Genomic DNA, 287,718 nt, shown 5'->3' on the forward strand with positions numbered 1-287,718 from the left:
CCTTGCTCGCCTCCTCTTTTGTCACCACTTCCTACTCATCCGTCTCCTTTTCCAGAAATGCCGCCACCTCCTCAATCTTCTCCACCACCTCCTCCTCCGCTACCTCCTCCACTGCCCCCCTTCCCCTCTTACTCCCCCTTTTCCACCTACGCCTCCTCCTCCTCCTCCTTTTCTGTTTCCACCTTCTCCCATCTCCCCTCTCCAACACTCTGGCTCCCACTGCCCCCCTTTGGCCCTTTTATAGGGAGGAGCAGCCACAGCCCTGATTGATGACAAGCCATTTGCATAAGAGCTAACAATCGCTACCCAGGCAACAAGCAGCGCATCACAGAGCGTCATCAAGATGATAGGAGCCGCCAGCTGCTACCTTACAGGGCCACGGTGCCATGGTCCTGTGGGGTGACAAATGGAACTAGAATTAGGAGCGGTGGGCAGCGCTCACAACCATAGCCTCCCAGAGAAGCCGCCTTGGCACACCTGGTTCATGGCAACTCCTCCTGACATCTCTGGGCTCACCATCATTGCTACCAGCATGCCTTAGCAAGGAGCATGCAGAGGAAGTTGGCCAGGAAGTTTCTGCCGAGGTGGAGGAGGCTGTGGAGGAGGAATAGTCGGTGGGGCTGGAGAAGGAGAAGGAGGAAGAGGCAGTGGAGGTGGAGGAGGTGTTGGAGGTGCAAGAGGCAGGGAAGGAGGAGAAGGAGGAGGAAAATGAGAAATAGGATTAGCAGGCGGGGGACGAGGAGGATGCGGTAGACAAGGAGGAGGCAGTGAATGAGGAGGAGGCAGTGGACAAGAAAAAGTAACTGGTTCTAGCATCAGCTACACATTTTCTGCACTCTGGCCTATGCCTTTTGAAGACTATTCAATACTCCTCAGCACCTCCAAGAGGAAGAAAACACCTGTGGATCTGATCCAACCCTGAGAGCGGCCCTGCGGCTGCTCAAAGCCCAGTGATGGGCTCTGCAGCGACTGCAAGCCCAGTGATGGGCCTTGGGGGGCTATTCCAAAACCTGTGACGGGCCCTACAGCCACTCTAGCCAATACGAAAGGCCCTGTGACCACTCCAGCACTGTGATGGGACCTACGGACACACCAAGCCCACTGATGAGCCCTGCAGCCACTCCAAGCCCACTGACAGGCCCTGTGGCCGCTCCAGCCCCTGTGACGGGCCTTGCAGCTGGGCCCAAGACGGTATCAGCCACCCACAAAGAACAGACTCACACAACAGGACTCCTTGCCAACACCGCCTCACAGACACCTGGGCCTTGAGCGGGTAGCTCACCTTGAGAGAGCTCATTGCCTTCCCAGTAGCTGAAATGTGCCGTTTCGGGGGCATTTGGGGGCTACAGCGTGCTGCTAAGAGGGATGTTGGAGCTCCAGCAGGGCAGTGCTTCCACTAAGGCAAGGCCTTTTCTGCATCTTCTACTGCCCTGCAAGCGAGGATGCTTGGGGCACACAAGAAGCTGGCAGGGGACACAGCTGCAGGGATTGCAGGGATTCCTAAATTCATAGCGAAATACAAGAAAGAGAGGAGGACGTGATGCTTTTGATAGAAAGGAGCTCGCTTTGGGGTCAAAATCCATCCCTTTTTCAGGGAAGCAAGTGATGCTGTGCGTTTCTCTCGTCCCCCTGAGACAGCCACTGGGTGACGATGGTGCCAAGTGTCTTGAAAGAGACCTTGCTTTCTCAGGCCCAGGTGTCCAGCTGCACACCAAGGCCGTCCCTGGCTTCCAGGCGCAGTTGCCAGGCCCAAGGCCGAGCTCCCCTGCAAACCCCCAGCCCAGCAGACCTTGCTCCTGCCGTTGTGGAGCAGCCATTTCACGGGAGCCTTTTCTCCTGGCAGTCAGCTTAGCGCCGTAAGCTCTGCCACCGGGACGCCCGAGAGCCGTGGGAGCTCAGCAGAGAGTCACTGTCAGCCTTGGAGCTCACAAAGGTGGGAGGCCACAAGTGCCCTGAGCGTCCAGCTCGCCTTGAGGACTGGTGCTGGCACTCGAGGCGTGGAGGTCGGCATGGTGCAATGGGAGGCGCCACTGTCCTGCTGGTGGGACAAGAGACACTGATGTGCTGCTGCTGCAGGAGGAGACTTGAAGGTGCTGCTGCTTAGAGGTGCTGAGGAGCGGGCAGCCTCCATGCCGGTGGCTGAGCTAAGCATGCTCCTGTTCATTAGTGCTCTCCCCTTCCTATCTTTTTCCGAAGGTGGAGAGAGAGAAACGCACAGATCTCTTTCTGTCCCGGTAAGAAATGGAAGAGCCTTGTAGCTACATATTCGCCAGATTCTGCCTGGCGCCCTTGGGACTGGGGATCTGTGTTGATCTGTAATAAAGAGCAATCGTCAGCACAGCAAATCCCCGTGACCTTGTGTCTATCAGCATGGTCCAAATCCCTCTTGTGATCTCTGCATAGCTGTGGGGTGGCCAAGCTGTGTGTTGCATGGTGAAACTGGGAAATGCTTGGGATGGGGAATGCTGAGTGGGCCGAGAACTCCTTGCTGGGATGGGAAGGCTTCCTTGGGGTGGGAAGCCATTGGGCTAGGAAAGGAGAGAGATGGGAAATGTTCCTGGGCTTTGAAAGCATTGGGAAGCAAAAGCATTGGGATGAACAATGGCTCCTGGGATGGGAAAGCCTTGGGATGGGAAGTCTTGAATGGGGTGGGTACCATTCCCTGGGGAAGGAAGTGCTTGGAAAAGTCCTCCGAGAGGGGAATTCTTTGGGACGAGATCTCTTTGGCTGAAGAAACGCGTGGTGTTGATGGGACAGATTTCGCCTGGCTTGCTGGGAATGTGCCATCAGGTGAAATGGCAAGGATGGGCACAGCCGCTGAGGCCGAGAAGCCGGTCCTGGGCTGGGTAAGCCTTGGGCTGGGCAAGTGGTGGTGTGGAAGCGTGGTGGGCATGGCAAGTGCTGCGTGGGAGGGCAAGCCTGCTGGGGATGGCCAAGTCTTGCGCTGGGCAGCCTGCTTGGGTCCAAAGCCTGCAGTCCTCCCCAAGATGTCGGCGAGGGGCTGGTGAGCCGTTGGGACGGAACCCCCGTTGCCCGGGTTCCCCAAGCAACCGCCCCACTCTCCAGCCACCATGGCAGGTCCAGCAGCCGGCTCCCGCTCCTCCCGGGGCTGCGGCCCTGCTGGCGAGCCCAGCGCCCCAGAGCTCAGCCCAGCGCCCTTTTTCCCACAGAGGGTTTCCCCAGACGGCTTCCGCGGCTTGCGCAGACGCAAAACTCCCCCTTCGTCGTCCCAGCCGTGCCGCCAACGGTGGCTGCCTGGCTGCTGCCCTCCCTCCCCGGAGCGACGGCGCTGCCCTTGCAGCCCCCGCAGGTACCCACCCTCCCCTCCGCGCTGCCCCAGGCCACCGTCTGGCACGTGGTGCCGGGGGTCCAGGGGCAGGTGCTGCAGCTCCCCGCCGGGGTGCAGCTGCCACCTGGGGGGCACCTCCCAGCCCAGGGGCACCACCTGCAGCTTGGGCAGCTCCCCGCCGGGGGGCAGCTCCCTGCTGTGGGGCAGCTCCCCGCCGTGGGGCATAACCTGCAGCTGGTGCAGCTCCCCGCTGTGGGGCAAAACCTGCAGCTGGTGCAGCTCCCTGCTGTGGGGCAAAACCTGCAGCTGGTGCAGCTCCCAAGCATGGGGCACCAGCTGCAGCTGGTGCAGCTACCCACCGTGGGGCAGCTCCCCCATAGCGCTCCTCCCTGTGCCCCCGTCCATCAGTGGGGACAGCCCATGGTGACGGGGACACTGGTGCCCCACCATGCGCTGGGGCTGGGGCCCAGGGCCGTGCTCCATGGGGAGCTCCTGCACCCCGCAGGCACCTGCCTGTTGCAGGCCCCCGCCCAGCGCAACCCCCCGCCACCCCTCGTCCCGGGGCCTCCGCTGCGGGGGCAGGCGCTCCCCACGCCCCGCACCCTGAGCAGCAGCCGGGGGCAGCTGCCGGAGCCCTGCTTGCACGCCGTGGGGCTCAGCGAGGACCAGGGGCCCCCGCTGCCCGGCCACACTCCCCCCGAGCCTGCCCAGGCTCCAAGGACCGCCAGCACCCAGACGGCGACGCCCGACGGTGAGTTTGGGACTGGCACAGCCGGCCGCTTGTGGCCCCACACCCAGGGGCCATGGCAAAGCTGACATTGCCCGTCTTGGGGGATTGTCTTGCTTCGTCCTCAGCGGCGACACTTGCAGAGGTGCCTGAGGAGCCCCTGGAGCTGCTGGAGCTGGGCCCTGATGCCTTCGCCGAGGCCTTTCCAGAGCTGGCAGGGGACAGCCAGCAGCTGCAGCACGTGCAGGACCAGCTCCCGGCCGACCTGGACAGCTCCGGCTTGGAGGAGCTGCTCAGCTGCCTGGATGCCGTGGAGCCCCAGGACGCCTTCCCCGATTTGCCCAGCAGTCCTGCCCTCAGCCGCTTCCTCTCGCAGCTGCCTGACCTCTGCGAGGACATCGAGGAGCCGAGCACGCAGGGACTGGAAGCCACAGGAGCCCTCGGTGAGGTCCCCTCAAGCCCTGGGCTGCACCCCGACAAGGTGCAGGCTGGGCGGGCGCTGCAGCCCCCTGCAGCTGCTGTGCCGCCACTCAGCTCCCCCCTCAAGCCTGCAGCCCGGCCCCAGCTCAGGAGAGCCCTGCCCAAAAGGCCTCCCCAGCAGGAATTCATCCCTGCCCGCAGGAGAACCCTGCCCCAGCCTCCCTTGGCTCCCGTCAGGAGGCCCCCCGACCCTGACTGCCTCTCTGCCCGCAGGAGACCCCTGCCCAAGCCTCCCTCGGCTCCCGTCCAGAGCCCCCCCGACCCTGACTTCCTCACTGCCCTCAGGACAGCCCTGCCCAAGCCTCGCCTGAGTCCCCTCCAGAGCCCCCCCGACCCTGACTTCCTCACTGCCCTCAGGACAGCCCTGCCCAAGCCTCGCCTGAGTCCCCTCCGGAGCCCCCCCGACCCTGCCCGCAGGAGACCCCTGCCCAAGCCTCTCCCCAAAAGGCCCCCCCAGCAGGAATTCATCCCTGCCCGCAAGAGAACCCTGCCCCAGCCTCCCTTGGCTCCCGTCAAGAGGCCTCAACTTCTCCCAGCCCTCAGGAGAGCCCTGCCCAGTCCCCCTCGCAGTCCCCTCCAGAGCCCCCCACCTGCCCCTGTGCCCACCGGCACCAAGCGGGGGGCCAAGCGCCCTGCGCCCAGCAGCACCCCCGGGACAGCGCAGAGCTGCCAGCACAGGAGGCCGACAACAGAGAACCCCCCCAGCAAGGAGAGGAAGATGCTGCTGGGCCAGGCTGGCCAAGGCCGCAAGAGACTGTGCCAGGGGAAGACGGGTGGCAGCAGCACGGGGGCTGGCAGCAGCACGGAAGCAGGCAGCAGTGGGCAGCAGCCGGCCATCAACAGCACCACGGCACCCAGCAAGAGAGCACGAAGCCCGGGGGCTGCAGGGGGGCAAGGAGCAGCGTCGCCACCTCCCCGCAGAGCGCGGCTGCTGCTGGAGACTCCGAGTGGGGAGCCCTGTGCCGTGCGGCCCCAGGACAGGCTCCGGGCCCAAGCCAGCGGGGCCAAGACGCTGCAGCGCCAGCACGCAAGGACAAAGACCCCCAGCGAGACTTTGCAGCCGCTGGGGGCCAGGGCCAAGGTGCTGGGGCCAGTGCACCAGCCGTCCTGTGTGCAGCCGCAGCCCACCTCCAGCAGCCCCAGCAGCATGCCCAGCGCCCCGCCGACAGTGCCAGGCTCCAGCGCTGTGCCCGCTGCCCCCCAGTCCCCGGCTGGCGGCAAGGAAAAGGAGGTGCCAGCACCACCAGGCAGCACGGCATGAACAGGGGACGCTGCCATAGAGCCGGTGCCCAGAGCACTGGGCCTGCCAGCTGCGGGGGGCCAAGCGCAGCGTCCGGCTCTGCCCACGCAGCCGCGCACGCTGCAGCGGCCGGCGCAGCCCCGCGTGGACTACATGCCCCGCGTGGGGCCCTGGGCGGGCCGCGCCGCGGCGCCCACGCCGCTGGAGGAGCAGGAGGAGTCGGTGCCCATCACGTCGCAGCAGCGTCCCGAGCGGGAGCGCCTGAAGAAGCTGGCCCAGGAGGAGCGGCAGCGGGCGGCCCACCAGATGAAGATGGGCCCCGTGCTTCTTTTGGGGCATTGCTCTTCTTTCCTGCCTTCTGGATTAGAATCCTCTCGTTAGGTGCTCACTCAGCAAGGCCTCTGCCTGCAGCTCTTCTTGCACTGGCATGCCGAGGGGATAAGAACTGGGAGGTTTTTGGGATAGCAAATGATCAGTGGGATGGGAAGTGATGATGGGGGTAGGAATTCATTGGACTGGGAAAAATGGGTTTTCTTTTTATTAAATTTAAAGTTTTTAATTTTCATTTAATTTCTTGGTTCTATTATTTATTTAATTAAATCCACTTTATTGACTGTGTTGTACAGTATGGCATTGTTTTATTAGTATAAAATTAGAAGTATTAGCATTTAATAGTATTAAATATTTTTATATATTAATATAAATTATAAATATCATTATTTCTTATTTTGTTTGTTTTTATTCTTTTTCTACCCTATTAAACTCTCTTTATCACAACGCACTGCTTTGGACTTTATTTTTCCTTCCGAGTCGTTCGGGAGTCACTCCGGATGGGGTACATTAGCGAACGCCTGTGTGCTTCAGATCCAAGGTCACCTTTGCCCTCAACTCAAGATACATCTTTGCACCTGTTGTTGTGAAACAAAGTTAACAAGAGGAACAATCAAGTTACCTACTTGCTAGCAGCAGCTCTACGTTTGCTGGGGTTTGCTCTGTGCGTTTTGAAGACCATTCCATGCTCTTCAGCCCCTTCAGGAGGAAATGTATGGTTCTAGGAAAATGCGTCTTGACCTGATGCGCAGCTGTGACGCAGCCTGCAGCCCCTGCAAGCCCTGGGATTTTACCTGCAGCCCCTCCAACAACTCTGATGTTCCCTGCATCGACTTCAACCACCGCGGTGGGACCTGAGGCCCCTCAAAGCCTTGTCACTCGCCCTGCAGCCCCTCGAGCCCCTGGCATGTTCCGGGCAGCCCCTCCAAGCCTGGCACAGGCCCTAAGAGCTGGCTGCGGGGACTACCCCGTTGCTGTCTCAGGCACCAATACACACAAGGGGAAGGAATGCATGCAGAAGTCATCTCGTTTCGGAAGGGCAGAAAGTCCTCCCAAGAAGGGGAAGGAGCAAGAGGAAGGCGAGGCAGCCTACCCCAAGGCAGGGCCATCCCAGGGCACAGGAGGCTGTTGGAAAGGAGAGCAGAGACAAAAGCAGCAGGAAGCAGGTGATCCCCATCCCTGGGTGAGCTGCGAGCCATGGGACAAGATTGCAGCTTTCCTCCAGGCGAGCACATTGTCAGCTGGCTGCTGCGCTGCTGGGATAGCAGCTGCGGGAGCCTGGCAGCAGAGGGCAGGGAAGCCAAGCAGCTGCGATCCGGATCCTTCTCTGGGGAAGGAGGCACTGAGAAAGCGCTTGCAAACAGGGCACAAGCCCTCAGCCTCTGGAGGCGGCGCCTGTCAGGTGTGAAGGAAAGGGATCCCTTCTGGGAAGATGCTGTGGGCTTGCTGAGGCTCGAAGAACAGACGGTGCTGGCTGCTACCAGCGTGCTGCAGCAGCGGCAAGACAGAGCCGTGGTGGTTTGCCTCAGCTGGGCAGCTGAGCTCCAGCACAAGCGCTCTCTCCCTGCCCCTCCTCCAACGCCAAGGGGAGAAAAGAGGCTGGCAAGGGCTCAAGGGCTGCCAGAAGGACAGGGAGATCACTCCACAAGGAGCGTCACGGGCGAAGCAGGCTCAGCACAGCCTGTTCCAGTCCAGCCCGGGGCCTGCTCCTGCGGGGGCTCTCCACAGGCCGCGGCCTCCTCCAGGCCACAGCCACCTGCTCCACCGGGGGCTCCTCCAGCCACAGGGGGGCTGCAGCGTGGAGATGTGCTCCACGGGGGACCCATGGGCTGCAGGGGGACAGCCTGCTCCACCAGGGGCCTCTCCCTGCACAGGCCGCAGGGGAAGTGCTGCTGTGAGCCTGGAGCACCTCCTGCCTCCTGCTGCACGGACCTTGGGGGCTGCACAGAGCTTTCTCACTCCTCCCTGAGCCAGACGCTGCTGGGCAGCAGCTTTTGTTCCCTTTCTTAGATGGGCTCTCCCCCAGGCGCAAACATCAGCCTTTTGCTCTGCGTTCTGGGCAGCAGTGGGTGGGTCCCTCCTGGAAGGAGCCTCCTGGAAGTGGCCCTGAGCTCCCATGGGGCAGCTGCTGCATTCTCCTCACAGAGGACCCCCCTGCAGCCCCCCGCTCCCACAGCCTGGCCATGCAACCCCAAGCCAAGACACGGAGCGAGCCTCCCTGATTGCCAGGCAGCAGCTGGCTCAGCCTGGGACCCCAGGCCAGTGCCCACAAGACTCTCCTGGGCCTTCCAAAGCAAGCCTGGTGGGGACGGAGCGCCCACAAAGAACTGCGGTGATGGGAATTCATTTGAGTGTGAAATGATGGGATGGGAAATTGCTTGGATGGGTGGTCATGGTGGTGATGGGAGATCATTAGGCTGGGAAAAAATTGTTTACAGTAATACAATTTATTTACTGTGTTTTTAATTGATTGTATTATTTTTATTATTTTCTATTCCTTTCTTTTTCAACTCTTTATCAATGCCTATGAGTTTTTCTTTTCCTTCGGATTCTCTGCATGAAAATTCTCTCTCGTCACATCTGTCCAGAATGATTTAAATGAGTGTTTCCTCTCAGCTTGCTCTGAGACTGATAGTTGATGGTCACAATGATGATTTTTTCATTTCTAGTGTTGTTTTTCTGTGCTTTTTAGCTGTTTTTGTCTTTTTTTATTTTGGCCTCCTCCACCTCCACCTCCACCACCTCCACCTCCACCACCTCAATTTCCACCTTCTCTTCCAACTCCTCCACAACCTCCACCTCCTCCTCCTACAACTCTTCCTCTTCCTCCTCCTCCACCTCCACTTCCTCTACCACCACCTCCAGCTCCACCTCCATTTCCTCCTCCTCCTCCTCCACCTCCTCCTCTTTTTTTTTTCTTTTTGCCACCAGTTCCTCCTCTAAGATTCTACTATTTCTCCACCACCTTCTTCTCCTCTTCCACTTCCATCATGTCTCTCTGCCTAGCCCTTGCTCGCCTCCTCTTTTGTCACCACTTCCTACTCATCAGTCTCCTTTTCCAGAAATGCCGCCACCTCCTCAATCTTCTCCACCACCTCCTCCTCCACCACCTCCTCCTCCACCACCTTCTCCTCCGCCACCTCCTCCACTGCCCCCCTTCCCCTCTTACTCCCCCTTTTCCACCTACGCCTCCTCCTCCTCCTCCTTTTCTGTTTCCACCTTCTCCCATCTCCCCTCTCCAACACTCTGGCTCCCACTGCCCCCCTTTGGCCCTTTTATAGGGAGGAGCAGCCACAGCCCTGATTGATGACAAGCCATTTGCATAAGAGCTAACAATCGCTACCCAGGCAACAAGCAGCGCATCACAGAGCGTCATCAAGATGATAGGAGCCGCCAGCTGCTACCTTACAGGGCCACGGTGCCATGGTCCTGTGGGGTGACAAATGGAACTAGAATTAGGAGCGGTGGGCAGCGCTCACAACCATAGCCTCCCAGAGAAGCCGCCTTGGCACACCTGGTTCATGGCAACTCCTCCTGACATCTCTGGGCTCACCATCATTGCTACCAGCATGCCTTAGCAAGGAGCATGCAGAGGAAGTTGGCCAGGAAGTTTCTGCCGAGGTGGAGGAGGCTGTGGAGGAGGAATAGTCGGTGGGGCTGGAGAAGGAGAAGGAGGAAGAGGCAGTGGAGGTGGAGGAGGTGTTGGAGGTGCAAGAGGCAGGGAAGGAGGAGAAGGAGGAGGAAAATGAGAAATAGGATTAGCAGGCGGGGGACGAGGAGGATGCGGTAGACAAGGAGGAGGCAGTGAATGAGGAGGAGGCAGTGGACAAGAAAAAGGCCGTGGATGATGAGGAGGAAGTGGTGGAGGAGGACACGGTGGAGGTATCATAGAATCTTTATTGTTGGAGGAGACCTTCACATTTGTCCGGTCTAGTCATAACTGTACTACCAATGTCACCCAATAAACCATGTTCCTAAGCACCAGCTCCATCCTTTCCTTGAACACCCTGGGATGCTGACTCCACCTGCTCCCTGGGAAACCCATCCCAGGGCCTGACGACTCTTTCTGATAAGAAATCTGAACAAATGTGGTATCATTTGATAGATGCTTAATAACTGTTAGATTAAAAGATCGGTTTTAGATACCAATAAGCCTGTAAAAACATGAGCATTTAAAGGATTTTTTTTTTCATAATTTCATTTTGCACAAATGATATCGAATAAAAAGCACTTTTCATGTAAAAGTTCCAGACACTCACTAAAGAAATGGACTCCATGCTGAACTGGGGTCAACATGGCAACAGAAACACATCTTGATGAAGTGGAAAAAAGGCTTATTTCTGCCAGCCTCCAGCCTGGAGCCTGCTCCTCTGGGGCCTCGTCCACAGGCCGCAGCCTCCTCCAGGGCAGATCCACATGTTCCAACATGGGCTCCTCCAGCCACAGGGGGGCTGCAGCGTGGAGATGTGCTCCACAGGGGACCCATGGGCTGCAGGGGGACAGCCTGCTCCACCAGGGGCCTCTCTCTGCACAGGCCGCAGGGGAAGTGCTGCTGTGAGCCTGGAGCACCTCCTGCCTCCTGCTGCACGGACCTTGGGGGCTGCACAGAGCTTTCTCACTCCTCCCTGAGCCAGACGCTGCTGGGCAGCAGCTTTTGTTCCCTTTCTTAGATGGGCTCTCCCCCAGGCGCAAACATCAGCCTTTTGCTCTGCGTTCTGGGCAGCAGCGGGTGGGTCCCTCCTGGAAGGAGCCTCCTGGAAGCGGCCCTGAGCTCCCATGGGGCAGCTGCTGCATTCTCCTCACAGAGGACACCCCTGCAGCCCCCCGCTCCTACAGCCTGGCCACGCAACCCCAAGCCAAGACACGGAGCGAGCCTCCCTGATTGCCAGGCAGCAGCTGGCTCAGCCTGGGACCCCAGGCCAGTGCCCACAAGACTCTCCTGGGCCTTCCAAAGCAAGCCTGGTGGGGATGGAGCGCCCACAAAGAACTGCGGTGAGGGAATTCATTTGAGTGTGAAATGATGGGATGGGAAATTGCTTGGATGGGTGGTCATGGTGGTGATGGGAGATCATTAGGCTGGGAAAAAATTGTTTACAGTAATACAATTTATTTACTGTGTTTTTAATTGATTGTATTATTTTTATTATTTTCTATTCCTTTCTTATTCAACTCTTTATCAATGCCTATGAGTTTTTCTTTTCCTTCGGATTCTCTGCATGAAAATTCTCTCTCTCTCGTCACATCTGTCCAGAATGATTTAAATGAGTGTTTCCTCTCAGCTTGCTCTGAGACTGATAGTTGATGGTCACAATGATGATTTTTTCATTTCTAGTGTTGTTTTTCTGTGCTTTTTAGGTGTTTGTCTTTTTTTATTTTGGCCTCCTCCACCTCCACATCCCCCACCTCCACCTCCTCTTCCAACTCCTCCACAACCTCCACCTCCTCCTCGTATTCCACCTCCTCCTCCACCTCAAATTCCACCTTCTCTTCCAACTCCTCCACAACCTACACAACCTACACCTCCTCCTCCTCCTACAACTCTTCCTCTTTTTCCTCCTCTACCTCCTCCTCCTCCTCTACCTCCTCTACCACCTCCACCTCCTCCTCCATTTCCTCCTCCTCCACCTCCTCCTCTACCACTTCTTCCTCTGCCACCTTCTCGTTTTTTTTGGTTTTTTTTTTTTTGGTCTCCTCCTTTACCACCTCCTACTCCTCCTCCACCTCCTCCTCTTTTTTTTCTTTTTGCCACCAGTTCCTCCTCTAAGATTCTACTATTTCTCCACCACCTTCTTCTCCTCTTCCACTTCCATCGTGTCCCTCTGCCTAGCCCTTGCTCGCCTCCTCTTTTGTCACCACTTCCTACTCATCCGTCTCCTTTTCCAGAAATGCCGCCACCTCCTCAATCTTCTCCACCACCTCCTCCTCCGCTACCTCCTCCACTGCCCCCCTTCCCCTCTTACTCCCCCTTTTCCACCTATGCCGCCTCCTCCTCCTCCTTTTCTGTTTCCACCTTCTCCCATCTCCCCTCTCCAACACTCTGGCTCCCACTGCCCCCCTTTGGCCCTTTTATAGGGAGGAGCAGCCACAGCCCTGACTGATGACAAGCCATTTGCATAAGAGCTAACAATCGCTACCCAGGCAACAAGCAGCGCATCACAGAGCGTCATCAAGATGATAGGAGCCGCCAGCTGCTACCTTACAGGGCCACGGTGCCATGGTCCTGTGGGGTGACAAATGGAACTAGAATTAGGAGCGGTGGGCAGCGCTCACAACCATAGCCTCCCAGAGAAGCCGCCTTGGCACACCTGGTTCATGGCAACTCCTCCTGACATCTCTGGGCTCACCATCATTGCTACCAGCATGCCTTAGCAAGGAGCATGCAGAGGAAGTTGGCCAGGAAGTTTCTGCCGAGGTGGAGGAGGCTGTGGAGGAGGAATAGTCGGTGGGGCTGGAGAAGGAGAAGGAGGAAGAGGCAGTGGAGGTGGAGGAGGTGTTGGAGGTGCAAGAGGCAGGGAAGGAGGAGAAGGAGGAGGAAAATGAGAAATAGGATTAGCAGGCGGGGGACGAGGAGGATGCGGTAGACAAGGAGGAGGCAGTGAATGAGGAGGAGGCAGTGGACAAGAAAAAGGCCGTGGATGATGAGGAGGAAGTGGTGGAGGAGGACACGGTGGAGGTATCATAGAATCTTTATTGTTGGAGGAGACCTTCACATTTGTCCGGTCTAGTCATAACTGTACTACCAATGTCACCCAATAAACCATGTTCCTAAGCACCAGCTCCATCCTTTCCTTGAACACCCTGGGATGCTGACTCCACCTGCTCCCTGGGAAACCCATCCCAGGGCCTGACGACTCTTTCTGATAAGAAATCTGAACAAATGTGGTGTCCTACAGCTCTGCTAAAAGGTGTACCCTGATCCTGGCAGTGCCAGAGATTTACAGCCTGCCAAGTTGTCCGAGAAAACTTTGGATTTGTTACCCAATGTGCAAGAAGCCAATCCAGACACTAGTTTGAGACAGAGTTTTCTTTCAGAACCACGTCAGTCTGGATAAGAGGTGGTTTCCCACAAAGCTAGCACATGGAAAGATTTTCCACACCACAGTTGGTACAATCTTTTATCACTACATTTTCATGTTAGTACAATTCCCTAATTTCTCCTGGGTTCCCTAGGACCCTGGCAAAGGGTCTCCAGGGGTATGCATATGAGGAGCAGCTGAAATCAGTTCAACTGTTCAGCCTGGAGGAGACTGAGGGCAGACCTCAGTGAGGTCTACAACTTCCTCCTGAGGGAAGCAGATAGGCAGTTGCTGATCTCTTCTCTCTGGTGATCAGCAATAGGACCTGAGGGAATGGCTTCAAGCTGCTACAGGAGAGGTCGACGCTGGAGATCAGGAAAAGGTTCTTCACTGGGAGGCTGGTTGGGCACTGGAGCAGGCACCCTAGGGAAGCAGTCACAGCACCGAACCTGCTGGAGTTCAACAAATGTTTGGACACTGCTCCCAGACACATAATCGGATTTTTTTTTATATATATATATATGTATATATTTATTTTTTTTTGGGGGGTGGTCCTTTGGGGACCCAGGAATTGGACTTGATTGTCCTTGTGGGTCCCTTCCAACTTGGGATATTCTATTGGTTCCCTGGATAGATCTTGTCTGAGTACATAAACATACATGTCACACATAGCCAAGAGGGAACAGGGGAGCAGAACTGTTTTGAGATAATGCCTCTAACCTAAAGTGCATTTAAAACAAAAGACCAGTTAGACATAGTGATCTACATGCCTTAGAAAATAAAATACAAGGGGATGCTTCAATGGGCAACCATATGGAAAAGACAGGAATCCTCCTGTTTTAAGTGTGCTTCATTTACAAGATTTTTCAGACAGGGTGGTTTGAGGACTCTGCAGGCAGGCCCACAAGGCCCAGACCCACAAGAGAGGATCCCAAATGCTATCACAATGCACAACCATAGTGGCAACCATAACAGTGCCTCCTCAGGTGTTACAGTATTCAATGCTTTCCACATTGTTGTCTCAAAGCATCTGCTGTGATGATACTGTTCAAGAAATACCCCCACACTCTGCTGCTCTCTTGCACAGAAATTTAAGGTTGCACTTGGCCATAATCCCAGTCTACTCTTCGCTTTTATTAACTGAAGCTATAAATGGCAGGGAAGGCAAACAGGCCTACGTCATTGGTTGTCTGACAGCTTCATCAGCTGTCTTTGTAAATGAATGCCATCCAGGAGTGGACTGCAGTCAGACAAGCACCTCTATAGTCAAGTTGTGAAGATGATGAGGCCTTAGTGGGCTGGCACTTTAGCCTTCAAAAGAGCCCCTTTTAGTCATGCAAGAAGTATCTTGCTCTTCATTCTAGCTGCTCCTGTTTTCTCACTGTCCACCATTCTAGCTGGAAACTGGGGAAAACAAGTCTGTTTTAACTTCCCCAGTAGAGTTGAAGGTACAGGCTGTGACAGAAGACATGCAGGAGTCTTCACATCATCTAGGGCTGCCTGGCTTTGATAAGCCATTCCCATTACTTGCTGAGAATAAATCACCTCATATGGATACAGTTCAGTCAAAATTAAACTGCTTGTTATGATACAGCCTAGTTACATTAAATACAAAGATATACTAGACCACTATAATTGCATCCACATTGCAGGTGGTACAAGTATTTTGCCTTGAACAAATGCCCACTATCAAGACTAACTGATAACATTTAAGTTACAGGCCTTTTTACGTTTGTGAGCTCCATGGAGAGACATTCAGTCAGGGAAACCCTTAATGCCAGTGTGGGAGCTGTAGTTTATTTGTGGGACAGCCTCTGGGAAGGGCCCTAGAGCTCCAAGCTATAAACTAATAAACCATTGCTTCCAGCAGCCTTAAATGCATTATCAAACCTAAGTCTTATCTAATGGGTTTAATGAATGTTTACTTCAATTAGTATACGTACTGTCCTGAAGAAGAAATTAATAGCTTTTTTTTTTTTTTTTTTTATTCCCCTTAAATAATATCTGCCCCATAAGGCTTTACCTTACTTAGCTGCTTTGTAACTTGGCTATACCCCGGCTCCAGGGAAAAGAAGCAGATCATAGAAAAGATTGTCATAGGCTGCCCAGCTGAGGGGGACTTCTAAAACATACATTTCCCTTTGGGGAATTAAGATAGAAACTCGCTGGCTGATGCAATGCTTAGAGTGGAGAAAGAACAATTTTTAAGACCAGAGCTGCTCCACAAGAGAAAACAAGGTAGAATAAAAGATGATGGCTGCACTATAGGTAAGCACACAAACAGGACCCAGTCCTTCAGCACCTACACAACAATAGCAGCAACCAGTTTCATCAGCCACCCAGTAATCATCAGAGAAAGCAAGAGCAAAACCTACCAAGGAAACTTAGTGAGACATCCTGAGAGACAGCCCTACTTGAAACATGATCCCAAAGCTCACCCTGCAAAGTTGAAAGAGAGACCCAGAGCCATAACTACCCACAACCACCTCAAAAGAATGAGCCTCCTAGGCCTACGCTGAAATGGAGGTCGCAGTTGATGAGCAAATAGTGCTGGGTAGAGGGCCAGGTCAGATTGGCTGGGGCAATGAAGGCCTGAGGACACTCAGGACCCTGACTCTTGAAACCCAGCAGGTAAATCCCTTTTCAGTGAGAGCTTAATCTGCAAATTTTGTCTTGATGTAATTATACCTGTTCTAATCAATAGCATTTATTTGTAGTGCAAAGTCATATTCCTTGAGAAACATAGCTCTTTTTTGACCTGGTGGTCAACTATATTGATTGATGTAAGCAGAATCAATCCACACTATGTATAGTATTGCACCAAACATGCATGAGCCTTCAGATGTCAATTAGTTTAATTATTTCCATGTGTTTCTACTTTATATAAACCATTACTGCTATTAACAGTGGTGAAAGATATTGATGTCTAGTGGTAGGAAGTATAACTATCACCAGCCTTGGTGAATATATCTTGCAGGAGTAAGCAGAAACATAAAAAAACAAACATAATTCTCAAAGAGGTAATGTTTCAATGTAATCTCCAAAGTCTTCCTTCTCACCTTTTTTGTTCTTCTAGAGAATTCTGAACTTAGCCAACTATCTAGATGATTCTTGAGAGTTGACCTTTTCCTGGGGATGGTAAATAAAAGTGGTATCTAATGCTTGGTCGTCCTGGCAGTATTTGTGGACCACTAAAGAAAGCCTTTGGATTTTAGAAAATACAGACAAAAAGACAGAAAGAGACTGATAGAAGAGCGGGTCTGTTAGTTTTTAACTGGTGGGAATCTCAACAGAAAGGTTTTGTAGTAAATGTGAGAGGTTAAGGGAACATCCCTATCAAGATAAAAGTCATAGAATGGGAAAATTTAGTTATTATGCATTGATTAGAAGAGAAAAAAAAAAAAAGGCCATTACCTTGTAAATCTTTTCTTTCTGCCTCTCTTCATGAAGACCTGAGTTTGCCAAAATCCTCTTGCTGTGAGCTTTGCTGTATGCAGCAAAATTGCCACTCAGAGGCATTAGACAAGCATATAACATAGGAGGACTCCATAACTTAAGTGTTAAGGCAAGAAGAAAGGTGAAATTATTAAAACTCATTACCTTTTCCAAATTGCTACTTGTCTTTTTGTCATATGCCACTGCTGTAAACCAAAATAATGTAGATTTCAGTGAGGTTTACAACTCAGGTGGGGATTGTTGTATATAACTAAGCACATAAAGCTGAGCATGCTTTCCTGCCTTGTTGTCATTTCTAGAGATATCCAGAAGAGGTCGATGTTTCCTAGCTTTTTGGTTACTCACATTAAACATTTTCAAACGTATGTTTTTGTTTAGTAAATGCTGAGCTGCCTGGAAAGTTTCATCAGAAAGGAAGCAGCAGTATTAACGTGCTTCTTCCTGGGGATTTGAATGTATTTTGTTAGCAGTATAAGGGGAACCAGGGATCAGAGAGACAATATGCAGGCAAATAACTTTGCCGACCACATCATCAGGACTCAAATATTTTTAAATCAACGTTATGGGATTTTAGCTAAATTTTGGTTTTAGAATTGACAGTATTAAGCTGAAATTGTTTTCTGCAAACAGTAAAGCAAAGCTATGAGGACACTGGAGTAGCTCCAGGCATACACAGGAGAAGTGCTAGACCACATCTCTGCTGGCTTCTGATTAGCTTTTCAACTTAAAGCTTTTGAGCACAGCTTTCTCTGATCCCTATGAAGGTCACTGGAATTGCAGCAGTGCAGCTGAGCCTCGTGGTTTCTGGAGTAAAGGATGTTATCAGCATCTGCAGCTGAGGATAGCCTTCTGCTGTACTCTTGCTCCCCAAATGATCAGCAAGATTTGTGTGCCAGTGAGAAGAACATCAGGGCCCCATAGTCAGGAGTGCATCTGCAGGCTTTTTGCATGGCAGTAGGTTTATCTTGAAATGACTCATTTGCTATTCAGAAATGTCGGGGCGGGGGGGGGAAGGAGGATTTTTAGTTCTGCAGAGTTCCCAGAAATCACTAATTATAGCAGTCATTTTGCATTGGGTATTTTACTTCCATCTTAATAGATGTCTGGGGATGTTTCACAGGTTAGAGTAATTAAAAAAAAATCATATTTCATCTGAAGGAAAGGGGAAGTGAATCTTCTGTATTGACCACTGGCAACTCATCATAGAGCCTCAAATCACAGCTGAACATAGTTTAATGAAGATTAAAGCCTATTAAATAAAAAAGGACTGTTTTCATACTTGTGTTAGCTGACTGGCTGAAAGTATTGCAGTTCCAAACATGTGGGCCTAGAGCATCTTTTAAATGACACCTGGGAATCGTGTATAGATAGAAGCACTAGACAGCACCCTACAAACTATGGGTGAATGACAATAGTTAAGGAAGCCTTTGGGGTCTGTAGTCAGCTTGTAGAGCATTACATACAAGAACACCTGAAAGTAAAGGTGACAGGAGAGGTGCAGAGTTAACCACAATGAAGAGGCATGTTGGCTCAGCAGAGAAGCAACTGTATGGTGATGCATTTTTAGATCTGTGCATCTCTGCATGCTAAGTACTATTACCAGCAAATTTCCTTGCTTATTCTGATGGCCACTTGCACAATAATAGCATCTTAGATATCTTCATACACTGTGGGGAAAACAATTTGGTCCATTTAGAACATGTAGATCCAGTCTTGTCACTGCTTCTGGAGGCTTGTGCCCAAAGGTCTGCTCATTCATGCAAGGTAGCAATGCAGGAAAAAGGAATGTGCAAAGCCTGTAATTATTCTCACATGCATATTGCTTCCCAACATATTCTCATGGGTCTTTCAGTTACGCAGTTGTTTTCATTAAGCTCTCTTATTTAAGACAAAATACAGGGTAAACATTTTTGCCCTCCCGCAGTAACCAGCGCCTGCCTAGCCTATCCCCTTGGAACAGGAGCTTGTCAGCAGGATGGCTGTAGTTATTACCATAATACCGGAAATAAGTGTCATTAGGAAAATGCAAATGTATTTTGGTTTCCTTTTCTGTCCCACACTTTTTGCCCCAGTCACAGAGGAGGAATGAGAGCCTTGCTTTCACAAAAACATTCTTTTCACAGCCACGCATTCCTCAGGTTTTTGTATTCCACATTGCAGGCTGGTAAAACCATTTTTTTCTATTTTCATATTTCCCTTGGATGTTTGAAATCCCAGCTCTGGCCTTTCTAGCTAACACATGAAAAGCAGAGGAGATGGCTGCTGCAGATGCCATAGGCTGCAAAACCTGCATCTCTCTTGATTTCTAAGAGAAAGAATCCAAACTGCTTACAGAAAGCTTCACATGATTCAAGCTAAACTCGCTGTTCTCTGAAGCCTCACTCAAGGTTTTGGGGTCTTCAGAACAGCTGCTTTGCTGCTTATGAACATTTTGCTGCAAGTTTGTAAACTGTTCAAGGTACTGGAGCAGGAAGGGGGAGAAAGGTGTAATATAATACTAAATCCAAATCCAAGTCCTAAAGCACGCACGTTGACCAGCTAAAGCCAGCAAGTTTTGGGTGCACGCAGGGTGTTTTGCACACTGTGTCCTGAAGGGAACCCAGAACCCACAAAGCAGCCCTGCGAGGAGCAGGGTTTCTGTCAAATTTCCAGACTGAGAGGAAAGGGGGGACTGGGCAAACACCTGATATGGGCAAAGTGCAGAAGCAGCTTCAGGTCAGGCTTCACAAAAATCAACCCCTGAGTTTAAAACTAAGCTTTGAGCTTTTTTTGTGTACAGATGAAGCATCCCTTTTCTTACGTTCTTATTTCCCTTCTTTAGAAAATCTTTGTTCCCAGGCAGGTTACAGTCTGGGACTAGGGATATGTTTTTTATTTTAACATTCTACTTAAGGTTTGCCAATTAGGTGCTAGCACGGCCTGCAAGAAGACCAGCGTTGCGCTTTAGGAGACGTGCCAGCAGGAAGCTTTTGTTATTCTGACATTAAGATGTCAAGTTTAAGCGCAGTATTTCGAAAATAAATCTAAATAGTGGTGAGTAACGGGCAGATCCACCACACGCTTGTCGGCTCCCTCACGGACCCACCCAACCATGACACCCCGCCCCCGGCCAGCGCCTGTCGGGAGTTGTAGTCCCCGCCGCGGCGGGGAGGGCCTAGGAGGCTCCCGCTGGAACTACGACTCCCAAGATGCCGCGCGGCGGCGCGGGCCGCGGCCATTACAGCTGCCCCCTCCCCAGCTGAAGGGCCCCTCGTCCTCCGCCGCGCTACGGGGACGACGGTGGAGGCCGCGCGGGAGGGGGAGGGCGGCGGGGCCGGGCCGGGCCGGGCCGTACCGTACCGGGCCGGGCCGGGCCGGGCCGGGCCCGCTGTGCTGGCGGGGGCGGTGCTCCCGCCGGCGGCCGGGACTTCCTGTGACGGCCCATTTCCTGCGCGGATGGGGCCGGCGGGGGGCGGTTGCGGCGGGGTCGGCCCCTGACGGGCTCGGTGGCCGCCGGGAGCTCCGCCAGGCAGCGATGCGGGTCCCGTGCCCTGCCGGCAGGCGGCCCCCGCCGTGAGCCGCCCCGCGGGGAGCCGCTGGGCTGCGGCAGGCCGGCCGGCCGGCGCTGCGGGGTGCATGGGGGCGCCCCCCGCCCGCAAAGAGGTACCGCGGGGGGGGGGGCGGCTCTGGCAGCCGGGGGCGGCGGGGCGCCGGGCCGGGCCGTGGGGATAACGTCCGTGTCCCGCCCCCCCCCCCTTTACCCCCACCCCCTGGTTTTGCAGGTGTGACTCCTCCGGAGGACGGCGCTCGGCCCCGCAAGGCCAGCGGCCCCGGAGCCCCGCGGCCGGGCTCCAGGAGCGAAAAATAAAAAAAATAAAAAAAATAAGGAGGGGGCGCGGGACCCTGAGGAGAGCATCGCCCCCCTTCCCAGGCGGCTGCTGCCTCCCGAGAGATGAAGAAGTTTTTCGACTCGCGTCGGGAGCAGGGCGGCTCTGGCCCCGGGTCGGGCACCAGCGGCGGCGGCGGCGGCAGCGGAGGCCCAGGCAGCGGGTACATCGGCAGGGTGTTCAGCATCGGCCGCCACCAGGTGACGGTGGACGAGGTGCTGGCCGAAGGTAGGAGCCCGGTGCCCTCTGCAGAGCGCCCTGCCGCGCCTCTCGGCCCTCCCTCTCTGCCTCGCAGAGCCGGGAAGGCTTCGGCCTTTCCTGGCACCCCACCTCCTCCTCCGTCCTCGTCTCCCCTCGTATTTGATTGTCCTTGACAGGCGTGCGGGCCGGTGGCATCTGCAGCTGGCGTTTCTGGTCTTCCCATGCATAAGTCCTGTGTGCGTTTGCTGGACTTCTAGTTGTTCGTTGTTTGTGTTTTTTTTTTTTGTTTGTTTGTTTTTGTTTGTTTGTTTGTTTTTTAATGCTTTAGGAACTGCAGAGACTTCAGGAGTTAATGGTTTCCCACCTTGAAACTGTGAGGCTTTTTTTTTTTTTTCCCCAAGTCTCTGGTGGAGAACAAGGTACTGTAAGTAAAGCAGTGGTCTTCCCTTTAACTTTCTTCAACCAAGCCCCTTCATTCCTACCTTAAGCAGGTAGGAAAAATACCCTGGAGTAAATTCCTTGTATATATTTGGCAAGCGCATACGTTGAGTAGAGCTAGCTGTGATCTGGGATGAGGGATTGCTGTTCGTGTGGGGTTTCTGTAGGGGAAATGGTAATCCCAACTGCATTTAAAAAAAAAAAAAATTACAGAACTAAAAACGAATAGTATGAATTATAAAACTCTTACGTGCACAGTCCTTGCTGTGCAACAAGCTGGTGGTATTATTAATATTTGTTTATTTGTAATCAGCACTACTGCTTTAACTGTCATTTTACATTTAATTTGTTTGGACTACAGGGAATCTTATTAATGTCTCTGGCTGGTAACCTTAGCCTCGACCTTCAGAAAAATGTTGGCCTCTGTAGACCTGCTCCTGGTCCATCTATTGTACAGCATCCTTTGCAATTTCACTCAAAACCTGTTTTGTTTTGATCTTGTAATTGTGAAGGAGAGGGTAGCTGTTCTATGAGAGCTGAGTGGGAGGACTTGTGTTGGCTTTTACAGAAAGAACTCTAAAATGGAAAAGGAACTCAATGTATGCTGTATGTGTTCAGGTTTGTGAAAAAGTCACCTCGGTGTAGAAGGAAATAGATCTGTAACTGTCTTTTAGGTAGGTTTTGATGCATGCTGAGCTGAGGGGAGCATCAAAAACAGCCCTTCAATGAATAATTACAGTGATTTATTTTTTTTTTCCTGACTTGAAATTTGCAATATGGATTTACCTTGGCTGATACTTGTAAGGCCTTAGGAGTTTAGGAGCTAGACAAGCTAAACCTGAGATGCTCTCAGTCTGTGTTGTTTCTTTTTTTTTTTTTCTTTTTTTAATGCAGTCTGGCCTTATCCTGATAACATGGGAAAGCGGAGACTTTTTTTTTTTTTTGCTGATGAATAATCTGTTGGCAGGTTCTGCCTGGGTGCTGATGGCACCAGGAGGTGTCTGTGTATGTCACTGGGCTCTCTCCTGCCTGGCACGCCCAAGCCACAGCCAGCAGAGGTGCTGGGAGGGTGGCACAGATTTTGTGGGCAAAGGGCTGCGGTGTGGATGTGCCAGCCCTCTGTGCCTGCGAGGGCTTCTTGCTGTGACTCCTGTGGACCTGCCTGGCCTCTGGGATAGAGCATGGCCTAGCGTTGACTACAGCAACTGGATCTGCTTGTGCGCGCTGAACAAGGAGCAGCAGTCCTGTAAAATGGATGTTAAGTTCTCCTTTCCTGACCATGCTATAAGGCAAAAGACTCTGTGAAATGTGCTAAGCAGTTATTTTCCTCGCAGTGAGACTCCTGGTACAGGCAGTCCAAAATCCCTTTGAGTGGTGAATGAAGCCTCCAAGGAGACAAGAGCAAGGTGACTAATAGGTTTGCAGGTTGTCACCTTTTGAAGGAAATGGAGGGGCAAGTTCCATTTCCTTCATAGGTTATCTCAGGAGTCAACATGGGTTGTAAGTGCTGTAGCTTTGCATACCTCTTGCCTTATGGTATAGCTGTCTGTGTTCCCCAAGTGCTTGTTAAAAAAGAGAAGGAAAAAATAACTTTCATTGACTCAGCTAGAGATCCAGGGATCTCTCACACAACCAGGCCCCTGGACTGTTGAGGCCTGTATCCTTGGTTGGAAAACTGTTCTGTATGTGCAGTGAATTCTGGTGGTTCAGCAGGATTGAAAAGGCAACTTGTGAGGTCTTGGCTATTTCTGCTAAAAGGAAAAGTCTCTTGGGAAGCACTTCCAAGGAGGAGTGTACTACCTGGGAAAGACATATCCTTCATCACTGGTGTTTTAGAAGGGAGAGGATGGGCCTGTGTTCTGGTGCAGTGTGTGAAGTATAGAGAGTAAATGAGATGTAGAAATGGATTAAAAGAAGGATTCTATGACATAGTGATGGATGGTATGGGGGAGAGCAAGTAACAAGCTAATGAACTGGCTGAATCAGAACTTTCGGAATGAAAGTGTTGGTATTTACCTCAATATGTCAAAGCTGTGACCAGTCGTCCTCAATTGTGCTGAGCAATCCTGCTGAAGAAGACTGCTCCCAGGCCCAGGATGGGCGTCTTAATGCAGGCACTGTGATGTGTGCCAGATGACAGATGTCTCCATGTGTTCGTAGTCTCTTGCGTAGATTCCTCAAAATATCCGATGCAGTTAGGTGCACCCACCCCACCCCTTAAAATAGTTGTCTGGATGCTTGCTTTCCTGGGTGGTGAGGAACAACTCAAGGACCTTCCTTCTGGAAGGAACTGGATGAGAATAATATAAAAGGAACTTGAGCAATTGTTTGTTGTGTTATAATACTATCTATCTATATAAACTCTCTTGCAGTGCATTGCAGTAGGTGATTCTTGGTTGAGTCTCTGTAGTTGTATTCCTTTAATCCACATAATAGTATGAATAATCTCTTGAAAAATTACTGCCAAAGTTTTTATGAGGATTAACTGCTGTGGGAGGTCAGTACTAGCTGGCCTTGGAGATCTGCAAGGCCGTGGTTAAAGGCAATAGACAACATAAGCATGGTGCTTCAGAGGAGCTGAAGGGGTTATTACTGATTTTAATGTGACTTGTGTTTCACCCAGACCTGAGGCGAATGCCCAGGAGGCGTTTGAGTATGTGGGTGCATCAGGCTACTATCTTGCTGTTTTCTTTATGAAAAGAATCCAGAACATTGTGATCATGTTGGTTTCTGCTTTTTGTTTCTGCCTGTGTTTAAAAAACAAAACAAAAAACAGCACACTGGAGCTAGGAGGAGGAGTGTGTCTATAATGAGTGGGGACCAGGGCAGTGGAAACATTTAAAAGGATGTCAGAGATCAGAAATCTAGGAGTCTGTGGGATGTGCACATGTGGCAGGAGTACCATAAGCCATGTATGCTTATCTGAGCCTAAACGAGTGCAGTGGAGATTGAGTGTCCTGTTTTGGGGGTCTGTGTTCTTGCATTGCTTTGCATACCTGTAAGATTGTAGCAGAGTGCTGAATTGATCCAAGGTATGTAAGCATTGACAGATTTTTTTTTTATTTTTTTTTTCAGATACTTGTGAGTGTGTGCTGCTAGCTAATGTATGTTTCAAAGCATTCAGTGGTGGATACTACAAACCAATGTAAAATAAATTTGTCAGCTGTATTTTTTACTTTGTTTTAAAGAAATTATGAAGGTTTCATTGTGGCCTGATTTAGCAGGTCTGGAGACCGAAGTGTGCATGAAGAGCTTGGTAAGGCTGTGAATGCATGAGCTATGTCTGATGGGGGAAGGTGATCCCAGGAGCTGCCTATTTTGTGTGCTTGGGCTAACTGCAGAGGGCTTCTGCTGGCTGCTGCCTGCCTTACACCCAGTACACCCTTTCCCTGAACTTCTTGTGGTGTGCATCATAACATAACATGAAGTCAGTGACATCCTTTAAAATTACATGTGAACTTCTTCTGAAATAACTTCGACTTTCAAACAAGCTCCATCCAAGAAAAATTTTGCAAATTTATGTGAGCCTCAACCCAATTCCTCTGTGGTTGGGTTCAAGGCATCACTTGCGAAGTGTGTTTTGTCAGTTACTGCTTTCTATTTTCTGCCAAGTGCCAACTACTAGTCAGCTGACCACTGACATTTGGATTAGGAATTAACTATTCTATTCATATTACTCTCTTGGAATGGGATGCTTTGTTTTCCCTTGCTCTTCCTGTATACCTCATGAAGCAGGGCATGTATGCTGTGCTCTGCACTGGTAGATATGGTGTTGGTCCTGCTATCTCCTAGTAATTTTTTTATTTTTTTATTTTTTTTGAGAGAGAGCAAGCCAGGCAAACTGATGAAGAATCCAAAGTGAGTTGCTGGGTAAATATCAAGGTATCCCAAGTGCTTTGGTGCTTTATCAGCACAGCTTTTGCTAGGGGCGGAGTGCGTGCTATGTCCTTAGCTTTAACCAGGAAGAAAAAGAAAGTGAGTGGATTTAACTGTGTAAAAAGTTGTACAGCCTAGAAACTTGCATTGTCTGTGTTCATTTCTAGGTTTTATGCAACACACCTGTGAAAGGGTCTGGGATTATATACAGGGATGGCTAGTGTCTTAGATAGCAGCTCTATTAACTAAAATCATGTGTACTGGCTGTGTTAGACCAGCACAGTTACGGGAGTCAGGTTTCCTTCAGTCTTCTTCTCTGGAAGGTTTTCCGTGGAAAAAAATGAGTTTCTAATTGAAGGTTTCCTGCAACAGCCTTATGAGATGGTCAAATAGGGGACAGCTTAGATTTGGGGTTCTGGTGGGGTGAAAATAAAAGCTTAAACTATGCAACTGGGATCTTGCAGAAGAGTTCTGGTAGCTGTATCTGAAGTGGCTACTAACCTCTGCTCGCAACCCCAGCAGTGATAGTTTGGATCCAAGAAGAATAGGTACTCCCATAATGTTTTTATTATGTACAGGCCTTCTTCCCTTTTGTCCTGGAGCCATCGATAGTTGAAGAGAGCAGGTGGTAGGTTATAAATGTGCTGAAGACAAGCTGGAATCCACTTTGGGTTTAGCACTTGCTGCCTTTCAAGCTCACACACCTGCATTAATCATCCCTAATAGGGGGCAGAACTGATTAGGTGCTGCATGCTTGTGTTAAGAATGGAAGCTGCTTCCTTTGAAGATTTTTTTTTTTCAGTGAAAACGAAGCATCAGAGAGATTGTACCCATTGGAACAGCAGCTTGCCAGCTGCAGGACTTGCTGCTGCTCTTCTGGAAAGCCACAACAGATTTGGCTGGGTTTATACTGTTTACTTGTGTTTCCCATGTGGAAGGGAACAGGAAGTCTCTGAGGAGAAACATGTCATAAGCAAGCTGGGTTTATAGAACTCTCTTTTGATAGTGAGGGGTAACTGAAGAAATAAGTTTCCTGGGAAAGGATTCCTCCATTCCTCATTCTTGGATGGGGGTAAGAGAGGGATGTCTCTGTGGCAATAAGATATTAGATCAAATCCTGGCTGCTGTACTTCTTTGGTAATAGGAACAATGCTGCCAGCAATTTAGAAGTACAAGGAAGAGAGGTGGAAAGGCCTAACTGCAACACAGTTGCAAGGTATTTTCTCTCATTTCTGGATTTCTGTCATTATGGCAACTTTCCTTTTTTCCTCTTGTGGGAGGTACAGGAATTGCTGCTTAGTGAAGTGAAGGTTATTGATAGCTGTCTATAATACGATGCAGTAGAACGAATGGTAGAATCACATAGAACGATTGCTTGGAAGGGACCTTGCAAACCATCTAGTTCCAACCTCCCAGCCATCGGCAGGGATGTCACCCGCTAGATAAGTTGCCCAAGGCCTTCTACAACCTGGCCTCCAACACCTCCAGTGATGGGGCATCCCCAGCTCCTCTGGGCAGCCTGTTCCAGTGCTTCACCACTTTCTGAGTGAAGAGTTTCTTCCTTATGTCCGATCAAGATCTTCCCTCTTTTAGTTTAAATCCATCCCCCCTTGTCCTGTCAATGTCTGCCCAAGCAAAAAATGAAAGCAGAGGAGAGCTGCCGCAGCTCCTCTAATATTAGGATCTCTTGTCACACTGTTGCCAAAGTATCTGAGCTCTGGCACAGCCTTCAAAAATGTCCTTCCATTCCTTTCAGGGCTGCTGGGAAGTATTATACTGAGATATGAAGGTGAAGCAATGCAGAGTATGCGTGGCCAAGTCAGGAACTGATCTCTGGCCTTCCAGATTGAGTGCTTTAATTGCAGTCTGTGTTTTCTCTCAAGTGCTGCCTCTGTCTGTTTTCGATGGGTGTGCTCTTGGCACATGTGATTTGGGCATAAATTTATGCTTGCTCTGTGGCAGAACCCATACTGACATCAGGACCCCAGGCCATGTGTCACAGGATTCGATTAAAGACTTTTTTGGAACAGAGTCTCATTGCATCTGGTTTGCTTCATGACTTTGCAGAAACAAATTACGTACCAGTGATGGGTGATCTCATAGATTAAAATAAACAAACAAACAAACAAAAAAGCCACCAGCAGCTGGGTTCCCTGAGCAGAGACTTTGCATACCTAAATATCCACCTTAGTGTTGAGCCAGATGCTGGTGCTATGAAGAGGACAGGTAGATCTGTTTTTGATTTTTTTGCTGTTAGGAACACGCAGATTTTATCTCTTATTTGATGTTCGTAGGGCTGCAAAAAGGAAGAGACACCAAAATCTGCCTGTGTGCATTTAAAAATGCCATCTAGCATGCTACTCTGGAAGGTGTGATAGTAAAATAAACGGTTTTATGAAGGTATATAAATGCACAGCTGTTATTCAGACCCTGAAACTTTAGCTTGTCTGCTTTACTTCTGTGAGATAAGCGAGTCTTGCAAAGTTGACGTCCGCTTTGCTGCACAACTCAAATGATGGCAGTAAAATAAAGTCAAAGCTTGTCCCTTAAAGAAGTGCAGAATGCCCTGTGCAAAGTGTGACATGGCGTGGTGTGTACAGGTGTTCCCTGAATGTCAGCTGATGTTCAAAGTGTCAGGATGAGCAAAATGAACCTTTGGTTTGATATGGTGTACCCATTTTGGTGGCTTTATTGCCATCCTGGCTTGCATATGGAAGCTGTTAAGATGTGGGAATGAGAGTGATATCAATCTCAGGCTTTTGAAGTGTAATACTTAAAAATGAACAGAAGTAATGAGGGCTTGTGAGAATAAGGGCTTGCCCAGAGGAGGGCTACTAAGATGATGAGAGGACTGGAGCACCTGTTGTATGAGGACAGGCTGAGAGAACTGGGCCTGTTTAGCCTGGAAAAGAGAAGGTGCGGGGAGACCTCATCAATGTATATACGTATCTGAGGGGAGGGTGTTGAGAGAGCGGAACTGGTCTCTTTTCAGTTGTGCCCAGCGACAGGACGAGAGGCAACAGGCACAAACTGAAGCACAGGAGGTTCCAGCTCAGTATGAGAGGGCACTTCTTTACTGGGACAGTGCTCTGGGACAGGCTGCCCAGAGAGGCTGTGGAGTCTCCTTCTCTGGAGACATTCAAAACCTGCCTGGATGCCATCCTGTGCAATGTGCTCTAGATGATCCTGCCGGCAGGGGGGTTGGACTAGTTGATCTTCAGAGGTCCCTTCCAACCTTGGCTGTTCTGTGCTTCTGAGAAGCGCATGAAGGTACGGGCCTATTGCTTCATGTGCCTTCACTGCGTGGCCTACCTGCAAAGTCAGTGATGCTTTAGTTACCTGTCATGACCCTCTGAAGGATTAATTGCCTCTGACTTGTAAAATACTTCAGTAATAAAGACTTCATACATTGTTTTGTTGCTGCTTTAAAGGAGTGGGGGGAATGGATAGGAAATCCCTGCCTTATAACTGCAGTGCCTTCATGTGAAGGCTTTTGTGGCTGCTGTTGACTCTGGGGCTGTGGCCTGATAACTCTCCTCATGATCTGTGGCAGGAAGTATTTAATACCAGGGAACGTGTAAGTCAGTATATCTTTCACAAAGTTACTAAATACCCTTTTAAGTTATGAGAAGCATATGGGAAAGCATGTATGTGTGCTGTGGTGGTTCTACCTGCTTTCCACCACAACCTCTCTCTCAATCTCCCTCCTGGAAGGGAAAGTGGGAGAAAATATGTTGGAGAGGGCTCTAGGGTTGAGATAAGGACGGGGAGAGCATTCCAGAATTATCATCACAGGCAAAACAAACTCAGCATAGGAAAATTAATAAAATTTATTACTTATTACTAACAAGCTACAGCAGTGAGAAATTACAAGCAAACTAAAAACACCTTCTCCCCATCCACCATCTTCTATGTCCTCCCCCTGAGCAGTGCAGGGGAACAGGGACGGGGGGCTGTGGTCCGTTCCTAACACTTCATCTTTGCTGTTCCTTCTGGGTCACTCTCTGCCCCTGTTCCAAACTGGAGTCTGTCCCACAGGTTACAGTCCTTCCCAAACTGATCCTGTGCAGGCTTTCTACAGGCAACAGCTCTTCAAAAACTGATCCAAATAGAGGTCTGTGCCACAGGGTCCATCCATCAGGAGCACACTGCTCCAACCTGGGTCCCCCATGGGCAGCAGTTCCTGCTGGGTCACCTGTGTGGTCTCCTGTCTACAGCATGCAGTCCATCCTAGGGACTGCTCCTGTGGGGGTTCTCCCCAGGCCGCAGCTTCCTTCGGGGCACGCCCACCTGCTCCGCTGTGGGCTCCTCCACGGGCTGCAGTGTGTAGATCTGCTCCATGTGGGACCCATGGGCTGCAGGGAGACAGCGTGCTCCACCAGGAGCCTTGCCACAGGGGACTTCTGCTCTGGTGCCTGGAGCACCTCCTGCACTCCTTCTGCACAGACCTTGGTGGCTGCAGAGAGCTTTCTCACTCCTCCCTGTCCCAGCTGCTCTTGTTCAGCAGTTTTTTTCCCTTTCTTACAGAGGCTCTCACGAAGGCGCTGCCACCATCGCTTTTTGGCTCAGCTCTGGGCAGCAGTGGGTCTCTTTGGAGCCCTCTGGAACCAGCCTGTATCTAACGTGGGGCAGCTGCTGTATTCTCATCACAGAAGACACCCCTGCAGCACCCTGCTACCAGAACCTGTCCACGTAAACTCAGTACATATGTATACACTTGCACATTAACACCCTTGCCTTTCTTTTTCAGCTGGATATCGTAGCACATCTTGTTAGGCATAAGCAGAGCATGCAGAGAGTGAATAACAAATGGCACTGTGAGATTCAGCACAAATAGACAAGAGCTGTTGGGTGGAGGGAAGAGGCAGTGGGATGTTTTCTGGGGAGAGATTTGGGTTAAGGGCAGAGATACAGGATGGTTCAGTGGCTGGGAGAGAAATATTCTTTCCATGTAGGATCCCTGTTGCTTTGACTAGTGTTCTGCAAATGTTCCATTAGGTAATGTACATGCTTGAGAGGTGTCTGCCATACTCAACTGATGCCTGTGTGACATAGTTCCCACCTTGTGGTGCAGGCAGTGTCAGCAGGATGCTCGTAACCATGTTGGGGAGTAGGTGGTCCAGAGACCAGCTGATGTGCACTGCATACTGCCAGAAATTTCAGCAAGCTCATCTTGCAAAGTTGGGTGTTCTGACCCGCTCTCATTAGTGGCTGTGTATTCATGACAGCCCTGTTACGAATAAGTGAATTCAGACACGTGTAAGATGACACAAGAAGCCAGACCCAGTTGTCAGCTGGTGTGATCCTGCTCTCTTCTTTGGTTGTGCTTGTGAGGGGAATTAAAGTGCATCACAGAGCACTAGTGTGTGGAGTGTGGAATAGCAAAGGGTAAAGGAGAGGTAGTACGGCAGAGAGAAAGGGAAGGGACAGTACAGACTTGGGTCAGACTTGGTACTGGGGTGCCTTGAGTGCATTTTCCTGGAAGTCAGAGCCTTCTTTTGGCCTTTACGTGTGGCTTTTACCATAGGAGGTGTTCTTACAGGTAGATGATTAATACATGAATGTACCTTTCCGTTTCTCTACCTGATTACCAGTTGTGGTTTGAACTGTTGTGCTCTCTGCTCTTCAGAGAATGTAAGGGTCTCCGCGTACTAGGTATCATTCAACCTGTGGTTCTGTGCATGGTTGTTCCCCTTCTCTTCTCTGCAAAGTAGACAAACAGATGATAGAAGAAAGGTTTAACAAAGTATTTTACAAATGAGAAACTGAAGCCCATGAAGACATATTGATTTGATAAGGGCTACACAGGCAAGCAGTGACAAAGCCTTGTATTAAATGCAAATGTAACTCCTTGTCTGGTTCTTTAACCACAGTGTCGTTAATATTCATGACTGCATAGAATTGAGGAATTTTTATCATGGATTAGGGCCTGGTGTGACATGCTGCAGACACAGAACAAAGACCGTCCGTGCTCCTGGGAGGTGCCTGGCTGCCCTCGCTTGTGCCTGCTGAGGCTCAGCATTTTTGTGTGGTACAGATACAAGCTTGTGTGCCACTTTTTAGGAGTCATGTTCAGAAAGCAGCATCTCTAGGTGCCAGCAGCAGTAATCTTACAGCAGATCATGACGTGATAATTAATGCACAGTATCTTCTAATGATCTGTTGTTATTCAGAGACCACATGAAGCGCACAAACTCAACCTTGCTCACATAGCATTCAACAGAACATGTGACAGGATTAAACATGTATTGGATTTTTTTAAATTAAAATGATGCTATTTTTGGAGTGGGACAGATGGTGATTTTCTACCTTTTGCTTTTGTTTTAAAATTTAACAACATAAGAAGCACTTTGTACCTTTGAAGCTTTTTTGTCACCGAGCAGGCTAGAAATGTCTATGCCAGTATATAATATCTAAGTTGGGCTTCTCAAGCAGTTATATAATTTCATTAGAGCTGATGAATTCAACCCCTAATATTATGGGATTTATGAGTAACAGTCACAAGACTGCAGTTTTGGACCCCTGCAACCCTTTCCTGTTCTGGACATCTGACAAATGAACAGCCAGGCATGTGCCTATTCATATCTTTCCTTCCTCACTGATGTATATGTGGAAAAACTCGAAGCCCTGCTGCATGTAGGGGTGACTTTTAAATGTGTTTTTTTGTTTGTTTGTTTGTTCTCTTTTTCCTCCTCTCCCTTGGCTGAATGATAAATACGGTATGCTCCTGACTAACTGGTGGTTTGAATTCCCTGAGAGCTGTCTGGCCTGATAGTAGATACCTCTCTCCATCCTTGGCATGTACTGAGGAGTTGAAAAGTTCATTGCTGTCTTCAGGGTTTGATTAGCATATTCTCTTGCAGAGAAGTGTTATGTAGTCCTTAACTGGTGGTTTTGTGTTACACAGTGAGGTGGCACTTCTATGGCTCACGAGTATACCTATAGTCATACTGGAGAACTAAAAAGGTTGAAGTCTGGATTCCTGGGTTTAAGTGGAAGAAACTTGTTTAAAACAAACCTGCGTATGCTGTTGTGGAGGCCTTATAGTATCACATGGGCTGTAAGCTGGAGCGTTTCCTAGAATGTATGCATTAGGGTATCTCTTGTCTTTTAATGCTTTTAATGCTGTTTTGCTCAGTAGAGATGTCTGGGTGCTACCATAGTAATCAAAATTCCTAAATGTCTAACTTGTCTGTTGCCATGAGCTCTCTTTGGAACCTTGCATAATCGCTTCTCAAATGGCACTTGCTGTTTCCATAGCACTTAAGGGCTCCAGTAAGCCCAATCTGGTTGGCCCCTGCAAGCAAGTCCAGTTTAAAAAAAAAAAAAAAAAAAAAAAAATGTCCCTGCCCTAGCCAGTCTTGGTTTCTCATTCCGCTATGGCTACAGACCTGCTCTCTGCTCAGCTAGTGTTGTTTTTCTCTCCAGCCCTGTCAGTGCAATTCTCTACTTCTTTGCCTCTTCCAGTGCAGTTTTTCAACTGCATGCAGTTGCAGCAGCCTCTTGCTGGTTTTGTGGTTCGAGTCATGTTTACTCAGAAAGTCATGCTCTGCTGCATGTTTATGCCATTGCTAATTTCACTTGGAGGTGAACGAGGTCTGAGATGTTGTTAGCAGCTGCTTGGAATAATAGCAGCTGAAACGTGCTTTTTAGAGAGCTGACTGATAACAAATGTTGTTGTTTTTTTAAAGATGCGAGTTATTCAAGACATGTTAATTTTTATTTATCTATTTATGTCTTACAGTGGAAGTTCACCAGTTGTTGCAATAGTGGGAGCTGAATCTGTCTTGCTGAGTAACCTACTTGGAGGCAGTGTACCTTGCTGCACAGTAATTAAACACTGCTCCGTCAGCTTCGAGTTTCCAAGTCTGCCCATCAGGGAGGAATCAAATGGAAGCACAAGACTGTAAAGCAGAGCACATGCCTAGCTAATCTACCCACATGAATATCTAAACTTGCTTCCTGTTTTGAAGCCTAATGCAATTCTGTAGCCTTTAGTGGGCTATTTGTTACAAATATTTATAACAGCAATTTCATTAGATTTAATACCCCTAAATCAGGGTGTTCAGGCTGAGAGCTATATTCTTGGAGGATGGGTAGTGTGAGAAGCTGTTGTAGCCCTTGGACTAGAACTTTTTAAAAGTACGTTTAATGTACAGGATGATTCTTGCCCAGTGATTATTTCAGGCTTGATAACAGATTAATTTCCTTTCCTATTTCCCACCATTCCCTTCCCTCCTTTCTCTGCTGCCTTGTGACTTACAGGTTCCTTTTCTCACCTTCTCCATAGAGCTGCCAGGAGCCGAGGGAGTGTCATCTCGGGGAGAGGGGTAGATCTTGAAGACCTGTCACGAGATACGGCCCTGAAAATGTGGAGAAATTAAGTTCATCTGTTTTAAATCAGGCCCATCAAAATAAACCCTGGAAAAGTGAGGGAGAGGCACTTTAGCTTTTTCCATGTCATCAACGCACCGAAAATGCCTGCAATTTAAATGTTTTGTGGCTGTTTATGTTAAAGATAATTGTTCACCCTAAAATTCCCAACAAACCCTAGAGAACCAGTCATATTTTCCTAAACTTAGGAGAGGTAAAGACCGTGCTTCTGTTCTGCAGTGGGTAACGTTTTCGGTTGTATCATTCCACACAATTTAGGGTAGACACTCCTGACCGTGACTGCCACGCGAACATTAACTATGACATTCTACGTAAAAAGCACCCAGAAAGAGGGTGGAGCCTGTAAATCTAAATCTGCCTTGTCATGGCCTAGTTATTGCAGCAATGACACTAAGCGAGAGCCCTGTAATTATGTTGGTAATATTGGATAATCACATTAGGATTCTCAGCTATGGTAAGTCTATGTAGGGCTAACTAAGTCTCTGCTTCACTCTTGCTGAGAATCTGGCCCATCAGATCTACGTGAGCTTAAGCCTTTGTTTTACCTTGGGAGAAGTCCTTTGCTACGTTAAATATGTTAGATGCTCTATTAAAGTTTGTCTGGTGGTATTTAAAGACTAGATGTTAAGTAATGCTGCAGCTGGAGCTGAGAGAGCTACTGCTGTCCTGGGCAATGAGAGGAATCTTTAAATTACGGGGCTCTGGCTGCACACCTTGGGCTTTGCAGTTCTTTGCCTTGCTGGTGCCTGTTGTCTAATGGATGTGCATGACACTGGAGGGATTGTTGCTTCTTTTTTTCCCCCTTTCCCCCACCCACTGCATCAGCCGTGCAGTAGTTCCACTGTGTACCTGACACAAAGCTGATGCAGATGCTGGGCTCTCCAAGTCCAGTGAACTTGCTTAGCATGAAGCTGCTGAAGAGATTCTCTCTGGCCAGCAGCGGAAGCTTCTCTTGTTTTGAATGTTTGAATAAAATATGCAGACTGTATTGCTAATACGCGCAACATTACTTTGCAGAGACCAAATTGTTTCTAGCTGGAATGTGAGCTTTGTGGGGTATTTCTTGCTGCTTGAAATGCTTATCAGTGGTGGAAGAGAGCAGAGCCTGATGCCTGAGCCTTGAGACCTGGAGTTCCAGCACTGCATGTGCAGTTCTCCTGCCTGCCACAGGCTGTGTGAAACACAAGACTGAATGTGAGTTCAGGACTTTCTCTGCTCAGAACTGGTGTTGATATAAATATAAACCACGTGAACTGGGAATTTACCTTGATGTCCCAGGCCTGCTTTCCTGTATAGATGAATATCCGAAGGTTAAACTCCCAGAGCTGTATCTTTCCTCTTGGAAAGGAGCGTGGGGAGCTTCACAGGGTCTGCTCCTGGGTGTGAAAGGTCCTGCATTACTTTTTCCACCATATCATTTACTTCATAGCTACTAGGCCTGCAGAGATGATGGGCCTTGGTTCTCTGTGTTTTAGAGGCCTTGAGATGAAGGAAAACCCCAACAGTATGCAGAGACCAGTGGTCCATATTCCCAATACATAGAGTTCATCTTAATAGCTTGTTCCAAATGCTATTCTCACCAGTCAAAAGCAGCTAGGAGAGGCAGGGGCAGGCCTTGTCGGTTGAAGCAGTCCCTTAAACTTAGCATGGTTGTGCTTTTGCATAAGTCAAGGGACTTTTTTTGTTTTGTTTTAATAAACAAACAAACATCATCATCAACAACAACAAAAAAACCTAAAGCTTGTTATTTCCTTTGAGGGAGAAAATCTCAGCTGAGAATAGACCTGTTTAGTTTAGCATTATCTGCTTTTCTCAGCTGGAGAGTCTGTTGGCAGTGGATAAGGGTTTTTGTTTTGTTTTTGTTCAGAACTGAACTCTGGTGTTTAAAACACAGGCACACGCGTGCTGCTTGGAGTTAAAGGAGCCTGGTCTTCCTGGTTCTACAGAGACTACTTACTGCTTGTTCTGTTTTCTGTGTAGTGTCCCGTGTTTCACCCCTCTATTTTCATGGCCACCTTAAGAAAATTGTTCAAGTCAAATGTAGGGTTGTGAATTTTTCTCTGCCAGCCTGTTCTGTTTCAGCTGGTAACTGAGCACACCCTATCACTACTTTGTGCTTGAGCTTGCAGTTGGTTGATGCAGCTTAACCTAGGTAAAGAGAAACCTAATTTTGTAGCCTGGATCATGGGAAACAAACACCAATTACATTCATGTACTCCTGAGACATGATGCAAGCCTGTGACTCTAGGATAGGCTATGTGTTTTCTGTGTGCACAACCTGAGGGTGAAGTATCTTCACTTAAGGATGTAAAATAGCATGTAAACACCCTAGTGCAACTCAAGGATTATGGAACTGGGTGAGAGAGTGAGTCATGGGTATTAATTAAATTCCAAACCCCAAGTGTCACAATGAATGACACTTTAACATGTAGTAATAAACCATCAAAATACAAACACAAAGGAGAGCATTAATACAACCAGCACTGCTTCATGTCTTTAGTCTTCGTGCTAGGTAATCCAGAAGAGACCTGCTGGGTACCATACCTCCATCTTTGCAGGTGTCCTGGAGAAAAGGCTGGCAGTAGGTTGTTAATATCTGTGGAGTGTCGGGTAAGAAGCTGGGGCTGAAATCAAGTCAGTGGAGAGCTTGGTGAGACTTCCTGGTGGTGATGGTAACAGCACCCCAGGAATAACTGCTCAGAAGCATGCAGAGAATGTATAAATAGAGTGGTTAAAGAGGGGGGTTAGATGGGTGGTCAGGAGTGACTGTTGACATTGCCAGCCCTGCCTCCAAGCAGGAGACTGAGTCGGGTGCAATCCTGTGCCGGTGTGGTGTGGCGACCTAGGGCCTTCTTGTTCTGCTGAGGCAGGCCTGTGTTACTTACCAGCATCTTGGTAAGTGGAAAAAATTACAAGTCAGTGAAGACTGACTTTTTTTTGCCAAAGTCTTTACCAGCAAGAGCTCCAGCCACATGGCCCAGGCCCCAGAAGGCAAGAGCAGGGACTGGGAGAATGATGAACTACGTAGTGTAGGAGAAGATCAGGATCAAGACCATCCAAGGAACCTGAAGGTGCAGACATCAGTGGGGCCTGATGAGATACATCTGTGGGTCCTGAGGGAACTGGTGGATGTAGTTGCTAAGACACCGTCCATCATATTTGAGAAGTTGTGGGAGTCTGGTGAAGTTCCTGCTGAACTTTCAAGGGGAAACATAATGCCCATTTTAAAAAGGGAAGAAAGGAAGGACAGGGAACTACAGGCCAGCCAGTCTCACCTCTGTGACTGGCAAGATCATGGAGCAGATCCTCCTGGAAACTTGGCTAAGGCACATGGAAAATAAGAAGGTGATTGGTGACAGCCAGCATAGCTTCACTAAGGGCACATCGTGCCGGACAAATCTGGTGGTCTTCTGTGACAGGGTAACAGCATTGGTAGATAGAGGAAGAACAACTGGAAGAATATACCTGGACTTATGCAAAGTATTTGGCACTGTCCCCCGTGATATCCTTGTCTCTAAATTGGAGAGGCATGGATTTGATGGATGAACCATTTGGTGGGTAGGGAATTGGCTGGAGAGTTGCAATCCAAGAGTGGTGGCTGACAGCTCAATGTTCAGGTGAAAATCAGTAATGAGTAGTGTTCCTCAGGGGTCGGTATTGTGACTGGTGCTGTAACATCTTTGTCAGTGATGTGGACAGTGAAATTAAGTGCACCCTCAGCAAGTGTGCTGATGGCACAAAGCTGGGTGGTGCGGTCGACACGCTGGAGGGAAGGGATGTCATCCAGAGGAACCTGGACAGACTTCGAGGTGGGCCTGTGCAAATTTCATGAGGTAGGTCCAACAAGGCCAAGTGCAAGGTCCTGCATCTGGGCCTGGGCATTCCCAAGTACAAGCACAGGCTGGGTAGATAATGGATTGAGAGCAGCAATAAGTAGAAGGACCTGGGGATGCTGGTTGACAAGAAGCTTTACATGAACCAGCAATGTGTACTTGCAGCCCACAACGCCAGCCATGTCCTGGGCTGCATCGAAAGCAGTGTGGGCAGCAGGGGAGGGATGAAGGGGATTGTCCCTCTCTGTGCTGCTCTCGTGAGACCCCCCCTGGAGCTCCGAGGCCCCCAGCACAAGAAGGACATGGAAGTATTAGAAGGAATCCAGAGGAGCCCACAAGGATGATTGAGGGGCTGCAGCACCTCTGTTGTGAAGACAGGCTGAGGGAGATGGGCTTGTCCAGCATGGAGAAGAGAAGGCTCTGGGGAGACCTTAGAGTGGCCTGCTGGCCCCTAAAGGGGGCTGCAGGAAGGCTGGGGAGGGACTCTTGTCAGGGACTGTGGTGATAGGAGAAGGAGTAATAGCTTGAAAATAAAGGGGAGTAGGTTTAGATTAGGTATAAGGAAGAAATTCTGTCCTATGAGGGTTGTGGCACTGTAACAGAAGCTGTGGATGCCCTATCCCTGGAATTGCTCAAGGCCAGGCTGGATGGGGCTTTGGACAACCTGATCTAGTGGGAGATGTTCCTGCCCATGGCAGTGGGGTTGGAGTTAAATGATCTTTTAAAGTTCCTTCCAACCATTCTCTGATCCTATTGCAATTTGGAGACAGTGAAGTGAAAGTTGGTGACAGCCTACCTTGTCCATTAATCTTGTAGTTGTTGGCCTACCTGTATTCAACTTCTCTGGTTCTCACTGGGGCAAGAATAAACTCCTCTTTTTTATGCAAACTTATGTTAGTCATAAAGCTGTGAAACCGCTAGAAAGAAGTTTGACGGCCTCAAGTGCTCACTGTTTTGGATGCTGCTGAGGTGGAGATGACCATAAAAAAGAGAATATTTGAGGCCACCCTAGTGATCCTGCAGTTATCTGCTTAACTGCAGCAAGCCTGAAGTTTTCACGCAGGGAAAACTGAAATGCCCTTTGTCTGCAGACTCATAGTAGTAAATTAACTCCTACTGTCTCCTGGAAAAGCAGAGGGTGTAGGAAACACTATTGGACTGTATCTGTGGTTAATCTTAAAACAGACTGAAGAAAGTTTGTGAGTAACAGATTTAATGTTCACTTCTAAGACTAGATTCTTGTCTAGAGTCAGGGCCCTTTGCGATATGTGGTAGAACCAGGAAACCTCTGCAAATGTGTCTTCCTGTTAGTAATATGTTGTGCCATACCCAAGGGGTGTTGAGAGGGTTTTCTGGTGCAGTCCAGCTAGGGTGACAGAACAACAGGAGGTCTTTTATAGGACCTGCTGATCCTATTGACTTGAACTGTGTATTGGATATCAGGGGGTTGTTCTGTCTTGTTGCCAGCGTAGGTCTGTTTAGCAGGTATGCTACTTTCCTGCAAAAACCCTGCTGAAGTGCATTGTATGCAGAGAAGAAGGGAGCTTAGCTCTGAGGGTGTGCCCTGGAAGGCCTGTGTCTGAAAGGATTGATGTTGCCAACTCTGCTGGTACCCGAATCTGTTGCTAGAAGCCGGGCGACGTCGAAGTCCTCAGCTGTTTGAGGAGGAAAAAACAAGGGAGCACCCTGGGGACAGCAGCAAGCAGCTGATGCTGCCCACAGCCATGTGCTGCTGCCTGTGCCAGCAGCAGTTTCCCAGCAGCAGCTGGGAGGAGATGGGGAGCGGGCTGGTGTCACTGCCTTGCTGCAAGTGGCTGTAGTCTGGGGGTTTTTTTCTGGCCTTTCTCTGGTTGAACACCTGGAGGTGCCAAAGCAAATCTTACAGCGCAAATCTGCTTTCTGGAAATGGCCCCCAGGGCTCTTGTCTGCAAGGCAGATGTCTGTGATGTGAGCTGTGTAAGCATGCCTTTGCTTTCTACTGCTGCCATAACCCGTGTGTTCTTATACTGACTTGTGTGTTCTTTGCTCAGGTACTATTTTTTTTTTTTTTTTGCCTTTTTTGTTAATCCTAGGCTCTCCTGCATTAGTCCTGTAAAAGACCAGGATGTGAGGCAAAGAAGACATATTTGCAAATTGCTTGTGTTTCTGACAGTCTCCATCTCAGGGAAGTGGGAGCAGAGAGAACGTTCCAGGTTGAAATCAGCAAATCTGGAATTTATGAGTATCTTCTGGACTTTCTTTGACCAGTGATACAGCAGTGATCTTGAGCATTATGCCCTGACACAAAGCCTGACTCATCACTGTGGCTTCTTAACTAAACCTCGAAAGACTTTAAAAACAAGTCCTGAGGGGGTGGTTGTGTTTTTGTTGGTTTTTTTTTTTTAAATGACTTATTTAAAGATGTTAATGCTGGCATCACTCTGTAACTCTAAGGGCATTGTAGATGATTGATAAAGCAGAAGAATAATGTGCAGTGTATCCTGACTGTTCCAATTCCCTGTTATGTATCAAGGGCAGAGCACTTCGCAATACCGATCCCAGTTTGTGGGAGGATTTTTAAATAAAAACAGGTAATATTAGAACACAAAACTTATTTTGGGGTGAAATATCCTGTCCTGAAAACAAAGAGCTCAGAACTGATGAAGAAGTTGTATCCAAAGGGGAAAAATGGTATTTGAGATGATACCTATTTTAATACCCTTCTGCTGGGCAATGAAAGAGTGGAATAAAAGATAGCAGAAAATATAGTAGTGCAGATTAATACTGACAAAAGTAGTGCCTAACACAGCTGAGTAGTGGAACTACAGTTAAAATTAAAAGCCTGTATAAAGATAAATTTGCAAATATGTGTGGAGGATAATGCAAGATCACACAAGACATGATCAGTAAGGGACTATTTCCTAAGCTTTCCTCCCCATTATCGTCATATTCTTGGGATCGAGTGTTGTGGCTTCTACAGGCAGTGCTGGCTGAGCCTCCTTTTGACAGCAGAGCTTGTCACAAAGATTTGATGCTTTCTAGAAGTAATGGGAGGTTTCTCTGACTGTCTCTGTGGCTTAGCACCCCTAATGCATGTCTCAGGAGAGTATTTTAGGGGACCTTGTGTGTTTTTTGTCTTGTCATCTTGTCAGATGAGTCACTTGTCCGTCTTTATCCTTGCTTTATAGGTGGGGAGAACTGAGACTGTTCATTCTTGAAAACTAGCACTGAGAGCTGCAGGAGAGAAGTACTGGTACATTGGAGTGCTTTTCCTTGATGTGCTTGCAGAGCTTGATGCTAGTGTTGGCTGAACTTGGCTGTTGTCTAAAATAATTACAGATGGTAGTATTGCCAAACTTTGTCCAAACTATTTTTCTTGGCCTTTTTTGTTTATAGTGAAGGATAAGTGATTCCAAAGTGAAGGTTTGCTGAAGCTATCTTTGTTCATGGAAATGATGCCCTGGTACTTCGGTGCTTCATGACCAAGAATGACTGTTGTGTATATACAAATGGAGGAAAACATCTGTTGTGTTAAACAGCAGCATGCTATCCCAGGTGAAGAGAGGTGTTGGAGGTGTGCAGGGTGGCTTTCCCAGTACAGCAGCAAAGAGAAAATGGCTCTGGGGTTGCCAAGTGATGCTGTCTAGTAAAGGGTAATGCTGTATCTGTGTGTTGTGGCTGCAGCCATGGAAAAAGAAGTGCTGGGAACTATGTTTTATTAAGTCTTTGGGAATGGTGAAGTTAGAAACACCCTAATCAAAGAGAGTCGATACGGTTTTCCTGTAAACGGATCACAGCATTCTGACCAGGGGGTGGGAGGATATTGGGCTTGCCTCTTGTACTTAAGAAAGTAAATGCCAAGGAAGTTCTTCTGGCTTGTGAGATAAGGCAAAATATGACATAATTCTTGATTGGTTAGAATCGATAAGCATTTGGATTGTGCAAATAAGGAGTGACTTTGTGCCTGGTTCGGCAAAGCACTTATAATGAAGTATCTGCTGGCATAATCAGGGCTTAAAGTGCCTTGCTGGCTGTCCCTGGAGATGAAATTTTCCTGGGACAGTTGTTGGGGGCATCTGCAAAGTACTTGGCTGTCCCTTTATCTTCCATACTAAAGCACTGTGGGCTGTCCTGAACACACAGCTTTGAGGTGGATGAGATAAAGCTAAAACACAGAAGGCTGGAAACAGTTTGGAAAACCACATGCATTGTTTGTCCTGCTCAGAAAAGAATTTCACCCTTGAAGAATAAAGTTTTTAGTGGCAACCAGGACGTTTATCTGGAACTCCCACAGTTCCTGATATTGTTAATTTGTTTGTAGAAGGGCAGCGGAGAAAATTCAAAATGAAGCAGTGATTTTTAGAGGTGGAATTAATGGTGAGATAGTTGGCTCCTTCAGGCCTGCTGACTTGCCTGCCTTAACTGAAAAGAGGAGTGATTCTTCCTTCTCAAACTTTTCTTCTTTGTATTATCAAGCATGGCCTTGGAAAGAGATATAGAGGTTGTGATCTAAGACAAAACTTTAAACTGTTTGTGCAGGGAATGCTTATCTGTGCCATGGAGGTGTTTTTTGCTGTTACTGCAGAGCTCAAACGTGCATGTAGGAGATCATCATGCTACACGTCTTGTTGCTGTTTTCATGTCTTTGGGAGGCACATTCTGTGTGGGTTGTAAAAAAAAAAAAAAAAAAAAAAAGGTATCCTGCCTGATAGTGTTTGGGTGAAGCTATTTCTGGTTTTGCAGCTTATCTGATGGCTCCTAGTGGAGGATCAGCATAGCCAGGCAACGTGGAAAATGCTGTGTGCTTCACCAGTGGCTAGTGAAAGGGGCTTTGGTCCTGTGTGCTCTGCGAAATCTCACCTGCTTTCAGTTCATGTGTACAGGGCAGAGTCTGACCAGTCTTCTGGGCTCTGATTAACCCCGGTGAAGAGATCTGTCGAACTGGTGCTTCCAAAGCTGTCAGCTGCAGAGGGTTTTGCTGGGTTACACGTGCTTTCATTGGCTCAGCATGAGTGCCGTGAGGCTTGTTGTGGGGGCCTGTTGTCTGACAGGCACAAAATCTAGCAGCGGTACTGCCTTGTTTCCTTCTCTGCTGTTGAGGTAGTTACCTGAAAGGGTGTGGGAGAAGGTGGAGCAGCAGAACTTAATGGAGCTCAAACAGCTGGGTAAGCAATTGTGTGGGGAGATACAGTAAGGTGCTGGTAGGAGGGGGCCCTCGGGGCAAACCATTTCTGATGGCTTTCCCCACCATCACCAGCAGCGTTGTGCCAGACCGACAAGGACAAGGTGGACCTGCTTGTCCAGCAGACGCAGGCAGTGCCAGAGGGCAGTCGTGTTCATCAGGGTAAGGGGGGCGGCGTTCAATGCTACGCAGCTGTCCGCTCTAGCAGTGCTCACTGAGCTCAACTCAGTTGTGTTCACCAGTGAAAGGCAGCTCTGGAAGAGCCTGTCACAAAAGGGTGATGGAGAGAGCAACAAATTTCTCTCAATTTCCTCACCATAGGATTAGTTCGTGCAGCTTGCTGGGAAGTAATATCTTGTGCTTGTTTTTAGATAGGCATTGCTGGCTGCTGTGGAGTGCTGGTTGTGGGAGCTTTTAGTCCAGTATGCTTGAATTACTTAAATGCAGCAATGCTATCTTATTACCTCGCTCCACTCCTGTGAGGAGCTAAGAGAGGGGATCACGTGCAGCTTTTGCAGCTGGTTTTACCTAGTTCAGAAGTGCTTGCCTAGCTGTGAAGAGTTCTGCATCCTGCTGGAATTACAGAAGGGCAGAAAAAATGACGGCCAGTGCTGGAAACCAGCCAGTATGCTGACACAAGCCTACATGGAAAAATGCTCTGGCATCTGTATTGACTGGGGATAATTGGAGTTTCCCTTTTTTTTTTCAGCTTATCCTAGAACCAGTTAGTAGCAACAGTCAGGCAAGGAGTGCATAGTGAGAGAGCTGCATTCCTGTGCTGCTGTGGTGGCAGCTGCAGGCTGAAGTGTGGCCGGCAGTGATGTTTCCCGAGGTACTTGTGGCTGTTGCCAGCTCTGAGGTGATGGTGATTGCAACACTGACTGTTTACTGCCTGCTCCACAGTATTAGTATGCCTTAAGAGGGGCATATAAATAACTTTTTGTCTCTTAGAATGAGCACTTTATTTTAGCTTCTGCTGCCTTGTGCAGGAAAAATTTCATGTCCTTTATAACTCTTAGTCACAGGCACTTGTTTGGGAATGTAATGGAAAACTGTCCTCTGAACTGACTTTCAGGCTTATTTTTTTGTTTTTCTCTCTGGATTTATTTGCTGTATTGCATCCGAAGTGCAAATTAGTCCCTTGTCTTTCCCTTTCCATACCTGTACTGGAAAAAAGCTCTACCTGGGAAGATGCGAGGGTGTTCCTAGTGCCTGGGTTTCTTTGCTTCCAAGCTGTGCTGTTGTGTGACCATGGCCTTGTGCAGCACAACTTTCTGACTACATCTGAGGCAGCAGAGGCTCTTGAGCTGACCTTGGCTGGCTTGGGCATAAATCCTGGTGTGTCTGTGTGTTGTACTGGAGCTGGCGCATTGCGTTACAGCTGGCAGTTTCTGGCTGTTGAAAGGGTTGTCTTGCTTGCTGGTCACCGAGAATAGAAGTTTAATGTTCCTGTAATGTGCATCTGGTGGTGCCTCATAATAAGTGCTTGTCAATTTGCCTCTGATCTATTTCCTTTTATCTTTGTCCAGATTTAGCAAAATTGGGGGTTGGACTGGGATAAACCAGGAAGAAGCTGGTTGTGGTCTGAGACCCTGGGAGCTGAGGCATGTGGGGTGGTGATGGTACAGATAGGTATTGTGCAAGGGGAAGGGATAAACAGTGGGGAGTTCACAAGGTAGTAGCTAAAATGTACTAGTTTTAATGTTGTTCTGAAAAAAACATCCAAGTTCAGTTAAATGCTGCGTGAGTGGTGTAAGCAAAACATGCGTGTTCAGCGCAGCAGTGAGCACGTCTCCCTGGCAGCCAGCAGGAGCCGGGCAGCACCTGGCCTCAGTGCTGCAGCCCGCAGGAGAGGATGCCCATCAGCTTCTGCGAACAAATCTCTCGTCGACGGAGTAACGCTGTGTGGTAGGTGAGAGAAAACTCTTAAGTCCATTCAAAGTCTTCCCAAGGCAGTGTGGGCTGCGGTCCGGGTGCTTGATTGCTTGGTGCCTTCCTGGGCTGTGCTGAGCAGCCGCGCTGCCTGGGGCTCTGTGACGCTGCCAGGTGAAGGTTTCAGCCATCTGCTGGGTCCTCCTGCTCTCTGTCATACTTTGCTGAGAGGTGAGCTGCTTCTTGTGCCTGCTGCTTACCAAGGAAGTTGTTGCTGTGGGAGTACAGAAGCCAGTCTGGAGGTGCTCGACCTTCACAAAATTATTCCAAATGTCCTGCAAACGGACTTCGATCTTGTTTTCCTTGAAGCTGTTTGTGTATGAGCAATGCAGCAAGCAGTTGCTGTTATTTGAACTTCTCTCTCCCTTTCTGCTTCCTTCATCCTCCTGCCTTTTTGCTGAGTGCTTTGCAGTCCTGCTCTCTGCATACAAGGCTGATGGTGCTGAAGCCAATTAGCAGCAGAAGGTGTAATAAATGCTGAGGAATTCAAATTGAGGTGGCATTTTCCACACCTTCTCAGATTTTAAAACGTGCAGTGGCTACCTGAGGGAAGTTAGATGTTCTTGATGTTGCTGTGCCTTTCTGGACTACATCCGGGTACAGCAAAAAATTGGGCTGTTAACTGTTACTTGGAGGGAGTATTATGCCCTATTTTAACTAAGGCAATTGGAGCAGAGGACATAATAGTTGCTTAGAAAGTAAAACTTAGACATCCTCTCTTGAATGGATGTGGATCATCAAGTCTTGCATCTCATATAGCACAGATGCTTACTGTAGGTTCCTGTATAAAAATTGCTATATGTAGCCTGATTAAATCAATACTTGTTTTCTCTGGAGAGAAGCATGCTGCTTTTACTAGTAGCAAAATTGCCATGATTTAATCAGCTGTCAGTGGGAGTTTAATAATAAAGTAACCAAATTGGTAGGTGTGTTTGCAGGCAAAATAAGTTAAATGATTTTGAACAGCTTCCATTTGTGGTGGTGTCAGCTGAAGTTTTCAGGAGTTGAAGATAAGGAAGAGAAGGACACAAGAAGGTAATTTTCCTTTGACTTGTGTAGGAACATCAGATGCACGCCAATTTCTCAGCAAACTCTGCAGCCATCTTCCTTGGGAGCAGTTCCACCTGATGTATGCAGCTCTTGCTTGCTCCACTTGGAAGATGCTCCAGGCCGTATTTCTGTCAGGTCCCAATATGCTGGTGTTGCAGGCCTGTATCAGAAAGTATTTTTTAATTCTTAATTTCTCTTTTCTTTGAGCTGTTGGGGTGGTTTATCTCTGTTGCAGAGGCTGTAGTTTCCTTTGCCAGTTGGCCCTGTTTGCTTGTAAGAAAACCTGCATGATGCACATATCCTAGAAAGGGTGCTCTAGGAGTGCAGTGGTTAATTAGTACAGGATCCAGAGTAGAGGAAAGGTACCTTGCACAACACTCTGCTGATGAGATCTGTGGCTGGTGTGAAGAGTTACCAGCCCCACCTCAGCTGAAGCAAATATTTAGAACAAGATGGTCCTTGAATTTAGTGGATCTGTAGTTTTTGTTTTTTTAAAAAAATAAAGTGTCAATTGATCTATTTTTGCTGCTGCTCAGCATGTGTTCTTGTCTGCTGAGCGTGGTACAGTGAGCAGAGAGAGGGTGTCCTGCTGGCCTCCTGGCCTGGCGGGAGGAGCTGTGAGAAGAGAAATGAGCCCCTGGAGAGGAGGGGAGGCTTCTGGTGGACAACTTCGGAGTTTCTCATTTTAAAATAAACACAGGTCTTGTGATTCACTAAACATTTTGATGGTGACTGAGGCTCTGTAATAAAACTAAAAACAGTGTTTTCCCTAGAATTTCTATGGTCCATAGAAATATTATACAGAAAAAAAAAGCCCAAACCTGATCTCTCCGATGATTTTTAAAAGTGTGATATTTTAAGAAGGTGGGAAAGTGATGCTGATTATGAGTTCCTTATTTCTTACAGCTCCATTACAGGCTATAAGGTGTGTGTGTGGAATCCGTTGCATGCTGTCTTGCTTTCTTCAGCATAGACATCCATTGGGCTAAAGATAGTACAGTGCAATGTGCAGATTTGTTCCCCAGGAATGAGACAAATGTGACCAGGATAGGACAAAAAGGCTGCGGGTTTAGGAGTTCTTAAAAATGACGTGTAATTTGAGATGCTCAACTTGAAGCAGCTTAAGGGAGAGAGACAGGGTTATTTTTGTGTCTGAATTTGAGCAAAGAAATTAGGCCCTCCAGAGCTACAAGGGTTTTCAACCCACTCTAGCAGGACTGAGCAGCATGTGTATGGCTTTCTGTGTCCCAGGGCCATGTCCCATTTTTCTGAATTTGAATATCCATTTTACAGACTGGTTACAGTTCTTTAAGAACCTGAATTGAGATCTTCCCACTTGCCTCTCCCCACACACCAGTGACATCTTTTTGCAGTTTCTCTGGGGCAGCTCTGCATTACCTCTGCTCCTAAAAGTCAGCGAGGCTTCCCTGGAAAACCCACTGGGTCTGGTTCCCATGACAAATTATGACATGCAAAACGAAGTCCTTTACTAAGAGATCGCCGTTTAGCAGCCCTGGCATGGATGTACGTTATCTGCACGCAACTCTTCTATGCTTGTTTTGGAAGATGGGCTTTGGAGTGTCCAACCCATTTGTTGGTCAGTGAGGAGGGCTGTACTTTGAACGTAGCAGTGTTGCCTGTTCATTTGTTCCTTTTCGATCTTTTCTTAGTAAAAACAAATTCCAGTTCTAGTAAAAGCTTCAATGGGCCTTTTGGCTGTATCTGATTTGTGAACAGCTTGTAAGCACCAGTTGTTGCAAGATTGGTGTTGTCAAATGCAATATATTGTAACACTAAGTCTTACAGAAATGGGGTTTGTTTTGCTTGTTGAATTTTATATGACAGAATGGAGCTTATCTGAGTGCCAAATAACCATTAGTAATAATTACGTACAAACATGTCAAATCTAATCATGTATGTATTGTTGATCAGGTGGTTTCTGGCAGCCTTTAAAGAATGGGATATGGTAAGAATCATTTTAAGGCTCAAACCCTGTAAATGGGAGCTCTTTGGGACGTGACTGAGTTTTTATAGAATCACTACTCTTGGTGATTTCTTGGTGGACCACAAAATGAATTATTTTTTTCTTGTTCTGTCCTTCTTTTAAAAGCACTAACATCAAATCATGTGTGGGAGATAGATTTCTTCTGTTTCTTACATTACAAAGCTGGTTTGTGCAACTTAGATGCTTCAAAAGTTGAGGAGCCTTTTATATTCAGGCCTTTAGTAATTCATTAAATGATCTGGAGCTCTGATTTCTGTCCAAGGCGGTGTTGCTGTTTATACTTCATCTTTCTGCATTGTAGTGGAAATTGGTGGAGCAATGAAGGACTGTCTGACAGGACAAGAACCAGTGTAATTGCTTGTTATTACTGAGATGTTAAATGTCTATGCAGAGCTGGAGTCTCTGCAGCTATGGAGATGTAAGGGGTGCTGCCACCATGATGCTGTTAGTAGCTGTGGTGTGTCTTCCCTCTTCTGACTGTACTCAGAAGGCAGGTGGAGGCAAGGACAAGGGTTGGAAACAAGAACTGAGAAGTTTCTTTTGTACTGAATGGGATAACTTTATGTTTTCTGCAGGTGGATTTGCAATAGTGTTTCTTGTGAGGACTAACAATGGGATGAAATGTGCCCTGAAGCGGATGTATGTCAATAACGAATACGACTTGCAAGTCTGCAAAAGAGAAATCCAAATCATGGTAAGTCAACACTTTGTGGTGGGGACCCTGACTAGGAGGGGAATGTCGTGAGAGCCCGGTCACCTTCTGCCTTCGAGCTGTGTAGTGTTGCATCACAAACTGTGGGTGTTAGTAAAATTGTCATTCTTCTAGAAAGACCCAGCTCTTAGAGTTGCACAGCTATGTGAAAAATATTAGATTGAATTGTTTAAAACCTAAATTGTTTTAGTGGTCAAGAAAAACACAGCAGCTGAAAAGGCAGAGGGAATCTCAGGAAAAGGAGGGGATTAAAAATCTTCTATGTCAACACCAGACTTGGTGGGAAAGGGAAGAGCTGAAGAAGTGTGTGTGGTTGGGGGTGTTTCTCTTCTAGATTTCATCTCGAAGGCTAATAATTCTGATACAGCAGTTTCTGAACTCAAATCACTACGCAAATGGAAGACTTCCATGCCAAGATGAATTTGTCACAACAGCTTCTAATCTTTTGGTTTAGGATGAGGGCCATATCAGTATTGGTGAAGCTTATGGGTTGAAACCAGTATGTGTGGGGTCGTTATTGCCTTGGCTTGTTTCTGTAGATTATTGGATGCAAGGCATTAGGTAATAGGATAGCTATTTTAGTAGTTGTTTTAAACAATTATTAATCTCTGAACAGATAAAAAGTTGAGATCTAAATGGATTTGGTTAGTCTTGCTCGGAGCATAATGAATGTGGGAAGTGCCACTTTTGAAATTGTATTTGCAAGGTATAAATGAATGTTTTAAGTAACTGAAGTGGTGGAGAAAATAGAAAATATGCATTCTGCTAATTGATAATGTGAAGTATTTGTTTGGGATAGACTTCTTATCAGAAGCTCTTACCTGTAGCAATTCGGAGTTTTTTTTTAAAGTAGCTTTTAATTAGGTTAATACCTTCAAAGCCAACTTCTGGATTTTGTGAGATAGTGCAGTGAGGTTTTGGGGCATACTTTGTCATCACCATAGCTAATGCTACATGGGAAAGGTTGAGATTAGATCTTACATCAAAGGTTTTAACTGTGCTCACAAAGCTTGTTTACTTGGATTTTAATTGCCAGTGCTTTCCATTGTCTCTATCTTTTTGGTGTCTCTTTGAAATGTGTGGCTAACCTGGGAAGCAAATGCAAGAAGTGTCCTTCTGACATGCTCACTCTCATATTGAATCTTATCATAAGCACTAATCTTTGTGAAAAACAAGTACATCAGTAAAAGGAAATTTTATTTCCTAGCTTTTGTGCAGTAAAGAAGCATTTTAAAGTTAGCTTTCTGCAACACTGCAGAATTACTGAGGAGAGCAAAATGTTACCAGCAAAATCTAGATTTCTTTTGCTGGTAAAGCTGAGCACAGCATGGGAGTGGCTGTCACACCTGAAAATGTCTGTAACTCTGGCAGTCACAAAAATGACTTCCCTGCATATTCAGCATGTCATAGGTAAGTCAACAGTATGAGAACTTGTGCTTTAATCCATCAAGGCGTGTAAAATAAGGTACTTCTAAAACCAAGCTAACTTTTGTTTTTTTAATTACCTGAGTGGTTTTTAAGCATGCAAAGATTTGTGATAATGTTTTTTAGTGGAAGAGAGAGGAAGGAGAGGAGAAAAGTAAGCAAAACATGCGTTGTACACAGCCACTGCAAAACATCTGCTTTGTTTCCCCCCCCTACATAGAGGAGGAGCAGTTGCAGTGAGCTTGGCCTGGGCCATCCAAGGGAACATCCAAAAATCTGGACTTACTGACCCCTGAATAAGTTAGTTCAATAGGTTGGTTGGTTCTCTGTTGTTTGTCTCAGCTCCTTCTGGAAGGAGAACAGGTAGAGATAGACCTTCGATTTGATCGAGTTGTATGCAATGATTAATCCAAAGTGGCAAAAGCTTGGCAGGGAAAGAACTAGGAAAGCTGTGCATTGTAGATCAAAGTGCTACTCATTCTATATGGCTGTCTTATGCTTTGAATATATGTACCTTGCAGCGGGATCTGTCTGGCCATAAGAACATTGTCGGATACATTGATTCCAGTATCAACTCAGTAAGCAGTGGTGATGTTTGGGAAGTGCTGATACTAATGGACTTCTGCCGAGGTGAGTGTGGGCTCACAGTGTTCCTTGCTGGTAGACAGGCCCTTTCCAGTGCTCACAGGGAACTTGCACAAGTCAAGTGGGTTTTTGTTTGTTGGGTTTGGTTGTCTTTTTTGTTTGTTTTTTAAATGAAAGGATCAAGCAACTTTATTCCTAGGCCTGGTCCATCATTCAGTACCAAAGAACTGTTTTGAACAATGCAAAGCTAGACTGAATGTAGAGAATTGGATGATATGTGAGGCTCTGATAGGACTGTTACCGCTTTTGCCACTGCCCAGGATGGCTCTAGATCCTTTCCCTTGTGAAAGGAACCCTTCAGTATATATTGCAGTTTTCTATAGGCTGGCCACACAAAAAGTTGCTCTCCTATAGCAGTTAGGCTGTGGAATGAAATTGCTCTTCACAGTATGTTATACTGCAAGCTTTTTCTGTTTCAGTTTGACTTAGGATTATTCTTGAAGAAGCTTGAAATGGGTAATGTGAAGCCAAAAAGCATTACTTTTACCTCTGACCTTTGTGCTCGTCTCTCTCTATCCAGACAGACTCTTCCACTTTTTTTTCAGATGTCCCAAAGCTTTTATCTCCTCAGAATTAAACCTTGCAAGAGGGCTCAATGACAACAGAAAGGGCTTCTTCAAATACATTGCAGATAAAAACTAACACTAGAGTCAATGTGGGCCCACTGATGAGTGAGGTGGGTGCCCTGGTGACAGAAAATAAAGAGGAGGCAGAGTTACTGAATGCTTTTTTTTTTTTTGTCTCTGTCTATAATGCTGGAGGCTGTCCTGTGAAGCACCGTATCTCTGAGGTCCCAGAGGAAATCAGGATAAAGGAAGAGTTTGCCTCAGTTAATGAGGACTGGGTTAAGGACCAATTAAGCAATTTGTACATCCATAAGTCCATGGGTCCTGATGGGATGCACCCATGGGTGTTGAGGGAGCTGGCAGAAGTCATTGCTAGGCCACTCTCAATCATCTTTGGTAAGTCATGTGCATTGGGAGAGGTGCCTGAGGACTGGAGGAAAACAAATGTCACTCCAGTCTTCAAAAAGGGCAAGAAGGAGGACTCAAGTAACTATAGGCCGGTCAACCTCACCTCCATCCCTGGTAAGGTGATGGAACAACTTGTCCTTGGCTCTGTCTCTAGGCGTATCAAGGATAAGAGGGTATTAGGGGCAGTCAGCATGGCTTCACCAAGGGGAAGTCATGCTTAATCAACCTGATAGCCTTTTATGAAGACGTAACCAGGTGGAGGGATGATGGTGTAAAGCAGTGGACGTGACTATCTTGATTTCAGTAAAGCTTTTGACACAGTCTCCCACAGCATCCTCACAGCTAAACTGAGGATGTGTGGTCTGGACAATTGGGTAGTGAGGTGAACTGCCTGAAGAAAAGAAGCCAGAGGGTTGTGGTCAATGGGATGGAATCAAGCTGGAGACCTGTAGCTAGTGGACCCTCAAGGGTCAGTGCTAGCACCAGCATTGTTCAATATATTCATCAGCAACTTGGATGAGGAAACAGAGTGCACTGTCAGCAAGTTTGCTGATGACACTGAACAGGAAGGAGTGGCTGACACTCCAGAAGGCTGTGCTGCCATCCAGTGGGACCTCAACAGGTTGGAGAATTGGGTGGGGAGAAGTTTAATGAAATATAATGAGGTCAAGTGTAGAGTCCTGCATCTGGGCAAGAACAACTCCAGACACCAAGATAAGTTGGGGTGCCCTGCTGGAAAGCAGTGAAGGGGGGTCCTGGTGGACAGTTGGATGACCATGAGCCAGCACTGTGCCCTTGTGGCCAAGAAGGCCGATGATATTCTGGGGTGTATGAGAAGGGGTATGATTAGTAAGTCAAGAGAGATTCTCCTCCCCCTCTACTCTGCCCTGGTGAGACCACATCTAGTATATTGCAGCCAGTTCTGGGCCCCTCAGTTCAAGAAGGACAGGGAACTGTTTGAGAGAGTCCAGCACAGAACAACGAGAATGATTAAGGGAGTGGAGCATCTCCCTTATGAGGAAAGGCTGAGGGAACTGTGCCTCTTTAGCTTGGAGAAGAGGAGACTGAGGGATGACCTTATTCATGTTTAGAAATCTGTAAAGAGTGGGTGTCAGGAGGATGCAGCCAGGCTCTTCTGGCTGACATCCAGTCATAGGACAAGGGGCAATGGGTGCAAGCTGGAACATAGGAGGTTCCGCTTAAATATGAGACAAAGCTTTTTTACAGTGAGGCTGACAGAACTCTGGAACAGGCTGCCCTGGGGGGTTGTGAAGTCTCCTTCTCTGGAGACATTCAAAACCCACCTGGACGTGTTCCTGTGTGACCTGATCTAGGTGTCCCTGCTCCAGCAGGGGGATTGGACTAGATGGTCTTTAAAGGTCCCTTCTGATCCCTAGCATTCTGTGATATATTGAATTTCCCCTCGTTACTCTCAGTCTGTGATGAACAGCTGCTTAAACCAAGTTAATGCATCTTTATGTGCAGAACTGCACTCATTTTGAGCGCAAAATATTCACAGCTGTACTACTTATTGGGCTCAGCTTTTCTTTAGAACTTTTGTACCTTGGTTATGAAGTTTTCCAACACTTACGTTAAACAATACAGTTCCCTTTGCCAATGGTTCAGAAATGTACTGTTGTGTTTTGTTTGTTTTTTTTCCCCTCTGTGTATTGAAGATGTTTAGAGGGGGAAGAACTTCTCTGTGGATTTTTTTTTTTTTTTTTTAAATCCTTGACAGCAAGAGAATCTCAAAGTTGAGGCAAATCCAGGACTCATTCAAAGAGTAACAAATGTGGAAGGTTCCACTTGTACAGACAGATTTTGCCAGTCTATGATTTTGGCCAAACTACTTAGTAACGTATGTTTTATGGAGTCTTTTTCCTCCCTCTTGCAGACTGTTTTGTGGACTGTGGGTGCCCCACATTCAGCATTATATTCATCTAGTCTGACAAAAACTTTTACTTTTGAGGACGAAAGAAAAAACATTGCTTATTCAGAATTATATTTCAGTGTTAACACAGCGAGGTGATGAGGGCCTTAGAAGGTAACTTGCTGCTGTTGAAGCGTAGTCCAAAGACAAAATAAGATGCGTCGTCTGCTGGCAGATGTGAAAAATCCCCTTGGATTTAGGCGAAGAGGAAAGAAAATTAAACAAGATGACGAAGCAGGTTCCCAAAAACCTCGTGGGGAGGTCGGGGAGCGGGGGAGAGAGAGAAGCTTGTTACAAACTTTGAATTTGAACTCATGAATGTTGTGTGCTGACTGTGCAGCCACAGTTCAGTGAGCAGTCTAAGACAAAGTAGGTCTGGTAGGACTGGGGCTTGGACAAGACTGGATCCGATTTGGCACACTTGCTCTCATTCTTGGCATTTTTCTCCTCAGGAGGGCAGGTGGTGAACCTCATGAACCAACGCCTGCAGACAGGTTTCACTGAGAATGAGGTCCTGCAGATCTTTTGTGACACCTGTGAAGCTGTAGCGAGGCTGCATCAGTGTAAAACACCAATAATCCACAGGGATCTGAAGGTGAGTTATAGACTGCAGTAATACAGGAGAGCATGTGCATGCTTACACCATGGCAGACAGGCTTTGAAAGCTGGTCCTATGTTTCTGTCCTTAGTAATAAGGGAAAGTTGGGTATAAATGCCTCTCTCTCTTGAAAGATTTGGGGGGAAAAAATGTCTCTCGTTGTGGCTTACTGTATGTTTGCCATCTATAGATCTACTTTATAAACACAAATATTTGAATAATTCTGTTTGCACAGATGTGCCAGAATGTATCTGATGAATTATTCACAGTGACTTTCTACCACCTGAAATGCTGTTGATATTATAAGGTAGTTCACAAAAAGTGTGCTGTAAATCCGTTTCCTGGACCCACATTAAAAGGATCACCCCAGAGATGTTGGCCTTGGGTCAGGACTTCTTAGAAGCTTTTGAAACTGGTCTCTAGCTGTTGACCGTGCAAGCGAATTCTAATGCTCTGCACTCAGATGGGAACAAAGCAAAGCTAGCAGGGAGAGCATTTGAAAAATCCCACACCTATAATCAAACACAAAAAGACCTTCCCTTTTCTTCTCAACTAGATCATAAAATGCATTAATAATATATTCACGCAAGCCTTCTTCTTGGCTGTACGTTTGAAATTCAGATGTGCTTTGTGGGTCAGTCTGCTTTCAGAGCCCTCAACAGATGCTTGTTTCATGCTGCTGGCTATTGTTTTATAGGAGCAAAAGACTTGTGTGCTAAGAACAACCAGGCAGCGCAGGGGAAAAAATCCTCAGGGTCTGGTATGCTTTAGTGTGTTTCAACTGATCATGACCCCATTGCTCAGTTAGTTTGAATGTATGAAACAAGTCTGACATCTGTTTTTCTAGAGTGCTGTGAAATGGGTGGAGTCCCATGGATTTGAGGACTGAATTTAAGCCTATGGACATCTTCCAGAAATTTGAACAGGCAAGGAAAGTTGGGGTGAGAGAATAAGGCTTAGGAGCAAGAGCATCTTCAGTTGACATTAACCCCTGCTATTATGTTTTTAGCTTCAAATCCTTCCTTTTTTTTCTTTTTTTTTGTTTAAAAAACAACAACAACAACAACAACAACAAAACTTGTTGTGTAGTAAGTGAATGATTTCATCCACATCTGTAATGAATTAGTAATTTAATCTTTAGTATTACTTTCTATATTGAAATGAACTCTCAAGTTCTGGTTCTCTTGGTTGGTAATTTGTGCCTGAGGTTAGAGACCTGGCTTTTCTCTGTTTTAAGACATGTTTTTATAGAGCGCCTTGGGTTGGAAGAGACCTTAAAGATCACTTAGTTCCAACCCCACTGCCATGGGCAACAATGCAATCCATTAGATTAGGTTGCCCAGGGCCTTGTCTAACCTGGTCTTGAATACCTCCACAGATTGGAGCATCTACAGTTTCTCGGGACATCCTGTTCCAGTGCCTTGCCACCATCTGAGTGAAGAAATTCCTCTTAACCTCTAATCTAGGTCTCCCCTCTTTCAGTTTAAAACCACTCCCCCCTCATTCCATCATTGCCTGCCTGAGCAAAAAGTTGCTCTTTTTTTTTTTTTTTTTTTTAATAAGCCCCCTTCAAGTACTGAAAAGCTGCAATGAGGTCTCCATGAAGCTTTCACCTCTTTAGGCTGAACAGCCCCAGCTTTCTCAGCCTTTCTTTATAGGAGAGGTGCTCCATCCCTCTGATCAACTTTTTGGCCCTCCTCTGGACCTGCTCTAAGAGCCCCACATCCTTTCTGTGATGGGGGCCCCAGACCTGGACGCAGCACTCCAAGGGAGGCTTCACAGGGGCAGAGCACAGGGGACAATCACCTATCGAAGAACAGGAAAATGTTGACTTTGTAGACAGACTTTTTTTCTGCCTTCCAGCTCTTTGATTTTACTCTTAACAGTGGAGGTTCTTGCCCTGAGGGGTCTGCCAGCAGAAGAGATTCATGAATAGTCTGTAAGCCCTTTCAGTCAAATTCAGCTCTATTACTTTGTGACCTTGATTTTGAGTTAATCCAGCAGGCTTTTTCTGAAGCAGAATGACCTGTTGTCATGAAAAAGATGGTACCTAGCCCCTGTGTTCATGTATAAGGTTTTCATTCCTGACCTGTTAACTATCAGGAGGTGTGTCGGTGTGCACCTGTGTGCTTACAGCTGAATGATATACTGTACAGGATGTGCTGGTTAGTTTCATTTGCTTTGATTGCCACAAACACAAGTGTACACTGATTCCACATTTTCCTGAGAAAAAATATAAAATTTGGAACATTCTCAGATACCTCTACTGTAGTTAGACCCACATATAGGCTGTGTAAACAAGGCAGTAGGATTGCATCATGTACTGACCTTTGCTTGTTCTTGCAGCTATTTTCCTCAGCCTCAGGGTTAATAGGCCACCGATGCTGCAGGGCATTACCTAAAGTTTATTTTTGTTCCTCTCTCACTGGAGTAAGAATGCTTCCTGTGCCTCTAGTTTGGGCCTTTTAACAGCAAAGAACAAATGACCAAGCCTTTTGACTGTCTGTTGTATTTCCCTGGCTGTGCAGTCTCTGCTTCTGTGTTGGAATCTGTCTAGAGAAAACTGTCAGACCCTGGAGGGAGTTGTATTTAGTGAGGTGGAAGGGGTGGAAGAATTTATCTAGTGGCAATGATAATGATTTAAACGAGTACCCCATATCTGGTGGCAGTTGTCTGCATAACTTGTTTCACATTTAACCTTGTCTTTCCTGTCTCATATCCAATAGCTCACTTTGTTTTAAAGCAGCAGCTTAGAGCTCAGCTTAGTTTTTACATCTCTGAGCTTTTCACTTCTACCTGTGATGCTTCTGCTAGTTTGAAACCATCTGGTTCCAGGAGTAGATAACTGGCTGACTTTTCTTGTAAAAGAAACACAGTGAGATACAGCAAAATCCTATGTCAATTAGCACAGAGGAGGTTGATCAAAACACCCTTCTCCTTTGCTTTCTATACTTTCTGAAATAACTAGAATGTTGTACTCTTATGCTGAGGATTTAGTTTCTTCTGTTTTCATTTTATCAGGAATCTTGCTAGTGTTGCACTTCTCTGTGGTATGACAAGACCGTTATGCTGTGCTGCTCTGATCTCTGTGCCTTCTTTATTATGCTCCTTTGTAATGTCAGGTCTTGCCCTGGTGCCACCAACAAACCTCTGCTTGGAATTCGTTTGGACAGCTCTGTTCTGTGTGATCTGTAAAATTACTCGGTCCTCTGATGGCATATCCTGGTATTGACCATGTTTAAAAAAGCAGCACATGTCAAAGTCAGTTAGTGCTCATAGATGTCATGTTGCATTCATCTTTTTGCTCTGAAATACTAAATAAGCTTTTGGAAGTATGTATTGAATAGTGCTGGGGAGAAAGAGAAACTGAAACATCTTTAGACAAACCTGTAGGTGCTGGGAAGCAGTCAGAAAGGGCAAGGGCACCTCAATTATGCAACCCTCCCAAATCACTACCTGCCCTTAGACATACCCGTCTTAGAAGTTGTGGTTATGAGAGGATGAAGTGTGTTGATTTTGCTAGTTGAGGAAAGTCTTATCCCTTGCCTGTCTATGGTTATGCAGTTTCTTTTACCACTTGGTTTTAGCACAAGTTAGCATTTGTTTCAGAGAGTGATAACGAAAACTTACTACATTTTGTAGCAGAACAGATATGTTCTTAGGTCGACTCATAGCTTTCCCTTACAGATTTTTATTTGGAGTCCAAATCTGATTTTGTATATGTCAGGCACTTTCAAGATCACAGCTGAAGTTGTAAGCACTCAGAAGTGCAGAAAATTGGACAGATTTTTCTGGGTCTTTGACTGGAAAGAGGCACCTCCGTCTTGTCTGTAACAGACAGGCTCCTCTGGCCTGGCAGCCTGTAGCAGTAATTCAGGAACTCTGCTCTGCTGCTTTAGTACTTCTTTTTTTTTTTTTTTTTTCTTCTCTGTTATTTACTGATCAAGCCTGCTTGCTGAATATTCCAGTGCTAATTTTTAATAAAGCTAGCAATGAGAAGTCATGTCAGACTTTTCAGACAAAGTGGAAGGAATCTTCTGGAAACGTTTGCAGCGTGTTTGAAGGGAATGGGGAATAACATTGTCAGTGTTGATCTGCTAGGGAGAACATCTGTGTGAAAGGGTTTGTTCAAAGCAGATGGATGGCAGAGAAGGCAAGGGGTGTTGTTTAACCCTTGGTTTTGAGCCAGCATTTTCCCCATCAGCTGCTCTAATTTGGCTGGGTTTTCTGATGCTTAAAAGGCTGACTCCTTCATTTTCTTTCCTTTTTGTAAAGATTGTCCTCGATGGGGAGGCCTATTGCAAAAAGACTTTGTTAGTGACTACTTATGCGATGCTTTTGTGGTTTTGTTTGTTTTTAATATCGAATCAGTATGTTTTCTTGTTGTATCTGAGCATTTAGCTTTGACTTAGACAATTTTTAAAGTATTTATTTTCAATATTCCCTAGAGAGAATGTGATGTTAATGCTACTGTATAGATGAGAAACTGGAATGTAGAGGTGATTTGCCAAAGCAAATAACTGATCCCAGGTTTTCCATGCCTTGTGTCAGTATCATAATATTTGGATTGCTTTCTTAGGAGAATACACAGCAGATTTTTGTTAATGCATGATTAAGGGGAAGTATTTAGGAGAAAGGCAATGACTCCACGGATTTTTAGCTACCACAGGTACTTGTTTCAGTGTACTGGTGCTTGTTTCAAACTGTCAAATAGTATTTCAAAGAACGGGGTCATATTTTCAGCATCCTGGAGGAACCTCTGCTGATGCAATCATTGTTTAGGGACTGTGGGGTATTCAATGTGATAAAAAGCAGCTGAAGTGTGAGCATAAGCTTAAGTTTGTTATAAATAAATCCCTAAGTGACAAGTGAACTGCAGGGGGAAAAAATGGAGTTGTATGCTAATTTCATGAAGTATGGAAGTGTGTGTTGTCATCCTTTAGCATCCGTTCTTCTCCACTAGACAGTGAGGGGTGTAGTTCATTATAAAGCTGTGGAGAGCTTGTACTAGCTGTCCCAAGTTCAGATTGCAGACTGTGCACTATATTGGCTGAGGGAAGTCAGGCACTGAAGACACAGAAACATGCAGTTCTTATCCTGAAGCACACAGCAGTCTTTAAAGAGTCAGAGTGATGTGTTCACAGAAAGAGAATGAAAGAGAAGGAGAAAGGAAATGTGGCAGGATGGAAGGCAGTGTTATAACTATGCTTCCATGATTTGACTTCTATTTTAGGAGGTGTGATAGTTTTGATGCATATTTTCTTTGCTGTCATGTTATGCACTTGTCTGACATGTCTGATACGTTTTCAGGCACTGAAACATCCTGGGTCATCTAAAGACATCCTGGGTCATCTAAAGAAAACAAGTGCTTTTTTATTTTATTTTTTATTTTATTTTATTTTTTGCCTAATGGAGTGTTTTTTGTATGTGTCTTCAATGCTTATAGGTTGAAAATATCCTGCTGCATGACCGTGGCCACTATGTCCTGTGTGACTTTGGAAGTGCTACTAACAAATTCCAGAACCCTCAGACAGAAGGGGTGAATGCGGTAGAGGAAGAGATCAAAAAGTAAGTGCTTTTTTTTTTTTTTTTCAGCTTGGACATAATTTGAAGGGTAATTCTTCTGTGTACAGGGACTAGATTTTACTCTTGCCTGTTGTAGCAGGTTGGATGGTGCTGCATAGAGGGACCTGCTAGAGGCCAGGGAAAGGTGAAACAATAAAGCTCAGAGCTTGATGTAATTGCCCTAGACCTGAAAGGCTGAGTATAACAATGCACGGAAGTTGCCCACCTTGATAAGATAGTGACATGCTTGGTTACATGTGGAATCTGTCTGGCTGTCTCTCATCTATCTTGGTTTCTTTGAACTGCAAACATAGCAAATGACAAAATGCCTGTCCTCCATGGGCTGCTCATGTTAAAACCCTACAGTGACATGGCCCAGTTTCTCAGCTCTCTGTAGAAAGTGGATGGATCTTGAGGTATTTAATTTGGCTCCTTTTGCCCCAGCTAGAGTGGTTACAGTGAGGTGTGCCTAGATAAGCTTTTAAAAAGGGAACTCAACTCATAGTCCAGTAGGGCCTAGGTCAGGGATGGACCTGATACCATGTCCTTGCTCTTGCTTGAGCTTTAACAGCATCTCTGCTGTGTACTTTCCAGCACTGTTAGTGCAATGCTCTGGCTAGAAAGCAGTGTGTTAGAAGTGGGTGCAAATGCTTCCTTTTTGTTGGGATTCAATTATAAGTGCATGGATTTCCTAGACGTGCTTGACTGAAGTTTTCAGAGCTCTCTTAGTATCGCTTTGCAGTCCCTTCGGAATGTCATATTTGTATGCTTATTAATAAGCCTACAAAAACTTTGCCCTTAGCAATGCTTTCTTGTGATCAAGCCAAATAGCATGGAAGGTGCTACAGCAGAAATTACAAGGTTTCTTCCTACCAGTAGGTCTGCAAGAATCTCAAACTGTCTCTATCTTTTAAAGCCCTAGTAACTTGCTAAAATGTGTCAGACTCTACTTCCAGTTTGAGCTCCAAAATAACCTTTCCTGTGTCCACAATGACTCAAATTTGGAATCCTGGAATGGAAGTCTACTTATTAGGAACCATGTATCCAGTTACAATATTTGTAGGTTGGCCAAAGCCCCAGCAGTAACAACATTGCAGAGGACATTTGACTACTGACTTTGTTAATATTCTGAATACTTGAAAGTTTCTGTTTTAGTTCTTAAAATGACTGTCCTGTTTTGTGAGTAAATTTCTTGCTGTAGAAAGGATCTTTGCTATTGCTTTGGTTTCCCAGGATGGTTTGCAGTGGTCAATGTTTTCTAGTTAGAGGCATGCAGCAGAAGCTGTTATTGATCTAAAAAAAATAAATCATTTATGTTTAATATTTGCCCTAAAACAAATAGGGAAAGAATGAATTTTGAACTATTTTAAAATGTGGGATAGTGGAAATGCTTCTGCTATCAATTTTGAACTCACTGATGGATCTTTTTTTGACAGGTACACTACGTTATCCTACAGAGCACCAGAAATGGTCAACCTGTATAGTGGCAAACTTATTACTACAAAAGCAGACATATGGGTATGTATAAAACCCAGTTAACATAAAATCAGGCTGCAGCTTGATTTCTGTATCATAATGACAGAGTAACTTTCTGGCTTGGACTAACCTAGTTTTCATAAAAGACGAGACAATTCCTGAATGAAGAGTTCCTCTGCTTGACACTTCTGATAAGTTACTGCTAACTGGGCTGGTTTGTGAATAAAACATGATTGGTTCTTTGCATGCTGTCTTACATGTGGTTCTAATATAGAGATGTATGAAATGTTAGGGTTGAACAATGCAAACCTGATTTCATGTCATAAAACAATTAAAACAGAAAATTCAGGGTCTTGTGACTTCTTGTGCCTTGGTTGGGCGGGCATGTGTAATTAATGTCACTGGTCATAAGAAGATAGAAAATGAAAAAATAGACCTTCCCCAAGAAATAACAGTATGCTTCTCCTGGACATTGTAATGCAGCTCAGTGTTGTCAAACCCAGACAAAGACCGAGCTTTTGCACTGCTGTTTCTAATGATTAGTGCAGTCTTGCTGTGGTGTTCATGTTGAAAGCAAAGTGCACCTGGATTACTGGTTAAATTACTGGATAACCTAGTAGATGGTAGGCTTGCTTTTAGTTGTGATGGAGGTGGAAAAAAGCCTGTGCTGTCTCTAGTGTAGTGGCAAGTCAGCAAAAGAGTTTTCTGTTTAAAATGCTATTTCAGAGTGTGTTTGTATAATTTCTAAAGCCCTGAGCTGGGAAATAACAGAGCGGAAGCAGTATAAGGAGAGGTTTAATGTGTCCTCAGTAATTGTGTGTCTGCATGTGCAAGAGGCAAAATTGCTGGCATGGCATCTGCTGGGAAGAGTCCTCCATCCTATCTGTGAGCTCAGCCAAGAGTCAGGAATGTAGCAGCTCCTATGGGGCTCTTGCACTGCTGAGTTCAGCAGGAGGTTTGGGGAACTGGGCCCTGTACCAGTGTTGGGTCACTTGCCTTGCTGAGACTAGAGAGGGGAGGTCAGAGCTGTAACAGTGTGAAAAGATTGTCAGGGCCTCAGAGGCAGCTAGAGGAGAACCCAGGGTTTGCACTCCTTGTGATAATGGGGAGGGGTAGAGATGCAGATGCTCAAACTGTCCTCCTCTTCCTGATGTGGAAGGAATTCTCTTCACGTGACCTGCTGAGTGTTTCCAAACAAGCATGCAGTGTTGCACACAGTGGGGCCTCAACTTTAGGGCCTATTGCTGTGGCTGTCCTGCTCGTAATCTCTCTTTCCTCAAATTTCATTGAGGTTATTTTAAACTATAGTGTCATTTAATTGTGAAATCCTATGACAAAAAATACAAGCAGATGATGAGTTGCTTAGGATTAGGAAATGTGTTCCCCCTCTCCTCTTTGGGATGGTGGCAGTATTTCATAATTAGCTGTTTGTGCAAAATTTTCATTTTATTTTCAGATAGGTGGTTCTTCTTGCTGTCAAAAGCAGCCTGGCAATAGATGGAACAATGATAGAACCTAGCAGCCTGCAGACATATCTGTATACCTCTCTGGTACACAACTATAATGGGTTGAAAGGTTGTGTGAACTGGTACAGCTTAAGCTTGGTAACCAGTATTATTTGTTTTTTGTCAGAATAAAAGTATTAAGGATGATGGATGACGTATTTTTGCTAAATGCTTTTTTTACGCTCAGTATATTCAGAATAGAAAAAAAATCTTCTGTGTAGTAACATGTACCAGTGTAAGGTTTGTGTAGATTTGGAGATCTTGCTTATAGAACCACAGAATCATAGAATATCCCGAATTCGAAGGGACCCATAAGGATCATCGACTCCAACTCCTGGCACCACACAGGTCTACCCAAAATTTTAGACCATACGACTAAGTGCACAGTCCAAACACTTATTAAATTCAGACAGGCTTAGTGCAGTGACTACTTCACTGGGGAGCCTGTTCCAGTGTGCAACCACCTTCTTGGTGAAGAACCTCTTCCTGATGTCTATCTAACCTTTATACCTGCTTCTGTTCTGTTCTTAGTACACCTCAGGCTTTGCCAGTTTAATGAGAAGGGTTGTGCTATGCACACTGCTATGTGGAACTGTGGGTTGTCTGTGGTGCTACTCATCTGATCCCCACTGCCTATGGTATCTCAGCTTAGTGAGGGAGAGCTCTTCATGTATGTATCTTCTCATATAACTATGTTTTCAGTCGACCAGAGGGATGTTAAAATGTAGGCTTGAGGTCATGCAGGACCACTGTGATTGAACAAGCTAGAGTACTTTTCATGTTATCTTCAGTGGTATTTGAGTTGTGTGATTCCCTGCTTTGCTTCAGTTTGTTAAATCACTGGCTCTGTTCTCTCTCTTTAGGCACTCGGCTGTTTGCTGTATAAGTTGTGTTACTTCACCTTGCCGTTTGGGGAGAGTCAGGTGGCAATCTGTGATGGCAATTTCACCATTCCAGATAATTCTCGGCATTCACAAGACATGCACTGCCTCATCCGTGAGTGTATCTCTGACAGTGGCATAATCTACTTCTACAGAGCTTTGAAAAATAGCATTTTGTTTTTATATTCCTTGCTCCCACAGCAAAAAAAAATTGGTGCTGCTCATCTTATACGAGACTTGTTTGCACACAGGGATGGATAAAATCATCTTCTAGTAGCTTGGGAGATCACTCTTCAAAAGCCAGTTACAACAAAGATTTCTATTTGGCTGGGCTGTAGTGAACTCTGAAAAGGAAGGAAAACAGGCAACCACTTGGTTTAAGAGTCTACAGAAACTTGCACAATAAGCCTATTTATGCAGAAACGTATTTCTCCAGTAATAAATCTGTTTGGATAAGGAGCTGAAAAGAACCACAGTGACTTAGACTAGCGATAAGAATTCGTCTTCTGTGAATTGAGAAACAGAACTGAAATGATTTATAAATAACCTACTGCCTAGAGTGAATGTGTAATTAAGGGTACAATGCATTACTCTTGGCAAAGCTGGGGCAGCTCTCTTGTTTTTAGTACAGCGTTTGATTTATTTATTTATTTATTTATTTGCTATAATCTTGTGTAGCAGAATTGGATGTGTTTTCAAAGCAGTCCGGTATTTTCTTGCCTTATGCAAAGGCAACGGTATGCCCCACTAACACACCAGGGTTGGATCAAGCTCTTTTCCCGTGTGTTCACTTGGAAATGCGGAGGTCAAAACCAACACTATTCCCTGACCAAGCAGGGTTGCTTTTCCCGCTCCTTGCTTTGAGCTTTCAATTGCAGCTATGAAATTATGCATAGCTGTGTTGGAAAATATTTCTTGGTCCATCCTGCCTGGCCATCTAGCCCCTTTCTCAGCTGACAGTAATGATCAGCTCGGTCCTCCTGACCATTGAATAGGTGCTTTGAAAGAGGCAAGGTACCCTGTTAGCATCTGCTTATGCTACAGCTGTAGCTCTGACTGCGAATCTGTTCTACTGCTCTGATGTTAACATCTTTATGTTTTAAAGGGTATATGCTTGAACCAGACCCTGATAAGAGACCTGATATTTATCAGGTCTCCTACTTTGCATTCAAATTGGCAAAGAAGGAATGCCCGGTCCAGAACGTCCAGGTGAGTAGCAAAGTAGTAGACTGATATAGGGCTATGTGTAGGGAGGCTGGGAATGACACTTGCTAAGTACTGAGGATATTGCCATATTATTCCCCTGGTCTCTAGTCAGGAGACTCTATTTCATTTTTTGTGATTAACAATGCTGTTGTTTTTTTTGTTGTTGTTGTTTGCTTGTTTGTTTTTGCTTTAAGGAGGTGTGTAAATCAGGGTTTTGATTCATATGTTGCTTATTTCTGTCTGTTTCCGATTTGCTTCCTCACCCAGTAAACAGCGTGAGGCCAACCAAGAGACCTTTTGCATGTGAACATGGAAAATTAGGCCATGCTTGTGAAACCAACTTGATTTCCAGGCAAACTCATCATAGCGTGTGTAATTTGCACTGCAGTTGGTTTTAAACATAGTGATTTTGTCTGCTGTCTGGCTGAGAACAGTCAACTTGCATTTGAACCACATCAGACCTTACACAACCATCTGCTCCTTCTTCACCTATCTTTACAGACTTCAATTGAAAAATGACAAGTTTTTTTTCAGTGTTATGTATATCTGTGACGTGAGATCTTACTTTGTTCTTTCCAGATGAGAAGAAACCTATTTTTTTTTCCATGTGTCCAGTTGGTTATTTATGATCTTTATGAACAAGGCATTGTAATTATGCTTGTTTTTATAGCTGTATTAGTAACTATTGCTGCCATTGTTCTCAGGTTATCTTGTAAAACACGCAGGATATACTATAAAGCTTTATGTTCAGATTCCACGGATAGTAGATTGTCAAAAAGCTGAACTGAATTTTTCCCTCTCCCAAACCGCAGGGGTTTGTCTTACATCCAGCATGAGGAATAGCTGCTATGGAGATCCTGCAATCTCCATGCTTCATAGTAGTGATTTTGCAAATGATTTCTGAGTGTGTTTTTTGCCCTCAAAGCGCTAAACCTAGTATTTTTGGGATCTGCAGAACTCTACAATCCCTGCTAAGCTCCCAGACCCAGTCAAAGCAAGTGAAGCTGCTGCGAAGAAGAGTCAACCCAAGGCCAGGTAACTGCATGTTTATTACACACAGTGCTCTCTTTTTACTATACGCTGTCTTTTGCTTTCTATTAGAAAAGACACTTGGTGTATTTAGCTGCTTCCTTGTGGGTTTACATTTTTACGCTGAGACAAACACTGCAGTCCCGAGGCTTCTGTTTCAATGATGTAAATATCCATTGATCTGAAAGACAGAAAATGCAGATACTGGAAATTTGCGTGCCTGAGGACAGGGGACTTGGGCAATACTCAGCATGACTCAACAGCTAGACTTTTTGTAACGAAGGCATCGCATGAACTTCTGCTGCTATCAGGCACTTAGGATGGATGACACAACAGATTCATTTAAGGCAGTAAGTACCCAAAGTACCTAAGAGCAAAGTCAGGAGAAAGACTGCAGCTATCCTGCAGTGGGCCTGGAACTGGCCCAAAAAATGCAAGTCTTCTGAAAGTCTTCTGAGAAACTGCATCAGGGACTATGGCTGTTTGAGTTTGACCCTCAGCAGATAACCTGACCCAGTAATTACTGTGTGCAATTGCTGTGATTTCTGCACGAGCCATATAATTTCTTCAGTGGTTATAGGGGGAGCCCAGGCAACCTCCATCTGAAGAGCCTAATTAGTGGAGAAACCACTGTACTGCTGTGTGGTTCTTGTCTCCTGCTGCTGGTTGTTCTGCTTATGGTATTGTAATGAGACGTATAAATTTTGTTGGACAAAACTTAAACCTTATTTTACTGCAAAGCATTACATTAGCGGGCACTCCAAAAATGGTGGTTTTTTTGTTGTTTTTTTTTTTTTGTTTGTTTGTTTTTGTTTTTGTTTTTTTTTTCAGACTCTGAAATAGGGCATCTCTTCTCCTGTTTGTCAGGCCCAGGAATTTGTTTCTTTTTATAATTGAACACGGCTACCCTTACGTTGATAGAACAACTTGATATGTAACACAGAAACATAGACACAGAAGAGGGCAATAGTACCCAGCTTCTTGGCTCTATTGCAGTCCACTGTTGGGGGACAACAAATGTTGAGCAAGGATCAGAGGAGGCCCAGTGACCTGATTCTGGGATACATGTGCTAAAGTTAAGGTATTTCTAAAGATGCCAATTCAGACAACTCTGCCCAAAGGTACCAGCTGCTCTTGAGCTGATGATGGTTACAATAAGGATGCTTATCTGAAACTCTTAAGTGGCTTTAAACAGTATGTTGTAGTAAGTATTTGAGTTGAGTGATTTTGACAAGTTCCCACAGTCCTCCAGGAGAAGATACCACAATGGGCAAAATGATAAAACTGATTGTGTTGGATTAATTGTTGTGAATGCATCCATTAAATTTTACTTTGTTTCCAGTTTTGTGGAAGGGTTGACCGGTGTATCTGGATGCATCTAACCATTTCACCTTTATCATTTTATCACCTTTACAGCTGAAGTATGGATGAGTGTTTATCCCATAATGTGTGCTGCTTGTAACAGCTGTCAGGCTAACGAGGACTGCTTTTACTGCTCCAGCTGGTGTTTTTCTCATTTTAATTGTTACGTTGTTTTGTAGGCTGACAGATCCCATTCCTACAACAGAGACGTCCATAGCACCCCGCCAGAGACCTAAAGCAGGACAGACACAACCCAACCCTGGAATTTTACCCATTCAGCCGGCCCTCACACCTAGAAAGCGACCCACAAGCCAAGCAGCAATTCAACCACAAGGTGAGACTCCTGTATGTGCAGTACCTTCCTGACAGGCACTGTGTATAGCTGTGATGTGGTGCTGATCTCTCTGATGGATCTGTTTTCTTCCGTCAGTTGCAGGGCCTGCTGCCTTGGGCAGTGGTCAGCCTTCCCTCCCTGCAAGTGTTCCCCAGCAAAAGGCAGCACCTCAACAGACTCCGGCACAGCCACAAGCCAAACAAGCTCCAGCTTCCCAGCAGGCATCACAGGCACAGCCCCAAGTCCCTTCTGCCCAGCCACAAGCCACACCTCAACACCAACAGCAGCTTTTCTTGAAGCAGCAGCTACTGCAGCAGCAGCAGCAACAGGCTGCATATTACCAGCAGCAACAGATGATGCAAGCTCAGCAGGTGAAAGAAACATGACCATGTTTGTTGCATTATTTCCTATGTTAGAGGCCTGCAGGACCACATCTTTACATTTATATCAGGTCCTCTACTTCTGTGTTTTGGGGGGTAGTTTTATACATAGTTTTTAGGTGTTTTCCAATGCATCTCCAGTTCTCCAGCAAGATTTTCCTTGCTTAAACAAGGCTGGCATTTTTAATTGTTTGTGTAGAAGGCCTTGAGATATTTTTGTCATGCACATGTATAAAACCTTAGCCAGCACTGCTTCTTTTATAGTTCAAAGTATTTCAAAGTCTTGAGGTCAGCACTTAACTGATGAGTAGAGGTGTACAATTTCTTTTCTGCTCTTTGTGATATAAGAAACCTGGCATTCCTTTTTAATGGTCAGGTCTGTTTGTGTGGTAGATAGTGGTGTTAGGGAGGCCTGTGAAAACATTGTGTGTTAGATAAATCCCATAGTGTAGGATTTGTCTAGGTAAGAGATGCATGCTTAACTGAAGTGTTTATTGCAGCACAGGTCACCACTAAAGCATATTAACGTTGGAAGCAAGGGGGTGGTGAATCTTACGGTCCTGGAGAAAGGTTTGGAATAAAAAATGGGAAAAGGAGAACACCATAGAACAGTGTTCTGGTGTGCTGTTGGAGCCCACTACAGACAGGTGTAACACAGAAAGGATCTACCATTAGACTGGCAGGCTATTTTCCACCGCTCTTCTGCAGGTGGTCTTCAATCCGTCACAACTTTTACTGCTTTGCCACTTGCAGTGGCTTTACCCAGTCCTGTGGCTTGCCCCTGAGTTCTGGCCACCCCAGTTTGCAATAAGCATCTCAACTGGTTGTTTCCCAGTTCCCAGTGATGCAGCAGGGAGCGCCAGCACAGCAGCAGCTTATGCAGAACTACTACCAGCAGCAGCAACAACAACAGCAGCAGCAGATGATGGCCCAGCAGGCAGCAATGCAGCAGAAGACAGCAGTAGCAGCAGTTCAGCAAAAGCAACAGACTCCAGCACCTCCACAGACGCAGCAAAGTGCAGCCCAGCCAACGCCACAGCAGGAACAAGTGGTAAGAGCCAGGGAGGAAGCAAACAGTATCTAATGACCTTCAGCTATGCAATATTTGAGTCCAAACTAAGGATCAATGTTTGCTTGCTTGCTTCATGAGTTGCCGCTCATTCAGGACCTAATTCATCTCTTGGGTATGCTTCTTTTGAAGTGACATCATGAATTAATTTGACTAATAAAACTCTAAGCAAGTGACCTGAGCAAAGCTGGGGAAACCTTCCTCATCTTGCTTTTTCTGTGTTGTCTTAAGGCTTTGTCATATTCAGACATGCACTTTTATATTAACTTTCAGCACTGAGCTGCTTGTTAGCAGCTGATGAGATAGGAGTTGTTGTGTTTCTGGTCTTCTTACTGATGTGCTGAATGACCTGGGGCAAGTCAGTCTGTTAAAATCTGAGTGAGTTGTCAGTAACTCTGGACAGATTTTGGATGAAGCCCATTATTGCCCTGTTCCTTTTAAGGGAGAAATGCCTGACATGTAGTACTGAAGTGCATCTCTAAAGAATTTTGCTCTGATTCACTAACACAAAAATATCCCTTTTTTTTTTTTTTATTAAATCAGTTGGACTTAAATTAGCCTCATCCCCTTCACCCCCAGAAGACTCATCATAATAGGTGCATCTGGAGACTTCTACTCCTGCACCACTAAGAAAAGTGGTGGTTGGGTCATTTTAAAAAAAATAGTAGGATATAGTCTCTAAAAGAGCAGGTTCTCTGAGCAGAAGATACCAAGTTACCTGTCAAAACCTTTTCATGCTGCAGGACTTCAGCTTAATAAGCTCTGCATTCATTTCTGTGGAGATTTTGGCACTGCCCTCTTATTTCTCAGCACCAAATGTACTGTTCCGCAGTGACCTATATATCAAGATATAAGGTGGGTGCATCAGAAGCAGTCAGGTCAGCTTGCTTCTCAGCCACACTGAATTAGTCTGCCTGAAAATGCCAGATAAAAAGCAAGGCAGCTAACCTCTTGTTTGCCTTGCCCCACTGTATTTAAGCATCACATTGGAAATGTAACTCTTTTCTCATTGCCCTCTTAGGTATTTCCAAGTTTTGCAACCATCTTCCTTGGTTGAAAATGTCCTGTGATGCTACTGAATGGGGAATAGGGAGCTCTAGTATCCAGGCAGTAGAGGTGACGTGCACAGCTTTCTGCTCTTTGCATCCAGGTTTCCCCTCTTTAAATCCCCCCGATGGCTGGATCATGCTATCTCACAGACACTAATTTTATTTTTTTAAGTTGCATCTGAAGTGATGTTGTTTATAACTAGAAAAGAGTATCAAAAGCATTTATGGATTTATGATTTTAACACAAACAAGACTGAAGTAATGAAAAGATAAAATTGGTTTGAGAAACTTCTTGAAGTTTTCAGAGGGTTTGTAGTTGGACTTGTGGTTTACACCTCAGCCAAACATGCTTGTTTTTTTTTTTTTTCTGCACATGAAAATGGCAAATGTTGCTCCCAGGGTCCTTGTGTCCTTGCTTTTTCCTGCTTGGGTAGAAAACTAAGCTTCTTGCATGATTTTTTTTGCAGAAATCATGTACTCCTTTAGGAACTGAACCCAACCACACATTATCTACCCTTCACCTTGTTCCATTCTATGTGTCTGTATAGCAAAATTTCTGCACACTATGATCTGATTTCTATGGTCTACACTGAACTTTGGCCTCGTTACCCCTGATCAAGTTTCTGAGGGCAGTTGACCTTAGGGGAGAGAGTTTTCCTCTTGTGCAACTGTGGTAATGCTGAAACTATAGACTAGCTATTGCCAGCGCTCCACCTCCCTAGTTGCTTCTTAATTGTTGTTTTGGTGTGGTATTGTTTTTTGTTGTTGTTGTTTGCTTAATTTCCCTCCAGACTATTCCTGATTTATGACTTTGAGGTCAGATCCTCCAGAAGATAGCCTTTTTTCCATCATGGCAGTTGTTCACAAAGATCATAACCATTTTGCTTTCTGTCCTAGATGCAGGCGCAAATAAGGCAACAACAAAAACCTCAAACCACACCACCTACAGCAGTTCAGGGGCAGAAGCTGGGTTCTCTCACCCCTCCATCCTCCCCCAAGACACAGCGTGCAGGACACAGGAGGATTCTGAGTGATGTGACCCACAGTGCTGTTTTTGGGGTCCCAGCAAGCAAGTCTACCCAGCTCCTGCAGGCAGCTGCTGCTGAAGCCAGTCTCAACAAGTCCAAGTAGGTGGCTGCTCAGTTGGTATCAAAGGTGGGGGGTACATGAGGCTCTTTGGGGACTTCCTGGGCTCAGCTCTGAGGTGAAGGTAGACAGCAAACTCTGCAGTACAAGTCTTCGCATTCCCAAGACCACAGTGTAGGGCTTGGCAGAAAGTCACAGAAAATCTTCCTCAAGGGCAGAAGTCCTCCTGAGTGTTTCTGCTCTCACAAAAGGCATAAGCAAATGGGGCCTTCAAGTGGATTACAAAAGTTCATGCTTCAGTTGTTCCACCAGTAACCCTGGTGCATGCTTCATGCATGCTGCATAGCACCAGACCTTCTGCAGGAGCATTTGATACTTGTTCTTATAGTATCTACAGGCAGGAAGCCTCCACATGGACATTGCAGAAAATTGTTTTGCATGGAATGCTTATGATGCTTGTTTTAATCTTTGACATCAGCATGCTGAAACAGATTACAAATAGATAAGGCTTGCTGGTCCTAGTGTTCTGGGTATGCAAGTACAATACCTTACACTGAGTGCTTTAAGTAGCAAGTAATTATAATGCAATAGCTTGGACTAGGCTCATAGCGCTGGCCAGAGAGTTTCAGATGGATTATTAATGACTGTTTGGTTGGGATGATCACATCCAGATCTGCTTCCACTACGCCCTCGGGTTCCCCAAGGACCTCACAGCAGAATGTCTATAACCCACCTGATGTCTCTACATGGAATCCATTTGATGATGATAACTTCTCCAAACTCACAGCTGAGGAGCTGCTGAATAAGGACTTTGCAAAGTTGGGTGATGGTAAGTTCATGGAGGTAGTTTAATGCCAGCCTGCTCTCGAAATGGAAAGTGGCATGGAATGATGCTTTGTCAGATGCCGCTGGGGTGCTCCCATGTTGTCACTGTCTGCTGTACCTGTACAAGCTAAATCCTTCCAATGTTCTGTCTCAGCCCCTGTCCTCTGTGATCCTCAAAGGGAGAGGTACTAACTGCTCTTACTGTGGCCTTGATCAGTTGGTTGTAGAAGCTACAGTATAAATTCTACTTGATCTGCAAGTAATGATTTACAGGAAAGGTCTAAAGTCAGAAACTGAAATAGCTTCTTAAAAGTATAGGTAAGTAAACAACATTTGGAATGGAAGTTTTTCCCCTAAAACTGCGTCTGGCATTTCAGGAAAAGCTCCAGAAAAGATGGGAAGTTCCACAGAGAACTTGATTCTGGGTTTCCAGCCGGCTTCTTCTGCAACTCAGCCAGATGCATTTGGTGGCCCTTCTACCTTCACTGCTGGAACAGGTGAGTTGGAGTATGTTCTGTAGGGCAATGCCTTGGACAGCACTGCTGAAAAGTGGCAATTCCGTGTCATATCTTCTTTGAAAGGAGGTAAAACTGATACAAAGTGAACTGGGTCTTGGCACTGAGAACTTCAGGATAGGGTTGTCTCCTCAGCAAACAAGGGCACATAGACTTGTCACAGTTCAGTAGTGGAGTAAGGATGCATCATCTATAGGCAGAAGTGGAGCTTTTGATGAGGTAAGAAACTTAGTGAACCTTTGAAGTTCACAAGAAAGCTACGTACATTGAAGCACCACATGGCTCGCTACTGGGAGTAAAATGTGCAGTGTGCAATAAGGGGCTTGGACTCAGATGTTGCTCAGACATTGTGGAGTATCTTCCTTGCCTACCAATGTTAGGCTGTATGGAGCAAGAATAATAGTATCTCTGCCACAGAATGAAGAGAATAACAGAAGCTGGAGTGAGCAGGAAAAATCCTTAGAGTAGAGCAGTTTGTCTCATAATCAACATGGTAAATGGTGAAGGCAAGCACAGTAGTAGCAAGCTGCTTAGAGCAGCCCTAAGTGCTCTCCTGTCTCATGCAGCCATTTTCACCAGTGAAAAATGCAACCATTTGATACTTCCTCACCAAAGCAGACCAACTGCTGGCAAAAGAATCCCTGGGAAGTGACTGAAGAATCGTGGAAGTCTTCTTCAAGGGACAAGAAGACACAAATCCATTTACGTTTGCTTCTGTACGTGTTGACAGATTTAGAGAAGCTTATAACTGAGTTTGGTAGTATTGGCTCTTACCTGAGAGTTTAGTAGTTCAAGTCCACAATGCAAGAGCACTCTAGGCAGTTGCTCTGAGTTTTTTCCAGTTCACTGTCCTGTGAACAGTTTTTATGATGTTCTGTCAACCTTCTTAGAGTGATGCTGAGTAACAGCAGCCCTGGATTCAGCTGTAACATGCTTTCTGCAAAGTTTGAGAAGCACCCACACATTCTGGGCTTTCTGGATCTTGTAGTACATTCAATTCTTCTAGTAGTTATCTTTAAAATTTGCCCCTTGACTCTCCTGTCCTGTAGTCTGATATAGAAAGGTGCTTTGGAAATTCAGTGCTGGCACTAGGATGGACACTTCTAGCCCTTTTCATTTTCTTTCCTCTTAAATACAAGCCTGTCTAAGCCTCTCTGATGCTAGATGCTGTATCTCATTTCAGACAAAAAAAAGGCCTAACAAGGGGGCTGGTCTTTTGTCAAGGTATTTCCTTTTTTTGTTCTCCTATAAATCAAGATAATGGTACTTTCCTTTCCAGGAATGTTTTGAGATCTGTTGGTTAAACTGTGTTGGAGATCTATATGTTAATATTTATGTTAATATTTTTTTGTTGTTTTTTTCCTTTTCTCTAGCAACATAAACTTGTTCTGAGTGTGTTGTCATGCCACAGCTTGGACTCTGTAATATTGAGCTGTGTCTCAGAGTTAAGATTGATCCTTTCTGCTTTTCTCTCTTCCCTGTTTCACTTTGCCTTTTCTCTTCATGGCTACCAGCCGAAAAAACGAAAGACATTCTGAATTTGGACACTAGCCCTCCTCTTCTGACTGTGCCTGATCCTTTCATTCCTCTCCCATTATCTGACACGCCAGGTAATTAAACTGAATTTATGGAGATGGGGGGAGATTGTTGTTGCTAGTTCTGTATTCTTAATCTTACAGCTCTGTTTCTAGGCACACCTGAAACCCTGGGCTTTTGTCAGTAGTGCTGGGCACTGACAAGTTCTGCTGAACTCAGTGGTAGTGATGTTCAGTGTCAGAACGTGCTACGCATCTGCATGGTGGTGAGCGGTGCAAAGCACAAGTGCCTTTGGTTTTCATGGCAGCCCCAAGGGCTATCAGATAGCTTCTAATACCAACTATGTTGCTGTCTCTAAAGGTTCAGTATTCAAAACCAAAAATAATCATTGAGTACTTTACTAGTACTCATCCAAACCATTTTCAGATTAGTCTAACTTTGAAATTGCAGTTTTCATTATTGTTAATATTTCTGTTCTGTAAGAGTCAGTGTTTCTTTGGCTTTCAAAGCCTATTGCAAAAGCGTGCTTCATTTGAAGCACAAGTTAACATGTAACCTTTTTTGATTTGGCAAAATTCTCTAGTGCAGTTGGTAGCTATTTCCATTTACTTTGCAGTTCTACTTGAAAGTCTTTCCTGTACGGTTATTTCTGACTGCAACAGCCAACACTTTTTAGCACAAGATTATGTAAGTGCTTAGGAGCTTATTTGCAAATCAGTAAGATTTGGAATATAGCAATATTCTTATCTTGAAGTTTCTCTAAGCCCTCACGTAAATGTGCGCAACAGGTCCCTTCTTGTCAGCCATCCCCAGAGGACAAGTGCTTGTTACAGCCCTCACCCTTGTCCTCAGCTCAATCTCTGAATCACTGGTAGCTGGACTGTAGAGGACCCAAGCTTCAAAGGGATGTATTTGTAAAGATAACATCTCTCCATGGAAAGTTAAGTGATTCAGGGGAAAAGTCTATTTTTTCTGTAGTTTAGGTGGGCTTGTTTCATTCTGATTAATGCTCAAAGAGTATGAGAAATGCATTACAACTGAAAAAGAGTTTTCTCAAAGTTCAGCATTTGAATAAGTGAAACAGAACTTAATGACAGCCTCTCTCTCCTATGTGAGCGCTTGTTGGGACCTGACCTGCCTGGCACTAGTTTGAAAAGAACCTATAGAAGATTTTGTGCAGATTGTACACTTTTTTTTTTTTAATCTTTCCCCAAATGCTAGTGAAGTGCTGGTTTTCCTGACTTGTAGACTGACAGCCCAGGCTACTATTTAGTTCTCTGCTGATGTGCTCTACATAAACAGATAAGCACCAAGCTGGTTGTTTTCCTTTATTGCCTACTGCATCTTGATACAGTGCAATCATACAAAGCAGCAGTCACAGCCTTAGCTGCAGGAGCTCTGAGATTATTTGTGGTACAGAAACCACCACAAAGGAATTGTCTTTTGGCCCCGCCCTTAGGTGTGAATAATGGGAGAAGCAGTTGTCGGCAGTTTTTGTAGTGCCAGGTTGCATGTCCCACAGATTTGTCCCAGACTGGTCACATATCTTTGCAAGCCTGTGCTAAACCTTTGGCAAATCTCTTTGTCTGCCTGTGTCAGTGCTATTGAGTTATGTTGATCTGCTTCTGTAGGGGCAAAGGTGTGTGAGAGATCTGGTTTTGCTGGCTCCCTGCAAATTGCTATGAAGACATCTGATTTTTATTTTTTTTTTAATTTCTTGAACATCAAACTTGATGAGGCCAGAAGCTCATGAAAGTTTTGATTGTTTTCAAGGGTGAGAGCTTCAGGCTTATCCTTAGTCTTGAAAACTGAGAGGGTTTGTCTGAGCTTGTAGATCAAACAGAAAAGATTAAACAATAAAAATAAAAAATTCCTCAATTTGGACTCAGGTTTTCAATCTGTCACGCAGAGCTGAGTGGCCTTTGTGCTTGTTTGCCTGCATTACCTGTACTGTGTGCCTTGTGCAGAACATCCCTACAGTGAGCAGAGAGGATGTGGATGTGAAAGGCATTCTTTTAGTTGTGCCCCTTGAGTCAGTAGGGTTGGGACTGACTTATGGCTCTTAGTATGCCAGCATCTCCTATTGCATGTTACTAAGCTGCTTTTTTTTTTTTTCTTTGCACAAAAGCAGCAGAATTATGTTTAAACGCTTGCTAAGTATTTGCTTTTTCTCTCAGAAATAAAAATATTCTGAAAAACATTGATTACAAATCCCATTGCTCTGACAACATTTTACATCTGTGTTTTTTTTGACTGTGGATAGCCCTTTTGGAAGTAAAAGCATGAACTTGTACCTCCTGGTTACAAGAGCAGTGTTGTTCAGTAAGGCTTTTAGTACAGGCATAAGTGAGGCTTTTATTTGATATTTTCCCTATTTGCCATACAGAGCCAGCTAGATCAGCTCTGTGTGCTCTAAGCCTGTCACAGCTGATGTCTGGCTGAGAGCTCAGCTTCTTTTTTGCCACAAACTTGCTCCCTTTGCTGGCACCTGAGGATGCAGGTGGCATTGCTTGAATGCTGGCTGGAGACCTACCTCCTTGTGCTTTCCTACCTTTCCTCAGTATGCACAGATGGAAAGACAAGCCTTTCTATAACAGATTCCTGAGAAATAAGTAAACAGTGCTTAACACGTGAATAGCCATAGGATCCATCCCCAGACAGCCTAAATATGTTCAAATGGAGAAGAATGTCAGTATTGAGCCATAGGCAACAGACACAGCTTTAAGTATGACTGCTCAGATGTTGTTGGTTCAGCAAGATCACATTTTTGGTTCTGTGGAGTCAGTTAAACACACAGCAAAGACAAACCTTTGACAGCAGGTTCTAGCAGGCAGTGCTGCTTCTGTGGATTGTGGTGTAGGAGATGCACAGAATCCTAGAGGAGGTTGGTTTTAATTTGTTACAGCTAATGGGCTTTTTCAGTAAAAGTGTTCCTAGAGAGGAGGAAATGTAGCACCCTACTGAGGGCAGAAATACCAGCTCTGGGCAATAATAAAGTGGAAGTAGAATGTTTTTCAGTGTATTTCTCCTTCTCTGTTGTGTAATGGCTACAATTCTTAATTTTAACTCATAAGAGGAGGTGGCAAGAGTAAGAGCACAGCAAAACATCTGTTAAAACAAGGAAGACTTAAATATTCATGCTGAAAACATTTTTCCCTTTGCATGTAGGAAAGTGAGCCAAGTCCTTAATAAGCTTATTGCAGGCTTCACTGCTGATTAATCATAACAGAGTATTTGATCAGAATGGTAATTTTTCTGCTTTGTGTCACTACTTAATACTTATCAATACGCATTTAGCTTGTGCAAGCATGGGAGGGTAAATTATGCACCAGGTATTCTGGAGATGTGAAATTAAAGAGTTGTGAAGCTTAACTTTTTTTTTTTAAGATTGTTCTCTGAGTAGTTGGGACTCCACTCTGTGAATAGTCTTGTGTCTATTTTTTGTGTGTAGTTGTTTTGTTTCTTTTGACTTTGTTTCTGATGGTATGGATGGGCTCCAGAAATAGTTAATGAGGTTTGACCCAGAGCATGCGAATGCTTGTTTTAGCATATATTCATTATTAACTGCTGAAACTGAACATGCTGATATGCTTGCTGTCTTGACATCATTATCTGCACCTTTAAGTTATCTCTTAGGATACATCTAGAGCCTTTCCTGATGTTCTTTATCTAGAAACATCTGCTCAGATAAAGTTTTTTGTGTAAGTGAAGGGTGGAGCCAGTGAAATGCCCTCTGAGATATTGCCAAAAATATTTCTTTCCAATTGTTTGAGGTTTTGTTGGGGGGGTGGGGGGGGGTTTGCCTTTGCAGTCCCAGAGCAATGGCAATGTTCTTCTCCAGGTACTCTGTGCTATCAGTCCTGGCTTATTCTCTCTTCTCTGCAGGAGCAGAGAGAGATGTGGTGGTGGGTGTGGGTCCTTGGCAGCACAAGCAAGGAGCAGCTGTCGAGCAGGAGCACCTCGGTGTGAGAGGAGAGAGAGAAAAAGAGCTCAGCTCCTCCCTGCTGCTGGCCAGAGAACAAACCCGCCTGTGCTGCTGGCTGTGCCATGCTGATTCATGTGCAGGCTGAGACTGTGAGAGCAGGGTGCTGCTGGTGGTCTTTCTGTGGTGTTGCCTACCAAAACACCCCTTTCTCTTTAATTCTCTTTAAAATAGGTCATTCTTTGCATGTTTACACAACCATTCACTTTCTGCAACAATTCAATGTCTTAACTACAGCTGAGAGACAAGTGTAGTTAGGTATTTGTTTGAAGAAAAGCAACACGAAGCAGCCTCCACAGTGCTTTTTTGGCCATAACAGAAAGTGAGATAAGAGAAATTCCCTGTCCAGCACAGTTAAATAAACATGCAAATATAGCTGGGGAAGGAAACAGGCCAAGGAAGCATGCCTGTGCCATCTGGGCACGACTGGATATTCGTGCTTTTGATGAGAAGACAAACAGTGTTGCTTATTAAAGAATCATCATCACGTTGGATCTTTGAGGCTTTTAAAAAGCACTTTGAGGATTATTTTTGCCTTTTTCTTTTTTTCAAACGCCCATGGACTTGTGTGCATTTTAGAAAAGGATACTTCTCAGAGCTGCAGAAGTACATAACTTGCAGTGCAGCTTCAAAACAAAATGTTTATGTCCACACCCTTGGCCTGTTTCCTAGCCATACCTATCAGAAACGTATGGGCCTGTTGTCCATTCCTGCTAAACATACAGTTGGCTTCAAAAATAGGTATTTTAAGCAAAACAGGAATATTTATTTTCCTCATTGTCTTCTAATGTAAGACCTTCAGGAACAGGTTCTCTTAAGCTTTTTTTTTCCTCTAGGTTGCAAGCTGGAGGTGAGTTTCAGGCTACTGCAATGGCTGAAGAACTAGAAACGTGTAAAGAATCATGAAATGTTGAGAGAGATTGCTAAAGCTCTCAGTTTCTAGCATTTGGGAGCATGAGTTAGGACTCATGTCACTGACATCTTTGTCAAAACACGCAAGTTCAGCTGCTTTAGCGGGACCAATATTGCCAGTGCAGTAGGGCTCTTGTTTGGCAGAAAATATCTGATGTTTTTAACCAGCAAAATAACCCCCTCTACCCTAAGCCCATAAATTCTGAGAAGGTAATTCTACCAATCTATGTCAGGCTGTTTGCAGTGGCTTTAAAAAAAAAAAAAAAAAGTAATCTTGAATTCTAATGAGAAGGTTTGTTCCAAAATGACACATTGACTGGGCTTCAGGTTGCTGCAGGCATGCATGAGCGTGTTGTTGGGTACTAACAATTTGAGTTTACATCTTGTATTTGGAAGTTGCAGAGTGGGTGCTACTCAGCTAGTTTCCTGGTGAATTAATTGCTGTATTATTAACTGACAGTATAGTATGGTGTTTTGATGATTTGGAGTAATAAAGCCAGTGGACCACTGGAACCCCAACTAAATGAGTGTAAATTGTCTCTAGTGTTGTTTCTGTCTGGGTTTTAATTTAATTGGGGCAGGAGGGGACATTTGACAAATATTATAGAACGTGAATATTATTAATTTGAAACAATAAAATTGTTCACTTTTGATCTCTTAAGGAAAAACTGAAATGTCTGACTATTCTCTATGATTTTTACAAAATGATATGTGTCCATAAACATATATATATGTATTTTCAAAGCATGTTACTTATGTTATCTTCTCTTTCTATTTGTGCTATATAAGAAACAATTCCATTTGGCAGAAAATCTATTAGGAAAATGGAAGTTCAGTGCTTTCCCTTGATTAGTCAAAGTTCTCTGTGGCTGAATAATGTGCAAGGCTTCCTTTAATCTTTAATATTTTATTAATCAATAGGCACAAATCTTCCTGAGTTACTAATCTATACCTTCCTTGGTAAGTTGCCCTCCCACTCACAGCACAGTTGACTTGGCAGCATTTTTTACAACCTTGTCTTTCTTTCTCAGTTGCCATCCGAAGAAAAGAACTCTGCTGTGTTCTCTATTGAATTGTCTTTCTTTTTGCTATTCCTCTGCAGTACACGAGTGAGTAACGTTCTTACTGTGTGCAGTGCCTGGCTGGTGGACATCTTTTGGCTTTGAGATGTTGCATCTTGATTGTTTGGCATTTTACCCAAGTATGACAGGCTTTTGCCCTCTGTTTCCATTTTAACTTGCAAGTCTCTCGGGAATCTTTGTTCTTTCTAATAGCCTGCTCTAACTAAAAACCTGTTTCCCTCCCCTGTCTCTTGATTATTTTTTTCATCACTGTAGTTCTTCTTAAAAGGCTTTCTGCATATACTTTGCTTAAAGGTATAAAAGTATAGATGCAGCATGCCAACTTAGTCTTTGGCAGTGGTGGTGTTGCAGGTGCAAAGTCTGTGCAAACTGACTAATTGTAAACCTCACAAATTAAATTGTGCATGAATTGGAAAAGAATGAAGAAAAAGATCCGTTTTTTTAATAAATTGTCCAAGGCCTTATTCCTTGATCTATGTGTGGGGTCTGATCTTGCTTTCTTGTCCTGTGATACAAATTCAGAGTTAATTCTGCTGATGCTAAATGGTATTGCATCCTTCTTATATTGGTGCAAATCAGAGGAAAAGTTCTTGTGTTCATTCCCCAAGGAAGTGGTTTGGTTTTCAAGTTCAAGAAGCTACCAATGTCTGCATTTGGGGAAGCCTCTGAGAGCTATTAGTTGTAGGTTATACTCTTGCTTTTCTTTTTCTGCAGTGTGTGTTTTGCTCATTTTGACTGTGCTAGGGAAACAGGCAGTAATTTCTTACTTGGGGGGGACTGGGAACCTAAGAATGAAGTGAGACATACTGCGGGCTTTTAGGTGAAAGTGGCTAGGCTTCAGCTCTTGGAACAGCTGACAGAGAGCTCTTTTTAATGCCTTCTGCATTCTTTTAAACAGAGATACCTCTTTAAGATTTATTAAAGAATCTTGCTTACACAGCCAGCATCCTTACTAGCTGATGCAAAGCTGTAGCAAACTTGCTGCCATCCTGTCATGAGTGAAAACAGGAAGGAAAAAAAAATAGAAAATTAAGTACAAAAGGTCAGATTGATCCTGTACCTGAATCAAGCTTGCTTTTCTTGTGACCTGGAAAGCTTCTGGCAGACTTTTGGTAGGCTAACTAGGGATGAGGGTGCCTCTGACAGAAAGCCTCATGTGGGTGCACAGTTACCAAATAAATGACATTTCCCAGCTGGAGTTTGATAAAAGCCCTTTTTGAAAGCCCTTCAGGAGCTGTGTAATTTTTTTAAATGGGGTTATATTTTCTTAACTTTGTTTATCCTTGGACTTACTCATATGCTTACATATTAATTGTCTGGATATGCCTATACGAGGCAGGAGGATCTCTGATACTGCAAAATCCTGAATTTAACAGCATGATGACTGGTTCAGAATGTGCTTTGTCCTTTTAAGCTCCAGTGATAGCTCTATACATGCACAAAATTAGTTGCAGTGAATCCTGAAACTGCAGTATAGAAGAGGCTATTTCTTGATTTCTTGTTATGTTGCTGATTGCTGTATAACTGACCTCCTTTGGCATCGTGACTGTTTCCAAATCACATCCTGTGATTGTGTTCCTGCATGTCCTGGGAGTCACACGAAACTGGTACTGCAGTGACAAAACATCTCTTGGTTTTACAGCAGTAGAAAATCTGTGCTAAGGGGATGGCAGATGGGAGAGGATGTTCTTCAGGTTGTACATGGACCCAAGACTGTATCATTCATCCTTTCTACAAATGGCAGATACGCATAGCATGCTGTTCGCTTTATTGGTGGAATCTGTTCAGCAATTTATGATCGTTTCATATATGCATGACTTGGAACTGTGCATTTGTACAGATAATAGAAAGGAGATCACTAATCCCCATTTTTCCTTCTTGCGCTGCTGAATTTCTTACTCAAATTACTTAGCACTGTTGGCTTCTGTCCATCTCAACCATTACTTCACTTGAAGATGAAGCAGCTTTTCTCTTTTCTCTATTAAACTTCTGCTAGATAATTCCTTTGGTAGCAGGATCCCCAGTTCTGTTCAGTATCATGTGAGAGCCTAGTTTTTCTCTCAAGAGCTGTATATAATTAAACTGAAGCTGCCTAATTTGTATGCGGAGGGAAACAGTCTAGTGTGCAGAATATACCTGCCTTAAGTTACTGCTTTTATCGTTGGAGCTTTTGTAGGGCAGAGGCTTAAGAGTGGAATTTATATGTCACTGCAAAGGCATGTGCTGTTCTTGGACTTAGGAATGTCTGATGTGGATTCTGAAAAACTTCATTTAGTTTACGTGTCTTTTTGAATAAGTGTGCTGTGCTAAAGAGACCAAACCTAACAACTGTAGAGAAGGTATTCCTATTACCTAATGCAGAACCATGGTTTTCCCTGGGCCATCACTAACTATCCGTTAACTTCTAGTTAAATGTCATTTTTCCACTGCTTCAAGTGACTTTGCTGTTCCTCTATTCTGTCTTAACCGTATGGATTGGTACAAGATGATAGACTAAACAGAAACCCAGGAAACAAACCACTAAACCTCAAAATAGGCAGAAGTATATGATTTTTTTTGTTATTTTGGTTATCTCCCTTCCCATTCATCCTGATGCCTTTTGTTTTTGTTGAACCTCTCACCCTTACTCAAGAGGGATAAAGTTTCTTTTAATCATGCACTAAGAGGTCAAGTAACTACCTGTAGAAGTGTTGTCAGATTAGAACCATCAATGAAGGAAATGAGAAAAAGACAACTAACAGAACAAGACAAAGAACCACTGTCAGCCTAAAGCTTTGCATAAAGTTGGCTGAGTCCAGGGCCTAGAAGGGAGAAGAATAACATGTTTATTCTTGTAATTTCTACTTGTTTAAACAATGTCTGAGCTCAATATGTTATTTCCTATGTATCTGACCAAGAGACAGTTTCAATCTGCACTATTGGGGAAAAGAAGGAAACTGTACTTGGAAAGGTAAGATTGAAGGAGGGAGACTTGAAGGAGCAAGACATTTGGAAATGGGATCATAAAAGGAATGATTTCGGGCAGAGTATATGTGGTTTTGAAGACGCAGCTTTTCAGGGCATTTGCATCAACCTGAGCATTTGGAAACAGGCCTTCTGTAAGAGTCTGCTGCTAAAGGGAGTATCATAGGCCTAAATTTCTAAAATGTAAGTACATTTGCTCCATACCTACGTATCACTTCATAGCCTAGAAACTTCATCTTAAAGCAGGAGCTAAACACAATCTGTAATTGCACAACTCTGAGACAGTCCATGTTTTTCCCACAATTGTGTCCTGTGCCTTGCTCTCTGGATTACTTAATGTGAAGTACTCTCTAAGTCAACTGTACTCTGGATGAATACCTGTTACCTTTCAGTTTTCCTTTTGGGAAAAAGACTCGAGCATGTTCCCTGTAATCTTGTCCCCACATTTCTTTTCTGTGTTGTCTTTTCCTAGCATCTTAAAATCAGTTCTTAGAATCATAGAATCATGCAGGTTGGAAAAGACCCCTACAGTCTTCTAGTTCAACCTTTCACCTAGCACTGACAAGCCCACCACTAAGCCATACAAGTTCTACATCTCCACGTTTCTTGAAGACCTCCAGGGATGGTGACTTCAGCCACTGCCCTGGGCAGCCTATTCCAGCACCACCCAACCCTAGCTCCCTCAGCTGTTCCTCATAGGACATGTGTTCCAGATCCTTCACCAGCTTCGTAGCCTTTCTCTGGACATGCTCCAGGGCCTTGATGTACTTCTTGTACTGAGGGGCCCAAAGCTGAACACAGTAATCAAGGTACGGCCTCAACAGAGCTGAATACGTGGGGACAGTCACTTCCCTAGTACTGCTGGCCACACTCTTCCTGATACAGCTTCCTGAAATCAGCTCTGGTGAGGCTGCACCTCAAGTACTGTATTCAGTTTTGGGCCCCTCACTACAGGAAAGACATTGAGGTGTTGAAATGTGTCCAAAGAAGTGTAGTAAAGCTAGTAAAGGGTCTGGAACGCAAGTCCTGTGAGAAGCATCTGAGGGAAATGAGGAAGAAGAGGCTCAGGGGAGACCTGAAAGGAAGCTGTGGGGAGCTGGGAGTTGGACTCTTCTCACAGATAACTAGTGATAGGACTAGAGGGAATGGCCTCAAGTTGTACCAGGGAAGGTTTAGGTTGGAAATTAGGAGACATTTCTTCTCAGAGGGAGCAGTTGTGCATTGGAACGGGTTGCCCAGGAAGTGGTGGAGTCAGTGGGGGGTGTTCAAGGAAAGGTTGGACGTGGTGCTTAGCAACATGGTTTAGTGGGTGATGTTGATGTTAGAGAGGTGGTTGGACCAGATGATCTTGGAGGTCTTTTCCAACCTTAATGATTGCATGATTCTGTGAAAAGCCAGGGTGACATTGGCCTTTTTAGTCACCCTAGCACACTGCTGGCTTATGTTCAGCTGGCTATCGACCAGTACCCCCAGGTCCCTTTCCACTGGGAAGCTTTCCAGCCACTCTTCCCCAGCCTGTAGCATTGCATTGGGTTGTTGTCCCCTAAGTGCAGGACCTAGCACTTAACTTTGTTGAATCTCGTAGTATTGTCCTCTGCCCATTAGTCCAGCCTATCCAGATCCTCCTTCAGAGTCTTCTTACCCTTGAGCAGATCAACGCTGGCACTTAACTTAGTGTTGTCTGTGAGCTTAATGAGGATGCTCTCGATCCCCTTGTCCAGATGATGAAGATACTGAAGAGAGTTGCCCTCAGTACTGAGTACTGAGCCCTGGGGGACACCACTTGCGACTGGCCTCCAGCTGGATTTAACCCCATTCACCACGACTCTTTGGGCCCGGCCACCCAGTCTCTTTTTAACCCAATGAGGCATACAGCCATCCAAGTCATGAGCAGCCAGTTTCTCCAGGAGAATGCTGTGGGAAAAAGTGTCAAAAGCCTTACTGAAGGTAGACCACAGCCACAGCTTTTTCCCCATCCACTAAGTATATCACCTTGTCACCGAAGATCAGGTTCATCAAACAGGACCTGCCTTTCATAAACCCATGCTCACTGGGCCTCATCACCTGGTTGTCCTGTATGTGTTGCGTGATGGCACTCAAGATAATCTGCTCCATGAGCTTCCGCGTCACTGAGGACAGACTGACAGGGCTGTAGTTCCCCGGGTCCTTCCTCTGGCCCTTCTTGTAGATGGGTGTCACATTTGCTAGCTGCCAGCCGACTGGGACCTCCCCTGACAGCCACGACTGCTGACAAATGATGGAAAGCGGCTTAGCAAGCACTTCCACCAGCTCCCTCAGTACCCTTGGGTGAATCCCATCTGGCCCCATAGACTTGTGTACGTCTAAGTGGTGCAGCAGGACACTAACAATGTACTCTTGGATTATGAGGGCTTTGTTCTGCTCCCTATCCCTATCTACCAGCTCAGGGGGTTGGGTACCCAGAGAACAACTGGTCTTATTATTAAAGATGGAGGCAAAGAAGGCATTAAGTACCTCAGCCTTTTCCTCATCTCTTGTCACTGTTTCCCCACCACCCCTGCCCCATCCAATAAAGGATGAGGATTCTCCTTAGTCTTCCTTTTCTTGTTTATGTGTTTATAAAAACCTTATTTATTGACTTCAACAGCAGTAGCCAGACTGAGCTGAAGTTGGGCTTTGGCCCTTCTGATTTTGACCTTTGCACAGCCTCAAGACATCTTTGTAGACCTACTGAATGGCTTGCCCCTTCTTCCAAAGGTCATAAACCTTCTTTTTCTTCTGAGCTCTAGCCACAGCTCTCTGTTCAGCCAGGATGGTCTTCTTCCATGCTGGCTCATCTTTTGGCATGTGGGGACAGCCTGTTGCTGTGTCTTCTTTCTTGAATTCCATCCTTCCTGGACTCCTTTGCCTTCCAGGACTGCCTCCCAAGGAACTCCACCAAACAGTCTCCTAAACAGGCCAAAGTCTGCCCTTTGGAAGTCTGGGGTGGCAGTCCTGCTACCCCCCCTACTTTTCCAAGAATCAAAAACTCCATTAATTTGTGGTTGCTGTGCCTGAGATGACCTCCAACCTTTGCTTCAGTGTTCTTTTTTGCTTTGTTTGAGCCATCTGACATCTCTGATGGTATCTCCATCACATTTTGTTGCCAATCCCCTGCTTCCTGCCTACTTGTTCCTTTGAGGAAAGAGTCCCTCATCGTGTATGTGAGAAGCCATGGATGATACCACTGCAGTTGGCGGATGTTTTCTTTTGCAAATCCAACCTTAAAAAAATATATATATATTCCTGACAGTGATGGGAAGGTTTCAAGTGCATTCAAGACTAATGTTCCCATTAGGGTTTCCTTTTTAGCTGACCTTTTTTGGGCTTTTACTTATATAATGGCTGCCTCTTGGGTACCTTTTTAGATTTTCTTACCCCCCTCTGGTTGCTTTAATGTGTTGGCTTGTGAAGTTGTTTGTGGGGAGTAGAATTTGTCCTGTTTTGAATAAGGAGTTCCAAAGCCACTAGGCTGTTTTATTATTTATATAGGGCAATATAAAAGATCAATATTATTATCATGTGCGTAATAGTATAACTTAAGCTGTTCTTTGGCTTTCTCAGTGTGATAAGTCTTTTATGCAGCAGTATTCCAGAGCCTGTTCTTTTGCGCAGTTATAAGCATGTTTTCTTTGGATAATAAATAATACTAGCCTTTGAACTCAAAGCATAAATATAGATGTAAAAATGTTTTAAAGGCATAGCTGTGGTATATGATAGATCGTTCTAATGTTAGATTATAAATGTAGTCATTTTAACAAGTTGAAGTGATCAGATTTGTCCATATGGAGCAAGTTTTATCAGTGCTGCTCTACTGAAGGTGATTAGTTCTGACAAATTCTGAAAATATCCCTTATCTTCTTGTGTGATGAGTAAACCTTTGTGAAGCTAAATAATTAAGCTCAGTATTGAAAACCTGGTTACTTTGATTGCAAAGTCACTCATCCACCAGATTAATAATTGAGATTAATTTTTTTTACACAGGCAATCTAAATTCCTTTGCATGATGGATAATGGAAACCATGGGAGTCATGTAGCTGAGAATGACATACCTGATTTTGAAACCTGATATTTGAAATGAGTAACTAGACAGCTCTTTAACATGAGGGCAGGTTCTGATGTCTGGTACTGTAGTGTCTCAGTGTTTTCTGATTTTGCTTGAGATCTTCAGCACTTTAAGTATTCCATTTTTGAGAGTTGTAAACCTGGCTCTAGGTTCTGATCATCTGTCCCTCTTCTCATTAGATAAAGACTAACACAAATGAAGAGCTCCCGACTATATGAGGGTGAGAAGGAATCGGTTTTTTTATTAGGTTTTCAGGGGGCCACCATTGTGCTTCACATAGAAATGAATGAACTGTATGCTATTTTACAGTGGCTTCATAGGGAGAGCAGTGCATAGTGGTTGAGGATGTCCTCACAGAATGGTAGGGGTTAGAAGGGACCTCCAGAGATCATCAGGTCCAACCCCCCTCCCAAAGCAGGTTCCCGAGAGCAGGTTGCCAAGGTAGGCGTCTAGAGGAGCCTTGAACATCTCCAGAGAAGGAGACCCCACAACCTCCCTGGGCAGCCTGTCCCAGTGCTCTGTCACCCTCACCGTGAAGAAATTATTTTGCATGTTGGTGTGGAACTTACAGTGATCCATTTTTTTGGCCATTGCCCCTTGTCCTGTCCCCACAAACCAAAAAGAGGTTGTCCAAATCCCTCTGTCTCCCACACTTAAGGTATATTTAAGTGTGCCTAGATTGTCTAGTGTATCTCAGCTGTCTAGATGACTGTAGCCAGCTGATGAAAAGCTGACCCTGTCTTGAAATTATTTGATCGTTAGTGAAAAGATGTTCTTTAAGGAGTGGTGTTATTTGCACACAAGATTATTCAGGTATTTTTCAGAGGCTGACATAGTAGGTGATAAGCCACTGAACTGAGTACCAAATTAATGTTTTTGTTGTTGTTGTTTTTCTTTGCATTTCATCCTCCTTTTCCTGCTTAACCCAGAAAAACTGATTGAGGGGCTCAAATCTCCTGAGACTGCGCTTCTGCTCCCTGATATCCTGCCTCTCGCTGACCCCTTCGGTAGCACGTCAGATGCTGTGAATGGTAACAATAAACTCAGGGTACCTCCTTCCCTTTGTCTGACACGGCATGCCTTGTCCTGCATGATAACTCTGCGTGTTTACCCTGTTGGGCTTTGAAAATAGCTGCTGATGTTGGCAAAATGCAATGTGATAGGAAGCTACAGATTATACAGAGACAAATCTGCCTTCTCTGTGAAACCATGAGAATCATGATAATAAGGCATGGTTGGGCCTTGTGTATTCTTCTGGTCATGGGTAGAAGAGAGGTAATTGTTGACTGAAGAAGATGCAAAAAAAAAATCTCTCAATTTCTTCCAAAGGCTGTGTGTATGACTGTGGCCTTGGCACTCAGCCTGTCTGTCATCGGCCCTCAGCAGGAGGAGGAAGTGAGCGTTTGCTCTGGGGCATATTGTGAGAGTAAACGTGCTGGGCTGTGATGAGCCCAAATGCAACAGGCTCCAAGACAGTGTGAAGGCTTCAGTGTTGTAGAACCATATTTTGACCCACTTGCCAAATAAACTAAAAAGTAATGATTGCAGACTTCAATAACTTGCAATCAGTGGCTCTTTCAGTTTTGGGTCCAAGCCAGGGTTTCTTGGCTGGCTTGTTGCAACCTTGTAGCTTTGAATGCAAAAGTAGGAAATGAGTCACCTAACTGTAAGACTTTTCTTCCTCTTGTAGTTCTGACAGTTGTCTGAATATTCTTAGATAATGATCCTACAAGTCACAAAGAGACTGACTGCTACGCAAACAAAAATATTCATGGATCTCTTGCGTTGGTCAGCTAGACCATTTCTGATCCTAGCACTGGAATGCAACCTTGTTCTTCAATTTCACTTTTTGACTCATTACCTTAATTTTGGTCCTTAAGGAAGAGACCCAGACAAGCATTATACCTGGTTGTTGTGACTGTGTTGACAGTCATCCTCTGTCTGTCCCTCTTCCCTTTAAGAATTATACAAAAACAAATCTTTCTGTCCAGCCTTTATAAGCATCTCCATCCATAATGGATGTCAGTGTTCAACAATACTAGGGACTGGTATTTTCAGTAAGATGTTAAGTTCTAAAAATGTATCACCTCTCACTGGGGACTACAAACTTTGCTTTGCTGAGCACTGCGAAATGAAAAAATAGATCTCACAATCTTGGCTTTTTACAAGCTTAGCTGGGAACATGCTAAGGGCTCCACAGTGGGTTTGTTAATGATCTGTTGTTACTTCTATTGCAAGGACACTCCTCAAAGGTCAGTGGGGTTTTTTGTTTGGTTGTTTGGTGGTGTGTTTGTTTTTTTTCTGGAAAAGGTCCTCGCAAAAGCCTGCGGTTACTTGCCCAGCCCCAGGTCCTGTGCTTAGCTGCAGGGCAGGCATTAGTAGCCTTCAATTTCAGCCTTTGAATATTTCAATTTGCACACACACACACACCAAAAGAAAACAGAAAAGCTCAAAGCCAGCGAACACTAGTTTCTTAATCTTTTCTAATGGTTAAATTGCTATCAGTCTAACTTCAGCATCTCACTGCCAATGTAGCTGACAGGTGTCAATGAGATCAATGAGTTGCTAAAGGATTCAGACAAGTGCCTTCTTAGTTCTAACTTTCGTGGTGTCTTGCAAACTAACCTCTGGATTCTCCTCTGCGCTGGCGTTTTGCACATTTGGAAAGGAAAACCTGACGTAGCTGTTGAGAGTCTCATACCAGGCCTCGAGGCTCCATTGCCCCAACGCCTTGTGTCACAGACTGAGTCGGTTGCTTCCAACAGAACAGGTTGGTGAGGTGGGAGGGTCTGTGGCAGGGCAAGGGTGCATTGCACTGGGATGGGCTGTGTAACCTTGCTATAAAAAATCAGAGTATCTGCATGGACATAAACATCTCTTCTCTCACTGCTTTCCCCACCAATGTAAACTGTGCTTGCTGGTGTGTTTTGATAAGTGGGTGCTGCACGGTTCCTTAAAAGTCAATGCTGTTTGTTGTTTGAACGGTACAGCATTCCTTCAGCCCACTATTACAAACCTTAGGTGCCAGAGTAATGCTCTGATGAATATTTTGAAATCTGGAGCACTTGCAGATTTCTGTTTGTTCTGTAATGGTAATGAGCCATTCATGTTCCTTCCTAATTATGAAGGTGTTGATCTGGCATCTTCTGCTGCAGATGTACTTGATATCTTTTCAGAGGTCTGCTGTGAAACAGCCAGTGCGCTTAGTTTTGCCGGAGTCCCTGCAACTCCTTTCCCTCCATCCCCCCCATCTAATTTAATGTATTGCTTGTATGGGATTTCACTGTTGTATACTCTACTTCAGAGGGCAGTTAGCACCACAGAAACTGTGTTATATATTGATAAAGGTGTTGGAAATCCCTCTGCCCTCACTGCAGAGAAGTGAGAAATATTTTTCACTATAAAAAAGGACAGTTTTTTTTCTGGCTTTGCATCAATGCTCTCTTTGCACGCTAAATGGACGGGAACAGGAATGTGCGAATATGAGTTTAACAGTGTTTGTGTCCTATTTAATGCTACCTTGCGGCCTTGGGATGTTAACCTGGATTCAGACTCTCTCACTGGGGAAGACTCTCTGCTTGACTGTTCTCTGCTTTCTAACCCTGCTGCTGACCTCTTGGATGAGTTTGCTCCTGTAGCTTTCACAGCTCAACCTCACAAAGGTAAACAGTCCCTCCTGTCTCTAATGTCTAATCAATCCTAGAAGTCGGTCTTCTGACATGAAATGAAGTTAATACCAGTTTACACAAGCAGATGCTATGCTCCATGTCCTAGTGGTGGGTTTGTTTGTTTTTTCCCCCAGGCCATTGCTTTGTTTTTTCCCCAAGCTGGTGAAACTTGTAATGGGAATTGAAGCACTAAGGGAAAAATACAGGTTAATGTATTCAGCCTAATTGTAAATAAAGGCAGGTGATATCTTCCACGAGACAAAATGACATAGTGAGTGTAAAGGATGGGTGTTTTTTTGTATGCAGCCCTTCTTCAGGATGATGTGTGAATACTCTTGTTTTGCCTTTTGCACATAAGATGTAAGATTTGCTTTTATGCTGTATTATTGAATCTGGAAGGGAGCCTGATAATGATCTATACTGGTGTCACATGTTTCTGAATGTTTGGGTTTTTTTTTGTCTGTCGACATTCATGTCTGTAGCATGTGACTGAGCTCTTTCAGATCTGGAGGCTGATTTCAGTGGTTATCAGGAGAAGGTTCTTGAGTCAAACCAGCAAAAATGAATGAAAGTCTAAGTACAATATCTAATTGAAAAGTGGAGTAGTTTTACAGTAACACAAAACAGCAGAGCTGCAAAGAAGTAGATTGTGATAATTTCTAAGAGTTGCAGATCTGTGAAAATACAGTGCAGTGGTCTGAGTTCTGTTCTCTCTTCCACTAAAAATCAAGAAGAGAGGACCCTGGGAAGCTGGATCCTGTATCAGATGACTTTTTTTTTTTCCCGAGCTGCAGAGCATCCAGCTAAAATTTGGGCCTTCTCACGCGCTGAAGGTGTAGTAGTGGCAGTGGAGTAGTTTGAAGAGCTATCAGCTGAAGTGTGATTTTCATGGTGAATACTTCTGGCTCTGTTCTGGCACATTCCTGCTATGGGCTAAAGCAGTTGTGAACAGTGTGTGCCTCCCTTGAGGACAAGGCAAATGTTAGCAGATTATTTGTATAAGCCAAGCTTGTAGTGAATATTGGGTAGTACACCTCCACCTGAGTGGGAGGGAGGACCAGGACTTTTGTGCTATTTATTGCCTTGCAAAGACCGGATCAGAGGCTTGAATGCTAACCATTTGGTGCCCCTTGACAGTGGGTTTTGCTTAGTTCGTTTGGTAAGTATCCCTATAGCAACACAAAATGATCTGTCCTCAGAGGAGTTGCTGTAAAACAGTCTGCAATCAATTTTTACACTTGATGGCACTTCAAAATGAGACTATTTTTCATAGAGCTTTTGAGTTTAAACAAGCAGTTGTTCTAATTGCTGTTTGCTATAATACACTTTCATGCCACTTTATTTTGAGTAAATGGCTTGAAATATATGTCAAGCAATTATTACTCTGTGTCTGGAACATAGCAAAGCCAAAACATTTTTGGTGTGACTTAATGAGAAAACAAATTAACGGACTTCTGCATGACTTCTCCCTGGCTGCCCTGCTGTTCCCTCTGGAATGAGAAAGGCTCACATCTGACAGGGACTGTGAGACTTCCATTAGCAGGAGTAGGAGCAGGGAGACGGGGAAGGGGGCAAAAATATAAATAAACTCTTCCAAAATTAATTGGTGACTTCTGTTCAAACCCTGCTTTTATAGCTCTGGATGTGGCCATTAACTATACATCTGTCCCATTCTTTTTTTTTGGTTTGTTTATCCAGTCCTGGCTTTGGTGTTGTAAAGCTGATGGGGCAGATAGTGATATCCATAGGTGTAATCAGCCCATGGAACTGCAGTGCTGCAAGTTCTCAGTGGGACCAGGAGGACAAGAAAAAGCAGCTGTGTTTTGAACATGGTTTAATGCTTCAGCCAAGCCATAGCATCCTTTCCTATGTGCTTTACTAGGCTGTGTTGCGTTTTGTGGCTGCTGAGTTTTTGTTCAGCTTTCAGGATTTCTTAACCCGTGTTTGCTGAACATGGCTCTAAGCTGCATGTGTGTGAGAGAAAAGAAGTTTTTTTCCAGTTATAGTGATGTGTAGTTATTAAGGCAAGCTCAAATGCTTTTGTGCATAGATACTTCTTCCACGGAGTTCTGCCCAAACTGGGACACTCGCAGCTTTTCCTCAGGAAAGATGGTCCACAACTGAGCAGTGTTCCTTGACTAGTTTCTTGTATAGCAAATTCTGGGCGTACGAGCAATTGTAATTATAAATGAAGTCAGATGGAAATAGGATGCTTTCAGAGGCTCTCAGCAATGTTATGAAGAGCCACAAATAACTCCAGAGACAGTGATGACAGGACGAGACTTTCTGTCAAGACCAAATATATTTGGTTTTGATGCTTTACAGCCTAGTCTTCTATAAAACTTCCTTCCTTTCTTCTTTTTTTTTCTTTTTTTTTCCTGAATCTGATCTTCCAGAGGACAAGGTATTTTCACAAGTAGGTTCTTGCATCATCTTACCCAAAGCCTGTTAGTGTACCTGTCAGCTTTAGGTAAAGAGCTTTTATTTTTGATCCAAACATAACAGGAATGTTACTGTTCCTTGGAAAACATCAACTTTTACATGTCCTTGCGATGCTTTCTGACATATTTCATGTAGTAATTGAGAACCAGATTTTGGAAGGTATTTTAAGTGTCTAAAGTAAGTAGTAGTGATGCACAGTGAGAGTATGAAAGTCCCTGAAGGTGTGTAATTGCTTGATAAGGCTAATAAATATCTGAGCTACTGTGAAAGTAGTTGAAAGTGCCTCCCACCAAGTGTCTAATTCCTGTTGACATGGTTTAAAATCAATGGAATTATGTGCCAGAACTGCTCTAGTTGCCTTTTAGGATCTCTCTGTGTGTCTAGTTATATGTTGGACACCTTGGAAATCTGCCTTTACGTTGCGTTTTTTTGTTTTATCCCTGTGGGTAAAAATAGCTCTGGGGTTTCATCCACTGTAGATGTCTGGAATTTTTTCTGCATTTTTCTCAGCCCTTTTCTTCTCCCTGTACATGAGAGCTGGTAACTGGAGAGACAGATTGCTCTATCAAACTATGCTAATATCTGATGGCCACTGAATGATGACTTAGAGTATCTTCAATCCTCATCAGTTTATGCCCCAGGCTTTTACCACATCATTGAGCTCTGCCACTTGTTAAGCCTTCAGATTGACCAAACTTTATTTTGTTTCTTGTCACTTGGCTTGCCTTTTGATTTGAGTTTTGGTTGTTGTTGTTTTTTTTTTTTCTTGTTTGTTTGTTTTTTCCCTCTACTTTGGTATTTGATTGCTTCTTTTACATCTTACCTTCTTTACTAAAGGCTTACTGACTTTACTTCATCTTTTAAATGAAACTCCTTCTTCTAAACCCTGTCTCTGAAAACATTAAGATGTTCTAACAATTTTGGCAATTCTAACCAGCTTTCTCTGCTATCTTTGCTTCTTTACCTCTGTTTCTCCTTCACACTGCAGAAGATACTAACCTGATAGCAGGCTTTGATGCTCCTGAGGGCTCTGAAAAAGTGACAGAAGATGAGTTTGACCCAATTCCAGTGTTGATATCCAAAAATTCACAAGGTAAGCCAGGATTTGGGTGTGGAAAAGGGAAGGAGAAAAACAATGAACATATATTAGTTCTGGGATAGTGGTACTACAGTATATGTGAAGTAATGCAAATCGTAAATTGTAAGATATTATAATTGTAGTGTTTAGTGAGCTCAGGCTTTCTCTGATTTATATTGGCCCTGCAGTGTCTCTAGATTTTCTGTTTATGAGAAGGTTGCATGCCCAAAGAGATAGAATAGATGTGCAAGCATCTTTAGGTCCCATGAAGTAATTTCTACCAGTCTGCCAGGCAGGGTACACTAATAGTTCTATGCTTAATGTACAGTATCAAATTCTTATTCTCTGAGGTTCTTATTTACTGTTTAAACCAGTGGAAGGAGGTCCTTTGACTTTTAAGTGAACTTGGCATGAGGTACGAGAAAGGGAGGTGATAATAGTCATTTATAACTCTTGCCAAAAGCGAGTATTTTTATTTCTGACTAATGATTTTCAAAGGTGCTTGTGGGAACTGTGTGAGAAGCCTGGTAGGTGGTACCCACCTCCTTTGAAGAGCTTTTGAGTGTTCTTCACCTTTAGGACACAGACTGGAAAGTTTCTCCTTTTACAGTATTCCTGTCACCTGCATCACATTAATGTCATCTTTGCAAACAATTTTTGCCTTATGCAAGGTTGAGTCTAAGGAGCAGTACTGTTTCCCTAAAACAAATGATACTGCTGAATTTTGTAGCTCTTATAGACAGGATTTTTCAGTATGGCCAATCAAATGTGCAGTCAAGTCTCTGTGCAGTCAAGCCATCAAAAGGCTTTGTTTACAACTTTTGGTATGCTAGCATAGGCTTAAAATGCATTACAGAGCTCCCTTTATCTGGTTTTGGTTTTTAGTTTGGTAGAACTTTTTTGACTTCCCTAACTACCATTTTCATTTACAGCATGAGTATACTGTACAGCTGCTCTGCATCTAATGCTAGCTTCCAAAGACTGGTGCTTATCAGAAAAAGTTCTGTGATACTAAACTCTGCTCCTGCATATAGAGGAGATTTCTACCAAAGTTGGGCCAAGATAGGCTACTTTGAATAAAGAACAGAATCTCTCTCTTGAGAAAGCTCAACTCTCCCTACAGTGGATGGAAACTCAAAGATGCTTTTAAAACAGCAACTAATTTTTAACATGTTAAACATTGAACAGTCCGTTCCATTGGTTGTGGGAGTACTTAAAATTGTTTTATAGTCCTTTAGTAATGACTGAATTCTGCAGCTTGGATGTAGAGATTTCTGTTGGCACAGAAGCTGCTGCGATGTTTTTCCATGCAAGTCTAGCAAGCTGGGTTTGGAGGGGAGGGAGAGGGTGGAAGAGTGAGCAAAGGAAAAGTTGCTATCATGATGCAAGTAATGAGAAGAGCTTGAGCGGGTTTTCTGTTTTGCTTTGACTTTTTTTCTTGCTTGCTCTTGAACATCTGAAACTGTCGTGTGTGTGTGTGTCCTGTTCAATACTGAATTCCTATCTCTCACACTTTCAGGTGGGCATTCTAGAAACAACAGTGGAAGCTCTGAGTCCAGTCTTCCCAACATAGCCAGGTCTTTACTGCTGGTGGATCAGCTCATAGACCTGTAGCAGTGACACAGTAGCAGACGCAGTTTCTGTAACGTACCTAATCCTCCGTTTTCATTTCCAGAGGAGTTACCTTCAGTTGTGGTTCTTTTGGTTTTTGTTCTTTTCCTTAATTAAAAGAAAAACAAATCTGCCAACAAGAGACAGTCACCCATATTTCTCCCTGTCTTCCCATGCCCCACAAAAGATTCTGTCTCAGTTCTCCAGGTAGTCCTCTCTAAAGCTGGTGAAAACCTGCTGTGGTTCCTTCTGCACCTGTTTCTGCTAGCCCATGTCTAAAGAGAGCACCGTCATTAGCCACCCTGCTGAGATGTACACATAGCATCATGGAAAGCCTAACTATAAATGATTTAGATAATCGTAGCTGATATACGATCCCTGCATACAACAGACTCCTTTCTCCATATAGTAGTGTGTAAACAACTGTTTCAATCTTTTGAGTTTGTGTTTCTGAGTTTGTTTTTTGCTTTCCTTTTTTTTTTCCTAATTTTCTGATGAATGGGCAGGAGGAAGGGGACGAGTGAAATTGGTAGGGACGTCCCTCTCCTGCAGAATACAGGTTAGGAGAGCTGATGTTTCTAAATTGCCAGTATATGCTTCAGAGGAGGAAAAAGCACTGAATTCTCCTGAAGTAGTCATGCTTAGTACCTCTGGTGATGGTGCATATGAAAAGAGTTTTCTGGACTGCCCCCAGCTAATTGTTCGCTGTTTAACAATCCTGCTTATGAATGAACTGTGCTTCCGTGGGATGGGGGTGGGGGGGAGCTCAAAAAAAAAAAAAAAGCCACCAGATTGTTAATGCTGCAAAAATCACCCTAAGTTAAATATAACAAGATTTTGAACCAAATATGTGTGAGTATGGCTGTGATTAGCTTTTTGTTGACCTTTTTTAGGCTGAAAAGGGCATTGTGGCAACAGCAGATGTATTTTCTGTGACTATTTCTGTGTTTGACTGGCAAAAAAAAAATCCCCCCCAACCTACTGTAAATTGTGTACGAAACAAATTGTCCTACAGTCGTTTGTCTACTTCAATCCTGGTTTTAGTCAAGCATCTGGTATCTGTTCTGGGTTCCCTGTTTTCTCTTGTAACTGCATATAGTGCAAACCAGTTAAGTATGGAACCTTTTCCTTTCGGTAGACAAAGATTACTGTGGACTTTATTCCACTCTTCAGTCTTTGTAGATCAAGCATGCACTTGGTTCAGGTGGTTTGAAATAAGTGCTGCTACAATTTGATGGGTTTTACATTTTCTTTTTCCCTTTACATGCTTAGTTTGTCAGCTAGCTGGATACGCTAAACTTGTTTTCATTGGTTTATGATCATGAAGTCCGGAATTTCTATCTTGTATTTGAAAGCTCTTTCTGAACAGAAGGACTCTTCCTCTGTAGTGGAATAATTAATAGCTTACACTGCTAACCTTGTGTATGTGTATGTAGCTGTATTAGTAAAAGTGCAGTTTCCCATGTGCGGAAGTATGAACGACTGAAATATGTATGTACTGACCTCTCGCTAAGACGGAAAGAAATCAAAGTTCATGACTACTCTTTTCCTATCTCCAGTCTCTCCACTATTCCCTCACCCCAATGCTTAGGTTAACAAATTCTGTAAATAGAATTGCCATCAATTGTGTCTGCTCTACATTACTCTTCTTTTAAAACCTACACTTAATAATAAAAGTATTGCTTAAGTGTGTTGTATCATTACATGTGTATACTGCACTTTCCGAGAGAAGCTTTACATGAGAACTATGGAAATGACCTTAGTAAAATTGTGGATAGAACTTTATTATTTTTTTGTTTTATATTCCTAAAGCACAGGCAAGCTGGACTGGAAACATGAAGACGCTATAGATAGAAAGTTATTGTATAGTCAGATACTGAGAATATATGAAAAGAGAATGGATTTTAAAAAGTAACCATCTACTGTATATTAGAAACAAAGATTTCTGTGAATTAAAGTACTTTTAAAGAATGTTTAAGATTTTAAATGGCACTTGTTCAAGGGTTCTGGAAAAATTATAAATGCACTGGGTTGTTAATAATGCTATTAAATAAGCAGATGTGAATGTTCATTTTATTGCTTTTTCAAGTAGCCATTCATGGATCTGGGTGGGAAACACAATACAATGAAAGCATACATTTTTAGAGATGTCTGTTACCTAGATGTACTTCATCAGAGAAGACACTCCGCCTACGTGCTAAGTGAATGAAAAAATGCAAGGAATGTGAAATGAATGGGTGGATATGTGTGATTAATTTGAAGCTCTCCAAAAAATGTGATTGTCCTAGAGGCAGGAGGTTAGTATTTGTGTGCTGCCCAAAAGTTGAGGAGTTTGTGTGAAAGCTGCTACTGTGAAGGAACAAATTGAACTTTCATCCAGTATCCACATGGAAGAAGTTTGGTACCCAGCATTCCTGAAATTGTGTCAGAATGGTTCTCATATAGCTATGGCTGCAACCTCATTTGAAGCCATTAGAGGTGTTTCCTGTCTCCTTTGGAGGGTCAGATGTTGTTAAGTAACATAATATATACATGCAGACAGCAAACTTGCAGCAGAATGATTTTCTTCCCTGCCTGGTGTGTGCTGTTTATATATGCCAGGATGACAGAGGAGCCCTTTTGCCCTAGTAGGCGTGAGCTTGTATTGTTCTGGGTATTGATTATTTTGATGTATCCTGGTACTTCAGATGCAACCACAGTACACAAAGCAACTTCGTTTCAACTCAAGGCTGTGCTTTGGGTGCAAGAATAAATTCTGCTTTTGGGGTGATGAGATGTTAAAAGCAATAGCTAGAACTTAGATGTCAGTTCTTGCTGACTCTGAGTGGTCTTGGGTCTCAAACTGCTCCTGCCTTTCAAACTCTTCCCCAGTTATTTAACTGGATTAGGACAAGTGTGTCACCCACAATTCAGAGATCAGCAAATTCATGTCATGTCTGATGATCCACTGTCAGGTGCAGCCATCCCATAGCCAGGTGGCTATGGCTTCCTGAATTCTGGCTGTCCAAGTGTTCACTGGGTTCCTTGGAACTTGGTCAAGTACGAGGTTACTGAAGGATTGGCAAGTGCTGCAGGAGCTGTGCGACCTGAAAACTTGGGTGTGCTGGCAAAGGCTGAGAGATGTGTGGAAAAGCTGTGGCATGGGTGGCTTTTTGTGGCAGATCTGCATCTAAAAATTGTTTTCAGAGGAAGACTTCTCTTAAGAGCATGATGATGTCTATATTCCTGTTTGGAAGATCTCAAGAGGTCCTGTCCCCAGTGTATTCTTCAGTCTGAAACCTCACAGGGTATTGCCTCATGTGACTTTCCAAAACCACCTTATTTGAAAAGTGGTTTCTTTTTTCTTTTTTTTCCTTTAAAATCATGTTATTAAAATGAAAGCTCAAATGCAATTCAGGCCAAAGACAGTTGAGCAAGTTTCAGGGGCAAATGCAAGAAGTGGAGCATATAGGCCTCGGACCACAGAAAATGTCATCAAGCTGCGTGCTGCACGAGTGTTTGAAGTGTGAACATGTATGTGCACCTGTCTGTATAAAATAAGTTATCTTCTTTGTTGGCCAATACAGTTTGCAGTTCAAGAACTTGTATAGGTACCAGTCAGAGCTGGTAGGACCTGGCACAGATGTGGGGGAAGAGTGAATGTACCATGGGGGAGTGCTCCAATGCATGAGGCTTATCAGTCCACTCAGCTACCAGTAGTCGGGTGAGAATTTCCCCTGTGACTTCTTTGAGGTGTGGGCACTGCACATTAACTACGACAGGTAATATGGACTTGGGAGGTCGGGGCAGGTGGGGAGGGAGCAGTGGGGTGATTTTAGCAGTGTAGTAGACTTCTGTACCCAAGGGAAGTTCTGCTCTGGAGAGAGCTGTGCCTATGCACAGGAATGCAGACTCCATGCATGGCACCAAACCTCCTCGTTGCTCCTTGGGTGGGCTGCTTTGCTGGGTGGGTGTAAGGACATCAGTGATCTGCAAGGCTTGTGCCCTCCACAGGGGGGAGTTTAACCTCTAGAAACTCGCCTGCATCTTAAAGATGACTTGAATATGTAATGCTTGGCTTGTACAAATGAGGGTGAAAACCCAAAAGATGATGTTAGTCTCCAGTCGGTTGGTCTAGTTCATGACCTGATGGAATAGTGTGTGCAGTTTGTGCCTTCAACACCTACTCTATCTCATTTTGCACAGTGCAAACAACTGTGCAAGTGTGCCAAAACTAGATCATTAAATTCCTCATCTTCTGGAAATGAAGCACCCTGAAGATGGTCCCACTGTGATGTGCAGTGACTTGGGGAAAAACCATTTTGCTGCCTGAATTGGCCAGCGACATGGGAAGGGTGATGCCGACCTTCAGTGTCCTGCTTTGATGTCTGCTAACTTGAAAGCCCTGTGTGGGGTGGCCCTGTGGTGACTGTTCTGCCTCTTTGCAGGCCCTTTAAAAGGGAGAGTAATTCCCATCAGTTACTTCAGTACCTTGCCATGTCTGTGTACTGTTTTCTGTGAAAGACAGGAACCATGTGTGTCAGTGCTGTATCTCAAGGGTAAACAGTGTCTTCAAGTTGTTAACTGCGTGTAAAATTACAACCCATTCTTTGTGGTGTTTTGCAAGCAGTGGTAATCTGGAAGCCGGAGTTGCTCTGTGTTCCCCACCTCAGAAGGCAGGGTGTGTTCCTGGTGTACTGAGCCAGAGGTACTTTTATGATTTGAATTCTCCCATAGTAACAAAAACTTCCTTAGAAAGGGAGCCTGAGTATAATTGAGTATTTATTTATTTATTCATTCATTCAGATAATTGCTTTGTATCTGACCCTGGAATAAAAGCAATTACATACAAATGTTCAGGGGTAGAAACAAATGTCATCGGTAAGCATAAGCATCTGTAAAGACTTCATGGAGTAAGGTATGTGCTATAAAACTGAAGCCTTAATTGATGAAATAAGAGCTGCTTCCCAGTGAAATACCTTGCAGATCCCAGGAGTCCTGGGAAGGAGGGGACAAAAGATGTGGCTGCTGTCCGGCTTGACGCAGGAGGCAGTCAGCAATCGCTGCCTCTGCAGGAGCAGCATCCCTTTAGCATGAAGGGGTTGTGGGTGCTGTGTGGGTTGGTTCCAGCAGCCGTCTGCCTGTATCTTTCCAGGCCTCTTGCATAGCATGCCTCTGGTGCGAACAGGAGCCCAGCTGGCTCAGAGAAGGGCCAGAGCTTCAAACAGAAAAGCACTTTATGAAATTTACGAATTTGCCCTTTACAGTCGCACTGTTAACACCTCATGGGGCAGCCATTTCTCTCCTTTGCTGTAACACCAAACAAAACTGCCCAACCTTTTAATGTGGAGCAGCCCCTCAAGTGCTTCATTCTCGATCATCTGTGATTGCAGACCTGCACACCCATCCATTGGTGCTGGCCAACATAAATTCTGTCATCCTAAAGGCTGCGAACCTCCAGGAGTTCAGCTGTGCAGGTTGTAGCTATGGCTGCTTATGGGAATCCCCCAACTTTTTCTTGTTTAAATGTCGGGTTAGCACTAACAAAGGGGTTTATGTTTTGTTTTGTTTTGTCTGATTGGACATTTTCGTGCCTGAGCATAGCTCAGGCCTTTTAACATACAAGATTATTGACTGCAAGAGGTCTAAGCCATGGTCTGGTCAGTCACACACCCAGCTGCAGTGAAATGCTCCATGATGTTATCTTCTCTCTAGTGATGCTGCCATAGCTCCTCCTGAGACTATAACTTTGCCTTTTGCTTTTCTTGGTGAAGCAAAATGAAGGAAAGCAAGAACGGGGATATGGGGGGAAGCTGCCTGAGATGAGTTACCCCGAGGTGGTGTCTGGAAACCAGTCTGCCTTCTTTGGTGTCAGAAAAATACAATGTCAGGGTGTAGATGGTGCTCCTCTCCATCAGTAAGTTGCCAAGGTTCTCTGGTAACCTACTAGATTTTAACATTGCTGTACCAATTTTCATTGGTTTTAAATTAGCATGTACCCTAGTCTCTTTGCTGTGTTGTCTAGCAACTTCAAGTGAAACCAGCTCCTAATTGAAGGCCAGAACGAGTTACTACTTAAACATCACTTCATTTTTTCCCTTGAGTAATTTGTAACTCCTGTACTGGCATTAGCAAAGGAGAAAATTGCTTCAAAAAAAAAAAAAAAAAAAAAAAAAAACCTCTCTCCACCAACTAGGGCTTATATCCTGTCAGCCTTTCTCTTAACTCTGTCCCAAATGTCATCACTTGCATGAACATAGACACAACTCAGGCGTGTAAGTCTTTAAAAAGAAAATTCTTGTTTGTGCTCTTCTTGTGAAAACTGGGTTGGTTTTCATTGGCATAATACTCGCTATGGTAAATACGTTTTTGCTTTTCCTGTTTTCCTCTATGCTCTGTCTCAATGAGGACTGGGTAATTCAGAGGTGTTTGCACAGTGTGGCAACTGGTCTTGGTTTGCTTCCACCTGTATTCTTGAAATCTCACAATAATACCTGGTAAAATACATAACCAGCCTCCTGGAAGAAAACACAACCACGCACATATCATTCCTGTAATCTAACAGATTAGTATCTAAGGTGAAATCATTGCTGACAACATGGGTTTCAGGAAAGATAGATAGTATTTTTGTAGAGCAACATAAAATGTTCACATATCTACACTGTCTTTATTTAGCAGTGTAATGTATCGCAGTGAATAGTTTCCCAATAAATAACAATTTTGATGCCTAATGAATGAGTACTGTGTCTTTAATTAAGAAATGGCTGAGAACGGGTTAACTTGCATACATCTACAGACTGTCAAGAAGCGCCTTGCAGCCTATGATGGCTGTGTAAGTTCAAACCATTAATCTGGGCAGAGTTTGGACATGGTAAAGCTATTTTGTCACCACGGGGGTGGTTGGGTAGTACCTTGCTTTTCCATCGGTCAGTGGACACCAAACCACCTTCCCCCCCACCCCGCCCCACCTGTTCTTCCTGCGATTCCTACTGCTTAGTTCTCATATGCCTTTTTCCTGTCCTTTTGCTAACATGAGTCCAATGACATACTCCTAACCTGCCAATAGTTCTCTGAAGGTAAGATATCTTCTGTTCTGTCTGTTGTGAGTCATAAGGCAAAACCAACCCAATCTTGGGCTCCTGTAACTGGAGAAGAGCAGTTCTGCAAGCCTCTCCCTGCATTGCCCTGTTAAACCAATGCAGAACCAAGCCAGATTGCTATAGTTATGTTAGACATTTCATTTGAAATCATGGTATGGATTGTTTAAAATCACTTGTCTTGCAGTAGTTTAAAATAATGCTGCTATAGTTACCAGAATTCATTAAAAGCTACAGGCTGACATTTAGCAGATTGCAAGGCATCCCTGCATATTTTACATGCCTGAGTGTGATTCCATGTATCTGTGGGATGGCTCACAGAAAGAGAGGCTATGCCAAGCCATACATCTGTTTATAGGGCACTCCTAAGGTGATAAGCAGCAGTGCTGAATAAAATGACGAGAACAGTTTACTGAAGCTTCACCCAGGCAGCAGGGCTACAAAGTGCAAACCTCTCTGATGGTCATGGTTGTGGGTGGCACAGAAACCTCTGTGAGTGGTGCTGAGTGTGCCCATTTGTCTGTCAAACATCATCCATCTCCTGAAGACTTGTACTTGTGGTGTCCCTGAGTCGTGAGACAGTGCTGAGTTGTGTCAGCTTGTGTGCGGTAAATACCCTCCCTGGCATTTTTACTTTCTTTTATTTACCCTCCTTCTCATTTTCCATGTGTGGTGGTGGTTTAAATCTGAACTTCATGACATTTCTTGTGTAATAAGAACTTACACTCATTCTTATGACTAAAGAGATATAGCTTGTTGAGTAACACTCTTCTTTTGCATTTTTAGGTCTGCAGAGGGATCCAGCCCTATTTCCAGTTGTAGCTCTTGATCTCTGTAAAGGACCTTCTGGCAGTGATGGACTTGCTTTGTACAAAGGTCAGTCTGAGATGCTAGAGGTGAAAACCCAGCACAACTCAGAGGCAGACTACTTAGCAAGAGATGGTCCTTCAAGCAACAGCTCCTTCTACAGCAGTGAAGGAGAGGGGACAGACCATGAAGGAGATATTTTGGATTGTAGTGGATCCAGGCCTTTACTGATGGATTCAGAAGAGGAGGAGGAAACCTGCAAGCTGGGCCCAGGGTTCCTGCAAGCTGGACACAGGGAAAGACGGGAGGCTTCCAAAGATGCCCACTCTCAATCTTCCCAGGCCAGAGCAGGGGAGATGCCATTCCCTGCCTTCCAGTCGCACTCTGGGGAAGTTTTTAATGAACCAGATGTTTTTGCCACGGCTCCATTCCGAAGCTCGAGAAAAGTGCCTGATGAGGTGGATGTCTTTACCAAAGCTCCTTTCATTTCCAAGAGCAATTTGGCTCACAGGCATCCAGAAGAAGCAGATGTGTTTCTGAGAGCCCCTTTCACAAAAAAGAAAAGCATGGAAGAGTTGACTTCTCATAGCATGCCTAAGGAACCATTCACACCTCCTGTTTTCCTAAGTCAAGCAGGCGATGTCCAACACAGAGCCAGCCCTATGTTCCAAGGCCTGGATACAGCATTTCATGGGTCCACGGCCTCGGCAAGACCTCAGTATCCCTCTGCAGGCTTTACTCAGCCGACCAATCTTCCTCCTTCTGTAAGAGCGGTGGAGGCCCAGGAGAACATCCCTTCTAAAGGTGTGCAACCCGACCACAGCGGCATGCCCAGTGAGAGGAACCAAGGACAAGTGCTCCCACAGGAAGCCATCCTGGGCTCCATGGTTAACAAGCCTTTCCGTCCACAATCCTTGTCAAAATACTCCCGTCACTACAGTCCAGAAGATGGGCAAGGTCTTGAAGTCAAACCCATAGCTGCTTACAAAGTGGTTTCTCAGACCAACAGACAGGCAATAGCAGGATCTGTATCTGTTGCCCCCCTGTCTTCCAGGACTACGGAACTGCCTGATGGGGATCCTTTTGCTTCAGCACCCTTTCCTTCCAAAGCAGGAAAGCAAAAGCCTTAATCTGCTGTGAGCTGGGAGGTGTGCTTCCTGTAGAACACCTCTCATGGGACCTTGAACCTCTTAGTTGAATTGAATGACATAGCAATATATATATATATTATTATTATTTGGTCAGAACTCTATTTGCAGTGATACATAGTTGAACCATTTTAAGTTATGTTAGCTAATCTGAATGCCTGGCTCTCAGGATCTCCATATCCTTTTCGATTGCTTCTTACCTTCCTCCTCTCACTGCCTTCCATGCCACCCCCAGGTATTTTTAGATGCTTTTCCAAAACTGTAATATTCCATACTTTCTGGCTGGGAAAAGACGTTATAAGATGAATTAGAAGGCTTATTAATTACAGAGCAAGTCAAGCAGGACTGGCTCATGCTCTGGCAAATAAGTGATTTCGCATGTTGAAGGGTTATTGGGACTCCGTTCCCAGCAGTGGGGGCTTCTGGAGGACAGCAAGGTGACACATTCTGCTGCTGGTAGCACTGGCAAGCTTGGCAGCTGAGGCTCCAGGGTCATTCGCTCATGTACAGTGCGTGTTTGTAGGTTTTTATGCACAACAGGCAATGTCTAGCACCAGGTCTATGCAGTGCAGAGGTGAGCAGAACAGTGGCAGCGTGTGTGCAGCACCCCTTGTGGCAGCACTGCCATGTGCAGAGCACAGTGTGTCAGTGCCCAGAGCAGTCGGGAGGAGGACTCAGTGCCTTCCACTGCTTGTCTTTCAAATGCTCGAGAATTGAAACTTCAGCGTAGCAATCTGTCAGGCTGCTACCATTGCTGTTACTAGGAAAATCAAAATATCAAGCAAAACTTTGACATGCATGTATCTTGTCTGGTTTATGCCAAAGTGTAGGACCCAGAAATTTGCTTTTGTTGTTGTGAAGGAGAGAGCTATGCATTAACACAGTATTAAAAATAAGCCTGATGGAAAAGTTTATTATGGAAATAACCTGACAGATGTCCTGATCTGCATACCTCATTTGGTGTAATTCTGCATTGGGTGCAATCCGGTTAGACTGATATATGCTAGCAGAGAACTTGACTCTAGATTCATCAGTTCTGCTTTTTGTTTTCTTATCAATCAAGATGAACCCAAACAAAATCTACTCACTCTTCTCTGGTAACATTTGCTCTACTTCAGAAATCTTGTGCTTCCTACCGTATTCCCAAAGAGAAAGACATCTTCTCCCTGTTTGTTCTGCCATTGATGTAGTGAATCCCAATATGGTGTTTGGTGGGAAGATAGTCCAAAAGGTTTACTCCAGCTGTTTGTCACCTGCTGGCCACTAGGCAGAAATAAAGTAGACTTTGCTTCCCTCTTTTCACAATAATACAAGGCAGAGATAAGAGCGAAACCTCCTGCCTTGGTCTTTGCAAAGTGCCTGTTGCATTGCTTGTCTTGGCCCTGCTATTTCTGGCCAGCAGCAGCTATATATTTGTAAGTGTTGTCTGGTTTCAAAACATGCAGGTGTGGGGGCTCTTTAGGCTCGCAGTCACTCATGCCTCTGTAGTGCAGTGGTCTTACATCCTAACAGGTGCTGATGCTGCAGAATGTCTCCCAAGAACAATCTCCAGTTGTTTTGTTTGCAAGGGCTTCCTCATTGACTCCAGGAGTTTCTGCCAAGCCTCTCAAAAGCCTTGCAGTGACCATTTCCCAAGTGAATTTGATCCTTATCCTGTAAGCTGGAGCCTTGCACAAAGGATAAATGACAGATGGCCTTTGGGGCTCTCTCACAAGTGCCTTTGAGCTTTTGTGGGGGAGTTGTTGGAGCTGGCTGCTGAGGTAGTTTGCCGTGGCCAGGACCTGCTGCGAGTGGAGCAGGTTTCTGTCATGCCCTCTTCCTGATGTGCTTGTACTCAGAGAGAAGATTCAGGACTACTGTCCCACTAGGGAAGAGAAGGGATGATGTAACTCCTTGTAATGTGCTGGAGTCACACCAGCGAAAGCTGCTGCAGCCAAATTCAGTCTAGTTTTTTTTTTGGGAGGGGGAAGACACTGCCTCCATCCATAGTGTTGGCTGATGTCCAGATAATAAACATTAAAGTAACTCAGCGAGCTTGTTACAGATGCACGTGAAGACTGCTCAAACAAAGCAGAGCACATGAACAGGAACACAGTTCAGGTCTCTGGTGAATTTTCAGCCCTGCAGTAAGGAGAGGGTGGATGGAAAAGTCTGGAGCACCAGGAGATGACAAAGCATGTGCAGATAGGAGTTACCGACTGCTCTGCATTCCGCATCCCCTCCCTAGTCTCAGTTCCCTTCCAAAACCTACAGTTGTAAGCAATAAACCAAATGTTACTGCAGGGAGCATTCAGCATTGGGTTTGCCTGGAAGACAGAGAGAAAAAGTGGGACTGAGGTGTTGAAAGCCCTGGGGAGGGGAGGGACAGCTCTTGGAGGCATGGAGGCTGTGTGCAGCTGGATCTCCTGCCTTGTTCTGCTGCATAGCACCAGTGTGCTGCTGCAGGTGTGTTCTTCCTGTGCTCCTCACCGCCTCTGGGAGATAAAGTGCTGCAAAGAAATTTCTGGGTTTCCCTTAAGACCTTTAGTGAAGCCGAAGTTGTACTTTATTGCATTTTGTTGTCATTGAGTTTTCTGTTCAAATACATACCCGAGAGTGATTGACCATGCAGGTTGTTGCTGGATTGGATCAGTGAGAGATGCCAAGGAGGACCGTGATATCAAACTGTGAAATGCAGGGGATACCAAGAAGGCTAAGCATGAGGGTGTAGATTTGTTTCAGCACACGGCTGTGCCGTGGCCATGCACGTGGCCAGCAGGCTGAATTTGGCCTTAAGGTGTTAAATTCACTCGGGAAGCCAACAGAAGGAAGGTCAGGGCTTGGCAGTGTAGGGATGGATCTGTGCACTCAGGATATGCTTTGCTGGAGTAAGCAGGTACCACATATAAATAAGATGTGGGCTCAAGGTATTACCTCTGTTAACTGGATTCATGTTCTCCTTCCTTTCTTTCTTTTTTTTTTTTTTTTTTACTTGAAAAGTTGCTTTTGGATAATTCTGTGAAACTTCTTACGATACCACATCCAGGTGTCGCTTAACAAAAGAAAAAAAAAAACTCTTGTGTGCTCACATCAGTGAGGCGGAGGTGAGCCCTGTATCGTTCAGACCTCTCTGTCCTGCACTGCTGGCCATGGGAGGATGGGGAGTGTGCAGAGGTGCAGCTGGGTGCGAGGGCTCACCGGCAGCATGGGCTCAGGTTGGGTCAGGCTGAATTTCCAGTTAGCATTTTGGCAGCTTCTGTTCCTCAAGCACTTTACACAGAGCAAGCTAACCATGCCCCAGAAACTCATGATCCTGCCGGCATGCATCTAGTGCTTAAATGGTTTAAAAATATGTTGGGGCGATGGGGGGAGAGCTTGTTTGAATCTATGTGTGTGACCTGTGAAGGAATAGGACTTCTGGTTGCAGTCAGAAAATTGAATTTCAATACCAGTTAGTCTGATACCATTCTAGTTTCCAGCCTGTATTCCTCCTAATCCTGCATGGCCAGTACTGCAGCTTCAGCGTGATGTATTGTAAGTGGAAATTTCACTTCCTTATTTTGTGAAGCTGCAGTTTCTAATGATCATGGAGTAATAGTGCTTGTAGCTTTCTTTGTCACCTAGCTGGTGATGTTAATGCAGTAAGACTGGTATGGCCTCAATGCAACATTTTAAAGTCAATTTTCTGAACAGAACCACTGGTTTCACCTTTTTTAAAGCTGTAGTAAATTCTGCCAGCTGCCCTGGGTCTCCTGGGAGACCTCATGGCCAGAAGGATGCAGTTACCGCTTCAGTCCTGTGACAATCTTCGACGTGGTTCATATCCATTGCCAACTTAACTTGAATGCACTTAGAAACATAGCGCTTCAAAGCAAGTAAGCAGAGTTTCTGCATGAAAAAAAGGGGGGGGGGGAGGGGGGAGAAAAGAAAAGGCAACAGGCTTTGCTCTCTGTGCCTCTTTGATGCAACATTTGCACAAGTGCACATACCGGGACCAGCCACCCCAGGGTTCGCCTGCTGCAGTATTTTTGGGCCTTCTCCCCATCTCTCATCTCGGCACTAGTCATGTGTGGTGTTCAGTTTACAATCTTAGTCTCTTGAAGCCAGCGCACACTCAATCTGTACTGCACGGTATGCATGCAGCACATCAGTGATGTTAAGCTCGTGACAGCAAACCCGCATGAGCAATCATGATGCGCGCTGCCTGGAGCGCATCTTCAGAGTGACTTAATCAGGCAAGACAGAGCGCGATCTGTTTAATTGCTGAACTCTCAATCACTCCAAAGTGGTAATCGGTTACTTTAACTCAGCTTCCACCAAAGACTCTTGTGTTGGGGAGTTGATTTTTATTTTTTTTTCTCACGGTGTTAATTTAAGGCCTTTCAGTACACCAAAAGACTCCAAAGCATTTTTAGAGCAGGTATCGTGACAGTGAAATCTTGTTCCAGTCCTGAAATGCATTCCTGAAACCCGATCAGCTGTGTTTGAGTTTCTAAAAATAAGCCCCAGCCTGTAGTTTCCATTGTGCATAGGGTGAAGGTTGTCACACATGGCTAGAAAAGCCCCCCTGAGAAGTGGGAAGGATGGTTGTGATCTGGCAATGTGCTGGTCCCCAGTCCTGACCATACTCTCTCCTGCAGCAAGGGAGAGTGAGCTGCTTGCAAGCACAGGGAGGGCAGGGGGCTTTCTGTGTCCGTGTGGTCGGTGCTGGGAGCTTGATGCAGGAAAGCGTCAGGGGTTGCAACTGGTTGAGCATCTCCGCACACCACATCCAGCAGTGCAAGCAACTCCTATTGTCAGTGGATGAGCGTTGTCTCCACGTGGAGCAGGAAGCTGAAGCTGCAGGTGTTTGTGGCCTCTGCTGACTGTGACGAGCAATCTCTGTGACTTACGTTGCAAGAGTAGTATTCCGCTTGAACCACGTTGTTATTAAAGTGATTCGTAGCGGTCTTGGAAATACCTCTGACTTGCAGATTGGTGGAGTCGAGTGTTGCACTCCAGGTGTGATCGTCTGTGTTTCCGGTAATCATTATGAAGAAATATTCAAGTTGTAAACTTTATGTACATTCTATTAAAACTGTACCTGATTACAATACCTTGTCTCTCCTGTGCCTTCTTCTCCTCCCTCCATGCAAAATATTTTTGCTAGATACAAAGACTCATTTTTAATGAGTTCTTCCTGCTAAGGTATTGAACTCTGTCCTGGCTCTACTATTTTATCCAGCAGTTGCAAAGTCAAACTGATCTTTTAAACTGAGGATATTCCAGCTTAATGGGGGCCTTCATGGCCAGGGCAACGCTGTAGTGGCACAGAGCTGTCGAGCCCCCTGCAGACACAGGAGCTGCTGCAAGGGAGGATGCGCAACAAACCCATGCCCGAAGAGGATGCGCTGCACAAGAGTGGAGGGGTCGGTGAGCCGTGGCTGACGTGCTGCACAGGTCGTCCCGAGCCATTCGCGTGTGCTGTGGGAGGCGTGAGGGGGCTGGAAATGGGTTTTGGCAAAGCACAGGGAAAGCGTGCTCGCTGTGAGCTCTGCAGCGTGCCAAGGTACAGTGAATCCAGCCAATGCAACAAGGAATCGCTGAAAGGAAGAGCTGGAAGTTTGTTCAAGGAACATTGGTGGGACTTTAGGTTGTATTAGTTAATTGTAATGGAATAAGCAGGCATAGCTGGCCTAATGTAAGTGGCTTTCTGGTCCAAAACTGGCAGGAATATAATTGCACTAAGAGGGGGAAAAGCAGCCACACAAACTGGCATCTCTGTCTTTCTGAAAGTGCAAAAGTCTCCTTCCTCCCAAGGGAAACTTTTTCCTCTCCTTCCTTAGGCAACAGCCCTGGGGTCCACAGTGGCTGCAATCTGCAAAATCAAGAGCTTCCCACCCCAAAAATCACACAATCAAAACAAGTACACGACCTCTAACTTCGGCAGGCCCCATCTCTGGAAGGGCATTCAGAAGTGGGCTGGATTCATCATTTCTTGTAAAGTGGAAAAAATAAAATAAAATAAAATAAAATAAAATAAAATAAAATAAAATAAAATAAAATAAAATAAAATAAAATAAAATAAAATAGGCTTTCTGTGTGTTATGGGCTTCCTCCCCAGGGGCTGGGAGTGACACCTGGCCCACTCCGTGCTTCCAAAAACCGCTCATCAGAACCGATGCTGCTCCTGCCAGGAGCTTGGGCACGGACAGCGGGACCTCGTCACCCTGGTGGCAGGAACAGCCTGAAAGCGTAAAAGGTGGTGGTATAAATATATATATATATATATATATATATATATACATATATATATATATATGTTTTTAGCAAAAATGCTGACGCGAGGGCAGTGCGCTCTGACGGGCCGCAGGCGGGGGGAGCAGCGGCCTCGCTGCCGCCAGGGGTCGCGGCAGCGCCTGGGGCGGGGCCGAGGAGCGCCAAGATGGCGGCCGCGCGGTGGCTCGGCGCGGCTGCGGGGCTGGGCGGCCGGTAGGTGACTGCGGAGCCCGTGGGCTCCGCGCTGCCCTGGTCCCGAGGAGGGAGCCCGGCGCTTCCCGGGGGTTTGCTTTCCCGTCTCTTCCCCGCCGTGTGGTAGCGAGCGGTACCGCGACCTCCCGGGCCGCTCCGGGGTCGCCTCGGCCTTCCCCTTCACTTCCCCGCCGCAGCAGGGCGGCCGCGGGTGAAGTTATTTCTTCCCCTTCCTCCCCGTCGTTACAGAGAGGCGGTGAAAGGCTGCTTCTTCCCCTCAGCTCCGTTACAGCGGCCGGGAGTTAATTTCTGCCCAGCGCGGGTGTGCTGAAGGCCTCTCCCTGAGGGGCTGCTCAACCCCTGCGCCCACACGTCGGAGTATCGGGGGTGGTTGCCTAGAGCGTGCTCAGGAGCGTGCACCGAGGGGTGTTTGCCCCCAAATTCTGCTCAGGAGTGGAAAGAATTTGTTAAGAGACTCTCAGGAGTGTTACCGAGACCACAAAAGTATTGTAGAATCACTTAGATTGGAAATAGATCTTTTCTTTGTTTGTCTACCCCACCCACAGCTGGAAGGTCAGTTTTGTGAGGAGAGACTTTCTGCCTGTTCCTGTGCTTGAGGAATCTGTACCTGGGTGTAGTGCCTCTGTTCTGCTTCCTGACCCCCAGAGAGAATTTCTTCCCCAGTAAGACCCCGTGCAGATGTGATTTATTTCATCTGCGTGTTTCTCCCATTTGCACCTGATGAGGAGAGAAACCAAATGATAACTAATGGTTTGCATATTAGGATTTGCATTTATCTGAGCTAGTTTTGACACGAGGGGATTTTGGTTCCATTTTCCAGTTTTCACTTTGCTCTGAAACACTAAGGCTTCTGGAGACACGTGGAAAAGATCCCCACCACAAACACACCTTCAACCCCCCCATGCTGCCCGTGGCATTTGGATGTCCCTTTGTTCAGATGGTCATGTCTTAGTTACAGGATAGGAGTTTACATGTGAAACTAAGTATTTGTAGCTGCTGGGTGTGCATGAATTTATGGAAATTGGATGTGTAGGTAAGCGTTTACACTCTGGAAAGCTAGGTCTGTTACTATGTCACTCTGCATTGCTTACATGTAGGTAATAGTGGTTTTGTCTTTTATCCAAATGCTGTCCAGATATTCATTCTTCTGAAATAATTGTGTAAAAGTAGCCATTGTGTTATCTTTTTAGTTTGTCTTGTATATTCCAAGAGCCATATTGGAGAACTTTGACCAGCTGAACCAGCCAGAGTAAAGCAGTAAATCTGGCCTTTATTTTGCCTTAGGTGCTTGGAGTTTGGGCTCATCTCAGCTGTCTGAAATGTTCAGAAAATTAGGTAATTTGTGCAAGTTAGATGTCCAGGTTCTTGGTTGGCACTTCTTCAGTGGGCTCCTCTTGGGTGACCTTCCTTTTCCTTACAGATATGTAAGGCAATTTGTCTCTCTTTAGTGACTGTGAAGGAGTCTATATTCCAATCTACTGAGCAAGAGAGAGCATTGAAGAGGGGGAAAAGAAAGGGCATTTCATAGTCTAACCTATTGGCTTGCTACTTTGAATCAAGGTAGATGGGTGTCTTGCTGGGTTCTGGGGATTCTTGGAGCATGTGAAAAAAAATTCTTTGGGGTATTGGGGATGTGCAAACTTATAATTTGGAAATTCCTAACAAAACTATGATTTTTCTCTAGGTTTTGTCATACAATATTAAAAGATCATAGTTTGGCAACTAAACAGCCTTTCCACCAACTTGCACAAAAGAAGTCATTTCCTCCATCTGCAGTATTTCATAATACAGGTAAATACAAGCTAAAATAAGTAGATTAATGCGCTGTGGGATTTTATGTCTTGTGTTAATAATGAAAGCCCACTCTTTTTTGAAATGTGAGTGTGATAAAATTTCCTGGGGGGTTTCCTAGATGGTTTTTAATGAAGTACTAGCACAATTGGACATTTGAAGCTCAGGAAGAAGACGTGCATGGCTTGATTTCTGCTTGATTAGATGTGTGTTCTTTATGGCATTCATCTGCCAAGATGTGCAAGGGACTTTGGCATAAAATAATATTTGGGCTTTGCTGCATTTCTTCATTTAAATTTTGTCTTAGTGTAGTTGTATCCCTCATGAGAGACTTCCTGTAACCCTCTGTCCTGCGTCAGCTCCTTAGCTCAGCAAGATTAAGCTGCTGCCTATTCCAGCAAGGATGAAGGCAGAGCCTTCCATATTTAGACCTATGATGCTTTCTTCTTTTAATTTTTCTCCCCTTGAATCTGCACCCATGGGTGCATTAACGTAATTCTCCATTAATATCACCTGCAAGGGTAATTTGGTATTACACAGAAAAAGCAGTAGTTAAGATTGAGTTTGTTGTTCCTAACAGCTTTTTGGAAGGCTGTATGCTCAGCAAAAAGAAACAAAAGTCTGTGAAACTTGCAGTGCGGAAAAACATTGTGCTTTTGCACCTGCCTGAGGGATTTAGCATTTAGCAGCTGCTTTCTAATGCTGTAGCAAAGAGTTTAAGGGAAAACAAAACAAACAAAAAAGAAAAAAACACTAAGTTTATTTTTACTTTTGATTTCAGAGCAAGCCTAATCCTACCTGGTACAGCAGCATGGTTTTTATTTCAGTTCTAGCCATGTAGTTGCAACAGGTGCACTTTGACTTGATGTTTTACCTGCTTCTGCAAGTGTCCTACTAAAGTCTGCCTCTATTTGGTATTTTTTCACCTCGAGCAGCTGGCAGATCAGAATAATAAGAAAGCATACAGCCTCCCTTAGAGGGTTGAAAAAAACAATGCAGATGTTAGCTGTAAATACAGCCAGTTACCAACAACAAATTCTGAATGGGTTATTCACAGTTGTGCAAAGAACTCCAGGTGGATTAATGATTAAAAAACCTGGCGTTTTTTTAATCCAAGGTGGATTGAGGGTTGGATCTTCACCTTCCATTGAAGGTGGATCTTCAGCTGCTGAAGATATGTGCAAAATGCAGTGTCTACCCACCTGGAAGGTGCCCTTTGTGGTGTAGGGTGTTTGAGATGCTAATGTGAACACTAAATGATAGCTTTTAGTGATCCATGTCTTTCAAAAAAACTGGCAGAATGTATTTTATTTACACCATCCACATCCCCTGCTGCAAGCTACTTGTGACTATGCTGTTGTGCTGGATGTGATTTTGGATGCCAACAGGACCTGGAAGATGAGCAGTTCTTCCATCCCCACAGAGAGAGCTGACGAGTCACTTGTTCTATCAGGACTGTTCCTTTCATGTTGAAAATAAGTACTTCCATGCTAAGCCTGTTTTCTGTTTATAAAAGAAGTAGTATCTGAGTACTTGGCCATTGTGTATGTTGGAGTCAAATGGGTTGTTGTGATGAGAGACACATGCAGTAACAATCTGACAATTTATAAATAGTGTGATTTGTCATCTAATGCTAGGGAGTCAAGAGCAAAATGGCAGTTTAGGAAATGTGTAAGCTCGTTCTGTTGCTTTAAATCCTTCTTTTTGAAGCTATGTGAGCCAGTTTCTCCAGAATAATTTCTTTATAAATATTATTTACTAGATATTTCGGGGTTTAAAATGCATTTTTTTCTTTGCCGTGTGTGCATATTTCATTGAATTATTTCATGTGTAGGAAGAGTTTGAAGGAGAACTAGAAAGAATTAGAAGGAGTGTGACTGTTCCTACCTGATGTTGGGCTTTAGTAGAACATCAAGCATATGCTGCATGGACATGTTTACAGGAAAATACACTGTTAAACTTACACCATCAGATGCAGAATATTAAATTTTTATTCCATATCAGTTTTGGCTTTTTTTTTTTTTTTTAGACTCTTATAATGAGAGAAACACCTATACCTCAAAATGAATATTAGTAAAAATTTATCTTTACTGGTCTTACCATTTAATTTTAAATTTTGGGGTTGGTTCAATTTCTACAACACAAGTGACAGTGTATAGTAATTCACCCTCAGATGAATATTAAAAGAAGGCATGGTTACTGTAACTGTAAAGCTGAAAGACAAAAAAAAAAAAAAAAAAAAAAAAAAAAAAGTCTTATATCACAGAATCATCTAGAATCATCTAGGTTGGAAAAGACCTTCAAAATCACCAGGTGCAAGCATCAACCTGACCTGCCAAGTCTCATCACCATCCTGTGTCCCTTAGTGCCCTGTCCACACACCTCAAATACCTGCAGGGACAGTGACTCTACCACTTCCCTTGGCAGCATGTTCCGAGGCCTAACCACGCATTCCTTCAGGAAGTTTTTCCTGATATCCAATCTAAACTTCCCCTGGTGCAGCTTGAGACTCTTTCCATGAAATATATATGTGGAAATATATTTCTGTATAGTGTTTCTTCAAGAGAGGGTTAGTGAAACTTACACTGAGCCTTTACTTTGAACAGGAAGTGATAATGCTGGACAGGGATCTCACAGCATTTGAAGATTTAAAAATAAAAAAAAAAATAAAAGAACTGACCACAGCAAAGGTATGAAGGTTGCCATCTCTTGGTCTCTATAAAAAGTGAGGATGGTGCGAGCCTCACACGGTTTGATACTGTTGTAGTCATCTGCCTTTTAGTAAATACAAGTTAGCAAAAGAAGCAAAGACAAGATTCTATTTATCTTGTTTCCTATAAGATAATGTTACAATGTTTGTTAGTGTGGATCTTTTCATGTATTCCTGTTTATCATTGGTGCACAGACTGCCGTTGGTAATAGCACAGTGAGCCTTCAGTCTTCTCTTGCCAAGTAATCAGGAAATTGGAATCCTTGACTTCCATTTAAGCTATTTAAGTTTGATTACATTAACTTTCTTTTTTTTTTTTCCTTTTTTTTTTTTTTTAATTTCCAGTAAGATGCATGTTTATTCAAACTCAGGACACACCAAATCCAAATAGTTTGAAGTTTATTCCAGGCAAAGAAGTACTGGAGTCAAGGACGATGGAGTTTTCCACACCTGCTGCAGCATTTTGCTCACCTTTAGCAAGGTATTATTAAGCACATCAAAGTTGGATGGGGGGGAGCAATGGGACAGGACAGGACACACCAGCGTGGGCTGTGTGTTTACAACTGATGTTTTAAATGCAGCTTCTGATTGTCCTGCACCTCAGTGTACTCAGGAGCAGATTGGTTGGGTTTCGGTTTTTGGTGCTTCTTTACTTGAGCATAAAATTGAAGCTGGGAAGATTGTTGCTACCGAAGAAGTCTTTCTGCATGTTTGTGCTCCCTATGGCTCTGTCAAAGCAGAATGCATCATGGTCTGGTTTATGCAGCTGGATTGAATGGCATTGTAAGTCCAGGATTCTTGAACAGTTGCTGCATCATAAGTAATACCTCTGGCCCTGATTTTGCAAAACTGCTCCAATTGGAAGATTCCTAATTCCAGGAGTTACTCAGAAATCATGCAACTGTTCAGAATTGGGAAATACACAACATAAGGAAGTGAATACTCCCCAAATGCTATGAATTAAATGTAGTAGGTTGCTTTGGCAGTTGTTAGTGTTAACCTGAACTTCAAAACTGGCATTATAAACCTTTTCCTTCCAGAAAGGTTTATAATATTTCATTCAAAGGAATGCGACCAAATTTGGCCAACTCTCTCAGGCTGAATTTATAACAAGTCTTGGGAGTTGCAGCTTTCAGTACCAAAATACGTAACCTGAAGTAAGAATCACTAAGCAGGTAATTCACTCATACCATCGTGGTGTAGAAGGGGCTTGGAGCATCGTCACAAGTTTCTCTGTAAGTATTTGGAAGCATCTATTTTTCTTCTTTGCCATTAGCCTCTAAATACAAACTTTCCTTTATCTTGGAGAATAAAACTTGGAGAATAAGGTCCAGAAAGGCTGCAATAAGTTCTGTCCAGAGGTCCTAAATTAAGTCATCTTTGTGTATACTAGAAGAACTATATACCAGTAGAACTACATGATATGATCTGTCCAGGAAGCGTAGGGTTATCAGATACACAGCTCAGTGCTTCCAAAGGTCTTTGGTAGCATTGTTTGAGAGCAAACAGGATCTTTACAAGGAAAGCTCTGTGACTTAGAGTAACAAATACAGTGTGAAAGGTTTTCCAGGACATCACAATGCGTTACTACAATGCTGAAACAGTAGGATCTGATTATGCCAAAGTACATCAGGTTGCAGAGTGCAAACTGCTGTCAGAAAGTGTCTTTGTGTTGTCATACATCTGCAAACAGACATTTTCATCAAAGACAATGTATGTGCTAGAGTGTGGACTGTGGCAGGGCAGCTTATATGTGTTGTGCAGGTTAATGGAATAAAATGTCTGTATGTATTCATGAACCATATATTACATTTTTTGTAAATGGAATAATAGTTTATTTTAAAATGAAATATTTTCCAAAGAAATAATACAAGTTTTTAGAAGGTGAGAGAAGGATGAGAAGTATTTCATTGATCTTAGATATTTTGGTGCACTCTTAATTTCGTTGTTTCAGTAGCTTTAGAATCTGGTTGATTTAATGTTGTAAAAACATGCTGCATGCATAACTTCTGCGTGTGGAAATTCAGATGGGTATTATGAAATCTCTTCTGTCATTTTTTTTCATCACAAATACATTTGTGATAAGATTTCTGTTTCCTGCATTCATTGTGGTTTTTGATGTTTTCCAGTCTTTTGAAATAGTATCTTTTCTTCTTCTCTCAACTATAAAAAAAAAAAAAAAACTTACAGCCTTTTGACAGGTTTAACTCTCAATGCTTCTTATTTAGAATGTGTTTTTACTTTATTTTTTAACTCTCACAAGTAGCATTATACACTTACTCTGTACATTAATTTGTTGGGTTTTAATGAAGTGTTTGTGGAAAAGGGTCTTTAGACTCATTCTGCTTTTTATACTTAAAATATTATCAAAGGGGTGCTCTTTCCTATCATCTGTGTTGCTTTGGATGTGTGCTAATGTGCCACCTGGTGCTGGATGCTGTATGGGGCCATCTCAAGCAATTCAGAATGAATGCTAAATCTCCAAGTTTTTATATGCTGTAAAAATGGCTAAAATATACAAGATTGCTCACAGTGTGAATTGGTGTGTTAAAGCCTTGCAAACCATTTGGCACTAATCTTTTCAGAGAATGGCAATGGTTGTCATTTTTTCCAGTGAAACTGAAGGCAGTTTATATTGAGCTCAATTACTTAAATAGCTTGCTTTAATCAGAGGAACTTTTCCTTGAGTTTGCACTCATCCTACCTGAAACCATAGGTACCAAGTGGTTTTGATGCTGATCAAATATGTCTTTATACATAGAATATCATTTTGCCTCCAAAGAAGGTTTGGAGAGAGTAACTCTCTTCGCACATATTGTGGAAAAGTCCTGAAAGTTCACTTTGACTACCCACGCTGTTTCACAGCAGGAGGTCCTGGCTGTGCTGTAGGTGAATTAGATGATTGGATGCCAGTTTGTCATAATGGTTCCACTCTTTGTGCTTGTTTCTGTCTGGAAATGTATTTTAGAACTTTTTTTTTTTTTTCTGTGAATGAGTAAATAAATTGTTAGAAATTTGGCTGAAACTTTTGTATTTTTTGTTTGTTTTCTTAACAGGCAATTATTCAGAATTGAAGGAGTTAAAAGTGTTTTCTTTGGGCCAGACTTCATCACAATCACCAAGGTAAGCACAACATACGTTCACATGTGCTGAAACATGACCCGAGATTCACCTGCCAAGTCAATGGCCACAGACAGACTCTCGTTGAGAGATAAGTAATGAAAGTACCAGAGGCAATAGTCACAAGGGCATTAAGGGAAATGCTGGTAATATTTAAAAAATAAAATTCACCATGTGTGGATAAGCACTGGAATAGGTTGCCTGGAGAAGCTGTAGATATCTTGTCCTTGGAAATGGTCAGTGTTTGGCTGGAGGAAGCTTTGAGCAGCCTGGTCAGGTTGGAAGCTGGCTCTGCTTCGAACAGGCGGTTGGGCTTGGTGACCTCTCGAGAACACCTCTTGCGAGGTGACTGCGTGACCGGAATGAGGTGCGCTGCAGGCTGTGTTGTGTTTACTGAAGGTGTGGCACTCAGTGTCAGCAGAGATAAGGTCATGTGTAGTAACTGCATAGTTACGCTCCCGCTGTATGGGGAGCCCTGGACAATTCAGTGAATTATACTTTGGCTCAAAATGAAATGGAACCATAACAAACTTGGGTCTTTGGTATGGTTTGGTTAGTTTAAAAAAAAAAAAAAGTCAAGTAATGTATTTAGGAAACTTTATTTTTCACTTTTTAGCTAATATTCTAACAGCACTTGGCTTGCAAGCAAGGAAACCTTTCTGATGATTATTCTGAGTCTTAAACATTTTTGGCAAAGCTGGACTTGCGCATGAAACCTGAGAACCTTTATGATGTTGTTAACATAAAAGGAATCCCTATCTAATTTTATTATTTTTAGGAAGCAGATGTTCTGTTTAATCACTTTTCTCCCAATTCTCATAGGAGAGTGAAGACCTGGATTGGAACTTGCTGAAACCAGATATTTATGCAACTATAATGGATTTCTTTGCCTCTGGTTTACCTGTAGTTACTGAAGAGGCACCTAGGACAGATACAGGTAAATCAAATGCTTAAGGAAGCAGCCAACAGCCAATGGGTTTAGTCTGGGTGATATCTGAGCTTCCATTTATCCCACAGAAAAGCATGCAACAGAACTTAAAGTGAAAGCTGCTAAAGCTTAACACAGGAAAGAATTTTCAGAACACACATGTTCTAGCAGACGAAATGCTGAACTGTCTAGAAGAGTTGCTTAAGCCTAAGTACGAAGCCTGATTTTCATCAGTTGGAATATGAGTGTGCCTTCACAGGAGCCATGCTGAGCTATGTGTTTTGGCAGCATGGCCAACGTTTTGCTGTACTTTATGTGCAAGAAATATTTATGCAAGTGTCAAGGCTGTGTTTAGAAAGCTACTGGGTGTTGCTGCACATCCTTTCCACGTGGGTACCTACAAGGGTTTTCATTTCCCCTCTTAAATATGAAGGGAGTGTCCAGACTTAACATCCATTTGTTAATGATAGATTTATGGTTTTACATGAACAAGAAGTGCTTATAAGTCCTTTCCAAGCTGTAATAGAAAATAATTAAGACTAACGTATATTTTGAGGCAAGGACAGTATTTTGTCTTGTATTTTTGTTTGCAACTTAAAAGCTTGTACAGTTTTTCCTCCCCTAGTGTTTTAAGGCAGATGATGACTATAATTCCCCTCTACTCTTCTCTGTCTGGATTTCATTTCAATATTAAGATAGGCTTTATTTTATTTGAACAAGTTATTTCAAAAATGCTTCAGCGAGACTAACATGGAGCCTGAAATTGTGCCGGCCTTAGCAGAAAGAATGAATCTTCTGAGGACCCTGCCTTAACCCATGCTTCCTACCAATGAATGGTAGTTGTTGCTTCCTTTACTTTCTCTTCTTTTTGTGTGCTGTCTTCACTGTTATAAAAGGTGGCACTGCTGTTAAGGCCTTTGCTTGGAACTTATGAGCCAATGTTGTTTTATGTCAGTCACTGCCTGGTGTGTGAATATGGATGATGTGGATAAAGATACGTACACGGAGTTAGATGTCCACCTTTGGTTTCAGTCATCTCAGCAATGGTTTTATGCTATTTCATTCTGCTATTATGGTTATGCAGTGTTAGTAATCATAACAAACTTCTATCCGTGTTCTGATCTGCATTTTTTCTTTTCCAAAGCTCCATCAGAAGAAGATGATGAAGTAGTATTAATGATTAAAGAACTGCTGGATACAAGAATAAGGTAAACCAACATTGCTGCTAGATGGATTGAGATAGGCTTGGTTTGGATTTATTTAGAGAACAGTCTACATGTATTTTTCTCTGGGTATGTGTGATTTCACAGTTCAGTATCTAGTGTGGGGGTTTAAATGCAGAACTGGCCGGAGTTGTGAATGCTGTTTACTCTAACTAAAAATTTTCTATCTATTTTTCCTGCAAACTGTGTACTGAACAGAGTCCATATTACCGAGTGATTTCAGAACAATGTAGAGTCTTACCCTCTGGAGTGCATTTAAGCAGCATTTAAGCTTTTAAGCATTGTGTTTAACCCGGTTATTTCTAAATAATGAAAACAACACAAATAAGCTTCATTTTAACAGTGGCGTCTTTCTTTTTTCTTCCGTTACATTCATCTCTGTCTTAAACTGGTCCTTCCCTTCCAAGTATTCCAAAGTAGGTTATATTATTTCTTGTGTCATAGTTCAAGAAAAATTTGCTAGCAGAATTCCCTTGCTGTCTGGTCTTCATCAGATTTTTATATTATTTTATATTATTTTTATATTATTATTTTATATTTTTTATACTCTGCTCTAGTTTTATTGGTATTTTAGTATGATTTTAATTTAGAGTCTGGTTGTAACTAATGAAGTCTCAAGAGTGGCTGTGGATTGTGTTGTTTACCTGGAGAATATTTTTATGTTCATTAATTGCTTACTAAAGTGAACTGAAAGGAATAATCAACTTGACATTTTAGGTGCAGTGTTTAGTCTAACACTGGTTGGTTTCTCTGTAAGGAAAGAGGGAGAAAAGCAGAAATAAGATGGAACATTTTTTCCAAAGCGTATTGATGTATGCACTAAGTGTTGAAACATGTCACTGAATTACGCTTTTGCGTAAAACCATGACAGAAAGTAGCATTCAGTAAGTCTGGCTGGGCTCGGCATGTGGTCATTTAAAATATGTATGGTATTTTTGTCCTTGAGTTACCAGCAGCCCTTCTTAAAATTCACAGAATTTCTGTCAAAATCACTGGTTCTTTCCACCTTTTTCTTTCTTTCTTCTCCTCCCTGGTGGACCAAGAAGCTGTTGATGAGAATGTTAGCAGCAGTGCATCTTACTTCATTATACAGCAGGATAGCTGATGGAAACTATATACAAGCCAGTGGTACATACAGAGCCTTATTGTTTGGTGAATCAAAAATATGTGCAAAAATGTTGTAAGAAGGCACAGGATGGAAGGAATGGAGATCTGAAAGTTTCTTGCTCCCTTGCAGAGTGTTTTAAAAAGTTACTTTAAAGTTTAAAAAAAAAAAAAAAAAAGGAATTTTTATTCACATTCTTTGACTTTCTGGAATTGAGATAATTAGCTATGGTGAGCAGTTAATAAATGTGTCAGATTCGTAGGTTATTCTGTTAGGAGTGTAGCTCTTAAAAAGTGTTATTTTGGAAATAAGTATAAAAACTTCTTTTAGAGTAATGGGATGGTTTTAGTTTGGTCTGGAAAAATGTTGCTATGGGGACGCAGTTACAAGGCTGGTCATTTGTTGTTTGCAAAAGACCAGGCTGCAGAAATGCTATGAGTACTGGGATATAATCTTAACAGATGCTGGTTTCTTCACCCACTTGCAGAATTAAGCTTTTATATAGTTGGAGGTTTTTTTGTGTGTTCTATATAAACTACAGTAAGCTGTGTGTTTATTTATGGAAGGATGTAAGGGCTGTTTATCCCTGTCCCTAGTCATGTAACAGATGCACATGCATCATATAGTGGACATACACCTATTATATGACGGAATTCACCTGGATTTTGGTGCATAATTGAGGCAAGCATCATCACATGTGGAGAGGGCTTTGCAGGCTGGATCAAGCTCTGCTCTAAGGTGCTTAGAGCAAAGATTTTCTTAGATTCTTAAAGCAAAGAATTTCAACTATTTCTTTGCATGTTACTGCATGCATTGCAAATATGTTTTGCTTAATATCCAATAAAAAGACTGTAGCCGTGAATGTGAGAGTCCATCAAAATATGAATTGTGGGAAATTTTAATCAGGTGGTCGTAGAGAAAGAGGGTTGCTGTAGTTACTCTAGCATACCAGTTCTTTGTGTATGTTAAATTGAACTCTTCTTAAGATTCCTAGAATGAAACTTGTTTCAGCTAGACTTTAAATTGAGTGTCGTGTTCCATCAGGCCAACAGTGCAAGAAGATGGTGGCGATGTTATTTATAAAGGTTTTGAGGATGGGATTGTGCAGCTGAAGTTGCAGGGTTCATGTACCAGCTGTCCCAGTTCCATCATCACCCTGAAGAATGGGATACAGAACATGCTCCAGTTTTACATCCCTGAAGTAGAAGGCGTTGAACAGGTGGGTTGGTGTGAGATAACAGCTGATTTTGTTTAAACTGGGGGGGGGGGGGGGAGAGAGTTAAGAAAAAGAAAAAAAATAAGACGGGGTCTTTCTGCCTTTCCAGCATGCCAAGTTGGCAGTTTAAGCAAAAGTATGGGATATATAACTATAATTTTTGTAAGCCAGAAGCTGTGCCTTAGCAAAAGATTTGGCACTTTGGCAAAGTCCTGTATGTGGGGAAGGACAGCCCCTTGCACCAAGATGTGCTGGATGCTGCCTGTCTGGGAAGCAGCGTGGCTGCAAAGGACTCGGGGCTCCTAGTGGACACCAAGTTGAGCATAAGCCAGCAGTGTGCAAAGAAGACTAAGTGTCCCTGAGTGGTGCCAGCAGGCTGAGGGAGGTGATCCCTCATTGGGTTCTCTCCAGCATGTGAATCTCCTTCTTTGTTGAAGAGCCCAGAACTGTTAGCCAGTGATTATTACCTTTGTGCTTTGGTGATTTTTTTGTGGTAGCAAGGGACAAGCTCTCATCCCGTCCAATGTAGATTCTTTTGCTTTTTCATTAAAAATCTGATACGTTGCAGTAATTCTAGTGGCCTCTCTAGTAATGTGACCAGCTCCTGTTATTTCAGCCATATTTCCATATGGTATTTTTGGTTGAAAGCTTTTTTTTTTTTTTTTTTTTTTTACATTTTTCTTGTCACCATTGTTATTCAGTGATATAGAACAGCTACTCTTCCCCTTGAGTCCAGCAAGGATTTAATGCAATAAATTCTCTAGGCAATGCTACAGGACTGAGAGTTTGCACTGTTTACCTAAGCTACTTCTCGATTTGCTTTCAGGTTGTTGATGATGATGATGACGTGGAGAAAGAAGCAAATTCTACTTAAGTTAGCATCATCTATGGCCATATAAGTATTTATTTCTCGTGGTATGTAAATCAGCCTTGTGCTGAGAAACAACAAATTTGACTTTCTTGCCAGAAAAATAGTTGTACTTCTGTTGGTGAAAATGTCTCCTCAGTTTAAGCAATTTGTCCACTAATTTATTAAATGCCCTGCATTGAAATGGCAGGCTTCTAAAAATGGTGATGTATCTTCATTGTTCTTCCGTACAGAAATTTCAAGATTTTTAATAAAAGAGGGGGCAGAAGTAAAGTTTTTTGACTTTTTTTTTATGCAATAGAAATATTAAATATTTTTTCCATTGCTGTATAAACGGGTGATTCAGGAAGATTACTTTTATCAAGTTCTAATAAAATGCTTTTTATTTATGTTAGTGTTGTGTGAAAAGTAACCCATAACTTCAACTCTTAATTTTAGAGGATGCAATATTGCCATCATTTGTGAAAGTTATCTACTTGTTTGCTACCACTGCACAAGTAATAGCAACAGAAACAAAGTGAATTGTTTGTTTTAAAAAACACATTTTTAAATAAATGTTAAAAAGTGATCCATGTCAACTTCAGTAAGTAGCAAGACTAATTAGCTTACTTAAAGTAAAATTGTTCAGCCACCATTAGTGGTCTGTTTAAACTTGCAAAAGATGATCTCTACATAACACTCCTACATCAAGATGAATGTGCAATGCTTAAGGGCACAAATTACATTTGTAGGATAGCAAAGAAAATGAATGTGTTTACCTATGCAATATCCTGTTCCTTCTACAGTGCCAAAGACTGCAGCTGATGTGTAACTTGGCTGCCCTGGCTAAGTGAGGGGAGGACGTGGCAGAGCAGAACACGCTCCAGTTTTTGAGACTATGGGAAGAGAAATATTTATTGTTCTGAAATTGAAATACGTAAATCAGGCTTTGCAAGTACTTCTGTTTATTTCTTGTGCGTGTAGGACTTAATTTCTTCCTGGTGCCTAGCGTTAGCAGATGGCTTGCCTAATGGAGATAGTATTTCTTCTTTGTGTTGCCACAGTTGAGCTGAGTTTGCGGTCATTATTTGGCTTATGGTTATAGCAGTGTTCCCTGCGTGCAAGGATTTGACAGCCTCTGGTATATTTCCTGTTACCCTCCTTGCCAGTGTAATTCCACTGAGTCCCTTAAATGGGATCAATTAAGTCAGTGGAGAATCTTATATAGCATGCCAGATCAGCATGTGGTAACAATAAACTTCTTATTACTTGTTGGAAACTTGAAAATAAATATTTTAGCAAAATATTTCTTTAGCTTTCATGTAGAGTAATGACCTACTGTCATTTAAATTACCCACTCTGGATTTAGAAATTGGTTTGAAATTACCATGTTTTTTTCAACTTCACTACAAAGTTCACGGTGCCTGATCTTACAAGTTTTATCAGTGACAAAATTCCCCTTGAGGTAGGCTCATATTATCCAAGAGAGCTTATGCAAACTTTATCACCATGTTCATCAGCAAAGCATAAAATGGCAAGTAATGTTTCTCGTTTCTCAAAAACGGAGCTTTTTTAGGTCTTATGTGTCAATTCAATGCATTATATATGTCAGAATATAAGCAGCAAAGTAGCTGATCTGTATGTTAAATAAAAATGTATCTTTTCAGGTGTGGTCTTTATTCTTCAATTAAGCAGTACTAATTTCTTTCAGATACAGTATGGATCCAGTTCTGCTGTTGTCTGTTTCCGGTCTTGTTTTTAATGGGGTTTTGATTTGTACAAATAGGACCAAATTAAGCCTGCATGTACTGAGGATGAAGATTAAGCATCTTGTGACTGAAAAGATCACATGTCCAGCACATGCCCTGTGTGTCCTCAACAAAGTTTTTCAAGCTGTTGCAGAGAGAAGTTAAGGCCTGCACCCCCCTCCCCCTCTATCTGTTCTGTCCCACAGCAAAGTAAGCTTTCTAGATCAGTGCTTGTCCTGCATGAAGTGATGGAGGGGCTCTCTAGCTCTGGATAAAGAGAGAGGGGGCTGAGTGCCAGTTAGTACTTTGTAGGACCAGCCCTTGCATTCAGTACTGCTGTAACCGCTGAGATCCATTTCTCAGTGACACGGGAGAGGACTGGTTCAGGGGGATGAGACAAAATTCAACTCTATCTACAGCATTAGCAATAACCATAAATTCTGATATTATGACAGCCCAATAGGGTAGAAACATCATATCGTTAGATCGTGTGAGCCTTCCAATCTTAATGGAAAGAAGCCCCGATGGTGAGGGGTATCCTGCCTCCTCCTCCCACCCAAAAACCTTTTGCATTCACAGACAGAGGCAGAAAGGGGAATATAGCAATGACTGTTCAATGCTTAGCCTACGAGTTAATGAGGTATCCAGTGGGCCAGTGTCCTCTGGGGTAGTACAGTGTATGGTGTTCTCTGTGCTTTTTTTTTTTTTTTTAAAGAGGGCCCTTCAGTTAGGGGAGCTGGGAAACTACTGTGCTGTAACATTCAGGTCAGCAAGGTGGTTTTGACTGTTCAGTTTTTCTAAAAATTGCAGCCAGTCATTACATTTAAAATAGTAACAACTGCATATTCTGGTATTTATTTTTTTTTTAAGAAGAGAAAAAGTATGTTGGTATCTTTGCTGTGTAAAATTAGTATGCCATTCAGTGATTTTTTTTCACCACTTTCAGATAGAGAAAATAAAAAATCACTTATGTTTCCCAAGTTATTCTAGTGCTCTGTTACAGAGGTTGATTATAGTCATCTAAACTCTCTGCCTTGAACCTGTTTTCAGGTGGAGATGTGCTTTTGATCAGGATGTGATTCATTCCATGCTTCAAGAAGAAAGTAGCCTGTTTGTCTTTTAGGCAGTCTTCTGATAACACTGTTTTATATGGTATGAGGCAATCAACAGCCACAGCCTTCGCTGACAGAATTTATGGAGCAGGTGCTGTCAACATACCAGGAAGAAACAGCTGACATTACCTGATGTTAATATTCAACATGTGTCATATTAGTAATCAAAAAATATGCATTTTTCCAGAAGGTGATAGATGCAGTTCATCCAGAATTTGGGACCTTAGCCAGAACTTCTATTTCAATTGAAGTACATTGAGGCTAAGGGAGGAGAGATGGTACTTCTCCTGACTGTGGCCCACACTGTTTATTTTAAAAAGTTTGTGTGTGAGAGATGGTTTGGGAAACTGTCTTCGTATTTCTTCCTTTGGTACTAAGTTGCACATCTGCATTGGTACGAACTATTTTATGTTTTAAAGCCACATTCAGCAAGACTCAGAATAACTTAACAAGTTACATAGGGGATTATTTATTTATTTATTTATTTATTTTATGGGGAAAATATGAAATAGCCACTTCAAGAATAAACACATGGAGCTAGATTTCTCTCTGTGTAAAATTCTGAGAAATTTACACCAGGATTATTAGTACATACAGCCTTAGTCTGAAGTATTTTTATAGCATTGTCAAGTACTGCATAGATTTAAGTCAAAAGGTTCAGGATTTGTTGTGCTGCAGATATGAGCTATGTATTTTTGGAGTGTTTCTAAGGCCTATCCATGTTTTTTCAGGTCTGGTGGATCCTTTGTTATAAGTAGGGTCATATCCTTCATTTTCTCTTCACAATTCACATAATGCTGTACATACATTTTAGATTTGCAGTGAATCTATGGAGAAATTCTGCCAGTGAAGTTGTGAAGCAGGACCTACTACAGGACAGCACAGAAACCCATAACATAGCAATAAAGCAGCAGACAAACCAGTGTCTCTAGTAGGTCAGTAACAAAGGTAGTTTGAATAGCGGATGAACCTGGTGAGAGCAATATTTGTGTCAACATATGTTGCGCATATTTCAGTTGGTCATGGAGTTGGTTAGGAGTTCTTTCTCGTCTAGTAAATATGTGTCCACTGTTGCAAGGTGTTCAGCTTCCTAATGAAAGAATCACCATGTAATCATTAAGGTTGGAAGAGACCTCCAAGATCATCTGGTCCAACCATCACACTACCACCAATGTCACCCACTAAACCATGTCCCTAAGCACCAGGTCCAACCTTTCCTTGAACACTCCCAGGGATGGTAATGCCATCACCTCCCTGGGCAACCTGTTTCAATGCCTGACTGCTCACTGAGAAGAAATGTCTCCTCATTTTCAACCTGAACCTCCTCTGGTTCAACTTGAGGCCATTCCCTCTAGTCCTATCTGCAAAAGGAGCTTGACTCCCCAGCTCCCCACACCTTCCTTTCAGGTAGTTGTAAAGAGCAATAAGGTCTCCCCTGAGCCTCCTCATCCCCAGACTAAACAATTCCCGTTCACTCAGTCTCTCTGCATAGGGCTTGTGTTTCAGGCCCTTCACCAGCTTTGTAGCCCTTCTCTGGACACGCTCCAGGGTTTCCACACATTGGAGCTTCCACACCCTGGAAGATGTGGAAGTGGGTTCGTGTGCAAGCACAACTGAGGAAAGATCAGAGTTTTAAGTCAGCCCTCCTCCACCTTCACAATGGTCAAAGGGAAAATAGAGGGCTAAGCAGCTTGATTCCCAGTTACTGCCCTACGCGACCAAGTCATAGGAACTGCGTTGTTTCATCAGGTTATTACCGTAATGCCTTTGCTGCTGAACAAAAGCAGAGATGGCTGCATGTGCTGGCTGCTCACGTTTAACATTTCTTATATTGGTGACCTCCTTCTGTTTGTTTTGCCAGGTTCTACCAGAAGGGTCAAAATCTCTCACTGTCCTGTTTTCCGTACACTAACACTTTTGGTTTCTCTCTAGTCTTTGTAAGGAAATCTTATTGTATTGACTTCTTCAGCGTCAAGATAAAGTGAGCATTTTTTCCTAAGGAGGGATTTTGCTACCATTTTGTATCCCCAGGCTTTTATTTTTTTCCAAACAGAACCTGAGGGTGGCAGTTGCACGTAGATGGTGTAAGCGGGATGCCCAGCTGTAGGAACAAGCCTCTCCCTGCCGGCAGTCACGCCCCTCGCTGGACCTTCTCGGGCCGCGGCTCCGGCTCCGGCTGCCACGTCCCGGGGGGCAGCGCCCCGCCTGCGGGCGGCGGCGGCGGCTCCGGCTCCGGCTCCGGTCGCCACGTCCCGGGGGCCGGGCCGGGCTCTGGGCGGGGCGGGCGCGGGGCCCAATGGCGGGGCGGGCGGCGGGCCTGCGCCCTGGGCTCCCGCGGCGGCGGCGGGGGGGGGGCCGGGCCGGGCGGGGCGGCTTCGGCTGGCAGAGGCAGCGCGGCCGGCGGCGGGGGAGCAGCATGTGCGGTAAGGGCGGCCGGCGGCGGCGGGGAGAGCCGGGGCAGCCGGCCCCGCCTGCAGCCCCCGAGCCGTGCACCGGGAAGGGGCCCCGGCCCCGTGACGGCAAAGTGTCGCTGCGCCGCGCGGGCCTCCGGGGGAGGCGGCTCTCGGCCGGTTAGCCCGAAGGGACGTGTTTTTTTTTTTTTTTTTTTTTTCGCGGAATCACCGCCCGGTGCCGGCGGGGCGCACAAAGGGCCGGCGGCAGCACGGAGCCCGCCGTGCCCAGCCCCTGTCAGCGGGCGCGCGGCACAGGGAGAGGCGGCGGCTCTCGGTGGCAGCGCTCGGAGCCTGCTTCTGGCCGCGCCGCGGTAACCGCTGCCGTCTGCAGGTGGGAAGGACGGCGCCTCGCCGTTTTTCTTGAGTCGTTGCAACTTCTGACGAGGGGGCTGTAGCGCTGGGCTCGGCCAGGCGGGTCAGCCGGCCGAGGCGGGGGTGAGGAGCGTCCATGGCGGGGGGCACGCCGGCTCCCCTCGGCCCACTCGTGCCAAACGCGCCCCTCTGATGGGCGAGAGCAGGAGCCAGAAGGGCTGGGGGCTTTCCGGGGGCCTCCTGACGCTCGTCTTTGCCTGTCCAGTAGAGTTGTTCCACCTTAACTTTTGGACGTAGAAACAACATTTGTCCATCCTCTTCCTCTCCCCTTTTTATCACGTTGGCTTCGCATTCTTCCACGAAAAGGGTCTTCTTTCAATGTTTCCGTCGTGGCTTTTTTCCCCTCTATTTTTACATGTAAGTTTAGAATTGTTGCTTTGAGCAAGATTTTGTTTTATATGTTTGATGTGCAAGTTGCCATTTCTTTCATTGATTCTGTGAGCTTGAGCTGGGGTGAAATGCAATCACCTTCAAACTGTCAAGTCTGTGGGCTTGAAAAGACACTCAGAAATTCATACTTCAGCTTACATTTAACGCTATGTTAATTTGTGTTAGAAGTACAAAGTAGAGCAAAGCTAAGAATAGAAGGGATAATTATTATTATAAATAGTTGGCTGCGAGAATAGGCATAGTTTTTGTGCCTTGTGCTTGCCTTTTTGAGGTCCAACCTTCAAAACATGTACTGCTAACGTTCTGGTCTTCATCTTCGTAACTGTGATAAGCACTGAAAAATCTGTGGGTAGTTATTCAGTTGCACTCAAGATCTAACGTATTTCCCTTTTGTATTTTCCCCATCTTCCCCTTTTGATATAAGCAAGGTTGTTCTTAGATATTGAGCTGTATTATGAAACAGTCAGAAGAGTAACAAGGATTATTGACTATGTTGTTGAGTTTGGTTCTGGGAGACAGAGATATACTGTGCAGTGAAAAATGAGAAGAGAGCATTGACCGAGTATGTTTCTCTGAAGACTTATGGAATAAGAAAAAGTCTCAGAAGTCGAAGAGGAGCTCAATGCAGGAAGCGTGTGAAGATAGCTAAGGTTTTTGCAGGGAACGGGAGAAGAACTGTTTGGGGTCTGAGGGTGCTGCCACATGAGCTCTTGTGGATGGGAGCTCAGCCCCACAGGCAGAGATGAAAGGGTGCAGTCTCTGCTGCTGCCATTTGCAGCTCAGCTGGTGAGTACAAGATGAAGTTGACTGTGGTCTGGGCTCACGTTGTGAAATGTTAATTGTGGTGGTGGCTTGGGCTTTCTTTTGAATGGCAGCAGTACCCTCCAGCAAAGGAATAAGGCAATCAAATGGAGGCGATGCCTTCTCCATCTTGTAAATATAAACAGACAGAATGGCTGGGAGCTCCTCTGACTGTATACTGGCATCCTGATCTCTTAGCTGAAGTGACAAGAAGTCCTCATCTTGTGGTAGAGGCCTCCTCCTGATTCCTTTTGCAGGTTGGCTGTAGGAACCCTCGGCAATGTTTATGGTATATAGCTGTGTCAGGATACACCCTACTTTATCTTACAGTGCTGTCCACAGGATGTACAGTCCACATTCAGATTTTTATCAGATTTGACTCAGATAGAAAGTTAGTTACTGAGCTTAAAAGGAGAAAGTGAGAATGCTGCTATTGTTATCCTAGTTGTCCCTATGAGGGCTCAAGACTGGGGATACCAACACAATGTTTTCAGTGCACTGATGAACAACCTGATGTTCAGGTTTAGTGACTGTCACCTCATGAAGTCCTGTGAACTGATGTGCTTGTACCACTTGACAGGTAAGTATCCTCAAAGTTTGCTTCTTTGGTGTCTAAAATAAGCAACAGGTTTGGTGTGTAGATGTGCTGTTCTCTGTTTTTGACAGTGTTGCAAGAGGATAGATTTTGTTCTTAGTATGTTTTACTTGTTTAAAGACTTAATGAGGTATAAATTGATTGTGCTTTGGTCTGAATGCGCTAAACCAGTTAAATGGCATCTTTGAAATAGTTTGGAAAACAGGTTTTTCAAGGTAGCCAGGCCTGATGGACTGTTCTGTAAATAAGTAAACCTATCCTCTGCCATGACTGCTTTAAAACAAACAACAAAAAGGGATTTAAGAATTTGGGTCCGGTGTTGTGATTACTGGAGATAAGAATGGGCTTAAGAAAGACTTGAGTTCCAAGCTTTAGGTTTGCATGCACGTCAATGAGAATTGCCCTCCCACACTCCACAATACTGTTTGTACGCCTAGGTCCATGTCTTGCTGTGAAGCACAGAGCGGTGGCTCTTGCCCAGCATGTCTCCGTAGGGTTGGTGCTCTGGTTGTTCGCTCTAGGTGGGAGAAATCCCTCTTTTCTTATTTGAAGAAAGAGGCATGTGCACAGGTGGCAAAAGTATCCAGTGGACAAATACAGTTCTTCATCCAGTGGATTTTTTTTCTGCTTTGCTTTTTTTCCAGCACAGGCTTGGTGAATTGAACATAGAGCCTCCCATATACAGCTAGCAAACATGGTAACATAGTCTGCTTGTTTCTGACAAGTTGTGTGGAGTTAGCATTTTTCCCCCATGCGGCAGCTGGCACAGCATTCCCCTCGCCGACACACCGGGCAGCAAATAACAGGAGCCTGCTCCAGCAGGCTTTGAGCATCGTCTTAGGGAACACAGAAAGTGAGAGGGCCAAAAGCCATGTGGTTCTGGTATTCTGTTCTGTGCTGCTTGTGTATCTGTGTTAGTAGTTGTTAGGGCTTTGTTTTTCCCCTACTATAATTTGAAGAAAGATTGTTTTTTTTCCTTCCCTTCTCCCAGTCTGTCACGCACATTATGCATGTGATATTTAGCAACCTGCATCTAATTTGTTGAAGACCGGAGGCCTGATAATCATCACCAGGGCAAAGGATTCTTCAGAGTTGCCAAGTGGTTGTACTGATAATATCATCTATTGAAATTATTTTAACAGTATACAGTACGGTATAAAGATATTTGTAAATCTGACAGTAAATCTAGCCTGAAGGCTTTTCTGCTCTCCTAAGGGATTGAGAAAAGGATTAGGAGAAGCTACTCCTGAGTAACTTCATGTATTCAAGATGCTGGAGAAGGTAATTTATTCTTACCTGGAAGTGGTGATTCATTTCATTTTCCTGTGTGCTTACCATGAAATAAAGGAACATGAAAACCAGAAAGTTCACAAGAAAATAATGTTCTCAGGAAGAGTTGTTTAGTGACTGTCAACAATAGAAATAATGAGTTTGAGAAAAACTGTCAACTGTTTTTAGGGAAATCATAGAATGGTTTGGTTTGGAAGGGATCGTCTAGTTCCAATCCCCCACCCAGTCTCACCTTCAATCTTTATGTAGCTGTCACTGAGAATGCTTAATTTTAGTGTTTGATTATTAAAAATTGGATCTTAGAGAGAGATGAATTCCACAAGCACCTGAATACCTACCTGTTCTGCTGGGGTAAGATGTTAAAGCACATCCATAAGAGACAATGTTTTATGTTCAAAACTATGTTGTTAAACGTATTTCACTTGAGAAGTACACATGGGACTTCTCGCTATGGCAGGTCTTATTGTGAACAAGTCTTTTCAGTCCCTATGTGTGAAGTCCCATGTCAAGTTACTAGTTGAAATGTTTTATTCTGTTGTAAAGCGTGACTGCTCTTCTAATCCTGAAGTATATTAATGTCAAGACTTGAGGTATATTAGTGTATTCCAGACAAAGCTGTTGTGTTTTTTGAGCCTATCAGTTACACATTTCTGTAGGATGTTTGCTGCTAGTCTTCTTCTAGCTGGGAATCCACAATTACATGTTTATACAGTTCTAGGCTAGAATGAAGTTCACAGGGGGGCTTGGGAGGTTCACATGACATGTATTTCTCCTTAAATAATGGCAACTCAAGGCTTGTCAAAGTAGTGCAATTAAATGTCATTCATATTGCCTGATTTTCTGTAACACTTCCTCCTTCTGGCTTGTTCCAGAGCCCGAGTTAGAGTGCAGGTGTGACATTGTCACTGAAAAGTAGTTATGTTGATATGGGGCTAAATACGTAAGTTGAGCTGGAAGTGAAACTCCCATTTTCGGGTCTGCTAGAGACCTGAAATTATGGTGGGCTGATTTCAGAAGGTTCTGCTTGGGTTTCCCAAATTTGTCATGTTCAGCACCTGGGATGTAGGCTGGCAAGGGGGCGAGGCTGATGGTGGGACCATGATGGAAATTTGCTGGATTTGCACTGCACTGCAATTTCATCAAAACCAGCATGTTTCTATTGGCTGCTGTAACTTAAATGAATTGTCACTTCGACAGAAAAATTGGCACTTTGTGACAGAGTGCTCCGCACGAAAGCCTTCAAGCAGCTATAAAGATCTGTGCAGTTCTTATCTTTTCATCTTTTGAGTCATGTGTTGATTTGAATATAAGCATGAAGAGGGAGAGAGCAAAGATTTAATAAGGCATTATGATTTGGAGGAAAACATCCCTGTATTGCATGGCGAGGAATGTCTTTTATTGTCTATAAAGCACAAGGTAGGGTTGCTCTGTGCCGTCCTGCATCTGCCACGTCCCACCTTGGAGCAGGCTGCATTTTGTAGCTGGATAAAGTCATCTTTGTTCAGCTTGCATGTAAAAAGAGGTTCTTTTCTGAGTGGCCAGCGCTTTGCGTCATGCTGGGACATCAGCATCACCGGAGCGCCCTTTGGCTCACACAGATGTGATCAACAGCTTGGGGTGCAACTCAGGAGCAAAACCTTGTCTGCAGAACACCTCTTGCTGGCTGCCAAGAAAAGTGGATGATTTTCAAGAGTACTCTTAAACCAGTGGAGCATAGCAAGCATTTAATGCCTTGGGTCTTTTTTCTCATCTGTCAAAGGCAGTGGAATTGTGTTTAAAAATTGAAGTGATTTCAAGATCTGATGGCTCATATTCCTGAATAATCCAATATTAAGGGTAGAGCCAGTAAAAATGCTGTTCTTAAAATGTAGATTTTTGAAGCTTTCTCCAGCTAGTTAGGAGGACTGAGGATTATCTCATTGTGGGATGTTTGAGAAGGTGAAAATGAAATGCATTTGAAAATATTTCCGGTATATGAAACTGTTATTTGTGCATAATTCATCATGTCATAAATGGGTGATAAGCCTTCAAATGTTTCGTTTTAACTTGCTGATTAGTCAGTCTTGCATTTATTTTCACTTGCCTTATTGTCCATTTTTTTACATAAGTAATGTACCATTTTAGGTATTATTCTGTTTATTGTAGTGTTTTTTTTAAATGTTTTCTATGAGTTTTAAACCCACTTATCTTACTTGTCTTCTCATTTGTAAAATGTGTTGCTCACTGGTGAATTCTTAGAACCTTATTTTTGTAGTAGTGTACCCATTATCGCTCCAGCTATTTTCATGTCAAGATCTAAAAAATAAGCTGAATCAAAACAGCATCTCCCAATGTTTGCATGGTCTTTTTTGAAAAACGTTTGCATGTTTTACAGCATTAATGCTGTATTTATAGTTGGTCTTTGTTTTCTGATAAGATCACTTTTTCCTTTTTTTGTGGCGTTCTTAGTCTTAAATTCAGACTTTCTTCGTAGTCCTTACTAATAATCTGAATACAATTGTGCTGTAATTAATAGATTTTTCAATACCCGAGACAAATGCCAAGTTGGCTCCTTTCTAGATAGATGTTTTGTTTGTTTACAGTACAAGCACAAATAAGCAGTGCTGTTTTTCAGTCTCATTTCAGATGACCCATTCCTGCCTGGAGGAAATAGATTTATTCTCTGTGGCCATTCAGTACAGGGCAGTTTGGTGTACGCTGCTAGCAGTTGTGACCTGTGACAAGGACCCAAGTCCATTTAATTTTCTTTTTCAGTTCAGGTGTGACTGAACTGGTTAAAATGAGCAGAGATAATAACATTTCAAGTCACCGACTGATTTGGATTCAGATTTAACAAAGGTGTCCAAAGGCAGCCATTGGTAGAGGGAAATGGTTTTGGTTTAAAGGCACTTTTTTTTTTGGTTCAGGATAACTTGGAACCTGCCAGAAGCAAGATGGAGGCTAAAATGATCAACTCACATTCACAAAAATGTTTTATGAAAGGAAAGCAGTTTTCTGTGTAATAATCATGCCCCTCTATTGAGTTAGACTTTTTTGTGTGTGTGTGTGTAGCAGATTTCTGAACCCAAAGAACAATGGTTTCCATAAAGCTAGCCATTTTCAATTTATAAAGCAGAATCGTGTCTGCCTTTTCCTTTTTCTGTTTCCTTTATGTTTTTTTTTCCTGAACCTTCCTCTGTGCAGCCTCAGGTGAAAACCACAGAGCATTTGTCTTGCGCATGCAGTAGTCAGTAAGGACTGAGGTCATGCAGAGCTCTGTAGTACATCTTGTGGGTAGGGAGAGGGATCGTGGCTTGGTGATCCAGCTTGGGAGCCACACGCCGTGGTTCTGACTTGGGCTGGTCTTCTGCCCAGTGCTGGCTGGGGTTCACAAGCAATCCCTGGGCGCTGTGAGCTCAGAATGATGTTTGAACTTGAGAACAAAGTGTTCCTGCCTCAAAACTAGCAGCAAACCAAAAAGCGGATTTTGTTTTCCTGGCCTTGCAGGGGCACCAAGGGTCTGTATGGAAAGTGCCATGGGACATGGTCTCCAGTGGGGCTGTGAGGAGGTCTCTTGTGTTTCTTTGGTGTCCCCTCACCCCTGGGGCTGCACCTATCAGTTACAGACGTGTTGATCAGGTACCGAGGAGGTGTGCTCTGAGCTTTCCGTAGGGCTGGTGCCATTGGAGTGACCATGTTGGGCACCCCGCTGTGCTCCAGTAGAAAACACTTGCAAGCACAACGCAGTGTCATCGCCTGAAAACAAGCCGAGCTTTCTGTGGCTGTGTGCATGATATTTTGTTGGCACAGAGGAGGACTCTGTCCTTGTCGGCTGTTTGTCAGAGAGGCTTGGGGCTGCTGACGGGCAGCCAGGTTGGATGCAAGATGGCTGGGCAGCTGCTGTGACCACTGAAGTTAAGCTTGCTGTCCTGTTCCCCTACCCTTCCCTGTCCTTCTCTTTTCTTCTCCCTTCTTGGGTAGGCCTACATATATCGTGCCTTCTGCACATGGTTTCTCTTCACAATTTCCAGCGGTGCCTTTACCAGGCAGCCTGTCCCGTGTCTGCCTGTGAGTCACAGCAGACCGCCCTGCTGCTCCCTCAGTGAGGCTGCTGTGCCTCTCATCCCGCTGCTGTCTGCAGGGCTTCAGGGGCGGCCTCGCCGTCACCACATCTGAGCACCTCAGCACTAGTCATCACCCCCAGTTCAATGGACAGAGCACGTCCCACTTGACAGGACTTGTGGTGGTGGGAGCAGGGAGCTGCAGCAGGAGAGCAGCACTTGGAGGGTGCCTGGAGAGCTGCTGGTGGGCTCCAAGAGCGCAGGGAGCTGCCCGGAGGTGACATCTGGAAGACTCAGGGATTTGGGTGGGAGTGGGACCATTGGCTTGAGCTTCCAGGGTACGTATAACAAGGGAGAGGAGTCAGCTCTGAAACTGTTTAGTTAATTGGGAAAAGTGTATGCAGCTTTCATATTTCCATAATTGCACATGCTGGTTGTAATTGCTCCTTCTGAGGTAGCTTTACTTACGGTAGGTGGTATGGGTGTAAAGGGGTATGTCAGGCATCGCTGGGTCCTGATATGCTTTTTTAAATTTGTCTTGGGGGTCTCTTTGGGACGTTTCAGGCAAATACAGACAGATGGGCTTTTCCAGCCACTGCCTACTAATAAAGCAGTCTGCTTTGTACTCTCCATAAGACCTGGAAGTCACTTACAGGACTTTAGGTGTCCGGGATAGAGCTGAAATGTGCAGTCCCTCAGCCTGGGTGACAGCTCTTTGGAAGCAGTTCACTTGTGAACAGGGAGGTTGCTGTTTGTCTGAAGAATACAGTTTTTAGAGACAGAGTGAACTAAGTATCTCAATTTGGAAAACTTTTTTTTTTTTTTTTCACAAGGGTGGAGAATGAAGGTTTGTAGGATGAGAGCAGAGGAAGTTTTTGAAATACAGCAGGGGTTCTTAACTGCTGGTTAATAAACCAGCGACATAAATATATAAATATATAATTATTAGTATTATTATATAAATAGCTAAAAACTCAACAGTTTTATTACGAATTATGAGGTTTGTGGAGGAGGGCCTCACTCTGTCTGTGTCATTACTAGAACCAACATTCAAGTTGAACATCAAGAGGTGGCAGCAGCAGGTCAGTGTGCTTTGTTGGGTTGGGCTGCTGGGAGCAATGGGAGAAAATTGCAGTTTTTATAAGCCTGGTCCTAATAGTCTTACAAGTGGTTATTGGAAAAGGCTTTGGCTTTTATGGGAAATGAGAGTAGGAGCAAAAGAAACCAAATAAAAAGCTTTTTTTATTTTTGTCTTAATCTGAGTAAACAGTTTAAGAAAGAGGAATGGTAGAATGTGCATCTCTTTTCTTTTTTTTTCTAGTAGAAAGGAGGAAAATAAGTGAGATGTGGCACACTCCTCTTATGGCAACGCTGCAGGGAGATGAAACTTCTCAAGCTGGTTGGGAGAGGTGTTCTCAGAGTGGGTGGGTGGCTGAAGCTCGTGGCAAACCTATCCTGAGACCTGAAGCCAAGCCCTTGTAAAAGGGAGAAGGAACCAGGGAGGATCAGAACTGCAGGCAGCCATGATACAAGTACTCTGCTAAGGCTTAAAAAAGGCCTTCTAAATTTTTCAGTGCTTTGCTATGTGGTGTTTGGCACAACACATCAACCGAATAGCCCATGTTTCTCCTTACAAAATAAATTAAGACATTAGAAAGCTTTGAATTATTTAGTTTAATTCTAAATCATGAAGAGTTTAAGAACACAATTTTTCAAACATTCTTTAAAGTAAAGTATTTGTGTAAGCATAAAGATCCTTGGTTCAGGAGCTATCCTGGGAGTAGTCTTCCATGCAAAAGTCTGGGAGCTATGAGGCAGGCTATGTGGCTGCACTGTCAGGAAGAAGTCAAAGAATTGGGATGCCTTTAAGAAGGGCTTTTTGTGTGGGTGGCTGAGTGGCTGAACTCTGTTCTCCTCAAGAGTGTTTTTATAATGTTTCTCTAATTACAATCCTTGTGTTACCAGTCACGTACGTATGTAGCTGTTTGTGTAAAACCTCCTGTGCTTTTATTCCATGCAGATGTTTTTCCTCCCTTAAAATGTTGAACTGGGGAGAATGACAGTTTTCCAGTACAGATACTTCTAGCAACGAGTAAATGTCTTCTCATGCTCTTGCTCCATGATGGCACCAAAGGGAATCTTTCTGAAATAGCGCCATAGTTGGTATTAGAGATCTAGGAATTTGTGTGTCCCCATCACCACAATGTGTTTGTGTGCCAGCTGCTTAAAAATAGAAGCAATGATTTATCTGCCTTTGCAACCCACAGGAAAAAATAGCTCAATTAGTATGAGGGTGTTGGTTTGCATGAATTAAATGAGTTTTTCTTAGTGAGTCTGTGGGAGGAACTTAGTAAGAGAAAGATATTCAAGAAAGAATAACTAGCGAAGATGCTTCTTAAGCATGCAAAGTCCAGTTTTAGTGAACCTTAAATTCTTCATCTGGAGTCATGAGTTTCCTGTCCACTGTGTTGTCTCCTGGCAGCTCATTCTGTCGTCCAGGTCCAGCTCACCTGGGGAGTCTCTCCCATCGCACCCAGGCTTGTCCTGTGTGTTTTCAGCCTCCTGAGGAGGATGTTACCACCTGATCCAGGAACTAGGTGATCTTTAGGGTCCCTTCCAACCCGAGCCTTTCAGTGGTTTTTGTGGTTAGTTTTGGTCCGAAATGTCAGTGACATCTCCACTGGACCTCAGCTGTGAATCCTGCAGGGATTCTCAATGTGAAAGATCAATCAATGGGATTTTTAATGGGGTGTGTGTACCACATAGATAGCACCTACAGTTCCCTCTGCTGTGACTTTATTGTAAATTATGCTCTTTTTTTCCCCATACAGGCATCTTTGCTTACCTGAACTACCATGTTCCCCGGACAAGACGGGAGATCCTGGAGACCCTTATTAAAGGGCTCCAGCGGCTGGAGTACAGAGGCTACGATTCTGCAGGTAGCTCTCTTCAAGCATCTGTGGCTCTTGGATTTTGGCTAAAAGATTCTTGTGGTACATGAATGTGGTTTATGAATGTTTTCTACCGGCTTCTGCTTTTGAAGCAAGCTGAAACACAAATTGGATGTCTGTGATCATGTGGTTAGAGGTTTGGATTAACTTTCAACATACAGACTTCCATAAATGTTCTTGATGCCCATTATTGAGGATTTGAAAATACCTAAAAGAAGACAAAGCCTAATATCCTGGGTTTGTTGTCTTTATTTGGAGTGTCAGCTGGGGAGAGGAAGGACATCATAAAGGGAAAAAAAAAAAGCAGTACATGTTTACATAAAATATTGTAACATGCATTCTGCATTTCAGTCTTTCTTCATATTCTGTGGTGATGCTTAGGTGTGGGAATCGATGGCGGAAATGACAAAGACTGGGAAGCTAATGCATGCAAAATCCATCTTATCAAACAGAAGGGGAAAGTGAAGGCTCTGGATGAAGAGGTGCACAGTATGTATTACCTTTTCATTCTTTGCTTGCTCTCCTTCTTTGAAATGTCCTCTCATTTCATGTGCATTTTGAATGTTATCTGTTTTACCCAGAAACACTATGTCCAAATAACTTCTGTATAGAATGCCAGAGATGTAGACACTCATGCATGTGATGGAAAGTGATCCTAGGGATGTTGTCATGATGTTGCAAGAAAAACAAGTAAGCAAGAAACAAAAAAAGCAAGAAAAAGGAATTGCATCCTATTAATGTAAAATAGACCTGAAATATGTTTTAAAAAGACTGAAAAAACAAACCTTCCTTAAACTGGGGAAATGGAAACTACTTGGACATAATTATCAGAGACCTAGAGCTTGGCCAAAAAATCAAAAATATGCTAATAAATTCACTACTCGAATTTTAAATTTCCATATGTATTATTTGTCCCTACTGAAGCTGTCGATCTCTGTAGCTGTGGACTAAGTGAATGGCTACAAGTAAGCACAGATGTATGTGTATAACTGCCAAATTGATGAGAAAGCACAGAATGAGGTGTTGTCTGTTTCTGCCTCCTTATATTCCCTTTGATTTAAATGTTGGTTTTGTTAAATATGTGCAGCTCACAAAGAAACACAAAATTGTTTGGGTAGAGTACAGACAAGCTGTGTGTGGATGGGACGATGCTTTTCTAGGGAGGTGAAATTACTGTAGTTTGCATATAAGAGCTGCTGTTAACCTAAGAGTGTTATAAGCTTAAGTTGTGCTGTTATTCGAGTTAACTTGGAGAAATCATATAAAGCAAGCTGTTTGCATAACTTAAAATTAGCAAGGGTTTAAAAAAAAGTTGACCTCATGGCAGAGTGCTGTTTATCCAAAATAAGGTGGGTAGATCTAATCATAGCGTAGAGAAAACCAGGAACAGAAAAAGCAAAAAAAAAAAACAGAAAAAGAAAAAAGAAAAAAAAGAAAAAAACAGAAAAAGAAAAAAGATGATCCATGCATTACAGAAATATAAGGTATGCAAAGTATTTCTGAAGAAATGTGTGTCTGCTCAAGAAAACTGCTGGATATACATAGTTTAAAGTGGTTGTGGAGACATTTTGAGAACAGAAGGACACTTTTTTTCCAAAGAAATACTAATGGTATGCTTTCTAGTGACAAGAGGTAGTGATGAATATTTTAGCCATAGTGGTATGTAGCCATGAAACAAGCTGGTTTAGTCACAGTTTGATGCCAGGGAGATGACAGGATGGCAAGCTGCACCCAAGAGAGGAAAAATCAGGGTGGATTCTTTCTTAAAAGTTTTATTTTGGTTGGGTGAGGAATGCAGGAAGGTTGCTTGTGTGCATTCACATTTGGAATCCTCTTGCAGGGACAGCCAGGGTGCTGTGGGAAGGAAAGGCTCAGGGCAGTGGGGTGAGGGATGTCCTCCCTCCTGCTTGTTTAGGCTTCCTGAGTGGGAATGAAGCTGTGTATTTTAGCTGTAAACATCCTTAAACATAGGTGAATCTGAAATTTTAGTGCTTTGGAGCAGGGGGTTGTTGCTGTGGTAGCTTCATGCACTCAGTGTTCTGTTAGGTTTGTTGATGGTGGGTCCAGGAGGTGGGATGAGATTCTTGTGTTGTCTTTGGGGTAGAGACAGCCCTCCATATTAAACTTCTCCCACTTCTGCCTGCAGAACAACAGTACATGGATCTTGACGTCGAGTTTGATGTACACCTTGGAATTGCGCATACCCGTTGGGCTACCCATGGTGAGCCCAGTCCTGTCAACAGCCACCCACAGCGCTCGGATAAAAACAATGGTAGGAATGTTTGCTAGAGAAAACGTGTGGTCCTGAGCAAGTCTTGGAGTATATGGAAATATGTGTGGCTTTCTGGGACACCTGGTGTGTTGCAGGAAGTGGTGGTTGGACTCAGGACAGGTGGCTTATTGCAAGTTGTGATGCTGAGCCCAATTACCAGGAAGCTGGAGGGGTTTGGCATTGATTTCAGACTATGGGGGATGTTCTCATGGAGTGCTTACAGCCCTGAATCATCTCATGAAGGGCTAGGGTTAGTGTCCCAAAGGTTTGGTGGGTGCACAGCCACAGTGCTGAGAGGAAATGAAACAGAATGAAATTGGATGGTAGGGATCTACCCAGCTGTTCTTTGTGTTTGTTTTTTTATTTTTTTTTATTTCTATTGTATTTATTTATATTTTTCTCATCACCACTGTACAGAAATGTCTTGGTTGGTGTTTTTTGGTGTGGTGCCCTAGCAAGCTGGCAGGGGGAGTATAGCATTCACTTGTTTCTAGCTTGCTGGAAACAGGCAATTGTTTAAGAACTTCCACAAGTTTTACAAGATCTCATCAGTCCTAGTCCCACCCAGGTCATTAATATGTATCTTCTGCTATTACCAATCAAGCAGAATGGGGCAGAGCAAGGAGATCACGCTGGGAAATTAAACTTTTTATTATGCCAAGTGCACTATAAGGTTTTGTGGTCCCTGCTGTCTGTTGGGTATTGCGCTGCTGTGGGCATGGGCTGTCACTGACTGTAAGGCTGAGGATGCTGTGCAGAGCTGAGCAGGGCCTTCTTCTGTCTCCAGAGTTCATTGTCATCCACAACGGCATCATCACCAACTACAAAGACCTGCAGAAATTCCTGGTGAGTAGGACCCCAGCATGGATGGGAGAGAGCCACCCCTGCACACCTCGTCACCTTCCTTGCTGCCCTGTGTTCACACTCTCTGCTCCTTCTCTCCCTCTCACACTCTTGCACTGACAAGCAAAGTCACTCCACCACTGTCCACACTGTCATGCTCCTGCATTAATGCTCTTACAGTAGCTCCCTCACTTCCCAACTCCTACTCACTCCCCACCTGTCCATGTGCTCTCACTCCCCAACTTATTCCCAGACTTGTATTCTTGCACTTGTACTCTCTCCCCCACTCATGCTCTCTTGTACTGCCTCCCCTCCTCACACCCTTGCTCCCCCAGTCAATCTACTCAATCCTCCATTCACTTTCTTGCACTCACTTCCTACTTACCTTCCAACTCACATCTTGTGCTCCTCCACTCACTCCTTGCTCGCACTGCCTCCCGAAGTGCACTTGCACACACTCATTCTGCATTCATACTCACTCACTCCTGTTCTCACACTCTTCCACTTGCACTTACTCTCCCACTCATGTTCCCCACAGTCACCCTTGCACTCACACTCACGTGTACACCCACTCACTCTTCCACTTGCACTATTACTCTTCCCCACTTGCACCCGCCATACTCACTCACACTCATACTTGTTCCTCACCTGCACTCCTGTGCCCATTCACATTTACTCTTGCACCTCCACTACATTTTTATCCCCCCACTTGCTTTCTGGCACACGCTTACCCAAATGCTTGTGCTTTCTTTTGCACTTGTAAATAATGTCAGGTGGACTCAGCCTCATGTTGACTCTTGTGCTCTGCCTCTTGCACTCACCCCCCCCCCCCCCACCTCATGCCCCCATTTGCACCCCTCCACTCACTCTCCCACCCGTGCTAATAGAGTGGAAGGAAAGGCATGGTGGAAAGAACGCAGAGGAAAAGCAGACAGGAGAACAGGAGGGAAAGGAAAGAGTTATGGGTGGAAGGGGAAAAAAGGAAAGGTGGAAGGGGACAAAAGGGAAGGAGGTAAAAAAAAGCAGGAAAAGCAAGAAAGAAAGGAAGCAAGAAGGCAAGCAGAAAAGGAGGAGGGAATACAGGAACAAAGGAAGGAAAGGAGAAAGTGTGGGAAGGAAAAGGAGGGCTGGAGAGGAAGGCAGGCAGGCAGAAAGCTGGTTACCAAACGTGTGCTGTGGCTGCAGGAGAGCAAGGGCTACGACTTCGAGTCAGAGACAGACACGGAGTGCATCGCCAAGCTGGTGAAGTACATGTATGACAACCGCGACAGCGACGACGTCAGCTTCACCACCCTTGTGGAAAGGGTCATCCAGCAGCTGGTAATGCCCAGGGCAGGGGGCCGGGTGGGGACACAGGGACAGACACATGCATCACTGGGACAAACATGGGGATGTTGTGCAGGGAACTGCTGTTAAGGGCAGTGCTGAACCTGTGTCTGACGTTCCCAGGGACGTTCTGTTGCACATGATAATGGGGTGTTTCATTTCCTACCTTGTATAATTACTAGCAGACATCCATTCATTCTTATTTAACACTAGACATTTATTTTTCAAACGAATATTGAATAAATTTGGGGGTTCAGCAATATCTAGTTCCTTGAATGCTTTGAGCAGGAGCACGTGGAAGGCAGGGGACAGGGTTAAATCAAGTCTGCTTGAGTTCTTCTCTGGAACCTCCATCTGGAAGAGATGCTGACCCCTTGTGGGGACTTCTCTGCACAGCGCATGGCTTCCACGTGTCACTTCTTGCTGATTGTTCAGGAGATGGGTTTTTGCACTGATTTCCCTAGCAGAATCTGCAGTAGCTGTAGACCAAGAACAAATGTGGCTGGCAGGTTGTGGTGGTTCACCCGTGCGCTTGGTGGCACTATACCTTAGCCAATACCCCAGAGTTGGCACTTTTTATCAGGCTTTAGCCCTCTGAGTTAAGGAGACCACTTGTAGGGGCTGCCTTTCAGGTGAGAACTCAGCAAGTGGTCAGCTCCTGCCCTGGGGATCCTGCCCTGGGGATGGGGTACCCTTCTGAAAGAAGCACTTGGAGGTTCTGAAGAGGTCTGTGAAGCCTTCTGCTCAGTATCTCTTACTTGTTCACAGAAACATGGGTGTACCTTATGTGTTGGGATTTCTGAAATGATGACCTGGTCTCAAAAGACAGGATAAGCAGTTTGCATTTCTCTCATTCCAGGAAGGTGCTTTTGCCCTTGTGTTTAAAAGTGTTCATTATCCTGGTCAAGCAGTTGGTACCAGGTAAGTATTTGTACAGAAAAGCACGTATTTGGTGTACTCTCTAGGTAGCTTTTTTTTTTTTTTTAACCCTTTTTTCTTTTTTTTTTCTTTTTTCCTTTTCCCTTTTTTCTACCATTTTTGTATTTTTACCAATCTGGAAGATAGTAGAGGTTGTTCTTGTTATACTGTATACTCTAGGGTGAGGTTGGCTGTTGTTCATTTCCTTTCTCTTCTTCCCCATTTATTATAACAATTAAAAAAGTAGAATAGTTCAGTCAAAAAGGTGCACCCTGTATTTTAAAGATTTCTTAGTGACAACCTGCATCATAACTGGTCTGGAACAGGTCAGCTCTGAGCTTAGGAGGAGACAGTGTTTTCTGTAGATTCTTATTGCAAGAGCTGAGAAAGAAGATGCCTTCATCTTTTCCTTTGTGTTTGCAATAGTGACAGCATGTGGACAAGTACCCTATATGACTTGCAGCTGGGCCTGCCTGGTGTTCAGGTTTTCTACTCTACTTTTAAACATGAGGATCAGTCAGGTTGATTTAACCATATATGTTAACCTAGCAACTGATTTTGAATTTACATGCCAATAGCTGTTTGTAGATGCATAGAGTGAGCAACAGTCTAGGTATTCCTGAATCAGGTGTCATGGGATTTCAGTTACTCTTGCAGAGTTCATGCTGAATTTGGGATGTTCATTTGTTGTTCAGTTCAGGGAGATGAATCTTTGGGTGCTGAGGCTTGTAACCTGATGTCTTCTCTTGCAGGAGAGGGAGCCCCCTGCTAATAGGAGTGCGCAGTGAGCACAAGCTCTCCACTGACCACATCCCTATTTTGTACAGGACGGGTAAGCGTGAGCCCTGCCAGCCCAATCACTCCCACACCAGTGGGGTTAATTGCAAACATGGGGTTTCACAAACAGCTGCATGCTTTGGAGTATATGTTATGTTTATACTTACTGTTGTAAATTAAACCATTACAAAAAGGAGGTGGTTTTTGTTTTTCATGTTTTTAACCATATGCTTTACCACCATGTACCTTAAATCTAGTTTGTTGAGGGATATGCAACCTACTGTTTTTGCTCCCTGATGTCTGCCTATTTAAGACCAGAACTCACCTCTAGTTTTAGAATCAAAGCTTTAATGTCTGGTGGTTGCAAGGAAAAAGTATCTTAGAACAGTATTGTTAAACTTAAATACTTAAATTCATAATAGGTGCGTGGCATGCAGTCATTCAGGGAATTGTTTGCTTTTATGAACAAAAATGTGTCCTTTGCAAGCACTATCACAAATTAAAATTTATTGTCCTCTTTTCAATTTTAAAAAGTATAATTCTTTTACCTTATGCATGGTGATCTGTGTTTTCTGTCCATTTCTCTCACGCATTTGTCTCATGACACGTAGTTGCACTGTGAATGTGAAAAGTGGTTAAGAATTATCCTGTAATTTACCATTTTTGAAGGAGTCTGAACCTATTCATTTACTGGGCAGTGGAGTAGTTACATGAACACTGCAATGATCAAAGGGACTTAGTGTGGCAGTATGTTTGACTGCTTCTTGGTGTTGCTAACATTGCCTTGCTACAATGTAATGTGAAGAACCAGTCCCAGTAAACTGTGTCTGTGTTTACTCTTGGGTGATGCCAGATAATTAACAGTGATTCTCTATGTATGTATGTAACACTTTTTTTTTCCCACTGATGATCTGATTTTTTTTTTCCCAATTGCACTTTCAGCTGTACAGTCTATGGATCATTCTTTTGATGGAATATCCATAAAAACGGAGGAAGGTGCCTACCAGAAAAAATCAATAATAGTTGAAATTTCAGACAAATCCTCCAGTTCATTAGGAAAGGAATCAAAAATGAAACAAATTGCATTGTCTTTTTAATATGTGGTTATTGCTTTCCATATAGTATACTGAAACAAAGGGGTTAGCTAGAATTCCTTCTTGATCCAGAACACCATGAGCAACACACAGAAGATCCACTGATCCTATTTCAAGTACTGTGACATAATGCTCCACACACAAAATTGATGATTTAGTGCAGGTTGTGGTCTGTGCTCTATGCAGCTTTGATTACAGAAGGAAATAGTAAGATACTTTTTTTTTTTTTTTTTTTTTTGAGAAGAAGAGAAAGGGAGTGGGGGTCAGTAGAGTGAAACCGTGTTAGGAAAAACATTATTTAGGAGATCACCAGTAATCTTACTGCTAGCATTTCTGGAATTCCTTTTGGAGTTCAGGTTGTCAAAGTGCTGAGACTGCAATTAACTTCCCTTTGCTCTGTTAGCATGACTGTATTTGAACAGCTTGAAATACATGGGGGACTTACTAGGCAAACCATTTTTAATCTCACATTAAGTACTTATTTCATAGAATCATTAAGGTTGGAAGAGACCTCCAAGATCGTCTGGTCTAACCATCACCCTACAACTAATGTCACCCACTAAACCATGTCCCTAAGCACCATGTCCAACCATTCCTTGAACGCCCCCAGGGACCGTGACTCCACCACTTCTCTGGGCAACCCGTTCCAATGCCTGACTGCTCTTTCTGGGAAGAAATGTCTCCTCGTTTCCAACCTGAACCTTCCCTGCTACTACTTAAGGCCGTTCCCTCTAGCCCTAGTTCTCTGCAAGAAGAGTCTGACCCCCAGCTCCCCACAGCTTCCTTTCAAGTAGTTGTTAGAGAGCAATAAGGTCTCCCCTGAGCCCCCTCTTCTGCAAACTAAACCCCCCAGTGCCCTCAGCCGCTCCTTACAGGACTTGTGTTCCGGACCCTTCACCAGCTTTGTAGTCCTTCTGTGGACATGCTCCAGGGCCTCGACGTCCTTGCAGTGAGGGGCTCAAAACTGAACCCAGCACTCGAGGTGTGGCCTCACCAGATCAGAGTACAGGGGGACAATCACCTCCCTGGTCCTGCTGGCTACACTATTCCTGATGCCGTTGGCCTTCTTGGCCACCTGGGCACACTGCTGGCTCATATTCAGGTGAGCATCGACTGACACCCCCAGTTCCTTTTCCTGTACACAGCTTCCAGTCACTCTGCCCCAAGCCTGTAGTGCTGCTGGGGTTGTTGTGGCCACAGTGCAGGACCTGGCACTTAGCCATGCTGAACCTCATCCCATTGGCCTCATCCCATCAATCCAACCTGTCCAGGTCTCTCTGCAGGGCCTTCTTGCCCTGTGGCAGGTTGACACTTCCCTCCGCTTTGGTGTCATTTAAGGACTTAGTTCATCAGATCACATATGAAGGTTAACTTTTATCTGAAACTGTAGAAAGCTTTTATAGAAGAGGAAAAGAGCTGTTTCTTAGCTCTTGTAAATAAATGCAATTCCAGCACCACCAGACTTAACTTGTTTCATCACTTAGTGGATGAAATGTGTGCTTTTGCTGGAGCAGAAACAAGCTTCAGTTTGATGAAAGGTGAGCTGTGTTCTGTTTGAGGAGCTAGTTTACCTGAATAAAAACATGAAGTGATGTTTTGTTTCTTTTTACCAAGCATTTTTCTCTAAGTCAGTTTGAAGCATTTAGAGTAAAATTCTGGTCAGGATAGTTCCCAGGGGCTTTGAGAACAATTATATAATGTCATCTTCTGAAAATACTCTTAAGGAAATCTAAACTTCAGTGCTGCTGAAGTAAGCATAGAAAAATCTACTAAGCAGCAGTTGCATTAATCTGCAGTAGTACCTTTGCAGAACTGCAATATACCTAAAATTGTCATAAAGTATGATATTAAAATACACAGAAAACATGTCTTCCCCCAATTTTTACTGTACCTGTGTTAATTCATCATGACATCTCTATTCTTTGATATAGAAGGAAAAAGATTACTTCTGTGTTGCTTCTAATTTCTAGTAAATGGGAGTAGGTGCTGTGCAGCAGCAATCGAAGTTGCTCATAGATAAATGGATTATCTATGGACAAACCTGCAGATAACATAAGTCGTAATTGGTTGATAACACTAACTTTTCAATTGCTCCTTCATAAGAAACACACAGAACATGTGTGTGAACACAATAAGAACACCTTGTACTTACAGCTCCGTGTAGAATCTACCATACAGGAAAGCAATGCAACATAGTAAAGTCAATGTGCAGAAATGTGTTTTGAGAAACAAAATTTGCATGTTTTGATCAAGTATGGGTGCTTCTGTTGGAGAATGGCAACTAACACTTTTGCTCTGTCCTTTCTAATTGTTTTCTTCATTGGCTGACTTGATAACTATAGTGGAGGGCCTTAAATTTTTGGTTAAATGGTACCTTCTTATTAAATACCAACATGAAAGCAGTATTTTTTTTTCTTTACGTTTTCAATTACAACACTACAACTCTCAACATCATGAGTTCTGCTTACATCACCGAATCAGAGCTGTATCCAGTGTGAAGAACTTCCATTAGGACTTAGGAAATAAACAAACAACAGAGTAAATTAAATTATTGAATTGCTGTTGTTCCTTATCAATTATTGCATTTTGCTAGGTAAGCTGCTTAATCCCCTCCCACACTCAGAGAGTGGCAACTGGTTTTGTTTGAGGTCAGTGCTGAGCAGTAGGTGCTTTGGTCCTCATCTGCATTCCTGATGTGCTTCAGTGCTGAGAAATACTCTCTGCAGCAGAAGTGGAGTTAGAGCATTGCAGTGTGTCAGGAGGTGCAAGAGTGAAGGATTCTTGGTGAAGTACCAAACTTTTATAAAGGCTTTTATAAAGACTTGGTGCAGGATTTTCAGAAGTTGATTCTCAAGTCGTGTGTCCTTCAGTCCACTTAGATACTTCCCTAATAGCAGTGTAAGACTCTCAGCAGGTTACCAGCTGTACAAGTTTTGGATCCTAATGAGAAGCTTGTAATTGATTATCTCAGTAGCGATGTCAGGTACTTAATCATGAATTTTGTGATCTGTGTCTGAACACATTAGCTCAGCCAGACAGAAACAGGTTTAGGTTACTTCTGCTGGCACTTAGTGGAATAGTGTGGTTGTACAGGTGGCAGCTCTGAAAGAATTTTATCCAGTGATGTCACTGGCAAAGAAAGAGAAATCCTGCTTGACTTCTTAAAGCTTCATGAAAGTTAGTGAAACAGGAGCACAGGAGAGATTTTAAAATGATAATTGGGGAGATGAAACTACGAAAACATTGGTAAATATGACTGCTCATAAAGTAGCATGAATGCTCTTTTCCTAGTGGAGTCATGCATAAACTTTGTTTTGAACTGTTACTGATAATTTCCTCTAAACCTAAAACTCTGCACACATTACACTTGCAAGTTTAATTCAAACGCAGATAAAAAAAAACATGCAAGAAAACTGAGAAAGGGCACGATAATATGACTGCTCGTATGCTGCCCACTCCTTTTTGATGCTGTTAAATTTACTGTGACCGCTCACAGTGATGAAAATAGTGCTTCATGTTGGTACCATGCCTTGGGACCTTTTGTTGAACCTGACACTGCAGTTGCATTCCAGATTTGTTGGTATGTGCAGTACCTAATTCTCTTGTCTTTTAGGTAAAGACAAGAAGGGAAGTTGTAACCTGTCTCGTGTTGACAGCACCACCTGCCTCTTTCCTGTTGAGGAGAAAGCTGTGGAGTACTACTTTGCTTCTGATGCTAGGTAATGTTCTTCAGCATCTTTTAGTGTATATAAAAATTTGGTCTGTAAAGGTGAAGCCATTAACAAGAAACGGGGAGGCAGTTTCTTTCTAAATAATAGTAAATAATATATAAATTATGTGGCTGTTAGCATTGTTTACAAACAATTAGTTACCATTTGCAGCTCTAAAAGAGACAGAGGAGTAGAGGTTAATGTTAAAGAAGTAAACTCACTTTGAGTTGTTTGTTAACACTTTTTAATGTTATTAATCCTTCTTCAAGCCTAGTTAGCATGGGACAGATCTTACCTGCTAATAGGATTCCGGAGGTGAGTGATAAGAAAGCTGTGAGAGTACAGACCTGAAGTAACAGAACAGGTGCAACTTACTAAGAGGATTGCATTGCTTCTCCAGGAATGTCTGCACATGTGCAATTCCTTTAGCATCAAAGGTGTCTCATTTTAGTGGAGGTAGGAAGGACTAACTTGACAAAAGTTAGTCCTTCTAGAACAGGTAGTTTTCTGTTTAGGGAAATAAGTACTCTTTCCAGAAATGTAACAATGCTGCACGGTTCGAATTCTAGAGCTCATTTTATCAGCGTTTTGGAGAGATTTGGGATACCCCAATGTGTTCTGATTTCAGAGAGCTTTTCCATGACTTGGCCAAGGTCAGAACAAAAGCTACTAAATAGTGAGCTGATGCATTTCAGTACAGCTTGCCTTGTTGAAGTAAGAAAGCACGGACTAAAATCCTGTCAAAGATATTAAGCCTCACAGGTAATTCCAGTATTGACACTTCTCAAGTAACCTGAAGGCAGGGAAAGTATTCAATAGTACCTAATTCTTGGAGCATGTCTAAGTAGATGTTCAAGTATTTTAACAGGTGTCCACAGTTCTACACATGGGGAACACGACATGCAGGGAGGGATGATTGCTTATTGCTGGAAAAGAGAAAGAATCCCTTTACCTGTAGTTGAATATTCTGTGTATTAAGCCTTCTTCCTGACTTCTGTTCTCTAGCTCCTAATGGTTAGATCACGCGACTACACCTGCTGCTTTGACTGAGGAATTCATAGTTTCTTCTTAAAGCAGGCACTGAAATTCATAATTAGATAGGTGGAAGAAATCCAGTTGTATTGGTAGTGTGGAAATGTTCTTTACGGTGTTCCTTTCATTTTAAAAGAAATTTCATTGAAATGAGTAACTTTTGAAATATGTATGTTGGATTGTAAGTAGGGCTGTAGCCTTTGTCTTTACATGACAAGTAATGTCTTACGGCAAATGATGTATGCTTTTATAGTGCTGTCATTGAGCATACCAACAGAGTGATTTTCCTTGAAGATGATGATGTAGCAGCTGTGGTTGATGGCCGTCTTTCCATCCACCGGATCAAACGTACAGCGGGCGATCACCCTGGGCGTGCTGTCCAAACCCTGCAGATGGAACTTCAGCAAATTATGAAGGGTAAAATATTCTGAATGTCACCAATGTAGATGCACAGTCATCTCTAGAGTCACATAATAATTAAAGTTGAAAAGGACCTCTGGAGATCATCTGGTCCAGTCTCTGAACTAAAAGCAGTGTCCATAGGTCACCGTGTTCAGGAGTTTGTTTAGACAAGTTTGGAGTATGTTGAAGAATGGAAATGCCACAGCCTTTCTGAGTACCTGTTCCAGTGCTTAGCCACCCTCATGGCAAAAGAAATTGTCCTTACATCTAATAAGACTTTCCCTTGAGCTAACACTGTAATGGGAATTGTGGAGCTGAGGATTTCACCTTCTGCTTGGAGGCATCTGTTTTTTTTTTTCTGAGATTGGACCTTAGGAGGCTTGCCATTCTGGATCTGACCAATAGTTGACACATTCTGGTATCTTGAATCTAGTTCTAAGGCATCAGATCAGCTCAAAATGAGTAGAAAATGAAATGTCCGCTTAAATGAACCTTTCTTTTAGATACACATACAGGAATAAAAGCTAATCTCTGACTGGTAACTGGCCTGTCATTGTCTCTGATCCAAACTTTTCCCCATAAACATAGGGAAAATGTATATTACTGTGTGGTAAACTATTCTTTTTATTATTTTATAGGTAACTTCAGCTCATTCATGCAAAAGGAAATTTTTGAACAGCCAGAATCTGTTGTTAATACAATGAGAGGAAGGGTCAACTTTGACGACTACACTGGTAATTGAGATGCATCCTTGTTTGTTTTTTACAGAGCAGTACCCAGTAGATTCACAGAGGAGGAAGTAGGTGATGACATGGGAGATTAAAATGTGCCAGTGTAAGACAACGTGCATGTCTTATTACAGGGAGTGCTTCCCTAATCACATAATCTGGTGGCAAAGTTATTCTTTGTGATGAGTTTGTTTGTTTGTTTTTTGCAAAGTGGTTGACTGAGATCATAACAATGCATATTAACACCGGTAATCTTGAGAAGTTCTGCTACCTAGCCACCCTAATTTTTCTCTCTGAATCTTGTTTACAGTGAACCTCGGTGGGTTGAAGGATCATATTAAGGAGATTCAGAGGTGTCGTCGTTTAATCCTTATTGCTTGCGGGACAAGTTACCATGCTGGAGTTGCAGTAAGTGGTCAGTCTTGATCTGTTTGCAAACTGTAGCTAGAGTTGAACAGCAGGCACGATACTGTGTCTGGCAAGCATGATAAAGGTGGAATAGTAATGTTGAGTGAGAAAAAATCATTCTGATTAGTGAAGATCCTTTTGAATCTGTATACAACAGATTTTCAAATTGCTAGTGACAATAATAGGAACTAAAAACTTGAGTGATTGAGTACTTATGAAAATATTGCCTTTGATTTTATTGCTATGGAATGCTTTTTTTAAAAAAAAAAACAACTTGTTTTGTTGTAAAAGATGACTGGCAAGGGAAGGGATAATGCAACACCAGAATGCAAATGCTGCAGCAAGGTAGGAGTTGCCGTGAGCCAGATATGATTTTCTTCTTTGTTCTTTGTGCAGACAGCTAGGACACATGCTTAGAGACCTCTCTGTGCTTGCCCAGTACTCTGAAGAGGTTTTGCTTTATACCTTACAGAAGTGCTGGCTGTGTGTATCGGCAACATGTGATTTTTGTTTCTCTGACATGTTACGTAATCACTGGATAAATCATGATGGCTTTAGATGAAGCTTTTTTATATTGTAGATTGACAGCCCATAATGTTGCAATTTAAAGTACTCCACAACTTCACAGAGGAATCCTTTATTCGGATATCCTCAGAAAATCTGCGGAGCACAGCTATGTTAACTGATTTACAAGAACCAAAAAATATTTTTTTGTTCATCTTGGGTAGCTGTATAAGATAATGGTAATAGTAATCAATTGACTAGCCAAAACAAGTTTCTGGCTTGGCCTGGATACTGGTGGTAGCTTCTGAATTCTTCAGCAATACAAGTCATAGTCTGATAGAATGACACCCTGTATTATGTGAGATTTTTTAAGAACAATTGAAAGGAGCTGGCCTCACAGGCTTTTTGTTGGGCCAAAATCAGGATAGCTTTTCACAGGGTTAGTTGAATGTGAGTTGAGCATGAGTATACTGAGTAATTAAAATATAATCCAGTGCTATTTTTTTTACATGTATTTTGATAATATTTTCCTGTGGGGGGGCTAGAAGACTTTACATTCCAAACAGCTTTCTTTAAATACAATCTAATATGTAACTTTGACATCTCCTTTTACCAGACCCGTCAGGTTCTGGAAGAACTGACTGAATTACCCGTTATGGTTGAACTAGCCAGTGATTTCTTGGATAGAAACACGCCTGTCTTCAGAGATGATGTTTGCTTTTTCATCAGCCAGTCAGGTATGATCTCACTTTACAACCCACTCACTCACATCTTTCCTGTAAATGTTAGCTTAGGAGGGAAAAGGCAGCAGGGCCAATTCTTGTGCCTGCCTGTAGGATTGCACACGATACATGCAAATGAACAAATTGGCACAGACATGCTAGAAATCAGTTAAAAACAAGGTGGTTCACCTCCCGTCTATCTGCATGTGGGTGGGTGTTTGACTTTGTTTAGGTGAGTCTTACATATGGTAACAGTGGTTTTGTTTCCTTTATCTGCGATGAAATATTTCATCAGTCAGCATATTTAAAAAAAAAATAATCCTTTGAGGTCTGGGTAAAGACAAGTCAATAGCTTCTTTTGAATAGTTTCAGTTCTTTTGTTAAAGTAGTACCAGATACTAAGCAACATGGTGCATCAGATCCATAAAAGACATGAAGCTACTACAGAAGAGTATCTGAAAAAATAGGACAACCTTGGAATGGAGTAAGAGAGAAAACACACAAACACTTAGAAAAGAAAAAAAAAAAAAGTGATATGTCCTGTCCAAAATATTTTCAAGGACAATTGCAATAGGTCTTTTTCATTTTAGTTGCATTTACTGTTCTAGATTGTCACACCTGATCTTCAGATTTGTTATTAAAAATAGTTTTTCTCTGTATGTTAAAATACTCTTCCTAACAAGACAGTATGTTTTTCCTCCTCAGTGTCAGGTAATTTAGAGCCCCTCTTTGTAGGGGGCTCGTGTAAATGATGCAGTTTTCTCTGGGTTTTAGGACACGTGTTACTTCTTGCCCTTATAAGTTGTACTGTCTCAGATCTAGCAGTGAACACAACTGAGGGCACACTAGGGGATGCATCTTTTTCCCTGAAGTGTTGGATGTGGCAAGCAAACAAGGATTTTCCTGGAACCTAAGCTTAGTCATCAGGCAGTACAAAACTGAAGTAAACATTGAGCTCAAATAACCTGAGTTCTCCCCACCCATAAATCTGTTTTTGTAGCCCTAGATTTCCACCCTATATGACTTGTAGTAAGTAATGTAGTGTGCAGACAGTGTTTATATGTATTCATGTACTGAAGTAGAATTGTACCTAACCTTGGTGGTATTTTTGTTTTGTTCTTGTTTTCTGTTGTCACCTTATGTGTGCAGGAGTACATCAAAAAAGGTGTTATGCTTTAGAATAAAGGTAAACTGGTAACGCTGTGTAGAATGTACAGTAGCTTCTATTTCTAGGCCCATGTCTGGAGCTCAGCTCACAAGCAGCAGTTCTGGGGATAATCAGTGTGAGGTTTCTTTTTTCTCCATCTGTTGACTTCATTTTTAAACCAACTATTTCTAATTTGTTATATCTTGAATTTTTGAAACAACATGTTAACTGAAGTCTGATCTAAGCTAGCCTCTGTTGGTGTTGTGCAAACAATTCTGGACAGGAGTGATCAGTTTTTGGCATGACTTCTTTGAGAAGAGATTTTGCAAGATAGCAGGTTGTTGGTGAGCACTATCAGCCAAGCAGTTGTATGGTTTTGATAACGGTAACATGGGAAGACTCTAATGGCTAGGTGTAAATTAATGCTTTTTCATCTGCTGTACATTTCAGCTAGGTTATGTATGGATATCCTTAATACATGGGTTCTACCCCCCACAACACCCCAAGGTGAATATTTAGTAACTGGGAAGGGGAAGAAGTTGTTTTTGCTAAATGAGATACACTTGGACTTAAGTTGTTCTTTTAACCATGGCAACATAAGTACTGTCTTCAGGTTCGGTGTTTTCTAGATTTAACTGTTCTTTTTAGGGATAAAATGTAGTGTGCGTGGTCTGACATAATTGCTAACTCTTTTGACTTGCAGACAAACGCAAATTTATGAGATTATATTTAGAAAAGCACTGCTGTTTTACATCTTCAGTGTCAGCAGTAACCAATACCAAATGCAGCATTGTAAATATCTGTATTTTCAGGTGAGACAGCAGATACTTTGATGGGTCTTCGGTATTGCAAAGAGAGAGGAGCCTTAACCGTAGGAATAACTAATACAGTTGGCAGCTCTATATCACGTGAGACGGATTGTGGAGTCCATATCAATGCAGGACCAGAGATTGGGGTTGCGAGTACCAAGGTAAATAACAAGTTAATAGATCTTACTGAATCACCTGTGAGGGGGCTGGCTATCATATGGGTCCTCTGAATGTTCTTCGTTCCCTTTTTAACAGTTGCAATTGCTGATTCTATTTCTGAAGAGGCAAAAATTCTCTCCTCTGTCATTATTTGTCCTGAGGTGCAGACTCAGTTTAAATGAAAGTCTAAATATGGAAAAAGAAATTGTAAGACAGGGTTTTGGAAATGTAGGCAATACACAACTACCCTTAATCACACTGCTTTTACTAAAGAAAGTGTGATATTAAAACTAAACAGAAAATGGGGAAATGGTCTTTTAAAGAAAAACAGTATTTATGTCCATCTAAGAGTTATTCTATGTTTGATGCATCTGGCTGCGTGTGATACAGTATAAAATAACTTGCTTTGCTGCATTTCATTTTGATGAAGTGCTTCTGCATGGTGAAATCTGCTTTGATTTAGTTATATTTAGAGGCGAGATGATGTCAATGTGTTACATAAATTTAGCCAAAAACCACATTTGAGTTTAATAGTTCACTGGGGAATTTGATCATGGAAAATTCATGAGTATCCTGTAAGAAACAGTTGAAGGAGTTGTTTGTCCCTGATTGTTTTCATATAGCTAACATTACAGTTAGGAGATAATTGAATTTGGCATTTTCTCTCTGGTGATGTGGGGAGTTACCAAAGCTGTGCATATATGAAATACAAACTTGAAGAGATTCTCCCCGTAAGGGGAGAATGTACATTCAGATTCATTTTGAGAACATATTACAAACGATCCAAGTATTGTTAACATATCTGTTCAGTGCTATTTGCTAACGTAACCTTCAACTATGTACTAACCAAAACAAAGTAGATCACATTGTGTATCAAACTCCGCTAGTAAGCATAACTGAAGCTTTTCTAGATTCCTTCTGAGCTATTTAAGTCTTCACTGATACTGATCACTGTGGATGTTTGTTTTATTATTGTTTAGAAAGGGACAGAACTACTACAAACCTTAATCTGAATTCTAAGCAACTTCAGTCCAAGGCTTGCTGCACCACAGACCATTTCATAACATTTGTCTTTTAAGGACTTCAGAGGCTAGACTTGATAATAGATGTTGGATACTGTGCCTTAAATGTTTATGCAGATAGAATTTCCTTGAGCGCTAGTTTCACTTTGCTGTGCAGATAACTGTTCCTGGAGTCAGTGATACCAGTCACTATAGTCTTGTAAAGAAATATATAGTCTATGCAAGTTGAAGAGTTCAAAATCTGTTCTTAACAAGCTGGGGGAAAGAAGGTTTGAAATCACTCTACCTTTTCAATAGTCTTTGCATTCCATGTGCATTTTCATGTGGTCCAAAAAAAGCTAGAGTCAGTTGTCCTGTCACAGTGACCAGATGTAGTAGTGATGTTCCACTGTACATCTTCAGTTGTTGGGTGTTCTAGTCTTCAGTGTTTTCATCATTTGCTCACTCAAATAGAGAAAGAAGGACACAGTTACAGTCAGAAAATAAGATTTAATAATTGCCAGGAACCCAGAAATATTCCACTTTGCTTTTTGTATTTTAATCTCTGGGAGCTTGAGAAGATTGTGCCATTGCAAGCCTCCATTTGAGCAAACGCCATGTGAATTTCATGTTGGTCTTCCCTGCTTAATTGGAAGGAAAGGTACTATTTAAAAACATGCTAAGACTGAAGTCAGCAGCTAGTTGAAGAATGTTGTAGCAGGTGACAACCATTTGCTTACTGTCTTAATGACTTTTTTTTTCTCCCTCTTCCCCTATTCCCTTATTAGGCCTATACCAGCCAGTTTGTCTCTTTGGTGATGTTTGCTCTAATGATGTGTGACGACAGAATTTCTGTGCAAGAAAGACGCAAGGAAATCATGCGTGGTCTAAAAGGACTGCCAGGTAGGGAACTGTTGCATTTATTGTGGCTTGCCAAATGAAATTCAGTAGCATAGATGAACGTGACAATGCACAAACTTTGCTTTTGAAAGACTGAGGGGATGAGATTTGTGCAATGTGACTATTAGTTATAACTCTTTGCAACTGTATTCCCTCTGATGCTTTCAGACCACTACATGGGATTTTTAAAGTACTGGGTACAATCTCTCGGCAAGTCATTGCTATCTTTGTATATGAAGTATGAGCAGTTTGAGAAGCAGAGGGATATAAATGTGCACAACTTTAATTCTTCTCTTCTAGACTTGATTAAAGAAGTGCTGAGTATGGATGACGAGATCCAGAAGCTAGCCACAGAGCTGTACCATCAGAAGTCTGTTCTCATCATGGGACGTGGCTACCATTATGCCACATGTCTTGAGGGAGCTTTGGTAAGAGATTTCTTTATTTAAAACTCGTTCAAATGCACTTAGCTATGGACTCACATTAGATACCCGACTACTAGTTGATTCAGATGCAGCTAACAGCTGTGGCCTGTTGGCTGACATACTGGGTGAAATAGCTAGAACTCACCATACCACTGCTGTTATTTCCATATAAAGATACCCAACTCACATAACAGCTACTCGTCACCATGGGCTGAAAGGGTGTAGTTTCAGCATTTACACTGGGAGTGGTTTAGGTCCATATTGAATTACTGTGACAGACTGGGCACCTTAGGAGACTTAGTTCTTTGGAATGTTGGGGTGGCATTTCCAGGAATGCTCAGCATCCAAAACTGAGCATGTACTTTCTAGAACCTGTGAGTTGTAGTTTCTACCTTTGAGGAGATTGTTGTTGGTATTAGTGCTGTCGCCTATGGACATGTAAATGTTGTCTTCGTATTGGCCTGCCCAGTTCAAGACTATGATTATATATGTGTTGACTGATGGCAAATCATAAGGCCTGTGGTGGGTTTGGTGTAAGTGTGATGGCCTATAAGCAGCTCAGTCCAGGTACGCTACTTTGATTTAGGTTTTCAGGCTGGCTTGTCCACGTAATGGATCTGATGAGAACTAGAACACACTTTTACAAACTTCAATTAAGTAGAAAGTGGAAGAAACCACAGAGCTGATTATATAATAATAAAAATAAACAAAGTTTGCCTAAAGCTTTATGAATATTCTTTTTCCCCATCTAGAAAATTAAAGAAATTACTTACATGCACTCTGAGGGGATATTGGCAGGTGAGCTGAAGCATGGCCCTCTTGCGTTGGTGGACAAACTCATGCCTGTTATCATGATCATCATGAGAGACCATACATATGCTAAGTGCCAGAATGCTCTCCAGCAGGTCATTGCACGACAAGTAAGTACCTGTAAAACTTCACGGTGCATCAGAAATGTTGGTTTTAATATAGAAGCAGTTTTGCAGGTACCAAACTATTTGCTTTAGCGTCACTGCCTAAACTATGAATTCAGTAGATAGTCCTCTGGGGCTTTTCACAGCCCAAGAAGCCCCTATCTTTTTTCAAAAAAAAAAAAAAAAAAAAAAAAAGGAGGGAGACTGCTGTCTTTAACCTTCAGAAAAAGGTCTTTGCAAGTGGTCTTGCACGGCAATGGAAGCTGGAAGCTAAAAACTTCGTGTCAGCATGGGTTAGGTTCAAAGCACTGTTAGATGCGTAGTATTACAGGTACTGAAGGAGGAAAGTTTTCAGTTTCAACACTATTTCACTAGCTTAGAAAACAATTGCTAGCAACCCTTATTTATTGTTGAAGGGGGAGGTTGTTTTTTCAGCGTCTGGGATTTCCTCAGTTCTGTCAGATCTCAGAAAAGGTAACACTTCAGAGTGTTCAGGCTTGCAATTGCAGAATGCAGTGATGTTTTTTTATTTTTGTTTTCAATAAGAAAAGTGCATCGGCATAAGGCAACAGATGCAGGAGCCTAGTGTGGTTTGTTTGCCCTTTAAAATATGCTACTGGAATGCCCATGTGATGCTCAGCTGCTTTCCTTTAAATTAAGTAAAAATTTCTTGCTACCAGTGATACGAACAGAAGTTAAAAAAAGAACCTTCCTGACATGTTTTTCTTCAACGTTTCCCTTTTTTGCAGGGGCGACCTGTCATCATTTGTGATAAGGAAGACATTGAGACAATTAAGAACAATAAGAGAACAATCAAAGTTCCACATTCAGTGGACTGTCTGCAGGGGATCCTGAGTGTCATCCCCCTTCAGCTTCTGGCTTTCCACCTTGCAGTTCTCAGAGGATATGATGTAAGTACAGTTTTCCCTTCCTAGCCTCCTGCACTTGTGTTTGCTATTTACAGGTCTGAAAAAGATGTGTTGGGTGAAGTTTGAAGTCTGTGGGGGTTGTCTGTGTGATTGCTTGAGCTACTTGAACTGCCAGGTTAAATGTTAGACCTGATAATTGCAGAAGCTTTTTGTGAACAAAACGTGAAGGCAGTCTACTACACTTGGCTGAGCCTCATTCAGTTTGAGTTGGACGTGTCTGTTTTCTGGTACAAGCGTACTGTTGCTGGAGAGCTGGTAGGAAGCTAAAATGAAGTTTAAAATCAAAATCAACAGAAGGATGTTTAAAAAAGAAAAATAGAGTCTGTGTCAGTTATTTGATCTTAATACAGACACTGGCCTCTACCACGTACTGCAGTGACCTTTTATAATTTGAGAACTGTAGCAAATTACATTGAAGGGACTAACTCCTTAGTTTTTGACAGAGTTGTAACAACTGAAGTCAATGGAGTTTTTTGGCATTTATTATCCTAAGTTAACAGGAAAATGTGTTCAGTCATTTTCAATTTAAACACAGAGCAAACATTCCACACACTACAAAGTTATACACAAAGAAAGTGTCTAAATACTCACAAGCATCTTCTTTCTCCTCCCTCTCTGCAGGTTGATTTTCCAAGAAATCTGGCCAAGTCCGTAACTGTAGAGTGAAAGATCATCTGAATCATAGGGGCAAAGGGGAATTAAATGAAAGACTTTTTTTGGTACTAAAATAACTTGATTTTAAAGTCCCCTAGGTAAATCTTATTTTGGTAAATCATTGTTTGTGTACACGATCACCGTACTTCCATTACATTAGTGATTGTCAAATTGATTCCACATGCTATGTCAGTAGCTTTGGGTTTTTTGAACAATAGATTTCCATGCAAGATATTAAATGGTTTTCTTTAAAGATTACTGAGTCTTCTAGGTAAGGGGCCCTTCACTTTACTTTCAGATACTGTCATTGTTTCTTATCCAGTGTGACTCATTCCAGTCATTGATGAGAAACCATTCAGTGAATTACCTGTCATGCTCTCAGGCAGTGAAGCAGGATACCAGATTATGCAACTGGAACAAGAGCTGTTACTGGTCATGCTTGTGCACATATTTTAACAGCGAGAAACTCTAAACAAGCATTTGGGTCAATTTCTGCCTCATTTGTAAAAGGGAATTCAACTGACCTGTCACAGCCTCTGAAATTTTAGGCATGTGGTAAACGTGCTAAGAAAGTAATGTTGTTTCAGAAAGATTTTATCTATGCCAAATACCTAGCAACTGACAATCTCGTAGACTCGGTGGGCCATAACAAATCATGTAACACCAGCAGGTATCTGTAGTTGTGCCCATGAAGACAGTGGAACTCGCGCCTTTAAGTGGAAGTGGAAGCAGTGTGCAGTGTCTGACTCAGAAGGGATGCATACCAAAGCGAGGAAAAACAGAGGAATATAACAGTGCTCAGTTTGTGGTGATGCTTTGTTGATGTTGGTTTTTGGTGATTTTCTTTGAGTTTGTTTTTTAAACGAATAGCACTCTTCCTGCATTGAGGGATAAAGACTTTTCCCCTTGAACTGAGCACTGTGGCACTACAAACAGATTGTAGGGAATGGGCTTTATGTTGCTGCAGGTCACTTACTAGTCTGAACGTGTAGAAGAAAGTTTTTGCCTTGTGTCTCTCAGACAGAGACAACACTGAATATCCCTTTCTGAGGCTTACTACATTAGACAAAGTCCCCTGATAAATACATAGGTTCTGGTTTATTTATGAGTAGTTCATACAATTGTAGTGGCATATGTGATTATGTCAAATTCAGCTGATTAAAAACTGGAGGGGATAAAGGCTTGATACATGTGAAAAAAATACATTGATAACTGTATAACAAGTTTGCAGAGAATCAGAAATTACACTGAAAATATGCCTTGAAGATTTAATACCAGCTTTGAAAAAGTCATTAAATGGCAGTTAGCTAGGTGTTTCCTAATGCAAAAAGGTGAATTTCCTGCAATAAAAAGAAAAAAAATAAAAGCAAACTACAAGGCATAAAGCAATGCTTGACAAGTCATGGTGAATATTCCAGATCACGTGCTGCCCCCAGACTGCTTTAACAAATGTAAACGTAGCTCTCCTCGTGCAGGTTGCAAGATGACTGCCAAGCAGTAGTAATCCAGCCTGACCTGTACAGTAGAAGACAACTGCTCAGACTGAGGTGTTTCCAAAGACTGTGTAGCAATTCTACTTTATATAGAACTGCAGTAGCCTATTTAACTTCAATTCAGTATCAGCTCAAGGCTGTTTTATTATGTTAATTAGATTAAAATGCTGCGTGCCTGGAAACAGTTTCTTAAAGCCAATATATGTATGTTTATTAACACATGGTATTCAGACTATTAATTTATGAATGCATTGTGCTGCCAGTGTCTGTTTAAGAGCAAAGAAGTAAATGCATAGTTTTATTTGTACAATATTTGCCTGTGAGGCACTGACTTGTGGCAGTTTATGTGCCTCTGCCTAAACATGACTTGTAGACTTCTTCCCTGCTTCATTTGAGAGGATACTTCTCCTTAAGGAACAAACAACGTATGTTTAATACTAACAGTTTGGAGACGATTCATTTTCCTCCATCTCCCACTCAGCTCTTAAGAGAAGAGAGATCGTGAACCTTTAACATGGAGAGTAGGAAGCAAGGAACGGCTTCCCCCTACTCCCCAGTATAAGGATTTGCAGTACCACATCCTATGTTCTTGTTAGCATGGGGTCTAATGGGAAAGAACCTGCAAGAGAATTAAGATCCGTTTCTTCTATTCCATTCAGAAGAAAAGCAACGAGCATTGCTTTTGTCTAGCCTTGTACAAATAATTGTCTGCTAGCTTACCAAGTCTCCTAGCAAACAGGATGGTAGACATCATGTTAAAATACAGATTGCTGTTCAGTAAAAGTTTGATCATTCAGGCTGTTAAATATTTATGAAAGTAACTTGTGTACAAAAAGGACCAAAGAACAGGATTCTAAGTTAGAAATTTAAGTCTGACACTCTCCAGTTGGGTGTAACTGTACAGATATTGCTGAGTTACTTGGTTTTAATGCTGTGATAGAAAAATCCTTATTCTTAGTAATTTAAGGCATTAAAACTCATGATGAATACTTCATTTGTCAGAAGTAAAGGTAGTGTTCACCCCCTATATTCTGCAAGTTGCCAGTAAACTGCCTGAAGTGTACAAAACTCCGCCTGCCAAAACAGAGGTTTAGTCGCTAATTGCAACTAGGCTGTTGGATGTTGTAACGCTTAATATCAAAGAATGCTGTAGAGCATACTTGCTATGAAGAATTTCTCTGATGAGCATGGTAGGGAATCCGTAAAGCATCTCATTGTTGTTAATTGCTATGCCTGTGTGAAGTGAGAATGTATAAAGGACTCTTCTTAGCTTTCCTTACCTCATTTTGTGTAGATGTGTTGCATTTTGATGAAGAGATGATGTTTCTCTTTTCCCTAGAAAACTTTCAGAATGTCTTGTGATATTTATTAACAGCCAGTCAGTCTTCTGCTCTCCAGAATGAATGTTTTGCTTACTGAGCCAGTAAAACTCCCTCTTTCCTAACTAAGGTGTTCAAAAATTCAGTAGCCCTGTCACTAAAATTGAGCCACAGGTAAATACTGATAAAGGCCTTTGTCATTTGAAATAGCAGCTGCCTATTACTGCATACATTTGTCATAGTTTATTATGATTGAAGTAACTGTTTTCCTCATCTATGTCTGCAGAGGCTTAAAGGGAAGTACAAGCCTAAGTCTTAGGGTTTTTTCTAATTACCAAAGACTAGAGAACTTGAGGCTCGGCACGCTGTTTCTCCATAACAGATCTCAGCCAAATTCCACACTGTTAGTAAGGTTATTCCACAAACAATGGGAAAGCTGTTTGTGGAGTATGCTTCTGCCAGAAAGGTTTCTTCCTCCTAGCTGTACTGAAGAAAGTCTAGAGACAGTTCTTTCCTGAATGTGAGAGATGAATAAGTACCATCTGCACACACCCGCTTATAAAGAGTCCAAACCAGTATTCGGGTAGCCATGCCTTTGTAAGGTACAGCGCTGACCGGGGAAGTGCTGTCTCCTTTTTAGCATGCTCTTACTGACTGGAAGGTAATTGCGTACCACTGATAATGGGGATGCTCTTCCAGCCAGAGAGCTGCCTTGACCTCCTTGTTCAGAACGTCTCAACCCCTTTGTATTCAAAAGCTGCATTAGTGAAAGCTTCACATAGACCATTTTGGAGACAAGTGGGAGGAATTTCTTGGATATGACATGTAATATTGCTCCATTTGGAACCTTAACACTAGCACAGACAGACTAGGTTTGGTTAAGCTGCAGATTGAGATGTCTAAAGGCACAAGGAAGACCAAAATATTAGTGCAAAATTGTTGTTTTTCTTTTCCTCTCTAGTAGTTACTAGCAGTCCATGACACCACAAGTAGGTGGCTGACAGCAGCATATATGATGGAGAGGGAAATTGAAATTGGGCCCATGCAGCAGCACATCAGTGTTTAGCTGTGGCTAATTTTAGACGCTACCTGAATGTACCAAACTTGCCTCAAAGCCTGGAGTCCTTCTTCCACATCAGACACAGGAAGAAGAAACAGCAAAGAAGTATTTGGCTTGAATAAAAGGAAAGACTATTTGCCTTCAATTCAGTTTATGTAAATAGACGTTTGAAATGGCAAATACTACCATTTCTTCCCTTCTAGGTCTATATGTACTGTGCTTGTACATATCCAGCTGGCTTGGTTTGTGGGGACCAGTCTGTATCTTGTTTCCTGTTGTGTGCTGTATGCAGAAGATGTCTTACTTTTGTCTGTAGTGTTTTATAATTTGGGTTCTGTCTTTTTGCTTACTTTTTTTGTATCTCACCCTTTGAATAAAATCAAGTGCCCTACATTAAACAAACTGAATTACTGGTCTTCAGTTATATCTGTTAAAGAATAGGTAACCCCTGTGAAAGTTAAAGGATATATATAAAAAGTAGAAAAAGACCCAAAGCTTAACTCTCTTCTAACTGGCCAAGCTTTTTCTTTTTCCTTTTTTTTTTTTTTTAAATAACATGTCTGAGATATATTTCAACTCACTTTTTTATCCTTGATTTTGCTACTAACCAAAAACAGTGAAGAGGAAAACCCATGAAACATCCCTAAGACAGAACAGGTGGTATTACCTTCTGTACATTCATTTTCATTTAACAACCACATTTCTATCACTAGATAAAAGAGCAGTTAGTATAGCTCAGACATGACCTGTGCTCAGTGATCTTCACACATTCCTCATGCAATTTTGAAACTCACGGTTCTTTTTTTCAGCTTTTTTGTAACTGCCCCCAGTTTGGGTAATGTCAGGCAGGCTGGGAGTACCACAGCGCTGCTTTGCTGCCCTAGCAGTGCAGGGTGACTTGGGTGCTGAGGTGGCACAGTTAAGTTCTTGTAAGTCAACAGCTGGTGACTTAGAGATTTTTCATATCTTAAAAATGCGTGGACAACTTTAAGCAAAACCCACAATGACAAAAGCCTATCTGGAATTCCACCCCTCCTCCACTTGGAGCCATTCAGGAATTAATTTCCTTAGGGACATTCACCTCTGCAGGGGAAGAATATCAAACATGGACATTTATTTCCCCAAATAAAGTGAGCAGCCTGGACTTGCTCTTCTTACAAATACCTTTCCTGTACAAGTAATAGTAAAGTCACAAGACTGCTTTTGAAGGCTAGTGCCTTGGAGCTATGCACACACGTTCTTAGTATTGCAATTAAAGTCAGTGCCCACACACAAAACCATAGCCAGATGCTGGGAGCAAGATTGTCCACTTCTGCTTGCTCAGCACTGCAGGAGGAAACAGCAGCACAGGCCTGCGTTAATGTCACAAACAAAAACAAGTAAAACAGATCAAAGCTTTGGGCTTTCAAAAGATTTCATTTTGGTGCAGCTGTAGGACCCATCTGCTCTGGATGCTAAAAGGAGAGGGAACAGTGCAAGGAGCCAGCAAGACAAGGTGGCTGTGTGCAGCATCATCCTCAGGTGCCTCCAGGGCTGTGCTGTGCTCAGGCTCCCTCCTCTCTGGGCTGTCCACTGTGGCTCCCAGACCTGAGATCCTCACCAGCTGCTCCACAGCCCCGGCTGCATTTCCAGACAGGGGACCCTGTTCCTTCAGTGCGGCCCAGGAACTGCCCCGTTTGAAGAGCAAGGGAATGGGTAAACATAGGGTGCTGCCCGGGTTCTCTATTGCTCATTACCCCATGTGTGGTGACTAAGCACACACACTGTACACTGCATTTAGTTCAGGCCAATAGAAATGACAGTAAGAAGACAAAAGCAAAGGGATGTAGCCAGGGTCTCAGATGCTGAGGTTTACAGACAGGTATAAGCACTTGGTTTGAAAATATTACACTAGCTTGCCTGCTGCAAAGTGTGCCTTGGCCCTTCTAGAGCAACCTGCTTTGATGGCTACCCTTCAAACGAGCTGTGCATGGGCCTTCTGAAGTTTCTTTTCTGAGCCTCAAACTGCTGACTGCATATCCATGCAAGCTTCTTGAATTAATTTACGTAAAGGACTCCTTTTCTGTTGTGAAGTGGTGCTGGCCCTTGCACGGGGGTCTTGCTAGGAGGAGCACTGTGCCAAATGCATGCCAAGCCCAGGGGCATGGTGTTCCTTCAACACCTTCTTCCCTTGCTGTGTGGCAATGGCTCTTCATCCCCCCCTTGGAGTGTGCCAGGAGCCCCGTACGATGACTGCTCACACAGAAGGCATCTGTGTTGTGGCTGGAATCAGAGAAATGTCACTTCCCTCCCTCCACCCCCCAAAACAAGCCACCTCTCAGGTCTGACTGTGAGCTGTTGAGTGGGAAGCTAGCAGCCAGCCTATGGGGAATTCTTACCCCAGGAATAGGCGTAGAAAGGAGACCAGCACACTGCAGCATTTTTGCTCTACATAGGTGGAACAAAAAGGTGATGGTGTAAAACAAGCTCCCAGTTACCAGGCTGGTGTGTCACAAAGACACTTAACTATCTGTGGAGCTTTTCTTACATGTCAGCAAGATTTGCTGTGCAGGACAGCCGGGTGTTCCTACACTGCATTTCCTTTTTGATTTGAGAAAAGCAAGCAATCCTTACGCCCCTTTAGAAACAAGTTAGTTTTGTATTCTTTTCCCTAAAAAGCAGCCATCCATGCTCCTTGCCTCGCAATGTGGGTGAGCGACCCCTGGTTGTACACCAGGCACCATACAGCCTAGTGGGCTGGTGGGATCTGAGCTCCTGATGCTTTCACCAGCCCCACAGCATCACCCTGCAGCACCACAGCGGCCCCATGGTACTCGGAGTGCTAAGAGGAGCAGTTAAGCGCCTTAGCTTTAGAGAGCTGATGGGTCTTCCTGGCAAACATTTAAACGGGGACAGAGAGTTATCTCAGTGCAGCCTCCTGGCCAGGCCCACAGCTCAGTAGCTGCCTTCCTCCCTGCCCACGCCGCTCAGTGCTGGGCAGCTCTTCCAGCATCTCACTGCTGCCGTTACGTCTCCTTCTGGCTCGCCATGTTTCCAGCTCCTGCAGCTTGGAAGGTCCAAGGAGCAAGAGCCCCACGCTGCAGGTGGCAGACAGGAGCAGCTCTGGCATTGCCCACAGCAAGGAGAACACAAACCCTCAGGTACCGACTGCTTCAGTGCTACAAACACGGGCAGAGACAGATTGTGGGGGCAATTGTAACCAGTCGCGCACATCGGTGGTGCAGCCTGTGCCTGCATTTGGACAATCTGGCTTTTTTGATTATTTTTTTTCACCTCCTGCTAAGGGTTTCAGGACTATGGCAGGCCTGACCCAGAAGCTGCCTTATGTGCCTTGAAGAGGCTATTTCTGTCCTATTTCCTTGCTTTTATCAGCTGGTTGGAATACATTGTGGGCATTTGAAAAGGGAAAAGAGAAGAAGAAGAAAAAAAAAAACAAGCTGGCCTGCTAAGATGGGCCATACAGTGCTAAAGCGGTTACCCAGCCTCAGAGACCCACAAACCAGACGTGACAGGACTCCTCCCCCCTCCTCAGTCTCATTCTTTATTGTTAAGGTCAAATAAAATATGTTCCCATGATCCTTACGCATTCCTATGGAAACAACTTTAAACAAACAAGCTGCTTGCCTGCGTCTGGACAGCAAGCAGCGAGATTACTCTAACACAAGATCCCGAAAGCCATGGGGAGCCTGGATGCGCTGGAGACACTGGCGGCACCACGCAGCTCACAGCCAGGCACCAACGGGGTCCAGGAGCTTGTGCGTGGGGAGCCAGGGAGTGGGGGCACCCAAAGCCCTTAAGCAGGAGACAATCCTGCACAAGCAAACCTCACACCTGGCCAGCACCAAAGGGACACCACCAAAGGGCAGCAGTCAGCAAACCTGCAAGGGACAGGACCAGCATCTCCCTGCTCCTCTCATTTCTGTCTGTGCATAAAACTATGTCACCATGTGCACCATGGAGTCAATGCTAGGGTGGAGATGCTGCCGGTCCTCCCTGCTGATGCCAGTTGCTGCTGGAACAAGCCTTCCTGAAGCTCACAGGTGGGTGCTTTCTAGCACCCAATACTGGGCAAGACATTGTGCCCTCACAGGATGACTCTTATCACGTTGGCACGCTGAGGATGTGCCTGGAAGTTGATCCTGTAGCCAAAGCCATCCTTCAGGGCTGTCAGCCCTGGCTCCTGGCACAGTTGTGCTGGGAAATCCCAGCTTCAGCCACAAAACCTCCCCTCTCTGGCACTTGCAGTCCCACCACAAGACCAGTGCAAGGGCACCGGGTGAACAGACAGAACGGCCCCTGTGGTCTTTGGCTGAACAGTTCTGCTCTAAGCTGTGGCAGGGACTCGCAGTCCCTCTTGTATTTTTTTTCCCCAGTGTTTCCCATCATCAAGAAGATGAGCTTTTCCAAGCCCAGCTAGAAATACAGCTGAAAATTAAAGTTATCATGAATCCAAGCAGCCCCAACTGGTCTACCATGGGAAAACTGAAGACACATACTCCCCAAGCCAAGACAGGATCCTCATGTTCAGGCAGTGACCTACCCAGAAGTGTAGCAGCCAGTCTGTGCAGCCAGCCACTGCCAGGTGGAATGTAGCAGTAGGGGGGGTGTGAGAATTTCAGAGTTGCACAAAGCTGGAAACGCACACAGGAAAAAATTCTGCTGAACCACACCAGGATGACCCAGTGAATGTGCATTGCATTGCTCATGGAGTCCTCAGCTCAAGGAGAGCAGTGGTCCTCACCCACTCCCCTCCATGGGGGATCCTGAGCCTACAGAACAGCCACTTCACCTCCCTTAGCATAACTGGCAGACGGCCTTGGGGAAGGACTCACAAAAGAGCTTAACATGTAGGCTACAGGAATTGCAGCCAGGACTGTCCCTGCCAGACCACATCCAAGTAAGGCAGGGGGCAGGAGGGTCTTGAGGCAGGCATGAGCCAACTGCTTCTGAGCAGAACAGCCAGGTTTGGAGGGAATTTTGGCTGCAGGGCTGTAGGTCACTGGGTCCATGTAGGGATCAGTGCGGACCAAAGCCATCTGCCCTCAGCCCTCTAGGTGCTGCCAGCCAGGAACAAGGGCTTGTCACAGTCCCTGCTCTCAGGAGGGATGAGCCGTGTGACAAAGCAAGAGTTGAATGCTGCTCCTGAGGCAGCAGTCACTGTCACATTTCTCCAGGACAAGTCCTGTATGGTTTACCACATGTCCAAGTGGTATCAGGGCATACACTACATGGAAAAGCAAGAAAGCAAGTAATTTAATCGTATCTGTCTTCAATTTAATGCAACCAGCTGGCTTGTGGCAGGTCAGCAGCCAGAGGGTTGTGGATAATTGGGGTATGCTGGTCACAGCTCCAGACAAACTTCTCTTCAGTAGATGTAGGTAGTTGCTATAAGCACAGGGAAAAAAAAAAAAAAAAAAAAAAAAAGAGAGAGAGAGAGAGAGAACTGTGCTTTAATACTGCAGAAACATCAGCTAAGAAACACTTTTCTCATTGGTAGAAGCAAGCAGGGAAATGTTAGGTTGGGAGAAGGGCTCACCAGGCTGGGAATGCCGTGGTCTTTGACGTTTTCTGCTTGTTTCAGCCACAGTGGGAAGCCCTATATAAAGTCCTGTTCCAAAGGGAAATACCTGCCATTACCCTATGACTGGAGAAACAGAGGAAGAAGAATGCAAAATGACTTGTCATTAAATGCCTGCCACAGGTCAGGGTAGAGCAAAGGCCAGGTTTCCCTTCTAGCCAGGGAGAGGCCATGGCAGAGTGAGCGGCTGTACTCAGAGACGTCAGCTGAGTCTCACATTGCTCTGCAAAACGTACTTCCTCCACGCAGAGCCAAAAGACACTGACACTGTGTCCCTTCCTCACATGCCATCAGGTCCAGAAACACTTGGTTAGCAACCCCAGTCTGCAAACATCTCCTTTCCCATCTCCCTTGAAAAAAAAGCAGTTGCTCTGAACATTAATGTGTTTATTCAGCATTTGAGCAGCTCTAAAATGCCAGATGCAGGGGCTGAGTTGTGCTTGGAGTCTCTCACTTGCACCCCGTCCTACCCCCCCTCCCCCCCCCCCAGTTAAATAAGATGCTGTAAGCAGCACTGTAACCCTCATCTTGCCAGGTTTCTGTGACATCCCCACAGCAGGGCATGGTGGAGGAACCGCAGGGGCTCCTAAGGCCACCCAACCTGGGTGAATGCTGCTTCCCAGAATGCAAACAGGTAGAAAAACCCCAAAGCGAATGGTGCTGAGTGACCCACAGGCTGTTTCAAAGCCATGCCCATCCTGGCACAGAGCCTGCTGCAGACGCTGCTAATTGCGGTGTCTGCCTTGCCCCAGATGAGCTGGGGGGCTCTGGTTCGTGCCTCCAGAGTCAGAGCTTTGCCAGAGTGCTGGTGCAGTGTGGCAAAGATGAATAATTTCAGTGCTGCATTTGCAGCTCCATTTGAAGCCTGCCCAGCATGTTGCAAGAGGAACCTTCATATCCCAAAAAGACAAACCCCGCTTCCCCAACACAGAACTCCCCCACAGCACTGCACAGCCACTCGCGAGCTCCCAGCACAGTCCCAGAGGCACTGAGGAGGTAGCATCAGCCTCTGGGGACACTGATAGAGAGGCAAGAAAGAGCTGAGCTACACGGCATCGTGTGTCCCTCCAGAGCCAGGATTAACCGTCTCATCATGCTTTTTCCTTTAGTATCACAGTTACAGTGACTAATCCCATTGAGCAGGGGTTGTTAGCCCTCGCACACAGAATCACAGAATCACAGAATTTTCTAGGTTGGAAGAGACCTCAAGGTCATCGAGTCCAACCTCTGACCTAACGCTAACAGTCCCCACTAAACCATTTCCCTAAGCTCTACATCTAAACATCTTTTAAAGACCTCCAGGGATGGTGACTCCACCACTTCCCTGGGCAGCCTGTTCCAGTGCCACAAAAGCCCTGCCTGTTCCAGTGCACAAAGCCCTGCTTTGTCTAAGTGCAGGATCGACACTGCAGAGAGCAGAAAAGCCTCATCTCCGGGGCTTTCCAAACCCCACGCTGCAGATCCCAGGGCTGACAGGATGGAGCATGACCGCATGCTCCATCTGAGCAGCAGCAGCAGCACGGCTGCACCTCCTTGCTGCCAGGGCTCTGCTTTTCACGGCTGCTCTCCTTTTTGCAGGTGGACCGCATCACTGCCACCAGAGACTGAGTGCCGACGCTGTTTCACCGCTCGCTTTGCACACAGCTGCCCAAGGAAAAGGAGCAATGGGTGAGCTGCAGGCAGCCAAAACCACATCCCTGGGCTACCTGTTCTGCACACACCCCGGGGCATCAGTTGGAAGTGACGAGCATCAGTCAGGTCCTGTCTGCTCTGCACAACCCAGGCTGGCAGCCCCAGATTGGAGTGTTTTGCACTGAGCAAGGAGCAAGGCATAGAAAACCCACTCAATATGTGACAAACAGTCATGGGTTATTCTGTTTGATGGTTGCATTTTGCACTGCAGTTCTTGCTGTTTTTAGGTTTCAAACAATAAAGGATTACACGCCTCTCTCTCTCTCTCTTTTTTTTTTTTTTTTTTTTTTTAAGCAAATGTCAGAAGTGAAGCATTCTGCTTTGGAGGTGCTGGTGTTTGTCTTTTTTGGAGGGGTCCTTCCCTTCTTGGCTTCTGCAGCCAAAGAAACAAAGCAAAATTCAGGACTTCCCCAGCCTCCTTTCTGTCCCTGCCCAATTACAGCTTTGACAGCTAAAGTCAAATTTTCTTTGACATAAACTCCTGGCTAGCATTGTGAGGACATATGCATGACATGTAAAGCTTGGACATTTAGTCCTTGTGATGGTTTTGCAGGTCACGAGAGCCTGGCGAGACAGCCCTGCATCTCTCTCCATATCTTTAACACACCAGTCCATGCAGACAAGAAAAACCTGCTGAAATATCAATGGCAAGCTCCTGGTAGTGGGGAAAAACCATCGCCTTCCATATGTCAGATTAAGAAGCTACAAAAGCAGTATGAGAGGCAGAGGAGGGGTGGGTGTCTGGGGGTTAAAATTATGGGGCTGGGATGTCATGAAACACCTTCAGTCCAGTGGGGACTATGGCTTGTGGTGGCCCTCAGAGACAGGCTGCCTGGATTGCGCAGGGGACCCTGCTAGCAGGAGCAGGGTCCGAACTGCAGAGGCATAAAGCTTGCACCACTGTGTAACTCATGGGTTGTGTATTCCTGATACTAATAAGGACCAGGCCAGCCAGCCCCACGTGGTCCCTGGTCACAGGTTAGAGGTGGCATCAGGGATCAGCACTACGTGGCAGCTACTACCCCAAAACCCACTGGGATTCACCCAGACTGTTTAGCTGAGACAATCACCAGCCTTTTGCACACACAGTGCTCACACAGATTCCATTCAGGACTGATAACCTTTTGCAAAAGTCCTTTAAGCTTTGCTAAGGCAGATCTCAGCAAGAAGGGGAGAAATTCTCACTGGTGTTGCAGAAAGCAATAGTTAAGGCTGGCTTATGCAACTACCAGATTTTGAAGGGGCTATGTTGGTGAGCTTTCATTCACCTCCAAATGAAGAGGGAGTGAAAGAGTAAAGCTTTTCTGTTTTTAAACAAAACACAGGTTGCTCAGTCACACCCCTCTAAGCACCAAATAGACCTGCAGTAATGCCACAAGGGGAAGGTAGGAAACCAGACTTTGCAGATTGGTATGGGCAGGGAAAAGGACTCAACAGCAGACTGAGAAGCAGCACTTCCTGGGCAGTCTCATGCTGAGACTTGAAAAGAAAAAAAAAACAGCTGCTTCCAGTTATGCCAGTTGAAAAGGAGGGATGGGGATTATGCCTAAGGCAAGCTGTCCTGCTGGGGCAGGGCAGTGTCCTTCACACTGGTACTGCCCAATGGGGGGATGGACGGGGACATACCCAGCCTGTGTGCGACCTCCCCAGCATGCACATCTGTGCAATGTCCAGCTACACAGCAGAGACCATGGAAAACCCTTGGAACATGGACCATTTCAGTTATAAATTTTTTTGTGCTTGCCTGCATGCTAGGAAACTTTTCTCACCATTCAGGCACCAGCTGAAGGATCAAGTAGGAAAAATTGTAATTCGAGGGGTCCTGCTGGCAAATCCTTATCCCAGGCCAGAGCAGTAGAAGCAGCTGCTCCACAAGGACTGAGCACAGAGCTTGGGCTTTATTTCAGGTCCCGTTCTTGGGATTTCAGCCATGGCTGCCTAATCATTCCTTCTCTCAATTCAATCAGCATGATGCAGCCTGTGTTGAAAAATAATTCCAAAAAATAAACAAAACAAAATCATGATAAAAAAAGGACAACAAAAAAAAAAATCAAGCGAGCACCCCAAAAATCTGTCATGTTTGAACTGACCCAGACCATCTTGACTGACAGTTGTGCCTCCAGATCAAGGGCACACAATGAAAATAAATGAAGTGCAGATAAAGCTCATTTTTTAGCAGAAGCTCCTTTAGCCTATTGTTGGCTAAATTTAGGCCAGCTGCAGATAAACTGTTGCAGAGCAGGGGACACGAGCAGCCCTCGAGCACACTTCTGCACTTCTGGTGCCACAGTTTGTGGGAAAGTGTCTGAGTGTTTTCCAGCTTTGCTTTACTAGGCTAATTTAGCCTATTGTGTGAAAGATGCATTCTATTTATTGCTTTCTGGTGCAGGGTTTTTGTCCTGCAGTAGCCCAGGTAGGAATTTGTTGTCTCCATCTCCCTTCTGCCAGGACTCCCCTGCTGGGGCTCTCTTGCTCTCTCGCTCTCTCCAAGGTCTGTGTGAGCTCAGTGGAGCTGCACACTCAGAGAGAGCTGGCATCACTTCAGTGCCCTCCCATACCACAGGAACATGCACAGGGTGCATAGTGCAGGAAAAAGGAGCATCCTGACCCCCAACACAATCTGCTTTTGACTGAAATCATCCAAATGGACTCACAAGCAACCCTGTGCTTATTTTAGCTCAGGATCATTTGCAACGGAATTGTACTGGCCTTCCTCATTGCTGCAGGGTTTTGCAGCTCTGTGCCAAGGCCTTTCCCTGCCCTTCTCCCACACAGGCTCTGCCCCAACAATGCCACTTATCCCTGGCCCCTGAAGCCACAGGGAATTTTTGCGTCCACCTCGGTGATCCCCCATGGTGATTTGTTTAAACTGGTTTAGCCCAGCTTCCAGAGCTGTTATGATGCTGCTGCACAGAGAAGTTGGCTTTTGCAATGCTACAGTTTGTCATCTAAATCTGGATTATTACATTCTTGTGCACTTTGCCTGCATGGCAAGTATTAAAAGATCCCATGAGCTAATGCAATCTCTACCTACATCTCTAATCAGGCTCTAATCAGGATCTGTTTTTAACCTGAAGAACCAGCTGCTTCTGCTTCTCTGGCTGGTTTACATCTCTGGCTTTACATCAGTTCCTGCTTTTTTTTTTTTTTTTTTTTTTTTTTTTTTTTTTTTTTTCTTACATTCTGGTCTGCTTCTTATTTATTTAATTTTATGTTGTGGGAATGTAAAAATGTGCCACAGTGGATTAGGCCGGAGGCCTGGGTGGTCCAGCACTTGGCTTCAGATGGTGGCTGTTTCAGCCAAATTGTTTCAGCAAGAAATCATTTTGAAGAGGTGTAAAGCAAAGGCCAAGTCTCCTCATGTCTGTATTCGGGCAAAAGCCCCTGCACACCAGCGAGGGGCAGGATGTTTCCGCTTCTCTTCCTTAGCTTGCTGCAATGGGGACACCTGCGCCAGCATGGGCAGGTCACTGTCACAGGCAGGAGCTGTGTGACGCTGCCCATGCATCTCCATGGCGGGGATGCACACAGAAAAACAACCAGGAAAATTTGTTCTAGGAAATGGCAGAGAATGACAAAGGACCTGCCTGGTTTAGGCCACTGACCTACTGGGGGGCACTGAAAGGTGACCACAAAGGGAGACTTTGTGCAATGGGACTGTGTTCTGCTGCACCATGTCAGGAAGGAGGGATCTGCAAATACAGCTCCCAGAACAAATGAAGGTCAACATGGCCAGGTACCACGTCCTGTGTCTGGGCTGGTGCATCCCTCTACCACCACTATCATCCACTAAACCATGTCCCTAAGCACCATGTCCAACCATTCCTTGAACACCCCCAGGGACGGTGACTCCACCACCTCCCTGGGCAACCCATTCCAATGCCTGACTGCTCTTTCTGGGAAGAAATGTCTCCTCATTTCCAACCTAAACCTCCCCTGGTGCAACTTGAGGCCATTCCCTCTAGTCCTATCACTAGTTATCTGCGAGAAGAGGCCAACCCTGAGCTCCCCACAGCTTCCTTTCAAGTAGTTGTTAGAGAGCAATAAGGTCTCCCCTGAGCCCCTCTTCTCCAGACCAAACATCCCCAGTGCCCTCAGCTGCTCCTCACAGGACTTGTGTTCCAGGCCCTTCACCAGCTTTGTAGCCCTTCTCTGAACATGTTCCAGGGCCTTGACGTCTTTCAAAGCTCAGAGATGAGTGGGCTGAGAGCAGTCCTGCACAGAGGAGGACTTGGGGGTAGCAGTGGATGAAAAACTTAAAATGAGCTGGCAAGGTGCCCCATCTCTGGAAGTGCTCTAGGCCAGGTTGGATGGGGCTTTGGGCAACCTGATCTAATGGGAGGTATCCCTGCACATAGCAGGGGGAGGGAGGTGCTTTAAGGTCACTTCCAACTGAAATCATTCTGTGATCCTACAGCAGAGAAGGACACAAGGACAGGGCACAGCACAGGCTGGGTGTAGCCCCGTTGTGCTCCCGTGTGCTTTCCGGTTTGCACGCAGTAGGCCATCTGCCTCCAGAAGTCAATGGTCATCAATTGTTGCAAGAACAGGAGAGAAACACTAGGAACAAAACTACTCTGTTGTTGCTTACAACTTGCATGCAGCAGCTTCTTTGTAAAAGATGGATGGCAAAAAGTGAACATGGCATTTCTTTGGCGTTCATGCACATGATTCTTTCAGCTGTCTGGTGCAGATGACACATGATTCCCTTCTGTTTTTTTAGGAAGTTTGTTAACAGAAGGCCAGACTTGGAAGGCTTGAAGCATGGCTATGGAGTCACAGCTGGAACAGGCATGAGACCAAGATATCTGGAGACAAAGGGAAGCTCTTGCCAAGAGAAAAATCAAAAGCTGTTTTGTAAGGTGAGCCAGATGCCCTTCTAAGGCATCCTATACATCAAGGCCAAATCCTGGAGCACTTGTCCCGGCAGCAGTCTGGCTGTACCGCTTTCCCAAATAGACTTCAATGCTTTGTAGAGGACAAATAATATTTCTGCAAAGCTCAGTGCTACTGTCTGCCTCTTCCACCTGCACTGCAACCAGAAACAATGTGCCCATATCTGCAGCAATGCACAATGATGCAAGATTCCCTTAGAGCCATTTTACATGCATGCAGTAAGATACACTTGTACCACTACTTTGTTGTGCTGTCCTAGGCTAAGAAGAAATCTGGGAAGTTTCCACAGTTTTCTGAGGATCTTCAGATGAGAGGATACAATTTCTGAAGCTGGGCTCCACATATCCACGGTGCTTCTCAGGAATGTCTGCAAAGCGTTTGGCTTTGTGAAGAAAAACCTAAGTCCTCTCTTCCCTTTAACATTTGCCTTGTGTTTGTTCCCATGTCAAATGGTTCAGCCTGCACAGGGAACTCCTTTGTCTGCTTGGCCTTTGCCTGGAAACAAGACAGGATGGGGTTTGATAACATCCAGTCCTGATTAGAAGCCAGAGCAGTGCTTTCTTAGTCACTATCTCTGATGTCTTCCATTTATAATGGGCACTCTTTAAAACCTTGCCAATTTGGCCTCAGATAAGTAGATAGAGTTACCTCCATATTTGCAGCATTACCTAAGCTTTCCTCTGCCTGTTACAGAGAGCACTGGATATTTAAAGAACCCACAGGAACTAATCCTGTGGGATTTTTTATTTATTTATTTTTATTCCAAAAAACCCTAACAGTTATGCAGCCTTTTAGGCCCTAACAGAATCACCATGAAACAGAGACCGAGTTATAGGAGGTTTGCACCAGCCAAGATCCTGGCTCCAGGTCCTATGGCAAGGTCTCTGGCACCACCAGGGATGCCCAGGGTCTTTCACAAATCCAGCTCCAGGGCTCCAGTCAGAAGCACAAAACTCTTCAGTGTGTCCAACACCTGGTTTGAGTCAGTGACTGTAAATGTTGAAGGAATGTGTGCACTAGCTGAGAACAGCTTGTGAGGCAGTGGATGGTCAGGTTTTAACTCCTTTAAATGAAAGCTTTCATTGTAACATGCAAATCTAGCTATCTGAGCTCAGATTTTATTTTTGAAGTAACAAGTGCCACCAGCAACTCAGCTCCAGGAGCTTCCTCCATGTATCCCCCAAATCTGACTTTTTCCATGCCCAGTTGATGCTCCTGTCCCACGGAGCTGTCCCGGGAGGTTCACAATGCACAGATCACTGCTGCCCTGGAAATGGGCAGCATCATCCATCACTGGGTACAAATGGTTTCACCTCCAGACTAGTTTGTTTGCAGAGAATGAAACCACATAGGAACCTGATTTCATAACATCACCAACCTTGGCCAGAAAAGTCTGATTGAAGGGAGCAAAATACTGAGGTTTTGTTCTCTTCTGTTCCTGCTGAAGATGATGCCTCAGGTGCCATATGCACTCTCACTTCATCCAGTGTCATGGTCAAGAACTGGAATTGTATTTCTAACTCACTGTATTATTTGGGTCAATACAAATGATTCAGTCTCCAAGAAGAGCAGCCTGTAAGATCTCCTATGACTTAAAACAAGAAAACAATTGTCTAGTTTGATGTCATGTTTTGCAGGCAGGCTATCCTAAGCACCTAGGAGAATAGCTCTGCCAACTACCTTTTTCATCTTTGGCAGGTTATTTACCTCCACATTCTTCTCTTAAAAAAAAAAAAAAAAAAAAAAAAAAGCTAAAAAAAAAAAAAAACTATAAAAACAACCAAAATACAAAAAAATAAATCTTGTTTTATTTAGCAAGCCTTGGGGAGAAGTCTGGACCAAGCCATCCACATCCCTACCCAGACAGGATCAGAGGCAGAGGCAGACAAGTGAGGATGACTTCAGAATTTGACCTTCTGAGCTGGACTCTTAAGAAAACAAACAGAAAAACGTCTGATGCTACTACAGTTATTTCAATTTTCCATGACAGCCTGTGAAATAAGCTTCTGTAATTGTTAGTACTTTAAGCCAACAGTGTATTACACACACAGAAAGACACTAATCTTACCCCCAAAAAGTAACTACCATAATATTCAGACTGTATCACATAAAAATAGAAAAGCCTGAGTTCTGCCCTGGGGGGGTTCTTTCCTGGCAGTCAATGGAAATGCTGCCCATATATCTCATGCTGGCTCCCTTGGCTCCTTGCTGCTGTGCTGCATCTGAGGAGACAGCTAAAAATACTTTCAATACATTCCTAATATTTTTTCCACATCGGCTGTTGCCGTAGTTACCAGAGAGCCTGCTGTGCTATTCCCAAGGGGGAGGGGGGGGCACACGCAGCCGTAAGTGGGATTGCCCGGATGGGTCTCCCTACCTCGTACTCCACGCAATACATCTTGCCAGCACAGGCAGGGTTTCCTGTGGTTTCCCTGGAGAAGAAGCAAACCATGGCCAGGCTGTGGCAGCAGAGGAGCCATTCGCTGACCCATGGCCTACAGAATTTTTCCCAGTTTTTCTTAAAAATAGTTCAAGGTTTGCCTAGGCAAGTCATAGCAGAGCTGGACAGGATGTTATATTGCAATGCTCAGAGGCAGACAAACCTTTTAAAGGCTATAGATGCTCACATATTGCCTGTCACCCATCACCAAAAATTAATAAAATGAATGCAGACATACTCTAGTTCTTGGCTTTCACTTTTCTGGAGATTTTGCATTGAGTAAGAACCTTGTAGGAAAAGGATCCTGACAACCCCCATTCCTTGTCACCCATTAGTGTGCCCTGGATGACTGTGAGAGCTCAAGGAGAAACGAGCACTAAGCGTCTTCTACAAGTAGCTAGCAATACACCCCAAAGGTACACAGCAGCAGGCCTCAGAAAGGATTTTAAATGGGAACAGAAAGTGGAATATAGAAATCCCTCTTGCAAGTAAAAGCTAGCTCATAGGGTAATTCAGTTTTCCACTCACTGTGGTATTTTTGCATGCTATCATTTCTCCATTCCTATTAATTCCTCCAGCTCTGGAAAAGGCTTTAATGACTGTGAAGAACCAGAGAAATTCCTTTTCAGACTGTGGTAGGGTTAGCTCATGATGTTACTCTGGGCCATATCTGCACTGACCAAGTGACACAAGAAAACACCTTCCCTCCTGCTCTGAGCCTTCCAGCAATGTTTCCCCTTGCTAGAACCTTCCCCTGCTAGCAAGAAGGACCAATGAAAGCATTTAAATATTAACATATATTTAAATAATCACAAGAAGTATCAGCAGTTTTAGCTGGCAGTGTGCTACAGGCTGTCAGGCACAACCTGCATACAATGTGATATTCTGTAGCTCACATTGCTTTTACATTTTATAGCTGTTTCTTAAAGAAAGATTGTTATGTTCTCCAGCAACATGAACAGGGTAAATAGGATCCTGCCATGCCTCGAGTCTCACTGCTGTTTCCATGAACCCCCTTACAAAAGCCTTATCTATGACTTAAGAAGGGGCATTCTCTGACAGAATTAGATAAAAACACACACACGCAAAAAGCCATAAAAATTTGTTTCCCTACCAAGCAAGGAGCTCTTCAGATGCCCAAAGCTAGGCCACATTTTGGAGGAACAAGCAAAGTCTGCCTGCGAGCAGGGCCCTGTGAGGAGGTCCTGTTCCCCGCGCCCCCCTCAGGGTCCAGCACGATGAGGCCGTAGCTGCTGGCCTTGTGGCCGCCTCTACCAGGGTGCAAGGCCAGGGGACAGTGGCCTCACACCCTTGCACACAAAATACAAGGCAACTTGCCCTTCTGGCTTCCTCCAGATATTGCAGGCACACTCCTCATCTCTGTTACAGCCCGCTCTGCAGACAGGCTGGTTCCTGGGGAGCTTTGTCAGCAGCCACCCTGAAGTCGCTGCATGTGGTCCCAAAGCCACCCACCTGTCCCATGGCCCTGGTACCTAGCCCTGCTCTGGGTGGGCTTGTGGGGGGCACAAGAGGGGTGCATTAAGAGTCAGCCACAAGCACAGCGTTGCTCAACCGCCTTGCACACACAGCTCATTGTTTGCAGCCATGATGCTCTAAAAATGGCGTGTCCTGGGGAAACAGTTATGAAACCTGAATTTTTGTGCAAATTCATGTCCTGAACACCCTGGAGCTACCATCAAGGCTTGTCAGGTTTGCACCATCTCTTCTGTGTTTGGGCTGGTCTGGGGTTAAAATTTCCTCCCTGTTTTTTTTTTTTTATTATTATTATTATTATTATTATTATTATTATTATTATTATTATTATTATTATTACTTAATTTTAGCCTGTCCTCTTCTGAGAGGAACACCTATGATTTTCTTTCATGCTCTGCATTAGAAAAACACTTCTTATCAGAACCAGATTGCAGACTGTGTTGAGTATCATGGCTTCCTCATTGCATTTGCTACATACAGATTTGTTTTCTAAACAAACAAATAAAAAAACCCAGACACATAAGAAAAATCCTGACTAAGCCTCAACTTTCAAGGCTTTTTGCACTGAGATAACCACTAGCTTGCATTTTCAGAAAAGGTTAAAAAGCATGCACTTGCATGATCTGCTGAAACAGGGCAGGGTGTTGAGGCTGAGCTTCCTCATAATCTGTTAATCTTCTTTGTGGAATAAAATATTCCAACTACATCAAAATCCAGAAGGGTCAGAGATTGTTAAGTAGTAAGGAAGAAAGCAGTTATACCAGCACTTGTGACAGGAAACTAGCTTAGGTAGCCCTAGTACCCAATATGCTGTGTTAAATGTTGCTTTTGTTAAAGGCTGCTGAGTTAACTGTGTTACACATTACATTGGTTAGGAGGAGAGGCCCTTGGTACCAGCAGAGGAACAGACAATTTAGGCTGTCTCATCCAAAGGAATTTTTGCCTTTTGTGTCAGGCAATAGTGCTCTGGGCTTTCAGCAAGGAAAATCACCAAGTTTGAATTCTCCAAGGTGATGGAAAGTTAGTCATGGGAAAACTTGTGTCCCAGGATTCTCCCTTCGTCATTCCCTTTACCTAACCAATGAATCTGATGGAGCACAACACAGATTTGTATAGTTCTTTAATAATAACATCAAGGTCAGCAAGAATAATGACTGAATTTAACAAATGACACATGCAACAAAGAGAGGGAGTAAAACATCATTGCACAGCACTGGCTGAACTGACAAAACATAATTCAACATCAGAACAGAGGGCTTGCTTCTTTTCCTTTGCTGCATCAGCACCACATATAAGGCAACGCTACTTACCAGTTACCTTCAGATCTAGCCAGAGTTCTCCAAAGCCAGACATTCCCCTCTTCCCCAAAATAAACAGTGACAGAAGATGCCTTCATGCACCAAGGAGTAGAGAGAGAATCCTGATGCCTGCCAAGGTTCATGCAGGCGAATGCTTCAAAATACAGCCAGCAACAATGGGTAACATTTTAGCAATTAAAAAAAAAAAAAAGAAAAGAAAAGAAAAATATGAACCTTTGTCAAATGCAACTGCTTAGTCCTTTGAGGCTGCAGAACACATTGATAGAAAGTTTTGTGAGAGTTAAAAACAAAGGGAGTAACCGAAGTGATGTACTTAGAGCAAATGAAAGAACTGTTTATTTATTGCCATCAGACATCTGTTTATTGCTGTTTAGACCAATCCTATACATAAGCACGTGCAAGTAGTAAACAGTGAGACCCGCTGAAGTCTTCTGATACTGCGGAGCAGATGTAGTGCCACTTAACTCCTTTTGATCTATAGCAAACCTTTACTTAAAAATTGGCTAGTGTGGATTGATAGCCTGTGTAATGTGTTTCTAGGAAAGTTTTACAGAGATAATACATAGGTTACCATATATCAGTATATGGTACACCATCTAATTCAACCTTATTTACATAGCATTAATTGCCAAGGGAAGTTGATTTAAATTCAGACCCAAATTTCATTCTTAATACCTTAAGCTAGGTTCCTAAGATAGGACTGACATAAAAGGAGCATGATTTTTAAAAGCATTTGAAGTACCTCAGGAATGCCATTTTAGCACTTTAGCCACATTTAGGTTGATCCTAAACACAAGACCAGGTACAAATCTGCCACCAAACATGCTCTCGTTTTTTTCTGAGAATGTTAGCAAGGGTCCACCAAAACTGAGCATGGATGCTTTGCTTCAGCACCAATTACCCCATGCCCAGTCGGTATCTGGCCACGTCCTGCCCTGAACGGATCTGCAAAACTCTTTGCCAACAGACTGGGGGAGTGGGCAGCCTGGAATTATAGTGCTTCAATTAATGCTACGTAAAACAGGTATTCGTCACTACAGGAAATATTTCTACATTTATAAAAAAAAGCAATACAACCATAAAGAAAAAAATACAACAAGCACAGCTTGATACAATAACATGCCATGAAATGTCATTGGCTTTATAATAATTTACTACAACTTGAAAAATGTTCTTTTATCCACAATGGACAGGAAATGCTTCCATCTAACATATGGTAAGCATGCAGTAACAATATATACAACAAAATTTTGGAGTTTATTTTTTATTTGTAAACTGGATGATTACATAGGGATATTTTAAAATGCCTTTCTAGCCTGGCATAGGGTTTATTTTGCTTCTTTAATACTCTAGGGTTGTTTTTTTTTCCTTTAATTTGGGGAGAATGAAGATTTCTATATCCATCTGCAAGAAGTTAGTTTTAGTCATGGAATATACATTACTTTTATTTATTTTTTCCCCAGCAGTAGGTTTAGATTTATGGGTTTATATTTATTGCTTAAATGACATGAAAAACGAATTCTCAACACCATATTGTTGAAAATCAATGTGTTTTCCAAACTTTTTTGAAATACTGTGGATCTGTTAAGAGAAATATTAATCGATTTACACTATACCCAAGTTTTACACCTTTCAACATCACACCAAATCAAACAGCTATTTAACTAGATCCCATCCATCACAAGAGGGAGTTCAACTAAATTTGTGTCAGGGCGTTAAAAGCTTCCCACTCCCACCTGACAATCACAAAGTCGTCTTGTCGAACAAACCATTTTGTGGCTGATTTAATTTGAAATAGTGAGTAGCGAAACTGTTGTTTATTTTACAAATCAGGGACTGCTCTGTGCCGCCTGCAGACAAAACAGTGTTGTGGGGGAATGAATCAGCCTTTTTGCAGAATATCCAGCCTTGGCTGTAAAATGAGTCTTCAGCTCCATTGTGAATTCTCATCTTTGTGTTTATCTCATCGAAAAGATGGCATACTGACCTAACAAGGGTAAGGCTAGTGAATGACAGTTAGACAGGCCCTGGGTCTCATGGTAAGGTTTCATTCACATACATTCTGACCAAGAGCATCCCAAGACAGGTCTCCACTGAGTCTTTCAACTGTTTCTTTTCTTCCTCGAGCTTTTTTTTTTTTCTTCCCCCTACCCCTCCCTCCCTCCCCCCCCCCCCTTTTTTTTCCTAGAAAAGCTAGAATTAATATTTCCTACAGCACTGAAGTAGGTACTTGGCAAAGCATTTCTTTATCTGGTAAAAAATGGTACAAGTATGAGAACCCTTAGAAATTCATAGAGCTGCAGCTACAAAGGCAATTTACCTTTTATGACTTTGCAATTTCCAGAGAGAGAGTCCTTCTGTGAGAACTGAACCTGACAGTAAATTAGGGAGCCAGAGGTCTGACTGAAGTGCAGTGATCTCGCCTATTGCTAGCACTGTGTTTCAAAGACAGGTGCTCAGGAAGTTTGTTATATGTGCATATGCAATATTATGGAACATGGTGGGGGTCTCACAAAGGTGAGGAGAAAAGCATGGAGAAATGCAGCCAGTGCATTTCTTGGAAGACTGATTGCCTTCTTGTGTGTCTGGTGTGTGATTTTTGCCTTAGTCAAAAACTGCTAAGTGAAGTGATATGGTTGAGAGTTGACAAGAGAAGTAAGCAACTGGCTCTTCTTCACTATGAGTTTGGAAGGCATCTGCTACTTATTCAGGAAGAGAAAACAGAAAATAAAAATCCATGTAGAAATATTTTTAGGGTGAAATAATGTAATTTACAGGAAAAAACAAAAACAAAAACAAAAAACAGAAACGCATCAGTGGTAACCATTTCAAACTGACAATAACAAGGAGCCCAAGCAGACTGGGTTTAAATAAAATGATACACCTAACCACTGGTTTATATTCAGAAACTTTCCTTTTAAAATGGAAAACAGCATTAAATAACACTGCTGAACTGCAGACCTATTAGATGGGCATAATTAGATGGACATAATTAGTCTAAACTGAATGCAAAGACTCTTCTGTCAACCATACCTTTCCCAGATTCCTTTGCTCAATTTTTATGAACTCCTCTGTCCCATTGGGAGCACTGAAGGCTGACCTGCTGTGACTTACTCCTTGTCCTCAGGGGATGGGATCAAAGCCTCGTGGCATACTGATATGTACATTTTTCAGTGTAATTAATTTTCCTAGTAGCACTCCATTTTCACCTACCTGCACTTCCACATACCAACATACACAAATCCAAACACCCTACCCCTTCTCCTTTCTCGACCCTCCAAGATGACAATACTGTCCCTTCTCCAACTCGTGGTCCATGGGAACAGCTGCCTGACATCAGTTCTTTTCAGATTCACCAGTGTTTCTATACTTGCAGACCTGCTGTTGTCATTATTTGCTTGGCAGCTGGCATGTGAGATGTGATCGGCTTTCTGCCATCCCTTGAGCCTTGCACCATGCAGTTTGTGCACTTGTCTTCAGGTAGCTGGCTGGGATCTGCACCCAGAAGAGTCTTTCACGGACAAAGAGGGGGAAGAGCCTTGCTGAAATGGATCTTATTTGCCTTGTTCTTGCAGTCTCTTGGCTTTTCTTGCTTTGGTAGTTTGGTGGCACTGATGCACAAGGGATTTTAAAAATAAAAGAAAACTAAGGAGAAAGAAAACTACAAAGTTGTTCATTCTGTTGTCACCCATTCCAAAAATGGTGTGACGTTCTCTGCCCTCCCCCAGCCCCCCCCAACTGATGGATGTGATACAGTACTGCTGAAATAAGCCTCTCAAATGCTTCTGGAAGAGGCAGGAGCACAGCCGACCCCCTAAACTGCTGGGCGAGGCGGGGGTCGAGATGGAGGGGGGGCCCGGTTGGGTGGTGGGGCTTGGGGCGGTGGGGGGAGAGGTGGGAGCGTGGAGGATGGGGAAGGAGCATGGGGTGTGGGCGAGCTGGGTGGAGGGGGGGTATAGATGGGGGCTGGGGGTGGAGGGTTGTAGATGGGGGCTGGGGGTGGAGATGACAGCGGGTATGCATTGTTGAGTGGGTATTTGGGGGGGGTCTCTGTGTTCTTCACTCTTGTGAAATTGATGCAACGGCCCTGGAAGAAAAAAGAACAAAGCAGAAAGTCAGTTACCGACTGAGGCAATGGCATCCCAGCCAGAGCCCCCACTTCTCGGGTGCAAGGCTGATGTCCATGAATATATTCCTGGGCACATTGCTTCATTCCCTCTTTTTCTCAGAGATGGACATTTTAAGAGCAAATCCTGTACGGAGCAACCAAGAGGTCAAAGTTAAATCCTAACAACAGCTCTTGTAGTGAAGAAGGATGTAAGCCTCTCTTGCTGCATCCTGACTCTACGTCTTTATATGGAGCATCAAGTACTTTGAGTCATACTGGAGCTGCAAGAACTGCCCCCAGTCCTTAGAACTGGCATCTGAGTCAGTGTACAACCTGTGGTCCCCGCTGCTACAGAAGTCCCAGGCCTCAGTCTCAAACTTCCAACATCATGAAACCTGGCTTCTCCACCTTTGGAACCTCTTTCTCTTTCAAATACCCAGCTTTTGTGTTCTATTTCTAATCACTTGCCTACTGGGCAAAAAGGAAGATTTGTTTAACTAGGTTACTTGCTCAGATTTTTTCCTGAAATACATCTATTTTTCATTAGGATGTCTTTCTATTCTAGTGCTTGTGTGAAGCCAGTCATCTGCTTTTCTTGCTATCTGTGGGAATGGTGCTAAGCTACAGTGTGTTGTACATTTTTAAACAAAACCTTTGCCCTCTGAGATTTTCTTTATTTTTGGTCTTTTTTTTTTGGTCTTTTTTTCCCCCAAGTCCCACCTGCAAAAGATCCTACTGTAAATACTCAAATGTCAGAATCAGCACTATTGTATTATGGGTTCATTCTTTTAGATATGAAATCATCCTAAAAGGCACTAGAGGATTTCTGAGCCTGTCCTTTGTTTTTACATTCATGAGAATGAACTTATTTTCAGTTTTCCTCATTCTTCTCCCAAAATAAATGTCTTTACTGGTGACAAAATGCCAAATGAAGTATTGAGCCCATACAGGATGGAGCAGATCTTCTGAGGCAGCATCACTCCTCTGAAATCTCTACACGGAGCTGTATCATCTCCCTGCTGTACACAGCCTATGGACAAATGCTTTGCTAAAAAGGGACCCAAACTGAAGTAAGGGAGATGCTGTTAGAAAGCCAGAAAAGTGATGGAGAAGGATTTGACAGGGATGAGTGGAGCTGGCATGGAAGGGGCTGACACATAAAGAGATACAGACGGCTTCTCTCTATGTGCTCTGCCAATTATATCATCATGCATTGTGGATATGAAAAAACATCTGTCTGAGCTGTAGCCATTCAGCAGAGGAAAGTGGATTCCTCACTGAAGCAGAGCAGCCCACAGCTGAGTGCAGGCTGTCTTGTGCAAGCAAAGGTCATTTAAGGAAAACAAAGATTTCACAGCGCCTTGAACCCTGCAAACATCACCTTGGGGCTGCTCCGAGCACGGTGGCAGCTCCCTGTGTGTTTCAGCCCTGGCCATCTGTCAGCAGAAAGAACCTTTGGCTTCAGCTTGGGCTCTCTTTGAGGAATGGGACTCTGGGGCATAGCAAAGACATACAGAAGGGCCAGGAATATGCTGATGGGATGATCATGCTGAGGGAAGCCTGAAATTAGCATGCTGCTGCATCAGCTTAGTGTCCTTGGTTCTATTTGCTCTCTGTAGGCTGGTGTCTCTGCTTTAATGTTGCTTTAATGCACTTAGCTGTGATTTTAAGTAAATACTGCAGGGCAGGCCTGCTGAGTGAGTGAAGGTCTGAACCCAAGATTAGCCACTTCTGCTCAGAGAAAAACAAAACGTGAGAATGTTTTCATTGTTCTAGTTCCATGTCTCCTGCAATGGAGCTTTAGCAGTTTCAGACTATTATTTGCACTAGTTTTGTTTTCTTTATTTATGTTGAAAATGGAATAAACCCGAACAAAAAGCAGCAGTCCAGGAATTCCAGCCAGAGAACAAAAAGTTGCAATTGTTTTTGTGTGGAGAGATACTCTGTCTGGATGTTCCAGGGGTGAGGTTATGGTGCTGCTGATCCAAATGGAACTGAGCACCACCCAAAGTGCATTCAAGAAGTTCAAAAATATGTGGGTTTGGGACTGGGGCAGGACTTAAGGACTGAAAACCACCTAACACTCATGGCAATGCCCAAGGCAATGTCCAAAATGATATTACATCCTTACAGGGTTTGACTTCACTGGCAAAGACTTCACCTCTTATTGATAAGGATTGGTTTGAGTAAATCTGCAAGGGCGTTATCATAAGAATGCTGCTAGCAACTCATACCAATGTACAGCTGTACTACATTTTACACTAGTTTTTGTAGTCAGCTACCACCTATTGAACGAACTACTGCTTTTACTCATGACTAACAATCTCTTTTCCCCAGTACTAGGCTTGGTTAGAAATTGAAGAGCTCTTTTTTCAAGTGTCATAAAGCCTCCACTGTCCTCACTAGTGATGCTTTAAAACAGGATTGCTGGACATGCTGTTTAGTTTGAACTAGGAGTTGGACTGGAGGCAGGGGCAGACCAGAGAAAAGACAGCACAGGGAGTGCAGACATGAGAGCCAGACTTGACCTGAGCATGCACAGCATGGAGCTGTACTCATCAGACACCTCTTCCTCATTGCCATGTACAGTAATGCTGGTCTGACTTAGAAGTTCAATTCTTCTACCCCTTGAAAAAGGATGAAGAGTGGGGCTTTGTCTCAGCTTGAGCCCACAGTTCCCTATCTTCTCCTATTTTCTTTTCTGTCTGGGTCAGCTACTCTGCAGTGAATTCACAGTGACCTGTTCAACAACACCTCCTACTACTGTGCAAGAGGTAATTCTGCAGGGCATCCAACGTTTGGAGGACAGATATACAGTTCAGGCTTTCTCCTCCTTTCATGTGAACTGACAGACAAAGGGAGTTCTTGTGTATCATTGTTGGACATTTCTCTCACCCATGCAGAGGGACATAAGAATGCCAGATAGCAGTTTTGAGTCCAGAGTGGACTTTGGCACATGGCCACAGAGGAGATGGAAGAGCCAACATCTCTTACAGAAGGAGAATTGTCATATTGAATGACAAGGATATATCCAGGAAACAAACTACTATGCCATTACAAAGCAGAGACAAAATATTTTACTAGTGCCCTGAGTACCAATGCATAGAAGACCCAGGGAGAAGAGATCTACTTAAACCAAAAATCTGGATGTTAAACGATGATTTCATCTTGCATCTAGTGATCTGATAACAGACACAAAAGTGCAGAGGCTGTGCTAGCCAGTGTAACCACAGACAAGTAATCCTAGAGCTCCAGAAGACCTAGCTTTCTCTGAACTGCATGGCAAGAGAGATGTTTTCCCACCTGCGATTACCAGAAGGGGTCCCTGATTAACGGCTGGGCTTTGTACCATGCAATTGCAATACAAAAAACAAACATCAGCATCATTAACCTCCATGATTCAGTGCTGTTTTATCTGGAAAAATATCTGGATGAAGATCAAGTTGGCTGTTTAATCACACATCCATTCAAGTCTTTACAGGGCTCTCCATTGCCAGCACAGTGCAACTCATCCCCCAGATAACAAAGGTTGAAGTGAACAGTAATAGACACTCAAAAAGTCTGGGCCCAAATGTCTTGTTTAACCTTGGAGGTCTGGATGCAATGCCTGAGTGGGTATCTGAGGTACTACAGGTAAGAGGGGTGCAGGATCTCTCTACAGCCAGTGGAAACACAAGGACCTTCACATGACTATATTTTAGGAGAGGTTCAACAGTCACTAGTTAGGAGCCCAAGCTTTATCATCTCATCTAAGTGTCCAGATTTAGATGGAGTGGGTGTGGAAGATGGTGGCAGAACATCCAGGAGGCAGGAAGTCAACCCATTTCCACTAAATGCTACTTTGGATCCTTAAATAGAAGTCACCTCTCCTTCCAGAAGAAAAAGCTCCTGAATCAGATTGTACCACAATTTTGAGAATAAGAGGAGACAATTCTATGAGCCTTTCTAGCAGGGAGACAGTAGCTAGAGATACAGAACGGAAGAACAAAGGGAATAGGCTGTATATTAAAGGGTTGCTGTGCTGAACGCCTTGGCTGGGTTTCACTTCCCTTTCTGCAGCCGCAACACTTCAGAGGGGAGAGTCACAGCTGTGCCTCAGAAGACAATTGGAGCAATATGGAAACATTATTACATCTGAAATTTAGTGGAATCAGCAAAATCTATGAGGGCTATTCACTCCAGCATTTTATGTTGTTGCTCTAAAGAGTACTGCTCAGAGGCATATGCATAATGAATTCTGCATGGAGTGGCCTTGCTGTTTCACCTTCAACAACCTTCAACAACCTTCAACAACCTTCAACAGCTAATTGTCTTAGGGATGTAGGCAGGCAGTACTGCCTCCAGGACAGCAAAACACTTGGCTGCAGGAGGCTCATCTGCACTGACCATGGGCCTGTCCCTGCCAGCGCTTTGCACATGGAGTGCTGTAGGGCTGCATGCTCGATCCAAGCTTTTCCCTTTGTTCTTCACATCTGGTTGACTGGGGAGCACTGCTGGGGTTGGAAGAGAAGGTGGGGTGAGGGTGCATTGTGCTATCAAGGCCACAGCGCAGGGTAGCAGCTGCTGCGTGATCAGGAGAGTGAGCTGAGCATTTGTGTCTCAGAGGCTGATCTAGCAAGCAGAGGTGCAAAGAGCAGTGGATGCTTCAGCCAGACTGTGGCATTTCCTAGGAATTCCACAGCCTTGCCCAAGCCACTTCCCACCACCTCCTGCTCATCTGGGACACCAGACCAGCCAGATGAGGGGCTGTCACATCACGCATCACTGCCTGCCCAGAGCACTACCTGTGTGGCCCCTGGGTTGGGATGTGGCACACTGAACCCAGCTGGGGGGAACATGACTTCCTCCTGGGATGAGACTATTTTTTATGCTAGGCAGCTAGCTCCTGGGTCCGCATCACAGAAGAACCCAGGTGAGGGAGCTTTTCTCTGGTTTCACTTCAGCCCTGCTGAGGAAGGAAAGGGAAGTCAGTCCCAGAGAAGCGGCATGCCCTCCACAGCACTGAGGAGGTATCTCTTTAACAGGGAAGTCTGACCACATTTTTCTGAAGTTGAAAAATGGTTCTATTTCTCTTGGTTTCCTATCAAGCTGGAATGAATACCTGGAAAACTATCAATATTTTAAAATCATAAAACACTGGGACTGGCTTCTGAGCTCCGGCATTTGCAAAGAGATGTTGGAAAAGATATGATACTTAATGTTGTTTTGTTGGGTCATTTGTAATTCAAACTTTCCATAAACAATAACCTAGTTTATCCTGTTGTTATGTGGAAGAGGAGAGAGAAAAATGAAAGTAAAAACAAAAATAAAAAGCAGTGAGGAGAAAGGAGAAAGAAAGAGAAAAAGGGAAATGAAGGGGGGGGGGGGGAGCTTTGAAAATTAACCTGTGATTTGATACCTGAATCTCAATCAAGCACACACAAAACGTACAGGAGATAACAGCCAAACGAGCAACAAGAAAACATTAAATACACGAAGAATTACCACTAATCTCTGGAAGAGATAATTTACTAAAAAGTAGCTACTTTAAAAGCAAAGCATATACACAGGTGGGAGAAACTAGTGCTGAATTCTCTAGGTCAAACCCTCCCCACCAGGGACTGATAGTGCTTTACTTGAACTCAGCCCAGGCCTGAACCTTCCAGGAACACCTGCAAGGCTGATGAGCAGGGAGAGGAGCAGAACTGCAGAGTGGGGGGTCCCGGTGCAGCTGACAGCAGCTCCGACCCTGTGGGGAGCAGGGTCGTGATGGCAGCTCACAGACTGTGGGAGCCACACAGCCCAGGCAGCCTCTCCGGTGGAGAGAAAACTCACCTCTAACTGGTATGGTGCTGATCCCTCTTGTGAAAGAGACCTTTGCGCAGACACTTTACAAAACCTCTCTCTGAAAATGTGCTCCTTTGTGCCAGGACAAGGGTGATGCTGGGAAAAGACCAGGGTGAGGATTCCCACCACTTTCTTATCATTTGGGAAAAACACTGGTCAGGGATCTCTTGGGCTCAAGGGGGTTTGCTACTCTGAACCTCCCCACCATCAAGATAACCCCAAAATCCCAGAGGGCTTCTGCTACATAACAGGATCCCGAGAGCTTGAAATATCCCTGCTTTTGTGGCCTGAGCTGGCAGCTCTTTTAAATCACACAAGGGTGTCTGGAGACAGTTTTAGGAAGCTGTTAACTAGCTTCTGGGCTTTGTTACCAGCTGCTCTCAGTGAGATCAGTCTGTGTCAAATCCACTTGGTAATGCCAGGAAACACTGCCTTCTGTAGCAAGCACACTAATTACACAGCTACCTCTGTATCTGCTAGTCACCAAACAACTATTAAAACTGTCTCGTTTTGTGATAAAACATCACCGCAACAAAACCATTCCCATATGTCTCTCATTACACAGCCTTGAACTCAGTGTTGCTCATAAAACCTACCATTCCCAAGGCATTCCAGCCACCTTGTCCACTCATTAAATGATAAATTGGAGTCTTGATCTATTTTCTCATAGAAGTAGGAGGGAGACTTTCATTGATTAGAAGGAACTTTGGATCATTATTCCAACAGGATTCTAATAACCTGGACTCTTATCATAGAGTCAGTGCTGAAAACTAGGGATTATTATGGTGTAACTTAAAACACCTTGTGAAAAGTACTGCAGAATGATAAAGTTTGGAGTAAGATCAAGAGCATTCTGTCAGGTCTCAGTACTACAAGCCATGCTAGATGTAACTTTCTAACTCCCGTTAAAGGAGTGGTACAAAATGGCATTTCCCTCTGAAACCAATAAGGAAGCCCCGTAGGAGAATGATAAACCCCATAGGAGAATGATAAACACATCACCAAAGCTAGTGATCAGTGATCTCACACCGGGGAACTGAACTCCAGTTGTATCAGAGGCAGCTTCCTACAATTCAGATAAGCATCCTGTCTAAATTGAGGGGTTACAGAAAAAGTATCTTCCTCTGATGCCTTTGTTATGGTTGCTCTATTCAGATGTTAAGGCAATGGTCTGTATTTGTACTGATATGATCCTGTTCTGTTCAAGCACTCCAAAAGCAAAATATATTGAAGAATAGAAGAAAATACTTTAAACTTCATGAAGTATTGCAGTTTTTGCAGATCTTTCACAGAATTTGGAATAAGTAAGAGCTGTGTAAGCTCAGTCATGTTGGCTTATGATTAACACTCACCTATACCTTCACATATAGTGCTTCACATATAGGCCCCACAGTGCAAAGAGTGGTTCTTCCAATTCAACCTCCAGTTGAAATCTTACTCAGAAACTTACTTGTATCTTCTGGTCTATGACAGGCTCTTCAGACCTACCACAACCCAGATAATACCCATTGCTCTGGCAGTCTCTGCCACTTGATATCTGCAACTACATCACACAGGACTGAATGAGCTGGGGAACCTACTGAAAAGAAAACATTCAAACTCCTACGAAAAGTGAAACAAGATGATAAAAGCTTCTATTTTGCCAAAGTCAAGCATGGGAATGAGCGTAATAACCTCATTCTTTGTCTTCTGCCAGGGTTTGGGAGCATGGCTCTTTCAGCAACAAGTGGGCATTTGTATGTCAGCAATCAGGTCTGATTACTTTTGCAGGAGCTAGTTTTGGCTTATTTACACTGTGGGATGGGTGTCATTTCCAGGAAGATCTGGTCATTCTTCCCATTGTCTTTCTGGAAAAGAGGTAGCTAGTCTTGGAGAAATGCTGAGTGACACATCAAATACTCTGTCTCACACAAACTGTAATTTTTCATCTGGAGGTTGAATAACAAAGTCTACTGGGTATGAGGAAAGGATTAAAAATCAAATGAAAAATGAAACATTACTTTGGCAGTGATAACTGGAACAACTAATCAAGGGCAGTGATAAACATCCCTCTGGAGAGGAAAGAAGAGCCTGCAGGATCTATTCTTCTATAAAGCAGTGATCTGAGGAAGACCTGTCTGAATGCAATTTGTCTTTGGGCAGAGAAGACAGGACATGTTTGAGGACAGGATCTTCCACTATGTGCACAGAAGAGCACAACTCAGTGGCACTTTGTGTGCTGTGTGACTCGAGAATTGCCTGTGCAGGGTAGCACTAATGGCTCAAGAAAACAGGAACTACTGTCTGTTGAATACTGTCCTACCAGTATTTAGTGAGAAACAATTTGCCATCCCTGCAATCCCTGTTTGATGGATTTTCCTGGGCTTCCTAGGCAAATCTGTGCCTGTTGAGGTAAAAGGCATATAATTGTAATTCTGCAATGAGATATGACTGGGACACTTCCCTTTATGAGCTGGCTACTGTTTAATTCATAAACAGGGGTTCAGCAGCTCGAGAGTCAGCTCTGGACTTTGTTTTTACAGTAACAAGCAGTCTGCTGTGCAGTAGTCCTGCAAGCTGATGATCAAATCACTGGGCTTTTGGCTTCAAAGCTGTTAGTTCCAGGAAAAAGAGCTGATGTTTAGGTTAACTTTTCCATGGCTATTAGCAGAAAACCACACTGCAATAATATGTGCAGAAAGGTTATAATTTTGTTCTCAAGCCCTGCAGCCTGTCAACAGAAACCTGTTAGCATAGATTTAATGATGGGTTAAACAACAGTTCCTTATCTGCACCCATACATTTTTGAGTCTGCAGAAAGAAGAATCATCAAGTGGCAACACAGCAAGAGGTGTGTAAAGTCACCCAGAGGTCTTGCTTTTAAAGCATGGGAAAGCAGTTATATCTCCTGCTTTCTGTTCTTAGTTTCAGAGGGTTTCTACTCATGACACCATGAAACAGCATGGCGTGAAATCAGACAACTACCTTAAATCTTATAAGCTCTAAAATAGACTCCTAATTCAAAATAAAGGAGCATCCAGGGGACTTCCTAGGATGATAAGTCTTGCTCCTGTGCTTTGTGATGGCCAAAGCTGATTATTAATACATAGTACTGATCGTCTTGGCTACTCTGTAATGAAATAGACTTCTTGACTTTCATTGTGACTTGCTGGAGGTTTGTGTGGCAGAATTTGCTTGCAAGTATCCACTTATGAACAAATAATTACGGCTTTTAGGGTGTTTTCTTTGGATTTGTGAACTCCAAGCAAAGTCCCCTGCTAACCGCTACATTCTTTCTCTGTTTTTTGATATCACTCTAATAATGCAGACTTGAGTTAAAAACAGTATCCCTATGCACCAGCTACACTTAATAGGCTTTACAGTTCCTCATGAACCTGCTAACGGCCAAGTTTATTGCAAGTGCATAATGGCTGATGACCAGCCTTTGGTGCTAACACAAATAAAGTGCCTTTGTGTTCCCCATGGTCCACCTGATCTCATTTTATGGCTCCTCCAAAATACCACTTATGTGTTTGGAATTTGTAGCTATATTTAAAAAATAGGCCAGAAGCAGGGCCTGCAGCAACCAGGAGTTGCACGTGTGTGTCAGCAATGGCTGACCAGCAGTGCTGTGCTTCACCCTGTCTGTCGTGTGACTCACTGATACGATGTGAGCCACTCTGCCAACATGATGGTGCCTACACCTATTGTGCCTTCATCTTCACAGAATCACAGAATTGTCTAGGTTGGAAGAGACCTCAAGATCATCAAGTCCAACCTCTGACCTAACACTAACAAGTCCTCCACTAAACCTTATCACTAGGTTCAACATCTAAATGTCTTTTAAAGACCTCCAGGGATGGTGACTCCACCACTTCCCTGGCCAGCCCATTCCAATGCCTCACAACCCTCTCAGTAAAGAAGTTCTTCCTAACATCTAACCTAAAACACCTCCTCAGTGGCCACCCCATCTTGTTAACCTGACACTGAATGCTCTTTTTGTTCTTTGTGCAGCCACATTTGCCTAGGGTCCTGCAAGTACCACATGCTCTCACATCCAAGATGAAAGCCTGAGCAGGCAAAAGCAAGGATTGAATTAAGCTGCAGTTTAAGTCATCTCTTTCTGTGCCTTGGATTACAGGGAAAGCATCTGCTGTTGGTGCTTTTGTTTCTGGGTAGCTTTGCATGCCAAGCAAGTCCCTGAGGGTCCTTGGATGGCTGAAGTAAGACCTAGGGTTTCCCTCACAAGTTCTCATAAAGATGGTCCCAGACACAGTCCAGATTTTTCAGCTGCTCATTTTTAGGAATTTATTGCAATCCCACAGATACGAATGACCTTACATTCCCTTAAGGATAAGGAGGATAAGTCCAGCACTCTGTTGGCAGCTGCATGGGGGAAACATGACATTCAGTCAGTGAAGAAACACACATGGCAGAGGGGGCTTCTGGACATCTGACTCAAGGTGATTCTCTCTGTATCAGAATACTCCCCTTCCTCTTATCGGAATTTCACTTTCGCTCTTGGAGCCTAAACACCTACTGAACATACGTGCAATGTTTTCTCTGAGAATATACAAGCCTAGACACTTTTCTACATCTGGCATCCAGGTCCCCCAATTACCCCACAGCACAGCATTGTCATAATTCTGCTGCTTCAGTAAGGGTTTTATTCCAACAGTTAATTCATTCACCCCACAGCTGCAGAACTACTCATTCCATGCAGAGGAAAGTTTGAACTATGCTGTTCCATTGGCTTGTTTTGCCTTCTGCTTTTCAAAACAAACTAGGAACCCATTTTGTTTCTCATCTCATTAAATGGGAAGGCTGCCCTTTCTATGAGCCCTGCAGAGGAATATTCTCTACATAGAGAGCCTGCCCAGTCCCTCACTGTTCTAGAAAGCTCAAGTCAGCACTGAATTGGGGTAATTCCCTGCCTCAATTCAAATCACACTTTAAAACAAAGCTCGGTAAGTATGACAGCTTCAGTGCTGCACTAAAAGCCCGACCAACCCTATTTCATACGCAGTTTCTCAGAGAAGCAAAATGCAGTTGTGAGTTTAGGGGTAGGAAGGGTGGGAGTGGATGAGAACCTGAAGCACTCAGGCACCGACCTTCATATTGAGAAGTGGTCCCGAGCTAGAGGGAGAAACCCACGCCACCACCTGTATGCCTGCACCCAGTCAGCTGTCCTCTGGCAAACATATTCACATACCCCTATAATGTCAAGGAGCAAGCTCCCAGGTTATGTGGCAGCATTGTCCCTCTCTTTGTAGTTTAGATTTCATTTCCTTCCATTTCAGCACTTTGTAGGGTGAGAAATGATTAGTTATTTCCAAGAGAGGTCTTTAAAAGTGCACAGCTTTCTCCAGAAGCCAGGAACAGTCATGGAAAGGTGGCTTCATTTTCTAAGAGTCTGAATTTGCCAGAGATAAGAAGAGACTTACATTCCTCAAGTAGCAGAGCAGCCAGTGCTAATCTCTGTGGAACACCCAATTATATGAAGCAGATTAAAATGTTTTCAATTTTTTCTAAAGCTTACAAATGGTGAGAAGAACAAAATTTTACTGTAAGGAGGTAATTATTCAGGCTGCTTTTTTTCTTCCTCTGCATTTTTCAGACATGACAATGTATGCCCAGTCAGCAAGGAGTGCTCAGGAGCGCTCACCCATGAACTCATGGTTTGCTGAAACAGATAAACTCATGGCATAGGTACCAAAGAGAATGTGTGGATAGACTTGGCAAAGCTAACTCCTGATTCCCACTGGTTTCTTGTGACACCTGAGTGTGCACAATAAAAACTGGTCCTGGCACACTATGCAAAAAAGACTGTCATACTATCTGAGCACCATACAGATCTAAAATGTGTAAACTTGACCCTCCAAAGGGGGGAAGTTTCGCTCTGCCAGAGGGTAGGAAGACCCTGAAGAGGGACCTGGACAGGATGGGTCGATGGAATGAGGCCAGTGGGATGAGGTTCAACATGGCTAAGTGCCAGGTCCTGCACTTTGGCCACAACAACCCCAAGCAGCGCTACAGGCTTGGGGCAGAGTGGCTGGAAGCTATGCAGAGGAAAATGATCTGAGGGTGTCGGTCGATGCTCACCTGCACATGAGCCAGCAGTGTGCCCAGGTGGCCATGAAGGCCAATGGCATCCTGGCTTGTATCAGGAATAGTGCAGCCAGCAGGACCAGGGAGGTGATCGTCCCCCTGTACTCTGCTCTGGTGAGGCCACACCTTGCGTGCTGGGTTCAGTTTTGGGCCCCTCACTACAAGAAGGACATCAAGGCCCTGGAACATGTCCACAGAAGGGCTATGAAGCTGGTGAAGGGCCTGGAACACAAGTCCTGTGAGGAGTGGCTGAGGGCACTGGGGATGTTTGGTCTGGAGAAGAGGGAGAGCTCAGGAGAGACCTTATTGCTCTCTAACAACTACTTGAAAGGAAGCTGTGGGGAGCTCAGGGTTGGCCTCTTCTCGCAGATAACTAGTGATAGGACTAGAGGGAATGGCCTCAAGTTGCACCAGGGGAGGTTTAGGTTGGAAATGAGGAGACATTTCTTCCCAGAAAGAGCAGTCAGGCATTGGAATGGGTTGCCCAGGGAGGTGGTGGAGTCACTGTCCCTGGGGGTGTTCAAGGAATGGTTGGACATGGTGCTTAGGGACATGGTTTAGTGGGTGACATTGGTTGTAGGGTGATGGTTAGACCAGATGATCTGGGAGGTCTTTTCCAACCTTAATGGTTCTATGCTTCTATGAAATCCTGGATCTCTGTACTATAGCACAACATCGTAACTATCCACAGGTGACTGTGCAACCCCACACGCATATCTGCTAATACAGCTATCCCTTCCCACAGCCACAACACTTGGTAATACTTTAAATTTATTACTGAGTTCCATCTTTTGTTTTCACAAGTGTTTAGGGAAGGAAAATGCATTGGATTAACATCATCTAGAAGACAGGAGAAGCCTCTGAGATGTGTACTGCGTTCAGTTTTGGGCCCCTCACTACAAGAAGGATGTTGAGTTGCTTGAGCGTGTGCAGAGCAGAGCAACAAAAAAAGTGAAAGGACTGGAAAACAAGAGGTATGAGGAGCAGCTGAGGGAATGGGGGCTGTTTAGTCTGGAGCAGAGGAAGCTGAGGGGAGACCTCAGTGCCCTCAACTACCTATAAGGAGATCGCAGCAAGGTATGTTGGTCTCTTTTCTCAGGTGAAGTAAGGAAATGCCCTAAAGTAACACCAGGGGAGGTTTAGATTGGCTATCAAGAAGAATTTCTTCACAGAGAGGGTGGTCAAATATTGGAATATGCTGCCAGGGATGTGGTGGAATTGCCATCTCTGGAGGTATTTCAGAGACGTAGATGTAGATGTGGCACTTAGGGACACAGTTTAGTGGTGGTCTTGTAGCATTATGCATCAGAATTTGGTCTTGATCTTAATGGCCTTTTCCAACCTAAATGATTCAGTGATTCTATGAAGGTGATTAAGCAGCTTGGCTGAGATCAGCATGTGTGTCAGTGCAGAGAGTAGCTCCAGGCTCCCAGCAGTGCCCCAACCTGAGAGCTCCCAGATGCTTTATGAGAACTGCCCAGAGACCTCCAGCTCAACTGCACATCTTTGAGCTATAATTATAATAGCAGGGTACAAATGAAAGGGGCTATCCATCTTAAGATGGCTTAAGACTCTTGGAGCAATACTGAAAAGGGTTGGCAGCCCTCTGCTCTCCTTTGTGGCACAGCTGTGAATAGGTATGCTCCAGGCAAGCAGCAGCAGACACATGCTCAAATGACTCTCACAAAACACAGTGGGACTTAACAAGCAGCACAGTCCTTTCTTGGCAGAATTGCATCCTTCACAAGGAACAGTCATTTGGGATGAATGACTGATATAATCCAGAGCGGTCATCTGAATTCCTTAGGCTGCACAAAACATTCACAGTGAAGCCTGAAATCAAGTTAATCTGAGGTTTTGGCATTTCACTGTAATATAAAAACATTAGGGTGATCACAGGGCAGAGAGAGTTTTGTAAGCTTTTGTTGAAAAACAGTGCTTTTTTGTAGGGAAGATTCATGCAATTTGGCTGTAAACTGGTCGTATTTCATACACTGGCTGTTCTGCTTATATTAATTTTTATTTATTTATTTATTTATTTATTTTGGTCAGCACATGCATACAACACACACACACACATTCTTCCTTTCATTGTCAAAAAGACCACTTATGATTGCTTTAACGGGGACATTTTCATGGATTTTCTAGCCTCATCCTCTTGTCTTAACTAACCACAATTTTTACCAGAACCATATCACTGAGATCTAACAAGAGATGCGATTTGACTGGCAAACATGCAAATCTATACTAGTTCTGGAAAAAGCTCCTCTCTGCATATGTGTTAGTTTAGGCAGAATATATCTTTACACATAATTACACATGATTTCATTGTATTTTTTTCCATATTTTACCTATGTTTACAAATACACAAAATGAAATTGCAATTAATACTATACAATACAAATTTTAAAAATGATTTGCTCTCTGAGATGTTCCTGGCCAAATCTGAGCTTGACATGCATTTTAATAATCTCCTCATAAATTCCTGACAGAATGTTGTTTATCATGGAAATGCAACTGACACACTTAAGGCACACTCATTATTTGGATCCCACACTTAGTGAGCACTTTGCATAGATAAGCGCTCCTTTACTATAACAGTGATAAAGTTTTCTTTAAAATTATGTATTTTTATATCACCCTTATCTGTTGATGTTTAGAATGTAAAAATAACTTCATTAATGCTGACAAGAATGCAAACCTAGTCTCTTGAAAATGTGAGAAGACCACAGGAATCCCATGTGACTCTGACTTCCTTGCCTTATTGGAAACATCTGTGTCTATTGGTAACCTCGACCATTTCCAGGTTTGATTCCAAGAAAAGAATTTCACAACCTTTTTGTGCATCTCAGGCTCTCTGGGAGCACTTCAATCAGGTCCTGAACATGCCTTTCTCTTCCTTTTGCTTTGGAAGAATGGATTCAGTGTAATAAGCCTTCTGCAAACCAGACCAGAGTTTGCTTCATGGTTTGTTCTTGCAAATGCAGATAGGCATGTGGCCAATTGTTCCAGACATAACAACATGTTGATCAGGACCAGTCACTGATAATTGCTGTAGATTTCATGTAGCTGTAGTGGTCATAGCCATGTAAGACACGCTATGGGCAAGCATCTTTCTGGCAGTCCTGCTTGAAGAAGTCCCAGCTCTCCATTGTCAAGGAACACTTAACCCTAACACCATGCCAGAGATGGTGATCCTACCAATCTGCAGGCAGGAAGGTGTGGCAGGAGAAGCTGGGCAGCCCCAAAAGCAAGGTGCATCGCCCAGGCAAAGCAACCTCAGTGGAAGACAGGCGCTCAGGAGCAGCACAGTACTTCAGCTGTCCTGCCTTCAGATCCAGCACATCCATCCCTCCTAGGGTTGGCATTTCCTGCACCAGCTTGGCACATCTAACACAAAGCTATACATTGAATGCAGTGCACCCCAGGCACCACCTGTGTTTTCTTAAGCTTGTATGTAGGTCAAGGTTAAGGACCTAAAGTCTTCCAGATTAGAAGGATCCCTTGATCAAGGCACAGTTTTGCCACAGTTCATCTTTTACTCTGGCAACTGGTACAATTGGTAAAAATCCCCTAAGCTCCATTTTTAGGCAAACCCAGCTTTCTTACTGTGTACAGCACCTAATTATTTTGATGACTGTACCTTTTGCAGTGAAGAAACAGTCCTAGTATAAGGTATCCCATCCTTGATTAAAGGGTTCAGGGCATGAACAGAGAAAAGGTGGTGAGAAGGGATTGTATGAGGTCACACGGAGGAGAAGGAGGACTGAAATATAAGCTTTCATCCTCATGTTATCCACTACAATGTATATACATTGCAAATTTATTAGTCACTACCCTTGAACCAACGTGTTGTTATAGACTAGTGTGAACTTTGGGGCAGGGGACATCTTTATTGGTCATTCTCTGTGGTACCTAGGAAGTTGTGTGGGCTACAGCAGATAAACAGTAACAATTAGTCAACACAGTGTTTGAAGCTGGAGCCATGTTCCATTCTACGCAAGCGATCTTTTTGAACAGCTCAGCTAATGTGCTGGCAGTGGATAAAGTAACTGATTATAGCAAGGGCTTGCTTATATATGAAAGTGATGTAACCCTGGGATTGAGTCCAATTCTTTTTCAGGCTCCAAAGCAAACAGAGATTCCTTTCAGTTACAACTTTTCATCTTCTAGCTTTACTTTTTTAAGTTGACCATTGGGTGAATTAAGGTGCCCATATGACAACATCAAGGATCTGAAATCTGGTTCCTTCTTTTCTGCAGGTAAGAGAAGGAAGGAAGTGAAAATTGCTTTCAAAATGTCTCCTTCTCATAGCTCTTAGGAATATCATATGATAAAAGGCTTCTAGCCATTAGTTTTCCCTGCAAAGGTTAGAATATTTATCTGCCTTGAGAATGCACTATGTGGTGGGACTTTAAGCTCCTTTTGAGTCTGCTGGTTTCTCTAGGCTGTTTTGCTAATCACTGATTCTCTCATTTCTATGGTATGTCCATGCTGCAAAGACTGCTGTGGCTGGTAGTTCACATCTATCTGGCAGCATGGGCATGCTAGCCTGCTGCTAAGCACTCTGGAGTTTTTAATTAGCACGTGGCCTGAAGTCTATGCTGTGTGGCTGCATAGTATGGCCAAAACTGAGCTAGTGAGCACAGTATGGCCAAAACTGTCTGACACTGCCTTGAGTGATTGCCAGGCAGACAAAACAGAGCACCCAGCCCAGCCTCCCTTGCCTAGCATCCCTGCAGAAAACCTGGGATGGAGTGATGGGTGGCCTGGTCTTCTGCAGAATGGCAGATTGCTCACACCATTCTCTGTGAGCAGCTGTCCTTGCAGAAGGAAATTACACTGAGGTAGCAAAGGAAATGGATTCAATCTGCACACATCCAGCTTTGTGCTGAGGGTGGATGCTTCAGCTGATAGTGTGGTGAAGCGCAGAATTGCATTTGGGAATCCCACGATACCCTCTTCCTCCTTGTTTTAGAGTCATCCCTTAAAGGCACAAAACTTCTGCTTTTCATAGGCAGTTTGGGGTTGAAAGCCCCTGTGATGCCAGGAAATTAGAGCTTTTCCATCCTTTTCAGAGCTTTTGCAATAATCATAATCCAGTTTTTGTTTGCAGAGACAACACTCTGTAAAAGGATGGCATAGCAATGAAGTTAGGCAGAGTCAGGAAAAAGCTGGAAAGTTGCAGCTGCCCTGCCTTGTGCTGCAATAACTCAAAGCCCTGTATATATCTGCCTGAAGCTTTCTGTTTTCTGCAGCTGTCAAGGCTGGGCTTGCACACGGCTCCAGTCTATCAGGGCTGAAGTTTCAAACCAGCTGTGCCTCCACTTTAAAATAACAAGACCAGCTTATAGTTGCAAGTACCATCTGTGATTGGGCCCCCTTTACTGACAAGCTGGGTAGAGCACTCTTTACCTATACTTCCCAGTAAAACAGGCTCAAACCCAAATTTGCCAGTGGACAGCTATGAAAACCTGCAGACTTGTAGCTATTTGCCCATGCTGAAGATTTCACAATCTGCTGAGGACCAAGTCTATCCTTGCTGTGCCACCAGTTCACACTGCCTGGTCCAAGGGAGCTATTTGGAATCCCTTGGAGAGGCCACAGGAATTTACAGCTGAGTTCACCATTGCCAAAACAACTCTAACAGCTCTGCCCTGCTGGCTATTCATTGTTGGAAAACTACACAAGAAACACATGGCTGAGGTAGCCTCTAGGTGTCTGTGTGTGAGCATGCAGGGCTGTGTGTGAACATCCTACAGGATCTCTGGCATGAAGAACATCCAAACCTGTTGGATACAGCCACTTGGACTCGGTCTGCATGTTGAGTCAAGGAGGTGCCATATCTCAGATCATTGTGTCAACAAGCATCTTCATCACACTGGCTGTCAGCTGCCAGACATACCCTATGCTTGGCTGTATGCCTAGCATGGGACCAGGTGGATAAACATGCTGCTCAGTGACCCAGTACACAGAAGATGCACCCATCATAAAATGCAGGAGTGGTCCTGTCTTTATACAGTGAAGGATTGAAACGCTGTTGCTGCAGTTGTTGCTACAAGCCAAACAGATGCTAAGAACCATGTCACAGGCTGGATGAAGAAAATGACAAAGGGATTATTAAACATCCACTTCAGAGAAGAGGCTATGTTTATAAGTGATACAGAGGCACTCTTAGTACTTGCATGGGCAGAAATTTCCTATCTTTACAGAGAAATGCAATAGATCCTTTCTTTTCCTGATTGTCTGATAGGCAGTGGTTTGTAAAAAGATTTTCTATGGGATTGCTCCTTTTCCTTTTTTTTTTCTTTTTTTTTTTTTTTTTCCCCCAAGGAAAGCAAACCATTCACACAACTCCAAGCTACCTTCATTCAAGGCACTGACAGCTGTAGGTGACACTGGCAGATGATTCCATGCTGCTGTCTCCATCAATTCATGTACTGACCTTCCCACTGCATTTCCAACCACACCAAAACAGTAATATGTTTTATGAGATAATATTTGATGTTTGCTGGCCAGGCAGTAGCCACTAGCCATAAGGTAGCCTGAATCATTGAGCCTTTGTATCATTGGACATAGACTTAAATTTGTCTTAGAAAAACAGTGGCCCTGAGAAGAATAGAGTGAGATTGGTTAGGATTAAATAGGTGTTAGACCCTCCTCATTTTGTGTGGTGCAAATTTAACATCTATTTTTGCAATCTTTTGCTATTTTTTCAACCTTTTGCTTTCCTTTTTGACTAATTTTTCTTCCAAAGCACAGTCGTAGTTTGAGGTTATTCAGTTGAAAGCAATCACTTCCCAGTCTCTTGGACAGAAGTCTCTAGGTATCGTAAAGCTAAAATGACCTTCTACGTCTACAAAACAAGAAGTTAGGTATGAGAGCCAAAACCAGCACCCAAATCACAGAGAATATCTATGGCAAGATGAGAGATGATTCAGAGATCTCAAAGCCAAACCCAGTGCTTGAAAGCTAGACTCTTCTCCCTGCTTTAGATCCAAAGTAAGGAAACAAACGAACAAACAAGTAAAAATAATAATTAAAAAAAAAAAGCCCACATAATTGCTGATGCTACCTAATTCTGTCATTTCAGCTGTGTAAATTACTGAGTATCACGGCCATTTTGCCATTTTACTGTTTTCTAGTGGGTTCTCAGATTGCTTTTTCCTGCTCCGCTGGTGGTGACATCACCTGGCTGTTATGTCACTACTGCAAGGGAATAAACACTAACTGCTCACTGAAGTCTGAAAGTGATTAAAATCATCAAGATGCTCATGTATGTTTATTCAAAGAAGACCAACACTCAGGCACATAGTTTTGTTTACATGAGAGAAAAGGGCTGTCTAACCTCACAGAAAGCCAGATAAGCTCCTTATATCTACACATGGAAGTGCCCAAACATTTACAAGTCTTCCAGGAGTCATTTGAGAGAAACAGATATTTTTGCAGCTAGAGGCCTGGGTGCATTTTCAGCCACTTTCTCCTTCACACTAAATTACATTTGCACCCAAATCAGAGACCCTTTACAGCATAGCAGAATCATAAAGAGCTTAATTTACTTTGAGTCTGGATCATGTAACACATATACTAGCTAATTCTGCTGCTACTTATGCTGACAGGACACAAAACTGCATGTCTAAGAGCAACATCACCAAAAGGGAGGGTGCCTGCTGTCCTATTTTGCTGCTAACTTTATCAGCTTCAGTTAAACTGCTCTGGATTTTCCCTAGTATAAATGGAAGTGGCATAAGATAATTTTAACTCTTCAAGTAAAAGAAAACTTATTCATAGAGGTGGCATTCTTCAAACTATGATTTCTGTGGGAACATTGCACAAAAGTTGCCAGGCATTAGAGAAGTGTGTATTATAAACTTTTCTCTCAGATTCACACTAAGTGAAGATACTTTAGCATATTTTCCCTTGAAGAAAGAAAATATTAATTACTTCAGCGACCTGGATGATGGAATGGAGTGCACCCTCAGCAAGTTTGCTGATGACACAAAGCTGGGAGGAGTGGCTGGTACCCCAGGGGGTTGTGCTGCCATTCAGAGGGACCTCAACAGGCTGAAGGGTTGGGCCAAGAGGAGCCCCATGAAGATCGAAAAGGGCAAATGCAGGGTCCTGCAGCTGGGGAGGAATAACCCCATGCACTAGCACAGTCTGGGGGCTGACTTGCTGGAGAGCAGCTTTGCAGAGGGGGACCTGGCAATCCTGGTGGACAGTAGGCTGACCGGGAGGGAGGCAGCAATGTGCCCTTGTGGCCAAGAAGGCCAATAGGATTTTGGGGTGCATTCAGAAGAGTTACCAGCAGGTCAAGGGAGGTGATCCTCCCCCTCTACTCAGCACTGGTGAGGCCACACCTGGAGTATTGCGTCCAGTTCTGGGCTCCCCAGTACCAGAGGGACATGGAGCTGCTGGAGTGAGTCCAGAGGACAGCTATGAAGATGATGAGAGAACTGGAGCACCTGTCATACAAGGAAGGACAGGCTGAGAAAACGTGGCCTGTTTAGCCTGGAAAAGAGAAGGCTGAGGGGAGACCTCTTTAATGTATATAAATATCTGAGGGGAGAGTGTCAAGAGGATTGAGCCGGTCTCTTTTCAGTTGTGCCCAGTGACAGGATAAGAGGCAATGGGTAGAAACTGAAGCACAGGACATTCCAGCTGAGTATGAGGGGGTACTTCTTTACTGAGAGGGTGACAGAGCACTGGGACAGGCTGGCCAGAGAGGCTGTGGAGTCTCCTTCTCTGGAGACATTCAAAACCTGCCTGGATGCCATCCTGTGCAATGTGCTCTAGGTGATCCTACAGGCAGGAGCATTGGACTAGATCATTTTCAGAGGTCCCTTCCAATCTCAGCCATTCTGTGATTTCTGTGGTTACATTTTTTTATTCACAAAAGCTTACTGGTCTTGCATCCAATGGAAAACCTTGCAGGGAGACAAATGTTACAGGACTATGATTCTCCACCAAAAAATTATTTTGTCATTTCATGTCCAGCTGGATTGCCTGAAACCTTCACAATGCTACCCAGTTACTTTTGCTTTGGTCCAACTATATTCCTGAAGCAACCCCAACCTCCTTTGTCCATTTATGTCAGAGGTATGTAAAATGACCAGGTGTGACATTAATGCACTAGGCATATTTCACCATGAGGGTGATCAAATTTTGGGCTCAGGGAGATACTGAATCTTGAACCTTGGAAACAGTAAAAATTGCATTGGGCACAGCCCTGGGCAAGTGACAATCTAAATTGTGAGGAGTTAGGGGATGTCTTATGGTTACCACAGGGATTTCCAGACCTGCTGTGCACCCTGAGCACGTGTAGAGTTTGCGATGCTCAGGCTCTCCCTTCCCAGCCAAACATCCCTGCAAGTCTGCAGAGTGTTTGGAGCTGACCACAGCACTGTGCATGTGCTGCCCACATTACTGCCCAGCCTAGAGATAGCTGGGGATGTCTTCACACTGGAATGATTTCGGAAGCACACAGGCATTTCATTCCACTGAAAAGGGGGAGATTAATACTGTGGAGATGAGAGGTATCTCTATAGTACCTTGCTGTTGTAAAGAGTATCATCCCCATCAAGTGACAGTAGTCCATTCTATTCAATGGCTTCTGTTTCCACCCAAAATCATGCATTAATATATAGAAATTTGCATGAGACCATTTTTTACTGGAAATATATGAGAACATTTAATTCGTCTCATGCAACAGTCCAATTATCCTTCTGCAGATATTGCTTTATAAAAGTGCCCATGAAGTTTAAATTTATGTAGAAATATATATAGATTTATGTCTTTTCAGAGTTTTACTCCAGAATTTAAGATATTAATGAATGAAAATATGCAGAAATATCCCTTACTATTTATTAGAATTTATTACACATCTAAAAGTAAGTCTGTACTGGGCCCTGAGACAGGTGTTTCTGTCATTGCACAAAGACAGTTTTTACACTTGAAAATGTATTGGTCTGAAACTGCATGAACTGCAAGTTACAAAGCTCATAAAATGTGACTGAATGTTTGTTTCTGAGCCATCATGACTATCTGCCTCATCATGGAAAAATAATCATAACGCTTAAGTAACACTTGTAGAGGCAGACAGAATTTTTAGTTGGATTTTATTTTTCCCAAGAAATGTCTTGAGGCACGGTACCTTGTCTCCTGGCTGTGGGCGCATCACAGATACACGGTCGTAACCTTTCCGCAGCAAGACCCAGAGAGCATCCAATTTTCCCTGCAATCAAATGACATACAGTGTGTTATATTCAGTGTAAGAACAAGTGAGCTGTGCAAACTGCAGCTTAAACATGCATATTTTTTCCTTAACCATTTGCTGTGCCTGTACTAGGTATCTCCTCTGGCTGAGAGGCTGACCTCCAGTCCTAAGTGGCCACTGTGACATATTAAAAATAATTTTATGTATCAAAACACAGAAGCTCACTGCCTTGAGAGCTTGAGTCTTTTGGCTGATATTGAACTTCAGTGTCTGTGAAGGTAAGACCCCCTGACAGTCAGGGTATTTATAAGGTCTCTCTGTGGCAGTGGTTCTCCAGTATCTAATTAAAGAATCTATGCACTCAATGAACACTCTTCCTTTAACAGGGATATATATGGCAACTTTCTCTTCCCTATTCAAGAAAATGCTAGGGTTGTAATCCTCTGTAAGACCTATACTCCTCAACCACCGTGTTTAGCCAATGGTTCAAAGCTTACTTGGAAATTGGAGGGATTCATGGGTGGAGACAGACAGAATGACTGCATAGATCTTGTTTCCATAGGACACTGGGAAAAAGACTTCCTAATATGAGAGCCAGGAAAGTCTGTAATTCTCAGAGGAAGAACCAAGAAACTCCTCTGTCAGAATCCTGCTGCATTTGGACAGCACAGCATCTTTGACCTGAGGGAAGCCATCCTTGTCTCTGAATCCACAGAATCACAGAATTTCTAGGTTGGAAGAGACCTCAAGATCATCGAGTCCAACCTCCAACCTAACACTAACAGCCCTCCACTAAACCATATCCCTAAGCTCTACATCTAAGCGTCTTTTGAAGACTTCCAGGGATGGTGACTCCACCACTTCCCTGGGCAGCCTGTTCCAATGCCTAACAACCCTTTCAGTGAAGAAGTTCTTCCTAACATCTAACCTAAAACTCCCCTGGCGCAACTTTAGCCCATTCCCCCTCATCCTGTCACCAGGCACGTGGGAGAACAGACCAACCCCCACCTCACTACAGCCTCCTTTAAGGTATCTGTAGAGAGCGATAAGGTCGCCCCTGAGCCTCCTCTTCTCCAGGCTGAACAAGCCCAGCTCCCTCAGCCGCTCCTCGTAGGACTTGTTCTCCAGGCCCCTCACCAGCTTCGTCGCCCTTCTCTGCACCCGCTCAAGCACCTCCATGTCCTTCTTGTAGCGAGGGGCCCAAAACTGAACACAGTACTCGAGGTGCGGCCTCACCAGAGCTGAGTACAGGGGGACGATCACCTCCCTAGCCCTGCTGGTCACACTGTTTCTGATACAAGCCAGGATGCCGTTGGCCTTCTTGGCCACCTGAGCACACTGCTGGCTCATATTCAGCCGACTATCCACCATCACTCCCAGGTCTTTCTCTGCCTGGCAGCTCTCCAACCATTCCTCTCCCAGCCTGTAGCTCTGCTTGGGGTTATTGCGCCCCAGGTGCAGGACCCGGCACTTGGCCTTGTTGAACTTCATGCAGTTGACCTCAGCCCATCGGTGCAGCCTATCCAGATCCTCCTGCAGAGCTTTCCTACCCTCAAGCAGATCGACACACGCACCTAACTTGGTGTCATCTGCGAACTTACTGATGGTGCACTCGATGCCCTCGTCCAGATCATCGATGAAGATATTAAAGAGGACCGGCCCCAGCACCGAGCCCTGGGAGACGCCACTAGTGACTGGCCTCCAACTGGACTTGGCTCCATTCACCACGACTCTTTGGGCCCGGCTATCCAGCCAGTTTCTAACCCAACGAAGCATGCGCCAGTCCAAGCCAAGAGCAGCCAGTTTCTTGAGGAGAATGCTGTGGGAGACGGTGTCAAAAGCCTTGCTGAAGTCAAGGTAGACCACATCCACAACCTTTCCCTCATCCACCCAGCGCGTCACTTTGTCATAGAAGGAGATCAGGTTCATCAAACAGGACCTGCCTTTCATAAAGCCATGCTGACTGGGCCTGATCGCCTGCTTGCCCTGCAAGTGCTGCGTGATGACTCTCAGGAGGATCTGCTCCATGAGCTTCCCTGGTACTGAGGTCAAACTGACAGGCCTGTAGTTTCCCGGGTCTGCCCTCCGGCCCTTCTTGTAGATGGGCGTCACATTTGCTAGCCGCCAGTCAACTGGGACCTCCCTCGATCGCCAGGACTGCTGATAAATGATGGACAGTGCTGATAAATGATGGACAGATCCATCTCAATCCATCCCTCCATCTGAAAACAATCCCTCTGAATGCATCTTTCCTCCTACATCAGACCTCATTGAAGCTTTTGATCTCCTGCCCCTCTGACAACTGAAGAAATAAGTACCTTTTTTGGTCATTTTTCCTTTAAGAAACTAGAGGGAAAATTGCAACTTTCCATGGAATAAAAAAGTCCTTCTTACCCGAAAGTCCTAATTTCCATCAGTCTACTAAGCTTTCTTGTGAAAAGACAAGAGCTCCATCTTGGGTCATTTTCTGTTTGGGAACTGCTTTGCAACTGAAGCACAAAGTAACTTGGAGGCAAAAAAAAGGTCTGGAGGCAAATAAAGCCTTGGGTCCTACTAGATATGAAGTCCAGAAAGTAGAAACAATGACAAATGTAGATGAGAAATGAAAGAAGGCATAGTTTCAGCCACTGCATGAAAACAAATGCATTCTCTTTCTTAATTAATGGTTAGGTCAGCACTGTATTGACCCCAGTCTAGGGAATGACCGGATACCTAGATTGCTCTTGAGACCTGGTACGTTGTCAGTCAGAGGCAGTTTTGTAAGCTGCCTATAAATGCAAGCTGTCCTCAGGCCTCAAGACAAAGTCTAGAAAAATGTGCCAGGGACACAATATTAAGTTGCCTCAATTTAGGAGGCACCTGAGGTTTCTTTTTGGCAGGACCAGCTGCTGCTTCAACCTCAGACTTGAGGTAGGTCCTGCAGGTGAGTTTTCATGTATAAGCAGTGAATTGAGCCTTGTCTCATGGTCCTTTATGTATAGTTGTGTAGAGACTGCTAGTGGCCTTTTTGAAGTCATCTGAGTACTATAAATGTTCTGAGGAGGAGAGAACAGGTAGACATAGACAGAATCTGAGGTAGAAATAGGGGTTGAATGAAAGCTAGTAACCAAACCAAAGCATAGACAGCTGTGCGGCTGGCTGTAGCAGGGAGCACATCCTGAACCAAATTGAGACAAATGGCACAGTCCTTTATGATCCTTCACTTGCGTCTATGTTTTCTGCTGTCCCTCCCTCTGTCAGATGAACTGAGGATTTGACAAGGTTCATGAGAAATTTTTAGACTTGTCTTGCTCTTTGGTTTATTTGCACTGACCTTTCAAACTGGTGAAATGATATTTAAAAAAAATAAATACAGTTGGCATCATGATAAGAAGTAACTTCTGCAAATAAGAATAACATTAACAGTAACAATAATAATAACAATCTGTTAAGTGTCAGCAACTGTATTTGGCAGTAAACAAAGCCCTAGAGCATTTCAAGCGGCAATCTATCCACTCTGTTATCAGCTGTCTACCTACCATATGGATGCTACCCTGAAGATTGGATGTAAAGGGAAGAAAAACTACATCAGACAAACTGGCAAAAGGCTGAACACTCCAAGTAAGGCTGGCACTTGTGGAGAAAAGGAGGCTGTTGGCCAGCAAGGTGACTGGCCCTAAAATGTGAATTTCCTGGCTCTTTGTCAGATTCAAGCTACCTTGGTTCACTGTTCCTCAGATTTAATTCCTTGCACTTCTCCTTTACCTAGGATTATTTTTTTAATAGGTTGTTACATGCATATTTATCTACCTTCAAAAGAGATGTTTCAAACAGTTCAGTGGAATGGGTGGAAATTTAACGTCTTTTCTAACCAAAGAAGCTGAGAGCACATGGAGCATGGGGATGAGGGAAAATTAAAGTGAGTATCAGGAGACATTTCCTACGGGTGAGGTCTGGTAGTCTGGGAAACATTTCCCCTGAGCAGCAGTGGAAGCCTCTGTTATTTTAAAAACCAGACTGGAAAAAGCAGTGAGGGACAGACCCAAGCTAACAGTGCTGCTTTGGCTGAGAGTGCAGACCCAATGACCTAATAGGCTGTTCCTCCTCACCTCCCCCTGCTTCTTACAACTCCACAATAGCTTCCCTGCATAACACAATGCAAATTCATCTTCGTATGCTCACATCTTCTAGACAGAAGCTTCTGCCTAGAGTACTGATGAGTTTATGCCAATTTTGCAATTTCCTTACTGCACAGGGAGAGCAATTGCAGGATCTCTGCTTCAGAGAAATTATCCCCTCTGTTTCTGTTGAGTGCTCACAGTTGTACGTGGGGAAAGTATTGGATATAGTTATCCAGTATGCATACACAGCCTGTTTGGGTGCAGTTCAATAAGGGGTGTGGTAGCAATTAATAGTTAGGTAAAACCTCATCCACAGACCGATTCAGGCTGCTGAACACTATCCAGAAGTAGTACATGCCAAAGTTAGGGAGTATTTGGATATGGGGTCTTAGGTGGGACCTGTCCTTATACTATACAGTTTGAATGGTATAAAGGAGAGATTTTTCTAAAGGCACTAAGAACATATATCATGAGCCAGCAGTGTGCCCTGGCAGCCAGGAGGGCCAACTGTATCCTGGGGTGCATCAAGCACAGCATTGCTAGTTGGTTGAGGGAAGTCATTGTCCTGCTCTACTCTGCACTGGTGCAGCCTCACCTCAAGTACTGTGTGCAGTTCTGGGCACCACAGTACAAAAAGGACATGAAACTGTTTGGGAGTGCCCAGAGAAGGGCTACAAAGATGGTGAAGGGCCTAGAGGGGAAGACGTATGAGGAGCAGCTGAGGGCACTGGGCCTGTTCAGCCTGGAAAAGAGGAGGCTGAGGGGGGACCTCATCACGGCCTACAGCTTCCTCATGAGGGGGAGTGGAGGGGCAGGTGCCAATCTATTTTCTTTAGTGACCAGTGATAGAACCCAAGGGAATGGAGTCAACCTGTGACAGGGGAGGTTCAGGCTGGACATCAGGAAGAGGTTTTTCACTGAGAGGGTTGTTGCGCACTGAACAGGCTATCCAGGTACAAAGCCACGGCACCAAGCCTGTCGGAGTTTAAGTGTTTGGACTGTGCTCTTAGTCATATGGTCTGAATTTTTGGGTAGGCCTATGTGGAGCCAGGATTGGACTCAGTGATCCTTGTGGGTCCCTTCCAATTCGGAATATTCTATGAGTCTATGATTCTATCACCCATGAGATACTTCTAATACACTTAGGCCCCTAATAATCAAAAGATTGCTGTTATGAAGCAAAAGCCATTCCTAGTCATAATTAGAACTGAACTCAAAACCAATGTACATTGAATCTTTTCTCCAAGTCTCTTTTGAACTTTGGAGAAATTCCAACTGGGACACAGATCTGCAATAAACTTGACTCCGCTGTTCAGAACTGACTTGCTACCATGCAGAATAAACTCTGAAAATAAACTGAAAATCTCCTGACGCTGTAATCCAACAGCATAAACTGGTGAAGAAAGAAGGGAGAAACTCATCAGTATCTCCTATGGGAAAGGACCTAGCTCTCAGCTAACAGTAGCTGTGCCCACACGGATTCCATCTGCAAGTGCACGTGTATTCAATGTTCTTTGTGCTAAAACTGGTGCTTCTATTAACTCCTAAGTGTTTAGAGTACAGCTTTCTGTGCTGTGAAACCTTCTGACTGCAGCACACAAAAAGCAACTGAGCTGCATCTCTCAGCTGTATGAGGTCATTTCCATGAGCACATCGTACAAGTGAAAATCTCCCAGATGGGACTAGTGTGTTTTACGAACGTTGCAGTAATGTAAATTACAACACGATACATTTAGTAACAAAGGAGCAGCTATGTGGGATGGTGCTTACTGCATTCCCAACTCTGAACTGAAAAAAGTTGACTGTAACCTGTCCCACTGTGGGAATAAATAACCTTCACGAATACATGTTGAAATCATTATAATACAATTGCAAATGACTTGTTGGTAGGCTATGTTTATTAGATGATAATCTTTAAGGGGGCGAGAGAGGGCATTGAACCAAATTTTCAAAGAGGCTCACATTTCTGTATCCTCCGGAAACCACTACTACTCCCTTGTGCATCTTTGCCATTTCCATTGCTGGATTTGAACCAGCTGTAAGATCAATGTCTGAGGAAAGCCAAAACACGTGACTTGCCCAGATTCCTATGGGCACTGCTCAGAGCTGATCAGTAACAAGAAACAATGCAAGGAAACCTGGGTGTATTGCAGTGAAATATACCTGCATCTAAATAATGTAGCTGGTAGAATGTTTGGCTAGGTTGGTTGCTTCTAGAGAGGAAGAAGACAGGAGAATAAAAACTCTGCTTTCCAGCAGTGAGGCACTTCCACATTTAGCATAAAATTTAAGGTAAGTTAAACAGTAGGCGATTTAACAAATTGACTGTAAAGGGTTTCTAACCCTAACCAGAATTTCCACTCTTCACAATGAGATCCAGGCTCCAGTGGTGCCAGGCTTGCACTGGGGTATGAACTGTGCATTTTCAGTCTTTTCTGACACTACAGTGCTGCTGCAAATACCACAAACTGAAAAGAGATGAGAAGGGTCTTAGTATTTCCCAAAAAGGATAACCCTGAAAAATGTTTGGATTTTTTTATTATACAGGTGCAACCTCTTGAAAATTGTTTGCTGAGGACAGCTTAACTTGTCTTGAATGTAAAAGATTAACTTTCTCATGTTGGAGTGTCTTCATACCACACTCTGGATGATGCCACCAATATCTGTTGCTTGTGGTTTGTTTCCCTCAATCCAGGAGGAGCACTCACATGTGTGAGGAAGGGTTTTGCATCAGTGAATTATTCAGTTGCTTGCTTGTTTCAGTTTTGTACACTGACAACAATTCACATGAGGGAAGCCAAGCTGAAGAACAGCTGCCCGCACTTGGGACAGATGGCAGAGAAGGAGATCCTTCTCAGTTCCCGAGGGTGACTGCTAGGCAGCTTTGCATTGTGTGTGACCCAATAACAGCATGAATTTGCACTTTTACTTCTGAGGCACTCTAATTCAGTCAAGACCTTCTTGCAGGGCATCCCCTCCATGTGAGGTGAGCATGCTGCCCTCCATCAGGCCTGGCCCTGTGACCCATGACAGCTGGCAGACATCCATGTGCTTCACTGCAGTCAGAACATTTTTCCTTGGTGATACTTAAGAACAATTTTCTTCTGATTTTTCCACTCTTTCTAAGGAAAGAGGATGCTATTTCCTCCCTACAACACAGAGAATATGCAATTTGGACTAAAGGGCCTGCCTTTGGAAGCACAGTGGAGTCTGAAAGCAATTTACAGAAGCTAGCTACACCACTAAAAGTGATCAGCTTTTTATTCTGGTCTCAGAAAGCAATGTGACTCTGCAACCTGATCAACCTGATGGAAATACCCATTGCCCATGAGGCTCCTTTCTATAGCATCTCCCTGGTCACATGTTCAGTGAGACTTCCTTATGCACAGCTTCTCCACCAGCACCTTGAGGTCACAGGTTTATGGACAGTTCTAGATCTTACCCATGGATGTGAAAACAGACCGCTTAACACAGATCTCCTGGAAACACTTTATGCAGTAAAACACTGAACTGGACCTACCTTGATTGGAGAGTACCACTTCCGAGGAGAAGAGGGTCTGCGCATATTGTTCACAAGGTTCCTGGGCTCCGGGAATTCATATTCCTGTTCTGGCATCTTGACTCTGGCATTCTTGGCTTTCTCTAACTTAGCGCCTTCTTCTGTAGAACCCTTTTCTCCCCAGCGCACCTGAAAATACAGAATCAGAAATGCAAAGGTGGGGAAAATCTTCAGAAAAACTATAAAAATATTACCTTGCAATTTGCATGACAACACTGTCCATGTATCCCCAGGCACAGACCTGGATCCTACTGAAGTAGAAGAAAGTTCAAAACTGAGATTTTCTGATACATAGACTGGTGCCTATTTACCTCCATTCGTTTGATGCCACCAACTCCTCGACCACCATAATAAGAGGCATCTACTGTTGGCCATTTTTTCTTTGGAAGGCCATCATCATCTTCTTCCTACAAAACAGAAGGAAGGGGTTGTACTGTTAGGAAGCATGAACCAAGGTGGTAAGGCATAAATGGTCACAGGTCATGTCGTCCTTTGAGCCAGCTAGAGCCAGTGCAATAAATGTTCTGCTCTCTTACTGCTTGTTTTCCTGCGGATGTACACTCATGAAAAGAAAATGTTTAATTATATAAACACTACCACCACTTGAAAGGTACAATCCAGCTCCAGCAAGAATGTGTGTTTTTGCAATAGTTTTATTTAAAGGGATTTTCATCGTCTTTAAATTCAGGGAAGTAAATTATTTCCAAGTTGCAAAATCACTGAGGATGTTGCCAAAATAATATTCAGGATAGTCAAGAGTTGGGGACTTTTGGCTTCAAGTCTGATTGATATGCTAGCCATGAATGATGGCAGCAAGGACTTACCCCTTTGCCATCCTCTTCCCTGTGCCTGTGGTTAGATAGGGGCCAGCTGTTGCTGTGAGGAGCGTTCACTGACTCACGGCTACCCTTGCTGACATAATCCTCTAGTGCACAGATAAATCATTGTATTTTAGTTCAGATATGACAGAAGGGGGAGTGAAGGAGAGCAAGAAAGCAAGCAAGTCAGATTTGATCCAGAGTGTAGGTGAACTAGGAGTATATTTGGGAACAACCCGTGTGATGGTCTGAAAGGGAGATGATTGTTTTTTTTAGACGAGCGGGCCAAGTGTAATAGGATGGAAAAGACTAATGGAAAAGCTACAAGAATGGAATTAGTTCTTGTAATGAACTTCTGCCTCTGCTGGCAAGGCTACCCATGGAAATCCATGTGGCTTCAGTGATTTCATGGCCTTATGCCAGCAGAAAGTCAGACCTTGTGTGAAAAATGAGACCTAAATTCTGTACAAAATGGAATGTGTTCTATCCCTGCTGTAGCAGGCAGAAACCCAGGGACATCACCAAACACAAACTCTGGCATTCATGATGGCATTCAGATATGGCCCAATTAACAAACCAAGAAAATCTTTCAATGTGTTTTTAAAATCAATCTAGCTGAATTTCTAGTGAGTATATTCTATGTAAAAAATGGTACACTATAACAGTGTATACGCTCTGACCTACATAGTGCCTTTCGCTTTAATTTCTACAATTCAGGCTGTGAATTGGCAAAGCAGAAAAGCAGAGTTCATCAAAAACGTGAAGTATTTCCTGTGAAAAATGTGGAGAGAGATGAAAAATGGTCCCTTTTTTTTTTTTTTTTTTTTTTTTTCTTTAATTCTTCACAGGGATTTGGCGAAACTCCAGAGCTTAGGAGCTTTCCAAAACTGAAAAAGCCAAAAATACTTTGAAATTGAACTCCCCAGTAGGAAAATTTAAAAACTGGAGGAAAAAAAAATCCAAGACAAACTATGCTCTTCATGTCAAACAAAAGCATTTTTATTTAAAAACAAAACAAAACATAAATTCAGCTGCAAAAATTGTCCTGATCTAAAGGAAGAGTGAACAATTGAGTCATAAATATAAGGTCCCTCTCCTTTGTAGCTGACCTCTCTTTCTCTCTCTGGTTAGAGCTGCTGAGGTTCTTTGCTGCAACCTAAGAACTTAATATCTCTGCATGAAGTTTTCCATGAGGACTTTTTTCAAAAAATGGAATCAAAGCCATCTAAATATTTTCCTTCAGCAATTCTCTCTTTCTCTGTCTTCAGCTTAGCACAGACTGGACCTCTCACAACAGGAAATACCAAGGTTTAGGAAATCTTCCCCACAAGCCCTTGAAAGCCCTGCAAGTCACTTCAATCTAAGATAGGAGTGTTTCTGCCAGAACAACAACAGAAGAACCACACGCACAAAAAGACCAGAGCAAACACTTGAAAAACAAAGGAGTCACAAGCTTTCTTCCGGATGAGTCTGTTTACATCTTTTGAAGGGCATAGGAGGTTTTGCAATACAAGCAGAAAAATAAAAACAAAAAACACCAGTGTTGTCCTAGTCACTTGACAAATGTGTTCACAATGTATGTGAGTAGCTCTACTAAAGCAACTGGAAACTTGGGCGTCAGGGTGGCAGAAAAGCAGGAAAATGAGAAGGAAGAGGCATACCATCCCCACCCCCAGCATCCTAGCTGACCCATTCAGAAGAACTGAGCCAATAAAATGGGGCAGAATTCTCACATCTGACTCAGTTTTGCCCATAGTTTTCTACACTTAGCTACAATGTGGTTTTTGCCTGAGGAAGAACTCCATAAGGAACTTCAGCTCTGACCCAGCAACAGCACAAAAAACAGCCCCGGAAAATCTAAGTGCATTTAAGGATGCTGGAAATTGACTGTACAGAACTTGGCATCTTTCCATCCCCCAAATCTGCTTTAGATGGAGCTAGAGTTTCTTTTTTAAAAAATACAAAGAAGCAGGACAGAGCTACATTTCACAGTCAAAGATCCAGATTCATAACTGCTGGATTTCAGAAAACAAAGATGTGTTTATCTCAGAGTCCATGCCGGGCTCTGTATACTTTGACCCTGACCTGAGGGAACCTCATCTGTGGGTAACACAAGGATAATTCAGGCTCCACTAGGGACGTCTGAACCACTCAGGGTAAGAATTCAAACTAAATTTGGCCAGATTTTTAAAAAGTTTGGACAATTTACCCTTCTCCCCGCCCTTATAATTATTTTCACAGTTGTCTCTGCAATGCCTGAATCTTGTCAGAACTTAGCATTTACAGAGTGCTTTGCCTGAAAAAAAAAAAAAGAAAAAAAAAAAAAAAAAAGCACTTTAAGACATGGGATAATAATTTCTCTAAGAGATTGTATCACCTAACTTTACAGCTGAGGAAATCTGGAGGTGAAATACATTGTCCTCCAGCCTCACAGATCCTTACTGCAACCCATTCCCTTAACACCAGACTCATTTCCAAATTGCATGGCCACCTCTCAAATCTAAAGGCATTGTTACACTTTGAGGATAATTTACTTGGTTCTCAAGAAACATTTCCTCCCTACTTTGGCAGGTTTTGCTTGTCACATTACACTCTACCAGGCGTCTAAATCACAACTGTATAAAACCTGCCTTATCTTAATAATCTTTGAGGTGTTTTGCAGAACATGGCATTGGTGTTTCTCATACTTGCATCTCTCACCAGCCCAAGCCTGCAAGCTATTGTCAGAAAGCACTCATAGGTCACAAGAATATTTAAGAGATGTTCCACTGGTGTTCTGCTAAGAAGCAGGCTGAAGAAAGAGCTCAAATGTCATTAGGCACCAGCAAAAAACACCTATAAATTTATCCTTGAGACAAAAATGCTTAGAAAACCAGACCTTGTCAGGCTTAGTGAGTATGGAATTCTTAGTTTATCTATGGTACAGATTCCTAAAGATCCTGCCTGAAGTTATGTCTTCTGAGTGCAGAGTGCTGCATGTGCACAGTTAAGACAGAATGCATTTTGATGAAGATAAAGGAGAAGGGATGTATTCCCACTCCATGGCTCAGACAGTGGTCTATGCAAAGAAATAACATGCACAGGGTCACTCAGGAAATCCTTCTACAGAACAGAACACCTCACGTACCCAGACTTATAGCCCCAGTTCCCAGGTTGCATTTTGTAAAGACTGTAGTGCTAGAGATGCTCATGTCTGAACTATGATTTTACAATGGAGATTGCTGTTCCACAGAGTCTTTTGCATGTAGTGCTGGCAATAGGGACTATTGCCAGTGACGGGGGAATAAACCCAACTGTTCACCACCTCCACACTAATTGAGTGTGCTATGTTGGATCTGCCTAGATATTTTGCATTAAATTTGGTTATAAAAGTCCACACCTTCATGGAGTAATACCTACACCTCATTTGCTCCCAATAACATTCCAAATCTTTTTCTTTTAAATGATTGTATCTTGAAAGATTCCTTTTCTCCTCCTCCCAGATTTCCAAAACACATTGTAAAAAGAGAGTAAAGAGGAAGGAAAAGAGCTGGCATACCACTGTGACCTGGCTTTATTTCAGGAATAGCAGAATACATTTCCTGCCTTGGTGTCTACAAAAAAAAAATTGCATCAGAGCTTTTCTCTGAAGCTTATTTTGCTATCTTCCCAGCAAGGCTTTTCAGGAAGAGAGAGCAAAATAATTTGGAAGAGTTTAATAAACACTAATAAGTGAAGCTGCAAGTGGCTCCCCAATAAGATTAATTCCTCTCAGGCATTCTTTGGTGTCATGAATGTTTAGAAGTTGGAGAAGAGATCAAACTGGTTCAAGGTGAACAGAAGTTTTAATCTGCTAGCTTAACAATAGATGCCATGCAGTGAGTTAAATTTCTCCTTTTCATGCAGGCCTCCCATGACAGCAGTAATTGCTTTCAACGTCTCATGACTGTGCTGGTGAACGGTGCTTTTCTCTTCAGGACTTTCTTGTGCATGTTTGCTTTAGTGTATGTGGCTAGGATGACAACAGACATAAAGATTATCCAATTACAGGCTGGTTGGTGGCTTGGCCCTGGTGCCACATTAGGAGTGATTATGGAGCTTGGGTAATAGAGCAATATGGAAAAAGTGGGTCTGAGTGATGAGTAAAGGGCATGCTTGGGTCATCTGGTATGTCTCCTGCCTGGGTTTGCCAGGTTTTAGGACACTTCATGTCCCTGAATCCATTTTGTAGGAGAAAGCACTGCCATGACAGAAAATGAATATACAGCAGTGTATGTTAACATTGCCTGGTCTCAGTTTACAGGGCAGAGAAGCAATGAAAAGAGCATGTGCCTCTTGGAGTGCTCCTGCTTATCCTTTTGTGGGACAGACTAGCAGCAGACCCCTGGCATGGGTCAGGTAGTGAACAGGAAATTGTTGGAAGCTGCAGATCCCTGTAGGGTGTCTTTTTTTTTTTTTTTTTTTTTTTTTGTAGAAAATGGGTTGCTATACTGAGAACCGGCTTCAGCCTCTTGATAGGCTTATGGTCTGAGTTGAATAAGAGTTGTTCCAATAAGCCCAGCCTGAAGGTGATGGGCACCTGAACAAAAGCAGACACGTCTTCCTCTGGCAGGGCTAGAAAGACTCTTCCTATACACTGGAAGTAGAAGAACGTGAGTTTGATCTGCTAGCAATGAGTCAATCACAAGTCAGAAAGGTGCTCACTGACTCCTTGAGACATTCACTTCTTCTGATTGGCATTCACTCAGTCTTTCCTGGCTGTAAGTAAAACCATCTGTCCTTCTTCATCTGGGCTAAGCCTTCTCCGGTATCCTCTGTTGTCTGAGGAGCACAGTGGTAAGTTGACAACATTTGCAACTTCTGAATGAATTAATTGGAAGTTTTTAGCCAATAATGATTTCCTTCACCAACAGTGAGTATGTCTCCAATATGTCTCAAAAGGCCTTTAAAGTAGAGTTCAATAAAACCTTTGGCGGGTTTCTGACAGTAATGCTACTTTCCCTGTATTGTTAAAGTATAATGCATTATCCTTGCAGTACAAAGACATATGGGCCTCAGCTCCCAAAGCTGCTCAGAATTCCTCATCTTATTTTTGCCAAGATCTTTAGGAGAAGAAAATAATTTTACTTTAATTGTAATGCTGCTGTTCAAGGAATTAGTGCTCTTTCATGCTGGAGATGAGCAGTTACTAGGTTTTCTGTAAGGGAGAAGGCAACCTAAAACACATAAGAAAAACATGAATGCAGAAAATCAACACCATCTTCCATTTGTTTTTAGCAGAATAGGAAATCTGGAGCATCCAATCTTCTCTGAAAGCATCACATTATTGCCATTCCTGTTCCATGGACCAGACTCTATAATAGTAAATGGGACCAATGAAATAGTTTTTCCAACAGCAAGGGCCTCTTCTGTCATGGAAAAAAATGCAAAGTACAGGTCACAGATGTAAGCTTTACTAATTTTTGAGCACTGCACTGGTGCTTTACACTTTCTAAAATAGTAAAAATGTATTTTTCTTTGTCTGCTAATTTTACAAGGTGGCTTTAGGATAACTGAGCATTGAGCTTTGGGGAAAGTGCATGTGAAATTATATGTCTGCAATCAGGCTAGTTCCTGTAATTCTAGCAGGTTATTGTAGCCAAATCTCCCTATCCCAGGGTCCCAAAACAATAAGAACAATAGCTAGAATATTGTATAGACCTTCTCTTGTATTAATGGTGAAGCAGGTAAACTGCAGGTAGAAGATTAATGTAATTTTTCTGCTTCTATGCAAAAAGAATTTGCCCACATTCTCCTCAGTATGAGATCAGGTTACTTTAAAACAAAAAAACATTGGCAAACACATTGCTAGAGGAAAGCTGTCAAACAGACTGATGAACTGAAGATTGTTCTACAAAAAACACTGTGTGGACTCTTCCTCTCTGTCAGACTCGTTTAACCAAAACTAACCTGAAGCAAATACAACTTGTGTTCCACAGCTGGTTTATTGTGTAGCAACTGGTCTGCTTTTGCAGCACTTAATGATTTGAGAAAAGGCTTTCTTGTAAGTGAAGCACGCCTTTCCCCTTAACACACAGATTTAATTTCCCCTTCCAATCCTTGGCCAGTGAACCAGCATTCCAGAATGATGCATTTTAATTAACTTCAGCAATTGAATCCCTTGGCTTGGAGGCATTTGTGATGCCGAACAGAACATGTTCAATTTTAGGCTAATATTTTCCTTTTCATTCAGAGGATGAAAGCTAACAAAGCTGGTGAATATATGTACACCCCAAACAGAAATGGCTACTTTTGAAAGTAGGCCAGATGCCTGCATATAAATATATGGGTTGATGCTATTTTGAGAGATGGGTGCCTTCAGCATCAAATGCCTTCAGTATTGAACCCAAATGCAAATCTTCATTGGGTTCAGGAATGCTCAGATGTGCATTTTTACTTGAGGCCTGTTTTGAAGGGGACAAGTGCCATCGAGATGCAGGTTCCAGTATCGGCCTTGGCTCCAGTTGCCCTCAACATCTTTGCTGTGCTCAGTACAGGCAGAAGCTAGGTTGGACTCCACCTTGGTAGTCCTGCAGAGGACTGCACTTTAAGGGTTTCTGCCTTGGCACAGAGCACACTCACTGGGCCTAACTTCACAGGGAGCAGAGATCATAGAATCACAGAATCACAGAATCACAGAATTTTCTAGGTTGGAAGAGACCTCAAGGTCATCGAGTCCAACCTCCAACCTAACACTAACAGCCCTCCACTAAACCATATCCCTAAGCTCTACATCTAAGCGTCTTTTGAAGACTTCCAGGGATGGTGACTCCACCACTTCCCTGGGCAGCCTGTTCCAATGCCTAACAACCCTTTCAGTGAAGAAGTTCTTCCTAACATCTAACCTAAAACTCCCCTGGCTCAACTTAAGCCCATTCCCCCTCGTCCTGTCACCAGGCACGTGGGAGAACAGGCCAACCCCCACCTCGCTACAGCCTCCCTTGAGGTACCTAAAAAGAGCAATAAGGTCACCCCTGAGCCGCCTCTTCTCCAGGCTGAACAAGCCCAGCTCCCTCAGCCGCTCCTCGTAGGACTTGTTCTCCAGGCCCCTCACCAGCTTCGTCGCCCTTCTCTGCACCCGCTCAAGCACCTCCATGTCCTTCTTGTAGCGAGGGGCCCAAAACTGAACACAGTACTCGAGGTGCGGCCTCACCAGAGCTGAGTACAGGGGGACGATCACCTCCCTAGCCCTGCTGGTCACACTGTTTCTGATACAAGCCAGGATGCCGTTGGCCTTCTTGGCCACCTGAGCACACTGCTGGCTCATATTCAGCCGACTATCCACCATCACTCCCAGGTCCTTCTCTGCCTGGCAGCTTTCCAACCATTCCTCTCCCAGCCTGTAGCTCTGCTTGGGGTTATTGCGCCCCAGGTGCAGGACCCGGCACTTGGCCTTCACAGAATCACAGAATCACAGAATCACAGAATTTTCTAGGTTAGAAGAGACCTCAAGGTCATCGAGTCCAACCTCCAACCTAACGCTAACAGCCCTCCACTAAACCATATCCCTAAGCTCTACGAGAGCCCCTAGCCTTGTTGAACTTCATGCAGTTGACCTCAGCCCATCGGTGCAGCCTATCCAGATCCTCCTGCAGAGCTTTCCTACCCTCAAGCAGATCGACACACGCACCTAACTTGGTGTCATCTGCGAACTTACTGAGGGTGCACTCGATGCCCTCGTCCAGATCATCGATGAAGATATTAAAGAGGACCGGCCCCAGCACCGAGCCCTGGGAGACGCCACTAGTGACTGGCCTCCAACTGGACTTGGCTCCATTCACCACGACTCTTTGGGCCCGGCTATCCAGCCAGTTTCTAACCCAACGAAGCATGCGCCAGTCCAAGCCAAGAGCAGCCAGTTTCTTGAGGAGAATGCTGTGGGAGACGGTGTCAAAAGCCTTGCTGAAGTCAAGGTAGACCACATCCACAGCCTTTCCTCATCCACCCAGCGCGTCACTCTGTCATAGAAGGAGATCAGGTTCGTCAGGCATGACCTGCCTTTCATAAAGCCATGCTGACTGGGCCTGATCGCCTGCTTCCCCTGCAAGTGTTGCGTGATGACTCTCAGGAGGATCTGCTCCATGAGCTTCCGCGGCACTGAGGTCAAACTGACAGGCCTGTAGTTTCCCGGGTCTGCCCTCCGGCCCTTCTTGTAGATGGGCGTCACGTTTGCTAGCCGCCAGTCGATTGGGACCTCCCCCGATAGCCAGGACTGTTGATAAATGATGGATAGTGGCTTGGCCAGCTCCTCTGCCAGTTCCCTCAGTACCCTTGGGTGGATCCCATCCGGCCCCATCGACTTGTGCACATCTAAGTGCCGTAGCAGGTCACCAACCAGTTCTTCATGGATAATGAGGGCCACATCCTGTTCCCCATCCCCTTCCACCAGCTCAGGGGACTGAGTATCCAGAGAACATCCGGTATTGCCGCTAAAGACTGAGGCAAAGAAGGCATTGAGCACCTCCGCCTTTTCCTCATCTCTTGTAACTAAGTTCCCCCCCGCATCCAGTAAAGGATGGAGATTCTCCTTAGTCCTCCTTTTTGTGTTGATGTATTTATAGAAACGTTTTTTGTTATCTTTAACGGCAGTAGCCAGATTGAGCTCCAGATGAGCTTTGGCCTTCCTAATTTTGTCCCTGCACAGCCTCGCTACTTCTTTAAAGTCCTCCTTAGTGGCCTGCCCACTTTTCCAAAGCTTATAAACCCTCTTTTTCCTCCTAAGATCAAGCCACAATTCTCTGTTGAGCCAGGCCGGTCTTCTTCCCCGCCAGCTCGTCTTTGGGCACGTGGGGACAGACCGTTCCTGCGCCATTAAGACTTCCCTCCTGAAGAGCACCCAGCCTTCCTGGACCCCTCTGCCCTTCAGAACCACCTCCCAAGGGACTCCACCAACCAGTGTCCTGAGCAGCTCAAAGTCAGCCCTCCGAAAGTCCGATACAGCGGTTTTACTGGTCCCCTTCCTGGCCTCGCCAAGAATAGTGAACTCCACCATTGCGTGGTCACTCTGCCCAAGACAGCTCCCGACGATCACGTCCTCCACCAGTCCTTCTCTGTTTGTGAAGAGAAGGTCTAGCGGGGCACCACCCCTGGTAGGTTCACTAACCAGCTGCGTCAGGAAGCTATCTTCCACGCTCTCCAGAAACCTCCTAGACTGCTTTCTCAGGGCTGTGTTGTGCTTCCAGGATATGTCAGGGAAGTTGAAGTCCCCCATGAGTACAAGAGCTGATGATTTTGCAACCTCTGTCAGCTGCCTGTAGAATTCCTCATCCGTCTCCTCATCCTGGTTCGGCGGTCTATAGCAGACCCCGACCAGGACACTAGCCTTGTTGTCCCTGCCGATCCTAACCCAAAGGGACTCGACCTTGTCATTCCCAACCTTGAGTTCTACAACCTCGAAAGACTCTCTAATATAGAGAGCCACACCACCACCCCTTCTATGCTGCCTGTCCCTTCTATAGAGCTTATAGCCAGGCATTGCAGCACTCCAGTCATGAGACTGGTCCCACCACGTCTCCGTGATGGCAACCAAGTCGTAGCCTGCCTGCTGCACGATGGCTTCCAGCTCCTCCTGTTTGTTACCCATGCTGCGTGCATTGGTGTAGATGCACTTCAGCTGGGCCATTGCCTTATCCTCCGGCCTTGCCATTGTTCCCCCTGGCACAGCCCCAACAATCCTAGCCTCAGCCCCATCCCCCTTCCTACCTAGTTTAAAGCCCTCTCAATGAGCCCTGCCAGTTCCTGGCCCAGGATCCTTTTTCCCCTAAAAGATAGGGACCCGTCTGCGGCCATCAGGCCAGGTGCTGAGTAAAGTGCCCCATGATCAAAAAACCCAAGATTTCTGCGTTGGCACCAGCCCCGGAGCCACGTGTTTAACAGGTGGGCTTTCCGTGTCCTCTCTGAACCCCTCCCTGCCACCATAGGGATGGACGAAAACACCACCTGCACTCCCGCTCCATCCACTAACCGACCCAGTCCCCTAAAGTCCCTTTTGATAGCCTTGAGGCTTCTCTCTTCGATGTTATCACTGCCCGCCTGGACTATCAAAAGGGGGGAATTAAAGGAAGGGCGTTGCACCCCCATGCTGCGTCTCGAACCCGTGACCTCAGATTTCTCTTCACGTCGCGAGGTCAGGGTTATGCGAGCGCCTCGAGCCGGTGAGCCACCGCCGCACCCTCATTTCATCAAGCTTTCTCACTTGCAAGCTGAAGCAGGCAATGACTTTGTCTCCAGAGGCAAAAAGCAAATGGAAATAGCCAACAAAATCACTCTGAGCATGGATCTAAGTCTTCTGTTACTTGCATAGTTAAGAGGAACAGATTCAAACCCTAGTGAAGTCAATGGAAAAACTTCCATTGACATTAATAAGCCCTGGACACAGCTGACTTTTCAATGAAATCCCATGTGCAAAAGAGTGGAAGTAAGAAAAGAGATCAAGTGTGTGCTGAAAACAGGAGGATACAGAAAGGGGCAGATGAAAAACTGGGCAGATTTCCGGGGAGTCTACTGATTAAGAAATGTTGACATAACTTGAAGCCATTTGTTGCTGGATTTGTCTAGAAAAAATAAACAGAATTAGCATGAAAATTTTAATGTTACTTTACTCTTTCCCTCCATTAAAACTTCCCCTGTTGGTGCCACTCTTCTGGTGTCAGGATGGTTATACTGCTTTTTACATCTGTTCAGAACCTGGTCCATTCTCTTCAGAAACAATTGCAAAGTTTATGGGCTGCTTTTGCTCACAGCAATTGAAGTGTAAGGAATAAGCATTGTGAGTTAGCGCTCAGCTGCCAAGACTGGTTATATATGCTGAAACACCAAAATCATTATTGTGCTATTCCAAGGAGGTAGTTAAGCACATGTTTAGGTTCCATTAACTTCAAAGCTAAACACATAAGAGTTGTCCTTTTTGTGAATCAGAGCCTAACTCTGCAGAGCTGTTCTGACCAAGTGAAAGAACCACCTGCTTCTGTCCTCCTTCCCTACCTGTTCCCAAAGGTTTAACTTCCTGCCAAGGTCCATATTCTGCCATGCAGCAGAATCATGACCTCTTGTGAGGAAGCTGAACAAAATCTTGTCCTAAACATTGATGAAATCAGGTTGTTGGTGTTACTTACCTCGCTGTCTTCTGCAGGAGGTGGAGGGGGCTCTTTGATGATCTAGAAAGATGGAAGAGAAACAGAATGGTAAATCCATACTTTGTTGTTCAGCATGATACAAAAGTCAAAACAAACAAACAAACAAACAAACAAAAGATGCTGCCGTGAACATTTCTAAACTTAGTTCCTATGTTGCATTACTAAAGGGAGGCTGTGTGTGCTACCAGTGTCACAGTCACTGCAAGTGAGAAGGGAAGCAGGAGACATCCCAAAGCCCTCCCATACGGGCAGTTCCCAATTACATCTCTAGACTCATGTTGCTCATTATGTGATCCCTGCTCCATGTGAGGTGACAGAAAATTTAAAGTAACATATCCTTGATATTCCAGCTTCATAATCCCAGTAGGGGTCATAGTGCTGGCTCTAGGAACGATCACAGTTTTACCTGAACAACTGTGGATGCAGAACCAGCATCTTTTACTGGCCACTGCACACACATACAGGTCCTCAAATAATTTACCTTCTGAACAGACAAAGATTGGAATGAGAAACCATGGTGAAGTGAAACACCCTGGAGACATTGCAGAAGAGTAATAAACCTCCAGCTTCTGTCTCCTAGACAAATACTTCATTCCAGAATTCTGTGCCACCCCAAGATCTCACAGAAAATCCTTTTCACATTGTTAGTATTATATTTTCCACTCTCATATGCTTCTCTTTAAAATATGCATATATATATATATATTTATACACAGACACAGACACACACACACACTTCAGGCTCTCCCAAGATTTCTAGCTAATAAAGCAATAAGGGTGAGGTTTTAAACTGGTCCAGGATATTCTCCATAGAAACAGCTGAAGTTTATGTGGGCGTGAGGTTATTATTTCATGCAAAAAGTTTGCATCTAGGGCTCAGCAGGCAGTTGGCTATTATCACAACCCTCCACTCCAAGGGCAACAGAGAGCCTTCCAAAGGGAAAGCAGTTGCAAGCAGGCCTGTCAAATATCTCTCCCTTAAATGAGACGCACCCCAATGCACTGCCATTGCAATCAACAGATTGAATCCAGCCAATCTTGTCGATTCAGGGATGAAATTTTCTCCAGTATTTTTAAATCCCTCTGGATGAAACAGCTTTCTTTACACACCAGACAATCAGTCAAATTCTGGGGTGCTGAGCACCTGTGGAGATTGTGCTGAGTGTCCTGAGCTCCTCTCAGGACTGGATAGTAGGTGTAGGTGCTGCCTAAGAAGGGGGTGCAGATGTACAGGCTCAAAAATTACCCTTTGAAAATAAATTACAGTCCCAAACAATAACACATTGGCTGTTTAAACACAGAAAGGGAAAATGATAATCATATTAAAGGCCCTGAAGATATAAACCTTTACAAAAATTCTTCTCACTCATGTTTTTCCTTTTCTGATGAGCTCACTGTTTTTATTTTCTTCTGCAAATGCAATATGTCCATTAATGACAAGCATCTGCCTTTGGCTAGGGAGGAGATTGGGGCTGAATCAGTCCTTTTTACATATCTCAGTCCACATATCCCGTTCCCAGGCAGCTGGGCATTTTTGGTGGCCTACAGTGCTCTCAGGGAAGCTCTGCTGAAGACACTGTGTGCTTGAGTATCAACACTGAATCTTTGTTTATGTGCACAGAAGCACAAAGCACATGTGGAAGCATGGAATGACATTTGAGGAGTGGGTTAGGTACACCCACTGTCCTGCTCATAATGATTGCTCACTCTGGTGCAGCAGAACCATGGGTCAGGCTGTGACTGTAAAGCCACTGAGCACATTAGGGAGAAAGATGATGTCCCAGAGGAGCTCAGGCTGACTGGCAGAGCTCTTGAGTGTCTGATAGAGCACCCTTCTCTCTGCCTACCGTGAAATTTCTAGCTTGTGCTTTCAGCTCTGAGGGATCCCAGCTATTTCCCTGATGGAAGGCAAATGAGGAAAAGTAGATGAAAAATGATCTGCATCAAACAGTACTGCTTTGCAGAAAAGAAATCATGGGTACCAGCATGGTTTATTCAAAGTGTTCCTTGTTTGAAGAAGATGGATACAACATGGTTTCTTGTACATCTCACAACACAATTACTGACACTGCACATACAAAGCACCAAAATACACAGAAGGCTTTTCTAGACACATTTTCAGATACATTTGGGTTACTGCTTGCTGTGAAGAATGACACTCTTTACTAGACCTCCCTTTGAACCAAAACCCTTAATCCAACTGCATTGGATGCTGAGAAATTTCATATATCTGATCCAAAATATATCTACTACAACTTGCTTTATGACCTTCTCTAATGTTATTCTGATGGAACATCATGGGTTTCAATGGAGTTTCTCTGATTTGCGTTAGCATGAAACATCAGTATAATCCATCCAACATATTTGGTCCAGCTAAGCATTCAAACACAACTTCTCAGACAATATCACTGGAAAATCTGGAGGTTACAGACTTGCAAATGAAGAGATAGCTGTGTTTTTCATATATCTGCATTCTTTCTCACAACATCCACAGTCAAACAAATTAACTCTGATTACAGAACACATACATTTTTTTCTGCTACAGACCAAGAGAAAAAAAAGAGTGATTCTTTGCATTACTAAGTGCTGGAAACTTTTAAGAGCAACTGAACACTCTGTAAATTGGTCACATAGATTGGTTAGTTTGGACAAATCCAGAGATGGGGAGAATTTAGTCTCTGCCTTTAGCCAGAGAAGCCTTTGAGCTTATATGAACTTTAGAATTTTGTCTTTCATAAAACATATTTTCTGTCTTACTACCCAGATCTGGAAATGCTTTTGGTGTATAAACAGCACAACTCTTTTATTTCTCCCTTTTGGATTTTTACTGTTACAGCTGTATGTGCACAAGCCCCTCATTCTGGGGAAATAGAGGCAGTGAAGCAAACAGGAGCTTTGTAACACCTCACACACATGAGCAAATCAAATGTCAAATGGGAATAACAGATCCCAGAGCCAAAAGGCATTGCCTTTTGGCACTTACACCTGCTCATTTTGTACAATAGAACTGATTACTCAAGTACAAGGAAGAAAATGCTGTTACAGGGAACCCAAAGAGGGTACAGCCTATACTGGCTTACAAGCTTTGAGTCTACCACGTTTTGTTTTGGGCTGCACCTCTTGCCTTCTCTCTGCCTCACCAGATGACACACATGGACCTGCTGAATGCAATCAGCTGGGAACATGATTGGCCAAGCAAAACGTTCCAGCTAGTTTAGCTTGGCAAAGCCGAAGTGTTTGTTCATGTGTGCTGCAATTGTTTTGATAACCCCAAGCCATTTCTGAGATTGCTGCTGTGACTGTATCTCCTGTCCCTGTGTTTGAAAGAAGGAAAATATAGTTCAGCAACCATATTTGCTTGCTAGGTGAGGAATATCTAAGGGTTTCTACATCATTGCCATGTTATAAGAACCTTACAATATGGTCTTATGTTTGTAAGTAGTCAATGTCTGTGGGACAGACAGGTGGCCATTACCTTTTCTTAGCAGAGGAAGCAACTTCAAGAATAGCTGTCAGAACTTCTACATACTTAACTGTGAAAATTCAGGACATTAGAGTGATTCTTTGCCTTTCTATAACAGCAACATGCATGTGACTGACACGGGTCTCTATTAGCTGACACACCATATGCACCTCGACATCACAAATGCATAGAGAAGCAGCTGCTCCTGATGAATAACCCAGTGTAAAAGCAGAAAAATTAGCCAACCTCCTGGAAGTTTAAAGCATTAGAGAGGATGGGTTTGCTGCTGTCCTGAAATTTCTATAGCCATTCAGGCATTAGCAAAGACGCACATGTTGAATCCAAATTTTGCATATTCCAGGAATGTGTCCAGGATGTTTTCCATCTTCGGAGAGTAGAACACTCCACCAGGTTGCAGTGTCCAGCAAACACAAACTCGGTAACTCTCCCTAGAGTATTATCTGATAAATAGGGGCAATGTGTTCCTTTTCAGTGAAGTGTATCTGCTTTAAATGAAACAGTACATCATTTAAAATGAGAGCTACATGAGAAAATAATGCAAAATAAGAAATAAAGGGTTTTGACTTTAATTAGGACTAAAATTTGGAAGGGAGAATGCAGTTAACTGAGCAGGTTTTGTTCTTATTTGCATTCATTCTTCTTGAAAATAGGTATTAATTCTTCTTGGAATATGCATCTTAGCTATCATAAAAAATGGCAGGGGTGTGCGTGTTGTTTTGTTTTGTTTTAAATAGCATTAACTATGACCTATCTGACCCATCCTTTTTTTTTTTTTTTTCTTTTTTTTCTTTTTCCCCCATTTACATATAGTTTTGACCTCCTTTAGATCCTATGACAGTTTCACTGCTTAGTTATAAATTGGATAAAGGAACATTTCCTTTTCATTTGTTTCACATCTGCCATGTATTCTAAGTAACCATCCTTGGAGATGTTGTCTACAGTTCAAGATTTCTAATATAAGCAAGAAGCCTGTCTGTATTTCCTCATCTGCAATACAATGCATTCTTCTTCCATGGGATAGATGAAGTCAATTGGAAATCTAGCATACTTTTAAGTTATTCTCTCATCAACCTGGAAGCAGATCCACAAATCTCAATTTTACCTCATTAAAACTAGGAGAGACAAGACTGTTTCACACCTAAGACTTCAACTGACATGCACAAACTACATTCAAAACAGATATTAACACATGTCAAAATCATCCATGCACTTACGGGAGACATGACATCGTGGACGGGGAAAAAAACACAACACAACACAACCTTTACTTAAATGACTCTGATACAGTTTTCAGCTGAATGGGGTTGATGTGCAATTCCCCAGGGAATGCATGAGAAAATGTAGCATCTGCAAAGATCATTCCTTTTCCTAGGCCATTTCACTTGCACAGTAAAACAAGGCCAGAATCAGTAGGTTTTGCTCCAAGTGTCTGACCCACTTTCTTTGGAAGACAAGCTAAATAAATTTCATTTTCTGAAATATGGGAAAGAAAAACATCATAGCTACTTTCAGCTATATGCAGAAGCCCTTGTTCTCATTCATTGATTGCTAGGGAATTTTTTGCTTGAGTAGGATGTGGTCCTAAAGACCTATTTTTTCCTTAGCTGGGTTTGGCCAATTTTATTTGGAAGAAGTGCAAGGAGTCCAGGGAAAAAACAAAGGAAGAAACAAGTTTTTACTGTGTCAGGTGCTTTCCATTCAGGACTGGGGCAAAGAACAACAGTGTATCCTTTACATTGAGTATCTGTTGTGGTCTGGAATAAAAGGTGCTGAAGCCAGTCAAGATTAATATAATTGGCTTTCGGTTCTGGCCTTAAAGAAATACATTAGCGAGGAAATGGTTTGGGAATCTGAAGTCTATGCATATCATCTAAAGGCAAACAGCTTTCAGAAGGCAATGCGTAAAAATTTCCAAAAAGTCAACTCCTGGAAGATCATTCAGTTTGGACACCCTAGAATTGATGGACACTTCAGAGAACTTGGCTTTAACATCTTTGGTAATGACACATCATAGGAGCACAAAAAAGGAGCTTAACTCAGTGCCTGGCAAACATACTGTTCTGTTGGCCCCCTCTACATAAGTTGCCTGACCCACCTGTGGAGCTGATGGTATTAGCCCAGGCAAAATTACCCTGCTATGCTATTTTCAGGATACATGCTAGCATGTTTAAAGACAGCCAGTTACAGAGCATTATATCCACGTCTAACCCATCTTGATCTGACTGACAGGCAGCCAAGTGGGCAGTGAACTTTCGTGGGTCTCTGGACATTTATTGAGAACACCGTCTTTATCCTCCTGCTGTGCTTTTGTGCACACCAATTGCGAAGTCAGATTCTGTTATTTCTGCTACGATAACAGTGCTACTGCCAATTGTTTTATATTGACTGTGCCATAAATGAAGACACTCATTTTTGGCAACAAGCATGGACTCAGTGCTTGGATGCTGCACACCATGTTAAGCTCCAACAACTCTGGTGAAACTCTACCATGTAATGCTAGGCAAGTGCTTGGCTTGAGTGCTTGACTCAATAGCTCAGGTCTGAACTGAAGTTAGGGACTGTGGGGTCTACAAGCAATTCTTCCCTGCATATTTGTGTCTTTCTTTCTCACTTGGTTTGTCTCACTGATGTTTCAGTTCATGATCCTGCATTCCCTTCTCCCAAAATCATCTTAACTACAGAAAAACAGTGCTTTGTGCGCACATGGGAGTGTGTGGGAATCAGAATACATGGACCCTTACAATCTCCACCAAGCCAGTGTTCACCATGGAATTTTAGGGTTACTGTAGCATCTATGCATTCCCCCACCCTCCCTTTACTCCAGTTTAGCCATAATTTTCATGTGTTTTTAATATATATTTTCTGTATTTTCTCCATCCAGCTTTCTGTTTCCAAAACTTTTGGTCAGCTGCACTACAGACTGAGAGCCAAACAAATTGCTGAGTTCTTCCATGCTTCCTTCCAGAAAGCAGCTTTTAAGCTAAGGCTGGCGTTAGATGCTTAAATACCAACACCTCGTTTATATGCCAGCCACACCCCTACATTTAAAGAAGCTGCAGTACAAAAATGAGTACGATGGTGCATATATTCTGAGTGGGCTCTTGCTACAGATCAGCTTCTCATGTTTCCCCTGAGGCCACACTGTAAGGATGCATAAGGGAGGCAAAGGCTCATGTTTACTTCATAAAACTGTAAGGAGATGTGATGTACGAGCATGTGGGGAAATGCTTTGAATCAGAGCCTCAGCTGCACCAGGGACATATTTCCACTCCCATCCTCTACATTTAGTTCCCTGGACTGCCCCAGGCTTAGGACAGGCTGACTGCAGCCCCAATTCAGCAGTGCTAGGGAGTCCTTTGTCCTGCAGATCCTGCTCAGGTGCAAAGCACTGCCAATACCACTCACCCATCCTGCTGATTCCAGCATCCATGGGAGGTGCCTGAGCTGTGTGGTGCTGCATATTGGCAGAGGGAAGCTGTCCCAGCATGGACAGGCCTTCCAACTATTGTATTAATTATGTCTTCACTACACATCCAAAACATTTAACCAACTCAATTTCCAAACTGATCTAATAATGTGGCTGCAAAAGCCTCCTTAAGACTATTTTGGAGGCTTGCTATCTATTTGTCTTACAAATGTTAATAGCTATTTGGTTTACATCTATATTAAAACTAAGCCTTGTGTTGGCCTCCTATCTGGAACTGAATTTCATCCACGGGCACCAAAGTAGCCGATTGCACATACATTTCTGCTATGAGTACTCTGAATTCTCCAGAGTGTTAAGAAAAAAGGAGGAAGGGGAAGACAACAGCTACTGAAAATCAAATGCCCCAAAACATCAACAAGACCAGGATCTGTCATCTGCTGTTTTGCAGATGCACTCTTCTCAGGAAAAGTGCCATCAGTATCTTTGCATTTGCCATCTTCTGTTGTGTACAGTGCTGGAGATTTAAGCTTAGCAGAAGATATTTCTTTTTTTCCTGTAGTTGAATAAATTTCCTTAAAACCTCTTCAAAGGTTAGCACCTGGCCTTCATGCTTTCACATCTCTCCATTGATGTCAAGAAATTTTGCCTATTCTGGGTATCAGGCACAGCAAAGGTCTAAGTATTGTTCTGACCCACTAAGCAACAATTGCATATACTGTAAACTGAGTGGTAAATTCCAGACTTCATCCCAGAATACTTCTGAGACCAATAAACTCGGATACATTTGGAAACAGCATTTCTTTATGGGTGCATGCCAAGAATCTACTGGGTTCCAGATAAATCTCCAGAGTAAGTATGTTGATTCAGTTCATTTACTCCAGGGATGAAGCTGGCGTGGTAATTTTCCTGAAGAACTGCTGGACAATAATGATTCCTATTTAATTAAAAAGCATGCCAAGAGAAATTTCAGGGTTTAGAAATGTGCTTGTCACTAAAATTTATTCTTTTTAAGGAAAAAGGTTTTTGTGTCCTGTGCCGTCCCATCCCCCCCTTCCTAATTATCTTCGAGATATCCCTGGGCTTGAATCCACAGTGGTATCTCTGGGTCTGTGGTTTGATTATTAGAGGGTATTGCTTGCCTGTCTCTTGTCTGTTGTGCAAGCCAGTTCTTCTGGCCTTAATTCACTCCATGCTTCTGACAATGCTGCATTCCTTGATGTGCCATTACCAAACTAGTAAATAAACAGTGTTGCTCTGCTCTCTTTCTCCCCACCCTAAACCAAGTTGGCTGGGCAATCCTCTGTGGATTTGTCTTTAATATTACAAATTCTATGAGTAAGCAATTCACAGTGAGGTATCCTAGCTGCTGGTCTACTGCCAAGCACACTGGACTGCCATCCTGAAGAGACAAAAAGATCACTTACAGGCTCTTGAATTAAACTGTTTCCAGCAAGCAAAGGGATGTGTTTGACTTACATTTGGAAAGTATCACTGATACAGTCCCCACTTGGAGACCTTGCTAAGAGGGAATGTGGGAGGTAAAAGAGGAAAAAGGGTGAGGAAACACTTTTATCTACAACTTTTTTAAGTACTGAATTTAAATCTGGAAAATATCTGGAAAAGCTTATGAAGTTTCACATGAATAAAAGACTCCCTCACCTCTGTTGCACTTGCCTTGCCTATCTGGACTGTATTTCTTACACTTAAATGTTAAATGACTGTTATCTTCATACTGTTCCCTTGTAGCAGTCCTGCATTACCCTCTTAATGCTTAGTTCTGTACTCCCTCTACTCCACATCACTCTGCTTTTATTCATGCCTTCTTGCTATCAGCTTCATTGCTCTCCTGTGAAAAAACCTTTAAATGGTAGCACCACTTACAGCCTCTCATCTCTATCACCTTATTTCTCCACCAAATCCCAGTGCAAACATCTGCACAGGGTGCATCTCCGTTGACTTCCACACAGATGTACCAATGAAGAAGTTGTCCTGACTTCTCTGGGAACATGCCATCTAGTTTAGACAAATAACTCTCAGCAACCTACTGCACTGCTAATCCTTTGTCCATTTTTAGAACAGATATTTTAGTGTTCTGAAAAGTTTAAATAAATATTTTTTTTCTCATCTGGTTTGCAAATCAGGACGGAGGTGATAACTACTGTGAAAAGAAGCATTTACCCCTTGCTCATCCATCCAGAAAGAGAAAAAAACTAAGATTTTTCCTGCAAGATTTCCATCCCTGTTCTGGACAGAGAAATATATCTCACACAAAGATTCCTCCAATCCTGCAGTGTCTGTGGCTCCACAGCTCACAATACCAGATTGTGGATTCAGTATAACATGGTGTAAATTTACAAAACCGGATAAGTGATTCAAAATCAGGAATAATGGTAGTGACCCAGAAGCTTGAGCCAGTCTGGATAGTTTTAAAAGACGCTACTGAAATATTATATGCAGCCTGACACCAAAACCAGTCTCCAATTCTGCTGACTTTTGTACATCCCTAATTCTTGTTCCATATTTGCTTCATAAACAAGACCCAAAGCAAGCACAGAGATTCACTGAATTTTATGTTCCACAATAGTCATTCTTTGCCTTGATCTCCATTGGAAAAGGCAGCCCAAAGGCATGACCAACAGAGATGTATAGATGTATAGAGGAATGACAGGTCCTTGCAGTCAAACAGTAGGATCATGTGTGAGAAAAAAGCTTATCTCAAGTCCCTGATTTCCCCTTGCTTCCCTCGACCTCTTCCTTCTCTTCTGTTTTCTCCTCATGCCCACAATTTCTGCCTTGCAGTTTACTTTAAGCAAAACTGAAGAAAAATGAGGGAAAACACTGCATGAAAGTAACAGCAACACAAACACTTGATAAAGTGTGGCAGTGATCACAAGGAGAGGAAAGGCTCTTCCACCTCCAGAGTCTAGGACTCATTGTAGACTGTCAGCAAACTGGCTTCCCCATCCTAGACATTGCTCTCTTGCAGCTATTCATACAAAAATGACATAGAATCATTAAGATTGGAAAAGACCTGCACGATCATCTGGTCTAACCATCCCCCTGTCACCAATGTTACACACTAAACCATGTCCCTGAGGCATTGGAACATGTTGTCCAGGGAAGTGGTGGCATTACCGTCCCTGGGGGTATTCAAGAAAAGGTTGGACCTGGTGCTTAGGGATATGGTTTAGTGAGTGACATTGGTATTAGGGTGATGGTTGGACCAGATGACCTTGAAGGTCTTTTCCAACCTTAATAATTCCAGGAGCAGCAAGTTCAACCTTTCCTTGAACACCCCCATGGACAGTGACTCCATCACCCCCCTGGGCAACACATTCCAGTGCCTGACTGCTCTCTCTGAGAAGAAATGTCTTTTCATTTTTGAACTAAACCTCTCCTGGTACAACTTGAGGCCATTCCCTCTTGTCCTATTGTTAGTTATCTGCGAGAAGAGGCTGACCCCCAGATCCCCACAACTTCCTTTCAGGTAGTTGCAGAGAGCAATAAGGTCTGCCCTGAGCCTCCTCTTCTCCAGACTAAACAACCCCAGTTCCCTCAGCCGCTCCTCGTAAAACTTGTGTTCCAGGCCCTTCAGCAACTTCGTAGACCTTCTCTGGACATTCTCCAGGGCCTCGATGTCCTTCTTGTAGTGAGTTCTATCAGTATGGTGCTATCAGCAATGCTGAAGGAGGAGCAGGGTAAAGAGGACTTACCACTGTGCAGCAAAGAGGCCAGAACCACCACAGAAGAACCAGCGCCAGCAGGAGGAAGAGGATCAACAAAGCAATAGCCAGGATGGTCCCATCTGACTGGAAGAGAATCAGAGAATGTGTGAGCACCACTAGCACAAAACTCCACTCTCCGCAGCAACCTGGCCTATGCATCCTGTTGCAGGCATGTACACATCCCAAGTGCCATTGCCTTCTTTTTTTCAGAAAAAAAACACACACATAGTTTTCCTTCCTCATACACTAAATGTATCACCTTCTCCATCCTCACTTACTGGGGAAGAGACATCTAGTTCACTTCCTGGATTTGTAGCTTTTGCCTTGGTGCCAACATCACAACTATGGAAAACACAATTCACTTTAGATCAAAATTTATTTCCATATACCTCAGAGCATTGTGAAAATGAAAAAAAAAAATAAAATTAAAGCGTCAGAGCTCACAACACAATGTTTTCTTGCAATTTCAAGCATTCTCTTTTCTTTATGACTATTTTCCCTTCTTGCACAAACTTGAAAGTAATGTCAGAATTCAAATTTACTCCAAATAGAAAACCATTTGGAAAGCTGCAGTTCACATTTATAGTGAGAAAATAAAAACAAAACAAAGCAAAAAAGCTCAACTTGAGTTGACATTGGCCAGTGTGGTGTCAGACAACAAAAAAAAAGGCTTTTTAAAGTATGTCAACTGCAAGAGGAGGTCAAAGGAAAACATTGGATTGGTAATGAAGATGGTGACCTAACAAGTAAGGATGAGGAACAGGCAGAGGTGTTTTTTGCCTCAGTTTTTATATATTAATGACAGAGCTTGGGCTGCCCAGTCCTCTGAGTTGGAGGACCATGACTGGAGGAGCAGTGATTTTCCATTTGCATCAACTAAACTTGTAAGGAACCAGCTGTATCAGCTGAACATTTATAAGTTCAGGTGGTCTGATGGGATTCACAGAATTTCACAGAATTTCTAGGTTGGAAGAGACCTCAAGATCATCGAGTCCAACCTCTGACCTAACGCTAACAGTCCCCACTAAACCATATCCCTAAGCTCTACATCTAAACGTCTTTTGAAGACTTCCAGGGATGGTGACTCCACCACTTCCCTGGGCAGCCTGTTCCAATGCCTAACAACCCTTTTGGTAAAGAAGTTCTTCCTAACATCTAACCTAAAACTCCCCTGGCGCAACTTTAGCCCATTCCCCCTCGTCCTGTCACCAGGCACGTGGGAGAACAGGCCAACCCCCACCTCACTACAGCCTCCTTTAAGGTACCTGTAGAGAGCGATAAGGTCGCCCCTGAGCCTCCTCTTCTCCAGGCTGAACAAGCCCAGCTCCCTCAGCCGCTCCTCGTAGGACTTGTTCTCCAGGCCCCTCACCAGCTTCGTCGCCCTTCTCTGCACCCGCTCAAGCACCTCCATGTCCTTCTTGTAGCGAGGGGCCCAAAACTGAACACAGTACTCGAGGTGCGGCCTCACCAGAGCTGAGTACAGGGGGACGATCACCTCCCTAGCCCTGCTGGTCACACTGTTTCTGATACAAGCCAGGATGCCGTTGGCCTTCTTGGCCACCTGAGCACACTGCTGGCTCATATTCAGCCGACTATCCACCATCACTCCCAGGTCCTTCTCTGCCTGGCAGCTCTCCAACCATTCCTCTCCCAGCCTGTAGCTCTGCTTGGGGTTATTGCGCCCCAGGTGCAGGACCCGGCACTTGGCCTTGTTGAACTTCATGCAGTTGACCTCAGCCCATCGGTGCAGCCTATCCAGATCCTCCTGCAGAGCTTTCCTACCCTCAAGCAGATCGACACACGCGCATAGCTTGGTGTCATCTGCAAATAGTGTCATCTTGGTGTCATCTTGGTGTCATCTCACCCCATTGTACTAAAGAAGTTAGAAGATGTTATAGCTGGACCTCTCAGCAATTTAACGAAGGTCGTGGCAATCTGGGGAGGTCCCTGCTGACTGGAAGCTGGCCAACATTATACCCACCTACAAAAAGAGCATGAGAGAAGACCCAGGGAACTACAAACCTGTTAATCTAACCTCACTCCCACGAAAAGCTATGGAGAAGATTTTCCTGGGTATATTGAAAGGCATTTAAAGAACAAAGCTTTTATCAGACACAGTCAACATTGGTTCTCCAAGGGAAAGTCCTGCTTTAGTAATTGATCTCCTCCTATGATAAGATCACCTGCTTGGTGGATGACAGAAGGTGCTGGATGTATCTTTCTGGATTTTAGTAAGGCCTTCAGTACCATTCCTCATGGCAACCTTCTGGTGAAATTGTCCACATGTGAGCTGAACAGGTCCATACTAAACTGGGTAGTGAAGGGCAGAGCCCAAAGGGCTGTAGTGAATGGGGCTACATCTGGCTGGTGGATGGTCAGCAGCGGTGTTCTGATTTCGAGCAGATTTGGACACATACCCTGTCACAACAATATTCAGGGTTTTTCCACAGCAGAAGCCATTACCCCTGGAAGATCCTTTCTTTTCTAAGGGATACTTCCCCCATTTGTATTCTCTGATATCAATTAACAATCAAAAATGCTGCACAGGACACCTCAATAAAGCAATCAAAACCAAAAGTTCATTATTTCCTGTTGCTTAGATTTAACCCAAAACAGATGTTCTTGGTTTTCTGAGGCATGCCAGCTTTCCTATACCACGTCTCCCCAATATCATCCTATTCTGAGATAAGCAAACAGGCAGTCCTGACTTAATCCTGTTTGAGATGTTCTTGATGTAAGAGACAGACATTAAAAAAACTCCACCCAAATGTCAAGATCACCAAGCCATACTGAGTACACATTCAAGAGCAGACTGACCTGTAGGATAGGAAAATTGGGTGCCTGCTTAAGTCACTGTAATTCAATGGCCAGATGATCTCCCATCATACCAAACTGGTAAGAATAATGGAAAAACAATCAAAGAGCATTTTCCAAACCTTTTCTGGTGCAGAAGAAATTTCTGGAGAACTTGGATCAACACAACCTGATCTTTGACACTTGGAAATAAAATAGATGTAGTCCACACAAGAAAAGAATTCACTCAAGGCACCTCTGAAAATGGAAACTGGACCCTGATACAAAATAAAAGCTCATTTGAGAAAACAGAGCTGTATACTTGGTGTTGTTCCTTTAGACAGACAGCATAAAGCAACATCCATCTTCTGTGAAGTGGAACCTGCTGATATTAAGCACTTTAGAAAATATGATCTTGACTCTCTGTTGCCATGAAATCAGGAAGGCTTTTGATGTCTAATTGTTTCCTGCCCCCTGTGCCCCTATATTGAAACTAATTTTGTCATTTTAAATACCCTAAAAGCAATTTGCAAAAATACAAGGCAAGTGAAGGTAGCCTTTTAACTGGCTTTTAATGGAATTTGGGTTTTTCTTCCTTTTTTTTTTTTTTTTTTTTTTTTTTTGAGACATTCTGCAAAGAACCATTTACATTACATCTGGATCTCTGCAGGCAGCTGGTGTGGCCAACTGGTGTTCTGTGTCTCTCAGCAGTGAAACAGTCCAGAGAACTTGGAAGGGTTTGATTTGCCAAATCTTACATTTCTCACTCAGGTAATGCCTGTCACTAATGCCAGTATTGCCTGGCAAGTCTGCAGGAATGAGCCATTTTCCAATATCAAAAACAGACTCTCCCTCCAAAAATTGGGGTTGGTTTTAATTCCTTTTCTTGTTTTTGAACAAAGATCAAAATATTCCAGACAGAAATGAACTAATTTTCTGGGCTCAGCCACGGCTACTAAAGCAACTAACTGAGAACCTTAATCACGAACTATAAATCCTATCTTAATTTGCTCTAACTGCACTGCCACTGCTGTGAACTTTGAGGAAACCCCAGCAAGTCAGACTAGGACAACACATATGTACATAATAAAGCTCACTAAAATCATCAAAGTGACCTGAACTCTGCTTTTGTTTTATTTTTATATTGTCAGTTTCTGCTATAATTTAGCTATCATTATATGTGTTATCTACAGTTTCATACAGCTAGAACTTTGCTGAGATGGAAAGTGCCATTTATCCAAGCTGAATAATAAACAAGAAGGAAACTATTCCTGCTAGCATAGTCTGCAAAAATTCCACTGACATTTTTAAGCCTTTCTCCCTGTCTTAAAACTGGTTGTTAAAAAGGGCTGGTGAAGACTTTTGAAATGTCTGTTTTAATTCTTTTTTTTTTTTTTTTTTTTTTTTAATTAACATTCAGAAGAACAATACAAAAGTTCTTGGAAACACTGAACTATGGGATAATTCAATGAGTTGTGCTTGACACACTTATCAAGTAAAGGTTGTGAATTCAGGTCAAGGAAACAACTTTCATTTTAAAGACAAAGAAGAACTTTAATACTAAATTACAGAAATTCCTGTGAAATATCTACAGAGATGGAGTGTGGCTAGCCCCTAAACACAGAGTTATCTGAAATTAGTACTACATTTCCATTGAGACTTACCTTGTCTACTCACACTGGGATAAAACTGGTGCTTGTGCCCACTGTGGATCAATAGCCTAAAATTCCATTACACATGAAAAACTGAGAAAAGCTATATAGCTAAGGTACCTGTTACAGCTTCTGCCAAATGTAAGCTAAATGTAATACATTAGCAACGTGCTTCTCGACAGCTGTTGAAGACCAAGAAAAAACTTGGAGCCATTGTTCTGAAATGCCTAGCTATTGTATCTTCCTTATGAGCATTTTCCTTATGAGGAAAGGCTGAGAGACTTGGGTCTGTTCAGCCTGGAGAAAAGAAGACGGAGAGGAGATCTCATCAATGTGTATAAATACCTGAGGTGTGGGAGACAGAGGGATTTTGCCAACCTCTTTTCAGTGGTTTGTGGGGACAGGACAAGGAGTAATGGTCACAAGATGGAGCACAGGAAGTTCTGCACCAACATGCAAAATAATTTCTTCACGGTGAGGGTGATGGAGCACTGGAACAGGCTGCCCAGGGAGGTTGTGGAGTCTTCTTCTCGAGATATTTAAGACCTGTCTGGATGCCTACCTGGGCAGCCTGCTTTAAGGAACCTGCTTTGACAGGGGGGTTGGACCTGATGATCTTTCGAGGTCCCTGCCAACCCCTTTAAATCTGTGATTCTGTGATTCTCTGATTCTGTATCAAGAAACAGTATACAAGAAAAAGAGCAGCCTCTTTAAATGACATTTTGATGTGCTACACATTTCACATGTGAAAACTCTGCCATGTAGACTTTGAAATAAGTAAACTGGTTGAGAAAGCAAGGCAGCTGTGCCTTGAAGCCTTCTTTACCCTGCCAAAGAGTCCAACAAGGCCAAGAAAATACTGCAAGTATTGCTGGCAGTTGAAGAACAATGGAAAACAATCTCTGGATGATATTGTAAAATATAAAGATATCAAGAAATGTGAAACAAGAAACATTAGAGGAATTTTTCTCATTCATGGATGTGTGTGCATGCACACACATATATATATTCTTTCACTCTGAAGTTATTGTTGAAATGTGGTAGGATGTGAGAATGGGGGAAATCTTTTGTCACGAGAGAGAAACCTGGCCCATGTCTTGGACTGTAGGTACTCCAATTGGGAAGAGGGGAGGGTTGGCAAGGTGTGATCCAATAAATGGCATAGGCTATTTCATTAAGTCTAGCCACAAACATTCAGATGTGTGCTGTCCTCCAAAGGCAGACATTCCTAGAACACAGAAGCAATTCCTGGGAAGATCCTATTTATGAGAAAGAGATCAGTATAAACTAGGTGCATGCACACTTCTTTAAGAGTCAGCAAACAGGGATGACCACTCCAGGGTTACTCATGCCACAGAGGAAATGACTCATCTTCCAGAGGACACATTTCTTGCTGTTGCCTACAGAGATTGCTGCTTAAGACCAAGCTCCTAAAATTTTGCTGCAGGAAGCAGGAATGCTGTCATGCAGAGAGGCAAAGCTAAGACAAAATCTGTGATTCTAAGCCCCTCTTCCTTCTTAGACATTCATGGTGCTTCTAATGAAAACTGACATGAATCAGTTCGTTGTCTTTTCAAAAAAATAAAAATAAAAGAGTGTGCTACTATGCACCAAATAGAGATTTATTTATTTATTTATTTTGTGTATGTGTGTGTATGTTAAAATCTTAATTATTTTTGTTTAAGATTTTATTTCTTCATTTCTCACTTTACTGTACTGGCATTTGCATTATGTGACAGATATTTCAGAAAGGTAACACTGGATTAACGACACCAAAGAGCAAGGACCCTTGAAAGCTTTAAATACTGACATTCACGATCAATGATAGGTACATCTACTAAATGTGCTCATGTACTATGGCTGACAAATTAACACATCATTGATTTATTCTGAGAGGGAGGTGATTAGCATGCAAGCTTGTTACCACAGCAGTAAATGGATTTAACTTTAAGCACGTGTTTAAATGTGCTGACTTCATGGTATGCCTAAGTAGAATGGACTTCTGCTAAATAACTGCAACAAGTTCTTGGCTTCAATAGGCCTTCATGGCTGGGTTCAGTAAAATTATTTAGTCCTGTCTCGTACCGACTTCACTGGAAAGTAGGAAGCCTTTTCGTTCTGGCTCTGTACTCACTACTCCAGCAAACAGAGTGGATGCTCCCTAGTCTGCTAGTTGCTTCCAGGACTACAGAAAGTCTGTCAGTCCCATACGGTGCAGCAGACCATGTTAGAGCCTTCCCAAACATTAACTGCAGCAGAGGACCTAAGGCCACCACACAACCTGGTAATGTCACCTCCCAGGCAGGCTGGAAAGCTGACAACTTTACTGCTTCCGTGTAGGAGTGCAGGAACATCTGCTCTGCTACCTGGGCACAGTGGCACACCATCAGACAGCCACATAGCCAAGCTTCCCTTCAGAGTGATTCACATAATAACTCAATGACACTTATTGCTGTGAAACATTAGGTGCTTTACAAAGCAAAGCAACATGGTTGCTGTCATTCCAGAGACATGGAAGTTGTACATGTCTCCTATATCCCAGTCCAGTGCCCTGTACATTAGAAAGTACAATCTTTTTACATTTTCTCGGTGGGAAGAGCAGTAACATGCTGAAAGCACTCAGAGGTGTTAGCAGGAAAAGAACAAAATCTTGTTTATAGTTTTAAATGAGCATCCAAAATCTGAGATTTTTCTCCCCAGAGAGAAAGGCGAAACAGGTTTAACATCCTTTATTTAATAGACGAGGGGATGACAAAGGATGACTCTGCCTTTTCACACGAGAGAGACTCAGGCAGCTTTTGTTGTAAAGGAAATATTCTCAATTTCTTCCAGACACTCTTGGGAACTCTCCCATCACTGCAATGGAAACTGATGTCTATCATTTATTTTAACACACATATAGGAATTTTTTTGTTTTGTTTTGTTTTTAGTATAAAAATCTCGTCTACTTTCTAAAAGGAAATGAAAACTTACTCAATGCACTATTCTGTAATGCTAGCCTCTTTGATGTCTATGTGAAGTTGTTTGAGTGAGAGCCAAGCTCAGAAAGGGAAGTGCAAGAAACACCTGTTCTAGGTCACCCAGTATAAGTGTTTTCAGCTAATTTTTTTTTTCCAAGTTTACTGTGCTGTGAAACGAGAAGTCCTCCGGCAATGATCTGTTTTCATCCTTTCCTTTCACACCTGAAAGATGACAGCACACTTACAAAAGATTTTTCCAGCATCCTAGATTATTTGCTTTACAGCACAGCATAAACACCAGCAAAGCCTCACTTTATCACAAACCCAGAGCAAAAGACAACCCTTGTCCTGAAAAGTTCACACTCCAAACAGAGCAAACACATGGTGAGAAGGAGAAGTAATAACTACTCTGCTTCAAGGGAAGATCTTTGGTCAGCAAAAACAGTCGTCTAATCCCTGATTGCAGTGTTTATGCTTATGAAAATATACTGAACTTTTCCTTCAGAAGAAACAATCACAAGTTATCAGCTAAACAGAAGCATTACCAAGACTTCTGAAGGCAGATAGGGCAGAATTAAGGGTAGAATTCATGTGTGTAAGGGTAGAATTCATGTGTGTAAGGGTAGAATTCATGTGTGTCCAGTCCTGCAATGTAAGGCATTGCATCTGGGAGCCTGCATTAAATACAAGAAGGTCTGGTGGGACAGTTTATGAAAAAATACAACATGACAAAACCCTGCAGACAGGAACTGAAGACCTTTCCCTCTTCAATTCAAAATCCTTCAGATGACAGGCACTTCCCTGCTCAGAGGTGCTGAGGTTCAAAGATTTTCACCCTCTTTCATCTACTCGTTCACTGGGACATCCCATCTCATTTAGTAAAATATTCCAAGTTCTTTTACTGTTTCTAAAATAAAGCCTCTGACCCCTGGACTTCACTGTCAAGGCATCTGTTCTGAAACAAAGGCTGAAAATAGCGGTAAGATTCCATGTCACTGCAAGCTGCTCAGTTCTGCACTAGTCATGCCATCACCTGCTGCTTATCAAACCTCAGGGGTCACGCTTTTAACAGCCTTGCAGCAGGAAGCAGCAGAGACTGAAGGATGCTGAGCCTCTGACCTGTGAACCTTCAGCACGAATTGCAGATGAGCACCTCAGTAATCACACCTACAGCCACAGGCAGTGGTTGGAGCATCTGAGGTTCTGTGCTTAAACAATGCCAGGGGCTTGAGTGCTCCCCCTGATAGTGCATGCTTGATTGTAGATGTTCCTTTTTTGACTGAGGAGCTCCTACTGTGAAACAGCCATCTCTTGTCCCCTGACAGTTGTATCTGAAAAACAAAGTCTTTGAGGTGAACCCTAAGTAGTTATTTTGGTTTCCATGTGTGCCTGACAGCAGTCCTTAACAAAAGGATGCTAAATCCATTTCAGGAGGTGAATAGCAACTGGAATAATAGGCAAAATTCTGTGGAATTAGACTTTTAACATCAAACATTTATGGCTTGATTTGGGTTTACTTCTTTGCAAGGCATAAAAGGAAGGAAAACAGCACACTACAGCTCTGTGTATCACAGCCTTATCTCTGTGCATGTCTGAGATGTTTAACATTTACGCAGCTCAGTTAAAAAATAAATAAAAAATCTAAGGAGCACCTTACTTGAGCTAACACTCTCATGTATCCCCCCAAGCTGAAGAGATGTTCCTCACTGGCTGTCACAAGCAGCCTGCCATGAGTTGGACAAAGGTAAGACAATGCCAGCTGGATCTACACAACAAGATGTGTATGGGACAAATTTCCTTCTGAAACTTGATTTAAATTGGAATCACATTTTCAACAGAGAAGTATTTCAATAAAATAAAATACTTGTTTGGAATGCACTGATTCAAAGTGTTCTGTTTCAACTTACATGCTGTTAAATAGTATTTCAATACCAGAGGTGTACATGCACACAGCATGTACAGCATGCTGTACATATAGCATGGATTTTCTAGTTCATTTCAGCACTGTCACGGGAGAAGGGTCTGCATATCCATAAATTATTTTAATGTTCCCAAATTGAAAAATTTCAAAACTTCAATTCTTTCATTTTTCCCCCATCCCCATTGTACTGGACTCTTATGAATTTTTTAAAAAACATCAGACTATTTTCAAAACCATAGGAACATGCTGTTTTCAAAATGCCTACCACACCTCAGGGCATTACAAAACAGCCCATGTAGCAATATTAAAATTAAATAATTTCTGCTGATTAAACTCTCAGGGTGACCTGTATTAGCAAAACTGTACACTACCTATTATATCTGCAGCATAAAGCAATTAAGAGAGATTTATTTTAGAAACAAACCTGAAATCCTGTGCACTGGAGTTTCCACTGATTAAGGAGGTATTGGGGAGGCATTGGGGAGGCAAGGACAATCCCCAGACATGGACTGTATATCTCGAAACAAGACACTGGAACTCATGATAAGGAAGCGGCAGACGGACAGAGAAACAAACGTAAGGACTATAAATCTCAAAACTGGACATTGGAATTCATTATAAAGATACAACAAATGGAAGAATTAGCAACAACCAGCTCTTGCAATTAAGAAACCTGCCAATTCAGCAGATTCCTGACCAAAGGTGAAAAGTACACTGTGAGGAAGACTCGGGGTCTTCCTCCCAAAGACCCCTGCCCACGTCCCAAAGACCCCTGCCCACAATTCTTGGAAGGCTCTGCGCAGGCGCAAGGTGCCAAAAGGCTAATTAGCATAAGAAGCGAGGGAAGGCGGGGATAGGTAATGCATATGTATAGGTGCTTGTAGAATATTGATAGATTGATTGTATAAATTCAAGACTGCTTTTTGCTTTGGGTATGCACGATAGGTGGAGAGATCCCCCGTGCATCCAGCGCTGCAATAAAGAATATACCACTTAAAGGAATTTCGGCTTCGATCTTTGAATCACCACAGAGCAACACATAATCTAATAATATACATGCAGGTCAAGGGCCTAGGAAAGTGCTCATTAAATTTACTCTGCAGTTTCATAAATACTCTATTGATACAACAGTAAATGCACTTTAATTGCATGCAGACTCTGGAACATTGGTAACTAGCAGAACCTTAATTGTGTATCCCAGAACAAAGTCACAATTGAAAAAAACCTGATTTAGTACTATACCACATTGCTTTTAAATTAAAACAAACAAACAAACGACAACAAAAAACACAACACATCTACAACAAAAAACTTCACTGAAGGGAGCCATCAGATTTTTCTAAGCCTGCAGTACTTTCTTGATTTTCTTTTCTATATTTAAAGACCAAATCCATACAGTCTTTCAAACAGCCACAGGAGAAAAAAAAAAATGCCGGGGGGGGGGGGGGGGGGGGGGAGGAAGAGGTTGTATCTAGATGTAAAAAGCCTCCTTTGGTTAAAAGCAAAACCTCTTGAAGTTCAGAGACTCAAATCTCTTTTCCAGCTGACTTCAACGTCTCCTACATCCTTGCAATTGGAAACATGGGACCTGAGAGACTATTTCTTTACAGAAGGGTAGGCGTATTCCCTCATTGACCGTCCCAAGCCATTTATTCATGGTTGCTACTGAGAACTGCTCCATCATAAGATTACCAGTTCTCTGATCTGCCTGTGCATTGCCCCAGAATGCTGTCAGGTGCAACAAGCCACCACATCCATTCACTTCTATGGGTATAGCTTCAAGAATCCACTTTTCCACAGACCAGGGCTAGCTCGGCCCAGCTTCCAGACACCAAATCCCCTCCGGGCTTCCAGGTTACTAACTGCCTGGCAATGTGCTTGACCAACTTGAGATCTCCCCATCCAGGAATGATTTTACAGCACCAGCATCTCCAGTAAGGCAGAGTTGTTACCTATTAGCACTTGATAGGACCCCGGCATACTAGACTAAGGCCAGTTTAGGTATTGCATAGACCGCACAAAAAAGCATCCTCTCCTCTGAACTGCCCTGACCCAACACATCCTTCTTCAGCTGAAAGGCTCTCCTCTTTACAAGGACAATTCCCTGAGCTCTCCTCCTGAAGAAATTGGGTGTGACACAGGAAGACATTCATAATGAACTGTATACACATAGCAAATAAAAACAACTTCCAATCATCACTAGACTCACATCCTGCCACAGAATTGTTCTCCCACCTCATGTGTGGGTATCTCTCCTTCTTGCAGAGAAGCACCACATATTTCTCACCAGATGTTACAGGGGATTGCTCTTCCAATTGAGGCATCAGAGCTGCTCAGGAAGACTTGTTTAACATGGTCACTGCAGCCCTGCAGCTTTCATCCCCCTTTCAGTTTTGAGTCCGAGAGTTGCTAGTGCAAGAGGTCATTAGTGGTTTTTGCTCTTCTGGGAGCCTTTTAGAAAATGAATAAAGACTTATTTTAATTCCCATCCTGGCTTCTCTCCGAAATGCTTTCTTTCTGCACTGAAAAACTTGGCAACAGCCCTTCAGTCAGCAGAGTAGGACTGACTTCCTGCCTGTAAATGCTGCCTCATAAATTATTTCCTCTATTGTATGTTCCCTTTCCTGACAATGCTTGGTGTGCCACCCGCCCTGTGAACATCTGCATGTATACACATTCATAAAACAGCATTTAATACTTTTTCCTTTCAGTTCTTCAGAAAACTCCTGACATGGGAACAGGAGTAAATCACTTCTTAAGGTTTCTCAGCTCCACCAGCCATCACCTGCTGATTCTCTTCCAAGCAGTGGGAAAACCACTGCAGCATATACTCTCCAGGCATTCAGAGGTGCAAATGAGAGCAATGCATGCGGTGTTCACACCACTAAAGTCACGTGTCAAGTTAAAACAAAACCAAAAACAAACAAAAACAAACAAACAAACAAAAAAACAGAATCACAGAATCACAGAATTTCTAGGTTGGAAGAGACCTCAAGATCATCGAGTCCAACCTCTGACCTAACACTAACAGTCCCCACTAAACCATATCCCTAAGCTCTACATCTAAATGTCTTTTAAAGACTTCCAGGGATGGTGACTCCACCACTAATATTTAAAGGAAATAAAAATTTCAGAATTTTTTTCTGAGGAAACAGAATAAGAATTCAGTCTTTCATGGTCTATGAAAATACAGCATTTATGCACTGTAAAGTCATATCTAAGCATGCCCAATTGTTTCTGAAGCCCTGTCATTGACAGCTTTATTTAGCCACCAGATACTTTTGGCCCATGCTAGCACACTGCACAGAGACCTCAGCAGCAGTGACCAAAGGCACCTCATGCACCTGCACATCAGACAGACTGGCCCATCCTGGGAGATCCAAGTCTTTCCAAGGTACTGCAAGGCTGAGAGCATTTGGCTGGTAGCAAAAGCATTGCAGTGTTTCAAGTACATATAGTCTTTCTGCAAGGATATATAAGCTACTGGCGGGGCAGGATCTCTTTTTGTCTTCTGTGGTTACATGGCACATGGAGCAAGCCAGATCCATAAGTGTGACATCCAATAAAAAAGAGTATTAGCAGAAGGTGGGATTGGAGAGGAGGGTGATGTCCCCCAGACAAGGCCTCTGTTCATATTGAGTTAAGTGATGAAGTCAAACAGGGGCGAATTTTGATATCTATACATTATTTGTAATCAAAACGGCTCCTGGAGACTCAGAACTAGAAGATCCAGCTGCAAAATGGATGCCCGGAATACATCCACAAGCCTCCTAAAAAGTATTTCAAGGGCAGTCTCCTCTCAAGATCTTGGCTCAAGCAGTCAATGACTGGTTTCACAGGCTGGAGAGAGGTAGGCTTTTTAATTCTCACTGGATTCTACACAGAAGAGATGACCTTGTTCAAAAGCACAAGAGGGTGACAAGCTCAGCTTCTCCCTGAGCCAGCATGATGTTGGAGCCTTAACGACATTTCTTCAGAAGCAAGGCCCTGCCCTTCCATCCACCTGGCCTTTGCAGGCTTCAGCATTCAAGGCTGCAATTTAGCTCCTTCTTCCAGCAGCAGAGGTCACCTGGATGTCCCTGCACACTTCTGCTCTCTTCTGCTGAGGTAATGCAGTAATAATGCAGCCTCTTTGCTCATCATATGAAGGGAGGGGGAGAGGGAGAGCTTCCCCCACAGGGAGCTTTCATGTGGAAAAATAAAAATAAAAATAAATCTGCACCTTTTTAAGAGGTGCAGATATTGAAAAACCAAGCCAGCAAAGAGACAAATTCATCAAATACTTCCAGCCAGCTGAGCTTTGTCATACTTGACATGCTAGCATCTTATCCCCCAGCTAAGCATATAAACAGCACATTGTCTCCAACCTTAAGAACACTCTCATTCCAGCGGTTCCCTTGTTCTGGTGGGGTTGCTGCCAGTGGTCTCACAGCCCAGGCCAAATACTATCCTAAATTATGCTCAAAGACAGCCCTGTTTTAGTTTAACTGGGTAATACAAAAGTTAGTGGAGGGTAGGATTAAACTTCTCTCTGCAAACCCTGATTTACACAGTGTTACCCTCTTGCTTTTGAAATAAACCCAACCTTCCACTCTTAGCAGCTTTACCAAAAGCCAGCCAGTAATCCTTGGTCTGGGGTGTTCAGTTAGCAAAATCTTTGAATAAAAAATAGTATTGGCCGTCCACAGAGAGGACACAAACAGGCTTCATTCATTACAGGTAGCATTATTCTGATAGAGGGTTTCATCTGTGTTCTCTAATTTAACAAAACAAATGCTTTGCCTAACCACAACAGCTCCTGTGTCTGGCCCATTTTTAAAATTTTTTACATTTTTCATTTTTTTGACAGATGAACAGAAATCACTGCATTCTTCCAACAATCAAAAATCCTTTTTCAGCAGGTCACAGCCCTCCCATTTTCATCCCCCTGGAGTATGTGCTTCTTTTTGCACATCACCATTTGGGGATCATCTGAGAAAGTGTATGCTCCAGTCCTACCCCACTGTGGATACATGACTAACTGGGGTCAGCTTGCTTTATGCTCTCAAAGCAGTCAGTGCAATACCCTTTGTTTCTCTCCAGAATGCTTTTATTTTCCAACCCTGACAGACAGGATTCTGTCACCAGGTTCTGACAGGGCTCTGACACCATTGTTTTGGGTACATCTGGCATGGTCCAGACAGGTTTCCTATTAAAGACTTAGAGACAAACAGCACAAAAGCCAAAATAATGACAAACCAGAACAAAGGAAGTTCTGAAAAGTTCAGAAATTCCTTAGAAACTAATGGGAGGGTGGAAGGAAGACTTTCACTCAGCAAAGCAGAGCAATTCTCCTTGGCTAACCTGTTTTTTTATCTTTTTGTTTTTATTTATTTATTTATTTTCCTATTGCAAAGAGTCTCAGAAGGCTTGAACCCTGGGAAAGGCTGGACAAACATATTGCAACCAAGCCTTCCTTGCTGCTACAAGAGCCCAATAATATAAGCCTTATCAGCTCTCAACTCAGGTGTGCATGCTTGGGTTCACAGCTCAGCTTGGGAACATCCAGCTCTCAGCAGAAGCAATGTGATCAAAACAATTTTCTCCCAGCACTGTGAAGTGTTGTTCACAAGCGCTTATCATCCTGAAAGCCACTGTTCTCTTCAGGGATATGCATTCTTTGTGCTGATTCAAAAAGGAATGCTATGAAATTCTATATAAAATGACTTATCACAAAGACCTTGTATTTGTAGTTTCATTTGTTGGCTAATGAGTCTTTGTGCCTCGGCCAATTCCAGACTGATACTCACCACAAGGGATTTTAAAGGGCCTCACGTATGTGAATCAACTCCCTTGCCTTTGAAAACTCATACTGAAGATCCTGAGGAAGAAAAATAAAATGAAGTCCCCAAAGACCTCTTATGGACTGTTTCATACCTTGGGCTTAAAAACAACTGGGACAATTTGGAGGAATTTTGATTCTTATTTTTAAATAATGACTTTGCTCTACGTGATCCAACAAAAATCACATTTATGTGACTGTAAGCCTTCACAAAATGTACTTTAAAATGGAAATGCTGGAAGATCTTCTGCAGCAAAAGTTACTTTACAAATGCCTTCTGTTCTCTTTTATTAACTGAAAAATCAACTACCTTTCATCAGAGGAAAGAATTGCAGTGAAGAACCATGACAGCCTGGATATTCACTTTAAAAACAGAATTTAAGCACTTCTGTCAATTTTATTTTGGGAACCAAAATGAGCAATTTTATTGATACCCATGGAAATGGGGTATAAAAGCATATGCCATCATGCCTGTACGCTGATATTCAAAAGCACAAGCAATTGAGCCAAAGGCAGGCTTCAACAGAGCCCATGCAGTTTAATTTATTTCATTCTTTGCATTTATTTATTTATTTATTTATTTGACTGCAAGCCTTGAAGATCGCCACATTTCAGGAATCAGAAAGCTGGGAAAAAGAAGTCCCTCAAAGCACATTCATTCCAGGCAAATGGATTCCATCTGCTCATTTATATGTCCCCATTTGAAAGAACAGGTAGAAGCTGTGAAGCTGCTTCAGCTGTACGTGTGTCTCATTTATAAAAAGAAAAAAGAAACAAACAAAAAAAAAAACAGCCAACAGCATTCACCGGTGAGGTCTAATTTGGTGTTGACAGATTTGACAAGTAGTGTCACTTAATGCTGGAAAGTGAGAGGTATTTAATTCTCTCTCAACAGACCAGGAAGGAGATGAAATCAGTCATTACGTATGCCTTCATTCCAAACCTGCTCTCATTTTCTCCACGTTGAAATGCTGTAGCAGATTTTACACCTCAAGTGGAAAAAATGCAAATAATGACTTCAGTTTGGCAATATGGGATTAAGCAAAAGCTCTGTCTGTTCCCAGAGCACTTCTGTATGTACTAGAGAGGGATGTGCGTTATTGCATTCAAAGACACAAAACTGTGACATTTCTTAAAAGGGACAAGTGCACAGGAACATTTGCACTGAGTAAGGCAAAAAATACAAATATCCCATTTTCAACAGCTGGCTCTCGGTGTTAGAAAACACAATGTGAACACAGAAGTACTAAGCTCTCTTCTCTCCCTGCCTCTGGCCGTCACGGGAGAATTAGGGCTTGCTGAACTACAGTACTGAAGCCATATATGCTTCTGGAAAAGGCAAAGGCCTTGATCTCGTTTCTTGCCAAGAAGTGACCTATTTGCCTAAGATGAAAAATGTTTTCTTTCGTCTAGAGTATTCACAGCTCAGTAAAACTTATATTTATTTAGCTGTCTTGCTCCTAGGAGGCTTTAGATATTAGATAAAGATCAGGATCTACGCTAGCATAAAATCACTTTGCTATTTAAACTGTGAGAAGCTTGCCCAACTTTCTTAGCATGAAATCTTATCCTAAAATTACTGCTAGCGAGTGTGATAAAAAATGCTTATTAGATGGATAGACATCTACGTTCTATCTCTCCTGATCTTCAGATATCTATTTGTGACCCGGGAGTTCATTTTCTGTCTTTTTTTACTGGGAATGTAGCTGTCCATTTCAGCTACACTCTTAATCAAAAGTAGTTGCTCATTACATTAATTTGAGCTAGGTCATAGCATTAAAAATGAAGTATTGGAAATAGTTAATCACTTGGTATTGTGGACTAGATTCTCTTCCTGCTTAAATGCTGTTGCTGCAAAGCATAAGGTTACTTAATGCTTACAGAATGCTGTCAGGCAAAAGATTCCCATCAGAGACTGCTGACCCATCGCTGTAACTCATGGGCAGGTAAGCCTGGTTACCTGCTCACCAGAGATAGCCTTACAATGCTCTCATGGCTTGAAATTTAACAAGGGTGACTTCCATAAAATACAGACCCCAGCATCTCTTTAGTCCAAATTAGATGGAGAAGGATGAGCATTTGTAAAAATAAAAAAAAATGTGTGTTACGGACTTCTCTGCTTCCCTGGATGACCTCCAGATAGTCCTTGAAGTGGATAGATCATAGAAAAGGAAAGGTATTGTTTATAGGGAAAATGGGATATACTGTCTTAAAATTTTCCTAATTATTTAAATGTTGCATAGAAAGGTTTTGTTGTCAAACTGTGGAAGAAAATAAAGTACTGTTAAAGCTTGCCCTTGCCTTGTACCTTCCCCCAGTAAATTCCCAGAGAGCAATAAGGCTGGGGTTCAAAGACCAGGCATCAATGGGAGAGTGGATTGCAGTGTTAAACCACGGCTAACTGCCATGTAAGACGCTTTTTGGAAAGGTCACTTTTTATACTTTATGCTCTTTACAAACCTGAGTGTTTCTGAAATGTAGTATGGAAGCAAAAGCCAAACCACTGCTAGCTTGTAGACAGCAAAGGGAGCTTGATTGCTTTCTTCCCTACTTGCTACCATCACTTGACTCTACAGCTTTCTGATGGTCCAATTTTGACTGCAGATCTTCAAACAAACAGACCTAAGGTCCAAAGTCGACTGAGCAAGTCATTTGCTGCACATTTAGCATACGGGTGAGTATTTTGGATTTGTGCTCTTGTAACCTTAATCGAAGAGGGAATTGTAGTCTCAGTAAACAATTCTATCTTTAAAAGAACTTAAAAGACAACAACAACAACAACAACAAAAACCTGCTAGAAAGACAAAATGCCTGTTAACCCTAAAGAAACTTCCTCAACTAATGAAGCCTGTGATACAGTTTTCGAAGCAGCTACTAAATGTCGCTTCTTCTAGGTTTGAATGTATGAACTGTATTTGAATTCCAGCTGCTATTGAAAAGCCTATTTCCCAGTCTGGATGCATCAAAGACTAGCAAGCACTGCTGTGAATTGTAGGCATTTCTGGGGAAAAAAATGTTACAGCCATTAAAACAATAGAAAAAGAACCAGGTTTCCATCTCCTGTAACCTGGAAATAATTCAGTCCCCAGAAGAAAAAGTATCATGAAAGAATAACTTTTCTCTAAGAATTCTTCCCTGGTCTTACCTCATGAACAAAACACAGGGAAGTATTCCCATAATTTACCAACATACAGCACAAATACGTCTTCACCAGTGAGCAAAGAGAAGACGAAATAAAAAATTAAAGTCTAACAAGATAAATACCCTTCTTTTAAGGCATAAAGATGTTTTTATATGTTTTAGAGTCTAAGTCCTCATGTGAGCTCTGTAAACTGTCTCTCCTTACAATCTTGTCATTGTTGAACAATTATCAAGATCAAGTGACACAAAAGATTTTTTCCCTCATGTTGTGCATCAGCTTTTGTGGACCACATAAGACTGCTGGTGATTGGCTGTTACACAGTTTGGTCTTTCACTTATCATCTATGGAAACATGATACACCTTTACTGGATAGGGAATAAAGAAATTGACCACAGACAGATTTTTGGGTCTTCTGCAAGATTACCCAGTTTTCCTAAAAAAATATGTGCCCATACAGTACATGGGAGAAGTAAAGCAGAGACTCAGCAATTCTCTGTATGGGAGACATATTTGTCTTTCTGCAGACAAATAAAGCTGAATACACTGAAATATGAAGGGTTGTGCTGAGCTCAAAATAAAATCCTCCACCACTTCCCTTATTGCAAGCCATTTAAACCATCTATTCCCAACAGTCACAACATAGCAGAAGCAGCATCTTCAGCAATACCATGAATTGTAACTGGTTTCATTGTCCTTCACCTCTTATCACTGGAGAACAAAGAATACAGTGATTCACTACTGACACCAAGGGACATGAACTCAGTTTAAGCCAGCTACTTCAGCTTTTTTTTTAAATTTATTTTTATTTTTTATTTTTAGAAACCATGCTGGTTTCTAGACCAAGGGTGCAATCACAACTGCTGTGTGACTTTCACCATTGGCACCATTATTGTGAAGGAAACAGAAGAAATAGACTACCTAAAAAAGCCAGAAGACTTGCTTCTCATTCACTGTGCAATAGAAAAACAGGCATAGATACATCCAGACCCATGCTAGTTATGTTCCGGTCTGTGCATCCTACAGCAGATACAGAGGCTGAGTTTTTTACTGAAGACATGAGAGCTTTGCCACGTTATGGTACACACGATACAGAAAACACTGAACTACCACACACACGCTCACTTTTAAAAGAGGGAAACAAGTCCTTCACACAAACAAGTCCTAAACTCGTGAGCCCTAATACCAGTGTAACAAACACTTCTGCTAAGTATCACCATCTTACTGAATGCACAATCTTACTTAAGCACGTGAATGAGAACTTACACAGTGTGTGCTGGAGATGATAACAGAGCTGGAGATGAAGCTCAGACCGTCGTTCATACTAACTTGAAGAGCTGCTTCCCTGAAAAAAGACACAAGAAATAAGTCAGGCCAGCCAGCTCACAATTCTCAGATAGATAACATCATCTGGAATCTGGGCTCCTGATACACAGAAAAGACTTTCCTAGAGGCTAATTCATACTGCTGGTGCTCTCACCCCTGCACTCCAATTCACAACTGCCGATTAACCAGAATCTGCCAGCACAAGTAGCTTTCTTTCAAGTTTGCATTCTTTAAACCCCATGATGAACATAGGCACAGTATACACATAAAAGTGTATCATATTTTCCTCAGCCACATGTATTGTCAAGTTGTCTCTGATCTCCTAACTGATTTTAGAGAATGCTACTTACTGCTGGAATACTGTATCTTAAGTCTTTGATTACAAAAGCCTAGAAGTATACCTCTAATACTAATAGATACAGTATAATAGTGAGGAAACATCTTGCATCTTTAAGTGCTGTTCACTTTTTAGCTAGACCTGGGTATTAAAATATCTAGTTAGTCCCTCCTCTCTAAGCATCTTCTTGTTTACAGAGAGACCAGGAGCACATCGGCCCTCTCATGAGTCTGGAGCTCTCTTTATCTGCAAAGGGGAAGTCGTAACTGTCAGGTGCACAGCTGAGTAGACTGTGGATCCCAGAGAAAAGCAAAGATTGGGCAACTCATTTCTGGTAAAAGGTTGTTGTTAGGAATTAAATGCAAACCAGGATGAATTCAGAATCTTTTTATGTTTAGGATCAGCAATACAAACTTTCCACCTTTGAGATGGGAATGCTTTTCTGTCATTAAGAGGATTATGTTGTCCCTACTGGCTCTCCCTCTCTTTATTCCCATGGTAGAGAGAGAAACGTCTGTTCATGCACATAAATCCTTTTCATAGAATCATACAGTCACAGAATCACTGAATGGCTTGGGTTGCAAGGGACCTTAAAGATCATCTAACTCCAACCCCCCTGCACAGACAGGAATGCCACCCACTAGATCAGGTTGGTCAAGGCCCCATCCAGCCTGGCCTTGAACACCTCCAGGGATGGGGCATCCACAGGTCCTCTGGGCAATCTGTTCCAGTGCCTCACTGACTTCTGAGTGAAAAATTTCCTTCTAACCTCTAATCCAAATCTCCCCTCTTTCAATTTAAAACCATTTCCTCTTGTCCTGTCATTATCTGACTGAACAAAGAGTTGCTCCCCATGTTTTTTATAAGCCCCCTTCAAATACTGAAAAGTTGCAATAAGGTCACCCTGGAGCCTTCTGTTCTGTAGACTGAACAGCTCCAGCTCTCTCAGCCTTTGCTTCATAGGAGAGGTACTCCAGCCCTCTGATCACCTTTGTAGCTCTCCTCTGGACTCACTCTAACAGCTCCACACCCTTCTTGTGCTGGGGCCTCCAGACCTGGACGTAGTACTCCAAGCAGGGCCTCCCAAGGGCAGAGCAGAGGGGGACAATCACCTCCCTCCCCTGATGGCCACTCCTTTTTTGATGCATGCTGGGATGCAGTCGGCCTTCTGGGCTGCAAGCATGCACTGCTGGCTCTTGTCAAGTTTTTCATCCACCAGAACCCCCAAGTCTTTCTCTGCAGGGCTGCTCTCAGCTTCACCCAGTCTGTACGTATATCCAGGATTGCTCTGGCCCGGGTGCAGCACCTTGCACTTAGACTTGCTGAACCTCATTAGGTTCACGTGGGCCCACTTCTCAAGCTTGTTCAGATTCCTTCAGATGGCATCCCTTCCTTGTATAGTATCAACTGTACTCATCTTAGTGTCATCTGCAAATTTGCTGAGGGTGCACTCAATCTCACTGTCTCTGTCACTGATAAAGATATTAAACAGTACTGGTCCCAGTACAGACCCCTGAGGGACACCACTTGTCACCGGCCTCCACTTGGACATAGAACCATTTACCACCACTCTCTGGGTGTGACCTTCAAGCCAACTCCTTATCCACTATCCAATGGTTCACCTATTAAATCCACTTCTCTCCAGTTTGGAGACCAGAATGTCAAAGGCCTGTGTCAAAGACCTTGCAGCAGTCCAGGTAGATGACATTGGTCGGTTTTCCTTTGTCAACTGATGCAGTCGTTTCATCATAGAAAGCCACCAGATTGGTCAGGAATGATTTGCCCTTGGTGAAGCCATGCTGACTGTCTTGGATCACCTCTTTGTCTTGCATGTGGCTCGACATTGCTTCCAGAAGGATCTGTTCCATGATCTTGCCAGGCACAGAGGTGAGGTTCGTCGGTCTGTAGTTCCCCAGGTCCTCCTTTCTACCCTTTTTAAAAATGGAAGTAATGTTTTCCTTTTTCCAGTCACCAGGGACTTCGTCTGATTGCTGGACTTTTCAAATATGATGGAGGACAAATATGAGTATAGGACTTTTGATGGAAACTCTATCAGAAGTCCTTTTACAGTCATATGAACCATTAATAATCTACCCTCAATTGAGATAGTTTCAAACAGAGCCTCTAAATCTATTGATACCAGCAGTAAAAATATGCTGTAGCCAGTTTTTAGCACGCAGACATTCCATACCTGATAAACCCTGACCAATGATGGCAAATAATGCCCTGTGTAACCTAAAATAGCATTTAAATTTTCCTGTGTGAAATTTGCAGTCTAGAAACTATGAGGTCCTCAAATGTAAAACACAAGAGCCACAGTCAGATCTAGATGCATATAAGAATGAGAGCATAGTAAGATGAGGCAGACTATCATTTCTCCCACAGGTGAAGTAAATATTTGAGTATGTAGAAAACATACATGCCAACTTCTCGTAGTACAGGTGCCGGGCAGAGTAAGTAGGTATCTTCCACAACAAAAGGCTTCTCATCTGGGAAAAACAGAGAGAGGGGGAGAAAGAGAGAGGGAGAGACAGAGAGAGAGACTAGTATTTATTACCAGATCAGTAACACAGGCCTTAAAGACAAAGTTTAGAATAATGTTTTTGCTCACTCTTAATGCATGAAAAAGATGAAAAACTCCGTAGGGGATAAAAGCTATGGCATAGTAGTTGTTCTGAGGTAACACCACTCTACAGCAGGGCTCAATGCATCTGATGCCCAGCACCGCCTGCCAGCCACATCCTGCAAGCAACACCCTCACCATTTCTGCAGCTGCTGTGTGCTGCTGTAGTACCTAATGCCACACATCAACAGAACTGGAAACCCAAAGCTTTTCACATGTTCAAAGTAAACATCACAGCTGTTCTCTATAGGATGTTTGGATGTAGCTGCAAGAGATTACATATAACTAGAAATAGCTGTGTGAAAAAAACTGTGTATTATGGAAAATTTCACAATTTCAAGACAGACTGAAACATTCCTACCTAAATTATGCTACAGTTTTAAAAGCAGAGTGAATATATATGTATACATTATATCAATAGGAGATTGTCTCAGATACAGGAACATAAGCTACTACCCTTTTGAGGACTTAAAACTGAACTTTATACTATCTCTGGTCACAGAGAGATGGGGATCCCAAGGAACTTCACAGCCCATTTGCCAGCTGACTAGAGATCGGGTAGGTTGGCAGAAAAACAGGCAGAGAGGCTGGTTTCTTTCTTTCTTTCTTTTTTTCTTTCTGGCTGGAAACCCAACATTCCTACAGAATGAGTTGATTCTGCTGAATCAGCAGTTTACGGAAGTATGTCACTGCATCAGAAAGCTTTCACTCAGCTGCATTTATAGCCACCTCTAGGGTCTTCTATAGATACGCCTACATAGATATGAAATGAGAGCAGTTACCAAGTATTATCAGCTTTCCTAAAAATTTCCAGATAAAATTTTAATTTTGTTGGAAGGCCCTTCTCCTGGCAGATTCAAATACCATCATCATCAGTCCAAATTGTGAATCTCATCTCTACATACTGCAGGGTAGAAGATTCCTTCTTTCTACAACACTATGTCAAAAGAAAAGAATGTCACCATCTTGCTTTGCTGTTTGAAATACAGAAAGCAATGCCAGGGTTTCTAACCAATAAAAATCACTTCACAGCTGCATGGTACACTTAGCTTCCCAGAGTGCACATAACTTGGGTAACATAAGCAAGGTTCGAAACAGTGCTTAGTGCCTAGCTGGCATTGCTGATTGCAACAGGGGATGGAAAGGAGCAAGGGTGAAAGTTTAGCCAAATTGTTTAGCAATCTAATGAAGAGTTGAGCTATTCTGTTGTGTTTTTTTGTTTGTTTGTTTTGTTTGTTTTGTTTTGTTTGTTTTGTTTTGTTTTGTTTTTGAGGAAAATGGTGCAAGCTACAATTCCATGTAAGGTGCCAGTAGAAAGGAAAAGCTATGAAGAGACATAAGACAAAGAGAACATGGTAACCTTCTTGAAAGAAATTTCTGCATCATTTGTAAGCCTTGCTCTCTCTTGGATGCTGAGAAATTTGTTCACATGCATGTTGTCTAATAATTACTAACGCGATGGCAGTGGAGCACCACTGATCCTGGACCTGTTCTCAGCAGTTAGCTCAGCAGGGTTCACTCAGAAGCAAGGTCACACAGCATGTTTTACTGCAGCAGATGAGACATAAAGAAGAGAGGAGCTAAAGACTGCAAGAGCTTGTCCCCTCAGTGCAGGAACAGGATTCCCCATGCCAAGACTTCTCCCCCAGACATTCCTATAGGAAGTTTTCACTGAATGCAAAATTTTCGAAAGAATATTGCTCTAGCAATACCTATCACACATTATAATCTCCATTTCATAGTGGTGTGTTTCTTTGCTTTGGCAACAAAATAAAGAATGATTTCCTCAGGCAGGTTAGGGAATGTTTATTTTTTTACACTCCATTAAAAAATGAAACGGTAATGAAAAGTTGTAGCTTTTGCTGAAGTTTTCCTTATACTTCCAGCTTCCAGCAAATCCCATGCCTATATACACACACTTGAATTTTTGGGTTGCCCACAGCAGTTATTTTGTTAAGGACTGTTTAACACACAGGCAAACAGCTGAAAATGAAACGTTTCAGCCAGCCATATGGTCTTCACAAATAGGCTGCACTTCTGCATCATGGCTCAGCTACTGAGAGCAGTTTTCAAGCTTCTGTGATCCCTCTAGATCCCTGCTCCTGCTGTTGGCCTGGAAAGTACTGTATATTATTCCTATTTTCCCACACCCTCAGTACAAGAGCACTTTCTAACATTTCCACTATGCTAAACATTAACAGTGGACATTTTTAGCACAGGTTATTCTTTTGTGAGCTCCACATCATCTACAAGATGACTTCCTCACTAAAAGAGAGGCTGACAGACAACATGGTGATATAATGCATGCCCCTCACACATCTCCTACAGTATAACACTGGATTCATGGTGAGTTTTGCAATGGAGTTACCAAATCAAAGCAGGAGCATTTCCCACTTACTTTGCTAGAGCATGGAAGATGCATAGCAGTGGTGAGTCTGGCCCTGTGGTACTCTGGGGCTGTTCTCACCCTGATTTATGAAGATATAATTAACTCCCATGAATTAATGACAATGTCTCAGTACACACATGACAAGAGAATGAAGACCAATGTCTTGTTTTCTCCTTTGCAGCCAAACACTGGCAGCCAAAGCCAAAGAATGCTTCATGCCAGCATTCACTAAAAAAAACAAAACAAAACAAAACAAACAAACAAACAAACAAACAAAAAACAAAACACTGCTTTTTACTTATATTCCATTAGCTTTTTGTTTCTGTTTCTCTCCTTACCCACCCCTAACTTGCATCAAATCTATGCCTCTCTAGAAAGTTTATCAGACTTGGATTCTCAAGAGGGGACTCATGGCTGGCCAGGCTGGCTACAGGGAGATATTATTTTGTTTGGAGAATGCTTGTGTTTCACCACAAAAATGAGTGACTTTTTCTTTGCTCTAAACAAAAGATGATCCATTTGGTTTGCATAACTCTGGCCATCTGACTCCTTCCTGGAAAACTTACACTGAGAAACCAAACAAAACAACACTTCTCATCTGCTATTGCATCTATATCTGCAGGATGCATTTGAAAGAACGCTGCTTTTTTTTTTTTTTGTTAGTTACAGAAAAAGCTTGCTGTATTCCTGTGCAGTAAGAGATGAGCCTGAATGCTCTCAAGCTCCAGATCTCATGCCAAATTTTAACTTTGTGGTTTGGACTCCTGTCAACTGACAATGCTAGTGGAAGAGCTGTGGAGTGCAGGGGCAGCGCACTCCATGTTGCTGACTTTGCTGCATGGGAAGCAGTTTCCCTTCTCAGCTTGACCGCTAGCTGGCCGTGCAACCCTTCAGAAGTCATCTGGCCTCCTTTGCCAGTTTTACAGAAAGGGCCTTGATCAGATCTCAGGCACCAGAGCTTAGGCATCCTCAGGAAATATTGCAATTCCTCACCTCTGAGAAAGTCTACCCGGAAGACACACTTTGCTCCTTGCTTATGCACCCCTAATCACTCCATCAAGCAAAACAAGGTTTTCACTGTATGCAAAGTCTATAGGGCACATATAAATGGGCAACTAAAACCAGTCAGTTATAGAAATAGAATAACTAATCACAGCTCTGTGCAGAAATGGAAAAAGGTCAAACATCTCCCCAAAAGACATCTGTTTTCTGTGGATGCCCTTTCAACAAGGTACTTTATACTGCTCAAATTCCTGTAATTTACTACCGAGCATTTCTATACCTTTTGACAACTATCTGTAGCCTGTAAAACCTATTAATCCCAGCATTAGTGACTAGTTTCTTTTGCCATTAGCAGGGTGTAACCTTTTGGCAAGCCAGAACTTGGAGTACTTCCCAACTATAGTAATAAAAGCTTCAATATATGCATGATGTTTTAACACAGAAGAGAAAAACTCAATAAAAGAGAGGAACAAAAACCCAAAGGTGACAAAGAAAGATAATATTACTTTAAGCCATACAACCAAGCTAAAATGAACAACATTTACTTTGGTTAATGTTTCATCCAAAAACAAAACAAAACAAACAAACAAACATTGGCAGATTGAAAACCGGCTGCAAAGATCCCTCACAGAAGGATTTAAGAAAGCATTAATGCTTTTGGATTGCCACTGCAATATTGCAACTGCTGATTGGTGGGCTTGCCATATCAGCAATATTTTAGTCCAGAAAAGGCTGCAAAAGCTGTTTGCCAAACTTTCCATACATCATAGACTAAGAATTTCCTTCTGTTATATCCCTGTTAATTACAAAGGTATTTATGATTTGTGTTCCACTAAAGCACATCTCTAAACATTTTTACCCAGTCTTCGCTTTCTGTAGGAGAGAGGACTATGGTTTCTGTTAGACTAGTATAGCCACATCAGGCAGAAGTCTGGCTGCTCTCACACAAGGCTCCCTCAGGAACATCTGTGCTAAGGAAGTTGTTCTCTCTTTGTACCTCAGTCCACTTGAGATGGGTAGTGCTGAGCTGGAGCACTTCCATTGTTCCTTTGGAAAGACAAAATACCTGCATAATTCTCTGCACCACCTACCAAAGCAAAATCTCTAGTTCATCCTGGATGACTCTATGCACTCCTTGTGACAACTCTGCAAGCAAAGTTTTTATTTCAGACCCAGTTTGTGGGGAGGTAGGAATGCATAAAGACACTGGAACACTGAGCTAGAGAAACTGCTTTTGAGAAGGCCCATAAATAAGAAGTGAATGTTTTGTTAATGCTGTAATGAAAACCACATTGAGATCATGCTATAATTGCTCTGCTTTGTGTAGGGACACATGGGCCTTGAATGCCAAAGCCATTTAGAGCTGAGTTAGAGGATGGGGGTGGGGGAACAGACGAATAAGCAGAGAACAATGATATCACATTCATAATGATCTTTAGATGGGGAGAAGGGATCTGGAAGGAATTGCTTTTTTTCTCCAGTGGGTTCATCTGCTGTGCTTACAGTTCTGTTCTCCAATCTCACATAGTTTAAACACTACTAACAGAACTTGGCAAGCACCACACTATTAATTTGCTCATGCTCACAACTGTCAGCTCTGGAGAACAGCACGTGCTCCAGTATGGAAGGGTCGCTCCCTAGGAGGAGTCCTTCAGGGGCATGTCTTGGTCCAGCAATGTAAGAGCTTCACATCAGTCTCATGGAGCAGACACCATAAGCTCTGTCACACTTATAGAATCATTGAATGGTTTGGGTTGGAAGGGACCTTAAAGGTTGTCTAGTTCCAGCCCCCTTCCATGGGCCACCTCCCACTAAATCAGATTGCTCTAAGCCCCATTTGACCTGGACTTGATCACATCCAGAGATGGGGCATCCACAACTTCTCTGGGCAACCTGTTCTAGTGAGTCACTGTCCTCACAGTTAAAGAAATTCCTCCTTATATTTAAGCTAAACCAATTCTCTTTTAGTTTAAAGCCATTACCCCTTGTCTTTGCCTATCCTTGTGCAGGTATACCAACATCAGACCATCTTGGTCTCCTGGTAGCATACAGTATAAATGAGCAAGATTGGTAAGCATGCCACATTTAACTGAGATTTTCCTGCTCACTTAGCCCAAGTCTTCTGTCTGACTGCCCCATGGTTGTTCCTCCACACTTGGCACGAGCAGCTACACAGAAGTCTGTTGGAGGCAAATGTACATAAGTCCTATTTTTAAACATATCTACACGGCAACTTGTTAGGAGTTGGGAGGGCATTTGAGGGGTGCATGACTATTTCTCCTCTTTTGATGTTTTTATTTGATTTATTTTTTTAATCAAACAATTGCTTGGGCCACCCTTCAAAAGAGGATGGCTATCTCACCTTGGTGTGTGCTTTTACCCAAGAAATATATCTTTTCCTTCAGACATAAGGTTGAAAGACATAAGGACAGACATAAGGTTATGTCCTTCATAAAGCTCATATCCCCAAAACACCTGACAGTTTGTTTGTCCAGTGATAGACATTAATTAGTACTGTAATGGAAAGAGGGAAAAGCCACTAGAAGAAAATAAGAGGAAAACATTTGATGGAGGTTTAAAGTGACATGATCAAGTGGAGAAATCAGACATTAGAGTGGGACTGCAAAGCAGAATTTTCCTGTACTAACAGTGACTGGGCTGTAAGAAAGTAAGAAAGATATCACAAGAAAAGTTCTGTGCTGCCAGAAAAAAAGAAAGTGGAAGAGGAAGCGGAAGAGGAAGAGGAAAGACAGGGAAAATTAAACAATTTGGTAGGCTTTAAAAAGGGAGGACAATTTTTAGAAGACATTTGTTGGTCAGTTTGGAGATAACAGCTCCCTGTACAGCTTACTTGATGATACCTGGGGAAGTCCTTCTCTCACTGTCTTTGCCTCATTTTTCCTTGTTTCTGTTACTTGGTGCTGAAAAATTCAGGGTGGCTTGTGCTAAGAATTGGTTTTGGCCAAGCATCCAGAGCATCACTAGAGTGCAAAAGATCCTCACCAATCTTTCATCCCTCTATTAAGTCTTATATTGCCTCAGACAGAGTTTGCCTCCATGCCCAGAGATATCTTTGCTGGATCCTGCACAATCTGGGCAGACACAGACATTTTAGCACCATGAAGCAGTGCCACATTATCCAGTCACCACACTGGGTAATTACTTTTAACTCTGTACAGTCTGAAACCAATTCACCTAGGTCTAGCTGCTGGCAGAAAACACACTGCTGTTGAACATGCATCTGATTACAGTTCTCTTCAGCCAAATACTCTTCATGGTTTCTACAGATGTTCTTTATTTAATTATTTTTTGTAATATATTTTTTAATCCCATAGTTCTGAACACTATGAGCTTATGCTCTCTTCACCTGCCACTTTTCTCTGCCAATAATCCCAATAAAAATCTATTAGCTCATGCCCTTGACCTTAGCAAGTCCTAGCTGTGCTGGTCTACATCTCATCTGGGATAATTTAAGGTTTCAGGAACTGTTGGCTCAGTGTTAGCTTTAAAAATACCTCACTCCCTGATACAATCAGAGGATGAGAAGTTTCAAACAAATAAAAAGAGCTGAGCTATCCAGTCTCCATAAGGTTTCTATAAAATTCCCATTGAGTTAACTTTTATGTTAAACTGTTTACAGCAAAGTGCCACAAAGACACTCTGAGAATACAGGCTGGAGCTGCAGGCCACAGTAAAGCAAAATTACTGAGATACATTCTCATACAGAGCAGCTTAAACTTAAAGCTGTGCCAATTTCCACCAGGAGAGACTTGGGTCTTAGAACAGTGATGAGCAACTGTTGAATTCCTTCAGCTTGGGAACAGTTTGAACTCAGATGGAGTTCATGGCCTTTTTCTTCCAGGTCACTGCATCAAATAGTCTAGGACTGTGCAAAACGAACTGAGCAGTCTTGGTGTAGTGCCAAGGAGAATGAGCTCACTTTTCACCTATGTATTAATTCATGACACAAAGAATATATCAGGTCGGAGGGTGTAAAACATATTTGGTCCTTATTCTTATTTTCCATGGTCATTTTGTGGACACAGGAAGACAGGTCCAAACAAAAAAGCCGATGAGTTGCTTTAAGAGAATTTTATCTTTCCTGAAAGCTACTATGAAATTACGATGACACTGTAAAAAATAAAAATAAAAAATCTGCTACACAGGCAGTTAGCACACAAAAAATGAGGAAGGAGTCTTCCTCTTCACCCCCACCAATACCAGGTCACAGTGTTTGGGAGTGAGGTAAGCCTTGCAAGCAGTTCCTCCTATTGGCAACACTGCATGTTCTTGTGTCTCCATGGACTGGATTCATTGAACAGCGGGAAGCTGATGGAGGACATTCTTAGCTCTTTGAAGATTTTAGGATGTTTCAAGGAATTAATGTCTTTCTTCAGAGCCAGCCAAACTCTGAGGAAGCTGAGCTGAGAAGCTATTAGGATTTGAGAGCAGCACAGATGGCAGGTCACAGCTAGCGTAGCCACAAGTAACAGAGATAACTTTCAAGCTGTTTACAAGACAGCAAGTAGTCTTCTCTGAAGGAAAAAGTGGAGCAGCAAATCAAGTGCTGAACAGACTTCACAGAGGAGTGGAATAAAGGACAGCACTAGTATCCCTTCCCTACCTCACAAAGCTGGCAGAACCAGTATTTAGTTACTTTTATTTATTGTCTTCTATTTAGCCTCACAGTCCTATCCTGGACTTACAATGCAAAGAGGACCATGACAAGGAAACTTGCTGGATGCCTGTGGGGGCAGAGGTGAACGAAGAACAGGTCACTGAGAAAGGAGATCTGCACCAAATCTCTAGCTTCTAGAGCAGCCCCATAAACCATATGAAGAGTACTAGGCTGAGAGACAGGAGATCCACAATCTTGCCTGTGATCAGCTCATTTGGAGCAGATACCTTCAGTGCTGCACATCAATTCTACAATTTGTAAACTTGAACTAGAACTTTACTCATTTCATATACAGCTTCCAACACTTTTTATCTGTAAGATACAGATATGTTTTAAAACTCTGAATACAGAATTCAAACTAAGGCCAATATCCATATTTTTCAGGCCTTTGGAACTCAAAAACATCTTGCTGCAGCTCTTGAAAGCAAATTATTAAAGAACTCAAGAGCCCACAATTTGGGAAAATAGAGTAATGATGCCCTTTCCAAGACCGTCCCTCCCACTTCTAAAGAGGAACAGCTACTGGTACATATGTGACAACCAAGCATCCTTGTCTTTCAGAACAGAGTCCCTGTTACAGCTTGCTCAATGGATCTGCATCCCCATAGCTTTTCACAACTCAGGTTCAACAGGCCATTTGTGTTGCAGAAGAGATTTACAAGAATGCTGCTGTCACTGTCAACTGGCAATAGTATTTCAAGACTGAAGCTACCAATCCTAAAGTAATTCAGCTTTTGAACTGGGTAGTTCTTTCTCTTCTTTCAATTCCTTTTCTGAACAATAAATTCTTCCAGTTGTGGCTGCAAGTTACTAACTGCAGATGAACCTGGAAGTGGGGATATGGTTCAAATGTCCTAAAGAATTAATTTTTTGTGGAACCTTCATTTCAACCCTAGCCACCATGTCCCTGGGGAGGTTCTGCCAGTGATTAATTGTTCTCACCATGAAATATGCCTTTCTGTCTTATATCAAGACAAAACCTCTCACAGTGCAACTTGTGTCTGTTGCCTCTTCTCCATGCGGCTCCTTGTAAAGAGAGAGCTTCTCTTGTCCTTGCAGATGCCCTTTAAGTACTAGAATATGGTGTTGGGGTCACCCAGGGCCTTCTCCTCTCCAGGGTGAAGAGACCTAATTCCTTCAGTATTTTCTCCTAAGTCAGCTTCTCCAGCCTTTTGGTCATCTACACAGCCCTCCTTTGGACCATCTCCAGTCTGTCTGTAGTTTGCTTGAGTTGTGGGGAGTGGAACTGGGGCACTCCAGGGGTAGGCTGACAAGCACTGAGCAGAGTGGGATGATCACATCTTGATTTCTGCCAGCAGTGTCCCTGGGATACAGCCCAGGATCCCATTTGCCTTCATTCCTAGCAGCACACTGCTCATGTGTTCAGCTTGTTCAGCAAGACACCCAGGTTCCTTTCAGCAAGGCTGCCCTCCAGGTATTTTATTGAACTCAGCAGGTGTTGTATAGGTAGCTTGGGAAAGGGGAAACAAAACAAAACAAAACAAAACAAAACAAAACAAAAAACCTCCCAGAACAGAAAGATAAGAAGAATCACAGAATGAGACTATGAACATCAACTACATTTTAATTATCTGTTTGGTTTGTTTGTTTGTTTGTTTGTTTGTTTTTAGTATGCTCTGAATCCCCATAAGGCATTTAATCACTCTTTGTTGGTGCTGCCAAGTGGACACCTTCAGTTTCAGAAGCCCTGCTGTGTTTGAGCTTACAAGCCTTCCTCTTAGCAGAAGTATCTGCAGTACAGTTCACCACAAAACTCTTTCCTTCCACAAGACCACTGCTAAGACTGTTTTTAGCATCATCTTCATCCCTGTTCCAGAAGGCACATTTCCCCTGAGCTCACATCTGCCTTTTGCATTCCTTCACATGCTGCTTAATCTCCTTCTGTGGTTGTTTAACAGTATAATGTACTGAAAATAGATTCCCCAGTAATGTTAACCCATTGTAAAGTCTCCCCAAAGAGGTTTACTGGGAGATTTGAGTGTCAATGGATTAAAGGCAATACTATTGAGACTGCCAGTTGTACCACTGAGTATTTTACAGTCAGAAATGCAACTCAGAATTTAACTTCTGTCCTTGCTCTAATTTTATCTATTTGTCATACCACATTCTGTACTCAAATTTTAGCTTTCAAGGTTGATATGCTGTGCTAGCTTATTGTAAGTTAGAGCCTCACTCACTCCTTTCACTCTTTTGACTCTGAAATGTTTTGAAGGTTGATCTTTAAGCTAATGCCTACAACTGCAGTGCTGATAATTGCATTTTATTCTTAGTTCTTCCAAAAACCATGACATTAGTTAATGCCAGTCACAGAAACAGATTTTATCGACATTGGCCCAAATTCCTTTAATGTCCAGGATGTGCAGTTTCACTGGTACTACCTGCTTGCTGTCCTCCTCTGAAGCTTTTAGGAAATGACCTCTCTTTACTAATTGCAATAAACAGCAAGAATACCAATCAATTTATTTCAACAGAAGGAAAAACAGTCTTCTTCCTAACACAGACTCCCTACAGCCTTCACATTTCTCAGCCTTGAGTTTAAATAAATAAATAATATGGAATAAATAAATCTGACATTGAGAACCATTGCTTTTTAATTGATTAGGATGTTACTTAGAGCAAAAGTTACATTGTAAGAAAAAATGCTCTATTTCAGCCATAATCCAAACAGTTCTTTGCAACCACAAGCAATTTCTGGGTATAATTTAACAAACCAAATGTAGCTCTTATCCCATCCCATACAGGTTACAAATCATGCTCCTGGTGGTCCTAAAACTGAAATGTTGTACACATTGACCCAATCAGTCTTCATTTAGAGCTCATCAGCAATACAAGTTTCTCAAAAGGATATCTGGTCTGAGGAATTTTCAGGACTTAAAAGAATGCCAGGTCAAGCTACAGTAGGGTAACAAGGGCATTCCTAAACTTGCAAGTTTAGGGGCTTCTGTCATGCTGAGTGGTATTGCTGTAGCTCTTGTAACTCCCATTATCCATGCCTATGCATTTCTTAGCACAAAATACAACTGCTTGAGAAATTCTCTGGTAATGTCTCCCTTGAATTGAAAATAGTTCCTCTACAAAGTGGAAATTTTCACACAAATTATTTGTTTGATACAAGCTATTCCTGGTTCATTTGAAAAGCAGAAGACGTGCAAGCTCTAAGAATGCCACAATCTGTCAGCTTCCAGCAACCAAACGTAAAGTCTTTTGGGTTTGCACCAAGCGACTTCAGGCTTTTGATGAAAAGAAAAACTCTAAATATTTGACCAGAAGTTCCACAGGAACCTTCTGGGTGGAGAGAGAAGAGAAGTTCTCCTGCCCAGCTAGAGAACCGCTGAAGACTTTATAAGACATGATCCAAACAAAACTTTGGACCTGAACCCTTTGGAGAAACCAAACATTTCAATACCTAAATGATACCAGTCATGATCCAGATTCAAGGAGTAATAGCCATATAAGTTTTGTGTTAGATTTTACGGAGCTTAAAAGGAAAAGCATGAATCTGTGGCTGCCTGTACCCTTCTGTTTTGAAAGGCACCTGTCACCCGTTCACACATCTCAAATACTTATCTCTGTGGGCTGCATGGAAATGTCCCCAAACATTCACCCTCCAACTTTTGCTCTTCACATGTATCTGAATTAAGCAACCACAGCCAGAAAAGCTTTCTCTTAAGTGGCACAAGATTTGGCAACTCCCAAACCTTTCTACTATTGTGGAGGCCAGCACAGCAGCACAGAAGCATTCAGGACAAGTTACATACACACATGCTTTGTAAATGCACCTGCCTTGAATGCTTACTGGCATTCCTCTCAAAGTCGACAGTCTTAGCAAACAGTTCCTCAAAGAGAAAATTAAACAGATATTTAAGCATGAGCAAGTCCAACATTGAGCCATTAGACTTTGACATGTAAGAAACTAAGTAATGCATCAATTTTATACTTACAAGAGTCTGGACTACTTCCAAAGCTATCAGGCAGCTTCTGAATAAATTCCATGATAGGCAAAATGAATTCTACTGTCATTAGTGGCATGAGCTATGAATTACTCTACCTGGTTTCCTATGCGGGTTTGCAGGTATGCCAGATGAGAACAATAGGATCATTAGTTCTTCCAGCTAAGTGGTCCTCACTACCCTTTACAAAAAACACTAGACACTCAGGGGCTACTATGGATATCACATTTGTCAGAAAAAAAGCAACTCACGGGAGTTGGGCTATATTTTTCTTCTGCTTGGTAAACTCTGCAGAGGAAACTGTTATTCCAAGCTTCGTCCAGAGAAACACAGCATTACTTTAGCCATTGTACCAACACAGCTTCCAATAAGAGTGTTTATCTGAACTGCATGAACAGGCCTACTAAGTACCACCAAAATACATAAAAGGAGAGAAACAGAAATGACCTTGCTACACGCTTAGTCCAGCAAGACATGCACTACACAGACAAGTATCTTTTCTTCTATATTTAGTCCTCTCCACTGCTCACATGTGTATTCACTTACTAGCTATCCAAGTTGCAACACAGAATACCAACAGTAGTTTTCCTCTAAAAAAAAAAAATATTCTCTTTGCAATGAACATGCTACTCATATGGACCAGATGATTATGCTTTTACCAGAGCCTGAGGATGAATGCTGGATTTCAGAGAAGTCATAATCTTCCCTAGAATTTCACTGCTTGACAGGATCCATTTAAACTTACTTGCATCCTTTTTTTCTCACTTGTGCCTTACACATGCACAAACTGGGGCCAGTTTTACAAACCATTCATCACTGGCTGTAAAATACAAAGGTGCAGCTCTCTCCATCCTCACCAACTACAGTAAAAGCTTATGCAGTAAAAATACTAGATAAGCTTTAATTTGGGTTCACAGCATATATTTTTTTATTGTCATTTTTTACATTCATGGCAGCTCTGACCAGTACATGCCATTACTTTCCTCTTGGATACAAGCTTAACTATACCTACCTGTCTCATAACCCTTCATGGAGCCACGTGCTGAGGCTGGCTTTCCCTCAACTTCATACCCTTCTGCAAATTTAATAGCTCCTCATCCTATAATTATTGCCTTCACAGTCAAAGTATTTGAAGATCCTAAATGTTTTCCAGGCAAATGCCTGCTAGTACAGTCAGGAAAAAAAAAAAATCAGAACAGCTTACTGAGAGTAACTGTGTCATTGATCCTGAAACTGCAGAGTACTCTGTCGACGTTACGGGCATGTCGAAATCCATTTCCCCTCACGACAACCTGAAATGATTCTGTAGCAAAAGAAACAGCATATTATTGATCCACAGGGAAGCAAAGAATAGTCATTCAGACAAGGCACATATGTCAAGAGATTTTCCTTAAGATTTCTCTAAATTAAACTAAAATTTGCAGCTTAAACAATTTGAAATTTATAACTTTTTTAGAATGGAATTTTCATTCTTCCTATCCCATTTTATTTTGATTTTTTGGAAATGGGAAATAAAATACAACAGAAGCATTTTAACTGACCTTCTATGAAAGCATTAAGACAAATTGGCTTTTCCCCTCCTATGGCTGCCATTTTAAATAGCAGTCAGTCAGTCATCTACTGCTGAACACTGAATTGAGGTCCTTTTTGGAACAAGCAGGGCTGAACGATGAAATCATATCCTCTCAAGTCTTTCAGATGACTCTCCGCAGTCCCTTCTTATTCCAGCTACTTGAACCTAGTATTGGGAAAGGTTTATGAGCTTCTTGCAGCCACCAGCATTAAGACTGCCTTGCAAGGAGAGCACTACCTTCACACACAGATTTTGAATCAGGGCCATCGTCCCAGAAAGTTCAGGCAGCAGACACAGGGGCTCATGCTCTACAGCTCCCGGTGGTGAAGGAACCAGCCCCCGCAATTCCTGTTGCTATCTAGGAGAGACATTCAGATAATCCCCACTGATGTTTCTTTTGGTGAATGTGGATTGTGCACAAAATGTTTCCAGTCCCAGACGATGCAGGAGTAATCATATTGCATCAGAAATACCACCACAGTTTTAAAATTCCCAGGAGCAACAAGGAACTGGAATTTTCAACAGTCAAATTTTTCTCCTTGCACTTTACAGTCTCCATCTTCCTCCATCTCCCTTAAGGACTCACACACAGTACTTGTCAAAAAAAAAAAAAAAAAAAAAAAAGAAGCAGATTTGCTCTGGAATCTGGGCTCTCTTCCAGGTCCCACTCATTTACAGCCAAGCTGCAAATCATCCCATCACATCTAGCCAGGGAAGCTGCCTCATAGGCCCATTATGTGCTGTCCAAGAGCATTTGGACAGAACAGAGGAGAAGAGCTGTGTTCTGGAGTGCAGGGGCTGATGAATACTTAGAGAAATCACAGAAATCTCAACTGTGGGGGAAGAAGAGTTCAAGTACAGTCAAAGAACAGTGTATCAGTGATGTCAGATTAACCATAGTGATCCCTGCTTGGGACTGAAGTGATCAGATCCAGTATGCACCCTGCATTTCTATGTAATGCAAAACCAAGCCATTGGGAAGATGGCATTTCAGACTGAAGTATTGTGGCTAAAAGCTCATTACTCAGAAGTGTCTGGCACCAGTCTGCAGTGCAAGAGGTGCCTTGGGTAACAGAGTCCTTGTTCGAAACCAAGTGAACTTGGGGTATCAGAGCGAAACCTGCCAAATTTATCTCCAAAAGACATCAATGCAACTAACTCTCATTCTGTAACACTATCATTAGACTCAAAATCCTAACTGGTAGAATCATCTTCAGTTTGAAAGCAACAGAGTATTTGCCCAAACTCAGAGATTAGACCTTCAGTTGAAGCTGGGACAACCTTATTGCTTTCTCCAACTACCTGAAAGAAAGTTGTGGGGAGCTGGGAGTCAGCCTCTTCTTGCAGATAACTAGTGAGTAGAGGAAATGACTAACTAGGAGTAACTAGGAGTAGAGGGAATGACCTCAAGTTGCTCCGGGGAGGTTTAGGTTGGAAATGAGGAGACATTTCTTTTTAGAAAGAGCAGTCAGGCATTGGAACAGGTTGACCAGGGGTGTTCAAGGAAAAAGAAACCTTTTGCTTAAAGACATGGTTTAGTGGGTGACATTAGTCATAGGGTGATGGTTGGACCAGACAATCTTGAAGGTCTTTTCCAACCTTAATGATTCTATGTTTCTATGATTTAAGTAACTGTTTGCGTTTTTCAAGGTTAACACTACTTCTCTTGTAAATCACTGGCCAAATTCCAACGTGGACGGTTTATATAAATCCTCTCCACATTTCCTCGCATCTGGCTTTGCTGGATGCAGCTTTGCCTTATACCTAAATTCTCACTAAGACACAATGAATGGGAGTGATAAGATGTATAAATAACTAGCAAGCATATTAGAAAGTGTTAAGTATAAATCATGGTTGTAAATCATCTTCTGGCTTATGACGTTACATAAACGTCATTTTTATCATTTGCTTAAGCATGACAAATCCTCTATAAATGTGTAAAGTGAATCCTAGTTTTCATACAATTTCCTTCCTTTCCCAATCATTTATGAAACGTCACTGTACTATATCATTGTCACTACAATGATCATCTACCATTCTCAGGTAGACGAAAACCTGTTTTAGAACTATTTAAATGGCCAGCCAAAATCAAAAATAGATAACTAAGAATTATAATTCTAAGAACTATAATTCATGTCAGTTGTGCCATCCTGGCTTCAAAACATAACTATTATAGTGACATGCATGGAATGCAAAACTGACCTCAATAGCTATTGGGCATTTAGCCTGGTACCTGGCATCCATTAGGAAAATTTGATGCCTCTCTAAGTTTAGGAATACAGACAGATAGTTGCTGCAGGAATGGGAAATGCAGGAAGGGTGATTAAAGCAGCTGCTATGCAACTGAAAACAAAGAAGAAATGACGATTGGCTTTCTTATTTGGAGTACCAAGTCAAGAATATGAGATGCGGAACTTGTCAGGGACTCATCTTTCTCTGCAAACTCCAGCTCTGCTTAATCAACTGCTATATGTTCAACAATCAGTTAGGAAACACTTCATAAAAATCAAATATTTCACAGAAATCTAAAGGAAGAATCTAAAATGATTCACAAGCTTTCTTCCAAAAAGGATGAGTTCTACTGAACACAGAAATACTTGCCAGGACTTTAAAGCCACCACATACATAGTGCAATCATACTAGATCAAGCACACAAAGGGGTAGTGTGATTCACACAAGTCATCTGAACAATATTTAAATTCTAGTCCTCAGTCACTGTATCAGTCCTAAAGGCTTAAGATATGCTTAAAGATACCTTTAAATCAAAGTTTGCTCATTTGAGATTTTGCTAGTTTCTTAGGAAGCACTTCCCTCAGTCCTCTAAGGTGAGAATGTGCAGAATTCTAAACCTAATCAGAGTCTTTTCTGATTTTATTCTGTAATTTTGCAGCTTATCAACTTCAAGTTTGGCACAGTCTGAGTAAGACAGGCTGCTCTGACTGAAAGATCATTTAGGCAAAATGTCAAATTCAAGCCTTTTCTGTATGAAAACGTCATTTTATACCACCTGGTAGAAATGGGGAAAACGCAAACTACTGTAAGATAAAAAAGAATTTCACAAAAAAAAAAAAAAAAAAAGTAAAAGATTTAGCTTCAGTTAATTAGAGCTCCTGCACTCTCTAGCAATTAGATAGAGAGAGATTTTAGGCAAAATAAACATCTAGAACCTCTATTTATACTTACCTCCTGCACATATACTGGAAGGCTCTGCAGCCAGAATTTCAATACATGATTTCTTCAAAATCTAAAAAACAGAAAATAAATGTCATGAATTATCCAAGAATTGTTTCTCTAGAGGCACACAAATATGAAAGCTTGAGCACTTGTTCTCATCTAAATGCTTAACTCAACATTGAAAATTGCATTTATGTCACAGCTATATCATCTTAGCTTTCCACTGTAATTCAGCCATACTGCCATATATCATTGCTCTTCCACCACAAGGTATTGCTATTTAGGAAGGCAACTGATTCCCACACTCCAATATCTCAGCACAATCTTGCCTGGGTCAGTGGTACAGGGTACACAGACTAATTCTCCATAACAACTAAGATGCACTCTGAAGGGCTCGTGAGGCAGTGACATTGCTGTCACTTTGGAGTCACACCTTCCTCCCCAAAATTATTTTGGGGCCCAAAACTCCAAATTTTATATGAAGATATCCTAGGAATGCCTATTCTTGAGTCTCAGCAAGGGGTTTCAAACTTCTTACATTTATAACCCAATCTATGAGAGCATACCTGAGAAGGTCCTAAAAGTCACACTATGATTTCACATGAAGATGTAGGGCAATTGTTCTAGACTTAAAGCAGGCTTGTTTCCACTTAGATTAAGTTGGCAAGAAATTTAAATTAAGCAGGATTTCTTTGTAAGGGCTGGCACTGCCTTAAACCACGTTACATGTAGGCAGTAATTTACACAAATGCTTCAGCATCAGGCTTGGCAGACTACTTGCAAGTCAAGAGGACCACACTAGATTTGGATACAATTTATTCCCATAGTACATTAGAATTGCTCAAGCTGTTATTTGCAAATATTAGCCTTCCTCTGCTCTGAAGACTAACTCAAATTCTTTACTGCACGCAGTCAGCAAACTTGTGACAGCATCTGTAAGCCCCTGTGAAAACAGCAGCAGTGAACAAGAGGAGTGGGTGTTCAGGATTGGGCTGAGCAGTTCTTACACGAGGCAATTCTGCTCAAAATTTAGGTCAGCTCTAAGAGGCAAGTAAATGTCAGCCAAGCATCACGACTCAAATCCAATATGAAAATTATTTTCCCAACTTTAAATTGAAACATCTGTGAGGAAAGAAAAGCAACCAATACAATGGATTCTGAAAGAGATAATGTTTTGTTTGTTTGTTTGTTTTTTGTTTTGTTTTTCTCTGCAATCATGGCTCTCTGACTTTTGTCTAATTGCAAAAGGTACACATAGAGCCATTATTTTTTAAAAAACTTTTAAACAAAAGTTTGATTTACTCAGAAGCAGGGCTGGTGGAGACTAAAAGGATATAAAGGGACTGAGGGAACCATAACCATCCGAGCCACTGGCAGCCAGGCAAGTGAGGAGAAAGATTTGCAGGAACAAGATTGTACAGGAACTGTTAAAAGGAAGAAAGAGAGAAAGTCAACAGCTGAGAGCTGAGCTGAAAAGCATTAGAAGAATTTAAGAGTTAGGAAAATACACAGTGAAAACAAAACAAAACAAAACAAAACAAACAAACAAAAGTGGACTGTAAGAACACTCTTCCAAAGTATCTGCAGCTTGCTATCTTTTCATGTTGTGTCATTCCTGTGCTACCCACCCCTTACTCATTGCAGGTTCTGCTGCTCTGAATATACAACATTTTTTTCCCACAGTGACTGGCATGTCTAATGAATATAACTAAGACTTGACATTTTTCCAAGTATTTTTTCCTCTCCACTGAAAAAATGTCTCATAAAATAATACACTCTTTTTCACATTTTCCACGTTCTCCTTTACTTTCTGTTCCCTTCACCCTCAGCATGCCCAAACCAAAATGTTTAATGCATATTTCTTCTCTTCATCAACAAAGTGAAAGAGGAAAGAAACAAATGAGTTGGAGAACAAAAGTGTGAAAAATAGAATAAATATTTTCATTTTAAAAATTAAGTAAAACCACAAAAATTTGAGTTTGAAATTCATGACTTCTGTTCAGTTATTTGCAAACAAACCCACAGTAAATGAAATCAGATTGGCGGATGAAATATCAGATGTCTTACGCAGAGCTCCTTTCCAGTTTGATCCAACTCATAAATATGTCTATAAAGCTCACTATAATGACTTTGTTTTTTCTTGTTTGTTTTTGTTTGTTTGTTTTTTAGTGTTAATTAGAATATTTACTTTGATTTAGAATAAAAAAATTCCAATGTTCCAAGTGCCTTAACTTAAATTGAAATTCAGGCAGCAGTTAACTATTGCAAAAGAATTTCTTTATGTCTCTTCCTTATTATTAAAATACATTGAAAAGGACTACAACTTATTTACAGTGGCAGATTCCACCTGATTTTCTGTTCTCTTGCTTCCCGAGGACTGCACAGCCTCAAGTAGACTGTAGGTGTGTTCATTCACTGCGCTGGCTCCCCAGGAAAGCAAAGTGACATGCAATAGTGGTGATGTAATCTCCCAGCTGAGTGCCTGTAAACAATTCCAACTGACTCCACATTCTCATTTCTGTATAGAGAACTACAGCACTGCTCCATGGCCTCAAGGCAGCTTGCCTTGAGATCAGTGAAGAAAGGTATCTGAAGCACTTGCTTGCTCTTTCTGAGGAGGCATCCCATTGTCTTTGGCAGCACATGATTAATGGCCAAGATCAGCTTCCCAAATCAGTCTCCTGTTGTACTACTCTAAGGGACTCCAATTATGCTCCAGCTTTACACATGCTCCTGGGAGGATCTCTTGCTAGTAATTGCTGACGTGTCAAACAAAAAATGCAACGCATCCTTGCGGATGTGTGAAATGGTTTTATTTTTCAGAGTTGTCTATCAGCACGGAACTGAATTTAGCATTATCTATGACTAATTTAGCTTTCTGCCAGGCAATGTTTTGAAGGCCAAGAAACAGGAGAGGTCCTGCAAGTCACCTGGGCCCTTGTAGAAATAAAGAGAAGAAAGGGAGTGAAACTCTGCAACTGCTGGTACCTTTTGTTGGCATGCACAAGCATGCAGCCTGACTACTTCACCACAGCAGCTGCATAATACTTATAATTTTTTTCCACTGAATTTGGGAATTCTCATTAGCAAGCAGGATGCTGAAGTTTAATGGAAGGTTTCTGCCTTCTCAGTGTTAGTGTGAATGACCTATAGTCTAAGGCTAGGTATTCATTATCAAGTTCTGTTGGATTAACAATCCACAATAACAAACTCTGTTGCCAATTACAAAAGAGCAATTTATTTGTGAAGTGTTTCCTGCCCAACAATATCTGCATGAACTAAAAAAAATAAATACATTTAAGTCATTTTTTAAAAAAAGATGAATTTGAGGGAAGCAAGAAAAAGTAAAAGTGTAATTACAACCACTGAAAGTAACAACAAACACCATTCAGATGAGACTGGGGTTCACAATCCTCTTTAGATGGGCAATCTAGCTACCTAAGCCAAGAGGTTTGTTTTCCTGACTTTCTCTTTGGCCCATGTAGAAACCTTGGCTCTAAAGGAAGACAGATTCAGAACATCCATGTGAAGCTCCTGCTCTGAACTGCCCACTGTTTGAACAGCTAGCTCAGGATGAGTACATAAATCACCATGTTTCTCATACTTGGTCTATCATGCATTCACACTGAATTCTCAAAAAAGTTCCACACTACACATATCCAGGACTGCTGTTTGTCCCAGAAGACATTTCTGTAATAGAATTATTTGAAGATAATGTATTTCCAAGCTAAAACTCCTTGCTTGAAGGCAAATCTACTCAGATATAAGACTTGAAAAATACTGGAGGTAGGAGGACACCACTGGGAGATGGTATACAGGAGATTAAACATAAAGGAATTAATAATTTGCGCCATTTTTAAGGAAAGGATGCAATACAAAACAATACAAACTACTTAATACCATATCATTCTTCATACATTTTAACTGCTTCATGAAGGACCCCGCAGCTTTCTCAGTGAATCTTATCTAAGGGTCCTGGGATTATGTCTCTAATTGAGATATGCTCTGTGGTAGAGCCACTGTTTAACACATGGCAAGGATCAGGGAGTATTCTTGCTCCAAGCCACTGCTTTTTCAGTCCATTTGGGTTAAAGGCTAGAAAGAAAGCAATGACTGGATCCTGTCCTGACTCTCATGTTGCTTCATACTTCACTGCCTCCAGCACTCCTATCAAAGAAATGGAGCAGTAGAGGAACTTGAGTTTCATGTTTTCCTTGTAATACTTGCTCTGTTTGCTTTCAATTAACAAGTTATGATCCATAGAAGTTTTTCATAAAAAAAAAAAAAATTACTCAAGTTCCTTCAACTATTTTTTCTAAAATTACAGCAATCAGGTGTCCAAATCTCACAGTTCTTTCAATATGAAAATGGTCTCCTGTGAAGACCATTTGAGGTCTGTATCTAGTGGAGTCCTTCAAGAGTCAGTTGTATTCAATATATTTATCAGCCTGAATGAGGGAACAGGGTGCACTGTCAGCAAGTTTGCTGATGACACTAAACTGGGAGGAGTAGCTGACATGCCAGAAGGTTGTGCTGCCATCCAGCAAGACCAAGATAGGCTGGAGAGTTGGGAGGGGAGAAATTTAATGAAATATAACGAGGACAACTGTAGAGTCCTGCATCTGGGCAAGAACAACTCCAGGACCAGGATAAGCTGGGGACTGCCCTGCTGGAGAGCAGTGAAGGGGAGAGGTGCCTGGGGGTCCTGGTGGACAGCAGGATAACCATGAGCCAGTACTATGCCCTCGTGGCCAAGAAAGCCAATGGCATCCTGGGGTGTATCAGAAGGGGTGTGAACCTCGAGAGAGGTTCTCCTCCCCCTCTACTATGCCCTGGTGAGACCACATCTAGAATACTGCATCCAGTTCTGGGCCACTCAGTTCAAGAAGGACAGGGAACTGCTTGAGAAAGTCCAGCACAGAACCACGAGGATGATTAAGGGAGTGGAGCATCTCCCTTACGAAGAAAGGCTGAGGGAGCTGAGGGAGCTGTGTCTCTTCAGCTTGGAGAAGAGGAGACTGAGGGGTGACCTTACTAATGTTTATAAATCTGTAAAGAGTGGGTGTCAGAAGGATGAAGCCAGGCTCTTCTCAGTGACATCTAATGATAAGACAAGGGGCAATGGATGCAAACTGGAACACAGGAGGTTCATCTTAAATAAGAGAAGAAACTTCTTCATGGTGAGGGTGACAGAATTCTGGAACAGGCTGCCCAAGGGGGTTGTGAAGTCTTCTCTGGAGACATTCAAGGCCTGCCTGGATGTGTTCCTGTGTGACCTGATATAGGTATTCCTGCTCTGGCAGGAAGATTGGACTAGATGATCTTTCAAGGTCCCTTGCAATCCCTAACATTCTGTGATTCTGTGAAGACAAATGCTTTGTGTGCATCAAGAAAGGTGCTTTGCATGGACAAAGAAGGACTGAGATTGCTTGTTTTCTGGCAAGAACAAGGATCTACAGATTCTTTACTTTTCCACAGAATAATTAATTTCCTTCTTGCCATTCCATTCACACACCTTTCTACACAGCCTATTGCAATCCCAGGAGTTGGACTTTATGATCCTTGTGGGTCCCTTCCGACCCAGGATATTCTATATTCTACAATCACTCCAGTGTAAAGCACTATCTGCTTTATAGGATATGTGTTGGAATTCAGACTCTCTGGAAGGGATGAGAGAAAGCATGATCCCCATATGACAGTGCTACCATGCTTTCAGAAAGAGATCAGGTCACAGACTCACTACTGTGCAATTACTGCTTATGACCCTCCCTTTCAGGGCTGATAAATCTTACCAGTCAGCTGAAGTGGTTCTTGATTAAGTTCCTAGAGGCTGAAGTCTTCCTATTCTCTTAAACACAACTGGAAAGGGAGTCAGGACTGCTTCTGGAATTCATTAAAAACAGCTGCAAAGGGAATGCAGGGCTGGGAAGCAAACTCGTGTATTTTGTTGCTTTCTTAAATAACATGCAACACCTGATTGTCCAAGAGAATTGAGGCAGTAGTCCCACACTTGGACAGTGCCAAGGAAACCAATACACAAGGGATTCCTTCAACATGCATGAGCACTAGGGAAAATTGTGCCTATGCTGAGGGAATAGTTTTTTTGCATCGTACTACGTGATCAGAATGTGCTGTAAACACAGAAATATGGGACACTCCCCCTGATGAACTTAGCCTCCCTAGCCTCAAGCAGAAAGTTGTACATTTCATCTGTGTTTTATCAACTAAAAAAGTCTATACCAAAATGAACAAAACACATGTCCCTAAAAGGAATTCCCATCCTTCTTTGTAGCCATAGTAAGCAGTCTAGTTACGAGCAAAGGAAAAGAAAAATACTGAAAGTCGTCTGAAAAAACACTGTTTTCTAATGATTGTTTGGTACTTTTTACACTTAGAATAAAAATGGCATATACATCTGCTCATATATTCCTCTTCATGCTCTGTTAAAGGAGGCCCTGGTCCTAAGTGAGACAGGAATATGCCACTCAAAGTTTTAGATCTAGAAACAGAGATGCCTTACGAAGATCTACTATTTGCCAGTAGAGATCACAGAACTATTTGCATGACATGTACACAAAACACAGGATAGTGATCAATCCATGCTGCCTCTCCACTTGGCCGGTGAACAGCTAGCTTATCCCAGCCATTCAGAAATGCACCAGCTCTTATACAGTGCACCCAGCCCCTAAAGGAAATGCCAGCAGTTGATCAATATGAATTGAGGAACATAGGTCTGGAGGAAAAAAAAAAAAAGACATCAGGAGGCCATATATGGAAAGCAGAGTTTTCAGGGTTTTGGCACACGTAACAGGATCTCTTCCATCATTCTAATCAGGTCAGCAGAGCAGCACATCCATCAGGACAGAAAGGATGCTAATCAACCAGGAAGATGAAGATCAAAAAGTGCTCTAATGCCTCATACGGAGTGTGCTCTAACATGTCTCTGCTTACCCACACTGGGGCAGCCATTTTATAAATTGTCACGAAGTACCTAGTAAAACAAACTAGGTATGTTACATCAAGAAGCAAGACATATAAAGATAAAAATGGGCTCAAAGCTTCCTGTATTTTCACCTGTTTATAAACTCAATCTTGACGTAGCAATATTAGTACAAATAAAGGTTTATTTAGACCAAATGTTTAAGTGATGTATTAGCAGTCAGTGGGTCCTTGTGAAAACAGGAAATTAAACCTTCAACTGTGCAGGTTAACACAAACAGGCATGCATGCAAATACACGCTTAAAAATACTTACAGAATCTATGATTCCCTGAAGGGCTTCAAAACCGTCATTCACTGGAAAGACATGATCTTTGCTGTCGGCAATTCTAGCCAGCTGACAGAATGGTAAAAGTAAATAAAACAGTAATGAAAAGATAAATTAGCCAGTAGGCAGAAAAACTACAGTTCTTCAGAATCACTTACTTGCAAATTCTCTAAGTACTCTTTCTTTATGGATTGCTAATGCTTTACAGTTTGTCAAGTGTTGAAAAGTTCACCCTGACTGATTTTAGGAAGCTCATTACCAACTTCCTAAAATCAGAAGGAATCAGAAAAATCTTCCTTAACTTTAAAAACAAGACAGAACACAGCTTTCACCAATGTTCAGAGTCTGTGACTCTTTAGTACAAAAAACTTGCCTCCTACATGACTATTAAGCACCCAGCACAGTAACTCTCCAGCCAAAATAGCACAGCACCAACATGAGAGGCAACAAAGCTGATGCAGCAAAGCACTTCAGCACATACAACATTTAAATCAAGGAACTAATCAAAATGATCCAGTGTTTTTTCCCATAGAGAAAACTAATGCAAGTTACGCACCTCCTGGAGGTACAGGCTTGATTCACCCTTCCTGTCAGGACAGAGATAAAACCATTTGTACTAGGCTCAACCATTAGGGAACAGAGAAGAAAGCAGGGAACTAACAGGAGATATTGTCCAAGTGGAGGAAAAGGTAGCAGAAGGGCAAGGAAGAGGGACATTCATGAGCAGGTGGTGGGAAGAAAGAGAAGGAGAACTGGGATACCACCTGTAAAGAGATGCATGCAGGTTCACTTGTCAATAGTGTGAGAAGGGTTAAGGCAAAATTACAAGCCCAATTCAGAAATAATGAGCTCTCCACACATTTGCTGGAGCATAATCAAGTTTTACTGCTGCAAGGCTGTTTGTTATAGTAATTCTCTCCCATGGCAGAGGTAGCATCACCCAGCAGGCCTCTTTGGCGTTTCCTGTAGCATTGCAAATTGGAGGCAGCAGACTAGCCACACATTCCTCTCTAAACCCCAGTGGCTCCACCTTTCCCACTCATGTCACTCAAAACTTCAATTTCTCAAGCAAAATACCCAACTGCCAACCTCATGGTTTGAGTACATGAAGAAATATTCCAGGCAGCCTTCCCCTGCCTACTCCACGTACAGCATTAAAGCTGCTTACTGCTTGATGGCACAAGATACAGTAGTTTCTCTTAACCAGGATGTTTACGGCTCCTGGAACTGATTTCCCATAGTCTACCTCCAAGTGCCTTCTGGAACATCAGACATGATCATCTAATTCCTGTTAATTTCTTCAGCATGTAAATGACTTCAAGGATCAGCTGTCTCTGAGATCTGCCACCTTAGATCTAGTCTTTGCTATTTTTATTCTCTCCCTGCTTTTCTTATGACTTGTTTTTCTTATGATGGGCAACACTAGCATCTGGTTTTGATTCAAGGGAGACGGCTCTAAACTATCCCATGAGATTTCCTTTTGAGAACAGAGGGTTTAAGCTTGGAGACTCACCAAGAAGCACCAGATTAAAAATCCTTCAGTCTCAAAATGAAATCAGCAATAGCAAGCAGTTTCCCACTATCCACAGTGCAACAACAGGTGCCCTGCTTTTCCTAAGGTGTCTGATGCACTGGGGCAGCTACCTGGAAAGGACCATATTCAGCAATTGTGGACTCTGCTGTAGAATTTCAAGGAAGACTGAGCTCCCATTCAAATGGTGTTTTGCAAATTGTTTTGTTTCCTAATCCAAACAAATAATCAGAGTTTGAAGCTTTGTAAAAAGAGCTCTATTCAACAAGTTTTTCAGCATTCCATTTGTGAGCTGAACAAGATTTTCACTTATGTTGGAAAATGATAACGTCAGCGTTATGCTTGGTGTGAAACATTATTCATGGATATACTAAAATTCATGATAGATCTAGAAGACATTCTGTCATTAATGGGAAGAAACAGCAAAACATTAGCGTCACTAATGAAGTTGATTTTTTCCATAGAACTGAGACATTGCCACAGAACACTTCAGTTTCTCATGTTTTTATTTCTCATAACTACACTGTAAAAAGCAAAATCCCCACAACCTTCTGTCTACAGCTTAAGTCATGCTGATTTGATATTCATGTGTCTCTTCCCTGCTTTCCCCCAACAACTGGCAAGAGTTGCTGTGGCATACAGGGAGATAAAGATGTAAGGGGCTTAAAAGCAACACACAGAGCAAGGAACTTCAGATAGTCA

The 287,718-nt window shown here is 43.5% G+C and overlaps 4 protein-coding genes and 1 long non-coding RNA gene across 24 annotated transcripts in view; 3 read left to right on the forward strand and 2 right to left on the reverse strand.

Annotated features, from left to right (window-relative positions):
• Nucleotides 1–13,167: 13,167 nt before the first annotated feature.
• On the reverse strand, nucleotides 13,168–16,571 carry LOC311424485. Its single transcript, XR_014686109.1, has 2 exons — nucleotides 16,497–16,571; nucleotides 13,168–13,531 (listed from the first exon to the last, which is right to left on the reverse strand). It is a non-coding gene; the product is annotated as an uncharacterized lncRNA (long non-coding RNA).
• Nucleotides 16,572–19,916: 3,345 nt separating this feature from the next.
• AAK1 (AP2 associated kinase 1) lies at nucleotides 19,917–109,324 on the forward strand. Of its 9 annotated transcripts, none has more exons than XM_084499688.1 (22): nucleotides 19,917–20,180; nucleotides 20,300–20,632; nucleotides 47,870–47,988; nucleotides 49,953–50,061; nucleotides 53,433–53,575; nucleotides 59,025–59,146; nucleotides 60,580–60,661; nucleotides 62,988–63,120; nucleotides 64,111–64,214; nucleotides 65,167–65,246; nucleotides 66,782–66,936; nucleotides 67,033–67,307; nucleotides 68,152–68,367; nucleotides 70,332–70,561; nucleotides 71,192–71,349; nucleotides 71,723–71,842; nucleotides 73,375–73,470; nucleotides 87,350–87,451; nucleotides 89,089–89,190; nucleotides 89,972–90,082; nucleotides 93,519–93,623; nucleotides 103,082–109,324. In XM_084499688.1, the coding sequence occupies exons 2-22, from the start codon at nucleotides 20,470–20,472 to the stop codon at nucleotides 104,230–104,232; spliced, it is 3,876 nt and encodes a 1,291-aa protein (XP_084355814.1). In that variant the 5' UTR covers nucleotides 19,917–20,180; nucleotides 20,300–20,469; the 3' UTR covers nucleotides 104,233–109,324. The 9 variants fall into 9 exon arrangements, with proteins under 9 accessions (XP_084355814.1, XP_084355815.1, XP_084355816.1 ...); XM_084499692.1 differs by lacking the exon at nucleotides 103,082–109,324 and adding an exon at nucleotides 95,128–97,288 and having other exon boundaries at nucleotides 19,925–20,180; XM_084499696.1 differs by lacking the exons at nucleotides 87,350–87,451; nucleotides 89,089–89,190; nucleotides 89,972–90,082; nucleotides 93,519–93,623 and adding an exon at nucleotides 79,322–79,399 and having other exon boundaries at nucleotides 19,931–20,180; nucleotides 103,082–103,182.
• NFU1 (NFU1 iron-sulfur cluster scaffold) lies at nucleotides 71,729–125,306 on the forward strand. 5 transcript variants are annotated; one of them, XM_084499698.1, is made up of 10 exons: nucleotides 110,656–110,700; nucleotides 111,985–112,035; nucleotides 112,385–112,491; nucleotides 115,547–115,682; nucleotides 118,258–118,324; nucleotides 119,144–119,258; nucleotides 120,394–120,457; nucleotides 122,622–122,796; nucleotides 123,620–123,708; nucleotides 124,447–125,306. In XM_084499698.1, the coding sequence occupies exons 4-9, from the start codon at nucleotides 115,555–115,557 to the stop codon at nucleotides 123,665–123,667; spliced, it is 597 nt and encodes a 198-aa protein (XP_084355824.1). In that variant the 5' UTR covers nucleotides 110,656–110,700; nucleotides 111,985–112,035; nucleotides 112,385–112,491; nucleotides 115,547–115,554; the 3' UTR covers nucleotides 123,668–123,708; nucleotides 124,447–125,306. The 5 variants fall into 5 exon arrangements, with proteins under 5 accessions (XP_084355826.1, XP_084355823.1, XP_084355824.1 ...); XM_084499699.1 differs by lacking the exon at nucleotides 110,656–110,700 and adding an exon at nucleotides 110,754–111,252 and having other exon boundaries at nucleotides 111,891–112,035; XM_084499700.1 differs by lacking the exons at nucleotides 110,656–110,700; nucleotides 111,985–112,035 and adding an exon at nucleotides 71,729–71,842.
• A 3,555-nt stretch (nucleotides 125,307–128,861) lies between these two features.
• GFPT1 (glutamine--fructose-6-phosphate transaminase 1) lies at nucleotides 128,862–172,466 on the forward strand. Of its 8 annotated transcripts, none has more exons than XM_084499707.1 (20): nucleotides 128,862–128,923; nucleotides 139,273–139,380; nucleotides 139,774–139,881; nucleotides 141,539–141,664; nucleotides 142,452–142,510; nucleotides 143,693–143,827; nucleotides 144,693–144,754; nucleotides 145,504–145,583; nucleotides 146,471–146,524; nucleotides 150,236–150,341; nucleotides 151,618–151,781; nucleotides 152,405–152,500; nucleotides 152,805–152,902; nucleotides 154,023–154,143; nucleotides 156,088–156,245; nucleotides 158,033–158,147; nucleotides 158,445–158,572; nucleotides 159,322–159,489; nucleotides 160,233–160,394; nucleotides 161,034–161,321. In XM_084499707.1, the coding sequence occupies exons 1-20, from the start codon at nucleotides 128,917–128,919 to the stop codon at nucleotides 161,076–161,078; spliced, it is 2,100 nt and encodes a 699-aa protein (XP_084355833.1). In that variant the 5' UTR covers nucleotides 128,862–128,916; the 3' UTR covers nucleotides 161,079–161,321. The 8 variants fall into 8 exon arrangements, with proteins under 8 accessions (XP_084355833.1, XP_084355835.1, XP_084355834.1 ...); XM_084499703.1 differs by lacking the exons at nucleotides 128,862–128,923; nucleotides 161,034–161,321 and adding exons at nucleotides 130,955–131,096; nucleotides 172,095–172,466; XM_084499702.1 differs by lacking the exon at nucleotides 128,862–128,923 and adding an exon at nucleotides 130,955–131,096.
• A 10,199-nt stretch (nucleotides 172,467–182,665) lies between these two features.
• The window catches only part of ANTXR1 (ANTXR cell adhesion molecule 1), a 123,763-nt gene continuing 18,710 nt past the window's right edge, over nucleotides 182,666–287,718 (reverse strand). The window contains exons 8-18 of the mRNA XM_084499710.1: nucleotides 285,474–285,554; nucleotides 278,229–278,289; nucleotides 274,677–274,775; nucleotides 261,229–261,298; nucleotides 258,413–258,491; nucleotides 238,849–238,944; nucleotides 228,204–228,245; nucleotides 216,565–216,660; nucleotides 216,215–216,382; nucleotides 208,532–208,612; nucleotides 182,666–186,444 (exon numbers count right to left, since the gene is read on the reverse strand). Of these exons, the coding sequence (XP_084355836.1) occupies nucleotides 186,172–186,444; nucleotides 208,532–208,612; nucleotides 216,215–216,382; nucleotides 216,565–216,660; nucleotides 228,204–228,245; nucleotides 238,849–238,944; nucleotides 258,413–258,491; nucleotides 261,229–261,298; nucleotides 274,677–274,775; nucleotides 278,229–278,289; nucleotides 285,474–285,554 (1,146 nt within the window). The 3' untranslated portion in view covers nucleotides 182,666–186,171. The remainder of the gene's footprint in view (nucleotides 186,445–208,531; nucleotides 208,613–216,214; nucleotides 216,383–216,564; nucleotides 216,661–228,203; nucleotides 228,246–238,848; nucleotides 238,945–258,412; nucleotides 258,492–261,228; nucleotides 261,299–274,676; nucleotides 274,776–278,228; nucleotides 278,290–285,473; nucleotides 285,555–287,718) is intronic.

Source organism: Aythya ferina (assembly GCF_964211825.1).
Source record: "Aythya ferina genome assembly, chromosome: 27".
In the NCBI taxonomy this organism is placed as follows: domain Eukaryota; kingdom Metazoa; phylum Chordata; class Aves; order Anseriformes; family Anatidae; genus Aythya; species Aythya ferina.

Bases quoted from the DNA above. Each gene is read 5' to 3' on its own strand.
- AAK1 (XM_084499688.1), top strand. From the start codon at position 20,470: ATGAAGAAGTTTTTCGACTCGCGTCGGGAGCAGGGCGGCTCTGGCCCC. The intron at 53,576-59,024 runs GTGAGTTATAGA...CAATGCTTATAG, and splicing joins TAATCCACAGGGATCTGAAG to GTTGAAAATATCCTGCTGCA. The intron at 90,083-93,518 runs GTAAACAGTCCC...TTCACACTGCAG, and splicing joins CACAGCTCAACCTCACAAAG to AAGATACTAACCTGATAGCA.
- NFU1 (XM_084499697.1), top strand. From the start codon at position 110,654: ATGGCGGCCGCGCGGTGGCTCGGCGCGGCTGCGGGGCTGGGCGGCCG. The intron at 119,259-120,393 runs GTAAATCAAATG...TCTTTTCCAAAG, and splicing joins GGCACCTAGGACAGATACAG to CTCCATCAGAAGAAGATGAT. The intron at 120,458-122,621 runs GTAAACCAACAT...GTGTTCCATCAG, and splicing joins CTGCTGGATACAAGAATAAG to GCCAACAGTGCAAGAAGATG.
- GFPT1 (XM_084499702.1), top strand. From the start codon at position 130,970: ATGAGGGCTCAAGACTGGGGATACCAACACAATGTTTTCAGTGCACTG. The intron at 158,148-158,444 runs GTAGGGAACTGT...CTTCTCTTCTAG, and splicing joins TGGTCTAAAAGGACTGCCAG to ACTTGATTAAAGAAGTGCTG. The intron at 160,395-161,033 runs GTAAGTACAGTT...CCCTCTCTGCAG, and splicing joins CAGTTCTCAGAGGATATGAT to GTTGATTTTCCAAGAAATCT.